The sequence below is a fragment of the Nomascus leucogenys genome, chromosome 4, assembly GCF_006542625.1.
Source record: "Nomascus leucogenys isolate Asia chromosome 4, Asia_NLE_v1, whole genome shotgun sequence".
NCBI lineage: Eukaryota > Metazoa > Chordata > Mammalia > Primates > Hylobatidae > Nomascus > Nomascus leucogenys.
Genome location: NC_044384.1, coordinates 105,556,834 through 105,811,518, shown reverse-complemented (window position 1 = coordinate 105,811,518; position 254,685 = coordinate 105,556,834). Strand labels below are relative to the sequence as shown.

The following is a 254,685-nucleotide window of genomic DNA, read 5'->3' as shown; positions in this document are numbered from 1 at the left end:
TCCCTGAGGAATCGCCACACTGACTTCCACAATGGTTGAACTAGTTTACAGTCCCACCAACAGTGTAAAAGTGTTCCTATTTCTCCCCATCCTCTCCAGCACCTGTTGTTTCCTGCTTTTTTAATGATGGCCATTCTAACTGGTGTGAGATGGTATCTCACTGTGGTTTTTGATTTGCATTTCTCTGATGGCCAGTGATGATGAGCATTTCTTCATGTGTTTTTTGGCTGCATAAATGTCTTCTTTTGAGAAGTGTCTGTTCATGTCCTTTGCCCACTTTTTGATGGGGTTGTTTGTTTTTTTCTTGTAAATTTGTTTGAGTTCATTGTAGAGTCTGGATATTAGCCCTTTGTCAGATGAGTAGGTTGCAAAAATTTTCTCCCATTCTGTAGGTTGCCTGTTCACTCTGATGGTAGTTTCTTTTGCTGTGCAGAAGCTCTTTAGTTTAATGAGATCCCATTTGTCAATTTTGGCTTTTGTTGCCATTGCTTTTGGTGTTTTAGACATGAAGTCCTTGCCCACGCCTGTGTCCTGAATGGTATTGCCTAGGTTTTCTTGTAGGATTTTAATGGTTTTAGGTCTAACATGTAAGTCTTTAATCCGTCTTGAATTAATTTTTGTATAAGGTGTAAGGAAGGGATCCAGTTTCAGCTTTCTACGTATGGCTAGCCAGTTTTCCCAGCACCATTTATTAAATAGGGAATCCTTTCCCCATTTCTTGTTTTTGTCAGGTATGTCAAAGATCAGATAGTTGTAGATACGCGGCATCATTTCTTTTTTTTTTTTTTTGCAACGGAGTCTTGCTCTGTCCCCCAGGCTGGAGTGCAGTGGCGCGATCTCGGCTCACTGCAAGCTCCGCCTCCCGGGTTCATGCCATTCTCCTGCCTCAGCCTCCCAAGTAGCTGGGACTACAGGCGCCCGCCAACACATCCGGCTAATTTTTTGTGTTTTTAGTAGAGACAGGGTTTCACCGTGTTAGCCAGGATGGTCTCGATCTCCTGACCTCGTGATCCGCCGGCCTCGGCCTCCCAAAGTGCTGGGATTACAGGCTTGAGCCACCGCGCCCGGCCTTATGCGGCATCATTTCTGAGGACTCTGTTCTGTTCCATTGATCTATGTCTCTGTTGTGGTACCAGTACCATGCTGTTTTGGTTACTGTATAGTTTGAAGTCAGGTAGCGTGATGCCTCCAGCATTGTTCTTTTGGCTTAGGATTGACTTGGCGATATGGGCTCTTTTTTGGCTCCATATGAACTTTAAAGTAGTTTTTTTCAATTCTGTGAAGAAAGTTATTGGTAGCTTGATGGTGATGGCATTGAATCTATAAATTACCTTGGGCAGTATGGCCATTTTCACGATATTGATTCTTCCAACCCCTGAGCATGGAATGTTCTTCCATTTGTTTGTATCCTCTTTTATTTCATTGAGCAGTGGTTTGTAGTTCTCCTTGAAGAGGTCCTTCACATCCCTTGTAAGTTGGATTCCTAGGTATTTTATTCTCTTTGAAGCAATTGTGAATGGGAGTTCACTCATGATTTGGCTCTCTGTTTGTCTGTGGTGTACAAGAATGCTTGTGATTTTTGTACATTGATTTTGTATCCTGAGACTTTGCTGAAGTTGCTAATCAGCTTAAGGAGATTTTGGCTGAGACAATGGGGTTTTCTAGATATACAATCATGTCATCTGCAAACAGGGACAATTTGACTTCCTCTTTTCCTAATTGAATACCCTTTATTTCCTTCTCCTGCCTGATTGCTCTGGCCAGAACTTCCAGCACTATGTTGAATAGGAGTGGTGAGAGAGGGCATCCCTGTCTTGTGCCAGTTTTCAAAGGGAATGCTTCCAGTTTTTGCCCATTCAGTATGATATTGGCTGTGGGTTTGTCATAGATAGCTCTTATTATTTTGAGATACGTCCCATCAATACCTAATTTATTGAGAGTTTTTAGCATGAAGTGTTGTTGAATTTTGTCAAAGGCCTTTTCAGCATCTATTGAGATAATCATGTGGTTTTTGTCTTTGGTTCTGTTTATATGCTAGATTACATTTATTGATTTGCGTATGTTGAACCAGCCTTGCATCCCAGGGATGGAGCCCACTTGATCATGGTGTATAAGCTTTTTGATGTGCTGCTGGATTCGGTTTGCCAGTATTTTATTGAGGATTTTTGCATCAATGTTCATCAAGGATATTGGTCTGAAATTCTCTTTTTTGGTTATGTCTCTGCCAGGCTTTGGTATCAGGACAATGCTGGCTTCATAAAATGTGTTAGGGAGGATTCCCTCTTTTTCTGTCGATTGGAATAGTTTCAGAAGGAGTGGTACCAGTTCCTCCTTGTACCTCTGGTAGAATTCGGCTGTGAATCCATCAGGTCCTGGACTCTTTTTGGTTGGTAAGCTATTGATTATTGCCACAATTTCAGAACCTGTTATTGGTCTATTCAGAGATTCAACTTCTTCCTGGTTTAGTCTTGGGAGGGTGTATGTGTCAAGGAATTTATCCATTTCTTCTAGATTTTCTAGTTTATTTGCATAGAGGTGTTTGTAGTATTCTCTGATGGTAGATTGTATTTCTGTGGGATCAGTAGTGATATCCCCTTTTTCATTTTTTATTGCATCTATTTGATTCTTCTCTCTTTTCTTCTTTATTAGTCTGGCTAGCGGTCTATCAATTTTGTTGATCTTTTCAAAAAACCAGCTCCTGGATTCATTAATTTTTTGAAGGGTTTTTTGTGTCTCTATTTCCTTCAGTTCTGCTCTGATTTTAGTTATTTCTAGCCTTCTGCTAGCTTTTGAATGTGTTTGCTCTTGCTTTTCTAGTTCTTTTAATTGTGATGTTAGGGTGTCAATTTTGGATCTTTTCTGCTTTCTCTGTGGGCATTTAGTGCTATAAATTTCCCTCTACACACTGCTTTGAATGTGTCCCAGAGATTCTGGTATGTTGTGTCTTTGTTCTCGTTGGTTTCAAAGAACATCTTTATTTCTGCCTTCATTTCATTATGTACCCAATAATCATTCAGGAGCAGGTTGCTCAGTTTCCATGTAGTTGAGCGGTTTTGAGTGAGTTTCTTAATCCTGAATTCTAGTTTGATTGCACTGTGGTCTGAAAGACAGTTTGTTATAATTTCTGTTCTTTTACATTTGCTGAGGAGAGCTTTACTTCCAACTATGTGGTCAATTTTGGAATAGGTGTGGTGTGGTGCTGAAAAAAATATATATTCTGTTGATTTGGGGTGGAGAGTTCTGTAGATGTCTATTAGGTCCACTTTGTGCAGAGCTGAGTTCAATTCCTGGATATCCTTGTTAACTTTCTGTCTCGTTGATCTGTCTAATGCTGACAGTGGGGTGTTAAAATCTCCCATTATTATTGTGTGGGAGTTTAAGTCCCTTTGTAGGTCATTCAGGACTTGCTTTATGAATCTGGGTGCTCCTGTGTTGGATGCATATATATTTAGGATAGTTAGCTCTTCTTGTTGAACTGATCCCTTTACCATTATGTAATGGCCTTCTTTGTCTCTTTTGATCTTTGTTGGTTTAAAGTCTATTTTATCAGAGACTAGGATTGCAACCCCTGCCTTTTTTTGTTTTGCATTTGCTTGATAGATCTTCCTCCATCCCTTTATTTTGAGTCTGTGTGTGTCTCTGCATGTGAGATGGGTTTCCTGAATACAGCACACTGATGGGTCCTGACTCCTTATCCAGTTTGCCAGTCTGTGTCTTTTAATTGGAACATTTAGCCCATTTACATTTAAAGTCAATATTGTTATGTGTGAATCTGATCCTGTCATTATGATGTTAGTTGGTTATTTTGCTCGTTAGTTGATGCAGTTTCTTCCTAGCTTTGATGGTCTTTACAATTTGGCATGTTTTTGCAGGGGCTGGTACTGGTTGTTCCTTTCCATGTTTGGTGCTTCCTTCAGGAGCTCTTTTAGGGCAGGCCTGGTGGTGACAAAATCGCTCAGCGTTTGCTTGTCTGTAAAGTATTTTATTTCTCATTCACTTATGAAGCTTAGTTTGGCTGGATATGAAATTCTGGGTTGGAAATTCTTTTCTTTAAGAATGTTGAATATCGGCCCCCACTCTCTTCTGGCTTGTAGAGTTTCTGCCGAGAGATCAGCTGTTAGTCTGATGGGCTTCCCTTTGTGGGTAACCCGACCTTTCTCTCTGGCTGCCCTTAACATTTTTTCCTTCATTTCAACTTTGGTGAATCTGACAATTATGTGTCTTGGAGTTGCTCTTCTCGAGGAGTATCTTTGTGGCGTTCTCTGTATTTCCTGAATCTGAATGTTGGCCTGCCTTGCTAGATTGGGGAAGTTCTCCTGGATAATATCTTGCAGAGTGTTTTCCAACTTGGTTCCATTCTCCCCGTCATTTTCAGGTACACCAATCAGACGTAGGTTTGGTCTTTTCACATAGTCCCAAATTTCTTGGAGGCTTTGTTCATTTCTTTGTATTCTTTTTTCTCTAAACTTCCCTTCTCGCTTCATTTCATTCATTTCATCTTCCATCAGCGATACCCTTTCTTCCAGTTGATCGCATCTGCTACCAAGGCTTCTGCAATCTTCGCGTAGTTCTCGATACTTGGCTTTCAGCTCCATCAGCTCCTTTACGCCCTTCTCTCCATTGGTTATTCTAGTTATCCATTCGTCTAATTTTTTTTCAAAGTTTTTAACTTCTTTGCTATTGTTTTGAATTTCCTCCCGTAGCTCAGAGTACTTTGATCGTCTGAAGCCTTCTCTCAACTCGTCAAAGTCATCCTCCATCCAGCTTTGTTCCGTTGCTAGTGAGGAACTGCGTTCCTTTGGAGGAGGAGAGGTGCTCTGCTTTTTAGAGTTTCCAGTTTTCTGCTCTGTTTTTTCCCCATCTTTGTGGTTTTATCTACTTTTTGTCTTTGATGATGGTGATGTACAGATGGGTTTTTGGTGTGGATGTCCTTTCTGTTTGTTAGTTTTCCTTCTACCAGACAGGACCCTCAGCTGCAGGTCTGTTGGAGTTTACTAGAGGTCCACTCCAGACCCTGTTTGGCTGGGTGTCAGCAGCGCTGGCTGCAGAACAGCGGATTTTCGTGAGACCACAAATTCAGCTGTCTGATAGTTCCTCTGGAAGTTTTGTCTCAGAGGAGTACCCAGCCGAGTGAGGTGTCAGTCTGTCCCTACTGGGGGGTGCCTCCCAGTTAGGCTGCTCGGGGGTGAGGGACCCACTTTAGGAGGCAGTCTGTCCGTTCTCAGATCTCCAGCTGCGTGCTGGGAGAACCACCACTATCTTCAAAGCTGTCAGTCAGACAGGGACATTTAAGTCTGCAGAGATTCCTGCTGAATTTTTGTTTGTCTGTGCCCTGCCCCCAGAGGTGGAGCCTACAGAGGCAGGCAGGCCTCCTTGAGCTGTGGTGGGCCCCACCCTGTTCGAGCTTCCGGGCTGCTTTGTTTACCTAAGCAAGCCTGGGCAATGGCGGGCGCCCCTCCCCCAGCCTCGCTGCAGCCTTGCAGCTTGATCTCAGACTGCTGTGCTAGCAATCAGCGAGACTCCGTGGGCATAGGACCCTCCGAGCCAGGTGCGGGACACAATCTCCTAGTGTGCCGTTTTCCAGGCCCGTTGGAAAAGCGCAGTATTAGGGTGGGACTGACCCGATTTTCCAGGTGCCGTCTGTTACCCCTTTCTTTGACTAGGAAAGGGAGCTCCCTGACCCCTTGCGCTTCCCGAGTGAGGCAATGCCTCGCCCTGCTTCGGCTCGCGCACAGTGCGCTTCACTGACTGTCCTGCACCCACTGTTTGGCACTCCCTAGTGAGACGAAACTGGTACCTCAAACAGAAATGCAGAAATCACCCGTCTTCTGTGTTGCTCAGGCTGGGAGCTGTAGACCGGAGCTGTTCCTATTCGGCCATCAGTCTCAGGTAGTTCTTTACAGCAGCGTGAAAACAGACTAATACACAAAGCAATGCATGATCGTCATAGAAAAATTAGAGTAAGCAAGAATATCAGTAGCTTCTGCAATCTTGCTTTCCAGTTATGATCACTTAAGAAATTTTGTATCTCCTTATAGTTTTTTTTTTAGTTATAGAGAAACCCAGGGAAATAAAGTGTAATGTCCATAAAAAGGTGTCCTCCACCTTCAAATTGTCATTTGTTTTTCAAAATGCTGTGAATCCCAGCTGATGTGGGAAAATATTGCTTATTAGAAAATGACACCTCCACAGGAACGTGTCAGCATGAGGGAAATAGTGATGGAAACACATTGGTACCTAGTGATGGCAGCAGTGGGCCGTCTGGAGTGGCTGCTGCCATTGTGCCGGGGGTAGCAGGGAGGTGTGAGTGGTGGCGGCAGGAGAGGCTGCAGGAGCAGCAGTGGTGATGGTGAGACCCCTGTGCCCCCTGTCCTTGCGGCAGCCGACCACCGCTCCCACACCTGTGTGGCTGAGTGGGGCCTGCCTCCAGGCCCGGAGCCACCACTGCTCTGGACCCTGGTCCGCCTTACCACCACTGTTGCTTGCTGTTGTCAGGAGGGCGGACAGTCCCGGGAGCCTGCCGCAGGGATAGCCCTGGAGCCTGTCTCCCTGGGGGCTGCCGCAATGGGGCCAGGTTGAGTTGCCTGCCGGCGGGGGAGCAGCATGATTGTGCATGGAGGAGCAGGCAGAGAAGGGCCACAGGCAGAGCTGGGCCTGGGGTGGTGCCACGCCTGCACATGGAGCACGGGGGCCGCGCCTGGGGCGCGGAGCTGGGGCTGTCCTTTGGGGGCCTGGAGTGGGAAGTGGGAGCGGTGCTCACTTTGGGGACCCAGCCAGTGGCACGGCCACTGCGTCCTCCCTGCTGACTGGCGCCGGATTCCTGCACCTTGGGAGGAGGCTCTGCACGGGGTTTCCCAGGGCCAGATCCCCAGGGTCTGCCCCACAGCGGGGTGACCGCTGAGCCTGTTGTTCCCTAGGACCAGGCCCAGGGCCTGCAATCCGCTCCTGGAGGCACTCCTGCTGGGCAGGGCTGTGAGCCAGGCAAAGGAGAGCCCTAGGCCACTCGTGAGCACTGGGACCACAGGAAGAACTTGTGGTGACGTCACTCTTGCCTCAGATGCCAGCATGGGCCCAGCAAGGAACAGGAACCCATACCCCAGACTGCGAGGAGGCGTGGCCAGAGCTGCCTGCACGTTCCATGGAGCAGGTAGGAGACTCGCCTTCCCAGGCACAGGACCTGGGTATCTGCACTGTGCACCCTCGGGAGCCAGATCTCAGAGTGGGGTTGGGGCCGAAGCCGGTTATTGTCACAGCTCAGCAGGGTGTGTGCACACTTGGGGCAGCACTGAAAAGCCAGCCTCCTGCCACGTCGGCCCCCTCTGGACTTTGGGCACCAACAAGCACTGGTGGAGGGGAGGGGAAACTGAGGGGGAGGCTAAGGGTGTCTTGGTGCTGACCTGCAGGTGCCCCTTGGTGCAAGCAGTCTGGGCACCATGGATGGCTGCAGGAGGCAGACAGGCTCCTGGGCAGAAGGGGGTGGGTCCCTGGTGAGGCCCCACCTTCAGGCCACGGACGGCCTGGAAGCTGGGGGCTGGGCTGCCAATTCTGTGGACGTGACTGGAATGGGAACTTGTACCTTTTCTGGTCCCACCTATGGCTGCCCATGGGCCAATTGGCATGCAGTTTCTCCCTCCTGAGGCCCAGAAAGGCCCTGGGCTCAGCCAAAGCAGAGCAGAGACAATGGGACAACCAGCTGCAGAGAAGAGCTACCCACTCTGCTGATAGCTGAACACTTGGGATGACCTGCCTGGAGACAGCAGCTACCGTCTCTGCTAGGAGCTGAACACTCATCGGAACACCCTGGCCGCGGAAAGGAGCTCCTCCCTGCAGGTCTCCTCTGAGCTGTTCTATCACTCGATAAAGCTCCTCTTCATCTTGCTCATCCTCCACTTGTCCACATACTTCATTCTTCCTGGCCACAGGACAAGAACTCAGGACCCGCCAAACGGTGAGGCTAAAAGAGCTATAACACAAACAGGGCTGAAATGCCCCTTGCTCACCAAATTGTGCGCAAAGGAGAGAAGACCTGCAGCCCTTCAGGGAACCCAGACCTGGGAGTTCCCTGAGTCAGGGCTGTGACTCCCTCTTTGGGGCCCTGCAGTTCCTAGCATCTCCAAGCTTCTGGGCACTACCATCTTCCACACTGGCAGCCGTGGAAGCTGCTTGCATGCATGCCTGGTCCAGCTGCATCCTTGCAGAGAGCCCGCACCCATGCCAGCACTTGGAGCTGCCTGCCCCACTGCAGCAGCCGGTGTGCATAACTGCAGTGGCTGGGCCCCACGCTTACACACCCCTTGCTGCTCCATACCTGACTTGCCCTTGGCAGGCATGGGATCCAGGCCCGTAGTGTGAGCCGAGCAGGCCTGAACAAAACACGGGCAAAGGCACCACTGGCCACAGAGGTTTCCAGCCATAAAACCTAACACCCCAAAGATCCTGTAACATTAGGAGGACCCTCACTCATGTGGGAAGTGAGATGAAATTCCTTGGAAATGGCTCGCTCTTATGCCCATGTGCTCGATCTCGTTCTCTCTCTCTCTCCAGCTGAACTTTGGAGCACTTTTGGAGTAATGTGGGTTCTCTGTATTAACATATATATACAAACATATATCTTGAGGATAAATTTATATTATAATTATATATATATTATATATATATATATATACACATATATATATATATATATATATATATCTCAGGATAAATTAGGGTAAATATTTAAAATATTGTCTTCCCATAATTCATTTTTCCAGTTTCTTAGTGAAATAATTTCAAAATTTGGTCATTAATTTGAGAATTAATGAGGTGTCATTTTGTTCCCAACCAGGGACTGCAGGGGATGTGTGATACGTTCCAGCTCTGAATGACCTCAGTGCATCTATCACTGCATAACAAATTACTCCAAAACTTACTGGCTTAAAGCAACCCCTATTTATTCGTATTTATCATCTCACAGTTCCTGTAGGTCAGGAATTTGGGCATGATTTAGCTCTGTCCCCCATTTCAGGGTCTCCCACAGGCGCCAGTCAAGATTCAGCTGGAGCAGGATCCACTTTCAAGATCACTCTCGTTGTTGGCAGGTGTATTAGTTCGTTTTCACACTGCTGATAAAGACATACATGAGACTGAGCAATTTACAAAAGAAAGGCTGGGGAAGCCTCACAATCATGGCAGAAGGCAAGGAAGAGCAAGTCACATCTTACGTGGATGGTGGCAGGCAAAAAATGAGAGAATGAGGAAGACTCAAAAGTGGAAACCTCTGATAAAACCATCAGATCTGGTGAGACTTATTCACTGCCACTAGAACAGTATGTGCGAAACCACTCCCATGATTCAGTTATCTCCCACTGGGTCCCACCCGCAGCACATGGGAATTCAAGATGAGATTTGGGTGGGGACACAGCCAAATCATATCAGCAGGATTCACTTCCTTGTGGGCTGTTGGACTGGTCCACTTGCTGGCTGTTAGCTGAAACCCTCTCTCAATTCCTTGCCACATGGGCCTGGTCAACATGGCAACTTGTTTCATCAAGTCAGCAAGAGAGAGTCTGCTAGCAAGGAGGAAGTCACGGTGTCTGTTTTTCTTTTTTCTTTGAGACGAAGTCTCACTCTTGTCCCCAGGCTGGAGTGCGATGGTGCGATCTCTGCTCACTGCAACCTCCGCCTCCCAGGTTCAAGTGATTCTCCTGCCTCAGCCTCCCGAGTAGCTGGGATTACAGGCACCTGCCACTGTGCCCGGCTAATTTTTCTATTTTTAGTAGGGACAGGGTTTCACCATGTTGGCCAGGCTGGTCTCAAACTTGGCCTCAAGTGATCCACCCGCCTTGGCCTCCCAAAGTGCTGGGATTACGGGCATGAGCCACTGCGCCCGGCCAACTGTTGTTTACGTTGAATGAATATATTACAATATATGTATTCATTTGGATCTACTTATGACGGTCACAAATCATTTTTTGTCTAGGCTAATATTGATGGATATTCTGGTTGTTTTTGGTGGTTTGTTTTTGCACTAAGTACTGCTGTGAGCATTGTATATGTCTCCAGCTCACACAGGAAATTATTTCTCTATGCTCCATGTTCAGTAGTAGAATTATAAGCCTGAAATATTATATAAGGTAACATGAAATTCTTTTCTAAATTGCTTGTGCCATTTATATTGCTCCCAGTTCCACATTATCACCAATGCTTGGCACTGTTAGACTTCCTAACTTTTTAATCCAGTAGGTATAAAAATCGTATCTCATTTTGGCATCTCTCAGATCACTAATGAGATTGAGCATCTTTTCATAGTTTTGACATTCTTTATATTTTAGAGAATAATTATCTGTTAGTTAATATACTACAAATATCTTCTCTCTGTTTTTAGCTTGTCTTTTCATTTTCTTATGATGACTTTTGATGAAAGAAGTGTATAAATGGTGTTCAATTGACCAGTGTTTTCCTAGCACATTTTGTGCTTATGTAAGACCATATGATGTCATCTGACAGAGTCCAGCGTTCTTTTTCCTGTAGAGTTAGCCAGTTGCTGAGAATGTTGTTGAATCTTGTCCCTCCCGGCCTGCAGTGCCACCCCTATCGTCTCTCAGGTCTGCTCTACTTGTGGGTGTTGGGGCTTTCTATTCTCATCTATTTGCCGGTATGTTGTCACTGCTGAGAACACATCTTGTTGGATGGTTCTGTCCCTGCCATGAGCCTGGGCTCCTCAGTCTGTTAGGCAGAGAGCTTGATGCCATGCATTTTCCTGACCTGCAGTGCAGTTTTGGAGTAATGTGGGTTCTCTGTGTTAACACTTGTTTTCTGACAGTGGATCTCTAGTGAGAACTGTTTGCAAACACTGAATTCCACAGAGTTATCTAACCTGCAGGACTTTGTTCAGAGGTTTGAAAAGTGACTCTCCTAGAGGAGGTATCGGCCGTGCAGCAGCACCCAAACTTTGTAGCCTGTGGAATCTTTTGTTCCTAGAGCATCTCGTAGGACCAGCCTTCCATGGGATTCATTTTGTGAAAGGCCAGCATGGAGGTGACTACTCTGACCTTGAAGCTGAAAAACATGGGCTATAATCTATTTGGACCTCACCTGAGTGTTGAATCTGATGGCCCCTCAATTATAAATTTTAAAAATCTCATCCAGGTGGCAGTTCCCTAAGAGCCATGCACACACACATGCACATATGCACACACCTGCTGAGAGATCCGGGTAAGTCTACGAGTGGGAAGTCTTCCCTGATGTCCAGCTGTCATCCTTTCCTGCCTCTGGCCTCATTCCTCTGGGCTGGACATCCATGCAGAGGCTCCGTGATGTGATCTCAGGGGGGGACCAATTAGTAAGGGGTTGTGACACGTTCAAGTGAATTCCCTGGTCCCAGGTGAAGGAGTTAGATGGTCTGTTTGTTCCTTTTTTTTTTTTTTTTTTTTTTTTTTTTTGAGACAGAGTCTCGCTCTGTCACGCAGGCTGGAGTGCAGTGGCAGGACCTCGGCTCACTGCAACTCCCGGGTTAAAGTGATTCTCCTGCCTCAGCCTTCCGAGTAGCTGGGACTACAGGCACCTGCCAGCACGCCCGGCTAATTTTTTGTATTTTTAGTAGCAATGCGGTTTCACCATGTTAGCCAGGATGGTCTGGATCTCCTGACCTCATGATCTGCCCGCCTCGGCCTCCCAAATGCTGGGATTACAGGCGTGAGCCACCGTGCCCGGCCAGTCTGTTTGTTCCTAACACTTGCCTTGATAGATTCTTCTGAGCATGAATTTGCTTTTTGTTTTTGTTTAGTCAAAGGTCCAGCTGTTCATCTTTCTCCATTCACCATTTTCAGTGATGCATGCCTATTTCCCTTTATTCTAGTTGTACAAACCTAAAGTATCATCCACTAAAATACTGTGTTAACGTTTTATGTCCTAAATCAAGCTCCTATTAGAGTTGGGTTCAAATATAGACTGACATTAGGAAAAGTAGAAAGTGTAAGTGGTAAGTCATATTTAGCAGAATTTAGGATGTTCTCTCTGAGCCTCTGGGACCACACATTCTCCTGGGTTTTGTTTGTGTTTTTTGTTTTGAGACAGGGTCTTGCTCTGTCATCCAGGCTGGAGCACAGTGGTGCAACTTCTGCTTCCCAGGCTCAAGTGATCCTCTCATCTCAGTCTCCTGAATAGCTGGGACTCCAGGCATGCATCACCAGGCTTGGCTAATTTTTGTATTTTTTGTAGAGATGAGGTTTTGCCATGTTGCCCAGGCTGGTCTCGAATTCCTGACCTCAAGCGATCTGCTGGCCTGGGCCTCCCAGTGTTGGGATGACAGGCGTGAGCCACCACACCTGGCTGTTCCATTCCTTGTTGATCTCTCCTCTCTGCTTCACAATGCTGTGAGTCCGGAATTCAGGCATAGTTTGGCTGGGTGATTCTTCTGTTTCAGATGGCACTGATGGAGGTGACTCAGTGGCATTCATTTGACAGGTGGGCTGGTCTGTCTGGCCCAAGCTGGTCTGGTGCCCAGGCATGGCTGGAAGGTGGACTCGGCTGGTCCTGTGAGCTGGAGTACAGCAGCCTCAGGGTGGTGGGGCTTCATTCATGGCAACTTAGGGCTCCCCAAGCGAATGTTCCAGCAAACCAGGTTGAAGCTGCATGGCCACATGATCTAGCTTTGAATGTCAAATGGTGTCCCTTCTATCATATTCTTTTGGTTGAAGCAATTACAAGTCCACCTAAATACACAGACCCTATCCCTCCGTGGGAGAGGTGGAAAAGCACATGCGGCCATGTCCGAAAACACGTTGGAGTTCCTGTAGGCCTTGGTCGCAGGCCCTCTTCATGTATACCCACCCTGGATGACCTCATTTAGACCTGTGGCTTTAAATAACATCTCTCCACTGTAACTCCCAAATTTATATCTCTGGCCCAGACGTAACCCAACCTCCAGATTCTTATGTTCAACAGGTTACTGGGTATTTCCACCTAATTCACAGCCATCTCAAACTTCACACGGTCAAATCACTCTTGATTTTTACTCTGTAGGCCAGCTCTGTTCCCTGCTTTCCTCATCTCCAGAAATGGCACTAGCATCCCCCCAGCAGGTGAAGCTCTTTATCCCCCTTTCCCTCAGCTGGGAATCCAACCCATCAGCAAGACTTGGCAACTTTCCCTCCAAAGTATAGCTCAAGCTTGCCTATTTTTCTCCATATCCATTCCCACGTGCATGCTGCCATCATCTTCCATGGGTTTACTACAGTAGCTTCTGGAGTGATTTTCCAGCCTCCCTTTATGCCCCCCTCCCATCCATCCTCCATGGCAACAGTGATCTTTCAAATATAAATCAGATCTTGCCAGACCCCACAGTGAACCCTCAGTGGCATTCTCTTTCTCTTCAAGGAAAATGAAGCTCATTGCTGTGGCCCGTGAGGCCTTATATGATCTGGCCCCCGCTCACTCCTCCAAGCTCACTTCCCATGGCCCACTTTCCCATTCCAACCACAGGCCTCGTCTCTGCTCTTTCCCTCCTCAGGGCCTTTGCACTTGCTGTCACCTCTCCTGGACAGACCTTCTAGGAATTTTAATGACTTGTTCCTTCTTCTTCAAATTTCAGTTCACAAAGCTCCTCAACCGCTTAAAGTACTGTCCTATTAACGCCACCACATCGGGCCATTTATTTCCTTCTTAGACATGACCACAGTCTGTAATCATATCATTTATTTGTTATGCATCATTGTCTCTCTCCTTTTCCAGAATGTAAGTGCCATAAAGGCCAGCGACTGTGTCTATCCTGTTCACCATGGCCCCCGGCGCATACCAAGGTACTGGTTTGTAATATACTAGTTGGGTAATCTCAAAAAAGGCTGATCCACCCACCCTGCAGGAGGGCGAATAATAGAAAAGTGATCCACATGTAAGAGACTGGTCAGGAAATTTGGGTTAAGAATTTGCTATTTGTAGATGCACTTTTTGCCTTGCAAAGGGATGTGTAAATCTATTATTTTTTTCTTCCCCTGACTGATGTAGGGCAGAAAATCAGCTTAGTTAATTCTCTACCCCAGCTTTTCTGCCTATAAAGTGGCATAAGTTAATTTTTCCACGTAAAGTAACTCATACAAAAATCAAATACAATAGTTTACACACTCCCCTCCATCAGGTGAGGCTCTGAGGTCACATTCAAACCTAATGTGGTTCTGCACAGCCCGGGCCAAAAAGAGACGCTGAGATGGGCAAGACTGCCCAGGACACTCTCAAAAGGAGTGGCAAGATTCTGCAGCAATTCCAAGGGGCTCACGTTCTGTTTTAAATCCAGCCGATTAGAAATTTTTTTTCTAACTTTTCTTGTGGACTCTGTCTCTCATCTTCCCATGATTTAGACTTCATCCACTGCATTGGTGCCGTCTCACGGGTTACATGAGAAGGTAAATGCAGAAAAGGGTGACAGAAAAAAAGGTTGGATGGATTTGCCCCCACTTATTTTCCATTTTTTCAAAATTAGCTTGTTTCTACGTGAGAGAAAATCTTGTGTTGAGGGAAGTCTTAAACTGTATCCAGTAAGTGACAAAAGCAAAACCAAAAACCAAGAACTGTAGATACACTTGCTTAGAGTTTTATTTACTATGACAATTGCTAAAAAACAAACAAATATTTCCCTACTCAATTTCTTGGAGCTAAATCAAGGTTTGCTACGTTTCCAGTAAAAAACAGATAGCTTTCTGGAGTCCATGATCTGGCCATCGTGTCATGGCTACTACTAAGGGTACAGGGATGGAATGTCCCTTTTTCTCTCCAGCTTATTGGAGGGTGGGTGGACAAATGTTGACATGGCCACTTTTGTGCAGTACCTAGGAAATGGCAAAGAACATTTTTTGAGACAGGATTGATTACTGGCTCAAGAGGATTCTTGAGAAATGTTCTGCTCTTCATGAAATTCACAGAAATGAGACATTTTCATCTGGAGCATGTTATTCTGTAACAGTGGTGCTTCATCTGTTTAATGAGCAAAAACTATTCTGTAGAAGTAATTCTTCCATATAATTGGAAATGCTCAAAAATGCTTTCAAATTTTTAAGTCATTTTATAAAATGTAAATATTCCTCAGTGTACTACCCATGTTCTTTTTTTAAGGGAGCCTCTCAGATATGGCTGCACATCAGAATCATCTAGGGAGTTTTTGGGGCTATGGAGGCCCAGGTCTTGCTTCCAGAAGGTCTGATGGGTGGCCCCAGGGTGTGGTGTGGGCATCTGGAGTTTTAAATGCTCCCAGGTGGTTGGAATGGGCTGCAAGGTGGGGACACTGAATAAGGTAATTATGTAGGACATTTATCTTTTCACTTCCGAGGCTACCTGGTGTTCAAGGCTTACACACCCCGACTGATGACTGATCCCAGGTGGCCCCAAGTTGTAAGATGGTGACCGTAAGTGGGGGTTGAGAGGAGGGCCAGATCCTCCAGGATTCAGAGCAGACTCGGTGCTGTGTTTGCCATTGAGTGTGCCAGCTCTTCAAGCCTTGACAGCAGATTTTTTGACATTAAAAAAAAACCTTCTGATAAGAAGATTGAATCCACGGGGTAGATAAGATTGAATCCATGGGGTACATGCTGGTTCATACATTTGAAAGTCAAGTGATATTTTGATAACTGGACAATCAGGTGAAGCTGGAAGTATTGATGAGCTGGTCACTCAAGACAGTAGAAGACCTTTCTAAAGCCTATTTTTGCTATAAGAGAATTTTACAGCGTAAAAATAGACATCTCCGGCCAATGTCCCAAGTGAGTGTGTCTTCAAAGATATCTGTGCGAATATATCCACAGAAACTCTCCAGAATTCCATGAGCTCAAGGAAGCACTGGACGTTAGAGCAGGAATGGACTCGCTCACTTTAGGGGTAACCTTGACCTACTTTATTGAAGTTAAAAAAAAAGAAAATTTTTTTTGAGAAAAGAAATAAGACACAGAGACAAAGTATAGAGAAAGAACAGTGGGCCCAGGACCGGCGCTCAGCATATGGAGGACCCGCGCCGGCGCTGGCCTCTGAGTTCCCTCAGTATTTATTGATCATTATTTTTACTATCTTAGCGAGGGGAGTGTAGCAGGGCAACAGGTGGGGAGAAGGTCAGCAGGGAAACATGTGAGCAAAGGAATCTGTATCATGAATAAGTTCAAGGGAAGGTACTGTGCCCGGATGTGCACGTAGGCTAGATTTATGTTTCTCTTTACCCAAACATCTCAGTGTAGCAAGGAGTAACAGAGCAGCATTGCCACCAGCATATCGCGCCTCCAGCCACAGGGCGGTTTTCTCCTATCTCAGAATAGAACGAATGGGAATGGTCAGCTTTACACCGAGACATTCCATTACCAGGGACGAGCAGGAGACAGAAGCCTTCCTCTTACCTCAACTGCAAAGAGGCCTCCCTCTTTCACTATTCCTCCTCAGCACCGGACCTTTACAGGTGTCGGGCTGGGGGACGGTCAGGTCTTTCCCTTCCCATGAGGCCATATCTCAGGCTGTGTCAGTGGGGGGAAACCTTGGACAATACCCAGGCTTTCTTGGGCAGAGGTCCCTGCAGCTTTCCGCAGTGCATTGTGTCCCTGGTTAATCGAGAATGGAGAATGGCGATGACTTCTACCAAGCATACTGCCTGCAAACATATTGTTAACAAGGCACATCCTGCACGGCCCTAAATCCATTAAACGTGGATTCATTACAGCACGTTTCTGTGAGCACAGGGTTGGGGCTAAAGTTACAGGTTAACAGCGTCTCAAAGCAGAAACAATTTTTCTTAGTACAGATCAAAATGGAGTTTCTTATATCTTCCTTTTCTACATAGGCACAGTAACAATCTGATCTTTCTTTTCCCCACATGGACTAATGCGATATCATAGATATGGTGTGTCTTCAGTTACAAGATGCACTGTTTGAATTATATACATTTTAGAAAACTTATGTACAGATGAATAAAATTTAATTGTAAGTGGTATTTGCGGTCTTGATAGAATTGGCCACGATGTCCAAATGTAATATTAAGCCTATGGGAAAGTCAGATCCACTTTTTTTTTTTTTGAGTCACAGTCTTGCTCTATCACCCAGACTGGAGTAGAGTGGCATGATCTCGGCTCACTGCAACCGCCACCTCCTAAGTTCAAATGATTCTTGTGCCTCAGCAGCCAGAGTAGCTGGGATTACAGGCCTGTGCCACCACTCCCCGCTAATTTTTTTGTATTTTTAGTAGAAATGGGGTGTCGCCATGTTGGCCAGGCTGGCCTCGAACTCCTGACCTCAAGTGATCCACCCGCCTTGACCCCCAAGATGCTGGGATTACAGGCGTGAGCCACCGTGCCCAGCTGAGATCCACTTTCATTCTCACCTCACAGTGGCTCCTGACTCCTTTTCCAATGCACCAAGACACCACGGAGGGATGTCTGCAGACTTCTAATGTGGTTTGGGGTTGCAAACTGTAGTTGGGGCCATTTTTTGTAGAGAGGTCTGGTCCTGGGCCCACTGTCAGAGACCTTAGAGAAAGGATTGGGGGGTCCCAAAGATCTTCTTTCTTTATAACTTGTCATCCTAAGATTTAAAGGGTGGAAGGGGAACACAGAAATTGCATATTCACTACAACTCAAAAAAGAAGAGAATTAATTTTGCACCACTGACAAACATGTCATCTTAGGCACTTCGAAACTCCTTAAATGGATCTAAAAATATTTGTCCTCTAATATTTTGGTATCTCTTCAGCCAAAAACAAAAATTGCTTAAATTTGGCCCCATAAGAATTATAGTCATATTTCAGTTTGCAATGTACCCTAATTCTAGGACTTTCCTGGAATGAAGGATGCAGTTATCTTTGAGACTGGCTTTCATAGCCCGCCCCCTTCGATGATGAGGAGGCAGGTGACGGGGAGGAACAGCCACCTTGGGAGGGTGTGTGTTCTCCCAAGGGAGTTTTCTTCCTGCACACCTTCCTCATCTTCTTTAGACACTCAGGAAGTTGACGGGCCGAGCACTCCTGGCTTAAGCATTTGAAAAAGCAGCGGAGGAGTTTCTGCCTGTAAATAGTATCTGTAAAACCGTGAGTGGCTGGGAAGCCCACATCTCAGGCCACGGGGGCTGCGTCTCCCCTCTTGAGGCGACGCCGAACAAAAGTCCCCAGGGCCACCAGGGGGATGCACATGGTGGAGGAGGCCACAAGCAGCCCGATGACAGCCAGGGCATAGGCCGGGTAATCTTTGGTCACAAGCTGGCCCTGAAAGGAGAGACTGAGTGTCAGCAGAGAACACTTGCTATAGAGCACTGCCCCTGGGCCTCAGGGCCCATCCGTGATGGGGAGGCAACATGACTTGGGCAGAGAGCATGTGGGGCCGGTATCCTCACTCCTGGGGCCACCAGCTCTGCAATTCACTAGCAAATGTGCCAAGAGCCTAACTGCCCTCACCTTCTTTTTCTTCCATAAACTAGGAATAATAGTAACTACTTGAACCAGTGGGTGTAGAGCCATTGTTTGGAGCTACCCATAATGAATAACCATGGTATTAATCAAGCACCTTATGTCTAAGGCAAATTTCAGGGAACCTAAACTGTAGGCGACTACTCTTAGCCCGGAATGGAACTTTCCGTGAAGGTAGCAACGTTCTCTATCAGTGCTGTCTGCTGTGGTGGGCGCGGAGGAGAGCGCTGCACAGGAGGTAGGAGCTGGCGCCTTTGCAGCAGGAGTTTTTCTCAGCTTCCAGGGGACAGGTGGATGGGGAAGCTCTGGAGGAGTGCCTTCCTCTCACCCCACTGAAACACATACCTAAAAGCTCAAAGCCCAGCTCCTCCATGCTGGACTATTTCTAAAATACCTCAGTGATATTTCCATGTCGTGACAAATAACCTACCCACACCATGGAAATAGTTCCCTGGTTTCAGAAAACGAATGACCCTTGCTTTTGAGTGGCCATGGGGGCCCAGCCCCAGCCCTACAGAGAGAGCAGATACCTGGGAGGCGTCCCAGGCTTGATACTTCAGGGTCCCCGTGAGGATGTAGTCGCTCAGGTAGAAGACAAAGAGGCTGACAATCAGTAGTGGGCTTACGCCAGCCCACATCACCTTCCAGTACCAGCTTACAGCTCGGCCGGTCATGGCCTTAAGGTCACTTTCAAATCTATTTGGAAAACAGGGAGAGAAAGTCTGGATTATCTAGGCTGTGGAAGTGAGGGTGTCCAGCTTGCCTGTCCCTATTCACAAAGGAACATTCTGTTCTAGGTGGTAACTGATGTCTGAGCTTGGCCACTGGGCTCCTCTGTGACACCTTCTTGAGAGAAGAGTGCTGCGGTGGGGAGGGGAGAAGGGCTGAGGCTGCCCAGGAGGGATGACGGAGCAAGCAGCCCGCAGAGAGTGGACATCAGAAGATGCCTTCCTAATGCCCGCCTTCAGATGAAGGCTGCTGGCATAGCCTAGAGGGCAGCTTCCAGGAATGGTGGGCACAGGCAGCACGGGATGGACATTTGTCAGGCTGGTCATCAATGACAGGGACTTCTTGGGTGGCTTTGCCCACCCCCCTACCCAGCCTGCCGCTGTCAATCAGTGACTCCCTTTCACAGTAGAAATGCCACGGAGCAGAATCACTTGGTCCATTGAAACCAGAGTAGGTTTTCTGGGACAGAGGAAGAGCCAACCTCGGACTGAAGGACCGTAGCCCTGGCCTGTTGGAGCTGGTCTAGAGTGGCCGGGGCAGTGAGTCCCAAAGGCGTTGCCCACAGACACCATCACCATCTCCATCATGCTTGTAGCTCTCTCTTTTCCCTCTTCTTTACTTTTAAACCTACATTTAGCAGCAGCACAACAGCAGCCAGTTTCTCATAGACTTGACAAACTAAGTACATGTATTTTTGAATACACATACACAGTATAGAAAGTATCTTTGGCATTTTGGGAGATGTTGGCCCAACGAAACTCCCCATTTCACACAGAAGGAACCAAGGCCCAGGGCTGCGATGCCATCTTCCTTAGGGCTTGGTAAAGATCAGGCCCAGAACCTGGGTTGGCCTCCCGCCTCCAGCCCAGAGCCTTTAAACCTGCTCCCTAAAGCGGGAGAGGCAGCCTTAGCGGGAGGGGCTGGGGTGGTATGGGTGTGACGTCACCAGCTGCAGCCACAGCCCCTCCCTCCCTGGGACCTGCTGCATGTCCTGGGTGTCCATGCAAGGCTGTGTGGCGACCACCACCTGCCCTTTGCTGCTGCTGACGTAGTTGGACTCTAGGCTGCAGGCCATGAAGGCTCATGTATGTGACGTGAAAACCTGGGGCTTTCAAAATCGGACAGGTGAAAAAGTGTTGGGGGGTCCTCTTGTCCCTTCACACCCCCATAACCTCCCACTTTCCTGGATGGAGAAAGTTGGGAAGAGCTGGCTGCAGAAAAGCCCCAGGACACTGTCGCTGGGTGGTCACTAGATGGCGGTATCCCCTGAGCAAGCCGAAGCACTCCCCTCCTGCCACTTACACGGTCAGTCCACCTACAACATCTCCAAGGCACGTTTGTTTCCGCCTCTGTCTCCCTTCACCAGCCCCTTTTTGATGGACTTGTGCCCCTCATCCATCTAGTGACCTCCAGCGGGCCCTAGGTTCTGTTCCTCTCTCCCAACCTTCTCTTTTTATCCTGAAACACTCACCCTCTCAGTGACCAATCTCTTTCTCCCTCTAGACTGGCATTTCCTAGGTGACCAGGGATTTTCCCAGTTTTAGCACTGAAAATTCCACATCCCAGAAAACCCCTCAATCCTGGGGAGACAGGGAGAGTTGGTCCCCCTAACACTAGTGTCCTCAAAATGTTAGTAGCTAAGGGTGGGAGTGGGGTGAGAGGAGGGTGAAAAGGCATTCCTTGACCAAGTAAGTCTGGAAATGCTGCAATTCTAACCCTCTCTTTGGGATCCGCAACTGTCTTTAAGACTCTGAGAAGTCCTACGGGAAAGACATCAATTTGGCTTTGTTTAACTTATGTCCTGATGGATCATGGGAGATCCCTCAGCATGGCACGGGACCCTGGCCTTTCCGGGAACACAGCAGGGAATGCTGCTTCAGGGATGCCTGCCTCCCAGAGTGTTGTCAATGTCTCCCTCCCCACCCCGAACCAACATGGAGGATCAAAAAGACTGGGGAAGAGGGCAGAAAACAACGTGGCACAGCCTCCTCTCCCAAACCGGCGCCCACTCGAGCAGCGCTGCCCAAACTGTAATGTGCCTCAGGCCCCCTGGACATAGTGTGAAGATGCAGGATCTGATTCAGCAGGACGGGGTGGGCCTGAGCTTCTGCAGTCCCAACGAGCGCCTTGTTGCTGCTGCCCCCACTCTAGGGACCACACTTGAGGTAGCAAAGCTCTCTAGGCCAGTGGTTCTCAAAGCGTGGGCACCAGACTCATCTGGGAACCTGCTAGAAATGTGAATTCTTGGCCCTCCCCTGGACTGCCTGATCAGAACCTTGGGGGTGAGTCCCGCAGCTGTGTTTGACCAGCCCAAGGGACTCTAAGGCACACTCGAGTTTGAAGGCTGCTCTAGACCGGTGGCTCTTGCCCCAGCTGCACATTCCATCACCTGGGGAGAATTAAAACATTCCAGTCCCGTGCTGTGCACTGGGATGGAGAACCTCACCGACTAAATTTTGAATCCGCCAGATTTTCTAAGGTCTGAATTATCAACTGGAGTTTGGTCAGGGTTCTTGGAAAATACTGATGTTGGCCGATGATCAGAGCATCCAGTGCCTGGAGGCACAATTCCCTGCCCCAGTAAGCTGTGGGGGTCCGGCAGGGTCAACCCTAAAACAGCCTATGATACAAAGCAAAAGTACAGGGAATAGAGAGAAAGATATCCGCTGAAGCAAGCTGAGCATGGGATAGAGGCAGAGCACTAGCTGAGATCTGCCAGCAAAGAACAAACGTTGTCATGATGCAGAAGCTTAAAGAAGAGGTGAAGATGTGCCTCAAGAAACAGCTGTTTTCCTTGAGGGAGGTGGCCTCTATGGCTGTGTTTTCCCTCTGCAAATGGGGGTCCTGGGCCTCCTCACCTCCTCAGCCCGTACACGTAGCACACGGCAATCGTCTCCACCAGCACGATGAGCAGCAGGGACAGTGTGGCCGCGTAGTCGTTGAATATGTCAAACCAGTAGTTCCCAGCCTCCATGGTGAACACCATGCCAATGGCACAGTTGACAAGGCACACCAGACCTGGGGGCCACAAGACCAGCTGCTCACCTGCCCGAGACCCCCCCCCACTACTGCTCACCAGTTCTCTACAGGACAGTGGGGCCATCGGTCCTCAGGGGACTTTGGCTGATTGGTTCATCCACATGGGTTGAAAGAGCTGTCGTGGTTTGGACTCTGAAGGTGTGTGCCGTGTGTGTGGGGCAGGGGGCACAATAGTGTCCCAAAGCATGTTGGCAGGGGTCACTGATGTTGACTCACTGAGCTGCCCTGCAGGGGTGGCAGAGCTTCAAGCTCAATGAACAAGCAGACGTGGTGGGCACTGCTATTCCAAGATCCTGCCCAGGCTGCGGGTCTTCAATTATAACCCTCTGTGTTTATCCCAACAACTCAGCCCTGGAGCTCATGAGAAATTAATTAGGGGAGGAGGCTTGAATATGGGGTGGCTCCATAAGGACTTCCTAGAGGGGACTTGCATCCACCCAGAAGGGGCTGGGGCGGGGAAGAGACAAATGTTCACCCGGATCCTCCCATGTGCCAGGCACTTGCAATGCATTGGACACTTAGGCCTCCGAGGCAGGTGTCCGGGGCCCCCTTTCACAGATGCGAAGGCAAGGCTCAGAGATGTCTAAGGCTCCCCTGACGTCCCCTAGCACGTCCGTGGCAGAGTGAGGATTCAGACCCAGCCCTTTAGCCTCCAGAACCTGGGCCTTCATCCCAGGCCCCTCCAGCTGCCTCCCCTGGGGACCCCATGCATGTCTGAGTCTAGAGCCCACACCTGCCCTTTCCACTACCACACTGTACACTGCCAGCTACCGAGCCCTCCTGCTATCCCGATGGGGACACACAAGGAGAAAGGGGCCATGGGCTGGCTGAGGGCTATGGGCACACCTAGTGTTGGCTACAAAGACCAGGCCTGAGGAGGGGGTCTAAGTGCTGCAGGACTCTGAAGAGGTGGGGGCAACTCCAACTGGAGTGGTCGGGGCTTGAAGAAGATGGCCTGGGAGCTGGGTTTGATTTGTCCTGCATGTCGAGGAATGGTGTTTTCAGAGGCAGAGTAGTGTAGGCCACGGGATCCTCGAGGTACTGCCTGGTTGGAGTGGAGCAGATGGGCCAGGGAGTGAAACCATGAGAGATGTAATTGGAAAAGCCAGCTCATTTCCTAATATCTGAAATGTCCATCAACAGCAGAATAGATAAAGAAACTGTGGTATGTGATCTTACAGTGGATTATTATATAGGCAGAAAAAGGGGCAGACGATTGCTGCTCGAAACAACATGAGTGGATCTCACAGGTAGATTATGAGTGAAGACAATAGACGCAGAGTGTGTACAATAGGACTTCGTTCATACGAAATTCAACAGGAAGGCCAGGCGCAATGACTCATGCCTGTAATCCCAGTACTTTGGGAGGCCAAGGCAGGCAGATCACTTGAGGTCAGGAGTTTGAGACCAGCCTGGCCAACACGGGGAAACCCCATCTTTACTAAAACACAAAAATTAGCCAGGCGTCATGGTGTGCACCTGTAATCCCAGCTACTCAGGAGGCTGAGGCACGAGAATAGCTTGAGCCTGGGAGGTGGAGGTTGCAGTGAGCCAAGATCGCACCATTGCACTCCAGCCTGGGTGACAGAGTGAGGCTGTTTCTTTAAAAAAAAAAAAAATAGGAAGAAAAACCCCTAAAATGTAGAAGTCAGAATAGAGGTAAACTCCAGGGGTGCATACTGCCTGGGAAGGGGTGTGAAGGAGCTGTCTAGGGTGTGGAAAAGGTTCTGTATCTTGACCTAGGTGGTGGTTCCTCGGGTGGATACATATGTAAAATCCACTGAGTTTGTACTTAAGAAATGTACACTTTATAATGGTCACACTTCAGGCCAGGTGTGGCTCATGCCTGTAATCCCAGCACTTTGGGAGGCTGAGATGGGCGAATCACCTGGGGTCAGGAGTTCGAGACCAGCCTGGCCAACATGGTGAAACCCTGTCTCTACTAAAAATACAAAAATTAGCCAGGCGTCATGGCGTGCACCTGTAATCCCAGCTACTCGGGAGGGTGAGGCAGGAGAATCACTTGAACCTGGGAGATGAAGGTTGCAGTGAGCCAAGATCACACCACTGCACTCCAGCCTGGGCAACAGAGCGAGACTCCGTCTGAAATATATATAATATACTTCAATGAAAACGAACAAAAACAAAATCGAGTTCTCTCCTAGCCTGGAGAAGTTTGAATGTCAGGTTGGGGAGTTGGGTTGGGGTGGCCACTTCACTTCCCTGTGATGTGGAGAATGGAACGCACAGGGTGAATCACGTGGCCCAGGTCCCAGGTTGTGAGAAGACATGGCAGGACCGTGGTGAGGTGGCTGCAGCCCCCTGTAGCCACCTGAACCAGCCCATGACCCCTAAGGGAGCTCTCCCCTGCTCACCCCCACGTCCTGGCCCTCCTGACCCCTGCTTCCTCCACTGGCTGACCCCACTGACCTGAGATGGCCTCCTTGGGCAGGTGGCTGGAGATGATCTTGCTGTCTGTCAGAGGGGTGAGGATGGCCGCTGTGTTCCCCAGCATGCTCCCAAGGCCCAGCATCAGCAGCATGAAGAAGTAGAGCACCGACCACAGCTGGGACACCTCCATGTTTTTAATGGCCTCCGTGTAGACGATGAATGCCAAGCCAGTGCCCTGGACCGCCTGCCCAGGGTGAGAAGACACCAGTTACATGCAAGAGGGACTTACAGTCTTATTCACGCACTCAGTGCTAAGCAACGTGGGGGACCTTGGAAGTGGCCATGAGAAGCCACATTGTGAGGTTGGAGCTTCCATCTGCAGACCAGCCCCTTACACTCAGCTGGGCTGAAACGAAATGGGAGCTGCCAGGAGCTCATATATGCAAAGCACTTGAGAACTTGAACTTGCAGCCAGCCTGCAACACTGAGTTCCCCTCTCCTGCCCCAACTTACGTAAATTCTGGATGAAAGATAATAAAACAATGGATAATTTCTGCTTCTAATGTGATGACCGACTAGGTGTCCTGAAACCTCTGTGGCTGGGACCTGAGGAGGGAGGGTGGGGCCAGGGCAGCAGGAAGCAGAATTGTAGGGAGCCAGCTTGGTCAGCAGGCAACCAGGAGGGGCAGGTGCTCAGCGGTCAGGTCCCTGTACTGGTTATGCTGTTGCGGAGATGTTAAACTATGGAAATTGAGGCTGGAACTCCTGCTTAAAGACAAATACCCCAAGAGGCTCAAAAGGGATAATAGGTTGTGCATACTCTCTGGCTACCCACAGAAGAAGCAAAAACAAGCCCTCCCTGGGTAGAAGCCCCCCAGTTTAGACGCATAGGATTCCCAGAGATTGAGCAAAGTGCTCATAAACAGGGATTTACAAACCCACAAGGAGAGAAGTCACTATGAGTGAAGAACTAGCAAGATAAGAAATCAGATTTAGAACACCCCTCCCCGAGGTGGCAGATGTTGGACTGTCAGATTCAGAATTGCTATGGACTGAACCGTGTCCACCCGAAATTTGTATGTTGAAACCCTAGCTCCCAATGTGACTGCATCTGAAGATAGGGTCTTTAGGGGGTAATTAAGGTTAAATGGAGTTATAATATTGGAGCCCTAATCTGACCAGACTGTAGCCTTATAACAAGAGGAAGAGAGAGAGAGAGAGAGAGAACTCTCTATCGTGTGAGGACACAGTGAGAAGATAGGTTCGTGAACAAGGAAACAGGTCTTCATCAGAAACCAAACCCTGCTGGCCCTTGATCTTGGACTTCTCAGCCTCCAGGACTGTGAGACATAAATTCCTGTTGTTTGCTGGGCACAGCGGCTCATGCCTATAATCCCAGCACTTTGGGAGGCTTAGGTGAGAGGATTACTTGAGCTCAGGAGTTTGAGATCAGCCTGGGCAACATAGCAAGACCTCATCTCTACTAAAAGTAAATAAAAGAAAATAAATTTATGTTGTTTAAGCCACCCAGCCTATGATATTTTGTTATGGCAGGCTGCACTGACTAATACAAGAACACAGGTCAATTCTATAGTATACCAGTTGCTCAGGGGCATACTGAAAATAGTTGGCTTTATGTGCTGACAACAAGGGTGTGATCACTTGTAGAGAACTTAAAAACTATAGTAAAAATCTACAAAAAGTTGATATACTTTTTATTATTATCATGAGCCAGCAATTCTAAACAGTGTTAAAATACTGCTTTCCTTCTCTTGCCTATGGCCACCCCTGAAACAGTTATGTATGAAATGTTTAAAGAAACAAAGGATAACATTACAAAAATAAACATGTATCAGGAAACTATTGGGATGGATAAGTAAATTTGAAAAAAATAGCATCTATATAAAAAATATAGTTATTGAATTAAAAGGCTCAATTGACAGTTAAATACCAGATTAGATGCAGCTGAAAAGAGACTTAGTGAACTGAAAGATATATCCAGAAATGAATCAATAAAATAAAAAAGGATAAGAAGATGGGAAAAATAAAAGAGAGGTTAAGAGACCTGTAGGACAGGATGAAAAAGTCACGTCTAATGAAGTTCCAAAAGGAGAAAAATGAGAGAATCAGAGACAATGATTATGAAATAATAGGTACGAATTTTCCAAAACTGATAAGAAACATTGGACCCATAGATCCAGGAAGCCCAACCTCACCTAGGCCTAGAGTCGATAAATAAAAATATATTCATGCCATGTCTAGATTGCAGAGGCCAAAGACAAAGAGAAGATCATGAGAAAGAGAAAAAGCTGCTTGCTTACAAAGAATAAAAGAAAATTTCAAGAGCAACAATGGAAGCCTGAATCACATGGCAAACATCTTCAAAGTGTTGAGAGAAAATAACTGTTAACCTGGAATTTTCTACTCCGAGGAACAATGTCTTTAAAAGATAGATGCCAATTATAGAACAAAATTTAAGAAAACTGTTCTAAATGAAAGTATTTTAAGGAAAAACCTTTGGAGATGCTGGGATGCAAGAAAGAATGGTGAACAAATAAAATGGCAAACATGTAGGTAAATACAAGAGCTGTATAAAATAACGATAATGTCATGTCCAATGTAGGGGGTTAAGGAGACAGAACTAGACAACAATCATTTAAAGTGGGAGAGATAAAATGAAAGTACCCTAAAGTCCTTTTGAATTTGGGGAAGGAGGTCAAGATACTGTTTAACTTTAGACTTTATTAAGTTAAATATGAAACGAAAGTTTCAAGAAGAGAAATCAAGCAACCAAATTCCAAACAGCAGGGAATAAAGTGGAATGGGGAAAGAAAAGAAAGAAAGAAAAAAAGAACAAAAGCAACAGGAAAAACAAAGTCTAGATAAATCAATAACCAACCATGTAATTCTTGGCCGTAGAGCCAAGCTCAAAAGTAAGTGAGGAAAACTCCCAGGTGCCAAAACCATAAAGGAAAGTTGAAGTGAGAGCACTGAACAGGTGCTGAAGCCAAAGGACCTCATGGGTCACCTGAACAGGACCTAGGCCTTGAAGGCTGGGGTTTAGGGGCTGGGGTCTGATGCCTGCCTGGGGAAGCAGGCTCATGCCACAGGCCAGTACAAGCATGGAGCTAGGGCTGAACAACCAGGAGAAGAAAGCATTGCTTCACCCATGAAATGACCTACAGTGGTTGTACCCATGAAACAAAGTGCCAAACAAACCAAACCCAACCAACCAACCACCCCAAAAATATCAACCTGCAAAGTAGCTTACTGGCAACCAGAGCCACAGGCCCTCCCTACTCCCTATCCTTGAAAAGCATTACCTAGGAACACTCTCTAGAAATAATCTCTAGAAGTATTTACATTAAATATACGAATTAGACAAATATGCCCACTATCACTTCTACTCCCATATGCTAGAAGTCCTAGTGAATACAATAAGAAAAAGGGAATGAGATATAAGCATTGAAAAGAAAAATGCAAAATTCGATCTGCAGGCACTATGATAGTTTAAATAGAAAATTGAAGCAAATCTATAGATAAATATGAGAATAAGAGAATTCATCAAGATTGCTAGATACAAGGTCAACATGCAAAATATTTTGCTTTCTTTTGCAACAAAAACAAACAATGATAGAAATGAGGGGAAAAAACACCATTCCCAATACAATAAAACAGTAAGGTAATAGAAATCTAATGAAAGATGTGCCAAGGTGTTCATAGAGAAAGTTAGCTGAAGACTATTTTAAAAGACTTGAGTGAAGGAGAGAAAGTATGTTCCTGAGTCAAATGTCACAATTCGAAAGGTACTAATTCTCCCCAAATTACACTATAAAATCAATGCAAGTCTAGTCAAAATTCCCTAGGAGATTTTTTTTTCCCAATGAAACTTATCAAACTGATCCTCCAACCAATGTGAAAAAATAAAGGTCCCAGCACAGCAGAGATAATTCTGTAAAATATAAAGATGACTTTCCGTAGCAAAAATTTAAAAAAAAACCTCTAAATATCTATTAGTAAGGGAATGGATAAACAAATCTCAGTATATTTGTGTGATGGAATAAAATGCAGCATTTAAATGAACAAATGAGGTTCCACATGCATTATTATGGACAGATCTCAAAATTAAAATGCTGAATGAGAGAAGTATCTTTCCAGACCATTTATACCCATTTAAAAACTGCCGACATAGGAGTGCAAAAGGCTTGTTGAAAAAAGAAAAAAGAAAATAAAATAAAAACTGCCAACAAAACAATGATATTATTTAAGAACACATAGATGGGTAATAGAAATATAAAAATGAAGGTTCTTGCCTTTGGTGAGTAGGGGGAAAAAAAGGGAGACTTTTTAACTTCATCTCTGAAACGTTCTTTTCTTTTATATAAAAAAATCTGAGCCCAAAATGACAAAATATTTACAATTGATCTTTCCGAGTGGTATATATATGGGTGTTTGTTATTCTCTCTACTTTCCTGTATTTTAAAAGCTTAGAAAGACAAAAGAAACGGGAGGCTGAGGCAGGAGAATGGCGTGAACCCCCGGGGGGCGGAGCCTGCAGTGAGCCGAGATCGCGCCACTGCACTCCAGCCTGGGCGACAGAGCGAGACTCCATCTCAAAAAAAAAAAGAAAGACAAAAGAAAAAGAGAGAAAGGACAGAGTGTTCCGCCAGGAAGTTTATTATAACTAGCATTCTCGAGCAGCCCTCAAGAGAGTGGTGGTAAAGCCTCTCTTCTCCTTGGAGTTGCAGGAAAAGTAATTCAGGATCTTACTTTATTTTTATAGACCTTGCCTATCCAAGTCAGCAGCTCCCCAAGGTTCCCATGAATGTGTGGAGAGAAGCCAGTCCTCGACCTTGCCTGGGCACCTTACCGTGTCTAGCTCCGACTCCAAGCTGCAGTTTTTGATGTGCGGGAATATCTCGCTGTATTTGCTTGGGTAGGCAGATGCGAGGTAGTCCTTCACTTGCTCCAGGTTGCTGGCTGTCAAAAAGCCATCTTCAAGTTCAAAAGTGTTGGTCAGCAGCAGACTCACCCTGCAGAGCAGACCATCGGATCAACTTTCACTGATCAGAAAGGCAGCTGTCACCAAAGCCTCCCGTCAGCCTCTTCTTTTCTGATTAGGTGAGGAAAGGGAGTCTGTTGCTTGGTGATCTTTTAAAGGGCAGGGTAATTTTGAATGGCACTGAAGAAGCCTCAGATATGAACAGTGATGACAACAGGCACCAAACTCACACAGTGAGGCTATTTTAACCTCTGGACCAACATAGTCCAGCAGAAGTTTCTGTGCTGATGAAAATGCTCTCTATCTGGGCTGTCCAATTTGGTACTCACTGGCCACATATGGCCACTGAGCACTTAAATGGTGGACACTGAGCAACTGATTGAAAGTTACAAGGGAATGTACTGAAATATGAATTAAGTTGTTTAAATGTGAATTAAGTTGCATTGATTTAAATGTAAATTTGTAAATAGCCACTTGTGGCTAGTGACTACCCAACTGGACAGCATACCTCCTGGATGATGTCTTTGTATTTTGGGCAAGGGGCCACAGAAAGTGAATCCTGCGATCTGTGGCTCAGCTAGAGGCTTCTTGGTTACTTTTGAGGTGGGGGAGATGGGGTAGAAGAAACACAATTTGATCGTTGTATGTCCTATTACACCAAGTGCTCGCAACACGTTAACGTGCCCTCATTCCTGCCAGGCAGATGTTGACATGCCCCAGGCCCCCCAGCAACTGGTGGTGGTGTAGGGAGTCCGAATGTGAGCCCTGGATTGAGGACTCTAAAACTGGTGCACTTTGCCCCAGCCCTTGCCCAGGCGACCCTTCAGCTCAGAGCTCAGGGAGGCCTGGGACTCGGTGGGACAGCCCAGGCTTACTTCTTCAAGCAGTTTTCATAATTGAAGGTGGCCTTGAAGCCATAGATGGAGAAGGTGACGATGCTGGCAAATATGGAGGTGAAGCTGTTGATGAGGGACACGATGATGGCATGCTTCTGGCAGTTGCTGGATGGCTCATTGTAGCTGGCGAAGGCGATCAGGCTGCCGAAGCCCAGGCCGAGTGAGAAGAAGATCTGGGTGGCTGCATTGATCCAGGCTTTGGGGTTGGCCAGCTGCTCTATCTGGAAGGCCAGCAAAGACAGGGCTGATGATCCCTGGGTGGGATCCCAAACGCTCAGACCCGCAACAGGAGAGTAGCCCAGAGAGGGGAAGGAGCTCACCTACAGCACACAGCCATCAGGGGCACCCCTAGGGCTGGAGATCAGCTCTCCTGGCTCCATCCACTCCCTGGCAGATGAAACACACAGCTCAAGCTGCACACCTCCCAGGGCTAAGGTGCTGTGGAGAATACAGGTGCTATGTGGAGGATATAAGGTGCTTCATATCCTCTACAGCACCTCAGCCATAGGAGGTGTGTAACCAGAAGCAGCTATGCTCACCACTATATGCCAGTGTGGAGGTGTGCAATGGAATACTGCAGGGTAAAATAGTCAAAACACAAATGGAGCCCTGATTCATAGGCAGTTACTGCACAGGTCTGGGCACTCAAAGAGATGGAGGGGGTGTGGCCTGGCAGGGGAGGTCTAGGTGTGGGTTGACTCTTGGCACTGACATTAGGGGGCGTTTGGAGTGGGGAAGGGGAAGGATGACACAGTCATTTTATTTCCAAGGGCTAGATTTGTCAAATGAAGAACTTGCCCCATCCCAAAGTCAAGAGTGCACCCTCCATGGATGAACCCTGGGTGTGGGGTGCATGGAGAATGGGTGGGTTGAGAAACCCTGTAGGGAAACAGGTGCGTGGAACCATGTGAGCAGGCAAGCAAGATGACCAGAGTGGTGCTCATGGCGAAAAGCTTGGTCCACAGTCTGAAAGGGGCTTGAGGTGAGGCGGTGGCAGGGGTGCAGCAGATGGGGGGCAGTGAGGATGAAGAGGAGAGGCTGAAAGAAAGACTTAATGCTCCAGAATTAACAGGGAGTGGGGATGACCTGGCTGAGGTGGTGATCCAGCGACTGCAGGTACTCCACACTCCTGCCACACCCTGGTGGGCTCACATCAGCTTCCCTAGGTACAGCGTTGGCCCACTCTCCATCTTTCCCTCTTCCCACCCATCCTGGAAGGTGGCAGAATGAGTGAGGGGTGCCCTTAGGGCCCTTCTGCTTCAGCCCGTACCTTGGGAGTGAACATGAACATGAGGCCATTGGTGGCTCCGTGGAGCGTGAGGCCCCTGACGAGGTAGATGATGAGCACGCAATAGGGCAGTGACGCCGTGAAATACACCACCTGCGGGCATCAGAGGGCAGAGTCGGCCTCCCGAAGCAGTGGGGTCCACAGGACAGACCCGCGCCCCACGGAACACCACCACATCTGAGGTATTCAGGCTGCACCGCCCAGCTGCTGACAGCTGGAAAAGGCATGGAGATTCTTGGTCACACACAGGCTCTGGGTTAGGGCTGGGGAAATGGGCTGGTGGGATGTGGTCGCTCACAGCTGTGACCAGCACGACATTTCTTATTCAGTAGAGAAGAGGCAAACAGGTACCGAGCCTCTGCCTTCCACCGTCCCTTCAACCTGACCTTATTCCGGAAAGGATTTGAGGTTACCCACAAAAACACATCAGTCACATTAACATTTCAAATTGCTAGATAAAGAAATCAGCATGAAAAAAATATATGGGCAATCCAGTAATGAGCCCACAGGAAAAAGCAGCCCATAGAATCTGTGCATGAGTCTCTACCCAGTTTCTGAGCCAGATTCAGCTCTGAGCTTCCTGGTGGCCTACACACAAAGCAGCAACACAATTAAAAGGAAAAAAAAATATCTGCAGCTTGGAGAAGGACAGATTTCCCCAGGATTGGGGCCTGAGAGCAGATTGGTCCTGAGTGCTCATGCAGGAAAGCAGCGACGTGTAGAGGACAATGTCCCCATAATAAACACAATAGGAAATTCAGATCTGATTTTTATGGCAACCCTCCAGAAAGGGTTTACTTCCTTAGGCTTTAACATTACACCTGAATGGACATTTTTGTCAACCAGATCTTCTTTCTCCACCGACATGCATTGTAAGTTCAATGATGTTTTGTTAATATCTTCGGTGTTAATGGTAGCTTTAGTAGTCACCTGTCATGCTCTGGGTGATTCTGTTACAAAGCCATAGAATACAGACCTTCAAGTGCATGTGTGCCTATCCAGGAATGGATATTTTTCTGTAAATCAACTCATATGTGTACCAGAGCCTCATTTGTAAAGCAAATAAATATTTTGCAAGATTGTCCTTTGTGTAAGAGTTCCCTTAAAGTTTGAGTCTCTCTGTGAGAAATATGGCTGGTGGCCCATGTTCAGATGGGCTTGAATTACACTTGGCCCTCCCTTCCTATTGAGGTGTGGTGTCATCTTCTCATCCATTTTCAAGGCCACCAGAATGGCACTCTGTACCCTGTCACCCAGGGGATGGCAGGTGGAATGTGGGGTATGTTTTTTATCACTGCTTTTATCACTGCTTCTTAGCTGAGGTTGTTGTAACTTGAGAAGAGTAATAAATCCACCCAAGATTATAAGAAACCAGATAACAGAGATGAAAAGACAGAGCACTCGCTCATGACCAACATCTATCACAATGGGCACTAAGCAGGCTCTTAGGGCCAGCCCCGAGAATTTCCCTCCTTCCCCCAAGGTGAGCAAGTTTCCTGGAGGCTCATGGAGTCCCTACCAAAGTGACTCACTTCTCCCCAAGTGGGCACAATTGCTGGACACATGATCCAGCCTAACCTATTGGAAGAAACCAATTCTGACCACTCTGCAGAGATTCTGGCAGGAAACAAAGGCGATTCCAACAGAGGACGCCAGGAAATGGCACATGGTCTGTGACAAGATTAGCTCCATTTACATAGAACTGTTGGGGGCATTTTTCCCATGGAGAAGGGTGTGGCTGAAGCAGAGGAAATAGATGATAAGAATAAATACGTGTTTTATGGCATGACATGGTCTCATGCAACACATTTCTAAGTGATCAGCAAAAGGAATGGTCTCTAATCTCTACCTCTGCAGATGTTGCCCTCTGATCTTTTGGATCACGATCATAATAATCTGGGAAAGATAAATTACAAAAACATTTTTTATGAGCATGACAGTATGGCCAGGCTCTACGATGGGACTGAGTGGGCTGCTGCAGGTTCTAAGCTCTCTCGGGGAAAGAGCACCTGTGCTCACTCATCCCTCTCCTCAGCCATGGCACAGGGGGCTTTGGGGGCTAAGAGGCTGGCCATCAGGGGGTCTTAGAAACCAAAATAAAATGTCCTACCAGGCATGATACTGGAGTTGTCCCATGGGCCCTGGAATACCATGGGTAGCTCTGGTCTAATGCCTCAAGACATACATGGGGGGTGGGGGGTGACTGGAGGAGGCAACTCAGGTAGTCAGAGGGTGAGGACATGTGGGCTCCTAGGACTCTCAGCAGGTGACAGTTGGAATTGATGACATCATTAAGGCATAGAGAGAGCTATGTGGCTACCAAACCAAGACAATGGGAAGTCTTGGGGTGAGGCTGGGCTTTGCCCTCGCTAGCTGTGCCCTTGGGCAGGTCAATTTACCTCTCTAAGCTTCAGGTGAGTGGGATCATGAAATCTACCATGAAGGGCTGTTGCCAGAAAGAGACAATGTGGGTGCTCAAGCCATGGTGGGTCTACTGTGAGAAGTGACAGTGAATGAGACAGGGCGTGCTAGGCTCCGAGACATCTGCTGAAGCTTCAGGCAGGTGGTGGGTGACGGGAACACTGAAAGCAAACCTTCTACACGGAGCAGACTAGAGCTGAAGGAACATGTCAGCCCCAGTGAAAGCGTGAGCCTTGGGATGCACCAAGAAAGGATTATGGAGATCAAGCCCGACAGCTCTGGAGGGTGATTGGAAGCAGCTTAGAACAAAGGGTCTCAAACTCAGCTGCACATTAGAATCACCTGGAGAGCTTTTAAACCTCCCCCCACCCCTCCCCACCCAGTGCTCAGGACACACCCCAGACTGGTTACTGCAGAACTTTGGGGGGTCAGGGCTAAGGCATGAGATTTTTGAAAGCTCTCCAGAAAATACCAATGTGTAGCTGAGTTGGAGAGCCACTGGCTAGGGTGTCCCCAGGACACATACAATCTTAAAGAAAAGCAAACTCATTGTCTGGTTGTCTGGGTGGTATGGATTTGGGGCTGACTGGTAGAGAAAAACTCTTTTTTTTTTTCCTAAGAAAGTCCCTGTTTTGAGATTTAAGGTTGCAACTTTAACCACCTCTGGCCCTCTCTATAGTCATCTAGTAGGTGACTTGTCCCAGCAACACCATCTGCGCCCTCTGCCCTAACATAGCTGCTGCCTCTCCACTGCAGAGGGCACTCCCTTGGCATTGCCCAGGGTTGGAGACAGAGGCAGCTGCCCCTCGGTGCACCCTCCCACCCGCCAGGAGCACCAGGCTTCTGTGCCTCGCTGTCCCACCTTGCCAGTGGACTCGGTGCCACGCAGGATGCACAGGTACACCACCAGCCAGGCCAGAAGGAGACACAGTGCCGGCTCCCACTGCACACCCCCGTTCTCCTGGAGGGATGGCGAGATATTGAGGGTTTTCCTGTACCAGAAGTACTGTGTGGAGGACGCCTTCTCGCACTCCTCATCGTAGCCCGTGTGGTTACCATTCAGTGGGCAGACAGACCACGGCAGGGGATCCTGTGGGACCAAAGCGAGTGTTATCTAGAGAGGTGAAGGCCGAGGACAAAGGCTGTGGCAGGGGTGAGGGAGGTGGCCCTGAGCGGAGACTCTTGGAAGAGAAGGGTGCTGGTTCCCAAAGGGCAGGTGGCCGGAGTCCCTGAAGGCAGACTGGGAGTTGCAGAGTTTGTCAGGGGGCACGGGTGAGGCAGGAAGGGGTTGGAGGAGGGGGCTCTACTCTCGTTGCAATTCTACAGGTGTTCCTTGAGGACTACTGAACTCTGTGGTGTGTCCCAGAGACTGAATAGCAAATGGACCACGGCCAGGCCAGCTATGATGATGGAACTCCGACCCACAACCTGTGCACAATCAGCTCAGGCAATTAAACCACACCCTCTGCAGCACTGGCCCAAATTGCTTAGGACTTGGTCAATGATTGAGAGAGTCCCTATTTTTTGGCCAACTCAGAACCAACCAGAGAAAGTGACAGAGAGCCCAGTTCAGAGTAGCTTAAGCAGATGACAGTCTTACTGGCTCCACCCTGCAAAGTCCAGGAGTCTAACTGCTTCAGGTATAGCTTGACTCTAGCTCAAAGAAGTCACTAGCACCAGGTTCTCTCGGGCTCAGACAGGCAAGACAGCTGTGGGGCCTGAACCTCATCTCCTGCTAGCTTCCAAACCCAATGTACATTGCAGGAAATGCCATTTGCCACCAGGACTTAGTGAGCACAGAACCTGAGACTTACGCATCTCAGGACTTGCTAGGGACTTGTGGAAATCAACAAAGACCACCCAAGTGAGAACAAGCAGAGGCTGTTTACTTAGGGCTTGCTACAGCAAGGGAGATAGCAGCATCGCTTGCATTTGGCAGGGGCTCCAAGGCAGGTGGGGATTGGGAAAGCTTGTTAGTGAGAAAAGAGAAGGCTCCAGGTGTGCCCCATAGGAGGCTGCTGGCACATCACTTATGAACAAAGGAGCCTCAATGGTGCATGCGTCGTGACCATGACCCAAGGCCAAGTGGTAAACAGTGGTGCTGAGATGGGAGGGAGGGGAGGAAAAATTACTTCTGACTGTGGGGTAGGAGACCCCAACCCTGCTCTTTGAGGACCGGCCCCACATTGATCAGTTTTGCACATATCTGGGTTCTACAAGCCCAGATTTAATTAGACAAAAATGCATCATTAATGGAAGCAAGTCTGACCACCCCACTGGGCTCAATCCCATATTTCACAGGAAACAGAAGCAAGGCCCGGGGTATCACCTGATGGGTCACGGCTACTGTGCCAGTAGGCAGCTGGAGCCCAGGTCTGCACACCCAGACAGTGCTCAGGACTGTCCTGGTGAGGACCTCCATGCCCACCCCTGCAATACCTCCCCAGGGCCACCCTAGCCCTATTGGAATGTGTGAGCTGGTTTCTTGCTTTGACCCATATCGTGTTCAAAGCTGACCACCAACAGTCCTTCCCCTTCCCATGTGCACATTTCTCCCATCCAGAAGTGGGGTCTCTTGCCTCACCCTGTGAGTCTGGGCTGTCCTCCGATGCATGCTGACCAACTGAATACGGTGAAGAGAGGCTGTGTGAGTAACTTCCCGGCCCGGGCCTTCAGAGCCCTGTAGCTAGCCTCTCACTCTCTTGGAGACCAGCTGTGGGACATCCAGGCTAGCTTCCCGAATGATGCAGGTGCAGGGAGAGGGAGGCACATGGAGGGAACTGAGGTGCCTGGTGGCAGCCAGCACCAAGTCCCAGGCAGGTGACAGGGGTCCTAGTAGACCTGAAGCCCAGTCGAGCTGCCCCGGCTGACATCCCCCTGGGCCATTTACAGCCTGTGTGGGACTGACCTGAGTCTGTCCCCTGGACCACCTGCTGATGCCAGCCCGGGCCTGCTTCCCAGGCTTGGCTACATGACCTAAGGCACCTGGGGGTGATGCCCAGGCTGCACCCCCAGCGACTCTGATTTCTGTTTTCACTGGGACTCTGATTTCATTGGGAAGCCAGAGTGGGGTATGCCAAATCAGGATTATTGAAGTCATTCACCCAAGCATTCCTCACGTCCCCACAGAGTCAAGGCTATGCCCAAGCACCCCAGAGGCAAACCCAGTTCAGTCCATAGTCCATGCCAGCCCTATCTTGCTTGTGGACCTTGGGGACAGGCATGTCCCATGAAGGCCTGGCTCAGGGGCAAAGGGTAAGGCATTGGCCTGGTTAGCTCCTGCCTCCTCCTCTGTTCCCATCTGGGAAGAAGCCAAGGTGAAGGTGGTTCCTGGAAGCAGGTGGGGGCAGTGGAGGATGGGGTTCCTGAGAGCGAAACGGCAGGAGCCAGGTAACAGAAATGAGCATGAGCAGGGGAGAGGAAAATTCCTCTTGTCCTGAATATAACACCAGCTCTCTGTGTAGAATTGGAGTTCTTGCTTCTCTACAATTTCCAGCCCCTTCCACGTTTTCTACAGTGTCAGCTGTAGTTATCATCAGAAACATGTGGTTTAAAATGTTTAGGAATGGCCCTATTGTGTTACAGGCTGACAATGGTCCTTCTAGGAGAACTTAGGGGTCTGCAGGGAAAAGCAGCAGCTCAGGCTGGAGTCAGAAACCTGGAAGCACAAGTGGCCCTGCGGAAAGTGGGAGAAGGGGACAGGGAGGAAGAGGACAGGCTGCTGCTGTCCTGCTGGATTGAGGGAATCCCTCCCCACCAGTCCTCTCCACAGATTTCCTCCTAGGCACACTGTGCAGTAGTTCTTAAGAGTGTGTGTGGGGTCACCTCTCTCAGAGAGAATCCACTGAAAGCCACGGCCCTGCTCTGCAAGAACACGCACGCTCTCACCGGTGGACTCTTTGCTTCCAGTGTCAGGGGCCCGGGGAGCCCGGGTGCAGAAGCCCTCCACGTGGTTTGGGGTGCATGGCTTCCCCTCCACCTCACACCACCCACTGGCTCCCCATCCCGAGGCTGCTCACCTTGCCCCACACCCCCTCTCCCGAGTGGGTGGCCCTGTTTTTCTCTCCCTTTCTCCCTCCCACTCCTGTTCTGGCACGGGCCCCGGCTCACCTGGAAGGAGTGGAAGAGGTACCAGAAGGCCCAGGCGTTGACGACGTTGTAGTACATGGAGAGGAAGAAAGAGACCACCACGCTGGCGACCCCTGCGAGGAAGCAGAGGGCCGCGCTGAGGACTGAGGACGGCCCTTCCCCCTCCGCCAGGCCCAGCGTGTGCTCCCAGGACACACCTGTGGCAACCGCCCGGGGGACGGCGAGGCCTCCCTCCACCAGGTTTGTGTGGTTAGTATTAAGCGAGACCAGGCACCTGTGAACACTTAGTAAGGGTGATTTCTTTTTCTCCAACCTCCCTCCTCACCTTCTGGGACAGGAGGCTGACAACACGTTTTTGAGATCTAACTGCCAGGCACTGTGCTAAGTAAGTACTTTATTTGGTCCTCGCAACAGTATTATCTTCATATCACAGAAGAGAAAACTGAGGCCTGGAGCCTGCCCAAGACTACCCAGCTGGTCAGTGACAGAACTGGGTTCACAATCGCATGCTGTGAGAAGCACTGTTGCTGTGAAGTGCCACCTTGTGCCAGATGTACAGTTACGCTCCCTCCTTGGCTCACCAGCGGTTGAGTCACCTGGTAGCCAGGAGAGGGGGTGTGAGGAGGCGGTGGGGAGGGGGCTGCCCGTAATTCAGTCAGGCCTGCACAAAACCCAGGGTGGGGCCTGAGAGCATAGAGAGGGGTGGGAGCCAGCAGGGCTCTGGGGCTGGCCCACACCAGCCCTTGAGAACCAGCGTCCCCTCCTCTCCCCAACCTCAAGTGCTGGGACACTTAGTAGTAGAAACTGGCCATGGTGCCCGTATTTACCCCACGGGCATCGGCAAATGCTATAAACCAGGGCTTCCCCTCCCCACTCCAACTCCACTCTGAGTGCTGGTTGTTAAATATTCACCAGCATCCCCTGGTTGGCACAAATATCTGGTATCTTTCCTATGATGCAGAAGATGCCTCTGAGAAGTCCTCTGTGATTGCTTATTCAGGCAGATTGTAAAACCACACACTTCTGTGTTAAAAATTAATAGCCTAGTGAAACCCCATCTCTACTAAAAATACAAAAAATTAGTCAGGTGTGGTGGCGGGTGCCTGTAATTCCAGCTAATCAGGAGGCTGAGGCAGGAGAATCAGTTGAATCCGGGAGGTGGAGGTTGCAGTGAGCCGAGATTGTGCCATTGCACTCCAGCCTGGGCAATAAGAGCGAAACTCTGCCTCAAAAAAAAAATTAATAGCCATTCAAGACAAGGGGGCATTCTGAGTTCAGAGATGATTTGTGAGAACACTAGACACATTTCTTCTGCATCTGTAACCAGGTCACGTATAAGCTTCCACCCTCTTTGCTCCTGAAATTTCACTCTGCTTTCCTGTCTGCCTTCCTTTCTGGGGCAGGAGGGGTGAGCATCACAGGCCATGGCCACTTCTGGTCAGGGTTCCTTCTGCATGCAGAGGCAGCCCTGGGTCATAAGCAATGTGCAGGACAGGTGGAGGCTGTCCTGGAAGTGCCTGGGGCTCTGGCTTAAGGTCACTCAGGAGAAGCATGAGATGAAACAGTCCTCTCCTGCTGTCCGTGCGGGCCTCAGCCTCACACACCCCAGAGACATTAATGGCACTCCAAAACACCTCAGCAGTGTAAAGAAGATTAAATGAGCTCATGCACATATATCCTGTAGGCTGGCTCCCAGCATGTAGTAGGTGCTTGCTAAAAGAGAGCTGTTATTTAGCAGGGAGCAGTTGGGTGAGTTTCCAGAATGGTTGTTAGCTAGGACTTGGGGTTTCAGCTGTTTCCCTTTTACAGGTGACCAAGCTGAGGTCCAGAGAAGAGAAGGAGGGTGGCATCTGTTCCCCAAGGGGCATGCATCCTCCCTGTCTTACTGCCCTGTGGGTAGGAAACCCAGCTCCTCTCAGCCCACATTCTATGACATCCCCACCAGGCCATTTGTTCACTCCAGGGAAGGGCTCTCTCTTGGGCCTTGTGCTCACCCCTTGATCCCGAAGCTTTGCTGATGGGATCCCACCTACACCTCCATGCTGCCCAGGTCTCTGGGTGGGAGAGGACTGGAGGGGCCCGACGTACCGACACCACTGAGGTACGGGCTGATGGTCCTCCAGGCGCCGATGCTGCCCTGCCGCATGCGCTGCCCCACAGCCAGTTCCAGGTACAAGAGCGGCATTCCCTCCACGATAAGCATGATGATGTAGGGGACCAGGAAACTACCTGTGGATGTCCAGAGCTGAGAGCCAGGCCACCACCAAAAGGCTTTTCTCCACGACCACTCAACCTCTGTGCAAACATCCTTCCATCCTACTGTCTTTCCATTTGTCCATGCATTCTCCTACCTTTCCATCATCCATCCTCCTCTTTCTACTTATCCTTCATCCTTCTTTCATTCCACATTTTCATCCATCCCTCTTGCTGCCATTCCTCTCATCTATCTGTCTACTATTCATTCACCCACTTTCCATCCATCCTTCCATGCATCCATCCATCCAACCATCCATTCATCCATCCATTCTTCCATCTATCTTTCCATCCTTCCATCTATCCACCCTACATCCATCCATCCTTCCTTCCTTCCATCCATCTATATTTCCAACCTTCTATTCATCTATCCGTATTTCCATCTTTCCATCCATCCAACCATCTATCCATCCTTCCATCCATTCATCTGTCCATCCTTCCATGCATCCTTCCATCCACCCTTTCATCTTTTTATCTTCCTACTCAGCCACCTGCCTGTTCGTCCATCCATCCGTGGATGACATGCAGCCATGTCAGTTGTTAAACTCTTTAAATTCATCCTCCCTGGGAGGCAAACTGCCACTGTCCCAAGCTGTTTGAATGCCTTTCTCAATGCCTCCACTGTCCCAGCCCTTCTGCCAAACCCCACATTCCATCTTCTATTTCAGCAACTAATAGTTGATCAGGGCCAAGACAATTGTGTTGTTAAATATGTCAAACATCATGCCTGGATCCATGCATTCAGCTTTCCACCTCTATGCCCTTCCTTTGGGCTTTGTGCACAGCCCTGATGGTGCTCCACATGAGGTAGTGTATGAAACAGACACTTACTAAGCACTTACTCTGGGCCAGCCCCTGGCTGGTGTGGAATGGGAGAGTAGCAACCCTGCTCCCAGCCCTTAAGGTTCCCTGCTGTTGGTGATGGTGGGGAGCCAGGGAGTGTGAATTTTGTCAGGGTAAGCCTAACAAAATGTCCAGTGGGAAAAGAGGGCAGGACTTCTGATCAAATAAAACCCAGACACTACAGCTGCAAAGATTGAGGGCTGATTACAGGGCAAACTGGATCCTTAGTTGTTAAGGTAAACAACAAAATCACTCTGCTTACATGAACATCTAATATTTACCAAAAATGTCTCCATTGTACACACGTGCTGTCCTGTAACCCACTCTTCTCACCCTATGGCATTCCCCAGGCACTCTCCCAATCACAGACCTTTGCATTACCCCTTAAAGAGCTGCATGATGTTCTGCACTGAAAATGAGCCCAGAATGCATTTAATCGATTGTTAGACACTCAGGCTGTTTCCAGCTTTCTGCCATCCTAAACAAAGCTGTGAAACGAAGCCTGGTCCACTTGTTTGCATATTTCCTTGGGATACAAATCCCAGAAGTGGAATGTCTGGGGTAAAGACCAGGCAGAGCCCCCATGGCCACACCACAGAAAGAAAGGCACGAGCCGCTTGCATGGGTGAATGAGTGCCCACACCACCAGGCTTGGAGTTCCTAGCTTCGTCCTGTTCATGTGGGGGCCTGGAACAAGTCCTGCCCTCTCATGTCCAGACACTGCTATAACTCCTCTAGGCCAGGCTCCCTTCCTTTCCTTCAGAACCTTGTTTCAGCACCTTGTGAATTTCCTCTCAATATCAAAGGAGTCCAAGAAGTCATTGGTGGCTCCCAATCGTGAAATATCTGACAATAAAGATTGGGCTCACACACTGAGGCTTTGAAGCCACATTCAAACCCTCAGTGGTTATAAGATAATCCTGTTTTTACGCAGGGTGTTAAACAGTAACTATGTAAGGCCTGGCAAGGTCCAGGGATGACTGTCTCTCTGACAGGGTCTGACTGCCCAGTGCCCATGGGTAGGGTGGAAATCTAAAACCTGATGCCAAGTGGGAACATGAGGGCTGTTTGGCCCTAGGCATTAATCATTTCTGTCACTCCTGCCCCAACCATTCAAATAAACACAGAATCCAGATGAATTTGCTCTGCAATAAATTTTTCAAGAAATGATGCTAGAACAATTGAACATTCATATGCAGAAAAATGAAACTCAACCCATATCTCAAATTTTATACCAAACAAATCTCAGAATGGATTACAGGCCTATATGTACAACTAAAAGCTATAAAACTTATATAAGAATACAGGAGAAAATCTTTATGAACTTGAGTTTGAGGCAAAGATTTCTTAAATACAATGGTAAAAGCACTATCTATGGAAGAAAAGATTGATAAATTGGATTTCATTACTTCTTTGTGAAAGACACTGTTGAGAGAATAAAAACACAAACTGGGAGAAAATACTTGCAAAACACGCATCTTGAGAAAAACTTTGTGTCAAGAATATATAAAGGATTCTCAAAACTCAATAAGAGAAAGAACCCTTTCAAAAAATGTAAAAAAAAATGTGAATAGGCATTTCACCAAAGAATACCTGTCTTAGTCTGTGCTGCTATAACAGAATACCAGCGACTGGATAATTTACAAAGAACAGAAATTTATTGGCTCATGGTTCTGGAGGCTGGGAAGTCCAAGAGCATGGTGCTAGTATCTGGAAAGGGCCTTCTTACTGCATCATCCCATGGCAGGAGGTGGGAGGGCAAGAGGGAGCAAAGGGAGCAAGAGGGAGCAAAAGGGGGCTGAACTCTCTTTTATAACAAACCCACTCTCTCAATAACAAAAACACTCCCAGGATAATGATACCAATCCACTGACGAGGCCAGAGTCCTCATGACCTAATCACCTCTTAATGGTCCCACCTCTCAACCCTGTTGCATTGGAGACTAAGTTTTCAACACATGAGCTTTGGAGGACATATTCAAACCATAGTAGGATGATTCCATTTATATGACATTCTGGAAAAGGCAAAACTATAGGGACAGAAAACAGGTCGGTGGTGGCCAGGAGTAGGGGAGTAGGAAGGGGTTGGCTACAAGGAACATGATTTTGGTGGTAGTTGTGATGGCTAATACTGAGGGTCAAATTGATTGGATTAAGGGATGCAAAGTATTGATTCTGGGTGTGTCTGCGAGGGTGTTGCCAAAGGAGATTAACATTTGAGTCAGTGGGCTGGGGAAGGCAGACCCACCCTTAATCTGGTGGACACAGTCTAATCAGCTGACAGTGAATATAAAGCAGGCAGAAAAAAGTGAAAAGGTGAGCCTGGCCTAGCCTCCCAGCCTACATCTTTCTCCCATGCTGGATGCTTCTTGCTGTTGAACATCGGACTCCAAGTTCTTCAGTTTTGAGACTCAGACTGGCTCTCCTTGCTCCTCAGCTTGCAGACAGCCTATTGTGGGACCTTGTAATTGTGTGAGTTAATACTAAACTCCCCTTTCTCTCTCTCTCTGTCTTCCCCCTAATTAGTTCTGTCCCTCTAGGGAACCCTAATACAGTAGTAATACAACTACAGGCCTTAAAGGCATGTATGGAGATTAAATACAGCCACACATTCTTCAGCGCTCCTTCCCTGAAGAGGTGGAGTCTATTCCCCACGCTGTGAGGCTGGGCTGGCCTTGGGGCTGGCTTTGTCCAATAGAATGTGGTGTCCATGTGAGTACCAGAGCCCAAGCCTCAGGAGGCCTTGCAGCTTTGCCTTCCTCCTCTTGGAGGGTGCCTGAGACAGCCATGTACAGATACCAGACCAGGCTCCAGAGGATGAGAGGCCATGAGGAGGAGAACCGAGGGAGCCCAGCCAGCTCAGCACCCACTACCAGGTGTGTGAGGGATCTTTTGGCTGCATGAGCAAGGCCAGACATAAACAGTAAAGGAACAGCTCAGGCGCCCACGGAACTGTGAGAAATGATTAATTATTGTTGCTTTAAGTCACTAATTTTTTTTTCTTTTTACCTCTCAATATTTTCAGTGTGTATTTCCAAAAGCAAGAATATTATCTTATATAATCCCAGTGCAATGAGTAAAATCAGGGAATTAGCACCAACATCAAACTATTATTTTATCTGCAGCCCTTTTGCAATTTTCTTGACTGTCCCACCGATGTCCTCTAGGCATCCAGGCTCTAGCTCACAAGCACACAAGGCCTCTAGCTGTCAGGTTTCTTTAGTCTCCTTTAATCTTGGACACCTCCTTAGACATTTTTGCCTTTCTTTGTCTTTCATGACCTTTCATGATGCTTTAGAGGAGCACTGGCCAATTACTTTGTGGAATGTCCCTCATTTGGAGTTTTGGCAGAAACACTAAAGTGATCCTGTGTCCTTGTCCAGAGGCACAAGATGTCAATGTGTTCCATTCACGGTGATGTAGACTTTTCTCGCTTGGTTGAGGTGGTGTCTGCTGGATTTCTCTGCTGAGAGTTTCTATTCTCCCCTTAGAAATGATTATCTTCTTGGAGATATTCTGAGCCTCAGTAACTATCCTATTTCTCATACTTTTGCCCAGTAGTTTTGGCATCCAGTGGAGATTCTTGCCCAAAACAATTATTGCCGCACTGGTTGCCAGATGGCGATTTCCTAATTCCATCATTCCTTCCAAGTCCTGGAGTTTTTGAGTGGTTTGTTATGAATAAATAGGTAACTGAGGCACACATTGAACCCTGTGGCAATGTCTCTGCCACTGTGAGTCCACATTACCCCAGATGAGTGGGACGCTTACAGTCACAAAATTATTGGAAGATGTAGACTCAGCTCAGCCTGGTGAATCATTACTCATCACCACCTCCCTGGCACCCACTGTCACATCTCCACTGCACCACCCTCCAGGCAGGTCTTTGTGATTCCACCTTCCAGCCCCCTCCCTGCAGTTTGTTCTCAGATTGTGACACACCTGCCTCTTCCATCCCTAGCCTCTCACCTGGTCAAATCTTCCTTGGCTCCTCCTTCCACCTGGAATCAAACCCATACTCCCTCCCTTGACCTCTGAGGCTTGGGGAACAAGGCTCCCACCTTCCCTTCCCTGCCACTGGCCTCTCTCCATCCACTGCAGTCACACTGGCCTTCTTGCTGGTCTGGCCTCAGCACCTTGGTTCTTGCTGTTCCTCCTGCCCAGGATGCTTTCTCTCTTCTTTCAGTGCTCCGCCCAGACTTGGCTTCCCCAGAGCCACCTTCTCTGTCCACCCTCGCTAGAACAGCCTTCTTGCTATCTTGAACTCCTTACCCTGCTTGATTTACCTTCTGAACAGTTCCCTATGTGAATAATGCTATAATTTTCTTTGTTTACTTGATGTCTGCCTCTCTACTAGCAAGGAAGCTCTCCTCTTGTTCTCTGCTCTGCTTAGAACAGCACTGGGCAGAGAGCCAGAGTCCAGTGAATATTTGTTGAATGCAGGAAAGAATCCTTAGGGTCTCACTGGATCTTCCAGATGCATCACTTCCTCCAAGAGCCACCAGATAACTCAAAACTAAGACCCACCCTCTTGTCTTGCAAGCCCCTGTTGTTGAGGCACCTGCCGCTACACTGAATGTCTACTGCTCTGTCCACACCTCCAACTCCTAAACAGTCAGCTCCTTGAGGGTAGAGATGGTATCTGCATGGCTCGTAGTTGATCTCTAGCTCCTAAGGAAGGACCTGGCACAGAGTAGGTGCTCAATAAATGTTTGTTGAGTAACTGGCTCTACTGTGGTGTACACTGCAGACACAACTGGTGGAAAAGTACAATCACAAATTCTACAAGTCATTTTCCAAGTTGTGTACATTGAAAGCGCTCACTAGTCCTAGGTTAACTTGATGAAAACATTTAATACTTAGACATATAGCCTGTGATCTTTCAGAAATTATAAGATTCATATAATACCATATAAATTTATATAATATTCTAGGTCCATGATACCTAATAACTAATAAAAAATAAAATTGGTTGGCCAGGCGCGGTGGCTCACGTTTGTAATCCCAGCACTTTGGGAGGCCGAGGCGGGCGGATCACGAGGTCAGGAGATCGAGACCACGGTGAAACCCCGTCTCTACTAAAAATACAAAAAATTAGCCGGGCATGGTGGCGGGTGCCTGTAGTCCCAGCTACTCGGAGAGGCTGAGGCAGGAGAATGGCGTGAACCCGGGAGGCGGAGCTTGCAGTGAGCCGAGATTGTGCCACTGCACTCCAGCCTGGGCGACAGAGCGAGACTCCGTCTCAAAAAAAAAAAAAAAAAAAAAAAAAATAAATAAATAAAATAAAATTGGCTGCAGAGTTCTCCTTTGCAGAAATGAAAATCTGAAAACAACAGAAAAGCATCTATAGATTTTTGAGTAAAAAACATTGTAGCCAACTCATGTGGCTACAAAGGACAGATGTTCTCAGACATGCTGAGAAAGCGAACCACCTATTTACTATTCCTGAAAAACTTAAGTGCTCATGAGCTGCATCCAACCAGTGTTGGATCAAAATAAGGAACTCAGATATGGGGTTGTGTTATAATAGAACTAACTAGTGGTAAATAAACCAACAAAACAGAATCAAGTCTGAAAATCATACTGTTAATATCATTGTAAAGTTACACAAATGGAAAATGTAATTTCTGAATAAGAAGAAACAAAATATAAAGAGTAAAATAATCATAATGTGTCTGAAATCCTAGATTAGATCAACAAAAGTTGTTAAGTGGAATGGGGGTGAGGAAAGAAGCAAGAAGTACAAGTGTGCTAAAATTTTTTTCTTTCATAGGGTGATATCAATAGATGACATTTCATTCTTGACACTGATAACTAGAGAAAATAAGTATACTTTCCCCTCAAATGTAAATTAACTACTAATAGAAAAAATAGGAATTATACCTTCTAAATCACTTGAGAAAAAAAAGTGAATATATTCTTCATATTGTAAAAGATCAAAACAAAATCCAACAATAATAACTAACAGAAAGGAAAAGTAAGGCAGTACAAAATGTGATGAAAAATAACAGCAAACGTAACCTGATAATAAATATAAATGGATCAAATTCCTCCACTAAAACATGAGGACCACTGGATTATAATAGCATAAAACTTTACGTGACTCAAACTTCCACAATTGGAGAATGGTTAAGTAAGTTATGTTACCTCTGTAAATGGAATATTATGGAGCTATTTAAGTTTATATTTTCAAAAAATATTACACGATTTTGGAAAGGATTAAAATAAGTTAATTTTGAAAAAGCAAAATACCTAGTCACATATAAAAATATGGTTCTAATTTTTTACAGCAAAAATGTTAACAGTCATTACCTCTGGGTGGTGGAATTTCTGGTGATTTTGTATTTTATTATTTGTATATTTCTGCATTTTACATAATTTTTTCCTAACTTTTATATTTTTAGTAGAGATGAGGTCTCACTATATTGCCCAGGCTGATCTTGAACTCCTGAGCTCAAGTGATCCTCCTGCCTCGGCTTCCCAAAGTGCTGGGATTACAGGCATGAGCCACCACACCCGGCCCTTTTACACAATTTCTACCATGAACACTCATTACATTTATAACCCCCAAACTCACACCATATGTTATTCTAGAGCATGTTGTTGCTTATTTTTCTAATTATCATAGCCAGTACGTTGTCTATTTGCTAAACCTAAGAATCTCACTAGAAGAGACATTCCTTTCTGTATGAAATGTATCACTGCAAGCCCTCACATCATACTCTGTCTCCTTTGAGGGCCACAGAGATGCCAGTCCGAGTCGGTGCCTTTCCTGGGAAAGCTTACTCAGGTGTCCAAACTTTCTCTCCCTCCACTTACATATCTTTTTTTCCAAAAACAACAACAACAACAAAAAACAAACAAAAAACACAGCAGGGATTTTTTGTAAACCTTTTTTTTTTTCTTTCTGGGGCATGTGTGTGCTTGTGTATGTGTGTGCATATACACATGTTTAATGTAAGGAACACTGAGCACAAGCCCCCAGGGGGTGCTGAAGCTGCTGGCCTGGGGGGTTCCACTTTGGAAACCACTGCTCTATTCTGTGAGACTCTCCACCCCAGCGCCTTCCTTCTCCTCATTCACTTGCCTCCATCTTGGTCTTCCCCCAAAAGTTTCCCATTTGGAGTCAAACCCAGTCAACCTTTTGAAAACCAAGAACAAAGGCACAGGTGAGAAAAATTAAAGCCATCTTTACTCTTCCTGACTCTCACTGGTTTAAAACTTCTAGAATTCCCTCCCATCTGTTCTCTGCTCTCCTTGCCCATCCCCTCGGGCAGCATCACCCCTTCACCAGCTACCCAGTGCATCCCTGGCCTCCATGCTGGCAATCTCTGTAAACCACAGCTCTGACTGTGCCACTTCCCTGCTTAAAATCTGGCTTTGCTGTCAGAGCTAAGCTCCACCTTCTTAGCCTGTTATTTGGGGCCCTTAGGGACATGCTGACTGCTTTTTCATCTCCAGCTTCCTCTCCTGCCATTGCCCTAGTCCCCGCCTCACTTCTCACAGCCACCTGGGGTTTCTGACCATTCTCCTCAAATGTGTGCTCTTCTGTGCCTTTTGCATACAGTTTCTTCTGCCTGGAATATTTTCACCCCTAATTCTACATGATGAGCTTTGACTTCTCTTTCACAGCTGCTATTAAATGTTGCCATTGCTGGAAGGCTTTCTAGATCCTCTTGAGCAGTTAGTCCTTCTTGAGTTACTTCAGCGAAGCCTCTGAACAGTGCTTTGTTAAAGCTTTTCCTGCTTTGGTCCACCCCCAACCCCTGTACCCCATAATCACCATATTTGTAAACTCTTCCATCAGCGTTAGTCCCTGGCTCGCAGAAGATACTCAGTGAATATTTACTGAATGACTTAAATTGTCTAGAAGGTTTATATTACATATTGTTTGTAAGACAGTGATTCTCAACCTGGGTTGGACAGTAGAGCTCTCTGGGGAGTGTAAAAACTCCTGTTCAGGCCACATCTGAAACCAATCCAATCAGGATTTCTGGGGGTGGGACAGAAGCATCAGTATTTTTTAAAGCTATGGGCTGATTCCAACACACAGACAAACAGAGGCTTCTCCACCAGTAGGCAGCCTCTATGTTCCTGACTGGTCACTTTTCCTCCCTACCAAGTGGGAGTGAGACATGTCAGACCCCACAATGCAACAGGCACAGGAGGGATGGTGTATCAGTCTGTTCTCACACTGCTGTAAAGAAATACCTCAAACTGGGTAATTTATAAAGGAAAGAAGTTTAATTGGCTCACAGTTCCACAAGCTGCACAGGAACCATGGCTGGGGAGGCCTCAGGAAACTTACAATTACGGAAGAAGGTGAAGGGGAAGTAGGCACGTCTTACATGGCTGGAGCAGGAGGAAGAGAGAGAGTAGGAAGCTGCTACGTACTTTTAAATAACCAGATCTCACTGATAACTCACTATCACGAGAACAGCACCAAAGGGGAAATTCACCCCATGATCCAGTCACCTCCCACCAGACCCCACCTCCAACATTGGGGATTACAATTTGACATGAGATTTGGGTGGGGACCCAACTTATATGAGATGGATTTAGCCCGGGGATCAAAGGAGGGCTTTGTGGAAGAAGTCACCTTTAATTTAGGGAGGAGGTTTCCTGGAGAGGATGAAGAGCACACTGGGAAGATGCCAAACATTTTGGGGTATATTCAGGGAAGAGCAGGGGTGGAGAGGAGGTTGGAACAGAAGGGACAAGGGATCCTTGCAGGTGGACATCACATAGGCTCCTGGCCAGGCCCTCCTCCAATGTCAAGGTGAGCCATGGGTGACTGTCACAGGACAACCACAGGAAGAAGTACCCTGAGCCATGGCAATTCTTATTTGGGGGTCCGAGAAAGGCCTGGACACCTGAGGAGTCCTGTCCTGCCTGTAGCAGATGAGTGCAGGGTGCTGGGGAGACAGCCCTGGCTTGTCACAGAAGTGGCTTGAGCCCCAGCTACTTCTCCAGAAGTCTTGTTCTCTCTGACTTGTTTCCTATCTGTAAATGGGGGTGACAGGACCAACTGTGGGCATGTTGTGAAGACCAAATTGAATTCCTTCAGAAAATGCTTCACATTATGCCTGGCACATGCTAGGAGCCCAACAGGGCAGATGTTACCAGGATTGAGTCTGGAAACCTTGGGTGAGCAGCAGGGGCCCCTGATCATGGTATTTCCCAACTACTGGGGGCCCCCACCCACTTTACAAATAAACAGCTGCAGCACTGTTCCCTGATCCATCCATGGACTGACCTGCTGTGAATCAGTCCTAGGCTGGGTGCTGGCCTGAAGAGCTGTGGCCACCACAGCACCTGGCTCCAGACCGGCTCACAAGAGCCAATCGGCCCCACCTCTCCCCAACCCCACACTCTGGCACAATACCTTGGCAGTCTGAAACTAGCCATGGTGGGAGGATTTACATCAAGGTAATCTGCAAATTCTTGGAATTGGGTCCTGCTGTTCCACCAAGAGCCAATTGTTAAACATTTACTGGCACCCCACTGCCGGGCCTGGGGCCACAGAAGCAACCCTGACCCTTTCCTGAAGTGTGGTCCATGGACCAAGCCTTAGCCTTGCTAGGGAGCTTTCTAGAAATGAAGAATCCTGTCCTTCCCCACAGGCGTCTGGATCAGAATCCCTGGAAGTGGGGTCTAGCAACCTGCAGTTTATGATCCTCAGGTAGGTTACAGTTTGACATGCAATTCTCTAAGCAATTTGGGGTAAGCAGTACATGCAGCTGAAAGAGCTGGCTTCCTGTCCCAGACAGCAGGGGCTTTGCAGGAATGTGGAGCATTCCAGTCTGAGAGTGACACTGTCCCGCTGCATAGTCAGGTGTCCTCTGATTTCCCCCTCAATATTGCAGAGAGAAAATTTAAGAGAAAAAAATCCATATTTCCACCAGTCACACAACTGTTCTCATCTCTCCATGTTTCTTCCGTGCACATGTTTATATAAAATAATGTAGTATTTGCTTTTTACACCTTAGTACACACACACTTGCATCCCCGATTTCTTCCTGAACAACTACTGCCCTAGATTTTGACATGGTTGTCCAAGACCTGCTGACTTCTTCAAAAAGAGATTTTGTGAAGTTCTTTGAGCTGCCTTTTATTTTTTTTTTCTAGAGCAGGCAGCCAGGGCTGTACAGAGATGATTGGTACCTGGAATGTAATCTTCAGAATTAACATTCCTCATGTTGGGCCTGGCCTGGGGAGCAGGAAGGAAACAAGCCTCTCCAGTCACGGGCAGAGTCCCATGGAGAGGGGCACAGATCCCTAATCCGTCTTATTCTGGGAAGTATTTTGGCACAGCCTGGCTCTGTGGTTTATAAACAAATTCTTTGTTTGCTGGGGGTATTTGCAGCTCTGCTTACAAGGAAGTTATACACCCGTCTGCAGCCTTTCATAATATGGCTGATTTTTACCTTCCGGTAAGGGATGGGTTGTAAACTGCCTGGGTTTGGGGCAACACAAATCACTTCTTAAAGGTGACTTTACTGTGCAGTGAAAGGCTTGGGAAAGCCTCTAGCATCCTCTAGCGTCATTTATTCTGTGGCTTTTCCTAATACCTTGCTCATTCACTCAACAAATATTTATTGGATGGCTCCTGTGACTCCATCGCATCACAGAGGTTGGGCCGGGGGGAGACAGAGAAACTGGAGAACAATGTGCAGTTCTTCTGACCAAGTGCTTATTTGGCCCGTGAAGTAGTGAGGAGAGTCAGAGAGCACAACGGAGAGAAAGCAACATTTGGTCCCACCTGGAGGGAACGGTGGGCGTTCTCCCAGCAACAATAGTATCTCAGGTGGAGGAAATATCTTGTGTAAAGGGTTGAGGCACAGAAGGAGGTGCTCATGGAAGTGTTTGGAAGGCAGGGGGAGGTTTGAAGCTGTGTGGCAGGAAATGAGGTGGAAATATTGGACGAGTGGTCAAGTTAGGTGGTCAAGTGCCTACTGTGCCAGGTGGACCGTTTGGTCTTTATTCTGTAGACATGTGGCTGAGAGGGTGCCATCCACCAGACCCACGCCCTCCTTTTGTCTGTGCACCTGCTAATCCATGCATACACCCAGCCACCAATCCATGCTCTGCCCGGCTTCCACTCATCTATCTATCCACCCTTCCAGCCGAAGCACCCTCTGCACCAGGCACAGGATTTCTTCTTGTTTCTTTTTCTTGGAACCTGAGGGTCTTGAGGTTTCCCTAGCAACCCCTTGATACATATTCAACTCTAGAACTATCAGCCCCACATGTATCCCTCTGCAGACTATTCAGGTGATGGTGGTATTATAAACAAGGAATTAAGTAGTCATGTGACAGTGAGGCTCACCTGGACTGATGACTGGGAAACATGTACCCAGGATAAAGGTATCATGAGTAGGCCTACTGAGCACAGAATGATGTGGAAATCTCTTTCTGACAATTCTTTTTAAGAGTCAGTTATAGAGCTGTTAGAGCACATGGTAATGCTGTTAGAGCATATGACAACATATGCCCTTCACATCATTATGGTGTATTTATGCACTTCAAATTTAAAAAAGGAATCCAGAAATTAAGAATGCACTGTTTTAAAAACTCTATGAATTAACCTTTTGTTGATTTGGGGTAAGGGGAGGAGGGAGCAGTGTTTAGCTCTTGGTCTTCTCAAATGGGTTCATTTTCGTAAATACTTTGGTCTAACATCTTTCATGATCTTTTATGGTAAAAAAAAATGCTGATTATAGAAGTCCTAATACACAAACACACACACACACACACGACAAGGTAAACAAAAATCACCCAGGAATTTTGTTAACAATTTGATGTCTTTTCCCCATTCTTTTCTCTGCATATTTTTAAGTAATTGTTTTAAAATGTCAAATCCATTTTATATAGCTTTGAATCTGATTTCTCCTCCCTCCACTTAATATAGGATACGAGAAAATACAATTTTTTTTTTGAAAATGCCGCCTTAATGGCTGCGAAGAGCAACCTTGAATGGATGCTCTATAATTTACTGAACCAATCCCCTTTATCTGAGGGCTTAGGAAGTTGCCAATGTTTTGCTCTTATTAAATGATGGCGACCATCCTTCTACCTCTGTCAGAACTCTGACAATTTCCTTTAGATACAATTCTAGAAACGAGACAACCAAGAAAAAAAGTGTTTTAAATGCTGAGACTTAAATCCCTCTTGCCACATTGCCTTCCAAAAAGGTACTTGGGCTTCACGAGGTTCTTGACATGTGTAGAAGGTGTTCCCAGCTTTCCGCAACGCTAGGGGAGTGCGGTAAGAGCGCGTGGCTGGCTGGCTGTCCCCGGAGCATGCATGATGCTTCGGAGGAAACATTTATTTAAGAAAAACAAAACAAAACAGAATGATTTGCACTTCCTGCTTTCTGTCGTTCCAAACTCAAACCAATCTCCTTATAAAAAATTTAAAGAAATGGCTCAAGATCCTCTTAACCTGAGTTTCAAACCGTTGATTTAAGTTTCGGATCTGAAAGTTGTACAACGAGTTTCTGTTGATTAAGACAATTTCCTACTCACTTTTTACACCTAAATGTAAGGTTTACTCACTAAGACGTCAGACCATTGCCACTTCTCTCGAAGGAGGAGACCGCGTCCCCTGCGCTCTCAGAGCCGCAGCCTGGCCAACAAGGGTGAGGGTTGGGGGCTTGGCCGCCCCTGGGATGGGGCGAGGGGTTCCCGAGGGCTTGGGAGGGCGGCTTGGGAGAGAGCTCCGGCTCCGGAACGAGGTGTCCTGGGAACACTCCCGGGTCTGTGACTTCGGACAAATAACGCTCGCTTTCGCGGCCTCAGTGTGCCGTTCTGTAACCTGGGTCTGAACCCGGCTCGTACAGACCGCGGGGACGCGCACAGAGCGGGGCTGGGGCTGGGGCGCGGTGAGCACTCACCTCCGCCGTACATCTGGCACAGGTAGGGGAAGCGCCACACGTTGCCCAGGCCCACGGAGTACGAGACGCAGGCGAACACGAACTGCAGCGGGTTGGCCCACAGCGGCCGCGCTTTCTCCATGGCCCCGGCCTCGGCGCGCTCGGCCCCGGCTTGGGGGTCCGGCACGGCCGTCTCGGTGCGCGGTCTCCAGGCGCGCCGTCCCGCCCCGGCTCGGCTTGGAGGTGGCCCCGCGCCTCCGCCGCCGACGCAGCTAGCTGGTTTTTAAATTGCTAATCTCATTAACGGCGCGCCCGTCCGAGAGGCGAGGCTGGTAAACGGATGACGGCGAGCCCCACCCCGCCCGACCGTCGCGGCCGGGAAGGCACCCGAGATTGCAGAGGACAGGGCGGCGTCCCCCGGGGTCCTCCGGCTCGGCAGGGCCTTTCTTCAGGCTGCGGAACTCCTCGGAGTGGGCGCCTTCCTTCGGCCACTCACCTGTCATTTATCAAGCGCCTACTGTGTGCCAGGCATTGTCTGGGGACACGGCTGTGAACCACTTCCCAGCTCCCTGTTGGAGCTGACATTCTGGTGGAGGGAAACACTTGAATTGGACTGGGTGAAATGCCCCATTTTCAACCACTTTTTAATTTATAGAAAGGACAATGTCATATGGTTCAACCTAGCCACGTATAAGACTGAGAGACGCGAGGAAGATACCTAAGGCAAAGTAAAGGGGTAAGCAGTTCCGGGGGGTGGCCAGGGATGGTTAGGGAGGGCTTCTCAGAGGAGAGAACATAACATTTGCCAGGGACCAGAAAGAAGTGAGGGACCTTCCCGGCAGTCCCGTCCCCTCCATCCACCCAACAGCTTGGTCCTGCGCGCCTACTGGGTCCGGGGACCTGATCAGGTTTTGAACTGCTGTGGGGGACTCTAGTGCTCAGGCCAGCCTAGGGGCCAGAAATTTTGATTCATTAGGCCAGGGTAGGGAACTAAGAAACCTGGTATTTCTGCCAGTCTTACAATGTGATTTGCCTGAGGGTGGTCACTAGACAAGACAGAGCTTGGTGCTTTGCAGTAATGTGGGACCTGGGTTTGTATACCAACTCTGCTACTGACTTAGCTGTGTGACCTTGGACAAGGCGCTTGACTTCTCTGAGTCTCTGTGTACTCCTCTGTAATGCTAACAGATATCTTCCCCTCTCTCCTGCCCGGCAAGGAAGAGCTCATGTAAAGATTAATTGGGAACTTAGCTTACTACCTGGCACAGAGTAAGTTCTCAATAAAGAGGCCATTATCAAGTCTCCAGCAGGCTGAATGAATGAATGGGTAACACATTAATACTAATGACACGCTTTGAACAGTACCTGGTACATTGTAAGAGATAAGAAAATGCTAAATAATAATAATAAAATTTAAAAGAGATGAAAAGCAGAGTTGCTAGTGAAAATCTTACTTGAAGCCAAAATGAAATCAGTGCTCTAGGACAGCTCCTCGTTGGGCTTTCCCTGGAGTTCCTGCCTGTCTGGTCCCAGAGGAGAAGGGTGGGTAGGGTGAGGGAGGTGGAGGCTTCCTCAGACATATTACCTGTCCTGGAACTTCCTACCTCGAAAAAGCAAAGCAGAAAAAAAAGGCAGCACAGCAGGAGAAACTACTTTAATTTTTTAAACTTCAGATTCTAGATAAATGTATTTTCCTACCCATTGCCTCCTCCCCAAAGGAAACTACCATCCTGGTGTCTAACCCCATGGGTTGATTTTGACTTTGATGAAAATGGAATTAAATGGGATGTACTTTTTTTGTGCCTGGCTTCATTTGCTTTCCGTTGTTTGTGGGGTTCATTCATGTTCTAGTGTGTTGTGTAGCTGTGGGTCATTCTCTCTCACTGTAGTATAGTCGTTGGTGGTGTGAATATGCTCCAGTCTACTACTGACAGATGTCTGTGTTGTCTCCAGTTTGGGGCTGTCATGAATAGAGCTGCGATGCACATTCTAGTGCACGTTCTTCCGTAGATGAATGCACTCACTGCTGGGAACTTCTTGGCCTTAGGATAGGTGTGTTTGGCTTTAGCAGATATTGCCAAACTGTTTTCCAGAGTGGTAGTACCAGCTTACACTCCCTTTGGGTTTCAGTTGCTTTGCATCCTAATACTTGTCATTCTGTTTTAAAGGTCTGCCCAGTCTTGTGGGTGTATAGTGATAGTTCATTGTGCCTTTTTTTTTTTTTTTGAGACGGAGTCTCGCTCTGTGGCCCAGGCTGGAGCACAGTGGCGCGATCTTGGCTCACTGCAAGTGCCACCTCTGGGGTTCATGCCATTCTCCTGCCTCAGCCTCCCGAGTAGCTGGGACTACAGGCACCCATCACCATGCCCGGCTAATTTTGTTTTTGTATTTTTATTAGAGATGGGGTTTCACCGTGTTAGCCAGGATGGTCTCAATCTCCTGACCTCATGATCCGCCCGCCTCAGCCTCCCAAAGTACTGGCATTACAGGCGTGAGCCACCACACCTGGCCCATTGTGCCTTATTTTAACTTCCCTCATGATCAGTAAAGCTGCATACCAGTCCATAGGCTAATTGGGCCATCTAGGTATCTTTTTTCATGAAGTGCCTGTTCAAATTTTTTGTCAGTTTTTAATTGGGTTGTCTGATTTTTTTCTACTGATTTGTAGTTCTTTATATATTCTGGATATGGGTCCTATGTCAGTTTAGTGTATTACAAATTGCTTTTCTCAGGCTGGCAATGGGGTTTTCAGCTTAGCTGAGCCCCACTCTGAGTGCTCCTTGGGGCCTCCACTGCTAGTATGCAAGACACTGCCTGTGGAGTGGTCTCACTGTGCCCCATGTCACTCAGGACAGACTTACCTGCAGGATAGAAGGCTAGCATGCCTTAGTTATCTGATTTCTGGAAGGGGTGGAGACACTGGGGAGGGCCCTGACTCAGTTGTATGGGTGTGGGCTCCTGGGCCCGTGCCAGGGTTCCTGATTACCCTGCCGACCATGAAGGCCATGCCGCTTTCAATAATTTGCTCATCCTAGTGATTCCATCGTTACTTAACCACCATCAGTGGCTCCCAGTCACCACAAGATAAAGTCCAAACTCCTTAGCCTGGTTTGTAAGGTTTTGAGGATTTTTTAAATTGGGCCTTGAGGAATTTAACTCTTGCACACCTAGGTTCCAGGAGAAGCTAAACTCTTCACTTTCTGGAATGTGCATTTTTATACTTCTGGGACATCTCTCAGCCAAGAGCACCTCTGCTTTCTCAACCCAGAAAAATCCTGTCCTTTCTCTTGACCCAGATGATTTATTACCTCTTTTTAACATTTAAATTTTCACACATTAATTTTTTATAGATGAGGTCTCACTATGTTGTCCATGCTGGTCTTGAACTCCTGGGCCCAAGCAATGCTCCAGCCTCAGCCTCTTAAAAGTGCTGGGATTACAGGCCTGAGCCACTATGCTTGGCCTTTTACCCTTTTTAAGAAGCCCCAGAACCCCATCTGCAGCTGGAATATATTGCTTACTCTTCCCTGCCCCCAGGCCCTGGGTACATACCTGACTTTTCTTTTTGAGATGGAGTTTTGCTGTTGTTGCCCAACCTGGGGTGCAATGGCTCACTGCAACCTCTGCCTTCTGGTTTCAAGCAATTCTCCTGCCTCAGCCTCCTGAGCAGCTGGGATTACAGGAGGCTCTCAAGATGTGTGGCAGCTGGCTTTGGCATTCAGCAGGGGGACTGGGGCTGGGGAAATCACTTCTGCATGGCAGGGACAAAGGGAGTGAGTTCAGCTCAGTGGTGTCTGGTGCCCCATGGCACCAGACCCGGCTAATTTTTGTATTTTTAGTAAAGACGGGGTTTCATTGTGTTGGTCAGGCTGGTCTCAAACTCCTGACCTCATGATCCACCCGCCTTGGCCTCCTAAAGTGCTGGGATTACAGGTGTGAGCCACCACGCCCGGCTCATAGCTGACTTGTAATGCCTGCCAGCGCTGTGCTGTCATGAAGAGTGCATCGTATGTGTCCCCTCTGGACTATGGCTCGTATCATGCCTTACTTATCCTTTTCTCCCTAGTGCCAGGTACATGGTTGAATCTCAGTAAAAGTCAGCTGGTAAAGGAAAAACCTGCTGCAGATTCTAAGCATTTAAGTACAAGTTCATTTCTGTTGTTCACAGCTTTGGCAATAGTCAGATGTCTGCATTTCAGAACATTTCTTCAGCACATTCAAGTTCTTGACATGACTGTTCTCCCTGCTGCCCAAAGCACTTGCTCGCTATCCCTCAGGGAGCACAAAGACACACACAGTACAAATAGGAGTGTAGAAGCCACCAGGAGGAGATTCTGCAAAGGAAATGCTGGGGCTGCTGTGGGGACTTGCCTAGCTCAGGTGGTGAAGGAGAACCTGTGTGTGCACATGCACACATGTGTGCGTGTATGTATGTGTATGTGGTGCCAAGGAGGTGGGAATGCCCCAACTTTTCCCTGAGCCCTGGGACTCTCTTGGCTGCAAGTGGAGCTTCTGGCCTCACAGCCCCGGTGTCTTAGAGCTGCCAAGCTCCTTGGAGCAGTGCTCCTCAAACAGCGAATCCCCTGGGGGTCTTGGTCCAGTGCAGATCCTGGCTCAGTAGGTCCGGGACGGCACCTGCGATTCTGCATTTCCCACAAGCCCCCAAGGGATGGTGGTGCTGCTGGTCCAAGGCCCTCATTCCAAATCAGACCCATCAATACTCCCGTTCTCCAACCATGTTTGCCATTTTTGCCAATAGCCATATTTATCATGTTTGTGAACCATGTGGACTTTTATTTATCATTTTTTAAAAATTCACTTTTCACTTAAATACATTTAAAAACAAAATTTTACATCACTACCATACATGTAAAGCTAGTGTTTTTTAAATTCATTTAAGATAAATTGACGAAAATTTAAAAAGTTTAAATGTCTATGTCTGGTGCTGCCTCAAAACACCTTAGGTACTTCCAGTGGCAGATGTCCCATATTGGGCACCACAGACCTTGCCCACGAACTGTGCCACAGAGCCCTAGAATTTCATGAATGTGCCTGTAGGACTGTGCCCAGGGCTTGGACAGGGCGGTGGGAATCCAACCAGAGTAGCCCCACCACCATATCTTGATATCCTGTATTGTGTTTCTGTGTGGAATTTTATTTGACAAAAAGTTAAGGTCCAAAACTATCAGAAGCCCGCTGCTGAGCCCATACATTTGTTTTAGAGAAGCCCTGGAGTTTGCTGTCCGATATGGTAGCCAATAGCCACATATCTTTACTTAACTTTAATTAAAATGAAGTACAATTAAAAATTCAGTTCCTCGGTCCCATTTCAAGAGCACAATAGCCACATGTGGTTAGTGGCTACTGTCGGGACAGCACTTATATAGAACATTTCCATCACTGCAGAAAGTTCTATTGGACAGTCCTGACTTGTGGAAGCTGGGAGAAGAATTTGGCGATAATGCTTGCCACAGTCTCTTGCATTCTGGGCCTGGACTGTGGGCAGCTGCTTGGGATAATGTCCCTCACACTGTCCCTCTGTTCTCAGAGAAGAAAAGATGGGACCTTCCTTCTCCCCTCTCCTCTGCCTCTCATGATGCTGACCAGGGCATCATCTCCTGGCAGGAGGCCAGCTGTGCTGAAAGTGGCTCCATCCCTACAAGCTACTTCAGCTGCAAGATGGGAAATGCTAATACTATCTTTTGGACCCAGTCCCTACCTCTCCTGCTGCCTTTCAGTCTCCTGGGCCCCAGAATGTGCTCTTTGCCCCACTGGTCCCCTGTCTCTGGCCCTCCCTGTTTTCCCAGTGCCTCCCTCTCTGGCCTGGCCTTCATGGTTGGTCAAGTCCACATATCTCCCTCTTATTCATCTTTGCCCTCCGTTCCTTTTGCTGTTTCTCAGCCCTGTGCCACCCAAACTTGAGGATTTCTGGGCTCCCCAGACTGCTGCTAGGGACTTCTGGAAAGTCTCACAAAGCTATGACTGTATCTTCTGCAAGCATAGGTTGTGAGGCCTTGGCAGGGCCTTGCTGTTGCTCACTTCTTTGTGATCCATGCCTGGCTGTGGTTCTTTCTTGTGGCCCTGGGGCAGGGTTCCCAGATCTCCATATGCCTCAAACTTTTCTTTCCATACTCCTCATCCCGCTGATGACATAATAAAGGTCTTGGGAATCCCCCAGATGGCTAAGGGAACTACCCCCAAGCTGGGCCTCTACCTGAGATTCTCCCTCCTGTCCAGTCACCTTGAGTGTGGGCTCCCACTCCCTCCTGGGCCTTCAGCATCCCTCCCATCAGTCATTCCTCTCTCCGTGGCATTGCTGATGGCTTTTCTTTTCCTTTCCTTTCCCTTCCCTTCCCTTCTTCCTCTCTCTCTCTCTTGCTGTTTGCATAAAGACATTCTCAGGTTCCACTAGAAGTATCTTTAAAACCTTCTAGATCTGCTTACCATCAATCTTTACACAACTGTGTGGTCCACATTCCTTACCTCGGTTCCTCATCACACCATTCATTCCTTTATCTCTTACAGGGTAGTAGTGTGGCACTCAGACCTAAGTTATAACAAATCCACTCTGTCAAATATACCCAGAAACATGACCCATCCTTTTTTCCTTCTGTTATAATGGAGGGGTTAAGGGAGGACCCTTCTTCCTGGCTAAGCCCCTTCCCGTGCCAGGACTATGTGTGCCTTCAACTTCCTCTGTGTCTTCACACACCCAGGCTGATATAGGTATACAGTAATTTCTAAATAAAGACTAGATGACTTAACTTAAGGATATTAATATTGTTAGAGAATAGAGAAATTTGGAAAATGATGTTAATGAGTACTCAAAAAGATATTAAGTATATTCAATTTTTTTCTTTTTTACTTTTCATAATGAAATGCACATAGAGAAAATTACACATAAAAAACTATACCTCAACAAATTATCATCTCCTTGTGTCTTTCAGATCCCAGATTTCTCCCTGAAAAAGTATCCACTATGCTGACAGTCCTTTCTTTGCTTTTTTGTGTGGTCTTACCACTTAAGCATGAATCCCTAAAGGCTATACTTTAATTTTGTCCGTGTTTGAACTTCATATTGTGAAAAAATAGAGTGGCTGTTCTTTGATGTCTGACTTCTTTTGCCTTACATTATGTTTTCTTTGTTGTTGTTTCATCTAAGTTGATATTGCAGCTATAGTTTTTACTTGGCCAGTCTATTGTATTTCTTATGTAACTACAAATTATTTAACCATTTTACTATTGATAGATATTTGGATTATTTAGCTTTTGGATATTATGAAAAATGCTGCTTGGAACATTCTGGTACATGTGTTCTGGTACACATGAACAAGCATGTCTATGTGTAGAAAGGCTGAAACATAGTGTGTATGTATTTTAAGCTTTGATAGAGGATTCCAAAAGTGTTTCAATTCATTTATATGTATGTATTCATATAATATGGTGAGAGAATTCTAAGTGCAATATATTCCTGCATAGTTTGATGAAAGCAAAAAAAAGGAGAAAAGAGTTATTAAAAATTCAGGACAAATATAAAGCACAAAGTAAGACAGGAGAAGTATCAGTTCAAATGTATCAGTAATTACAATAAATGTAAATGGATTCAATGGACCATATGAAAGACAGAGACTGTAATGACTGGAATAAAAAATTCACACGTACAGTTACATGCTATTGACAAGAGATATACCAAACAAGCTCACAGCAACATTTACAGTAAAATGATGAAAAGAATATATTAGGAAAATGCTATCCAAAAGAAAGCCAAAAAAAAATCATTAGTGATAGAAAGGACATATATCACCAGAAAGCTATAACATTAAAAAAAATTACAGTTCATAAAATAGCTTCAAAAAACAACAAATTGATTTCTTCGTGGATTACGTGGATAAACTGACATATCTACCATCATGATGGAGATATCTGTACTCATTTCTCCATTTTTGATAGATAAAGCAGAAAATAAAAAGAACAGGGAGTGAAAATTGATTAATACAGATTATTAGAATAATCTAAAATGGAACTTCTACAAATAGCAATAATAGAAATTAAAAATTAAGTGGATGGATTTAAAAGTGGATGAGACACAGCTAAGGAGAGATTTGATGAACGCAAAGATACATCAGAAAAAATTATGTGGCACATTGCACAGAGAAGCAAAAACCAAGAAAAAATTTAAGATATATAAATAAGCTATGTAGGACAATAAAGTCTAATATATGCTTACCTAGAATTCTGGAAGGAGAAGAGAGACTGGGACAGAGAAACACTTAAAGTACAACAGCTCAACATTTCCCACCACAGATTCATGAAGCCCAGTGAATCCTACGTAGGATAAAAAAATGTAATGCCCATCAAGATGCCTCATGATCATGCTCCAGAACATCAGGGTGAGGCCCTTAACCCACATCAAAGGTCTCACTGCAGAGGATTGTTTAATTTGTGGCATTTTGAAAAAAAGTAAAAGGTAGAACTTAAATCTTGGACAGGTAAAATAGCATATGACAGAAGAGTGGTAAGAGCGGAAATGTTCTAAGGAGGTGAACAACTTTAGACTTTGTGAAAGTATGCAAAGCAAACATTTCAAGTTGTCCCCAGATTTCTTTTATAGCTTTCTAGGATAGAAAGAATTCATACACTGCATTTGGTTGTTATGAGTACAGTTGCTTTTAGGACAGTTTTCCCACCTTTTTATTTTCATGACATTGACTTTCTAAAGAGACTAGGCTAACTGTTTGAATTGTATAATGTCTTACACTCAGGATTTGTCTGATTATTTCATTATGGGGTCATTTAATATGGCCTTTTCCCCCTGTAACTTGCAGAGAATGTGTTAATTTAGTCTTTATATGGCACACGCATGCGCGTGCACACACACACACACACACACACACATTATAACATCATATAGGCACTTAGGCAATTATTTATTATTGATGGAATTTTGAATTTAAAAAGTATATAGGCTAGGTGCAGTGACTCACACCTATAATCCAGCACTTTGGGAGGCCGAGGTGGGAAGATCGCTTGAGGCCAGGAATTTGAGACCAGCCTGGGCAACATAGTGAGACCCTGTCTTTGCAGAAAATAATTTTTAAAAAATTAGCTAGGCGTGGTGGTACACACCTGTAGTCCTAGCTACTTGGGAGGTTGAGGTGGGAGGATCACTTGAGCCCAGGAGTGGGAGGCTGTAATGAGCTATGAATGTGCCACTGCACTCCAGCCTTGATGACACAGTAAGACCCCATCAAATAAACAAACAAATAAATAATAACATAAAAAGTGTACAACCTTCCTGAGTTTACATTCACCAAATGGGGCATAGTGCTGACTTTCTTCACTGAGCTATTCCAAGCAATTTAGAATATTTGGCAAATATAACAAGAGGCAGAGAGCCTCCAGGATTGGAGGAACTGCTGGCCAGAGCTGAAGGCAACATGGCTGCACAGAACTGGCACTGGGTTGGCAGCTGCAGGCTACAGCTCTGTGTTGCTGTGGCTGTTTCTGGCTACACTTCTGTGAGATATGATAACAACTAATGGGACACAGATGACTTGAATGGCAGTCTTAAAAATAAAGGAAAATGAAAAGACATCTAAGACTTGAAAGCAAAGAAAGCCTAACTTAAAATAATGTAGGGAAATACTAAAATAAATGTTTGAACTTATACTTCACCAGTATATACTGGTAAAAACTCAGGGCTTCCCGAGCCTCTGAGTAAGGTTACAAAATGATTTTAATATTCTATATCCTTTTGCCTGTATGCCTACATCCAAAGGACAACTGTGTCAACTGAGTAACCTGAGTGGATTTTCTGTGAATTGATGCCTATGTTGTCTGAAGTAACTAATTTGAGTAAACAACACAAAGTGGGCGTCCTTTCTAAAGGAACAAGAGGAGTGGAACAAAGAGGCATTTTTCAGGTCAGAGAGAACAGATGCAGAAACGAGCTTGTTTAGAAAACATTGTGGCTTCTCACCACGATCACTCAGCTGATCCCCTGCATTAAGGAAGATTCAGCCACGTGCTATGAAAACAAGGGGCTCCGAGAGCAGTGTGGAATGCTTCCTTCCTTTTTGTTGGTCTTGGCTGAATTTATTCCTTCACCTCAAATATTTTTGCTGGGAACAAGCAATCAAGACCAACTAGAAGGCATAATCTGGTGGAGAAAAACAGATGGAGCACTGTGAAAATATTTTCAAGGGTCAGGGTACACCTGGGGCCATGCTGTCTCAATTAGTGACCCCTTAAGGAATTTCACTGTGTCCTGCTGCGCTGTTTTGTACTTGCTCTTTTCATTTCATAACAGGAGAAGCCCTGTGAATCTCACTCTGCCAGAAAACACACAGGCTTTATTTCACAAGCTCAGTGGTTCAAATTATATTTGATTTCTTTCCCTGCTCAATACTCCAAATGTGGCCTAGGGATGGGCAGCGTCGGCATCGCCAGGGCGCTTGTGGGAAATGCAGACTCTCAGGCCCCTCCCAGACCTCTAGAATCAGAACCTACTTTTAAAAAGAGCCCCCCAAGGGATTTGCAGGCAGGTTAATGTCTCAGGAGCACACAGGGTTTTTAACCCTGGCTGCACATCAGGATCCTATCTATGGAGCTTTAAAATACAGATGCACGAGACTCCCTGAAAAACTGAGCTTGGCAGAGGAGTCTCTTAAATGTTTGGCTTCTAGAAGCTTCCATGGTGGCTGATGTGGGATACCTTTCTCCAGAAGAGGAAGATCCCTACCAATACTGCCCTGCCACACATTATTAACATTTCTAGATCTTCTCCCCACTGGCTCCCCTCCAGTTTCTATATCCCCAATGTCCCTTGTTTAAGGTCCACCTCTGCCTGCTCCTTCCCACTGTTAAAATTTCTCTTCTAAAATACATTCAGAGTCAACAGGAAAAGGTCTTAAAGATAATTTGTCATAGATGCAACAGCAATTTCCTCTCATGAACTTGAGGAGCCCAAAATCTTTTCCCTGCTTGCCAAGGTGCTATATTGTCTGAAAATAGCTCAACTGCTTGGGAATGGTTTTGCGAAATCAATTCCCTACTGTATTATAGGGAATTAAGTGCTCCCAAAACTTCCCTTCTGACTTGGTTTCCATTTCCCAATATACAGCCTACCCAGAATGACGTGTTATCATTGTCTGCCATGCTTTGTTTCACTTATGCTGTACTTTTTTTTGGGGGGGTGGGGTGGGGCGGATGGAGTCTCGCTGTGTCACCCAGGCTGGAGTGCACTGGTGTGATCTCAGATCACTGCAACCTCCACCTCCTGGGTTCAAGCAATTTTCCTGCCTCAGCCTCCTGAGGAGCTGGGATTACAAGCACATGTCACCACAACTGGCTAATTTTTTGTATTTTTTAGTAGAGACAGGGTTTCACCATGTTGGCTAGGCTGGTCTCGAACTCCTGACCCCAGGTTATCCGTCTGCCTCAGTCTCTCAAAGTGCTAGGATTACAGGTGTGAGCCACCGCGCCCAGCCTATGCCGTACTTTTTGTGTTATAATACAGTATATATGGCATAGAGCATACTATGGAAAATAAATACATGTATAAATAATAATTATAAGACAAGTGCTCTTGTAGCCATCACCCAGGTGGTTGAGACTTGGTATAGTGTGTGGCCAGTTTTCATAAATATTCTGTATTTGCACAAAGAGAAAAAAAATTGGATGCTGCAGTTTGTTTTATTTATTAGGCCAAATCTGCTATTGTATTGTTCCTATCTTCTATAACCTTATGATGATTTTGTGTCTGTGTATTCCATCAATCACTGAGAGAAGTATTAAAATCTTCCCTTATGATTGTGAATTTTTCTATTTTCTTTTAATTGTGTCAATTTTTACTTTATAGAATCTGAAGCCATTAAGGACAAACTTTAAATTGTTATATCTTTGGAGGGTTAAAATTTTAATCATATGGAGTGGCTCTATCTCTAGCAGTGTTAAATTCTCTATTTGGATAATTCAGATTGTTGTGTGTTTTCTGCGTACACAATTATATCATCTGTGAATGAGTTTTTTTTTTCTGGCCTCATGCTTTGGTTTAGGCCTCCACCACTATATATATCTATCATTGCTCCAAAGTCTCCCTGTCACTGAAGCCTTAGTGACAGCCCTATGTAAAATGTCAACTACCACCCCAACATTGTTTCTCCTTCCTTCTTCATTGTACCCCTTGGGCACTATTTGGCATGTTATATGTGTTTCTTGTTTATCAAGCCCGATTTGCTCATTTATTTAAGAGAGTTATCAAGTCTATGTGCCAGACCCTGTTCTGGATGTGGGGGATGCAGCAACAAACAAGACAACTGCAGATCTCCGCCCCCTTGGAGGATACATTCTGGTGGCGAAGCAGAAAAAAGACAAACACCATGCTTCTACTTCAGTGAGGCCTGTCTTGACCACCATATTTTAAGAAAAACATCCCTTCTCTTGACTCTACTTTCCTTTCTACCTACCTTATGCCCCCCTTTTTTTCTTTGCTCTGTTTTATAGCCCAGCCCATCAAGAGATGTCGATGCTTACTTTGTCTCCAAGTTTCTCTCGTTACTTCTCACAGTCACCTCAGCTAGGCCCCTCAGCAGTCCAACAAAACTTGTCAAGGACACTAGTGACCCCCCACATAGCTAAATCCAACAGTCAGCTGTCCTTTTCCTGGACCTGCCAGCTGCATGCCACCCAGGTAATGATTCCTTCCTGCTGATGTGATTTCCCCAGCCAGCATCCAGGGAGACGCTCTCTTGGTCTTCCTCTCACTGGCCCCTGCTGTTCCATCTCTTTTGCTGATGTCTCTTCTTCCCTGATTCCTTGGGGTTGGAGCACCTAGGGCTTCTCACTGACACTCACCTCCTTGGTGTGCCTACCTCTTTAATGGTTTAAAAGCCCTCTCCACCGATAACTCCCAATGTTGTATCTCTAGTCCAGACCACGCTTCAGAGGTCTAGACTTGTATGTCTGGTGCCTCCTAACATCCCCGTTTGGGTGCCTGAGAGGCATTTCATGCTTGTCTAAAAGAGGATTTCTGGCCAGACACAGTGGCTCATGCCTGTAATCCCAGCACTTTAGGAGGCCGAGGCAGGTGGATCGCCCAAGGTCAGGAGTTCGAGACCAGCCTGGCTAACATGGCAAAACCCCGTCGCTACTAAAAATACAAAAATTAGCTGGGCATGGTGGCTGGCACCTGTAAAAATTAGCTGGGCATGGTGGCAGGCACCTGTAATCCCAGCTACTAGGGAGGTTGAGGCAAGATAATCACTTGAACCCAGGAGGAGAAGGTTGCAGTGAGCCAAAATCGTGCCACTGCACTCCAGCCTCGGCGACAGAGCAAGACTCTGTCTCAAAAAAAAAAAAAAAAGAGAGAATTTCTGATCTTTGCCCACTTCCCTTCCCAAAGCCAGCTCCTTATCTCTGCTGATACCAAGCCTAGCCTAGCAGTTGCTCAGCCCCAAACCTTGAAGTCATCCTGAGTCCTATCTCTCATCTCCTTTCAATCTGTGCTGATAGTCTATTAGTTTTCCCTTCAAAATATATCCAGAACCTAACTCTCTGACACTGCTGATGGGAGTGTAAATTGGACACCTGGAAAATTTGGGGGCCAGTGTCTACTAATATTGAACATTCATATATGCTGTGATCTAGCAATGACACTCCTAGATGTACATACCTACACCAAAAGATCCACACTAGATGTTTATATTAGCATTCTTTGTATTAGCCACAGACTAGCAAAACTCCAAATGTCCAGCAACAGTATGATGGATAAATTATGGAATATTGCCACTATACAGCAATGAGAACAAAAAAACAATTGCTACATGCAACAATAGGGATGATACTCACAAGCACAGTGTTGAAAGAAGCTGGACACAACAGGGTCTATGCTGTATGATTTCACGTACATAAAGTTCAAAAAGGAAGTCAGGAGAGTGGTTACCTTTGGAAGGAGATGGTGCCTGGGGGCCAGCACAGGAGGCCTCTAGGGGTGCAGATAATGAGTGATTCTTCATCTGGGTACCTTAGATAGTGTTTACTTTGTGCAAATTCTTGGAGCTGTACGCTTATGATTTGTGCACTTTGCGTACGTAAGTTTTACTTAAATTGAAAAAGAAATCCAGCTTTAACCACCCTTATCACTTCTTTTTTTTTTTTTTTTTTTTTTTTTTTTTTGACAGAGCTTTGCTCTTGTTGCCCAGGCTGGAGTGCAATGGCTCCCTCTTGGCTCACAGCAACCTCCACTTCCTGGGTTCAAGAGATTCTCCTGCCTCAGCCTCCCGAGTAGCTGGGATTACGGCATGTGCCACCATGCCTGGCTAATTTTGTATTTTTAGTAGAGACAGGGTTTCACCATGTTGGTCAGGCTGGTCCCGAACTCCCGATCTCAGGTGATCCGCTCCCGCCTTGGCCTCCCAAAGTGCTGGGATTACAGGCATGAGCCACCATGCCTGGCTCACCCTTATTACTTCTATATTCCTACCTCAGTCTAGGCCACTACCATCTTTCACCTGAATGACTACTAATATACTTTTTTTTTTTTTGAGACGGAGTCTCACTCTGTTGCCAGGCTGGAGTGCAGTGGCACAATCTCGGGTCACTGCAACCTCCGCCTCCCAGGTTCCAGCAATTCTACTGCCTCAGCCTCCTGAGTAGCTGGGACTACAGGTGCGCACCACCACATACAGCTAATTTTTGTATCTTTAGTAGAGACGGGGTTTCATCATGTTGGCCAGGATGGTCTCGATCTCTTGACCTTGTGATTCACCTGCCTGGGCCTCCCAAAGTGCTGGGATTACAGGCGTGAACCACCACACCCAGCTGACTACTAATATTCAGTCACCTCTTCACCCCTGCTCACAATCTAGCCCAAGGACAGTCTATTCTTTTTTTTTTTTTTGACAAGGCCTCGATTTGTCACACAGGCTGGAGTGCAGTGGCATGATCACAGTTCACTGCAGCCTCCACCTCCCTGGCTCAAGTGATCCTCCCACCTCAGCCTCCTGAGTAGCTGCGACTACAGGCACGTACCACCTGCCTAATTTTTAAATTTTTTGTAGCGATGAGGTTTTGCCATGTTGCCTAGGCTGGTCTCAAACCGGACTCAAGTGATCTGCTCACTTGGGCCTCCCAAAGTGCTAAGATTACAGGCATGCACCACTGTACCCGGCCAACAGTCTATTCTTAATGCAACCAGAGTCGTCCTTTTTAAATAGTATCAGGTTTTATCATTCCAAGGCTTACAACCCTGCTGCAATGGCTTCTCATATCCTTTGCTCAGTGTCTCCTCAATGAGGTCTATCCTGACCACCCTGCTGAAGCTGCGTCCAGCATCCCTCCAGCACTCTTGATCCTCCTTGTTCTACTCTATTATTATTATTACCAGAGTACTTTCTTCTTCTAACATATTATAGGGGTTTGAAAGGTAGCCCCCCAAAAGATACATCTACCCAGAACCTATGAGCGTGACTTCATTTGGAAAAAGGGTCTTTGCAGATGTAATTAAGTTAGGGCCTTGAGATGAGATTATCCTGGATTAGGATGGGCACTAAATCCAATGACAAGTGTCTTGAAGAGGAGAAGATAAAAGGGAAGGTGATCTGAAGACAGAAGCAGAGACTGAAGTGATGTGTTTATAACCCAAGGAATGGTGAGGATGGCCAGCAGCCACCAGAAGATAGGAGAGGCATGGACTGCATCTCCCTCAGAGCCTCCAGAAGGAACCAGCTCCACCAGCACCTGCATTTAGGACTTCTGGCCTCCGGAACTGCAAGAGAGTAAATTTCTGTTGTTTTAAGCTACCCAGTTTATGGTAATTTGTGACAGTAGTCCTAGGAAACTAATACACATACTGCATAATTTATTTACTATTTATTATTTTCTGTATGCTGTCACTGTAAGCTCCTTGAGGGTACAGATTATGATTCTGTTCACAATCTATTTCAAATACCAATGCTTGACACACAGTAGGCATTCAAACTTAAAAATAATTGATTCTATTGATAAAGTTAATAAACACTGATTAAAGTAGTCTAAGATTTCGTTGGATAAACGAATTGTGACATATCTATACACTAGCAGGTACTACTCAACAATAAAAGGAATGAATTATTATACACACACCAATATGGATGAATCTTAAATACATTTTGCTAAGTGAAGGAAGCCAGATATTAAAGAGAATATACTGTATGATTTCATCATGTGAATTCTAGAAAAGGCAAATCGAAGCTGTCAAGAGAAAAAGCAGTTCGGTGGTTGCTCAGGGACCAAACAGGGTCAGGGAGCCTGGCTGCAAAGGGACATGAAGGGACTTGGTGAAGTGATGAAAGTGTCCTCTATTCTGATTGTGGTGGTGGTTCCAGGGCTATCTATATTTGCCAAAACTCCTCAAACTGTACCTTTAAAAGGAGTACATGTTATTGTAAATTATACCTCAAAAAGGTGATAAAATAAGGTGGTTTATTTATTTAGAATAATGTAATAATTGTCTAAAGCAAATACCCAATATAGACTCTGGAGCAGGCCTAAAGGTGTCAGAGTCAAAAAATATATGGCAAGAAGGTACAGTAGAAGGAAGCAAAAGATATAAAACCCCAACAACAGAAAAGAGATAGCTGCTGATTATTGAGAGCTCTCCCAAGCATGTACGCACAAGAAGACACCATTAGCAGAGCCCACACTGTGGACCATGCAGTGACATCTCCCTTGCTGCATCAAGCCCCTGGAACACAAACCAGCAGCCTCCGTGATGAAAGATAAACGCTGCTATAGAGGCAGGAGGATGGCTTGAGCCCAGAAGTTCAATACCTGCCGGGGCAATACAGTGAGATCCCATTCTCCACAAAAAGGAAAAAGAAGGAAAGAAAGAAAATCTCTGTGGGGCAAACAGAGCAGCTCTTCTGGGGGATGCTGGTAGTTGTTTGTTATCCCCACCCACCTCACTATCTCCCTGTTCTTTCCTTCAAGATGGGCTTAATTCTGATGACAGATCACTGATTTCATTTATGAAGTGGAGTAAACACTGCTCAAAGTATTCAAAGGTTTCATTGAATATGATCAGGATCAAGCTCTTTGAAAAAGTGAATCAGTTATTGGTTCAGAAACACTGCTGGTGGCTTTCAAATAACATGTTTTATAAGAAAGAGAAATTCCAGACTAGTCTGTCTTGTGAAGATTGGTGGAAAAGGGCCTGCATTGCCAAGACAATCCTAAGCCAAAAGAACAAAGCTGGAGGCATCACGCTATCTGACTTCAAACTACGCTACAAGGCTACAGTGACCAAAACAGCATGGTGATGGTACCAAAACAGAGATATAGACCAATGGAACAGAACAGAGCCCTCAGAAATAATACCACACATCTACAACCATCTGATCTTTGACAAACCTGACAAAAATAAGAAATGGGGAAAGGAGTCCCTATTTAATAAATGGTGCTGGGAAAACTGGCTAGCCATATGTAGAAAGCTGAAACTGGATCCCTTCCTTACACCTTATACAAAAATTAATTCAAGACGGATTAAAGACTTAAATGTTAGACCTAAAACCATAAAAACCCCAGAAGAAAACCTAGGCAATACCATTCAGGACATAGGCATGGGCAAGGAATTCATGTCTAAAACACCAAAAGCAATGGCAACAAAAGCCAAAATTGACAAATGGGATCTAATTAAACTAAAGAGCTTCTGCACAGCAAAAGAAACTACCATCAGAGTAAACTGGCAACCTACAAAATGGGAGAAAATTTTTGCAATCTACTCATCTGACAAAGGGCTAATATCCAGAATCTACAAAGAACTCAAACAAATTTGCAAGAAAAAAACAAACAACCCCATCAAAAAGTGGGCAAAGGATATGAACAGACACTTCTCAAAAGAAGACATTTATGCAGCCAACAGACACATGAAAAAATGCTCATCATCACTGGCCATCAAAGAAATGCAAATCAAAACCATAATGAGATACCATCTCACGCCAGTTAGAATGGCGATCATTAAAAAGTCAGGAAAAACCTTCAATAATTTATCAGCTAACTGGAACTAGAAAGATATAAAAAGGATAGTATATCATCACTGTCTTAGAACAGGACCCTTGTAAATTATACCTCAAAATAAGGGGGAGTAGACTCTGAGGCCAAGATTGTGTGCAGGATGTCGATCAGGAGGGAGCCTTGGGGCCAACAGGTGTAAAGGAAGTCAAGGCAGCAGGACTGGGCAGGCCCAGTGGCATGGCTGTCAGCCCCGTGGGGAGCTCTGAGGATGAGACACACTTTGACACTGTCCCACACTGGGGTGAGAGAGTTATGTCTCCATTGATTGTTATTGGAGGCAGCCACCTTGAAAGAGAGCATAAACTTGGGCGAGGTGGTTCTCTTCAGCTGGGCAGTGCTCAAGTGGCAGACAATGAAGGGCCAGCTGCTAGCAGGTCTTCCAGTGGCTGGGGCCATAGTCCCTTTATTCCTGAATGGAGATTAGGAATAATCTGCACACAGTGGCAGCCAAGGCAAGGCCAAATCAGATGGTAATGATATGAGCTGCTTTTAGTTTCAGGCAGTTGATTACTTACACAGACAGGGAAAGTAAGTGGGTAAGCCAAAGGTGCTAGGTTCCTGGGTCCTTCTCTCACACTCCAAAAAGGACAACACCTACTCAAAAGGGGAAGGATGACTGCAATAGGAGTTGTGGGATGCTTTGTTACTGGGGAGCCAAGCCTAGACTGCAGCTAAGTGGTTTTGCATTCTGCAGATCTATTCTGAGCACTTCAGAATCTCATCAAAACCCTCGCAGGAAAGACAGGGAGGCAAGAGGAGCTGGCCTCGGGGCAACTCCTCACAAGCCTCCCATCCTCTCTGTTCTGGGAGAATCATGAGGCATTTTGCCAAGACCTAGATTATTAATAACTGTGGCTCAACCCCTGCCCGTACAGCATCTGGGCCAGGATGGAACCGTTCTCTACAGCACCTGTCGCAACAACCAAGTGGAGTATGTTTCAGGCCTCTAAGGATAGTTTAACAGTAAGAAATTAAATATCATTCACAACATTAACAGAAAAAAGAGAAAAATTATATCATCTCAACAGATGTAGAAAAGGCATTTTGCAAAATTCAACACCCATTTATAGTTTAAGCTTTTCTAGCAGACTAGGAATAAAAAAGAACTTCCTTAATTTGACACTGAATATAGCAAGCATTATTCTTTTTTTTTTTTTCTGAGAAGAGTCTTGCTCTGTTGCCCAGGCTGGAGTGCAGTGGTGCGATCTTGGCTCACTGCAACCTCTGCCTCCCAGGTTCAAGCTATTCTCCTGCTCAGCCTCCTGAGTAGCTGAGACTACAGGTGTGCACCACCACGTCTGGCTAATTTTTTGTATTTTTAGTAGAGATGGAGTTTTACCATGTTGACCAGGCTGGTCTTGAACTCCTGACTTCAGGTGATCTGCCCATCTTGGCCTCCCAAAGTTCTGGGATTACAGGCGTGAGCTACTGTGCCCAGCCTGCAAGCATTATTCTTATTGGTAAAATATTTAAAGTGTTCTCCCTGAGACTGGGAATGAAGCAAAGATGCTATCTTTTCTATTCAACGTTGTACTAGAGGTCCTAGCCAGTGCTATAAGGCAAGAGAAGTAAATAAAAGGCACACAATCTCACTTATTCAAAATTATTTACCTGGAAACCCCAACTATTTGAAACAAAGCTGGTAATCTGGAAGACTAACATTCTCTTATAAAGCAATCTAAAAAGGTCTTGGAGCAGCAAAGATGCCACAAAGCCTAGGCTCTTCACACACAGAGTCCCTTAAGCCCTCATCCTGAGGCTACGTACAATCCTAATAAATGGCTCCATTTATTTTCCAAGCCCACCTTGGAAAATGGCAACAGAGATTGGCAAACCAAACAAAACCAGTGTTAGCTACCAGCCTAAAAGGAAAGAACATGCATAAACCATAAAAGGTAGATGAAGCAGTTTAAAAAAAACAGTGCTTATAAATCACTTACTAAAAGGGCAAACAGCTCCATACCTCAGCAGCCCTGAAGGCACTGTAGTACAGGACAATAATTGACACTTGTAATAATGACTTTGAGTCATCAGGAAAAGATAAGATTATGCTTATGACTCACTGCTTAAGAAGGCAGGAAATTATATTTTGTGTTAAAGGTTTTTAATGTCTGATTTTGAAGAAGTTTGGGTTATTTATATGGAGAAATTTTAGTGTTAGGAAATTACTTTATAGGTAATATCTGATTTCTTTTACAACCTACCCACTAAGGTTTTTCATGGCTTAAGCAGTACTTGGCCAGAAACAGAAGTCAATTTCACAAGTGTTTGGATTGAGCACCTGTGATACTTGAGTCCATAATGACAGGCTCTGCTCCAGGCACTCAGTCCAGGGATGTTATTTTTTTTTTTTTTCAGAGTTGTTACTATTTAAAGGCAGCTGTGGCCTGACCACGTGAGCATACCGGGCTGAAAATGCTGAGCAGGATTTGTAATTTCTTCTAAGTCGAGTTGACCCTTTGATGAGTAAAGTATTGAAAGCATGCAAATATTCATTGCATTTGCTCTTCTATCTTCTTAGTTCACTGTGGGATGAGATGCTATTATGTCACACCCAATTCCCCTTATCCCAGCCTGGAATGTGGCCTGCAGAAGGTTCTCTGTGTCTCTTCACCTGAAGCCCTTTCTTGGCTATGGAAGCATGTTCAGCCTAGGTCCAACAACAAGGAGTTAACATCTCAGGAGTAACCCTCATCTTGATAAATGAAGGCCTGGTAGATGCATTCCCAGCTTCCTCACTTCTCAGTGGCATTGAGCGCAGTGGTCCACAGTGCTAACCTGCTCATTAACACACCTTTTATCTCCTTTCTTCCGTTTCCTGTCTCATGCCTCCGTACCCTCACCCCACTTTCTGGGATCCCCTCCCCACTTCAACCAAGATCCCTGCCTCAGGGTTTTGCTTTTGGGGGAGCCAAAATAAAACATCCGGTGCCAGAAATGGCCCTAGAAAGTGGCCTCAAGATCAGACACTGGACTTGATGCCAGCCAGATGACAAAAGGATCCCACTGCTAGTAGTAAGTGTAGTGGTGATAAACCCTGTCACACTACTGGGTCAGTTACCAACACTCCCACCTGGGTATGGATTGGAATGAAAGAAGACAGGCTCTGATTAGCCAACTATTACCTGAAGAGATGCCCTGACAACTAGAAAGCCCCCAGGTCTCTATTTAAAAGAACCCACATCTCCTATGTGCAGAAGCCAGAATGTACTGAGAATCTGGCCCATGATTGGATTACAGCAGTGATGCAGATTCAAAGGAGAACAAATTCACTTGCCCGGAAAGTCTCCTTTGCTTAAGTTAGGGCCTTGATTGGGAAGGAGTGTGACTCTGAGATATGAGGGGCCCATTTGGGCAAATGCCCTCAACAACCTTGGTACCCCAGATTCTTCTGAACCCTTGGGTCTAGCAGAAGTGGCTCACTCCCCCTTGCTAGAGGAGAGTAGCCTCCTATCACCTGGAAGCCATTCCAAGGCCTCTCTTGAAAGGAGACTGGCAAGATAACCTGGGTCTTCCTCAGGATCTGTCCCTACTTCCACTTATTACTTCTAAACCAATAAATAGGGCTGAATATCAGCATGCCCTATGCAGAGAAATATTATCCTGCTTTGAGAAGAAATGGATTAGTCCCCCAAAAGAACAGAACCTGGACTGGCAGAAACTGGAAGAACATGTATGGTTATGGATCTTCAGGATGCTGGCTTAGTGGGAAGTAGAAAAGAAGTTGGATAAGGAAAGAGTTTATTGACATAGACTGTCTTCTGTGACTCAGGATTTGGCATGTTTGTAAGAACACATGGAGCCAGTCCTAATACACTGCTGCAATGGGCCTTGGTGCTTGAGGATGATGGTATGCCAAAAACGAGGTGGAGATTCCACAACTGCTTAACAAGAGTGCTGAGGAGGGGTCAGAAGGCTCAGAGGGATGACATGCTAGAATGGATATAAGGTGAGAGAGCCCACCCATGGGCAGGGGTATTTCCTTCACTGAAACAATAAAGACTGCGTTGGTAAGGGGACATTAGCATTGTTGAGAAGCTCAGTGGTGGCTGTCTTCTGTTGGCTAGAACTGACAACAGAATATGCTGGCACATAACTGGGCCTCCTATGATAGGAAGGATTCCAGAACAAAAAACTAATGGCTGCACTCAGACATTAGAGGAATAAAATGAATACAGTAACCTAATGGGCCGCAAGGCCAGAAGAACAACCAGGGAGCTAAGGACCAGTGGCTAATAGATTATGGCGCTCCTAGAGGTGAGGTGAAAGGGCAGTCAATGAAGTTATTGTTATGAAACCAAGCCAACCAACCAAACAGCTGATGAGTAAAAGACCGATGTCAGCCACCACAGTGGAAAATCCTGATCTTTCATAGTTACCAGACCTAGTCAGTTCTCAGTTCCAGAGCCCGTGGATTGAAGGAGAGTCTGGGTCTCCTGAGGAGAAGCCCTGCAGCACTATAGCAATCTTAAATAATACACACTGTCTCAAATCTTTCCCAAAGAGCCCCATGGCCATTTTTCAGAGTAACTGTACACTGAGAAAGTAGAATATACACATCTTTCAAGAACTACTCAACACAGGGCCTGAGTGACATACCCAGGGAATCTAAAGCGCCATCACAGCCCTCTTGTTAGAGTGGGACATATAAGATAGGCAATCTATAAAGTTCTGACCCAAGGCTATCTCAGGGCAGATCCAGTAGGCCTGTGGGTCAATCCCCTGATCTCCCTCGTTTCTGAGAGGATAAATGGGATGAGTGCACTTAACTGAGAGACCCCAAAATTGGTTTCTTGACCTGAGGGATAAGAGCCATAATGGTAGAAAAGGCTTATTTAATGCTCCAAAATGCTCTCTCCATCCCACCCCCTCCCCACTCCTGGTCAAAATCAGAGGCAACATCCCAGGAGTACTGACAGTGATCCCCACAATATCCCATTGAATGGCTCCTGCAAAGCAAAACAGAGCAAAAGTGGAAGATGACAGTGGACTAACATAAACCAAGAAGTAACTCCAATAGCAGCTGCTGTGCTAGATGTAGCATCCCTTCGAGTCAGCACTTGATATGAGGCTGGAGATGTGGTTAATGAATTCTTTTAAATCCCCTTCAGAAAAGAGAAGCAAGAACAGGTTGAATTCATCTGGGTCAGATAATACATTCACAGTTTTGCTCCAGGAGCATATAAACCCTCCTGCTCTGTTACAAAACAGTCCAAAGAAGTCCTTGATCATTGTGACATTCTGCAGAACATCATCCTGGTCCAACAGGTGGATGACAAAATGTTAACTGGACCTGGTGAACGGGAATGAACTGGCAAATAATCTGAGTGTTCCTTATGACACATGCACCAGAGAGAAGGAGGTAATTCCTACAAAGATTCAGAGGTCAGAGGTCCAACAATCTAGGGAATACTGGGACATCCTGCCAAGTCAAGAGCCAGTTATTGCATTTTGTACCTTCTACTACTAAGAGAGGCAAGCACTAGGTAGTATTATCTGGATTCTGAAGTCAGCATGTACAACACTTAGGAATACTGCTCTGACCATTTCTTGGGTCACTCAGAAGGCTGCAAGTTTTGAGTACACAGTCAGAAGGGCTTTGTACCTCTCTATGGTTCAGGGTGTAGTGTAGGGGTACCTCTTGGTGATATGTGGGGGTAACAATAAATGAGAAATTTCACAAATACAGCAGGACAGGGGCAAAATGATCAGGGGCTCAGACATCTAAGAAAGGAAAGTCTAGGTCATCTCATGAGGCCAGCCATGCTGACCAGCAAAAGTGCTGGTTGAGGGTGAGGGGAATCTAGAATAAGTAGAAGAGGGAGATGATAAATGTTAATTATGGCTTCAGGACCAATACGCAACAGACAGGACTACAGCCTGTCCCACTAACCTTTTCGTTGATGTTTTCCTTTTTGTATTCATTGTTTTAAAAATATTGTGACCAGCCATTATCCTCGAGAGAAAGTGAACTTAACGTGGGACACCAGGCGGTACAGTAGAGCGGGGTGGACGGCTGGAGATGCTGGTGATTACTTCAACATATCCCCTTCATTTATTCCCAGAGGTTTTCTTTTAATTGAGACATAACTCACATATAAAATTTATCATTGTAAAGTATACAATTCAGTGATTTTTAGTATAGTCACAAAGTTGTACAACTATTACAACTATCTAATTCCAGAACATTTCATCCCCTCAAAATGAAATGCAGGACCCATTAACAGTCGCTCCCCATCTATTCCCGAGTTTGCAAGCAGACAGTTCCCATGCTTGGCTTCTGGAGGAGTCTCTGCCTGAGAGCATTCTCTGGAATTTGGTCCACATCCAGGCAGGCTGGACATGGCAAGGAATTAATACCTCAGATTTCCAACCTCAACCAGTGAGGGATGGAAAGTGGTGGATAATATTCCCAGCTACTTTGTCCTTCAGTGTAATAATTCAGAGATGTTTTCTGTACCATGTCTCAGAGGGTCCCCAGCAGGATTGGGTCCCAGTTGCCCATAGTGGTGACTCTTTCGATCTGTCTCAGTTCCTCAGTCTTCCACAGGATTTCCTGAAATCACTTCCCAAATAAACTACCTGCACCCAAATCTTTATCCTATAGTCTACATTTGGGAAAACCCACCTAAGATTCTTTTCAACAAGACTATCATGAAGTCTTTGTCAAGCACCTTGCTGAAATTCTGACATACTATACCTCTCATGCTTTTAAAAAGACAAATGAGGTCGGGTGCAGTGGCTCACGCCTGTCATCCCAGCACTTTGGGAGGCCGAGGTGGGCGGATCACGAGGTCAGGAGATCGAGACCATCCTGGCTAACATGGTGAAACCCTGTCTCTACTAAAAATATAAAAAAATTAGCCAGCCATGGTGGTGGGCGCCTGTAGTCCCAGCTACTCGGGAGGCTGAGGCAGGAGAATGGCTTGAACCTGGGAGGTGAAGCTTGCAGTGAGCCGAGATCACACCACTGCACTCCAGCCTGGGCAACAGAGTGAGACTCTGTCTCAAAAAAAAAAAAAAAGACAAAACGAGTTTAGTCTGCCATATGATGTGATCACATGCCACTATGCCCAGCTAATTTTTAAATTTTTTGTAGAGATGGGGTCTTGCGATATTGGCCAGGCTGGTTTTGACCTACTGGCCTCAAGCGATCCCCCCGCCTGGAACTCCCAAAGCGTTGTAATTACAGTCATGAGACACCACAACTGGCCCTGCCGTACCTGATTTCTTACTAGGGAGACCCATGCTGGCTCCTGGTGGGTACGTTTCTTTTCCAAGTGCTCATGAAAATCCATTTAATAAGCTGTTAGTTAATTTGACAGTAAGCCCACTGCTATTTTACAAAACTATAAAGGATTTTCCAAGTTCCATTTTGCTTTGTCTAACAGTGGTTTTTTAATCTGTAAAAGTTAAAGGATGTATTATAGGTAAAAAAGAGACGGAGTTATACTTCATATAATGTAAGAGATTGACTACTCTTCGCATCAATTCATGTTTTACAATAGGCAATAACAGCGACAGGCTTACTTGGTGAAGGAACTGATGACACAATGCAAAAGACACCACAGCCCCCAACAAAAGCCTCCAAACCAGTTGTCACCAACCCACTCATCTCTATTCAAGACAGAGGTCATTACCTTTAAGTATAATATTTCCCCTTTTTCCTAAGCAGTTTTGAAAATGGTTTTGTCAAAATATTGTTGTCTAAATACTACTGTTTTGTCTAAATGTGAAATATCATTTTGCTGAAATCGCTTTTCTTTCTGGAAGACTGGCTTACATGACAATTTATGATTTTTTTTTTCTTTTTTTTTTATTATACTTTAGGTTTTAGGTTACATGTGCACAATGTGCAGGCTTGTTACATATGTATCCATGTGCCACGTTGATTTCCTGCACCCATTAACTTGTCATTTAGCATTAGGTATATCTCCTCAGTAAACTATCGCAAGGACAATTTATGATTTGAATATCTAGTGGCAAAGCTTTGGAACATAGGCATTTACACATAAGCAGAGGGAAATCATTAATGCCAAACTTTTGCAACCAATATATATCTAAAAGCACCAAGGGCTTAAAATTTGAGCATCTCTATAAATCTCTTTCAGTTAATCAGAATGGAAATAATGAATAGCAAAGGCTTTATCAAATAAGATTACACAGTCAAGGTAGGGCAGTATTTTTCTTATGCTGAGTTTTATAAGACATAAGCAAATTATCATTTAAACATTTATTTAATATAGGTTAAAATGTAATGCATAAAGAGAAAAAATGAACACTTAAATGTCAAACAGAAGAAAACCCTTTATATTTTATTTTGGTCAACAAAAAGTCTGTGCATAACTCAGCAGCAGGCCTGAATTAAATTAAACCAAAGCTGCATTGTGATGGCCACCAATGTACAGACTGCCTGTCTGGCTTAGCACATCAAAAGTCTAATCAAGGCTCAAACAAACATCCTTAGAAATCCTATATATATATATATACATATATATATATATGAAAAAGGCTTTCTTTCTCAGTTAAATGAGATAAATCTTAAAGTTGGGAAACTACTAAAAACAATAAAAATTTAAAACTATTTTGCTAAAGGGTATAGAGTAAATAACAACAACAACAACAACAACAAAAATGACAAACCAGAAACACTAAAATGTGTTTACATGTCAAAGAATCATCACGTTGATTTACGTCAAAGAACATCATATTTGTTTATCTTAATGCTTGGCACAGTTGGTTTTAAGGTTTTAGAAATATTTTTGAATTCATTATTAAACAATAGGAACATACTGTACAGAATATTTCAAAACTTCTACCAAGAAAACAAGTACAAATTCTACCTAGCAATATAGGTTTCTTATCAACATGCCTTTTTTTCCTCACTGGTATCAAACTGACAAAGGTGTAGGGAGAAAATAATTGAATGGTTTCTGAAGGCCACACTAGCCCTTTAGCCAAGAGTTCTGCTTCTGAATTATATAGAACATCTTGGTACACATACAATGGAATGGATTTTTGGAGAGAGTGTCAATTTAGGGCTAAAGAAATACAGGGTGAGAATGATGCCCTCAACAAAAGCTCCAAAAGGGCATAGAAACTGCTAAGTGACCTAAATATGGAGAGAGAGGTGAGGAGAAAATACATAGTAAATGCTGGCTTGTTATTGCATTTTATTCTCTCCCTTCTCTGATCCATTCATCTTCTTAAGACTGCCTTCTGTGTCCCTTTGCAGGGAAATTATCTTACCCTTTAACATTTGTTCCTTCACTATCTTAACAAAAAGCCTATAAGAAAAGTAATAAATTCAAGGCTATTACTAAAAGCTTGAATAAAAATAACAACAAGCCCTATGCTCCAATCAGTAAACTCGTTTCTTGGAATAAAATCTTCATTTGTGGAAGTGGAATGATGTCTCTTAGTAGATAGTGTTCATTTAGGGTGTGATACTCTTACTTTTAGAAGCAGGAAAAATTACTAAATATTAATATGTGAAAAGTAAGGACTTTCCTTCTGAGGGATTATTGCTTTATGGACTTGACTTTGTTTATCCTTATAGTATATCACTGCCTTACATAACTGTGGATATGATGCCCAGTTTCTAATGATTTGTCCAAAATCGTCTGAGAAAACCAGGCCAATAAAAATATAGTGAAAACCTCTTGAAAATACAATTATTATAGACCCACATAAATAAAGTCTAACCTGAAGTCTGACAGCTGATTTTATGTTGAACATAAGTCTTTTAAAAAGTGTTCTTATTTAACATAAAATGTAAAATAACATTCTGGAAACAAGTATAAATATTACATTTATTCTGAGTCCAGATACTTCCTAAACTGTAGAAGTGCAGGATGGATTTGACTTATCCATTAGTAATACAGACTCACGAAAAGTTATGCTGCAAAAAATGCTGAGCCTCCTCTGATAAATGGTCTTTAAGATGCAGAGACTGAGGAAGCTAAGTGAATGTTCATGTTCACTGCTGTAAATTTTCCTTATAATTGGTAAAAAGGCTACCCATAATAGAATTCACATTAAAGATAGTAATAACTATCTTTAATAATGCTATTATTTATTTTTACCCATGGGGAATGCATAAGTACAAACATTGTTAGCTTCTTTAACATTTATTAAAAAGACAGACTCTTTATACTAATGCAGAAGGATAAGCCTCTTCTTCCCACTCTAAAAATCTCTTCTTTGCTGTAAAGAATTCTCAGTGCATGTGAGCTAAGACTCTGGAGCACTCAGTAGAGAGGTGTGTGGGATGACCAGACAGAATCACTAGGTTTTCTCTGTTTTCAACTAGCTGAAAATAGGAACTCTAGTTCTAAATATTAGAAGTCTAAATATTAGAAAAATAAAGAGAGGGGATATGACAAAATGCTTCAAAATACATGCCTGAGGTGAGACTGCTTGTATGTTTGCATGTGGTAGCTTCCAGATGAAATCTTCAGTTTTAATCTTCAGGTTCATATCTGGAGATATAAATTAAGAACACAATGTCAGGATAGCTTTTGTTGTTGTTATTACCAAATAAGTTTACTTGAAGCAGTGGCACTATATTTCTCACTTCAAATTACTGCTATGGTAGAAGTTGGACACATTCAACTTTGTTTTGAGGTGACTCAGAGGGGATTTTTACGTCAGGTAGGAGGATAGGCCAGATCACTGCTAAGACTCCAAGTCTCTATATTTGGCATTTAGACCTGTGATAACTTCGTGTAATTACCTCAAGCATCATATCGACAAGAATAGTTGATACGACTATATGAGTAAAGGGCTAGCAAATCTACTTCTCTAAGGACAAATCTCACCTTGAATTCCCTTTCTAGCTCTGCTCCCCTGGAACTCTGATAAAGGTAAAACGTCAACTCAGTTTCCAGGCAAAACATCTGATGACCACATCTGGACCTGGAGGACTATGAATGAACTATAAATACGTGGTGGGAGCCACCACTTTAGGTTTCCCCTTGTGCGATGAGTTCTTTTAACTGGACATACCCTTAACTGGGTATCATGTGACTGCTACGAGAGATACTAATCCTATGTAGAACACGGACTTCTAAGCCAAGCTGGCTATGACACCCATCTGCATGAATCTCATTCTCTCCAACTTAAACTGTCACTTAGGGGAACAGTAAGACCAATTCTTGGACTGCTTAGAGTATACCACTGAGGAGAAGAGAACTACCTAATGCTGTCCTGCGAGCTTGCTGTGTTTCCTGTCTGACATCCTGCTAAGTGAATCCATTGCCAAGAGCAGTTTACTGTAGGCCTGTGTGAGTCTAAAGGCCTAGATGAACCTAAAAAGAAGCCCTGGTGGGCATTATAGATAAGGTCAGGCCGGAGCTCCTCCACTTTCCTCAAATGAAGGCTTCTGGACTAAATGATCCAGCAACTACCACTGGTTTGACCTCTCTGGAACAAGCTTAGATTTAACAGAGAACAAACATCAATCCAGAGAGAGAAATCCAAAGGCGGGATCAGTGTGGCTTACTGTGCCAGTCTTTTCCTCAGATCTTTGATTTGGTCATTCTTCTTGGTAAGAATCTCTTTCATGTTTCGATAAGCTGCTGTTTGCTGAAATTTCTTTTCTAATTCCTGCTTAGTAAAAAATGTCAGCCCATTACCACAAAAATAGTTAAGGAAAGAGATAACAAATGTGATAAAAATATGCAGGTTTTTTTGCTTGAATTTTACTAATATTTTGCTAATGATTTTCTAATTTCCTTAAAGGACACATTTATATAAAACTAAGACTATCCAAACTTTAAAAATATATTCTTTCAAATGAGAAGCCATAAAATAGTAACATTTTCCCAAGTACAGTGTTGGTAAATAACTCAAGCCCTGGATATGATAAATCTATTTGAAATATTAAACTAATTTTCCAGTAAAATAAGCACACTTTTTTCCCAAGTTCCAAAGTTGTGTATTTTAGCAAAAGGATTTTTAATTTAGTTAAATTTTAGCTCCCATATTCTTTTTTCCCATTTTTTATATGAAAAAATTTTTAATTTTTTTATAGAGATGGGGGTCTTGCTATGTTGGCCAGGCTGGTCTTGGACTCCTGGGCTCAAGCAATCCTCCCATCTTGGCCTCCCAAAGTGCTGGGATTACAGGCACAAGCCACAGCACCCGGCCTCAACTCCCATATTCTTTTTTTTTTTTTTTTTGAGATGGAGTCTTGCTCTGTCACCCAGGCTGGAGTGCAGTGGCGCGATCTCGGCTCACTGCAAACTCCGCCTCCCGGGTTCATGCCATTCTCCTGCCTCAGCCTCCCGAGTAGCTGGGACTACAGGCGCCTGCCACCACGCCCGGCTATTTTTTTGCATTTTTAGTAGAGACAGGGTTTCACCGTGTTATCCAGGATGGTCTCGATCTCCTGACCTCGTGATCCGCCCACCTCGGCCTCCCAAAGTTCTGGGATTACAGGTGTGAGCCACCGCGCCCGGCCCAACTCCCATATTCTTAAGAGTCTAATCCCCAAAGTGAAGAATCTAGCTCTCTACATATTTTATATAAATTATGATGAAAGTATAGAAGTCCCTAAAAAAAACAGTCCCTCATCCCTCTGCAGGCTGTGGGAAGAAGGAGCAGAAGAGCAACATGGTGGGATGCAGGGCAGGATTCAAGCCACCTACAGAGGAGCATTTCACCATGCCGTAGAGGGGGAGGAGATGTCTTATTATCACAGATATTTTAGTACCAAAGATGGAAGAATATCAGTGCCCAGAAATGATTAATCTTTAGAATATATTGGCTAATACCTTGAGAAAAAAAATCTGAATTTGCAGTTGTTCAACGTTTATCTTAGCCACATGTATTCCTCTATACTGTGTGCATTAATCGTACATTAACAGACAGATCCCTTAAACATGGTCTTCTGACCTTTTCAGCCATGTGCAGCTGCTCCTGAACCCTGAGTAGATCGTGCTTGGCTGTTGCCAGATTCTCCTCCAGTGACTTCTGGTTTTCTGTCTTGTCATTAAGTGTCTTCTGAAACTCACTCTTTAAAGCAGCGACAGTGTTTTCCAAGTTACTCAAGTCTTGGGCCTTTATAAAATCCTATGAAAAATAAATGCAGGGATGTAATTTCATGTTGATATTCTAAAAATAACTGTTTTAGAATGGTGATTCAACATCACAGGAGATGAAAAAAATGATGTATGTTGTGTGTGCATGCCAGCCTCCCTTGCCAGCCTAGGTAAGTGCCAGCCCCTTCAGAGTCACCAGTAGGCCAGTCCATTGTCAGCCCTGGGTAAGTGGTGTCTTGCACACAGCCGACACTCAGTAGCCATTGAATTCCAAATACATAAAATATGATTTGTGAACTGCTGGTATTTCCAACCAAGATGTGTGCACCAGGGTTGAGATGGCAAATAGGTTTCATTTTGAAAAGCCAAATTTAAAAAAATCCTCAAAGAAGTTTGAATTCTTCAAAATGATAGAAAAAATGATAAAAGTAATATAATTTATACCAAAAACTTAATAGACATATGTTTTAGTCATTATTTACAAGGAAATAATATGACAGCACAATTACTGATTACATGGTTTTCTAAATTTTTAAGATTTTAAGTTTTTTATATTTATGAGATATGTACATTTTTGCATACTTTGACAACTATAGCATAAGACAGGATCTTCTCTCTTCCTGGATCTTGCTTTTGACTGGATAAGATTCATGAAAGAAAAAAACATTTGTATTGATAAGACAGTAAAATGGTCTATAATTGGTGAATATGTAGATGAAGAAACACTTAGTCCTTTCAGCCGGGAGCAGTGACTCACACCTATAATTCCAATACTTTAGGAGGCCAAAGGAGGAGGACTGCTTGAGCCCAGGAAATTGAAACCAGCCTGGGCAACAAAGCAAGACCCTGTCTCTACAAAAAATATAAAAATTAGCCAGGCATGGTGGCACATGCCTGTGGTTCCAACCACTTGGGAGGCTGAGGTGGGAGGATCACTTGAGCTCATGAGGTTAAGGTTGTAGTGAGACATGGTTGCACCACTGCACTGCAGCCTGGGCAACAGAATAAGGCTCTGTCTCAAAAAAAAAAAAAAAGTACTTTCAACAAAAGAAAAACAAAATCTTTCCTCATTTTTGAAATCTGGTCTTTGAAAAAAAGATTTTATTTCATTGGAACTAATAAAAGCACTTATTCACTGGTTGTTCTTGTGTCCAAAATCTTAAAGTAAAATTGGAGAAAAGCCCCAAAAAGCTTTTAAATAAATTCATCATCCAAATGTGTTTGTAATTGTTTGACTTATGAGAAATTATAAAGCTGTTCTGGAACATTTGTGTTTTTATAAATCTATTGTCATTGGCATATAATGGTTGAAAATCATTAGCTATGTAAGAAGTATCCTCCTATTTTAAAAATATCTACAGATAAAATGGTTCAATGTCTGAGATTTGCTTCAAAAAAACATGGCGGGTGGGAAGAAGAAAGTAGAGGTACAAATGAAACCAGACTGGCCATGCACTTGTAACTGCTAAATCGAGTGATGAGTGCATGGGGGTTCATTATACTATTCTCTCTAGTTTTGTGTATGTTTGAAATTTTTCATGGAGAAAAGATTAGCAAAAGCCCAGTGAAGCAGATTTTGGGATTGTTTACCAGACATTTGCAATGAGAGTACGACCACTAGAAAAGCCAATGCTGTACTGAATATCTACCCAAATGGTCCTGCTCACAGGAAATCATACTGCAGCATGCACACTCAATGGAAAGTCCACAGCAGACAGACTGTACATATAATGACTTCCCGCAGGCAGAGTGACATTCAGTCATTACATTCAGACAAGCATGAAGAACTACAACACTGGATTTCATTGTACTCTACAGTGCCGGTGGGTACAGATGCATCTGCAGATTCCTAATCATTTTGTCACACTCATCAAAGGCAAACTTAAGTAATGTTCAGTATAATAAAACCCAAATATAAACCAATTAAAAACCTTTCTTTTCTTCATTTCCTTTCCCCTCCACTGTAATTGGATGTCAAAGTGAGAAGGGAAACTTAAAAAAAAAGTGAGAATATCTTGCATACCAGGAAAATTGTACAAAAACTTAAAAAATAAATGTGAGAATATCTTGCAGGCCAGGGAAATTGCAGGAAATGGTGAGAATATCTTGCATGCCAGGGAAACTGCAGGTGCGTGAGCTATGTACTGTCCCCTCTGCCCTGGAGGATGGACAGAGGGAAGGCCACTGGTTCTCACCAGGCCTTTTGGGGGCAAGGATGTCCCAGCACATGACAATAGAGGCATTCGTCTCAGGGAGTAGCAGGGGATGGGGTACAGTAAGCAGTAACTAAGACTTAATTTTAAGTTTATAACTTCATTCTACTTAAAAAATGTGAAAAAGGTAGCTAAAACTTGTTTCACCTTTTGATTTCCTTGATCAAGCTGTAAATCTTGCAGTGCTTTTTCTAGTTTTGACTTTTCATCCAGTGCATTTGTAGCCTACAGTGAAGTTTAAACAAAACACTTTCAGTATTTAGTCTGTAGGCAGTTCAATAATTGTGTCAAAACATTTCTCAGTTACCTGTATTTCAACGGTCTTCAACCTTGACTTCAATTTCTCATTCTCTTCTTGAAGTCTTAAAATTTCCTTTGTGAGTAAATTCAAGTTTTATTATATTAACCAAAATATTTTAATATTTGAAATTATTCCTTGTTTCACTTAAAAATCTAATTTTTAAATTTAATTTAAATTACATAATAGCTCAAAAATGCACTACTGATATTTTGGTAATATCCCAATTTCACCCAGCCTATCAGCCTCAGTATCTGTGAGTCAGCTTTGGCTCTATGACATCTAGTTTCTTTTCTTTCAGTTTCTCAGACACATCTTTCCTCTTTCAGTCCTCTGTTTTCAAGTTTTTTCCAAAGACCCCCTTCCCTGCCATCTCTCGTCTACTTGGTCCTGCAAATCCTGGGTCTATTCTCAGCCTATACTGCACACTGTTGCCCCTTATCCTGAGAACTCCTTCACTTCAGTACCATGCTCAAGCCCACAGATGCTTCTGACTGAGTTGAGGCCAAACACTTTTGCTCTTATACAGCTCAAACATTCGAATCACCTGTGTTATTTTTCACTAGACTCCAACAAACACATCAGCCCAGTCAGAGAGCACTGCACTCTGTTTCAAGTCATGCCGCCCCCTGTCTGACCACTGCCTGTTCTGTTCTCCTGCCCAACACACTCACTTCTCTTTCCTCTACAATTTAATTGGTCTTCATCCTTCAAGGCCCAGCTTAGGTACCCCCTTACCCAAGAGCCTGTTCTCACCTACTCTTATCCACACACAACTGAGTCTTCTCTGCTACCCAGTATGACACCTGTAGCACACAGGAGAGTATTCTCTGGTCTCTATTTCTAGAACGTCAGTTCTACCTTCCCAATAAAACTATTACATTTTTGGCTGGGCACGGTGGCTCACACCTGTAATCCCAGCACTTTGGGGGGCCAAGGCGGGAGGATCACAAGGTCAGGAGATCAAGACCATCCTGGCTAACATGGTGAAACCCCGTCTCTACTAAAAATACAAAAAATTAGCTGGGTGTGGTGGTGGGTGCTACTCGGAGGCTGAGGCAGGAGAATGGCATGAACCCAAGAGGCGGAGCTTGCAGTGAGCCTAGATCGCGCCTCCGCACTCCAGCCTGGGCGACAGAGCGAGACTCTGTCTCAAAAAAACAAACAACAAAAAAACAAACTATTACATTTTTGAGGGCAAGGGAGCAGGTATTACACTACTTTTATTTCTAATAACATCTAGCATAATGTTGAGAATACAAGGGTCATGAAAAATAGCTGAAATCTGAAATGCTTCAAAATCAGAAACTTTCTGAGTGCTGACATGATGCTCAAAGAAAATGCTCATTGGAGCATTTCAGATTTCAGATTTTTGGATTTGGGATGCTCAACTGGGGTCTGTATAATGCAAATATTCAAGAATCTCAAATCCAAAACACTTCTGGTCCCAAGGATAAGGGATACTCAACCTGTGCTGATAAATAATTTTTTTTTTTTTTTGACATGGAGTCTCACTCTGTTGCCCAGGCTGGAGTGCAGTGGTGTGATCTCAGCTTGCTGCAACCTCCACCTCACGGGTTCAAGCAATTCTCCTGCCTCAGCCTCCCGAGTAGCTGTGACTACAGGCGCGTACCACCACACCCGGCTAATTGATAAATAATTTTTATAAACTTAAAAACCCTTCTCCTTGTTACCACAGATCACAAACTTTAAATGTCCATCAATAAACGCTGTCCAAAATTTCATGCTCTTCACTTTACCTTGAAAAGGTGTGATCAGGAGCTACTTCAGGCTCTCTAGAAGGTTAAGTATGCCCTCTTCTGGCCCATGGGGTACCATCAAGTAAAACTACTGTAATGGACTAATTATCCTCAGAGGACCTGAAAAAAACCTTCCACTTCTGTTTCTCTACCCTAGGCAATGACGGGACAGAATTAGAGACTTTCCATTTCTCAAAACAATAATACTACCTTGTTTAGGAGTTCTGCTGTTCCACCTTCATTAAGTGGAGCAAGTTTTGGCTTTGTGACATCTAAGATGGGCTGAAACATAATAAAGAAACCAAACTGAAATCACCACAGCATAAAGCATGTATAATCATTGAACACTTGCACTGTGCAAGTGGAAGATACTATATATAAACATACCCACTGGGATGTCAGTTCCACAGGTATGGAGATTTCTGTTGGTTTCATCCTTTGTTACTCCCAGTGCTTAGGATATGCCTGTCCTACAGTGCCCAATACATGTTAGAGATAAAAATAAAACCTATCTTCCCTATGTCTTTTAAAAAAATATAGATAGAAGGAAAATGAGGGAAGAAAGGAGGGAAGGAAGGAGCTCAAAGCCAGATCTGATATAGAGCCTAGCATCTAGGAACTAGAATTTTAGCTTATGGGAGCTGAAACAGTGATTTCTACGTGAACCTTAGACTCTGTGAAAAACAATAATATTGATGAATATCTAGGCAACTGTACTACAGATAAACAATAACTTGGCACAAATAATACAGTAGTTTAGTAATATATATTAAAGATAAAATAATTCATGCCCTCTGATCCAGAAATTTCTTAGTCAGAAATATGACCCAAAGGAATAACTGGAAAGTGTTTTGCATGTGTATGTACATAGATTCATCTCAGCAGTATTTATCCAACAATGGAGTACTTACGGTGTGCCCGTGAAGTGGAATGGTAAGTGGTCACTCCAATTAATGAGAATGATTAGAAAAAGAAGTAGATAACTACTAGTATTGCCTCCATTTGTCAGATGAGTAAAATGAAGCTCAGCTACCTCAGATAACCTGCTCAAGGTAACACAGCCAGGAAGTGACAGAGCCAGGATGTATATACCCAGGTGTGGCTGACCCTAGAGCCTGTGCTCTGCCTCTTCTGAGTAAAGTATTTATGAGTGGGATTGAGACTGAATTTAGGGATCATGTGTATGTGTAAGCCATCACAGACAAAAGCAGTTTTTCATAGTTACTTCCAAAACATTTTTTCTTTTGCCTGAAAATATGATAGACAATTTCTGAATTTTACTCGTGAATTGAATGCTTTTCCTTAAGAGTTTTCAGTTTTGATCTCTGAATTCTTTGAGTGACTCGAGGATTTTAAATACTGGCTATTAAGATATGGATTTAGAATGACCAAAAAGTTACCTTTTTGTTTGAAGATGTAATCTCTGCTTTTTCAAATTCTGCAACTTGTTCTAATAAATCTCTTGAAGAAGAAAGCAAAGATAAAAATTATTCATTTAAAATAGATTTATATCACACAGAAGAAGAGTAAAATCACTGGTACCAACCCATTACATGCCAGAGAGAACAGAGCAAGGTGGACCAAACTTCACCATATCAAAAATGTTAGTTGCAAATGGTTGAGAACCTAAACCACATGGACTCAAATGTAATCATCCACAGCACCTGGCATTTTGCATCTACTAGGTATGCAATATCTACTGCTAGAAATAAACTACAATGTTAATACAAATATGAGGAAAGTTTATAGTCAACTCTGTATTCTTGAGGTGCTATGAGGAGATTGTTTTATTACATAATATGTATTGTTAGCTAGTAGGTGTTCAAAACAGATTCTTAATAAACTGGCCTTAGAAAAATGAAAATAGTCCACAGTATCTACTGAAAAAGAGTACCACAAATTCCTACGAAAGACAGATAGTGGGGGTGTGCCATCTGAAGATTTGCAAAGGCCAATGAGAAGTGACTATACACAAGCTTAGAGCATTAACAGCAGTCAGCTTCTAAGCTTCTTAAAGTGTCACCTTCTCAGAGTTTTCTCACCAGTCACCTACTGACAGTGGCAGAAGTTCAATGATTTTCCTCCCCAGCTCATAGGTTGTCCTCAGCGTTGTTCAACACTCTGCATGTGAACTGATGTGCTGTGACTGTGCTTAGAGCAGTTCACGGGGCTTGGCGGTCAGTTCTTCCTGATTTCCGGCATGCCTTTTCTTAAAATGAGTTTCAACTTTACCAATTTTACCATATTTTTTGAATTTGAGCTCTTAGATGTCCATATTATAAGCTTTTTTTGTATTTTATGTTTCCTATTTTAAAGTTAATAAATGTATACTTTTAAATTCAATTATTTAGAAAACTTCCAATGCTACTGGATTGAATTGATGGTATTTATTATATTTGAATTGACTTTTCAACTGTCTCATAATCTTTATTTCTTAGTTGACCAATCTATAAAGACTGATGGTAATACTGACCAAGCTAGCAAAAATGCTGTAAGAAATAATTAATGATAGCCTGAAAAGCAATTTCATAAATCTCGATGGCCTTTGTAATACCTAGGAACAGTAGAAACAAAGAACTTTTAAAAGGGTGCTTAGTGGTACCCAAGAGATCACTCAGTGACTCAATGCTTTGCTGCTACCCTACCCAAATTTCCTCACACACTAGCCCCAAGAAAATATGCAGCCAAAGATGTTCACTAACTTTTAAGATTATGCTTGGGCCATTATTGTCACAGTTGCAAGTTCAAATTTTATTACCGGTTTTCAAGTTCAGAGATGTCTGTCTGTAGCTTAAGATACCACTTCTCAGCTTGTGCAAACAGCTGTCGCAGAAGTAACACATTGGTATAGGCAGTGTTGATGAGCTCAGATTCCACCTCGCTATGAACCACAGCTTGTAATCCATTGAGGACTTCAGAGACTTCATCTATGGTGAAGGTCTCCTCCACCAGCCTGAAAAACAACCATGATCCAAAACTTATGGATAAACAACAAGAAAAATCTACAAAATACAACAAAATTAAGAAACCCACATTCATGTAATCTAAGAAATTCAAAGATTACAGTGAAAATCTCTCTGGGAACTATCTTCTTTATTAATAAACATTGAAAATAATTTAAACTCAATTAATTTTTGACATCTATTCAAATGATTAAATTGTGCACATCCTTTAATACAAGTAAATGCTCAAACACATTCCCAAAACCATCATCTACTTTTTTCTTTTTTAGTATTAAATGTCTTATTTCAAACTCCACTGAAATCAGTCTTATTACATTTAATAATTTCAAAAGTCACCTGGAAGGCATAGTCTCATTTCTTTCTAATATTTCTCTAACATTTTAATAATCGTATGAACTATTCACAGGTTAGTAAATGTCTATGGGAAATAAATGGTAATTATATATTGCTTCTCTTTGCATTCTTGAGACCCAAAAGTATAATAATAATAAACTAGCTTATCTTAAAGTTCCACTGAACACTCCACAAAAATGAATATCATCATCAACAACAGCATTAGAAATCTACTCTCAGGGCCAGGCATGGTAGCTCATGCCTGTAATCCCAGCACTTTGGGAGGCAGAGGCAGGTGGATCACTTGAGGCCAGGAGTTCAAGACCAATGTGGCCAACACAGCAAAAACTCTTCTCTACTAAAAATACAAAAAATACCTGGGTGTGGTGGCACATGCCTGTAATCTTAGCTACTTGGGAGGCTGAGGCAGGAGAATCGCTTGAAACCAGAAGGTGGAGGTTGCAGTGAGCCGACATCATGCCACTGCACTCCAGCCTGGGTGACAAAGAGAGACTCTGTCTCAAAAAAAACAAAACTACTCAATGCTTGGGTTGGAAGAGAACTTTGGTGCCATCTTCTACAATCTCCTAACTTTACAGATGGGAACACAGGTTTGAAGAGTGGAGGTGACTTGCCTACAGTCACATTGGTGGTAACTAAACCCCACAATCATCTTCAGCAATGATGCTGGGCAAAGGATTCATGCCCAACAGCTGAATCCTTGAAAAAGCTTCTGTGTGTGCCTTCTAGTTTCAATGACAGTATCACAGTAACACAGTCCTCTCCTCTCCCTACCTCTACCCTCCAAAGTCCCTTCTCCCTCAGACTCTCAGCAGATGAAAAGCAACTGCCCCAACCTCAGCTTTATTTTCTTCCTTACTTCCAAAAAGACATCATCAAGCAAGACCCAGTTACACTAAAGCATTATCATAGTTAAACTCAAGTTAATAGTATTTGTTTTATAATTCTTTAATGTTTCATCTAGCCAGCAGAATTTAGTCATTCTCAAAAAACCAATTTTTTTATATAAATCCTTATTAAAATATTAATAATCTTTCTATATTCTTTAATAGAACATATGTTCTTGCCAATTAAATTGTTGCTTTCATCTGCTGGGGGTTAGGAAACCAGATTACCAGATGAGTTTAATGGACTGAATGGTCTAAGGCTGATGGCCTCTAATACTGAGACATTCATGGTTTTATGGCAGCTGGAGCTCACTTGGAGGTCTTTTTCACTTATGTCTGACTTGACACTCATCTCTTGCTACAAATCAGCTATGGTCCATCCATTGTCATCTCATGCTAGAAATCAACTAACAATTTTGGTACTAGTCAGCATTATGATTTCCTGCTGTTTTCCTTTCTACTAATTATTCAGTATGAAACACAGAAGTGTTTTCTCACTAATTTCCATGTCTTATAGCTCTAACCATTTAATTAATAACTCAAATAATTAAAGTTCTGGAATCTTTAATACAACAAGCCAATCATTAATTCACAAACCCTTGGCAACTTCCTGACTACCCTTCTGAAACTCTGCCATCCTACAATTATCACATGCATTTCTGACAATAGATTCATTGCTTCCACCACAATACAACTTCTTTTGTTTCCTATATCCATGAGGCTTAGTGTAGCTGCCCTTAGCAAATAATTGATCATGAGGAATCCCAGAAATTGTCTGGTCTCTGCTATGGCACCCCCATACTGGCTACCAGAAAGAATCCATGTTCCTATTTGGTTTGCTTAGAGTCCTCCTCTGATACCTGCTCTCCTTGAGGTCTTGGAAGCAGGAATCTACAGTTTTGAGTCTCAAGCCTCTCTTTGAACGAGCAAAACGCATATAATTAATAACTTCATTTTGATGGTGCTCATTTAGGCCCAACTCTGCCTGAAAAAGAAAGAGGTAATTTAATTGTTAGTCTTGAAGATCTGATCAAAGAGCCAACAATGAAAATGCATAAGATATCCTGTGGTTGAGACTGCTAGATCTCCATCGAATTCTATTCTTTCCTTCTTCCTGGCTGCATGGCTGCCCAGCTAGATGACACTTCCTTGCCCTCCTTGCCATCAAGTCACTGCTGACTACTTCTCAGGAATGAATGTTGTGGTCCAGTTCCAAAGACCTGGTCTTAAGATATGGAGTGTACCTCTGCCCCTCCCTGTTTCTCTGAAACCTGGAAGAGGTGGTGACTTGACTGAATCATGCAGACAACATCAATGCCCTAAAGGCTGGGGGAGCCGCAAGATGAAAGGGACCCATGTCTCTACCTCATGGAGAGGCACTGACCCTCTCACTGAACCGAGATGAGCAGTGAGATGACTGTTAAGTGAGAGAGAAATAAACTTCTCTATTCTTCAAGCCACTTAACCTTACAGCAAAAAACAGCAACTCTGTTATGGCAGCTTAACCCTTACTCCATTAAATACAGCTCTAACAAGTATATTTGATTTGGAAAGAACCACTAATTGGTCTGTACTTTAAACCAGATGACAGCTTGACAGATATTTAAGAGGCAAGCCGACGGAGGTAGGGCTAGCAACCAAATAATAGAGCAGGTCAGCAGTCAGCTAAGAGCAAGGCATCAGCCATGTTAGTTGGATTTGTAATTAAGCTGCTGACGAGCTTTACAAAGCAGTTTAGGTGGCATAAGTCTTTAAGGTCTGGAGGATAGAATGGAGATAGCAAGAGTTGAAGGGAAGTGAAAGGGAAATCTATAAGGCAGTCAAGTACAACAGGTTACAGTCACATATGCACCTGAGTTGTGACTAACAAGACAGATTTCTATTACACACTAAAAATAATTGACTACCTACATCAGAGACAATATTATCTCTGATAGTCACACATCAGTATGGGCAAGAATATCCCACAATTTAGAAATATCACAAAACAATGTCACAATTTGCTAAAAACAAAGCATAAATACAGATTCTTTTTTTTTTTTTTTTTTTTAGAGATGGAGTCTCACTCTGTCACCCAGGCTGGAGTGCAGTGGCACGATCTCTGCTCACTACAAGCTCCGCCTCCCGGGTTCACACCATTCTCCTGCCTCAGCCTCCTGAGTAGCTGGGACCACAGGCGCCCACCACCACGCCCGGCTCATTCCTTGTATTTTTAGTAGAGACGGGGTTTCACCGTGTCAGCCAGGATGGTCTCGATCTCCCGACCTCATGATCCGCCCACCTCAGCCTCCCAAAGTGCTGGGATTACAGGCTTGAGCCACCGCACCCGGCCTAGATTCTTAATCATTATTCATTGTCTATAGTATTACATTTACACTCTTTACTCCTCAAAACCTCCCAAACTCCTTCTCTTACCGTTTCCCAGGTTCTACTAAATGAACACTCTACTTTAGCCACACTAGTCTGCTCATCAGTCCTGAAACATGACTTAAAATTTCCTGCCTTGACTTTCACTCATGTTACTCTGATCCTAAAGTATCTCTCCATTCCTATTCGAGAATCTGGTGTGATGGTAAATATTTAACAGCAGGTTTTCTAGGTAGGGGGGGCCTGATTTGTAGCATTGCTGATTTCCATGGCATAAATACTTCCATCATGGCTGATTTCAAGCCACCAATATAATGTCACTGAATGAAGAGGTGAGAAGAAATGCATACAACTGGCTCTCACCAGCCAGTATACACATACTCCACCACATCACTGAATTCCTACCCACCCTTCACGGCCTAACCTGTTTCACCTACTCTGTGCCATCTCCCAATATGCCCTCAGTAACTCTATAGGTATGCCTTCCTCCAAAAGCTAGCATATATAATCTCTGCTACTTCTTTGGTACCGTCACAGGCTGATTACTACCTTGTATTATTGATTATCTTTTTTTTCAGGTTTTGCTCCTCCAAGTAGATTGTAAACTCTATAAGGGAATGAATCATTTCTTATAATGCACAACACCTAGCATAGTGCCTTGTGCCAGCAGGTAGCCAATTCCTATCTGTTCATTCCTTTCCCTCCTTTCAAGGAAAGTTAAGACTCTTCTAGGACCAAGAAGGAAAAATTACTCAAACTGAGAAGGGTAAATGACAGAAAAGTTCCTTTAAAATGGATTGGAATGAAGAAAGGGGGTAAAAGTAGACAAGTGAGTTCAAAAGGAAAAATAGCATCAGCCTAGGAAACAGCTATTCACAAACCTTTACTTCCACACATATACTATATGTATCTATGTCAAATCATTAGAGAGGAAATGGAATAGGTAGACGTGTGGTATAATAGACAAAGCACTGAATTAGAAACCAGGTTTAGGTCTAGCTATGCAACTATCTACCTTGGTAACAGTCTGTTACCAAGTCACTTAACCCCAATGACATTAGTTTTACTATCTGCTAAATGAGAGGTGGATATGATGATCAGTCCTAAAATGGTTAGAAACAACGGGAGGTATCCAAGTGGGGAAGTCAGAATTTGTTTGAATTTTGTTGTAGAAATATTCTGTTAAAATAATAATAAAAAGAGCTGAAAACATATAGCAAGAAATCCTGCCAGAGCATTGCCAAGCTAGTATCTTGAGATTGTACCATAAATTGTGTATGTGTGTTTAGGGGGAAGGGGATATAAGAGAAGTGGGTAAGGTACCAGAAATGGTTCCCTGTTCTTAACCATGCCCACAAATCCATATACAATTTAAGAGAAGTACAAGGAGGAAACTGTAATGATAAAAATGAGCACAGTTTAATAATACCTATCAGATACTGATGCTTAATATTTTCACAGGTACTGCACTATTTATTTTATATGCATTATCTTACTTATCATATTAACAGTCTTGTGTAGTTATTATCTGCAATTTACTAATGAAGAACCTGAGCCTGATTCCAAAGCCTCAGTTGTTAATTGATGGAAAGGGATGACAGAAGATAGAACAGGAACAGATATCAATTTTTTTGTGATTTGTTTTCAACGTATTCTCCTGATATTTTAGGGAAATCAAGAGAATGAGTGGAGAGGCTCTAAACTCAAGAAGGGGAGGGAGCAATCTGTTTAGTTCACAGGTGTCTTCTCAGCTCCCAGACAGCGCTTGGAACACAGTGTGGACTAAATAGAAAATGTGGTTGCTGAGGTATTTCAGTAGCCATTTCAGGTGGTGCTCTCAACCCTGGTTTCATCCGTTTTCCTGAACCCTTCAGTGCTGTGCACTATTGTAAGTATGCCTGGTATTTAAGATGGCATGCTATACTCGCTGGAGGGATTAATGGTCGTTTCTGAGCAAGCCAAAACAAAGGAAATGTCACCCAAATTCCTCGGCTGTAAAATGGAGTGCTGGGATTCTTAAAGTCACATCCACATCAAAGAGTTGGATTTCAATCACACAGAAAGCTGGATTCGTTCTCCCTGCTCCTCTGGTTAACGTGGTGTGTGTGTGTGTGTGTGTGTAAACTTGGAACTTCTTGAAATTGAGTGAGAACCCTGCATATGTGTTAATGCGTGTGTGTGCGTAAACTTGGAGCTTCTTGAAATACAGTGAGAACCCTGCCCTGCACCTTAGGCCGGCAGCAGTTTCCTATAGCTCTCTTCACCTGCCACCTTAGAGTTGTGCCTTGGCTCCGGCCCCCCCAGGCAGGCGAGAGAAACGAAGTGACGCGGCGGAGCTGGGCTGCTGGGAAAAGGCTTCACCCCAGATTACCCCCATAAGGGCTTGGGCTGCGGTTAACCGAACCTCTGGCGCCCGGCGCAGCCTCCCTTTCTTAGGGAGGCTGAGGAGCGGCCAGACCCAACGAGGCCACGTAATCATTCCGGGCCCCCCCGCTCAGTGTCTCCAGCTCCGGCCGCGCTCCCTCCTGTGCGCGGTGCGGCGCCTGAGGGCCGGCTACTCACCATGGCGGGAGGCGGCAGGCGGCAGGCGGCAGGCGGCAGCCTAAAAGAACTGGAGAGGTCAGGCGGTGCCCCGCCAAGCCTGGGATCGCCGAGGGTAGTTAGACCACAGAAGATGGGGAAGGAGGGTAGGTTGTTTAGAAGCCTCTGGTTGCTAACGGAAACCGAGGCACGTGGACTGCAATTATGCATTTTCATTGGTCCTCAGGATCACGCGACGGGAAGTATTGCGTAACCGGTTGACTGCCACATGCGCATTGGCTTCCAGGGCCGGAAGTCCCACCTTTTTGTGCGACGTTCACTTTTGGGAGCTGACTGCAGTTGCAGAAGTTAACGGGAGGACTTGGGCTGCCTGGAGTTGCCTGTGGCCGCCAATGCGCTTCGCGCCTCGGGGCGGCCACTTATGGATTGTTGGGAAGTTCTTGTCCAGAACTTCCTGTGGCCTAGGTGACCCCAAGGATGCAATGGACATCCCAGACCTTTCAATGGTCTCATAGGGCACGGCCTGGACTTTTTTTTTTTTTTTTTTTTTTCAGGAGTTCCTACCTGAGCAGCAGGGTGGCTGAGACAGGCCAACAACACCAACGCCTGCAGGTTCTCAAACAGAGCTTCAAACGACCCCTCCCCACGACTCCGCCCATTATTATTACTGTTGTTGTTATTATCTTCTCTTATATTTCCAGTTAAAAGTCTCTAGCAACCTTTTCCCATTTAAAAAAAAATGCAAAAAGCATGGGTTTTCTCCAAGAGCAGTGAATTTCAAAAGGTTTCATATGCCTGGAACCACTATGGAAGCTTGTTGAACAAATTCCCAGGCCTCATCTCCAGAAATTCTGAATCACAAGTCTAGCTTGGGTCCTTGGGATCTGCACTTTTTAACCGATGTTCCGGGAGTGATCACAGATCAGGACCACTCTTAGAAACGCTGGCTTGGAAGGACAAGGGTAGGATGAGATCAATTATTGCAAATAGCAGGGACTCAGAGTCCTTCACTCAGATGATACAGAGGTGATATGCAGGCATTTGCCCACAGAAGGATCTCAAGCCTTGGGTCAAGAACAGTAAACAAGGTTCTCCTGTGTGTCACCTGGAGCACTCTAACACATGGAAGGATGGCCTGGAGGCAGTGGCGTGGGTATGCCGAACTTCAGCTTTGGCTAGGCTCCCTACCCTTAGCACTGCAATGGCATTTGGGCAGGATCCCTGTCTTCTTGCAAGATTCCTAAGGGCAGATTCTCTCAACCCTGCATATTAACCCCTTCCAAGCTCAGTTAAACTTCCCCTTTACCATCCTATCTCCCCATTTCTGTTTAGTGAGTGTTGTTGAATTTGGTAACAATGGTTGCCATTATTTAGTGCCTACTATGAGCTATTAATAGACACATTCCATTCCAGTAGTTAATCCTCATAATACTTGGTTCTTTCCTCTGTAGACATTCGTTGTGTTCACATAGTGAGAGGGTCACTTTACAAAGTGTTGTGGGTGCGAGATGAAGTTTATAAAAACTTTTATGACTGATCAGTAAACAAAGTTGTTCATCAGCTCGCACTGCTGAAAAGCTCGTTTATTTTCTCGCAGGCCAAATCCTGTGATTGCAAAGTGTTATCAATTCAAGGGAATGAAAGGAGTGTGTGTTTTTAGGGTACTGAATTATAAAATAGACCAGCCTGTACATAGATTTTATGCATTAATTAAAATCCTAATTTTTTGATATTTTCGTGAGTTTTTTCAAATAGTCAAAAATCTCCAAAAATTTTTTGAATATATTAATTGAAAAATATCCATGTATAAGTAGACCTACACAGTTCAAACCCATGTTGTTCAGGTGCAACTGTGTATTTCTGATTTCAAACATTTTTACAGGCCGTCGGCCCTGTGTCTAAAGTGCCTATTGATTGTTGGGAGAACAAAGATGAAGCAAGGTCCCTGCTCTCAAGGATGCTAACCATCCAGCAGGACAGACAGACCCATTAGAGGATCATGCCATGTCAACATAATGTGGTCACCTTTTAGGAAGCCAGGCAAGGGGCACCTAGCTCAATGTAGGGTTTCAGGGAAAGCTTTGAGGAAAATCCCTGAATTGAATCTTCAGGGATTAGCAAATGTTAGCCTGGGAAAAGCAATGCAGAAAATACAGAGGAAACATAGCAAACACGGGCACCAATACCTGAAACAGCCCAGCATGTGCACTCCTTACAAACCCCAAGAGATTAAATGTTAGGTGAGCTTCTACTTTTAGAAGTCAATATTGCCTGGCCGGGCACGGTGGCTCATGCTTGTAATCCCAGCACTTTGGGAGGCCGAGGCGGGCGGATCACGAGGTCAGGAGATCGAGACCACGGTGAAACCCCGTCTCTACTAAAAATATAAAAAATTAGCCGGGCGTGCTGGCGGGCGCCTGTAGTCCCAGCTACTCGGAGAGGCTGAGGCAGGAGAATGGCGTGAACCCGGGAGGCGGAGCTTGCAGTGAGCCGAGATCGCGCCACTGCACTCCAGCCTGGGTGACAGAGCGAGACTACGTCTCAAAAAAAAAAAAAAAAAAAAAAAAGAAGTCAATATTGCCAAGATGTCACTGCTTTGCTAAAAATATTAAGTAGAAAACAAATGACCTGGACAAGGAAAAAAACAACTGAACACACTAAAACCCAGGGTGATATAAAGAAAAGTTACATATCTGATCTATTGCTACCATTGAAGCTAAGACACCAATCTAAGGGACTAGTGTTAAGCTAATTGGAGAATGTCTTTCTAGGAAAGGAGGGAATTTATCTGACTTCCACCCGGTCAGCGTGCAAAACTAACCCAAGTACAGGGGTAGAAGAAACGTGGTAAGAATGTCTTCATTAAATCATCCACAAATAGGACTGTGGAGAATAACTTTGAACAGCTAACATACACAGAACTGATACTTTTCATGTATAGAATTGAAGATAAATGGTTCCCAGTTGTTCTTATGTGATATAATTTGGTTTTACTTTAAAATAGTGAGACTGAATATAAACCAGAAGACAACATGAACTTAAATATCTGCATGTATAAGACAGAAAAATTTTGCATTTTAAGAGATTTAATGTATGAATTTCTATACTTGATTTTGTGTAAGAGAAGCCATCAAAACCATGGAGATAGTTGTTTTTACCAGGATCACTGTTGTATCCACATAAGAAGGTTCTATTTGTGTGTTGAGAGATTTTTCCATGTGCCCATTGTATTTGTTACTTAGAATTTACAATATTGTGAAAACTTTCCCCTTCAAAATAGATATATATTTTAAAACCTTCTACAATGTAATTATATTTTAATTGATTGCATATTTACTGTGTTCCAATAACACATGTTTCATGTCTAACTTGCTATGTTTAATCCTCAGTCTCATGAAATGCATAGTATGATTACTCTTATTTGTGAAGAGAGAATGGAGGCTAAGTGAATGTAGGTAACTTCTACAAGGTCATGTAGTGAGTCGATGGAAAGACATGCATGAGTATGCAGAGGCTACCAGCCAGATACACAGTCTCCCCAGTCCCTGCAGAATGGAGGGACTCAATCATCTCATACTCACACCTCCTCCCAGCAGCACCACCATGGAGAGGCACCAGTACACCTTCACTGGGAAGCTCCATGTGGACCATTCCTTCCTTTTATCCATTCTCGGATGCCCTGATGCCTAATTCCCTTGATCCACATTCAATCATTTCAGTGTCTCCAAATTGCCTGATAGAAATCCTAATCAACACTTTTCCTCTCCAGCTTCCAGTGAATGCCTTGTGGGATTTGCAATATATTTCTTGATGTCCTGAGATCATCAGCTTTTTCCTCGAATACTCCTCACCAAAGAGGAAGCTTCCTTCCCTCCACCCTCCCCCTCCCAACATCTGTACCTGTGGGTGGCCGGTAGTCTGTGCATCCTTCAAAGTCACCTCCTGACCCTTGAATGAAGCCAGACTCTCAACCAGCCCTCCCTCAATGAAGCTGTTTCTTGCTCTGCTGCTCCCTCTTCTCCATCAACCCTTCAGCATCCAGATCATTCACTCATTCAAGCATACTCAATCAAGCCTTGGGATTTCTGCAGGCGACCTGCAGAATGGCTCCACCCTATCTTGCCATCCCTGATGGATGACCCACATAGCACCCCTTTGTCATGGCTCTACCTGCTGTTCTTCAGAAACCTTCAGCTCCAATTCACTTCAGGACCTGTCTGCTCCCCACACCCCATCAGAGCCAGCAGCTGTTCCACGCCTTGCTGAAATTTTGAACTCCGAAATGCTTCTCGCTAATCATCACCAACTCTCTGATCATTGCTCTAACTTTCTCACTCCCCTTAAACCTTGCCTCTAACTTGATTGTGATTTAGCTGTGATTTTTTTTTTTTGAGATGGAGTCTAGTTTTGTCACCCAGGCTGGAGTGCAGTGGCACGATCTCGGCTCACTGCAACCTCCGCCTCCTGGGTTCAAGTGATTCTCCTGCATCAGTCTCCTGAGTAGCTGGGATTACAGGCACCTGCCACCATGCCCAGCTCAGTTTTGTACTTTTTGTAGAGACAGAGTTTCACTGTGTTGGCCAGGCTGGTCTCAAACTCCTGACCTCGTGATCCGCCCACCCTGGCCTCCCAAAGTGCTGGGATTACAAGAGTGAGCCACCGCTCCCGGCCAGCTGTGATCTTTGAAACTTCTATTTTCTTCTGGCCCATCAGTCCTTCTCTTTGACTCATTTCTCTTTGGTCTCATGTCAAGCCTTCGTGCAATCATTTAACCACGAGAAGTTTCTATTTCCCACCAGACAACTCAATTTTAACATACTGATGGATTCCAACCTTAAATTTTTCCCAGCCAGGTGTGGTGGCTCACACCTGTAATCCCAACACTTTGGGAGGCTGAGATGGGAGGATGGCTTGAGCCTAGGAAGTGAAAGCTGCAGTGAGCCATGATCGCACCACTGCACTGCAGCCTGGGTGACCCTGTCTCTCATTTTTTGTTTTTGTTCTTGTTCCCAAACTAGAAAAGTCACATAACTAACTGTGTTGACTTCATAAAAACTTTTTGACATTTTTCCCCCAATTTTCTCTGGGCTTTTTAGATGCCTGGACATTGTGGGTCAGCTCCTGCTTCACTCCACCCAAATGGCTGTCTCCTAAACCTTTCCTAGTCCTGACACGTTCATCTCCCTCCCTTCTCTTAAATCTTAACATATGATTCTCCTGCTACTTTTCTAGAAGGGAAGTTCCCCTAATATCGCTAACCTTCTGCTCAAAGAAAGTACCCTTGTCTATAAGCAAGGAAATATTTAAAGAGTATTAACACTCAGTAGTGTCTGGGGCATGAGGAAAAGGCACTCTTAAAAACTGTTGGTAGGAGGATTAAACTAGTATGACATTTTTTGGAGGACAGTCTGGAAATTGTCATCAAAACTGAAAATGTACACACCCTTTAAGCCAGCAATTTGCCTTCACTTCTAAGAATGTATTTAAGAAACAACAAGACCACAAAGATGTATGTACAGAGATGTTTACAGCAGCTTTTTCTGTGGTAAAAAGTCTTGAAATAGTTTAAATCCTCTTATGGGGAAATTACTAAATAAATTATGGAGCAATAAAAGAGCAGTTTTCTGTAGCTGTCAAAAGAACAAGGAAGAATTCATGTGCACGGACATGGAAAAATTTCCATAATATATAGTGAAAAGAAAAAAAGTCAAAGAGAATAGTAAGATCCCATTTTTATAAACACACATACATGGAAATTTGGAAAGGTAAAGCAATAAATTCCTCACATCAAAATGTGGGAAGAGGTGCTAGAGTGGCAGTAGGGATGGGAGGTGGTTGATCCATACTTTATATATGTCTGTAACTTGAATTTACTTCTTAAGCAGACAGGCATTACTTTTATAGTTTAATGATGAAAAGAGAAAACAAAAGGTAAGACAAAAGCAGCTTTTGTCACTTTTTCCATTGTTTTATGTGCTCACCCCAATCAAGGCACCTTCTTTCTAAGAGCCAGTATTCATTTCTGTTCTCTTTAAATCAGAAGTTAGGCAGACATTTCAGGCCATGAGACCTAGACTGGAAACCACTCAAAGGAACATGCCCTTTCCTCTTCAAACACTGTTACCAACATTTAGATATTTTCATTTTGGTTGCAGCCCACTGTTTTTGGCTTTTTCTTCTTTTTTTCTCCAGATGGCTGAAGAGACCCAGGCCTTTCACACTGAAGGTGGGGTAGGTGGAACAGACGGAAGGGCTTTACTTGTGGTTGATTAATTGTTTCATAACCCTTTTCATGAGCTTTCTTTGAGCAGGCCTGCTTGGCTTTGGTAAGGTCCTGTCAAAATTTCTTTGATTTGAATTAGATGCACTGGGCAGGTCCCATTCAGATATTTAATAGCAAAATTAAACAGAAAGTCACCATATATTTTTTGAGGGACACAAAGGTATATCATGTAGGAATATTATGAACATTAGGCTCACTTTCTTGCTACACTAGGGGAAACATCTTTTTTTGAGGCAAGGTGCATAGAAATTTTGGTGTGACTTACTTTGAGAGCAATGATTATCATTCATGGTTTACTATTTACTCTTTTCACAGATATAGAGAGCAAAATTATTAATGTGTAGTAAGTGTCATGGGGCTACAAAGAGATTCTAAGCTCTCATCTTTTCCTCTAGGACACCCATGTATTTTCTTCTCTTCTTGCTCTACTGATTCGTAAGAACTCTTGTCCAGGGTTAACTAGATCCCATTCTCATCTAAGCCCTTCTACCTCTGCTAGGACAAAGCTCCATCAATTATCCCTTAAGATTTTCCTTTTTGGCTTCTATATCTTCATTTTCTTCCCTTTTCTTTGATCCTTCCTCAGTTTAAAGTCATTCTCAAGTCTCCTCCACATTAAAAAAGAAGCAAAACAATGACAAACCATAAACAATGATAATCCATAAACAATGCCTAACCAACCCTTTCTTTGTCCACACCTTTTCTATAGTCAGCTGCCCTAACTTCTTCCTCCTCTTTATTGCTAAACTCCTCCAGAGAGTGGCCTCTGTTGACTTCTTGCACTTCACCTGTCATTCACTCTGCATTTTGGCTTTCTTCTCCTCCTCCCTACTGGAACAGACTTCTCAAAAGCCATCAAATGAGCTGATGGCTTGCCAAATTGAATGCCCTGTCTCAGGTCTGCACCATTTTACACTATGGACACCTCCTCCTTTACAGTTTCCTGGGCTTTTGCTATTCTGCCCTCTCCTTTGTGTGGTTTCTTGCTGTCCATGTTTGGCTCCTCTGCTGCACACCCCTGAAAATTGGTATCCCTTGAAAATTCTCCTCAGCTGCTTTGTCTTACCATGTATCCCCCTTGGCTGTGTAATTCCATTCATTCCCAGGCTTTCATCTGTTGCAGCTGAGGATGACCATCAAATCTGCATCTCCGGCCGGGTGCGGTGGTTCACACCTGTAATCCCAGCATGTTGGGAGGCCGAGGCAGGCGGATCACCTGAGGTCGGGAGTTCGAGACCAGCCTGACCAACAAGGAGGAATCCCGTCTCTACTAAAAATACAAAATTAGCCAGGTGTGGTGGCGCATGCCTGTAATCACAGCTATTCAGGAGGCTGAGGCAGGAGAATCACTTGAACCCGGGAGGCGGAGGTTGCGGTGAGCCGAGATGGTGCCATTGCACTCTAGCCTGGGCAACAAGAGTGAAACTCCGTCTCAAAGAAAAAAAAAAATCTGCATTTCCAACCACACTTCTCATTTGCATTCCCAATTTATATTTGCAGGAGCTTACAGGTATTCTCCAAGTGGGATTCTCAAAAACTATTTACATTCAACACATCTAAAGAGAACTCATAATCCATCAGTGTGTCTTGGTCTCATTCTACCACCAACCATTTTATCACTATCTGCCAATGAGATGATTCAGAGTTGCTTATGAGTTCTCCTCTCTCCTGCTGCTTCCAGCACATCCTAGGATTACATCTGAAATAACTCAAAATCATCACCATTCCCTTCTTTATGCTAAGAGCTACTCTCCTTATCCCATTTATCTAATCTGGAATAATAATAAAAAAGCAGTAACAACCACCACCAAAACATAATTCTAATATGTCAGATGCACTTGTCAACTTACAGAGCTTTCTCCTGGAACTTAGCCTAGCTTCTTGGAAAAGTCACCAAAGGGTGGGTAGGGTACAAATTGATGGTTTTTCTCTGCCTTCCCTAGAAAATGAGAGTTCAAGTTAAAAATTAAGTTGTGTCTTAAAAAAATCAAAGGGATATGATGAACAGCAATGCAAAAATCCTCAATAAAATACCGGCAAACCGAATCCAGTAGCACATCAAAAAGCTTATCCACCACAGTCAAGTCAGCTTCATCCCCGTGATACAAGGCTGGTTCACCATATGCAAATCAATAAATGTAATCCATCACATAAACAGAACTAAAGACAAAACCCACATGATTATGTCAATAGAGGCGGAAAAGGCCTTCAATAAATTTCAACATCCCTTAATGTTAAAAACTCTCAATAAACTAGGTATCGATGGAACGTACCTCAAAATAATAACAGCCATTCATGACAAATCCACAGCCAGGATCATACTGAATGGGCAAAAGCTGAAACTGTTCCCCTTGAAAACTGGCACAAAACAAGTATGCCCTCTCTCACCACCCTTATTCAACATAGTATTGGAAGTCCTGGACAGGGCAATCAGGCAAGAGAAGGATATTCAAATAGGAACAGAGGAAGTCAAACTGTCTCTGTTTGCACATGACATGATCCTATATCTAGAAAACCCCACAGTCTCATCCCAAAGGCTTCTTAAGCTGATAAGCAACTTCAGCAAAGTCTCAGGATACAAAATCAATGTGCAAAAATCACAAACATTCCTATACACCAAAAATAGACAGCCAAATCATGAATGAATTCCCATTCACAATTGCTACAAAGAGAATAAAATACCTAGGAATACAGAAAACATGGGAAGTGAAGGACCTTTTCAAGGAGAACTACAAACCACTGCTCAAGGAAATCAGAGAGGACACAAACAAATGAAAAAATATTCCATGCTTATGGATAGGAAGAATCAATACTGTGAAAATGGCCATACTGTCCAAAGTAATTTATAGATTCAATGCTATTCCCATTAAACTACGATTGACATGCTTCACAGAATTAGAAAAAAAAATTTTAAATTCCCATAGAACCAAAAAGGAGCCCATATAGTCAAGACAATCCCAGGCAAAAAGAACAAAGCTAGAGGCTTTCAAACTATACTACAAGGCTACAGTAACAGCATGGTACTGGTACAAAACCGGACACATCAACCAATGGAACAGAATAGAGATCTCAGAAATAAGACTGCACATATACAACCATCTGATCTTTAACAAACCTGATAAAAACAAGCAATGGAGAAAGGATTCCATATTTAATAAATGTGCTGAGAAAACTGGCTAGCCATATGCAGAAAATTGAAACTGAACCCCTTTCTTACACCTTATACAAAAATTAACTCAAGATGGATTAAAGACTTAAATGTAAAACCCAAAACTATAAAAACTCTAGCAGAAAATCTAGGCAATACCATTCAGGACCTAAGCACAGGCAAAGATTTCATGACAAAAACGTCAAAAGCAACCACAACAAAAGCAAAAATTGACAAATGGGACATAATTAAAGAGCTCCTGCACAACAAAAGAAACTATCATCAGAGTGAACAGACAACCTACAAAATGGGAGAAAATGTTTTCAATCTATCCAACAAAGGTCTAATATCCAAAATCTACAAGGAACTTAAATACATTTACAAGAAAGAAACATTAAAAAGTGGGCAAAAGACATGAACAGACACGTCTCAAAAGAAGACATTTATGCAGCCAACAAACATGAAAAAAAGCTCAACATCTCTGATCCTTAGAGAAATGCAAATCAAAACCACAGTGAGATACCATCTCATGCCAGTCAGAATGGTGATTATTAAAAAGTGAAGAAACAACAGATGCTGGCAAGGCTGTGGAGAAATAGAAACACTTTTACACTTTGGTTGGAGTGTAAATTAGTTCAATCATTGTGGAAGACAGTGTGGCAATTTCCCAAAGAGCTAGAATGAGAAATACCATTTGACCCAGCAATCCCACTACAGGGTATATACCCAATGGAATAGAAATCATTCTATGATAAAGATACATGCATGTGTATGTTCATTGTAGCACTATTCACAACAGCAAATACACAGACTCAACTTAAATGCTCATCAATAATAGACTGGATGAAGAAAGTGTGGCACATATACACCATGGAATACTACGCAGCCATAAAAAGGAACAAGTTAATGTCCTTTGCAGGGATATGGATGGAGCCGGAAGCTGTTATCCTCAGCAAACTAACAAAGAAACAGAAAACCAAACATTGCATGTTCTCACTTATAAGTGGGAACTGAACAATGAGAACATGTGGACACAGAGGGGAACAACACACACTGGGGCCTGTCGGTGGTTGGGGGGCAGGGAGAGCATCAGGATAAATAGCTAATTCATGTGAGGCGTAATACCTAGGTGATGGGTTGATAAGTGCAGCAAACCACCATGGCACACGTTTACTTGTGTAAAAAACCTGCACATCCCAGGACTTTGAATTAAATTAAATTTAAAAATAAAAATAAAAGGGATGTTTTCCTCACACCTGACTTTTCGGACTGTTATACCAACCTAGGAGTTAATCACATTGACAAAATTGCCTAATAGACTAAAACTCAATTTTAAATATTTAAAGTAAACATTTTTAAAAACCCGCTAAAGATGTCGTTGGACAAATAGGCCAAAAGACAATTTTTAAAAGTAGATCTTATCCTTTGGAGAAGTTTTGGGTCCAAAACAAAATTGAGAGGAAGGTACAGAGATTTCTCATAAACCTTCTGTCTCCACATAGGCCTCCCACTCCTTATTATCAGCATCCCCCACCAGAGTGGTACATGTGTTACAATTGATGAACTATATTGACAAGTCATTATCACCCCAAGTCCATAGTTTGTTTTTGGTTTTCATTTCTGCTATGTAAGGAAAAAAAGTGTTTTGTGGTTTTTCAAATTGGTTAATCATAATGATCATTTTATAAAGGAAATGCTGGTTTTAATGTCTGCTAATTTTGTGCTTTCTTAAGAAATGGATTAAATCAATTTACCATAATTTTTGAAAAGTCTTTCCAGGATCTCACTCCTTTACACATTCAATTTTCAAGAAGAAAAATACTGTCTATATCCATTTCTGAGAACAGTAAATAAGTATATGAGTAGTAGATTAAAAATAAATATTACCATACTTGGTTCTTTTTAACACCTGTCAGGGTGTATCATCAAGAAAAAGCATCTCATGCTTCACAAGGTTATTTTGTGTTGTTCTTCCTTACTCTGAAAAATTCCACAAGGCTTATACTTGTAAATACTGTAGCCAGAATGGGAATTAACCCTTCAATATGACCTCCAAGGTCAAGGGAAGATCTGGAGGACTAGTGTACAGGAATGCTGGGGTAAGTATCGTGACACAGAAACAGTCAAAGTGACAGGTACTGAGCTGAATAATACATACTTACGTTTTTATCTAGTGTCATGGAAATAATTTATTATATCCCTAATATATTTTTTATCATTTGTTAAAGTTAAAATCACATGCTGTATTTTGTAAACTGTACTCATGTGCTCTATAAACTACAGAATGAAAATTGAGCAACCTCAATGCTTTAAAAATGGAAATCTTGAGAAAATAAGAAGCTATAGACACAACTGTTTTGAAAGTGCCTTTGTTTAGATCCAAAAGAGAAAGAGAATTTTAAATCTGAACTTGTATCTCATTGCCAAAAAGTTGAGTCTGTCTTTATTAAAAAGAGCAAAGAGTTTTCCTATAATGTCATATTAAAAATAGAATTCTAAGAATTGTTGACTTGAACCTTGAGGATACAAATATTTGTTGAGATGTTTGCCACAGAAATTGGTGTTTGTTCACTTAAAGTTGTAAATTGTGGTTTTCAGAGGAAGTTGATTTTATTTACTCACCTTGTGATTAATGCACAAACTGTGAACTCTGGCCTCTAGGAAGCTCTCCAAGAAATAGGGACATAGCTGGAGGTGTTGCTACTTGTAAAAATTATTTCACAGGTAAAAGTAAAAATGGCTGACAGTAGAATCTAAAACAAAAGGCAGGATTTCTATTCTCCTGGATGGTGCTCTTTGATGATACACGACATGTGAGGCAGAAATGGGAACTAATCTCTTCCTGTTTTTAAAAATTTGCTATGCAGAGATAATTTTCATGTAATAATGAACTTAAAAGTCTGGTCTAAATATTCTACTCCATTCATATCTACCAGAAGGACATCTGACCCTCCCAGGCTTGAGTGCAGTGGTGAGATAACAGCTCCCTGCGGCCTCTAACTCCTGGCCTCAAGTGATGCTCCTGCCACACCCTCCCAAGTAGCTGGGACTATAGGCACGAGCCATGGTGCCTGACTATTTTGTTGTTGTTGTTGTAGAGACAGCGTCTCGCTTTTTTGCCCACGCTGGTTTCAAACTTCTGGGCTCAATTGATCCTCCCACCTTGGCCTCCCAAAATGCTGTGATTACAGATGTGAGCCACTGAATGTGGCCTATGCTGGTACTTTCACCAACAAAAAACACCAATGAAGTAGTTTTCTCATTTTCAAATGACAAAAATTAATTAATGAATGAAAGTGGATCTTTCACAGAGAACATTACATGGCTTTTTTTTTTTTTTTTTTTGGCAGAGTCTCACTCTGTCGCCCAGGCTGGCGTGCAGTGGCATGATCTTGGCTCACTGCAACCTCTGCCTCCCAAGTTAAAGCAATTCTCATGCCTCAGCCTCCCAAGTAGCTGGGATTACAGGCTTCCACCACCACACCCAGCTAATTTTTATATTTTTAGTAGAGACAGGGTTTCACCATGTTGGCCAGGCTGGTCCTGAACTCCTGACCTCAAGTGATCTGCCCATATATAGCATTCTTAATAATGTACGGAACTGAAATAAAATTCACTTCATTTTTGAAAAATAAGAATTTGGGAAATTTGAAATAGAATGGCATTAATTATATATTAATCATAGAATGCAACTCTAATAGTCTTTAATGATCACAGTATGATGATCAGCCATTGTAATTTTAAGGGAGAGAAAAAGAAAAATTTAATGTAGATTTTAAAATGTATACTTCTTAGGAGGCTGAGGTGGGAGGATGGTTTGAGCCCAGAAGGTGGAGGTTGCAGTGAGCCAAGATTGCACCACTGCACTCCATCCTGGGCAACAGAGCCAGACACTGTCTCACATAAATAAATAAATAAATAAATAAATAAAAATAAAATAAAATGTATACCTGCAAGAATTTTTTTTTCGAGAAATTATGCCATGAGAAGAGTGTGTGCCCATGAGTCTATATAGGGGTATATGTGCACATAGGCATGTGCAAGAATGTGTGTGTATGTGTGTGTGTTAGTTGGGAAGAACAGCAGTGAAAAGGAAAGGACTTTGGAATCCTAAGGTAATTCAGATGGTGGATGGACATTTATCTTATAAATGCTTTTTTTTTTTTTTGGTAGGTGGTGAAAGTAGTAACACCAGCATATGTGAAAAATCTGCTTTTCTCTTAATAAGATTGTGAGGTTCCCTTTGGAAGGCAAACTTTTTCTTTGCCTGAAATTAATTTCTTATTAATTTAGATTTTGCCAAAATAATTAGGCCAGGCTCGAATGCTTCAGTATGAGGCCACCATGTGACAGACCACATGGAACATGCAGTGTCATCTTGAAAAACGAATGATGAAGACAGGACAGGCTCCGGGTGGAGCTTTGGAGTGTAGGGAGAGGTTGCATTCTCACCTAGTCTCTTAAAGGATTGCCTTAACAAGGAAACCCAACCCAAGGAGTTTAAGTAATAAGTACGAAATCGTTGACCATTTTCATCTTTTCCCATCTTAATTTTAAAAATCACACATTTTTCCTGCTGCTAGGAGAGATTTTCTGCTGAAACCTTCCCACTGACTTCTGATCTAGTCCATTGCCAACATGTTTGTGCTTGACTCTCATTTGGGCATATTTCTTCTGGGTCTTTTAGTTAGGATTATTTTTAGAGAGAAGATAAGAGAAAATGAAATACCTCTATTCAGCACATGGTCGAAGTACACTGGCCTTGTATAGATGTGCTTAGGAAAGGCAGGGATGGACACTAGAGAGGGTCCAAGAGTGGCATTTATTCCAAGCCTGCCTAGTATCAGTGCAGAGACTGCCTGTGGGTATTATAATTATTTTGAAAGACTGTGAAGAAGCAAAACGAAAAAAAAAAAAAAAAACCCAAAAATCTCCCTTCCAGATCAAAACTTCAGAGGGCAAAAGTTCAAGAAAGGATTTATTTTTAATGTTGAAAGAGAAGAGATTGTGAGTAAAATCGAGAACAGTGATTAAAATGCAAAAGCCCAGGAAGCTCAGAAGTGCTGTTTGGTTTGCTGAGTGTTTGTATTTTCTCAGTCAGAAGCCAGCCAAATACACCTGCCTTATTCCTGAAAGGTTTTTCTAACTGGCTGCTAGCCTACAATAAAAACCATTTTCTACAGCCTTAATGTGTGCTGAGGAGGGGTGGGGGAATGGTTAAAAGAAGTCCTATGAGTAAGTAGACCTTGCGATGATGCGTTATAGCATTATATTTGCAAAGATGTGTGTGTGTGTGTGTGTGTTTGTGCCTCTCTGTGCATGCGTGTGTGTGTGTGTGTTTGCATTCTTGTGCCTGCTTATTTGCAGATACAAGGGACAAAGTCACAGATAAGTAGGAGCATAGCTGAGACCATAAACTAGCAGTAAAGCACATAACTGATATGAATTCTACCACTTTCTTAGGCTTCATAACTTACGTCTCTTAGTGTAACTAACTAGAAGAATTTACTTACCCCTTGCCTAAAAATGAAATCTATTTATAGAAGCCAAAAGCTGTGAGGGCCGTTTATATCATTTGTTACAAACCTGTCCCGTGGAAAACCAAGATCCAAAAAAGCCATGTAGCTTGCCTAAGGTACCGAGTTTTTGTCAAAGTGTTTTATTCCCCACCTGGTGGTCATTATCTTTGTCATTCTTATGGAGCTCATTTTTCCTGAGAAAATAAAAATCATATACGACCAGCTATGGACTTTTGGTAATCAAGCTCGTTCATCAAATGTGTATTGAGCACCTGATATATATATGAGGCACCATCTTAGGCTCTGGTGTCACAATGATGAAAACAGACATGGTCTCTGTTCTTGGGAGGTAAAGTGAGTCTTAAAGCTGTGTGAATTTGTTCTATGTATTTTGCTCTTCCTTTGAAGAAACTTACAAATTAACTGTAGCCTCTGCATCCTCCATCTGTACCAGCCAGGAACAGGCAGACCAGCCTGGAAAAACCCTTCAGCCTCCACTGGAGGGGAACAAACCTTGGCCATGCACCAGGTGAGGATCTGGGATGTGGTGGCTTCCCTTCAAACAGATCTGCTTCCCAGGGAAGTGACCAATAATGACACAGGACAAAATCAAAGTGCAACCTGCAGGACCATGCAGGGCATGGAGGAGATGGGATTCCCCACATTATCCTCCTCAGGAGTGATTTTCACAACAACAACACCGTTCTCTTCAGCACTTCTTCCACCAACCCTAGCGGGGAAACAGTGACTTACGGAGGGAACCATCTGACATGGGCTCTGATCCTCCTGGTTCTACAATCTGTTTCATGGGAAAGAAAGCTTACTTGCTGTAAGTAAGAAAAAAAGAGTAATGGCTTTGGAGGCTTAGAAACATCTTAAAGTACGGGCTGATCTACTAGCTTTTGACATTGGGTCCGAGTTTATGCCAGCCGCAGTTGAAACATTGCTGACAACCAGCACAGAGAACTCTCATGGCTTGCAGCCTTCCCTCAGGCACTCTTCTGGAATTCTCCCATATCTTGAAGATGTGGAGGGAGCACAGATATAAATAATAATGACAGTAATTTATTAGATGATCTTGCCTTTGTTCTGTAGGAAAGTAGTTCTTTCCAGAATGTTATCTTTGGAGATACTCTTGTTTTGAAACTTTGTTTTAAATCAAACTCAGTTCTGACTGCTTTGGCATCTGGTGAGAATAGTATTATGCGACCCAAGAATAATTCAATAAAAACACACGCATTGAATGTATATTCATGAGTCCATAATGATACTCAAAAAGAATACTGCCAGAAGAAACTCATTCGAGGCAGCTAATACCAATGTCTTATTTTGACATTGTGTAACTGAAAGAAAAGTGCATCTAATGTCCTTCAGGTAGGAACTATATTTCAAGGTAAGCAAGTAGCTCCAGTTGACAACATAAAGCTTGAAGAATGCGAGCTAAATGTAGAGGGATGAAAGTCATAATCTTGCAATTCCTAATGAGAGGGATGAAAGTCATAATCTTGCAATTCCTAATGAGAATGTAGATCCAGGCAAGGACTATCAGCCTGTGCTTGAGGACCTTAGGGGAGTGGTTGATGGGACTTGGACATCCGTATGGTGCCAAAATAACAATATGATGATGTGGTTCTGGTCTTCAGGAGAAAAACAGAATTGTACAATGGATGGATCAGACCACCATCACCCTCACCTAAAGGTTGATCCTAGCATCAGGAATAGTGGGACAACCAGTTATTCCATGTCTCCTGGGGTGATGAATTCTGATGTCACAGCCTCCCCTCTGATGCAGTCTAGCCAAAGATGTTTAACTTGGGTCTAATCAATATGTAGATGTAACTTCTAGGAAATACAAGAGAGAGAGGAACAAGCTAAATGACACCACTGGCAAACAATGTAGGGGGCCTCTATAGGTCACTGGCCAAGCAGCTGCAATAAGAAGCTACCCATGAAGAGACTGCAGGCTGGATTAAAAGATAGAGGACATAAAAGCCAGGTGCAATGTGTGGTCCAGGATTGGCTCCTGGTTTGGACAAAGAAGCTGGGAAGGACATTAAGGGAAACATTTGGTGAATTTGAATAATATAATGGCTATTAGATGATATTAAAGAATGATTATTAATTTTAGGTGTGATAGTGCTATTGTTTGTCAAGCAGGAAAGTGTTGTTTTTTTAAGAAATGTATTTTGGGGGCAATGTCATGCATGGTATCTCTAACATAACACACAGCTGGACACTATGTGTGAGACTGACTGTGATGTTCAAGTCCCCTGTGGAAAGGTTGAACAAAAGTAGACATTTAACCAACATACTTGTCAGAGACTGGCAGGTAATGTGTAATTATAAATTGCTATCAAATTACTGAGTAAAAGTTTTGTGAAACATTTTCTAAAGTTTGAGAGTAAGGAGTAAAAAAGAGTAGCATATTAGTTTAAAATAATGGGGAAGGCATTATCATAGGAAGATAACAAAATTTTAAGATGTGATACCCGATTTAATTTTAATATTGCTACTAGAACCTAATTTCCACTTGTCATAATGAATAATTTTTATAACTTTTCTTCACTTGTTGCTACTCAAAATCTTCATCTACTAGTAAAAATCTTTCAACCACAGGGCAACTGTTATAAATTATGGTATGTCCATATCTGAAATATTATGAAGTCATTAACAATTAAGATGTGGATTTAATATTTGGTTAATATTTAATGACATGTAAACATATTTATGCCAATGTTCAGTGTGGAATATGCAACTTTATTATAATATAGTCCTAATTTTATGTATTAATAAGTGTAAAAGATTTAGCCCCCAGGTTATTGCTGAGAGAGGGATAAAGAGGTACCATTTAATGTAGTCCTAGTATCATTAATTATTAAAAGAATATAAGAGAGAAAAAACACACATGAGGAGACAGTAAAAAACTGTTTAGCTGACCAAGCGTGTGTTGCATTATTGTCTGTTTTAAACAAGGGAGTAGATTTTCTCACCACATTCAGCCAATGTGGTAAATTTTCTAACATGATAAAAAGAAACTCCCAATTTTACTCATTTCCAAAGCTGAAAGTTGAAGAGTTGAAGCCCTTTTGCCCTTCTCAGAATGACTACACTTAAAGTGAGCTTCCTCACCACCAAGTACCAGAACAAATGGTGGGCCTGGAAAGGCAATTCTGCTCTGAGGAACGTGAAACAAGCATAAACCTAATGTGATGGCAGAGCTGTCACACCTTGTGGCCATCCATTACATTTCCACTGACTGTTCTTTCACTCTCCAGAAGGGTGGTCATGCCTGTGCTGCTCCCAGAAGACCCAGATCCACTGAAAGAAATGCAATCCTTCCCCACAGGCAGCCTTTCCCGAGGAGAAGAAGGAGCTTCTCTAACTGTCACATGAGTAGAAAATGTTGAAGAGACCTGCCTTTTTCAGAGGAAGGGTAAATAGAATTCTAACCACATTGAAAAACACCTCTTCCCTCTGCTTATTGAAGTAGGATACTCAGCAACAATTCAAAAGATTGAGGTTTACATGCACTGATGAGGAACGACCTCCAAGCTTCATTGTTCAGTGAGTGAAGCCAGAGTTAGGGCAACAGAGCTCACAGAATCTCACTTACACACACGTACATGCTTCCACATGCAAACACATGCACATGCACACACATGCACAGACTCTTGCAAAGAAAAGATGAACACACACCAAACTTTTAGTGATAAATATGTATGAGGAACGAGGAAAGGGATGGAATAAAAGGGAACGTTCACTTTTCTTACTCTATATTTCTGAAGTTTTTGGATTTTCTTTTTATAACAGGAGGTAAACATTTAGTTCTTATGTAATTTTAAAAGTGAGGGAAAGATGAACTGATACACTTCTGGTAGAAATGTAAAAATGATAGTCATTTGAAAACAGTTTGGCAGTTCCTCAAAAAGTTAAACATAGAATTATCATATGACCCAGCCATTTCACTCCTGAGTGTTTACCCAAGAGAGAAAGAAATATATGTTCCTGCAAATACTTGCGCATTTATAACAGCATTGTCTGTAATAACCCCAAATCAGAGGCAACCAAATGTCTACAAACCAATGAATGGATAACAAACTGGTATAGGCCACGTAATTGAATACTATTCCACAATAATAGTATTCAATAGTTTCAACTATTGGTACACATGACCATGAATGCATCTCAAAATGATGCTGAGTGAAAGAAGCCAGAGAAAAGAGTATTTGCTATGTATTACAATTTATATAAAATTCTAGAAATGCAAACCAAACTATAGTGACAGAAAGCAGATCGGTGGTTGAATGTGGCGAGGGGTGGTGGCGTGGTGGGAGGAAGGAATAACAAATGGCTGCAAGGACACTTTTGGGGTGATGGATATGTTCACCACCTTCATTGTGGTAATGATTTATCCGTTGTGTGCTACAGGAAGGTTTATCCAATTGCATACTTTAAACATGTAGTTTATTGTGCGCTAATCATAACTGAATGAATCTACAGAAAAGTAATACATGCTTAATATAGAACATTTTGAAATAATGTAAAAATGAAGACGAAAAATTTAAAAGCCCCTACTCTTTCGAAAAGAAAACCATTAACATTTTGGGGCTTTTTCTTCCAGGAAAGTTTCACGTCCACCATACTGTCAGCTCTACAAGGGCAAGCCTGCCTGATTCACCAGCTGTATTCACAGAACTATGCTGGAAAAGCAATTGTGGGATAACTAAGTTTGGACAAATAAATGAATATGTAAAATAGCCTACCCTTTTCATTTCATAGTATATAATGAGGGCTTTTTCATGTCACTAAAAGTTCTTTGAAAACATACCATGGCTTCATACCCTTCCACTGCCTGGATCTACAGTAATTGATTTTAGACTTGGGTTGTTTAGAGTCTTTCAATATAACCAATAGTGCTGTAATATTCAGCTTTGTGTATACCACAGAAGACTTGTATTCACTATAGAGGCTATCCCACAACAATTAATGGATCCAATTAAGTAGATTAACAATTTGGTTTTACACTGTGTAGCTAAAAATAAGATAGTTGCGGCCAGGTGAAGTGGCTCATGCCTGTAATCCCAGCACTTTGGGAGGCTGAGGCAGGCGGATCACTTGAGGTCAGGAGTTCGAGACCAGCCTGGGCAACGTAGTGAAACCCCATCTTTACTAAAAATACAAAAATTAGCTGGGCATGGTGGCACATGCATGTAATCCCAGCTACTTAGGTGGCTGAGGCAGGAGAATCGCTTGAACCTGGGAGGCTGAGGTTGCAGTGAGCCGAGATCACGCCACTACACTCCAGCCTGGGTGACAGAGCAAGACTCAATCTCAAAAAAAAAAAACAAAAAAAAACCCAAAAGATAGTTACATTTTTCATCTTTTAAATTAATTTGTTAATTGCCTTCTCTTTCACTCATTTTTCCTTTGGTAAAATGGGAGTAATAATAATATCTTCCTCTCAAGGTGTTGTTAAAATTTTAAAATATGGTGTAAAAACTGCATATGACAATGCTGGCAGAGAGTAAACTTGTAATGATGGGCACTTCTGGGCCATTCTTGTGCCAGAACTGTCCTTGGCTCCTGCCAAATTCCCGCAATTCAAGTTTTTTTTTTTTCTTGCACCTGATAGTCTGAACACATCTATCAACCTTGCTTGAAGAATCTTTGGGGTGAATTGGAATTAAAAGGCAAGGCTGGAAGTTTATATTGTTACTATTTAGCACTTCTTTAGAAAACTCATCTTAGGCTGGGCACCGTGCCTGGTGCCTGTAATCCTAGCACTTTAGGAGGAGGAAGCGAGAGGATTCCTTGAGCCCAGGAATTCAAGACCAGCCTGGGCAACATAGTGAGACTCATCTCTACAAAATGTCAAAAAATTAGCTGGGCACGGTGGTGCATGCCTGTTGTCCCAGCTACTTGGGAGGCTGATGTGGGAGGATCACTTGAGCCTGGCAGGTTGAGGCTGCAGCGAGCTGTGATCGCACCACTGCACTCTAGCCTGGATGACAGAGCAAGACCCTGTCTCAAAACAACAATGACAACAACAAAGAAAACTTATATTAGCCAAAGATAAATGTCAGCCCCATTGGAATGGGTTCCACATTCTGTCTCCTCTTGAAAGAAAATTGCTGCCCTTGAATCCTTCTCATCACCAGAGCTATCCAGAGTGCAGCACACCAGCATGGCACATGTATACATATGTAACAAACCTGCACGTTGTGCACATGTACCCTAGAACTTAAAGTATAATAAAAATATATATATAAAAAATTTTAAAAAAGTATTTTAATTTTTTTGCAAAAAAAAAAAAGAGGATTTTCCCCAGCTTTCTACTGAACTTGTGCAAACTTAATTGAAACCACTTGCTTCGTAGAGTTGTGGTAGCAAACCATAAATCATTCTGGGTTCCCTGAGAAGTTTTTCAAATCTTAGAGAGCCAGATGACTCTTAACAAAGCCGTTTCATTAAACAGTTTTAGAGTGGATTTTTAGCCAAGTTCTGGTTCTAGATTCTCAGCATTTAGCAGAAATGTTTAGTGAGTTACTCACATACACACATGTAAAGCTTTTGTTCACTTATGTCAACAGAGAGAAAAATGAATATATAAATATGTATTGAGTCAATATCTGCAAATATAGCTTTGTTTAAATAATAGTCTCTCATTTTATAGTTAAGAAAAGTGAAGCTTAACAAGATTGAGTGACTTGCTCAAATTCTTAGTCAGTGGTAGAGGGGGTAAACCCAACTCTCTCTGATTCCAAAGCAAGTATATCATCTACATGACAGAAAATCATAATAACAGCCGATATTTTCCCAACATATTACAGTTTACAAGCCTCTCTCATACATTGTCTCATCAAGCCCTTATGGTCCTTCTCTGTTTATAAGGCTACCATGGGGCAGGCCTTCTCCCCACATCTCCCAAACGTGGATATAAGACTCCCTTGACATCCAAATGTGGTCCTGGCCCAGCATCGTGGGCATTGCCTGAAAGCTTGTTAGAAATGCAGACTCTCAGGCCCCACCCCAGACCTATTGACTCAGAATCTTATTTTAATAAGATCCCCACTTTGAAGAGCATTCCCACAAAGTCAGCCAAGAAATGCACGCATGATGACCACAGCAGAGAGAAGGCAGAGTGTCCCTCAGGCTAGCAGGTCTTGTGTGACACTGACTGAAGAGCTAAAGACAGTGCATGTGCATGGGCAGGAAGGGATGGCCAGAGCACGAGATCACAAAGATCACCACTGGCATTGCTCAGGGATGGAGGACCATGGATAAAGGCCATTGGCAAGGTCAGTCCTGCTGTGCGAGGAGTGCATGAGCAACCAAGTCTACTGATGCTGTATGTTTGTTATGGGAAACCCTTGGGATGCTAGACTAGGCAGAATGTAATCAATTTTTATTGTTCATTTCCTGAAGACTTTCCTAGAAGCAGGAAAAAGAAGATGCCATGCCTTCCAGTCATGCTCGCTTAAAGCCATGCTTGCTTGCTCTTCTATATTTCATTTAGAAAACATGGTCAATGTTTCAATGAAGTAGTGGTTGGATATTACCCTGGGACCCCAAGTTCTGCCCTCCCTAGCCTGGGATGGGACACAGCTATAAGAAAGAGCATACTTCCTCTGGTCCACCTCTAACTTTTAAGGGAATGCAGCCAACTCTGGGCCTACACTCCCTTGTGTCATTGATGTGCCCCTCCTTTGTGGAAGGTGCCTGGAAGCAGTGTGGGTAATGCCTGGAGATGGCTGGGCATGGCCTTGGTAGGGAGTGATTCATCTCTGTCTTTTTTGAGCCATAAAATCCCCATCTTATTGAAATAAAAAGAAATTCAGGTGTGTCTGGTCCAGACAGAAGAGGTCACACCCAAATCTGGGACATGCAAGATGACACCCAAGATGAAAGATGGTGTCATCATCAATCCTCTGGTTTAAAATTATTTCCCTCAGGATTGCAATTTTGCTCCTCCAGTGGGTCTGCCCATGGAGGGAGAAAGAGCAGTTATGTCAACAAAAGTACTCGAGTTCCCATGACATCTGCTTTTGCATTTTCCTCCAACTCTCCGTGTCTTTTTGTCATACAACACTGCCTCATTAAACGAGGGGTATAAACTAGAAAGTTGTAATGAAGATGTTTCTTGAAATGATTTCTGCAGACCAGCAACCTTCCAGGCACCCCACTTTCTCTCCAGTGCCCGCTCTCAAGCTCAACCTGGCAGGAGGGGCAGGGTAGCATGTTACAAGGGTGCTCACGAGGGCATGCAGAAAGCTATGTGGTTTGGGGTCAGGAAACCAGGTGCCTGGCTGTCAGGCTACACCCACAGACCCAGGCATCACCACCAAGTCAGGTGTCTCTTGGTTTTCGCTGCTCTAGAATTATGAGTTGACAATCAGATGGCACAGAAGCCTGGAAACTAAGTTATCAATCAGAAAGGTCTGCTTGCATGTGGTTCAGACATCCTGAGGTGGTAGCACAGTGTGGCATAGGGTGGAAATTGCTATCCCCAGGGTGAGTTATGGTGTCTCTGTGTGTGTGCACATGTGTGAGTGTGTGTTTGTGGTTGAACACAGAGAAACTATCTTTCTTCTTAATGATCAGATGAACAATGAGTGCTTTTGACAAATGGGATGATTTTATAATAATATCTAAAGAAAAGTAATTGTATATTTGTACAAATACAAAGCCTACTTAACATTTAAGACAAGCAACAGATTTTCCAATGTTATTCGACAGATAGAAATACTTATAGGAATCCTAAAATATTTAATGTTAATTACACAATTAAGCAATTTATTCTTGAAAACACTCTCATAGTAAAGCATTCATTGATTACAGACAAACGAAACGTCTCCTTCACCACCTTCCACGGCCCCCTGACTTCTTCCAGGAGCTAAGCACCGTGGCTATTTGGATGTTAATCCTTCCAAAGGCTTTCTCTGCACTTAAAAACATGTATATGTTCCTAGACAAATGGATAATGCTTGAGTGTTTTGTTTCTCTGTCAGAAATGCCATCATATTGAACATACCATCTATTATACAAGTTGCTTTGTTTGTTCAGAAACATGCCCTGGGAATCTTTTTATGTTAGTACACGTAGATCCACATTAAATCTTTTAAATGGCTACATAGTATTCCATAGAATACCATCCTTTATGTAATCACCGTCTCCTTGATGAACATGTAGGTGGTATTTCATCTTCACCCACATAAGCAAGGCAGCCATGATCTTTGTTACAATGCCTCCTTAAAGAAATGCATTGAATTTCTCCAGAGGGGATGCCAGAATGGAGTTGCTTTGATACAAGGAATGCAAACTTTGTATCTTAGCAGATATTGCTGTCATCTCTTTCCAGTGTGGCTGAACCCATTTTTGCACCCTCAGGAATGGGTGAGAGACCATGATTCCCAACCACAGTGCTTGATATTAAACTCATAATGATTTGCCTATTTGAAGGGTGAAAACATTGTTTTTATGTAACATGCATTTTCCTACTACTAGCTAGATAGAGCACCTTTTCATATGTTTTTCCCCTCATCTGGGAAGAAAACTTTTGCACATTTGAAAAATATGGGTTATCTTTTTATTTTTGTTTTGCAGGAGCAGAACTTATTTTCTAAGAGAAATTGCAAAAAGCAAGTGGCAACATACTAGACATTTTTCTTTATTTCAGAAAGTCATAAAAGCAATGGCTTGCACAGAAATAGAGAAAAAAGGCTGTGGTGTGTGTATGTGCGTATTTTTTTTTCCATAGAGTGACGCTAACACCCACACACCTTTAGCAAATGAAGTGAAGCCCCCAAAGATTGCAAAGGCAAAGATGAAAGACAAAGAAAAGAAAGGCAGTTCTACCAGGTGCTTTGTAACAAGAAAAGCGACTTTCAATCAGCATCTGAAATCTGGCTTCCATGTTCTGCAGAGGGCTTTGCTTGCTTCCCAGGGCCAACTATTTCCTGTGGAAATCCTTTCTATAGCGGGAGCTTGGGATTTGGCTGGTGTTTATCAGTTGCCCACGTAAGGAAGTGATGTCAGCCTGTGGCCCCCACCTGGGGTTATCTGAGGGGCTCATCGCTTACTGGTACTGACTGAGACGGAGAAGCAGCCAGGTGGCAGCAAGGAATGGCAGGCCTAGGCTCATCAAATCACCCTCAACCGCAGCAGAATCTATCGCCACAGTGCATCTCTTGGGGGAAAGCTGAAGTCTGGGGGCTTGAGAGAATTAGGTGTAAGAATGAGGGGTGCCGAGGGTCCAGAAAGGAAGGGGAAGGAGCTCCATCCTCTCTGGAGTGGGTTCTGATGCATGTGGAGGAGGCTATGGAGCAAATACAAGTATAAACCCCAAAGCGGGGCTCTGGTGTCCATCAGAGAACTTGAGGTGTGTGGCACACCCTTTAAAGCTTCTGTTTAAATAGTGTTTTAAAAGTTTGGCAAGGGAGAGATCCAGACATTTTAGAAAACATCTGTGGGGTAGATTGTGTTTCCATTCTTTGTGAATGTGGCTAGTAAGCTGAAACTCTCACTGAGGAGATGCTAATTTATGAGCCCAGTGAGATTTGCAACAAACCAGCCCAGGAATAGAAGAGGGGATGGGTTGGTGAGCATGAGGACTTCCTGGGGGACTTGTTGAAGTGCAGATTACTGGGCCCCATCCGTAGGGTTTCTCCTTCGTAGGTCTGAGGCACCTCACAGCGCTAACAAATTTCCAGGTAATACTGATGCTGCTGGTCTGGGACACACAATTTGAGAACCACTGGGCTAGCGATGACTAGCTAGAGAAACTTTTAACTGGGGAGACAACAGATGCTGTGACCTTTTGTAGATAGTTGGTGGCTGTGGTCTCTTCTCAGGCTGATGGGGGAGGGGATTCCAGATAATCAGAGGAATTGAGAAATGCTTTTATGACAAAGTTTGCAGATGGCAGATGAGTAACAATGTTTGCCTGAGGTGCTTCTAAAGGCAAGTGAGGCTGAAGTAGGGCTGTGATGTCTTAGAAAGAGTATTCTAATCTAAACTGAGGGCCGGGGCCAAGATAAGATTAAGTATTAGGGAGAAAAAGAGCATATTCCACCCAGTACTTATTTTTTAAATTATTAAGGAACTTGTAAAATCAAACTAATAAATACCACGACCATGGCTAAACAAACTTGTTCCTTGTTCTAGTTTCCCCACTGCTAGTCCTATTCCCCAAACCAATTCTTCAAGCTTCTCAAACTTTACTGAGTACACAAACCCTGGGGATTTGTTAATGGCAGATTTGATTCAGTGGGCCTAGGGCGGGGCCTGAAATTCTGCATTTCCAACGAGCTCCTAGGTGATGCTAGTGTTGCTCTATGGGCCATGCATTGTACTGGGAGGTTTTAAATAATTCTCTTAGCTGTGTGTTTTGCTAATGAATGTTAGACATTCTTCATTTATTTCCTGCAATAATTTATGAACATTTCGTTTCTATGTCAGCCTTACTTGCCTTCCCATCTTTATATTACAGTTATATTTAGTATTTTTTATTAATATTAGTAAACACTGCTATAGTATAGTGATTGTAAAATTGTTCACTGCATAGTAAAGCAGTGAACTATTATAATTCATTTCTCATACAGCCTTTTGTTTTTCCTGGAGTTTCTAATTGTCTTTATTTTCTTCTTACAATGTCTTGCTCATAATAATCCTGTTTCCCCTCTCCCCTCGATAAAGCTCGCCATAACAGCTCATCTATAAAGTCCTCTTTTCTCTGGAAGACCTCCGTCTTTCCACAAATTCAAACCAAACTAAACCAAACCAAAACAAAACCAAACCTCTTCCTGCCTCTGAGCATTCCACAAGCTGTTCACTCCTCCTAGGATACCATCTCCTCTCTCCTATAATCTTCCCCCACAGGCTTATGTGCCACCTGTTGAAGTGTTACTCATTGCTCTAATCTAATATAACCTTTGTAGTCAGTTTGCTTCCCTATCACCATCAGTAGTGATGGCTCCCTCTGCTTCCCTTTACCTCGTTTATTCCTCCATCACATGTGCACATGCATGCACACATGTATATATATACATATGGGGGCCTCATCCACTCACTAATTCTACAAGTACTTATTAAGAGTTTACTACATGTCAAAGATGTTCCTGCCTGTCTCACCATCTCCACTTCCTTTCTTGCTGTTAATCTCTCCCATCTTCATTCTTCATTAATATTCCCTTTGCTTTGCTTCCTATGCATCCTCCTCTTTCCTACATCTCTATTTTGGGAGACATATTTCTCTAAGGGTCGACAACTATTTCATGAAAATGAGCGCCACTGAAAAAATCTGCATGCTTTCAGTGGCCATTTGGGGTTGCGGGGAGGTGAAGGGATGAGCATTTTGATGTTATACTATGTTGCTGTCCTGTGTACTTGCTGCTAAGTCCTTTATTTAATATATGACCATGCAACAGGTCTGTGTGCAGGATGTGGACATTTTGCTATGGGGAGTGTATCTTTTAGATAACTTCTTCTTAGGGGATGCTCTTTCCTATGGCTTTGAATGGCTCTTCCTTCTCATACTTCAGCTCTGAGAATAAATGTCACCTCCTCAGAGAGGCCTTCTCCCATCTGAAGTAGGTCTATTCCCTCCCCTTCCCACCACTCAGCCATTCTCTATCACATCACCCTGTTAGGTACATTAATTTCATTGATATCTCCAATTAATAGTCTCCCTGTATCCATACCCTTTGAAATGGACTTTGTAGTTCTTCCCATTGAGAGGTAGTGTCCATCTCCCCACACCTTGAATCTGGGCTGACTTTGTAACTTGCTTCGACCAATAGTATGCAACAAAGTAATGGTGTGGCAGTTCTGAGCCCAGACCTTCAGAGTCATTGTGTACTTCTCTCTCTAGAACCTTATCATCATCACCATCTGTCCAAACCCAGACTAGCCAGCTGGGGGATGGGAGGCACGTGGACCAGTGCTAACACCATCCTGTACAGCTAACCCCTAGTTAACTTTCTAGCTGGCTACAAACACCTGGGCTAGCAGGCCCAACTGACGTCAGCTAAGGTTAGTGGAAGAACTTCTCAACTGAGCCCAGCTTAAAGTACAACTTGTAGAATCGTGAGCTAAATAAATAATTGTTGTTCAAGCCACTACATTTTGGAGCAGTTTGTTATGCAGCAATAGCTTACTGATACATCCTGTTTATTTCCTTTAGAGCCCTTATCACTGTCTAACGTTAGCTTCTTTGTTTACTTTTTATCTCCCTCTCCCTTTGAATGTGAGCTCTATGAGCTCTATCAGTGTATGCCCCTTGTCTGTTTGGTTCATTACTGTATTCTTAGTATTTAGAACAGTGTCTGACTGTAGTAGGTGCAAAATCAGTTTTGAGTAAATGGATAAATGAATTAACATACCATTTGCAAATGCCTAGTGTGTTGCTATGTATCAGGGGAGTATCTAATAACTCAGGTAATGGAAGAAAAGCAGAATTTTGAATTAGTTCTGGATTCAAATCCTGGCTCTAGCACTTATTAGCTATATGACCTTGGACAAATCCCTTGATCTCTCTGAGTTTCAATTTCATTGTCTATAAAGCATAAATACAAAAATAATATCTGGCCAGGTGCAGTGGCACACGCCTGTAATCCTAGCACTTTGGGAGGCCAAGACAGGTGGATTGCTTAAGGCCCAGCACTTCAAGACCATCCTAGGCAACATAGTGAGACTCTGGCTCTACAAAACACACAAAAAAAAAAAAAAAAAAGAAAGAAAGAAACAAAAGCAAAAACAATATTCATCTACATAGTGATTGTGAAGATCAAACGTGAAAATTATTTTGCAAATTGTGAAATATCATACCAATTTTATTTGTTGTTTTAAGTTTGACCCAGAGTAGAAGGTTTTTTATTCTTTTACTTTTTGGTTCTCTGGGTGAAGAAATGCCCTGATGTAAATTTTTAAATTTGTGGAATCAAGTGTCTCTTTAGAGGATGTGACTTATAGAAAGGAAGGGGAGGAAAAAATTATGGCCTTTGAAATTAGTTGAATCCCAGCTACCACTACTGTGTGATCTTAGGACATTCGGCTAGCTGCTCAAAGACTCAACTTTCTTTTCTAAGAAGGATGCAAACTCTCTTATCAACTTATTATGGGATTTGAATAAGATAAAGTTCGTAAAGCTCTTGGCACAAACTCAGTGCTCAGACCATTCATTTGCTTTCTCTTTCCTGGACCAGGGTGGGAATAACAGTCAAGTGAAGCCTGAGGCTCTTGACGCTCAGGGACATAGGACAGCTCAAAGGCTTTGGGATGTTCAGGAAGGAGGGTTGTTTGAAGGAGGAACCCAGGGTAATTTAGTGAGACACACCTTTCATTTGGTTGGATTTGAATAATGTTCCTGCATTGGTCATTTATTGGATTTCTCTGTAGTGTTTAGAAATGAAATCTTTTAATAACAAAAGGACGAGCGTTGTTGCTTTGGCACCCTGTGAGTGCCAAACTCACAGATTACAGCAATCCTAGGGAATAGTTATTAGTGTCCCTGTTTTACAAAAGAGAAATCTGAGGCTCTGAGACACAGACCACCCTGCAAGCAAGTATAGAGCTGGATAGACCCCAGATGTAATCATGATACCCTGACACACTTCAGTAGAAAGTACCTCTACTGAGCCTTGCCATGTGCCAGGCGCTGACTTGACTCTTTCCTGTATTAGTTCTTCTTCCTGTCACAGCAATCTCTTGAAGGGGGTAGTATCATCCTATTTTATAGATAAGGAAAATGTCTTGCCCAGCGCCACAAAGCCTGTGATCCTGGCTCAGTTCATCTGTGCCCATTCCTGGAGGTGCGGGGTGGGGAAAAGTTCAAGAAATTTGGTAGATGGTAGAAACCTTAAAATGAAAAGAGAAATGAGCTAAATCTTTGAGGTGGAAAGGAAGGCTGGACCTGGCTGGGTTAGTCACAGGACTGGGGAGTGGACGGGTAACTATTCCCCCAGCCTTCCTCCGGGCTTTCTTCAAAGCCTCCTGGACACAAGACAGCACGGATGGAAGCCAAGACAACAGCTGTCTCTCTCTTAGGTCATCTCAAACATAGGGCGAGGAAAGGCTTCCTCAATGCATATCAGAGGCAGAGAAAAGTAGGAAGGGATCCCAACTCCTGCAGCCCAAGATATAGTGAATAAAATCGTGAAACTATTGAAAAATAAACTCCAAGTTTAAAAGATACTAAACAGACCTCTTACCAGTAGGGCTTCTCAGAACCTGTGAGTGCTGCTTCATCTTATTCACAAAGCACCTCTTTTTTTTTTTTTTCTTTTGAGACAGAGTTTCGCTCTTGTTGCCCAGGCTGGAGTGCAATGGTGCAAGCTCAGCTCACTGCAACCTCTGCCTCCCGGGTTCAAGCAATTCTCCTGCCTCAGCCTCCCAAGTAGCTGGGATTACAAGCACACGCTACCACGCCTGGCTAATTTTTGTATTTTTAGTAGAGATGGGATTTCACCGTGTTGGTCAGGCTGGTCTCGAACTCCTGATCTCAGGTGATCCGCCTGCCTCGGCCCCCCAAAGTGCTGCGTTTACAGGCGTAAACCACTGTGCCTGGCCACAAAGCACCTCCTTTTGCTGGATACCTGCCCACAGAAGTCTGTTTGGGAAGGCTGCTAGGCATTGTTTTGGTTTTTCTTTGGTAAATTTTTTCCAAATATGGTTAATACTGAAAATTGGGCTGTTATTTCTAAGGTGAAACTCCATGAGTAATCTGAGTCCTGTGATGGGGTCTTTTTTTTTTAAGCATAATTTATTTATTAGGTTTTTTTTTTTTTTTTTTTTTTGAGACAGAGTCTAGCTGTGTCGCCCAGGCTGGAGTGCAGTGGCTTGATCTTGGTGCACTGCAACCCCTGCCTCCCAGGTTCAAGCAATTCTCCCGCCTCAGCCTCCTAAGTAGCTGGAATTACAGGCACCTGCCACCATGCCTGGCTAATTTTTGTTTTTTTAGTAGAGACAGGGTTTCACCATGTTGGCCAGGCTGGTCTCAAACTCTTGGCCTCAAATGATCCACCCGCCTCGGCCTCCCAAAATGTTGGGATTACAGGCATGAGCCACCGTGCCCAGCCCATTTATTAGTTTTTAACTGACAAATAATAATTGTATTTATGGGGTACAATGTGATGTGTCTACATTGTGGAAAGATTAAATTAAGCTAATTAGTATATTCCTCACCTCACCTACTTATTTTTTTTGTGGTGAGAATGTTTAAAAATCTATTCTTTCAGCAATTTTGGAATATGCAAAACATTATTATTAACTATGGCCAGCACCAGCCCGAGGCCTGAAGATTTCCTCTGGGTCTCCACTGCAGGGGCCTGACCTTTTGATGTGATTGTTTTGATGTGACCATTTAGAAACTGAGGCTATTTTCATGTAGCTATTTTGATGCTGTGGAAATTTTCTGACTTTTCAAAAACTAGCCACTGAACTTTCAGCTTTTGAAAAAGTGATCAAGTGTTAGTATACTATAGGGCCAGGGACAGGGCAGGGGTTGGTGCTATGGACAAAGTGGGGCAGGGTGAGGCTGGGGGATGGGGCCCGTTTCTAATGTACATTTCTTATTAAAAAAAAAAAACATGTGAAGTTCTGATTTTTAGGGTCACAAAGGCCCTTAAGTGAAAAAAAAAAACCCCTCTGTGAAAGACACTGTTAAGAGAAGGAGAAGACAAGCCCCAGACTGGGAGAAAGTATTTGCAAAAGACACATCTGATAAAGGAATGTTATCCATAATATACAAAGAACTCTTAAAACTCAACAATAAGAAAATGAGCAACCCAATTAAAAAACAGGCAAAGACCTAAAGAGATACTTCACTGAAGAAGATATGCGGATGGGAAATAAGCATATGAAAATATGTTCGACATCATAGGTCATTAGGGAACTTCAAATGAAAGCCACACACCTATTAGAATATAGCCCAGGCCCTGAACACATAACACCAAATGCTGGCAATGATATGGAGCATCAGGAACTCTTATTGCTGGTGGGAATGCAAAAAGGTACAGCCACTTTGGAAGACAGTTTGGCAGCTTCTTACAAAACTAAACATATTCTTACCATATGATCTAGCAATCATGCTTCTCAGTATGTACCCAAATGAGCTGAAACTTATGGCCACACAAAGATCTGCACACAGATGTTCACGGCAGCTTTATTCATAATTGCCCAAACCTCGAAGGAACCAAGATGTCCTTCAGCAGGTGAATGGATAAATAAACTGTGACACATCCAGACAATAGTATGTTATTCCAACACTAAAAAGAAATGAGCTAGCAAGCCATGAAAAGACATGGAGGAAGCTTAAATCCGTATCAGTAGTGAGAGAAGCCCATCTGAAAAGGCTATATACTGTATGATTCCAACAAATATGGCATTCTGGAGAAGAAAAACTGGAGACAGTAAAAATGTCAGTGGTTGCCAGGAGTAAGGTGGAAGAGAGGGACGAATAGGTGAGTACAGAGGATCCTTAGGGCAATGAAACTATTCTGTATGATATTTTAATGGTGGATACATGTCACACATTTGTCCAAACCCACAGAGTGTTCAATACAAAGAGTGAACCCTAATGTAAACTGCTTTGGGTGATAGTGATGTATGAGTGTAGATGAACTGATTATAACAAATGTGCCACTCTGATGCAGGATGTTGATAGTGGGAAGGCTGCACATGTGCTGCGGGAGCGGGTATATAGGAACTCTCTGTACCTTCTGCACAATTTTGCTGTGAACCTAAAACTGCTCTAAAAAATAAAGCCTATTTAAAAAACCCAACACTATTAACTAGAATTAATGATAAAAATATGTATTAAAAAAACCTATCAGCACTTCTCAGTGAATAATGATGATCATCACTGCAAACGTTCCCTGGGTGACATTTAGCGTGTGTGTCCTCCTTCCATCGGGGTGGCAGGAGGGAGGGATGTAAGCACCCTGAATCCACCATGACACCTCCGTACAGGCAGAGGTCCAGAGAAGGGACAGTGACAGGCAGAGCTGAGGGTGGATCCTGCGGCGGCCTAGGCCAGCCCAGCCAAGGCAAGGCTCTCATCTAGACGTTTGGTTCTGGTGCCTGCAGAACCAAAGGTTTTGCTGTTTTTTTTGTTGTTTCCCATGCAGCCGTCAGTGATCTGTTAAAAACGGAAATCGGGCCAGGCGCGGTGGCTCAGGCCTGCAATCCCAGCACTTTGGGAGGCCAAGGTGGGCGGATCGTGAGGTCAGGAGTTCGAGACCAGCCTGGCCCACATGCTGAAACCCCATCTCTACTAAAAATACAAAAATTAGCAGGGTGTGGTGGCAGGCACCTGTAATCCCAGCTACTCAGGAAGCTGAGACAGGAGAATCACTTGAACCCGGGAGGCAGAGTTTGCAGTGAGCTGAGATCATGCCACTGCACTCCAGCCTGGGCGACAGAGCAAGACTCCATCTCAAAAAAAAAAAAAAAAAGGAAATCAGATCGTGTTATCACCTATATAAGTCCCTTGGGTAGCTTTCCACACACCTGGCATCAGGTGAAAACTACTGACCCAGCCTCAAAGCCCAACATGCTCGTGCCCCTCCAGCTTATCTGGCCGCCCAACACTGCACGCTGTCCTCCTGCATGTTGGTCTTTCTCATCCTTGGACATGTCAAATTCTTCCTGCCAACTGTTCCCTCTGCTGATAATGGCTGCTCCAATCTTCACATTGATGGGAACTTCTTGTCATTCAGGCCTTAAGTGTCACTTCTGTAGTGGGCCTTTCCCAGACCATCCAGTGGGAGGGCCCCCCTCCCACGCCACTCCCTCTATCACCTCTCTCTGTACTGATTCTCTTCATGGCATTTGTTGCTATTTAATGTGCTCTGTCTTGCTGACTGCTACATCTGACCTCTTAGAGCAGTGACAGCAAGTAGTAGGAGCTTGACAAATACGTGTTGAATGAAGGATTCCAATGAGATCTTTCAATGAGATAATGCGTTTGAGGGCAGAAGGGATGATTTTTTTATCATTAATAGATGAGACAAATCAAAATTAAAAATCCTCTGACTGGTCTCATGACTCAGGTGCTGCGAGCACAAAACCTCAGGAGTTGAGGATGACACATATTTCCCTTGCATTCTGCAACAGCTTGGCAGCCATACCACTGAACTCTTGACCTCCCCTCTGAGTTGCAGTGGAGAATATCTAACGACCTGCTAGACACCTTCACTTCAACACCTCAGCCATATCACATCCAGTGCTACATGCATCACTATCTGCCGAAACCAACATTTCCTCCCATGCGCTTGCTCAGTTAAAGATACCCGAGTCTTCCCAGAGCCTCCAACTGGTTTTGCTGTCTTCCTCCTGCAACTCTCATCATTTGGCAGCTCCTGCGGGGCACTTGGTCACGTCTGTCCTGTCCCTCCCATGGCTGCTGCTGCTGCAGGGTGTGGGCCCCTCTTCCTCTCTCTCTCACTCTCTGAGAATTGCCTCCTAGCTGACACTCTGACCTTCAAGGGCTATTCATGGTAACCGAATTTAGCAAAAATGACTCCTTTCTCCTCATTCCTGTCCTTTAAGGGTTTTGATTGCTAACTGTGACACACGAAGAATGTAAAGTATCTACAGGTAATCTAGAAAACCAGTATAGCTAAAGCCTGCCCTGGGTTGAGTGCTACTGGGGAAGGAAGAGCTCACCCTCAGCACTCTTCACCCCCATGCAGAGGGGAGTGAGTCTGCCACAGGCCAGCTGCCCTGGCTTTCATCATAATGTGAGCTATGTAAGGCTAGAGCCGAGGTAGAAATATTAGCTGCTGAATAGTAGGTTGGTCTGGACCTGTACAATCCACTAGAGTGGGCACAGGCCATGTTGGCTGTTTATATTTCCATTTAAGCTGATTGCAATTAAATAACGATTTTAAAAAGATCAGTTTCTCAGTCACATTAACCACAGTGTCGTGTTCAGTAGCTACATGTGGCCACACACTGGACAGATAGCCATAGAATATTTCCACCACTGAAGAAAGTGCTATTAGATGGCTCTATTCTAGATCCCCAGGACTTATATCAGATTAATTTTTTGCATTAATTTAGTCAGAAGATGTTTAATATTCTCCTAGAATGTGCTGCTGGGCTTCAACCATGGCCAGTATCCACGTAGTCCCTTTCCTCATGGATTAGTGGGGAAAAAAGGGTCCTTGCAGATTTTATTCCTTGGAAATTTGGACCTAGCACTGATCATAATGTCACCACCAACTACTAACTGCCTCCAGACACTTTGGCTTTCCAAGTCAAGATAAGGCGTTAATCAATGAAAAGTAGAAAGATAGCATTGTCCTCTTCCAAAGACCCCAATATGCTTTTGAAATATGACTTTCCCAGTATGTATGGGAGGCTAAGGAAGGAGGAGAACAAGATTACAAATCTATAGTAGTTTTCAATTTGGGGAACCTGAAAAGTAGGGGACTGAAGTAAAATTAATTTTTTCTGTGCCAGAGACTATGCTAGACACTTGGTATATTGGAATGAACAAGATGTAACCAATTTGATTATATATTGGAATGAACAGATTCAGCACTCCTGTTGGCCCCTGCAACAAAGTCAGCTTGGGTCTTTTCTCTGTTACAGGTATCAGGGTTGTGGATTGCAGTTTCTAGTCCACAGTTATTCCTGAAATGCTCGTCAGTTGCCAGGTACAGCACTTGGTCTAGAACCCAAAGGGGATGCTTTTATTAGTAATATTATTATATAACATTTTAAAAAAAATTTCTTTTCATAGAATGCATTTTCGTATTAGAGATTCCTATAGTGGGAAAATAACAATTTATAACTTATAGTTTTATATTTGTGGACAGATCGTTTTAGAACAATTAAAACACATTTGAGAATGAAGTCTCAGTTTAGGATTTGTAATATTTTGATACTTCTACAAGGGGGACCTTGCTCTTAAATGGAACTTTGCTATACTCAGAAGCATTCCAAGCTTTTCTTCCTAGGATTTAGAAATTCATAATGTGAGATATCAGCATTTCTTAATTTTCAACTTCCCCTAGTATATGCAACCATCAGTAGCTGGTGTCTACTGAATACAGAGGGAAGTTTTTGAAAATTAAACACAGTCTCATTTTCTGCAAAGTTTTTATTCATGAATTAACAGTGTTTCTCTTTGTCCATTATTCTCAAGGCAAGTACAGAAGAAATTTGATCATGTAGTAATAGTAATAAAGCTGGATTCTCTTTAAGAGTTTGATAAATTCAAAGGCAAAAGCTCATATATCATGTTGAGTTATATGTGAGTCTTGTAAGTTATATGTGAGTCTTGAGTTATATGTAAGAAGCTGGGAGGCAACCCCATTAACTCACCAGAATACAGACCTCAGTCTCACAATTTCTTGGACATAATTCCCTTCAAACCTTTTCCTCAAAGATTAAATTCTGAAAATAGTCTCGTGATTAAGAGAAGAAAGCTGTCCACCAATGGATTTATCTGTTATTTCTTCCTTATTGTAAGTTGAATGGCATGACAAAGTGAAAGCAAAGAGGCATGCATTAATTCTTCAAAGTGTAAGTCAAAAAGGTCAGCGCTTCCACAGTGTGGCAGCATCTTTGCAGATGCCCGCGTCATGATAGTTGAAAGAGCAAAGCCCAGCAAAGGCTAAAGCTGAAAGTGCCAAAAGGCCTGCCTTGGCAGCTTTCTGCAATGCATCCCCATGAACACAGTCAGGAACAACTTGTCCAAGGCCCCAAGACCATGAAGAGTGAGGGTTGCAGCCCCGGAGTAGGCCATCACAGAGCAAGGATTCAGATAAGCAGCTGGAAGCAGGCCCAGGAGCAAAACACTGACAATCCTATCACTAGTCCAGTGGAAAGACACAGCCTTGGAACCAGAAAGGTGGCTCAGTGACAAATGAATGTGCTGCACTCAACGCCATTCTGGGGTAGGTTGGGTCCTGAAGAAATCCTGAGATCTGAGCAAGTCTGACAACGGGGGCTCGCAGGAACAGAGCTCAGCCTCCTTGGGCACCACAGAGGGCACTCAGACTCTAGAGAACCTCCATCTCTTCCCTCAGGGTATGCTTATACTGCCCTGTCCTCCAGAACTCACCTTTGGCAGGGTGAGAATGCAAGAGAGAAATAGCCCTTAGAAAAGGGGACCAGCAACATTTTATAGTCACCCAGCTCTGAATTCTAGTTGCAAAGAAAGAAACACAGCAAAGAAAACAAGAGGATAGGGCTTTTTTCAGGAATGGACCTAAACTAGATTGCAGCAAAGGGAGTCATATTTGCACAGGCTCCTTTGAGAAAGCGGAAGTTCTCTCTATGACTTCCTTGTGTCTTCCCTTCTCCCCAGCCTCATGATCCTCTCTGCATCCCAGGAGAGGGCATGTGAGTGCTCTAGAGCAGCTCTTCCAGACCTGGATGGAAGAACCTACCTAAGCTTCCCCACCTCACCTGGACCACGGGGGCCCATGTGGAGGGGGAATCTTCCCACCCCGGTGCATTTACCCCTTCTGCTCTTCCCTGACCGCCAGCCTCACTCTCCTTCCTCCCCGGGGCCTCACTCCAACGGTCTGGGGGCAAGCAGTGTCTACCTTGTATGCTCTTACCTGATGAGGAAACAGCCTGAGTCAAGAGAAGGGAGAAGCACAGCCTTTTCCTCACCCAAGGCACTTGCAATAGTGCGTGTCTCACCTCGCTGCAAGCTTTCCAAAGACGCAATCAAACACGGGGGAGAAACAAATTCAGCCAAGAAAGTCAAGTAAGGGAACATCTTCTTCCCTCTAGCACCAGTTCCTTTTGTGTCTTTATTTGCCAAGTGAGAGGGAGGAGTGAGATGCCAGAGCATCTGGCTGGTTCTCAGCTATGTATAGTTTCAGACGCCATTTATTTGCAATGAGCGCCCGCCGAGGGAAGGGAATTTCACGGCTCCCTTGCACCGCCGTTCCTTCAAGGCTGATGAATCAGACATCTCTCTCATTCTTACTGTGCATGCCCTCTACCTTTCAGATGACCTATTTGTTGGCCTTTTTCCATTTAGACAGTAAACCCAAGTGCACCTTCTGCATCCCTTTGCTCTATGGGAACTGAGGGTGATGAAGGGGACATGTGCCTGGGAGTACCACACCATGACAGAGCAGCATTGAGTCCTTGGGACAATGCATACACTGAGAGGTGGAAATTAACATCCACAAGAGTGTAGTCATGATTTTCCCCCAGAACAAATATATAAAAGGGATCTTTGTCATAACAATGACCGGAAATCATTAATCACATCAGGATTGAAGTCCCCACTGTAGCAGTGGATGGGAAGACTTTGTCTGTGAGCTTCATTAAAAATGCAATATTTTGTATATTTAGCTTTTTGCAAAGTTTCACCAAAACACCTGTAATTAATACAATTTATTGTATTATCTTTGTTAATGTATCTGATGTGCAAAACCTTACTAGATTTGTCCCAATTTGAAGGTGTCTGTGGCTTTCCAGCACTCCATGTGTTCCTAGCTACATCTCACAGGCAGACTTTATAAAGTAGTGCCTTTCAATAGCACTGTTGGCAACGATGGACAGATTCTCTATCTGCTTTGTCCATTGGGATAGCCACTAGCTACATGTGGCTATTGAGCACTTGAAATGTACCTGGCATGACTGAGAAACCAGTTAACACTTAAAACATTTTTCTTTTTTGATACAGGGTCTCACTCTGTTGCCCAGGCTGGAGTGCAGTGGTGCAATCTTGGCTCACTACAACCTCTGCCTCTTGATCCTTGCACCTCAGCTTCCCTGAGTATCTGGGACTACAGGCATGGGCCACCATGCCTGCCTAATTGTTTTTGTGTTTTTTGTAGAGATGAGGTTTTGCCATGTTGCCCGGGCTGTTCTTGAACTCCTAGGCTCTGCCTAGTAATCTGCCCACCTCAGCCTCTCAGAGTGCTGGGACTACAGAGGTGAGCCACTGCACTGGCCCTAGTTAGCACTTTAATGAATTTGAATTTAAATAGGCACATTTGCCTAGTAGCTACTGTGTTGGATAGCACAGCCCTCCAGGGTTCTGGTACATCTGTCAAGGCCAGAAAAGGTATGTTGTGATGGATAGTGCTACATCTGCCACGGGGTGGTAACCTAATACAGGCCTCCTCAGGTGACACCATTCAGAGAAATCTCATCAATGTGCACCTCTGGCAAGCCTGACAAGGCTGACTTCTCTCGACGGGACCCTCCAATTTCCCCATTCCCTGTAAGCAGCTGTGCTGTCTAGGAAGAGAATTTGCTCTTAGATCATCAGTCTGTATGTGCGTCTTCAGAGGAGACAGTTTACCCTTATCCCAGCAGTTTTCAGCTTTTTGTTTCTGGTTGCAAATGATTGACTCTGCTGATTGCTGGAAGCTACACAGGTGACTCCCCACCCTCTTGGGCTACCCCACCAGTGACAGCATAGGCAGGGGTGGCCTGGCTTCCTTTCCGGGTGTTGTTATCGGGTAGCTGCCTGCTCAGAACCCACAAAGCCTGCCCCTCATCCCAGGCAGAGAGCAACCCAGCTCTTTCCCCAGACACTGAGAGCTGGTGGGGCCTGCTGTCCCCAGGAGAGTTGCATCGCCCTCCACGGTGAGTATTGCTCTTCTTCTTGCTGCCCCCAACCCAGTGTCATCTTGGCCCTCAGTTGTGTGCTGCTATGATGGCTTCTAAAACCTGGGCTTGCACTCATTTGTTCAGAGGTCGTGGGCACCAGGCACTTTGCTAGAAACTTCCAGGAAGGTAAATGGGAATTGGTTATGCCCAACCCAGGTTTCTTGTAGGGCGAGTAATAAAACTCCCTCACCACTCACATACATGAAGCTTAGGCTTAAGGCAGTCTGTGATTTATACCTTAAAGGAAGGACAAGCAGGTGCTGGGTGACAAGATGGTGGCCAGGGGCTGGGTAAAGGACGCACCCATGAGGTCCTTGAGTCTGAGACACTGCCCCATGGAAAGGATTCTTTGTAGCAGTGAAAAATTGGAAACAAAGAAACTATGCACCAGGAGGCGAATGGTTAAATGAATTGTGATGTATCTAGACAATGGAATACACAGCAGTCATCCAATCCTATGATATGGCTCTATGTTGAACTGGCATGGAAGGTGATCCATGAAAGATGGGCAATTAGAAAGCAAGATAGAAGATTATGTGTGTAGTCTGATTTTCTATTAAGTGTGTGTGTATCTATGTGTGTGTGTGTGTGTGTGTGTGTGTGTGTGTGTGTGAGGTTGTGTTACAGAGAAAAAGTCAGAAAGGAAGTATCTCAGAAACTTAACAATGGCTAAGCTAGGAAAGGGTGCTTGAAGAGTTTTTATTTTCTATATTATATATGTTGGCATTTTGGGGATTTTTTGTGCATTGTAAAAATACTCCTTTATGATCAGAGTAAAGCAGAAAGTTATTTTAAATGACTCATCAGTGGATGCTGGTTTGCCTTTTCAAACACACCCACCCTGTTTAGTTCTGAATTAGCTGTCACTGCATAGACGGCTGGCAAGTCCATCCAGAGCGTCACTGTGTGCTGAACTGGAAGGGCTGTGCAGCAGCCAGTCTGTGGGGTCCCATCTCCTTATTCCCTTTCCTGAGCGAGCAAAAGCTAATTTACTGTTTCAGCATCTGGAATTTCGGAGTCCTTTTCTTCCAATATCTGCTTCTCTGTTCTGAAGCCCCCTTGTGTACGCCTCACTCACAGGCTTGTGTTGGGAGCCCCTGGGCCCCGTGCAGCCCCTGCTGGGTGGTTGGCAGGCATCTGATCTAGGCTTGGTGAGTGGATTGATCTGATAGATGGCTCAGAGACCCCGCCCCGTGTAGGGAACAAAAAGCAGAGCTATGAAAAAATGTAAGAGATAATTCAAGCTCCGTGTAGCAAATTGTACAAAGATCAAAGTAAAGACCTGCATTCCTGACTCATGTTAGTATCCGATTTGATGTTAGTGCTGTGAGCATCAGAGGCTATAAGTGTGGGGAGACGCTGTGTGCACAATAACCCCATGCTGATTTTCATGTTGGCTACTTAAGAATGTTAGAGAATACAAAAATAGTGATTGGATAATAACAGGTTCCAAGCTAACTTTTCTAATAGGCAATTTTCTCTTTTGGAGAATTAGCAACTCTCTCCCTTCCTTTATCTCCCAGGTCCCTGCACATACCCCATGCTTTCTGACTTTCATGCCTTAGTGCATATGTTCCCTCCCCTCGTTGCATGTCTCCATGCTCTTCGGCCTTCAAGGACCCGCAAAACGTCACCTCCTCAATGAAGCCCTCCTGGATTTTCCCCAGAGCTAGAGACATGGCTTCCTCCTTCCAATTCCTACCACAACTCATAGCATTTTCCATTTGTTGTTATTTGCAGCCATGACTTACTCCCTGTATTTGAATGCAAGCTTCTTGAGGATATAGATCATGTCTTACACATTGTTTAAGCCAAATAAATATATCAGGTACTCAAGGCACATTGAATAAGTGGGTTCGATGGGCGGCCCATGGCACCTGCAACAAGGCCTCACTGAGCAGCAAGGGAGAGGTTTGCCGCAGTGCTGAGTCAACTGTCCATCCACTCCCGACAGACCACTGAGATGGTCCTCACTCTCAGTATGTTTGGTCATATGGAGATATTCCCCCCTATATTTTTCCCGCTTTCTCACTGGCAAGACGAAAATGAAAGCAAGCACTGAGACTTAGTAGCTGGGAGAATAAAATATTTGAGAAGTATTCTGACAAAAATGAAAGAGAAATAGATGGCAAGGCTGCCTGTGGAGGTTCTAGATGTGGACTCCAGGGAGGGGTATGTCCTATTTTTACTCTTTGGCTCTCTCCAAATTTTGTATGAGCCAGAAGCAGATGCATATTTTATAAGCTGTAATATATTACATTCTATTATATACTATATTACATTATATATACTATTTATTTGTTTATTTATTTTAGAGACAGGGTCTTGCTCTGTCACTCAGGCTGCAGTGCCGCGGTGTGATGCTAGTTCACTTCAGCCTTGAACTCCTGGGTTCAAGTGATTGTCCTGCCTCAGCCAGCTGAGTAGCTGGGACTACAGGTAGGCAACCATGCCTGGCATATTTTTAAATTTTTTGTAGAGATGAGGTCTTGCTCTGTTGCCCAGGCTGATCTCAAATTCCTGGCCTCAAGTGATGCTCCTGCCTCAGCCTCCCAAAGTGTTGGAATTACAGGCATGAGCCATCTTGCCTGGCTTGTGTTTATATATTACCTTTTTTTTTTTTTTTTTTTAAAAAAAAGACAAACCTTTATAGAAAGCTAGTGTACAACTTAGTTGCATAAAGTAGCCTCGGTGAATGTCATTACTAGACTTGCTCTTTCTGCGGTAGCTGGAGCAGGCTACAAGTTCCTCCTCTAGATGAGTTTTGTAAACAGGTGCGCTGAACGTTAGAGCATTGGGCTTCTTCTTTTTTTTAAAATCTGACAAGTTATTTTTATGACAGCTCTTAAAATACAATTTTACACACTTGGTAAGATATTTAAATAGTTTGCAAAATCTAAATGAAAACATGAAAGTTCATTTTCCACTGGTCATCGTGGTTCAGTCTTCTTCCAGAAAATGTTTCGGTGCTGGTGAGCAGTGCAGTGTATGTCTTTTTCTATTTTTTTTTTTAAAGATCGCACAACATAAGTCTTCCTACATGTTGCATTTTAATCTTATAGTCTTGGGGACCTCTTTTCTATCAGCATGAGGACCATCCTTGTTTATTGGCTACATGTGGTTTATTGGATTGATGTGTCATAATATTACCAATTGCTGAATATTTAAGTTGTTTTCCAATTTTTGTTCTGCTCCAACATATATCCCTATACCTGGACCCTTGTGTTCTTTTGTGAGAATACCAGTAGGGCAAATTCCAAGCAGATGCGCTGCAGAGTCAGAGATGTTGTGCTTTGTAAATTTTGGCAGATACGGCTTAAACCTCCAAAAAGATCACATAAATTTATACTCCTCACAGCAGTGTGGAGGCCTTTTTTCCAAACTCTTACCAACATCATTACCATCTATTGCTATTTCCAATCTGAAACTTGCTATCACTCACTATAACCAAAGCCATTCTTTTCTTCTTTTTGTGGTTTCTTTCTTTGGGAATTTTTCTCAGGTATTACATGATTAATATTCAATCCTTTCATGCAAGCAAAAAGGAGGTGACATAAGCCCTGCGTATTAGAAATATATATATATATATATAAAGTGTTTTCTAACTGATATCTCAAAAATCAATCTCCCTATTCCCCAAGCTGTAATAAAATAAAATTTGCTGAGGTGAGGTCTTCCAAACTCAACTGGGCATTTTTCATCTGGGGGAAAAAAAGAAGAGTAATGCTCAGCCCCAAAGTGGCTGCTTTTCTGCTTGCTGGGTGAGTTTCTTATTTCAAAACAGAGGCTCACTGGGCTTCTTGATGGCACCTGAAGTCATGCCAAGCAGGAAGCAATCATTCCACAGAGCTGAAGATGTCAGAACAGTTCAGAAATACTGCCTGGGGAACGTTCTTGGTTCTTTGGCTTAGGAGGAAAGGGGCAGAATACAACCTTTCTGAAGAAAATGCATCTTTCATTCACCTGGGAAATACTTCAAAATAACTATAAAAAGAAGTTAGAAGCAGGTGAATTGCCCCACAGAGGGGAATGTTTAAATGAATTGGGGCACAGCCCCTGTCGGAATGCCAGGTAGCTGATGCCTTCACCTGTCTGAAGAATGTTTAATGATGAAAGAAGTGCTTATAATCTGTTAGGTGGGAAAAAGAAAATAAAAGTTCAAAGTGTACGAATGCATAGAAACACAGCTGGGAGGGAAAACAACAGAAAGTTAAAAGTGGTTATTTTAGGGTAGGAAGATTATGGGTGATTTTGATTTTCTCCTCTTGGCTTTTCTGTATTTGCCAAATTTCCTGCAAACATGTGCGTTACTTTTGTAACAAAAAAAGTCATTTTTCAGATAAATGCCAGTGTTTCCCTGGCCCCCAGAGGGCTGCAGTGAATTTCGGTGCATGCCCAGGTGGCTGGGTAAGGTCACGGCTGGAGGCTGGGGCTACTCATTTTTATTTCAGACACAGTCCTGTTCCAGGCTTTCTTGTGTCTTAGGGTCAATTGCCAAAATATTTTTTTCTCTTGTTCTAAAAACTTATTGTGAGTCTTACTTGCATCTAATTTCAAGCTTACTGAAAAGTCAACAATTGTGTTAAGAATGCTTATAAACCCTTCACCCAAACCATTGTTTTCATTTTGTCCTACTGGCTTTATTATTCTTCTTCCCTCTATATACATATGTTTTCATTAATTTTTTGCATTTTTTGCATATTTTTTGAATCCTTTGAGAATATGCCAAAGACACGGTGCTCTTTTGCCCCTAAATACTTCAGGGGATAATTCGCAAGAACAGGGGCATTCTCCTGTAAAACCACAATGCAGTCAGCAAAATCAGGAAATTTAACACGGATGCAGCACTATCACCGAATTCACAGCGCCTATTGTAATGCCCCTAATTTCCCAGTAATGTCCTTCAGAATTTTTTTTTTTTCCCCACTCCAGGACCAAATCCAGGTTCTTGCATTGCATCTACTTGTCCTGTCTCTTTAGTCTCCTTCAACCTGAGATGGTTTCTCAGTTTTTCTTTGTGTCACTTGACCTCGATATTTGGCCAGTTACTTTGCAGAAAGTCCTTCATTTTGGGTTTTTCTGATGCTTCCTCGTTCTTTGATTTAGGCTGATCTTTTTTCCAGGAATAAAGATGCTGTGTCTTCCCTCCTCAACTCTTTAGGACAAATGTGACACTGGTTTGCTTCCATGTTGGTGGTATTGGGTTTGAAGACCAACTTAGCTGGTCTTCAAATTCAACACCATCAGCGTATAGTTACATGTCTCCAAGGAGCCCTGGCTGTTTTAGTGGAGAAAGATATTTAGACTCCAAGATCAGAGCACTAGGCGCTAATTATGCTGTGGATCATTGCTTTTAGGTCCTCTCAGCAGACAGAGCCAGGAAATATATATGTGAAACACACATACATATACATATACAAATTACCTATCTATCTATCTAATTTAATCTTAAAAACATATGGGTATAAAGACATGTGAACATGTATGTTCATTCCAACACTATTCACATACCAAAAACAAGGAATCAACCTAAATGTTCATCAACGATAGACTGGATAAGGAAAATGTGGTACATATACATCATGGAATACTGCACAGCCATAAAAAGAACAAGATCATATCCTTTGAAGCAACATGGATGGAACTGGAGGCCATTATCCTAAGTGAACTAACACAGGAACAGAAAAACAAATGTCACATGTTCTCATTTATAAATGGGAGCTAAATGTTGAGTACATATGGACACAAAAAAGGGAACAACAGACACTGGGACCTCCTTGAGGATGGAGGGAGGTAGGAGGGTGAGGATCAAAAAACTACCTACCAATCAGGTGCTACGCTTATTAACCTGGGTGGCGAAATAATCTAGACACCAGCCCCCAAGACGCGCAAATTTATCTGTATAACAAACCTGCACATATACCCCTGAAGCTAAAATAAAAGGAAAAAACCCACAAAAACAAACCAAAACAAAAAAAAGCCACGTGGGTCCGTAGTGATCTCTCAAGTTGGCTATAACAGCACAAGGCACTCCAGTGCACTTTTGAAAAGCTACCGGCAGAGAGGTTACCAGGAGGAAGTTCTGGTTGCTTTCCTCCTTAGGGCCTGCTGACAGCCAGAGATGACACTGAGAAGTGAAGTGCCAGAATGCTTTCATCGTACTTTGCTTTTCCCTGCCTCACTTGAACAGCTTTATTGAGGTGCAATTATAATAAACTGCAAATATTAAAATGCAGCATATAAGTTCTGACGTACATACACCCCTGCGAAGCTCTCACACAACCCAGACAGTGAACATATTTATCCCCCACTGAGGTTTCCTTTGTACCCACCTGCCCTCCTGCCCTCCCACACTCCCCTTCTCTCTCTTGCTTTCTTTTTCTTTTTTTTTTTTTGAGACGGAGTCTTGCTCTGTCACCCAGGCTGGAGTGCAGTGGCACGATCTCGGCTCACTTCAACCTCTGCCTCCCAGGTTCAAGTGATCCTCCTGCCTCAGCCTCCCGAGTAGCTGAGACTATAGGCGCACACCACCACACCTGGCTAATTTTTTGTATTTTTATAGAAACAGGGTTTCACCATGTTGGCCAGACTGGTCTCGAACTCCCAACCTCAAGTGATCTACCCACCTTGGCCCCCCAAAGTGCTGGGATTATAGGTGTAAGCCACCATGCCCAGCCACCTCCCCTTCTCTCTCTCTATTGCCAGGAAATCAGTGATTCTGCTTTCCATCAGTATAGATTAGTTTGCATTATCGAGAGTTTTATACAAGTGAAATCATACAGTATGAACTCCCTTTGGTCTGGCTACTTGGCATAATTGTTTGGAGACTTGCCCATGTTGCTATGTGATCGGTCATTCATTCCCCATTCCATTGGATGGATATTTCACAGTTAACTTATCCATTTACTACCTGATGGACATTTAGGCTGTTAGCAGTTTTTGGCTACTACAGAGTAAAGCTGTAATGAACATTCACATACTGGTCTTTATGGGGACATATACTTACAATTTTCTCGGGTGAATACTCAGGAGTGGGATGACTGGATCACATGGTGAGTGCATGTATAACTTCTTAAGAAACTGCCAGTTTTCCAAAGTGGTTTTACCACACATTACGCATTGGAAACGACTGTACTTTCAGAAAAGCAGGGTGGGGTCATGATGTTATTATGGAAAGGAAGCCAACAGGTTGGGACTGGATTTATGAAAGAGACTATTTTTTTTCAAGAACCTTGGGGTGTGATGCTGGACAGGTTTCCTTGAAATGTACTTGCTAAGGGTATAAAAGGAAATGCCCCGGCTCAGGCACAGCCTCCGTCCTCAAAGGCAGTCAAGCTGTTGTTTCTTTGGTTATGTAGGGGTGGGCTTTAAAGAAATTCAAAACACATGAAAATGACAACTCGAGATTTATTTCAGTCAGTTCCGAGGCCCTGTGCATTAGGGAACTAGAACTCATTTTCTTTAGTACACAAACCTAGGACTTCCTTTTCCTGCTGAAGTCAGGGTAAAGAGGAGAAAGGTGGGTTCTGGGGGCACCGGGTCTTTTAGGGAGGGGGCCCCGACCCCAGCGGGCGCCACCCAGCCCTCATGTTCTTCTTGCCACCTGGTTACTCAAAGGCCCTTTTCCTGGGGAGTCCAGAGTCCAGGGCATTCGCAAAGCGACCACTGTCCTGTTAGCTTCGGTGAGTCCCTTAGCTGATAGAGCAGGGGGAAGGGGAACCAGTCAGCAAAACAGGACTTGACAGAGAAGCTGAATCAAGGGAAAGGGAGCTAATGTAGAAAGGATGGGCTGGAAAAATGTAACAGCCCGCCTGCCATTCCTTATTTGTGGATGGGAGATGTACTAATTATTGTTTAAGTAGAAAGAAAACAAATGCTAGAATCAGGTGACCCTCAGAGTCAAAGAAGTGAATGATAACTTCAAAGGAGAGGTTCTTTCATTTCTGTGTGGATGACTAAGATGATTCTGAAATCTAGAATACTATATACACTCTAACTCCTGCTTGGAATATTTTTTTCAGAAGAATAAACAGATTTAAAATTTAATCTCCATCTTTTTGGCATTTGGTTGTTACTATACATTTACAAGCCAGTCCACTTTTTGATTTTTGTGCCTTTTCCAGGAACGGGCTTGCATCTGACTGACCCACCATGACACCCACAGACTTCACAGTGAGTACAGCCGAGCTCCTCTGGCTCCTCAAAACACACGCTCGTCTTACCTTTTTAGGGGGTGTGGGAAGGATCCACTGTGGGGGAAGGATTTATCTGTGTGGTTTCCTAGGGTAAGATCTCTGCCTGGCAATGCCCATTGCTGGGTAGGTTGTTGTCCAGCACAGAGGGTTTTCCAAATGCAAAGAGGCAGCTATGCTTTGGGGTATGTTGTGGAGACAGAAGAAAATGTGGTGTTATAAATAGCTAAGGATTTTTAACCATCTTTAACTAGGGTGTGCTTAGTTCCATATGACTGTTCTAAAACTCAGACAAATGAGGCAAAGGGAGAATTCATGTAATTTGCTTTTAAAAAACCCACAGTGGGCACATTAGTTGTATTTCTTGCATAACATTATGTAGACCTTATGAAAACACGTAACGGTATACATTCCCCTGAAAGAGACCAAGAGCTGAACAAAAATTAGTGAGTCAGGCTGGGCGTGGTAGCTCACGCCTGTAATCCCAGCACTTTGGGAGCAGAGGCAGGCGGATCACCTGGCCGAGGCCAGGATTTCAAGACCAGCCTGCCCAACATGGCGAAACCCCATCTCTACTAAAAATACAAAAATAGCTAGGTGTGGTGGCATGCGCATGTAATCCCAGCTACTTGGGAGGCTGAGGCACGAGAGTCGCTTGAGCCTGGGAGGTGAAGGTTGCAGTGAGCCAAGATCACGCCACTGCACTCCAGCCTGGGCAACAGAGCCAGACTCTGTCTTAAAAAAAAAAAAAAATCAGTGAGTCAAATAATAATCCAGAGAATCTTTTTTTCTTTTACAGCCAAATGTAACTAAGTGTAGAATCAAATTAATTTCCCATGCTTTTGTAACATTCATAAATGCCTTACAAAATTACCTAAGGGCTTTGATTTGACTTTACTCCAAGGGAAAGCCTGGGTTTTACATGTAGATAATTGAAATCCAGACTTCCTAGCAGGCGGGCTAACAAACTGCCTCACAGTACATTGTAGGTTTCCATGATCTATGGAGAGTGGTGGCGGAAACAGTTTATCAACTAAATTATTTATGATATGCTAATGATTCATTAGTATTACATATGTATAGTTACCTAATTGCACCTGTATCCATAACAACAAAAAAGTAATGAATTTAGTCCTGGTGAAATAACTATTCTTCTGACCAAAAGTAGACTCTTCAGTTTCTCCTGCATTAAATTCACCTTTCAATCCCTGAGGTTGTGGAAACAGAAGTAGATGAAGGCAGCAGAGCCAGGGCTGCTTCTGAGCTTGCCAGTCATTTGCTTTTACCATTTGGGATCTTGGATAATAGCCAAACTCTGCAAAGCAGCCCCAGATAAGAAGGAAACTGCACCTCAATAATGACCTTCTCTTGTCAGAGGAGTCTGGCGCCATCTTAATGGGAAGAAGATGGGACCCCTGTGGCCCTGACTCCCATATTCCATGGAAAGTAGCCGTGGCACCCTGTGGCCACCTTTCTGAGGATGTGCTGGGCCAGTCACCCATGCAGGTGCCCTACATTCCCTCAGCGTCACAGTAAAGGCAGAGTCCTTTATACAGATGAGGAGACCGAGACTGGGGAAGGTGGTTTGAGGGTTCAAGGTCTTATAGAAATTTGGAGGAAGAGCCCTTGAGGGGTGCTGTTGGCAATCATAGCTTTGCTGGTTCCTCCCTCAGGGTGAATGTCAAAGCACTGAAATCCAGGTCTCGATGTTGGGATTTAATACTTTCTGAAGTGTGGGGCCAAGGTGTCTGCCAGCGTCCCTGCTGATAACAAATTCATTTTTTACCCACCTCCCTCCTTCTTGTGCCCTCTCTTATTCCATCTCCCCCATTGCCTTCTGCCCATTCTTGTTGCTAAGGCACAATGGAAGCCTTGGCAAGCACAGTCCCTGCCCTTTCTCTGTCCATTCCCCAGAGAGGGGAATCTTGAGCCTGGGTTTGGCTGAGGGTTTCCAGAGAACACATGAGCCAGAGAAGGAGGCCCTGGAAAGCTCCGGGACCTTCTTCCTGCCCTGGGTGTTCACAACTGGGACACCTGGGCTGCTGCTTCTGAGCCCAGGTCTCCTGAGGGAAGAGGACGTGCCTATGTGGGAGCAACAGCCTGTGGGCTCAGAGGCTTGTTAGGACACAGACAGGCAGGATGGGCCCCTTGCCCTGGCTGTGCACTGAGGTTTGTTTACATTTATGGGGGGATTTCCAGAGGATTTGATGTCTAAGATCCATCGGGCATGTGCAAAACTATGAGTGTGACTCGTGACACAGGGGGTGTTGTTCCAGGATTCCTCTTGTGGTCCTGACAAATTTTATATAAATCTAGATTTGGGGTGTAAAATTCAATCACTTAAAAAATATGCCTGAGTAGTCCCTAACCTAACTAACTAAGTAACTTCATGCAAAAGCACAAGGTCCTTAATCCTCACCCAGCAGAAAAACTATGCCCCCTGGGCTTCCAGAGGACACAGTGTCCTTGTCTGGGATTCAGTCTTGGGAGTGTTGGCTGTGCCTGCTCACCGGGCAGTGGAGAAAGCTGGGTCACCCAGGTCCTGGGATTTCTGCACAATTTCTCCTATTCCGCGCCTTCTGCAATCTCCTCCAGGCCCTGCTCCAGATCACCTTCCCTCGCTGGCCCAGGAATCCATCTCCTTCCAGCACCTTAGCCCAGGACTAACACAGCTAAGTGATGCTGGCCTTCCCACCTGCCCCGTCTCATTTTCTCCCCAGGAACCAAAGCCGTCTCTTGTGCTTGTCATTCTACCAAGCATGCCCTCTTTCCTCCCTTGCCTTCTTCTTTCTTTCTTGTCTGTCTTCCTCTTAACATGTCTTTAAAATCCGTGCTGCTCCTCGCTACCTGGAGCTGCAGCAGGAGGAGAGCAGGCTTGCTGGACAGGAGAAGCAACTCCACGCAGCAAGAACCCTGGGCCCTCATCTGTGAGGCTGCTTGCGATTTGCTTCACAGCCTTGGGCTCAGGCTCATGTGAGAGTCTATTAAAGCTATTTGACCAAAAAAACCAAAAAACCAAAAAACAAAAACCATCAACCCACAAATAACAAACAAAAACTTCAAAAGCAAGTTTAGCACTTATTCATCATGTGGATTCACAGTCGGTATTTGCCCATCTGCATTGTTTTACTGAGGTTCCTCCAAAAGGTCATCTTCCCAACCTCTTAAACCTGCTGTGGTGTCCATTGTGGGGTCTCCATGCTCTTCACAGTCTTCCTTCTATCCTCAAGTTCTTCTTTAACTCAAAGTCCACTCAAACCTCGCCTCCTACAGGATGACTGCCTTAGTGGGGCCATGATTGCAGCTGGTTCCTGTGTCCAGCATTGGGAGGATTCTCCCGGCATGTTTCTAAAATATGTGTCGCCTAGGAGGTCTGTCCTCTCGAGAGACTGGGTTTCCAGACAAGGGCCAATGCCAGAAGAAACATCTCTAAGTGTAAACTGAAATGGATTAATCAAGCCTAGGGACTAATCGCATGTAAAATAAGGAGACGAGTTTTCTTTAGTTCTTTGTGTTTGTGCGTGATTTCCAGCTGCCCTGGCCTGAAGAGCTGCCTCCAGGATCCTGCTCCTGGGTCCCTCTCTTTGCAGTAGGATTTTCTCTTGCTCATATATTGGAGGTGGAGTCAGGACTAGATGTCAGATTTTCCCAGTTGTCATCCAAGTTACCTTGGGTCCTCCTGCTACTTCCTGCCAGCCAGGGCCCAAATAGGACTAGCATCTACTGTCCTTTATCAATCAACTCAGTGAGCCCTCATATCTAAGAAGCCCTCCACAAACACACACACAACAGGTTCTATGTTCTAATAAGTTTAGAAAACATTGTTAAACAAAATTCAACAGATTCTGAAGGATTTCTCAGAGTCTTTACTGTGCTAATGTGCAATTAACAAGTTCTGGGCCAGGCACGGTGGCTCATGCCTGTAATCCCAGCACTTTGGGAGGCCAAGGTGGGCAGATTACGAGGTCAGAAGTTTGAGACCAGCCTGACCAACATGGTGAAACCCTGTCTCTACTAAAAATACAAAAATTAGCCAGGCATGGTGGCACACGCCTGTAATTCCAGCTACTCAGGAGGCTGAGGCAGGAGAATCGCTTGAACCTGGGAGGCAGAAGTTGCAGTGAGCCGAGATGGCGCCATTGCACTCCAGCCTGGGCAGCAAGAGTGAAACTCCGTCTCAAAACAAACAAACAAATAAATAAAACAAGTTTTGTAGGACTTTTCAGATCCTTCATTGTGCTCAGGAGTATTGTGAATTTCAAAGAAGGAATATGCAGAGATTCTTAACTATTTTAACCATTAGTGTTCCACTTAAAACATGGTTTGGGAAATGCTAGTCAGATCTACTAGAAATAGATAGATATTACAATGTATACAGATAGGGAGAGCCCAGCTAACAGGAGGTAGAGAATATTTTGTTATTTAAATATAAACATTTAAGTACACAAAATCATCTTTGTAGTTACATATTTGTTAATATTAACTGTTCAAAACAAAATAAAAATTATTGTGGATTTGGGGTGACTTCTAGTCCAAATGCATCCAGATGAATTGAACTATTGCATTTGCCTCAGGAGAAATAAAAGTAGAGATGAGATTTGGCAAGGAACGTCCCTCAAGGAAAGGGAGTGAGAGCTGGTAGTCCCTGGTGGAATTTGGGAGTCCTAATGGGAGCCCTCGGAAGGAAACTGGTGGGAAGTAAGAGTGCTTGAGGATCTGTGGGCAGAAGTTTTGGAAGGAATGTAGCAGGCGTGGCACGGATTCTCCCCTCCTCCTCCATCGGCAGTCCACGTCCTTCATTCCCTCCCACCCCAGGTTTGACTCAAGGGCTTACATCTCAGGGTCTCATTTCCAGCCCTCATTTCCTGTTTCCATAGCAGGGGTTTTAGGATGGCTTCTGCTTCAGGAACCCAGAAAAAGTGTAAGAAGTGTGTGTGTGTATGCGTGTATATGTGTGTATATATATGTGCATGCATGAGTGTGTACATATGTGCATGTGAGCATGAGTGTTGGCATGTTTGTGTACATGAGAGCATGTGCAAGTGCATGTATTATGTGTATGCATGTACATGTGAGTGTATGTGCTTGTTGGGGCCAGCTTCATGGCTGTGCAACCCACACAGTCACACAGGGGCCCTATGCTTAGAAGTGCTGCTTGTTTGATTGAATGCTGGATGTGTTGAAATTCCTAATAATTTTTAGACCACAGGTCCTGCTAACTATAGAGCAGGTCATGGTGCTTGTGTGTGTACGTGGGGTTGAGAGTGTCTGTGTGTGTATATGTATGTGGGTGTATGCTGGTGCTCCCGGAGCTTTCAGGAAACTCAGGGGACTGGGATCCAGATGAGTTTAAGAGCCCTTGCTGACCTTTTTAGGGTCAGTGAAAAACTGAATAGTTAGGAGAAGGACGATCACAGTCATACCCACAGTTTGATAAAACTGCCCATCAGTAGTGTGGAGGCACTCTTACCCCATCAGAGCACTTGGCATGCACACTATAAGTGTTCATTTGCGTGTCTGGTTGCTCTATGGGTAGGTAAGTTTCCTGAGAGTGAAGCCACACATCTGACTTATTTATTACGGTTTCTTTGGCACATAGCACAGTAGCCAACATACAGTATGTGCTTAATAAACATATGTTGAATAAATAAATATGTCACAACCCAAGCAGATGTCCTCAGAATGCCTACGTGTCTTTGGCCTTATCATAGGTGTTTGGGGTTGGACGGGTCAAGAGGTCCATGACTCTGCCATCAGACAGGACCTTCAAAATATTTTCCTTGACCTAATGCCATCTTGTGTCCCCTTGCAGAGCCCTATTCCTAACATGGCTGATGACTATGGCTCTGAATCCACATCTTCCATGGAAGACTACGTTAACTTCAACTTCACTGACTTCTACTGTGAGAAAAACAATGTCAGGCAGTTTGCGAGCCATTTTCTCCCACCCTTGTACTGGCTCGTGTTCATCGTGGGTGCCTTGGGCAACAGTCTGGTCATCCTTGTCTACTGGTACTGCACAAGAGTGAAGACCATGACCGACATGTTCCTTTTGAATTTGGCAATTGCTGACCTCCTCTTTCTTGTCACTCTTCCCTTCTGGGCCATTGCCGCTGCTGACCAGTGGAAGTTCCAGACCTTCATGTGCAAGGTGGTCAACAGCATGTACAAGATGAACTTCTACAGCTGTGTGTTGCTGATCATGTGCATCAGTGTGGACAGGTACATCGCCATTGCCCAGGCCATGAGAGCACATACTTGGAGGGAGAAAAGGCTTCTGTACAGCAAAATGGTTTGCTTTACCATCTGGGTATTGGCAGCTGCGCTCTGCATCCCAGAAATCTTATACAGCCAAATCAAGGAGGAATCCGGCATTGCTATCTGCACCATGGTTTACCCTAGCGATGAGAGCACCAAACTGAAGTCAGCTGTCTTGACCCTGAAGGTCATTCTGGGGTTCTTCCTTCCCTTCGTGGTCATGGCTTGCTGCTACACCATCATCATTCATACCCTGATACAAGCCAAGAAGTCGTCCAAGCACAAGGCCCTAAAAGTGACCATCACTGTCCTGACCGTCTTTGTCTTGTCTCAGTTTCCCTACAACTGCATTTTGTTAGTGCAGACCATTGACGCCTATGCCATGTTCATCTCCAACTGTGCCGTTTCCACTAACATTGACATCTGCTTCCAGGTCACCCAGACCATTGCCTTCTTCCACAGTTGCCTGAACCCTGTTCTCTATGTTTTTGTGGGTGAGAGATTCCGCCGGGATCTTGTGAAAACCCTGAAGAACTTGGGTTGCATCAGCCAGGCCCAGTGGGTTTCATTTACAAGGAGAGAGGGAAGCTTGAAGCTGTCATCTATGTTGCTGGAGACAACCTCAGGAGCACTCTCCCTCTGAGGGGTCTTCTCTGAGGTGCATGGTTCTTTTGGAAGACATGAGAAATACAAAAACAGTTTCCCCACTGATGGGACCAGAGAGAGTGAAAGAGAAAAGAAAACTCAGAAAGGGATGAATCTGAACAATATGATTACTTGTAGTCAGAATTTGCCAAAGCAAATATTTCAAAATCAACTGACCAGTCCAGGAGGCTGTTGATTGGCTCTTGACTGTGATGCCTGCAATTCTCAAAGGAGGAATAAGGACCAGCACTGTGGAGCACCCTGGCTTTGCCACTCACCAGAGCATCAATGCCGCTGCCTCTGGAGGAGCCCTTGGATTTTCTCCATGCACTGGGAGCTTCTGTGGCTTCAGTTCTCATGCTGCCTCTTCCAAAAGGGGACACAGAAGCACTGGCTGCTGCTACAGACTGCAAAAGCAGTGAAAATGTCCATCTTTGGGAAATTTTCTACCCTGCTCTTGAGCCTGATAACCCATGCCAGGTCTTATAGATTCCTGATCTAGAACCTTTCCAGGCAATCTCACACCTAATTTCCTTCTGTTCTCCTTATTCTGTTCTGGGCCAGTGAAGGTTCTTGTTCTGATTTTGAAATGATCTGCAGGTCTGGCCAGTGAACCCCTGGACAACTGGCCCCACCCACAAGGCATCCAAAGTCTGTTGGCTTCCAATCCATTTCTGCGTCCTGCTGGAGGTTTTGACCTAGACAAGGATTCCGCTTATTCCTTGGTATGGTGACAGTGTCCTTCCATGGCATAAGCAGGGAGATTATAACGGCTGGGTTCGCAAGAGCCAGCCTTGGCCCTGTTGTAGGCTTGTTCTGTTGAGTGGCACTTGCTTTGGGTCCACCGTCTGCTCCCTAGAAAATGTGCTGGTTCTCTTGGCCCTCTTCTTTCTGAGGCCCACTTTATTCTGAGGAATAAAGTGAGCAGACATGGGCAGCAGCCAGGGAGGGCAAAGGGGTGAAGCGCAGGCCTTGCTGGAAGGCTGTTTACTTCCATGCTTCTCCTTTTCTTACTCTATGGTGGCAACATTTTAAAAGCTTTTAACTTAGAGATTAGGCTGAAAAAAATAAGTGATGGAATTCACCTTTGCATCTTTTGTGTCTTTCTTTTCATGATTTGGCAAAATGTATCACCTTTGAAAATATTTCACATATTGGAAAAGTGCTTTTTAATGTGTATATGAAGCATTAATTACTTGTCACTTTCTTTACCCTGTCTCAATATTTTAAGTGTGTGCAATTAAAGATCAAATAGATACATTAAGAGTGTGAAGGCTGGTCTGAAGATAGTGAGTTATCTCAGTCGGATTGTTCACAATCAGTTACAGATTGAACTCCTTGTTCTACTATCCCTGCTTCTCTCTACTGCAATTGACTAGTCTTTAAAAAAAGTGTGAAGAGTAAGCAATGGGGATAAGGAAATAAGATCTCCAAATACCTTAAAACCATCATGGCTGACAAGTTTTTATTTCTCCTCTGTCCAAACTTACTCCTCAGGCTTTTCCGTGTTAGTCACATGGAATTTCCAAGCAGGACTATTGGAACAGCACAGTAAACCACCCCTGGCTTTGCCACTTGCTTTAGAGGAAGCATCTAATTTCCCCAGTGCCTTGTGGATTGCTGTGGTTTCCCTTCCAATCCAATCCCTTCCCAAAGGGGACACAAAAGCACTGGACCCTGCCATTTCACCCTTCTTCTCCCTGCCCACTTCTAAAGCACATGAGAATGAGGAATAAAGTGAGCAGACATGGGCAGCAGCCAGGGAGGGCGAAGGGGTGAAGCGCAGGCCTTGCTATCCCATCAACATGCTGCCCATGAGGGGGCAGTGGGTGGGAAGAAAGCATTGGCCTGGGACCAGCAGATCAACATGGGCTCAGCACAGGCACTGCATCTGTAGTTAAAGGGAGGATAACTTCTCCAAGGTCACTTATGAACACAGCCATCCATTGACCATTTCCAAGAGGAGACCCAGATATTTACCCTTATAGGAACTTGAGAGAATAAAAAAGATGCATGAGCCACTTCTAAATAACATTGTGCAGTTAGGTGCAAAGAACACAGCTGAGTTTGGCTTTTATTTTTAGAAACTGCGGTTCTGATGCTCTGTCATGGGAGTCCCAGTGGTGCTGAGCCTCACACAGGGCAGCCTCACTAGGACAATTATGGAGCCTCCCCAGGTGGGAGCCCAGACAATTAGCTTTGTGTGGATCTGTTCTGATCATGTTTTAAATGCCTCGCCTCCTCATCACACACAAATGCCTTGTGTGGAGTAGGAACAATATAATGAATTAATATCTTTATAAACATTTAAAATTAATCATTTGTCAAATATGTACTTCATGTGGCAGAGCTCGGCAGCTAGAAAACTTCTAGAAAATAAAGATTGCCAACCTTGAGCATTGGGACATTACATCCTTTGGGCAGTGATATTGTCCTGCTATCTACGGGCAGCCTGGGGGACTGGTGGTCAAGGAAGGAACTGACTGGACCAGGACTGGATGCCAGTGCTTTTCCCAGCTTTGGTGTTCAGGGCTTTGGCCTTGTGAGTTGCCCTGATTGCTTCCTGAGAGAGCTGAGTGGCTATAACTTCTTCCATTTGCCCATTGTAGTTGTTACAGAGAATCCTGAGCAAGGAAGGAAGCAGCCCACAGTGAGCTCCTTCCATTTTGGTCTTGTGGACCTCCCCCAAGGCCATCGCCATTGCAGTATAGCTATTATGTGTGGTATCTTGGTTTCTGTGATGGTGTTGACTTGAATACAAAGCCAAGGCTGTCGTGAAGCATTCATGAGTTGACACCTTTGGACACCGCCACAGTCTTTCTGCTTCATCAATGCAAAGCTGTCTCACACTTCTAGACGGTTCTTTTGTGCTTGCAAACTTTGAGTGGGTTTGCTTGGCTTTCCAGTTCTAAGTTGGTCTCACAAGAACTGGAGCTTCTTGTGGGGTCCAGAACAAAGCACAGCCAAAATCATCCCCCAGCACCAGCCAGTGCCAGATCTCCCCAGCACCAGATCCAGTGCCCACAGATCTCTGTCCCTCACTGAAGTTGGCCACTCCAACTTCACCGGAGGGTTCTTCTCCTATACACTGGTCAGCTTGTCTCAATGTGAGGTCTGTTCAGGGGCTCCCCGTGACTTTGAAAAAAGAGTAGTAGTCATGGGCTCCAGCACCTGCACTTTACATGTTTTAGATACTCAAAAAAATCTTTCTCTTCATTCACTGAGGAGTCACTGATTGTTTAGTCACTGTGTGTGGTTAGTAAGTACTACAGCCTTAGAATTCCCCTCCCAGCCAAGACACACCATAGTGCTTCTGCAATAAAGTCTCTCTCTCTCCCCATCTCATGTGCTCCTCCCTTCCAGTTGAGGTCCCTATTCAACATGCTCCTAGGACAATGAGCTAGTTCTCTAATAATTCCTACATTATTGGAATAGACAACCCAGACAGCTAATGACCCATTTAATGTCTTTCTTTGACTTTTATATTATCAAAGCCTAAAAATGACATGGAAATATGGGTCTTTCCAACAAGTGATTCCTTATGAGGTCCTCTCCACATATTTACTTGTATACACTCAATTGTGGCATCACAAGCTAAGCAAAAAATCTCTATGGTCATATGGAGATGCCTCAAGAAAGAACTTGTAGGGAGTGTGGTCGGCACAGGCCCTCTGGTTGCCAGTTCTTCAGGGCCTGTCTCCGCTGCAGAGCCGCCCTGCCCAAGCCAGGCCTTCCCAGGGTCACCTGTCTCTGGTGCCTGTGAGACAGAGAATAGCGTCATCTCAGCCCAATGGTGGCACTCTGATGGGCAGAATCCACTCCAGGGCACTCTGCCAGCACACCCTCATGGTACACTTTTGAAGGAGGGAATCAGCAGGGCCTTGGCTGTCACATGTCACCATTTAGCATTTGCATGACATGGTCAGGGAGAGGGGTGCTGGCCAACCTCGTGCCTGTCAGTCTTTTTAGCCCCTGCTCCTCAGAACAAAGTCTGGCTTGGCAGATGCTGGTTGACTCTCCAAAGCCAGGGCTTTGTGGAGCCTTCATGGCAGTTCAAGTTCTCTCTCTGCCCAATCATGCTTCCTCTCACATCCCTCCACAGGCATTGATTCCTAATAAACACCTTGCACCCCAAACTCCACCTCAGTACCTCCTTCTAGAGAAGTCATCCTGCAACAATTTTCTCACCAGGGGCTGCCAATTCCAAGAGCCCTCCTAAGGCTGGATGGGTAAGAACACTGGGTATGCAGGAGATCCATAGCGTGGCTGGGTGCCAGTCACAGAACTCCCCTAAGAAGGCTGAGAGCATGGGTCCTGTCTCATTACAACCTAAGCTTCAGTAGATATGCTTGGCCACCAGCTGCATGCCAGGGGCCCCATGGTGTATGAGACAGCCATGATCCCTCCCAGAATTTTGAGCACCATTGCTAACCCTGATTTACAGAGGAAGGAGCTGAGCCTTAGAGATACTAAGTAACTCATCTGAGCCCACGCAGTTAGTAATTGGCTTTGTCTGACATGGTCAGACAAACCAGCCCTTGCTTTGGAGGGTTGACCAGCATTTGCCAAGCCAGACTTTGTGCTGAGGACCACGGGCTGAAAAGATGGACAGGCACGAGGTTGGCCAGCACTCCTCCCACTGACCATGTCATGCAAACGCTAAATGGTAACATGCCACAGCCAAGGCCCTGCTGACTCCCTTCTTCAAAAGTGCACCATGAGGGTGTGCTGGCAAAGGACAATGGCGTCATCTTCACAGAATTGAGAAGGTTCCTGGCTGCTACCTCTCCCAGGCTCTTCCCCAGACACACATGGCTGTGGAGCCTTAATTCCTTCATGAAGAAGCCACAGATTTCACTGGAGATGTGCGTGTGCAGGTCCAAGGACCCAACACCCGGGCCCAAGCATGCGTCTGAACTGTAGAATTCCTGCTGTTGGCTTTCCTCCTCTCCCTGCCCCATTTCCCTGCGTCTCCCTTCCCTGGCTCCCCTCTATCAGATGCAAGACCCATGAATAACTTTTCTGGGCCCGGTACAAGATGTGGCTTTAGGTCAGATTCCCTGTGTGGGATCCAGGCATTACTCACTGCTGTCCCCACGTGGCCCCAGATCTCCTCTGCAGCTAGTCAGATGATCTCAAGGGGCATGCTGGCCTCTCAGGTTGGCCCTGTCCACCCTGCCCATGGCCAGTGGTCTGCAGGGCTGGCTTCTGCCCTGGCTCTTCCTCTCTGGGTCCAGGTGGCCAGGCTTAGGCCCCAGTCCCGGCTCTGCCTGGGCTGGGGCTTTCACCAGACCCCAGGCTCAGATCTGAGAAGTGCCTCCAAGCCTCCTCCCCTGCCCAGGGACTGGCATCTCCTTCTGGGAGTCACCCTCCAGGCTTTCCTGAAAAGCTGTGGCTGCTGTCTGGATTCCCTGGCCTGATGATGGCCCCGCCTCTGACCACCTGGACAAACACTGTGCCTGCTCCCCAGCAGCCCTCGCTCAGGCCAGGCTCTGCGGCCAGGTAGGTGGTTCAAGGAACCTGTCTCTTCCTGTGTCTGCTGCAGCGTCCTTCTGCAGACTCTCCACTTTCTAGACCTCAAATACACATTTCAAGCACATCTGAATTGTGTCATCTGGAAATTTCTAAACAGTGTAAACAACCCTCAGTCAAGAGCTGGCCGAAGCGTCCCTTCTCGTATTAAAAGGTACTATGGCAATTGCTGATGTGGCTCGCTGCGTGGGCATGGCAAGATGGCGTGGCAAAGTCCCAGAGTGACGGTTAGAGCCCTGTTATCTTCCTGTGTGGCACACTGCTTGTCCCTTTCCTTCACAGCACTCCTCTCATTTGTAATTCGCTAGTATTCTTCTTTCTACTGATTGATCCTCTGACTCCTATGTTTGGACCCTCAGCAACAAGTAGCCACGGACTGTGTGTGTTCTTGCTCACGTGTGTCTGCCCGGCAACAGGTACAGTGCCCAGCATGAGAGCTGCGTCTCTAGCATTTGCATGATGTTATGACAGTCTTTGAGGCCAGAAAGAGCTACAGCATTGGAAAATGTTTGGAGACTTGGAGAGTTAGGCAAGAAAGACAGGGACTGAACTCTGAACAGCTGCAGACAGTGAGTCAGCTGGGTGGATTAAGGATGACCTATAGGAAGCAGGGGAGAAAGGGGAGGAGGGCAGTGTGTGCCAAGGCCCTGCAGCACTCATGCCTGTGGGACATCACTGTCAACTCTCTGATGAAGTGTCCATGCATGCAATTGGTTTGGGACTTCTCCACTTATGTTCTTTTCTTTTTAAACGTTTTAATTACAGAAATTCAAAAACATACACAAAAGCAGAGGGAATAGTATTAATGCAGGGGTCCCCACCCCCCGGGCCACAGACCACTACTGCTCTGTGGCCTGTTAGGAACCAGGCTGCACAGGAGGAGGTGAGTGGCAGGCAAGTGAGTGAAGCTTCGTCTGTATTTATAGCTGCTCCCCATTGCCTGCATCACTGCCTGAGCTCCACCAACTGTCAGATCAGTGGCAGCATTAGATTCTCATAGGAGCACAAACCTATTGTGAACAGGCAAAGGATCTAGGCTGTGCACTCCCTATGAGAATCTAATGCCTGATTATATGTCACTGTCTCCCATCACCCCCAGTGAGATCATCTAGTTGCAAGAAAACAAGCTCAGGCCTCCCACTGATTCTACATTATGGCAAGTTGTATAATTATCTCATTATACATTACAATGTAATAATAATATAAAGTGCACAATAGATGTAACATGCTTGAATCATCCCAAAATCACCTCTCCACCAATGCTGCAGGTCCATGGAAAAACTGTCTTCCACGAAACTGGTCCCCAGTGCCAAAAAGGTTGGGGACCGCTGGTATAATGAAGATCCACATACCCCTCACCCAACTTCAATAATGATCAACATTCTGTCCATTTTTGGTTTCAGCTACACTTCCCACTTTTCTTTCCTTTCCTCTTCTTTGTTTCATCTGCTCCCTTCCTTCTTTTTCCTTCCTTACCTTCTTCCTTTTAAAAACAAGTTTCCTGTAGTATTTTAAAGCAAACCCAAGACATCATGCAATTCCCTTAAAAACTCATGCTCTTATCCTTATAAAACCCCAAATCACTGGCCAGGTGCAGTGGCTCATGCCTGTAATCCTAGCACTTTGGGAGGCCAAGGTGGGCGGACCACAAGGTCAGGAGATCCAGAGCATCCTGGCCAACATGGTGAAACCCCGTCTCTACTAAAAATACAAAAATTAGCCGGGCATGGTGGTGCACACCTGCAAACCCAGCTACTCAGGAGGCTGAGGCAGGAGAATCACTTGAACCCAGGAGGCGGAGGCTGCAGTGAGCCGAGATCGTGCCATTGCACTCCAGCCCGGGCGACAGAGTGAGACTCTGTCTCAAAATGAATAAATAAATAAATAAAACCCCAAATCACAATTTTAAAAAATTAAAATAAGAAATGGAGACTGGATGGACTCTTCCTCTTTGTGGTTAGGCCACCACTCACCAAAGGAACCGAAGGAGGGACAGAGTCCCCTGGGGATAGAGCAGCAAGCTCAGAAAGGCCTCACGCTGTGGGTGGCACTTTCTCAGTGGGGGTAATCTCCAGGTGGCTCAGAATGCCCTACAGAGGCTGATAAAGGCCGCAGTGAGCTCCAGAGTTTCTCTTGTTCAACTTTTGGAAACCAGGAAGTCTCTAAGGACCACAGGAAAACTGATGTTGCCTGAGACGAAGTGGGACCATCACCCCTAATTCTCACAGGTGTCTCTGAGCCAGGAAAGTGATCAACAGAGTTAAGTGGCTAAAAGAAGAGCCATTGGAGATTGGAGGGTTATGAGTGAGAGGGAAGTCAGATGGGAGAGGAAGGTAGGGGCGCTGTTCAGGTGCAGATGATGAATTTTGACTTATTCCACTTCAGGAAGATTTTTAAGTGGGGTGTGGCATGATCCAATTCATGTTTTAAAGATCTCTAAAGCCCCCAGGAGAAGAAGGGTGGTGGCTGGGGGTTAGGGGTGGTGCAAGGAAGCAGGGAGGCCAGTCAGGAGCTGTTGCAGTTGTTCAGGAAAAAGATGACGGTGGCGGAGGTGGAGTGAAGGTGGTCGTTGTGGTGTAGAGAGATGGATGGCTTTTGACTTACTCTGGGGGTAGACACAATGGTGAAGATTAGAATCGAGAGAAAGGAAGGAATCAAGGATGACTTGGGTTTTGAATCTGCATGTTTGGGTGGTTGGTGGTGCTGCCCGTGGGAGGGGAGGATCAGCAGAGAACAAGTCTGGGGATGCCACCTGGAAGACGGTAGCCATGAGCATGGGAAGAGCTGAGGTCAAGAGAGAGTGGAGGCTGGCAGCGACCTGGCTAGAAGCAGCTTCCCAGGCATCAACAAGGTAGACTGTGATTGGCTGAGGAGCAAATTAATGGGAAGTGAGGATGTGGAAAGAGGATGTGTAGGCAAAACTTGTGTCAGGTTTGCTATGATAAATTATCAGGAGTAATCCAATAAAACAAAAAAAAATTTTAGATGGATCTCTTTTTAGTTCATTTGCAATTAAATGAAAGAAGTGATTCTAAGAACCTTGCTCATATTCAATTAAGCTGTGTCCTGGTAACTGTTGCCACAAAATTTAGTGGTATAAAAGCAATAACCATTTTATTTCATTCACCATTTTGTGGGCCAGGAATTTGGAAGGGGCTCAGCAGGGCATATTTAGCTTGGGGTCTCTCGTGTGGCTGTAGTTAGATATTGGCTGGGGCTGTGGCCACTGGAAAGCTTGACTTGGAGGGCCGTGCCCCAGGGCCAGTAGTTGATGCTGGCTGCCATGCAGGGCCCCAGCACACGGCCCCTTCAGCAGGGAGGGCTCAAGGTACTCAGACCTTTTACACAGCAGCTGGCTTCCCCTGTGCAAGAGAACCAGGGGGAAGTTGCAGGTCCTTTTCTGACATGGCACCAGAAACTACGCAGTGTCCCTCTGCTCTTCCACTGGTCAGAGCAGCCAGAGGCCAGCCTGGAGTCAAGGGACTCAAGACTCCACCTCTTATGGGAAGGGTGTCAAATAACTCTGGGGCCATGTTTTAAAATCACCAAAGGTGGCTACTCTGTAAATTAACTCATCTTTCAATGATCCCAATCACTCAGTCCCTCAACTTGACTAGCTGACTAATGCCCAGAAGGAATCAAAAGAGCCAAGAGAGTAAAAGGGATTGGACAAGGTGTGGACGTCTTTCTCAATGATAACAGCTATCACATTTTGAGGCACAGAGTAGCTAAGTGACTTGTCCCAAGCCAGAGGAAGTAGGTAATGGCACCAGGAGTTGGATCCATGTCTTTCTGATTCTAGAACCCAATCTCTTAGAGGCTGTTGTACTTTCTCCCTAGTTGAAGTTCAAGCACTGATGTTCCAGTGGTCAGTTTGCACCATATGATCTGGATATAGCTCTTCTCACAGAGGCCCTGAGTCAGGAGGACAGGGGGCCCTAGCTGGGCCAGCCCCTAGGCAGGGGAAGAGGAACCCTGGCCATATTGTGCCTTCCTCCCAGGCCCTCCCCGCTCATGGCTTTATGCCGTTCAGCTTTGCTGGTAAGTAGGTCACCCCTCTGGTGAATGCAGAAAGACATCAACAACTGTGTAATGACTCCAGCATATAGGAATTGGGCGTTTGGTTTTTTACTGGGAATTTGAGATGGCCGTAAGACGATGTGAACGTCTTTTTAGAAATTAGTTTTCACATTTTAAAAGTTAAACTGGCACCTACTAAAAATACTTCATTCGACATAGAAAGGTATGAAGAGAAAAGTAAAAGCATCTTATTCCTGCCACCAACTCCAAAGCCCCACCAGCTCCATCTGCCGAGGCAGCCGCTGCTGTGTCCAGCGTCTTTGTCAGGAAATGTCGTATGGGTGTGAATAGTGTTCGTCACATAGTCTCCCAGGGTGTCGTCAAACACTGCTTCAATCCAACCCACTTTGAACAAATCCTTTCCTGTTTTTTGCTATCACTGACATTGTGGCCATGAAGATTGTTGCGTGTATTTTTGCGAACTTGTATGAGTGTATCTGGAGGAGAAGGTGGGTGTTTTACTGAAGATGAAAATTGAGGTGGAAATATGTGCAAGAAGGGAAGATTATCTGACTCTTTGGTAGAAGTATTACAAAAATGGTCCTAATTCTCTACCCCTCACTGTCCCTGTGCCCTTTATAAAGTGACCTTGCAGTTCCTCCCATCCAGAGGAGTCCCTTTTCCCACACCTGGCATCTGGGCTGGCCTGTGACTTGCTCTGACCAACAGAACACTGTTGAAATGATGCGCCAGGTCTGAGACTGGGCTTTGCGAAGCTCGGGCACTTTTACTCACTCTCTTGGAAACCTGCTCAGCGGCCATCTGAATAAGCCCAGGCTATCCTGTTGGGGCCAGGGAGACCACGTGGAGTACAGCCAAGTTGTCTGGGCAAGACCATCCTAGCCTAGCCAGCCTTCCTTTCACCAACTGACAACAGATGTAGGAATCAACCCCAGCCACGATTAGCCAATGAGCAGCCAACCCTCAGACATGCGGGAGCACAGCCTCAATGCGCAGCTGACCACGGGCAGACAAGGGAGTGAGCCCACCAAGAGTCCAGAGCCCCCAGTCAATCTGCATATTCGTGAGCAAAATAAATCTTCAGTGATTTAAGCCACGGTTTTGAGGTTGTCCAACTTCAAATAACGCAGAACAATGCAGCTTGATTCTGACAACAGGTAACTGATACAGCCTTTTGTATTAATAATCATAGTAAAGGTCTGAAGGTCAAGGGCTGCCATAGCAAATCCTGGTTTATGGAAAAGCTTTTTATAAGTCATCAGATAATCTATATTCAAGTAAAATGAGAATGGTTTAGAGAAAACCACTCCTACAGCTGTCTCAGCATAATGCAGTAGCAGTAACATGTTCTGTAAATGGTTCAGACTTACCATTTTCCCTGGGTCTTGGTTCCTCATCTGTAAAAGCGGCTGACTTACAGCAAGAACCTAGCAAATTATACAATTATACAAATTAAACAATGCTACTATCATTACTATTAACAAACCAGTGCTGCAATGAGCTGATCTTTCTCTTGTTTTTCATGAGGACCTGCCACAACCTAAAGAATCTTAACTTTTTTTTTTTTGGCCTCATCCACAACTTTGACAATCTGACAAAGCCTATAGCCCCGTTCTCAGAATGTTTTAAAATGCAAACAATAAAATAGAATTACAAACCAATTAAATTGATATATAATTCTCCAAATATTAAAGCAGATATATGAACTAGTAATATATGTGTCTCTTTACTAATGCATTACATAAAATCTATCAGATCTAATGACAACCTTCATTTCAGAGTGGAGATAAACATAAATGATATTTTGAGAGTCTGCAGAAATTGTCATGTAATATGAAAATATCTGCCATTTCTACTGGTGACAAAGTGACGGCAGGTCTTGCTAATACTAGTGTGGCATGTTGTCTCTAGTCATAATTGAAGGAAGACTTAAATTTTAATTAGTAGTTAGGGTAAAGATGCCATTTTTCCCCCACCCGTTTTCAAAGACCTTTGATTCTGTGTACGGACCAGCTTAGGAACTCCCTCCTAACCTGACCTCCCCAACCCATACCCCTGGATACTTTCTCCATTTCTTAAAATTTGGACATGTATGGAACTCTTCTGGATTTGGGGAAGGGGATGTTTTTCCACTCAGAAATGATCTGCCAGTTGGCACCAGAACCCTTGAATAAAAATATAAGCCATAAAAAGTTATGGTTGTAAACTATTTTACCCTTAGAATAGTTTTATACCAGGGGATTCATTTAGAAACATCCTCCTCTCCAAGACTGAAATTTCCATCATTGCACCCTAGTGCTTGGGCTAATGGATTTGAGGAAGATGGCCTGGTTCCAAGATGCAAGGATCACTGGTAGAGTTAAATTAGGAGACAGATCAATTAGTTCATTTCCTCCTTTCCTCAAATTCTAATCAAAACAGTGGTGACGCAGCAATGCTCACCAGGACCACCTGCTCCAGCATCACCTGGAGGACCTATGAATGGACCAGACCTGATGAGCCGGAATTGAAATGGGTGGTGCCCATGGATCTGCATTTTTTTTTTTTTTTTGAGACAGGGTCTCACTCTGTCCCCCAGGCTGGAGTGCAGGGGGCAATCACAGTTGCAGCCTCAAACTCCCAGGCTTAAGGGATTCTCCCATCTCAGCCTCCCCAGTAGCTGGGACTACAGGCACCTGGCTAATATTTGAATTTTTTTTGGTAGAGACGGGGTCTCCCTATGTTACGCAGGCTGGCCTCTAACTCCTGGCCTCAAGTGATCCTCCTGCCCCAGCCACCCAAAATGCTGGGATTATAGGCGTGAGCCACCACACCTGGCTGGATCTGCATTTTAATAGGCCCTCAGGTAACTAAAGCAAGAGAACCTTCTTCTAAGAATCTCTCTGCAACTTCCTTTTATTTACTGACACCTAATAAATGAACAGTTGACTCTGGAGCAAAACGGAGCCCTGGGTGAGTCTTGGACTTTTCCTGATGGCTCAATACCTGAAACTTTCATAACCAAAGAAGATGTGGGCCTGATCCAGGACCAATTCTGGTCTCCCTGTCCTTCTTCCACTGGTCACCTTCAGGGCATGAATGTGTGGTCCTCTTTCTGAGACCACCCAACAGCTGGGTGGCGTCCCTGCTGGTGGAGAGGAGCTGCCTCTTCTAAGACCTTGGGTTCCACATAGGAACCCTGTCGCTCGTTCACAAGCCTCGTGGGAGGACTGGACTGAGGCTGCTGCCCCTGCTGCTTGTGAAAGCATGCAGGGCCCTGTTTGTGACAGCTTGCAGGGCCCTGAAGCCACCTCTGAGGCAGAGGAACAAACTGGCCTTTCTTTCCACATTGGTAGTCACTGCCTTTGGTGTCTGTTACCTCAATGGTCCAGGCTTCCTTACATTAAAGTGCCACCTCCACCAGATGCATGGGGCAGCTTCAGCCACACCGACACTGTCATTTCTCACTGCCCCTTTCTTCCAATGAGAAAGACAGCTTCTGCTAAGCAGCCCTAGGCCCAGCCCTCCCTGCAGCCTTTGGGGAGGCCCTTTCTATTACCCCTCTTTTCTCATCACTGCTTTGCTCTCCTTTTATCCCCGCACCTCCCCCCGCAACCCTTCTCCCTCACCAGCTTTCCTCTCTCAAGCCAGGGAGAAGACAGCACCTGCCCCACTGACCTGGAAGACGGACGCTCTGGCCTCCCAGAAATGGCTTCCTTCTGTCCTCCGAGGCTCAGTCAGAGTCGGCCTTGGGAGCAGAAAGCGGGAGAGACCTCCTGAAATCACTTTTTCTGTGATGATTCTATGGACCCACAGGCCCGAAGACAGACCTGTTCTAGAAACGAGGACTTCCTTTTGGTAAGGACACTCATGCATCTCAGGTTTTGTTCATTTTTTAGCTAAAAAAGACTTAATTCATTCCAGGCTTTAGATGGGGCTGTGAACTCTTAGATAACCTCAGTGCCAGCATGGCGGGAGGTGTGAGGAAACCACACTAGTCTCCGACCTCCCCAGAGCTTGCATGATGGGGGCGGGAGGAGGGGACACACATCAAAGCCCAGAGGTTGGCCATCACCTTTCTGCTCGAGTTACCATCCTTCTTCAGAAAACAGCGGGTGTGGGAAAAGTAAAAGGCTGACCTTTCTCTCACCCCTAACCCACTTTGAATGTCTTTCATAATCGCTATGCTTCCCGCCCCCGCCCCCCCTCCCCGGCTTTTGAGGCTTCAGCTTCAACTGCTGTCTCAAAAAAAGTCCGTTTTCTCATCTTGGGCTACTGGTTTCACCATCTGTTTGCTCTTCAGATGTGTGTGGGTGGCAAGAGGAGATTTTTCCCACGCATCTTCAAACTGAAAGGGCTGACCTTGCTGTGAGGAGCCTTCTGAGTCACCCGGGAGTCTCTGCATCCTCAGCCCTCACCCAGCAGACGTGGCAGGGTGGGGCAGGGCACCTCTATGTGCCACAGAGTCTGTGAACACTGAACTGGGCCCGGATTACCTGGAATCAAGCGTGGGGCTTGGAAATCCTCCAGCAAAGACTTGGGTCATCTTGAGTTACTCTGCAGTTTAGCAGGGTGGGGTGAGGTGGAATGGAGGATTTTGACCTGGAGGTCCCCAGATCCCAGCCCCAGATGCACAGCACACACATATATGTATGTCTCAACTGTTTCTTGTTCTAGCCCCCAGCCCATGAGGCCCCCAAGCCTCAGGAAGGACTGTTATATTAACAAAGAAACTCTCTGGCTGTGTCATTTGGGGCAGGTGGAGTAACTATCTGCCATTACTTCAATCTGGTTACTAGACAGAGACTTGATTTGAGGGCACCTTTTTATTTTTTTGAGACAGGGCCTCACTCTGTCACTCGTGGAGTGGCACGATCTTGGCTCACTGCAGCCTCTACTGAGTTGGGACTATAGACATGCACCACCACACCTGGCTAATTAAAGAAAAAAAAATGTAGAGACGGGGTCTCACTCTGTCGCCCAGGTGGTCTCGAACCTCTAGGCTCAAGCAATCCTGCCTTGGACTCCCAAACTGTTGGGATTACAGGCGTGAGCCACTGCGCCCAGCCCGAGGGCACCTTTGACATAAGAGGGGGTACAGGGGGTGGGACTGAGTGACCAGCTATCATTGCCCGTATCTCCTCCTGCAGGCCCGCCCTTTCCCTCCTCTGCCACCGGAGTGTTTCAGGAGCCTCTATTCCTGGCAGAGTTAGTTGCCAGTGGGGATGCTGATGACTTTTTGGCTGACCCAGGGCGCTGGGACTGACCCGCGAGGTCAACTCAGTATTTTTTGAGTCCCTTCCTTCCTGGCATGTTGCTCGATGCTGCAGTGGGGAGAGAAAGGAGAGGGAGATGAAGATAAAGATGAAGGATTCACTGTCTTTTATCCTTGGGAGAGAACCAGAGTTACAGAAAATGTGACTTCTTCCATGGAAGAAGTCTCTACTTCTTTAACAGATTAAAGAAGAGGCCAAACCAAAGTTTGGCAGCAGGAGAGGGCTGGCGGAGGAAGGACAGTGAAGGGGTGGTGTGGGAAGGTGTTCTTTTGAGGCGCAGAGCACTCCAGGGACAGAGCCCTGGTCATCCCAGGAGTGGGGGTGTGAGGTGAGTGTGGGTGGGCTGCCCAGCCTGAGCTCAGTCCAACATCCAGCAGTGACCAGGGCATGCCCCTCTGGACCTCTGTCCAGGCTCTTTGCTGACCCAGCCAGAGAAAGGTATGCGGGAATGGGAGGGCTGACTTCTTCCTCTGCCAGCCATCTCGGCCTGGCAGTCTTGCCCAGCTTTGTACCTCATATTGACCAATCATGGTTTTAGGCCATCCATAAAGCTTCTCCCCGGCCCCACTGTTCCGGTAAACTCAGAAGTCTGCTCTTTGCTCAACATGCTCTGTGGGTGCCCTGGGAGATCTGGACATTTGTGCTGAGGCTAGAAGCCCATAGGGCACAACAGCATGGATTGAAAGACAGGCTGTTTCAGGCAGGTCTAAACACCACCCTCACAGCAGGCCGGGAAGCAACCAGGTGCCAGGCCACCTGGAAACTTCCCAGAACATCTGCTGGCTCAAGTCCTCCTGAAAAGCCACCATAAAAGATGCTCTATTTCCCAGCAGCACAGCTCAACTCCAACTCAGCTCTGTATAACTTTGTGGTGCACTTTATGTCCCAAAAAAATGAGAGACAAATGCCTAAATGTCATAGTGTTTACTTTATTTAAATCCTGAGGTTAAAAAATAAAGTATTTCCACATGGCATGGCAGACACTATATAATAATATGCTTAGGGATACAAAAGTTTTCCACCCCCATTGTGCAGGTGGGGTGCTGGTATTTGATGTGCTTCTAGGTAATTCTTTGGCAGATAAGAATGAATTGGGGTCCCAGACCCACCATCCCGTAAGGCCACATGAATTGAGGATTAATCAATTAAAGTGCAATTCCAAATGTTAGGCCTTCCAAATGAGGCTTGGGTGTTGCTCTGCAGCCACCAGAGGCAGAGTGTCTCTGCATAACATACGTCAAGCAGCCTTTTTTTTTTTTTTAAATCAGAGATGCCTCCCAAAATTTCAAGATGTACTTTATTCTTTTAAAAGTGCTTAAGAGGAAAGAGAGAATTATTAATTCAGTCTCTCCTGTTTCCTTGGAAGAAACGTAATGAAATTAGAAGTACTAAGGTTCCCCTACAAAGTGCTTTCTTGGTAAGTGTTTTGTAAACAAGAATGGCCATCTCGATGGTCTTTGTGTACATGACCATCCTTGGTTCTAAGCATCACGAATGGCTTCTCTCTGCTTTAATTCCCAACACCTCTGAGCCAAGGACAGTTTCTCGGCCTAAAGAATTCTCATATGTAGAATCATGTGCACTTTTAAAAATGAAACTCCTTTAAGATTTCATCAGTGGACATCCAACCATATCATAAAACACAGGCTCTGTGATTTCATCCCCACCCGGGGATTTCCTTTCATTTGGGCCTGAAATAGTTTCACCACCTTCGATAATAATTTTAAAATTTCCAAAACACCATTTATTCTTAAGTTATATGATGCGGCTTTTCATTTCTATTTTCCAAACCCCGTGGAGTTTTTCAGTTCCCGTGTCTTTGCCTGCTCTTGGTCCAGTCCACCTGGAATCCAGTGTGTTGAGGTCAAGCACTCTGTAGAGTCCACTTGGACCTGGAGGACAGCACTTTGTGCCAAACATGCCTCCTTGTTTGTGGGTAAGTGCGTCTGACAGAGGTTGGCATGTTCTTGAAGGTGGTGAGTGGCTTCAGTGGCATGATGAAGAAGGCATCTGGTATCGATATGAAGACATGACTGTTATTCAGAGAGATGAGCCATCAAGGGACTGCCCCTTTTTAAAAAAAAAAAAAAAAGTGATCTGGGATCCCAAGGACGCTTCCTTCTGGCTGATTTCTAGTGTAATTCAGTCTAGCCAGGGCTACCACCTGCAGCAGTGGTTCTTCAATTGTTATTTGCATTTTTTTTAAAGTACCCCAGTCCTTAATTCTCAGTAAAGTTGGGAATCTGATTAATATCAGAATAAAGCTATTTATAAAAGCCACTCTTAAATATGCCTAGATGTTCTGTAGTTGCAGAGAGCACAGCAAACTTGAGCTTAAACAGCAACCTAATAAAATACAAATGTCCACCCAGCACAAAAAATAAATTCGCTAATGAAACCACATAGTTAGGAAGTCACCTCAGGGCACGGGGCAGTCCTCCGAATGCAGCAAAGGCTTTTTTTTAACAACAGCAGTCAGCGCTGAAGGTGGTGCGCACAAGACATCCAGCTCTCCTGGAGGAGTGGTTCTGGGTAAGCTGCAACTGGTCCTCTGCTGTGATGAGTGACATGTTCAGGAAGGACCCCAGATGGAATGTCCCAGGCCCCAAACCCGTTAGCTACTCAGTGAATGGTGGTTCTTGTTGCATATGGTGCCAATGACACTTCAGAAGGTCATCAGCTTGGCCAGGGTCTCCGCAGTATCCTTGGAAAGCCAAGCACTCAAAGATTCTAGATTGCTCTGGGTTCTCTTTTGTTAGTTTCTTTCTAACAGTGAACAAGCTGACTTCTGATAATCCTTTGCAAGTGGCTGGATGGATTCAAAGTTAGCATGATTTGCTCTGAATCATCTCAGGCCACGTGGCATGCCTGTGAGGACAAACATGAGGCCAAGAAGAGTCACTGGGGGTCTGGCCACTTCTATTCCAGTACTAAGCATGGTCAGAGCCTTGGCCAGGGGAAGATGATTGAGCACCTGATGGCTTTCTGCCAGAAGAGGCTGCTCCAAGGAAGCCGAATGCAAGAGGCTCAGCTTTTCTCTGGGCAACCTCTTTGAAAGGTTCTATTTCCCGTTCCCCATGCCTTGCTTAAAAACTGACTGGAAGTGCCCAACTCTCCTGTTTAAAGGTCTGAGTCCATTCCAGAGATGACCTCTTACTTGTGGCCCCACAAGAGTCCTCTTTGTTGGTGATGAGGTTGTGGCTGCTGGTGTGTGGTGGGTTTGGGGTCTCTGCTGGACTTGGCCTGGAGTACCTGACCCATTCTCAAGCCCTCGGAACCAGCCAGACCAGGGTTATGACAAAGAGAAACTTTGGGAAATGTGTGACTGGATTTGGGTCACAAGGGTAGCTGGAGGAATTGCTGGGCCCAGCTCTCAGATTCTCGGATAGCCTGTCTGGTGCTCTCTCCCTCACCCCTGGCCAAAGTGGGACCTTTTGTCAGATGCTCTGTTCACCCATGGAAGAACCTGGGGCCTGAATGCGGGCAGCTGGTTTCATGAACAAGGAACGAAGAGCTGTCCAAGGTGAGCTATCTGTTGTGGGGGAAGAAAAGGACCACAGAGAACAGGGAAGATTAACTAATTCTTGTCTGGGAACAGGGAACAGGATCTCTCTGCCTCCAGGGGGGATGTCTCCTGGAGGTCTGGTGTGGGCTGAGCAGTGGGAAGTGGGCAAATGGGCTGTTGGGGAACATGTCAGGAGGGGAGTGGGGCCCAGGGATCCATCATGCCTCTGTTTACTCTGTTACTTTGGTTCTTAAGTTATCAAAGACTTTTGTTAAGAAGGCCCCAATGTTTGAAAGTGGTTCTAATCCTGGCTATGATCATTAGTAAACATGTCTGCAGGTGGGGCAGAAGCTCTTATTTATATAAACAAAAGTGGGCCATCAGCTGAGGAGTAGCTGTAAAGCCAATGCACAATCCTGCTCTGTGGTCACGACATCCACACTGGCTGGCATTTGGACATTAGATGTAGTGTACACACAGCCACTGCAGGCCCCAAGTACAGTGGGTTTTGTTCTTGGGTTATCTTTACTTCTGATTCTTAGGGCAATGCTTTGAGCTGTGGAGAGGCCTGGCTGAGTGAAGGGCTTTATTTGAGGACAGAATCACCCAGACAAAAGGGCCAGAAAGAGAGTGTAGCTTAGAGGCCCCTCCAACACTGCTGAGTTCTGGAGCAGCCTCCAGCTTACTGGGGCAGTGAGGGCAAGAGCATGACTGGAGGAGTTGGTCAGGATCTCAGGGGGGTCCCCTGGCACCGACTTGCACGATGGCTGTGTACCTCCTTTCCCCGGGAGTACCTGAGGGCGTCACAGCCTGAGGATTCACAGGGCATGGCCAGGGCACCCAGCTCAGGTCTCCAAGATGCAGGGCCCTGGTGGGGCAGGGCAGAAAATCTCTCCACGGGCAGAAGTTGGAATCACCCCTGCCCATGAAACTCTCCACAAGAGGCCTGTAGCCAACCGTGCTCCCAGGAGAGGCTGATGGTCTCCTGGGTGTTTAAACCTTTGGCAGAGCATCCCTTTGGGTGTGAGAACAGCTGAGTCTCTACTTAATGGAAACATTGCCTGAGCCCTTCAAAGCCTCGGGGGCTAAGAGTGGCCGGTGCAGAGTGCTGAGCACAAAGTGCTCCCCGGACGCTGCCTCTGAGGGGCAGCCCAGGGGCCTCTCTTCCAGGGGGGCAGAGTTGATGATTTTGGAGCAGCTGACTTTTTAAAAAAATGCTTTATGTGACAGGTGAGGAAGAGTAGTGTTTCCTGTGGATGAAGTGAAGTTACTGAGGTGCTGAAGCTACAGGAAATCACTTCCATCGTAGATCACAGGCCGATCAACCGTCAAGTGATAAAATACCTTTTTAGAGACAAATCTGAGGAAACAGAAATGGAAAGGGAGGGTGTTACCTGAGAGCTGAAAGTCCGAGGGGTGGCAGCTGCTGCTGAGGCCTCTGTGGTCACTGCAGTGACCTGGTTGGGTGTGGGTGCGGGAGCCCCGTGCCCCATTTCCTGTCTGTCTAGCGGAGTTCTCTCCCTGTGAGGATCAGGGGGTCTCAGGACATCACCGTGGACTCTCCTGAGGCTTGGGTGCAGAAATGCCCTTTTGGTCACAGGCTGTGAATATCACCTCCCTTACCTGGCTGCTCTGAAGCAGCTGGCGGTGCAGACTGCACAGTGTGTGTATGGTGGTGTGAGGAGCAGGCAATGGGAGGAGGCAAATGGCGGAGGCCAGCACAGATTTTTTCCGACTTGGCAGCTAACTCAGTCCTGATATCCATAGTTTGGAAATCTCAAGTAGGCCCCTGAGATGACCTCAATGCGCCAAGGCCAGAGTTTGTCACAGCACCATGGCCACCCCCAGCGGTAACTAGGAGGCTGCTCGGGCTTGGGACGGTGCTCTGCCCTCATCACACCTCTCCTCGGTCTCTCCATCAATCCACAGTGTGGCTGCCACTGCAGAGTAGGAAATGGAGACTCAACTAAGGGCCACTGGGGGAAGAGTAGAGCTTGGGCCTGGTGGTCCCCAACCCATTCTCCTAACCACTGCCCTATCCTGTTCAAGAGGGGCTGGGGCTCATGTCCAGTCTTGGGGTAGAGGGTGGCTCCAAAGAGAGCTCTCTGGCCATGATAGGCCTATGCCATGAGGTCCTGCTAACTCCAGGGGTGCTTTCATTTCCACTTGGGAGTGTAGGGAGGGGCAGGAGGGGGCGAGGTGGGAAGTTCATCTTCCAATCCCTCCTCTAAGTGGGCACTCTTGGCCACAAGCCCTGGCAGTTCAAGGCCTGGAGGTGGTGAGGGGATGACTCAGGTTTTCCCTGGTGTCCTGTCTAGTTATTCTGCTAAGAGCCAAGTACCCATGCTGGGGATGTGACCAGTAGCCCAGGACCTTGCTCAGAGAGGATGTGGCCAGAAACAGATCAGGAAGTTCTCTCTAAAGAGCCGGTTCCAGTTAAGGGGTCTGTGCTGAAGCAGAAGACATAAACAGGGGCAGGTGCCCAGCCCCTGTCCACATGATTGGCAGATACTCAGTCAATGCTGGTCCTCTCTCCACTCCCCTCCTGCTGTCCCTCTGGCCTCATCTCCCTCCATTCCCATTCTCCTGTCCAGCTTCTCCCCCATCTCCCAACCTATACACTCCTGAACCTTAGCTGGTTCTCAGAGTGCTTCCCAGAGATGGCACCTGCCGCTCCCGCCACATGGCCAGGGGCTTTGTGGTGCAGTTTCGGGCCTGCTTATCACAAGCTCTGCCCTTCCTTCTTTTATTTCTCCCTTTCTCATTCATTCATTCATTCATTCAGTCCTTCCATCGTATTTCCTGAGCCCTTTCTTTGGGCAGGGCAGTGGCAGAGCAGTGGGAATCAATATGAGAGAGAGGGAAAGGGCACCTTGGTTATTAAGAGTTCAGACTGGCCAGACTGCCTGGTTCAGATCCGGCTCCACCACTGGCTGTGTGACTTAGGAGTGTCACTCCTCTACCCCTCAGCAGTGACATGGTGAGACTCTGCAAGCATGAGCCTGTGTGTCACAAAATCTCTAACGAACACTGGAACACCACGGGAGAGGGGTCAACAAAGAACGATTAATAATAAGTTACTGACAAATAATTGGTTTTGAGGGTCCACCTCTGCTCTTGAGAAGAGGTGGAATAAAGGCCTGGAGACATGGAGCTGGTGCCTGAAGTGGCCCTACCTTGAGAAGGTATTGTCGAAGATGAGCATGTAGATGCCGGGCGTGCGAACCTTGAGCTGGCCCCGGATGTTCTCCTTGTGGGAGTTGCATCGGGTCATGGGAATGAGGACCTGGGAGGGAAAGCAGATAGGCAAAAACATCACAGAGGCTGAGACCAGCCTGACCAACATGGAGAAACCCCATCTCTAATAAAAATACAAAATTAGCTGGGCGTGGTGGCACATGCCTGCAATCCCAGCTACTTGGGAGGCTGAGGCAGGAAAATTGCTTGAACCTGGGAGGCGGAAGTTGCAGTAAGCCGAGATCGTGCCATTGCACTCCAGCCTGGGCAACAAGAGTGAAACTCTGTCTCAAAAAAAAAAAGAACATTCCACCCAACAACAGTGGAAGGTACATCCTTTTCAAGTGCACTTGAAACGTTCACCCAGGTAGGTCACATTCTAGGCCAAGCTTGTCCAACCCACGGCCCAGGAAGGCTTTGAATGCAGCCCAACACAAATTCGTAAACTTTCTTAAAACATTATGAGTTTGTTTGTTTGTTTTTGTTGTTGTTGTTTTTTAGCTTATCAGCTATCGTTAGTGTTAGTGTATTTTATGTGTGGCCCAAGACAATTCTTCTTCCAACGTGGCCCAGGGAAGCCGAACGATTGGACGCCCTTGTTCTAGGCCATTAAGAAAACACCTCTCAAACTTCAAAGGATTCAAGTTATACAAAGTATGTTCTAGGTCTACAATGGAATTAAATTAGAAATCAAGAGCAGATCTCTGGAAAATCTCGAAATATTTGAAAACTAAACGACAAACTCAAACATGTGGATCAAAGGGAAATCAAAAGGAGAATGAAAAAGGCACGGGAGGGAGGCGAGCATTGTGTTCCTAACACAACAGTGTGCTTGCTCAGGCTGGCAGCTGGTGGTGGTGAGGGAGCAGGACGGGCCCCTGACAAGCCTGGAGGGGACAAAGGTGTACAAAGAGTGTACACTGAGGGCCTGATACGCGTAGGCTCTGTGCTGCCTCTTCTGCACATGACATCTCGTTTACTTCCATTAATATTCTATCACATTCTAGTTCCACCAGGGACTAAGAATCCCGGGAGAGTGAGGGGTTGGTTCTGTTTCTGTGATCCACAATCTAACAACTCTGGCCTGGTCTCAGACACTGCAGCAGGGGTGTATGGGAAGGAGCTGCTGGAGGGGAAAGCTTGCTGTGTGCATGGGGACCTTGGTGTGCCCACCCTGCACACCCTCACACCCACTATCTTGATTACAAGCAACATCAAGAGCTCCTTAAGGCAGGTCCCCTGAAGAGGACATGTTTAACATAGATTAATGTGTGTTCTTGAAAATGATACTCTTCATTTCTTTAAAACATCTTATTCTGTAGCCTTTTCATTCATTCCAGCTGTTTTTCATTCATTCCATTCACATGAAACATCTAGAATCAGCAGATCCACAAAATAGATTAGTGGTCACTGGGGGCAGAGGTTGGGGAGTGACTGCTAATGGGCACAGAATTTCTTTTTTGGAGTGATGAAAAGAATCTAAAATTAGACAGTGGTAATGGTGGTACAACTCTATGAAATATATTAAAAACCATTAAACTGTACATTTCAAGTGGGTGAGTTATATTTCAATAAAGCTATTAAAAAAACAAAGTCAAGGGTCCTTGCTGTCAGCTGATTCCTCCTCTGACTCCCTCTGAAGCCCACCCAGCAGGCCATCGAGCTTCTCTGGCCAAAGATGGATCTTCTGCCCAGAGAGAGGACAGGGTCTGGATCCAATTCTCTGCTTTGTCCCTGGGCCTCAGGCCAGCGGTGTGTACACTGGTAACCTGGTTCATAATTTCTTTCATCAAGTGCCTCCCCTAGATTCACACTCTCTAATCTCAGTGTCGAGTCTATGACTATAATGGAGGAAGTGGGTCTGGAGAGAGGGTGGCACACGGTGGGGAGTGTCTGACAGGTGCCCCTAGAGACAGGGCTGTCCTTCTGCTGTGCTATTCCATCTACCTGGATGCTTCTCCTCAAGCCTACAGGCCCCTCACCTCACCTCACAATGCTGCTCCTGGTTTCCTCCACTGTGGCCTTCATCATTGCCCAGGGCTCTCCTTTCCTCATCTCTGTTCCCCAGGCTGGGCTAGGCACCCTTCCCAGGGGTACCCACAGTGCCCGCCCACCCCTGACATGAAACCACCTGGAATCACGAGTGTCTATTTATTAGAGTCTCTCTCCGATTACACAGTGAGCTCCTCAAGGGGAGATCCCATGTTATCCCTTCATCTCTCTCTATCCCCCGCAGGCCCTACAGAGTCCAGTATACAGCAGACACTCAATAAATGGTTGCAGATACACAGCATAGTTCCTTGTGTCTATACCTCCATAATCATGAAGTCTGAGTGCTGCAGTTTGCACTGCACCTGTCATTTCCTCTAAGGCCCAGCCTGGTCAGGAGAGCACCTGGGGAGTCCTCGGGATAGATATTGAGGGCACATGTCCGGAAACAGGCTACACTGGCCATGGTCTCTTTGGGGGACCCCATCTGTGGCTGGTGACAGTGGCCTGTGAAGGCAGAGGAGCACCTGAGCATCCTGTACACGGGCCCCTTCTGCCCCCTGGTGTCACTGTGGAGAAAGGCAGTGGGGCCCCCTGGAAGCTAGAGGAGGAAGGCTCAGTAGGTACCCAAGTTCCTGATTCCTGGTAGAGCCACACAGGAACCCCAGGCTCCTGAGGACTAGGTGGGTAGAGACTGAGCAAGGGGAGAGGCCCACAGCCCAGCCACATATGGGCAGGGAAAACAGCAAAGGCCTGGATCCCTGATTTCATCCCTTCCCTCCCTGCCACAAACACTCATGGTGTCTGATCTGGGTGGATTCAGAGCTGGGGGCCTGGTAGGTCTGGGGAACATGATGGTGAGTGGCAAGGGCAGCTCTTGGCAGTGCTGCCATTTGTTAGTGTGGAGCTGACAGGCATGTTGGCCGCGCCAGGACCTCCTGGGTGGAGGCTCAGAACTGCTCAAGAAGGAAGGGCTCCAGAGGTAGGTATGAGGAGCTGCCTACAAGCCCCAAAAGAATAAGATGGGCAGAGTGGTTTTAAATAAGACAGAATATGAGACTCCAATAAACAAGGCCAACCCAAGGGAGTAGAGTTACATTTTGAGAGTGAGTTTGAAAAGCAGAGAAATGACAAAAGCGATCCCTGCAATGAGCAGATTCCAACAGGGCAGGATGGCAGGAGAGCAAGCCCAAACGGGTATGTGCTCCTCTACGGGATGCCAGCACCAGAGCAGGACTGCTGTGTCAAATGGGCACGTGTTCCTCTATGGGATGCCAGCGCCAGAGCAGGAAGTGCTGTGTGGCCCAATGTGCCTCCTAGCTGGGTTCTCCTGCTCCGGGCCTTCCTCATCCCTCAGCCTCAAGCCCCTCGAGGGCACCCAGTGGACCAAACACACAAGAGACTATTAGATGTTTCTGCAAAGACTTCACAGAACTCTTGTTTCACATGACTTCAGCTTGCTTTTCCCTATCTTGATCCTTGCAATTCTTGCAAAATGGAGATTTCTGCAGTCATATTCCCAGGCTAGGATCCATTTTCAGCTCCAGTCCAGCAGGCCCAACTGCTTTTACCATTTCTTTCACTCAGAATGATTCAAATGGAACTTGTGTTTCCATCCAAACCGTCTCTCCTCCCTATATCCCTCTACACCCTTTCTCTGCAGAGATGCAGGCATCAAATTCAGACCTCAGGCATGGGTCTCCCTCCTCCTTGCCCCATACTGAATCAGCCACCCATGGAGCCCTGCCCAACCTCTGCCCCTGTGGTCTGGATTCCACCTCATCCTTTCCACTTTGGCTTCAACCCCCTGATCTACACCAGTGATTCTCAACCTTGGCTGCTTACTGGAATCACTTGGAGATGTCTGGATCCCACCCCTAGAGACTCTAATTTGCAGCCAAGGTCGAGTACTGCAGTCCAGGCACTGTCGACATTCCATGCCTAGAATGTCTTAGGAATTTGTAAACCGGTACCCGCCATCAAGATTTCAATCTCGACCACCCAAGTGACATTGGGGTTGTCTCTACTGACATCTTTCCGGGTTGAGATGCATCCTAAGCTAAAAACTAGAGGAAGAGAGGTCACCACCTCCTAAGGTGACTCATTCCTGCTTTGCACAGCTCTATTAGAAAATGATCCTTAAATTGAGTCATATGTCTGTATTCCTCTTTCACCTACCCATCTATCCCAAGGGCAGACTGCACCTGTTTCACACAGGTGTGACCTTCAGACATTTGAAAACAGCTTTCCAGAACTTCTGGGTCTTTCCCTCCCCAAACTGGACAAGGCCCAGGTGCTCTGCCTTCTCTGCATGACACAGCCCAGAACATTCCAGGTAAGGCCTGCCCAGCAGAGGGTAGGATGTCCACTGCCCTGCTTTGAGAAAGGCCTGCCCAAGTACCCAGATGTGTGTGTAAGAAGCCCACAGGCAGGGAGCCCAGCCTTACCTTACACTGATCCAGCGGTGTGTCCTCGGCCTCCTGGAAGACCACGCTGAAGGAGATGCTCTTGGGGTCGGAGGAGAAGACCCAGCTGATGGTGAGGCCTGCCTCGGCCACAGTGATGGGGATCAGGCTGTAGGTGCTGGACCTCACAAACAGCTCCCTGCTACCCTCCCCGAAGCTGGCGATCTCATCCACTGTGAGGGGTACTTTGATCCTAAAATAAAAATACAGAGAGGGACCTGATTGACTGGGCAAAGTGTTTGTGTCCACTGGCCAGGTCATCTGTGGCTCAGAGGTGGCTGGAGACTTCGGAGGCTCTTGAGAGGACAAGCCCTGGGTAACCTTGGCCAACATGCTTAATTATGGGATGGGCAGCTCACTCCAACAAATGTTTCCTGAGCGCTTACTACATGCCTGGCATAGGTCTAGGCACGGAGGAGACAGCTGTAAAAAATACAGATGACATCTTTGCCTGTGTGGAGCTTAAAGCCCATGGGAACTAAGGAACTGAGGATGGCCTGACCTGCTCCACGGCCCTCATGGACAGGAAGCAAGTGCCGAGGCACAGCTTTCTGCTGCTCTCCTGAAGGTGCCCTGCTGCTCAGCCATCTGTTTTTTCTCTGCCATTTCTCCTTCCAATTCCCTGCCTCGCCCTTTCACCCAATTAGCACAAGCCTCCCAGCCTTTCGATATAGTCCAGCTTCTCAGCTGCATCTGGCGTCCATTGTAAGATTCCACACGGACACCCTGACCTTTCCTCAAATGCCAACATCCCATACGCTTTATAATGCAGGGGTGGTGCAAGTAATACAATGGTTTGGGGAAGAAAAGCTTGTTCTTACTCTCCCTGGGTAGATAAAAGCTTCTTCAAGAAGTTTACAAGGTTCATTGACAGTGAGTTCCTCTGTTTTTGGGGTTCTGTGCTGGACCCAGAGTGTGATGTGAAGAATGTGAGGTTAGGGGCCAAAGGACCTGCCTCACTGCATCCCTGCTGCAGGGCTTACCCTCTCATAAGCCTCAGTTTCCTTATCTGCCAAACAAGGACAACCATGCCTGCCTTAGGACTGCTGCAAGGACTAGATTACAAGATGAACCCAGGGAGCTTGCTCCTCAGGGCCCCTTCCAGGCCGAGTGGCACCCCTCCTACACTGTGCAACTCTGGAGGCAGCTAGGTTAGCTCACGATCATGGAGACAGGGCCTTCAGTGCAGAGCTGCAACTTCGGAGCAGTGTGGCCTTGGGTGAGTCACTCACTCACTTTGAGTCTCGGTTTCTCAACTGTGAAATGGGAAGGTGGCAGCCATCACAGGCCACGCCTTGTGCTCAACAATTTTGCATGTTACTGCAATGGCTCCACGAGGAAGGCATGAATGTTGCCATTCTACAAAAGAGGAAACTAAGATTCTAAAAGATTGAGAAATTCAATCCAGGCTCACACAGGTCTGAGGCAAAGCCATCATCTTCCTATCATACCAAACTGCCTTTTGTGGAGAAAACGTATTACTATCCCCTTTAACACAGGGGAGGGAACTAAGTTCAAAGAGGTTAGGTAACTTGCCCGACACTGCACAGCAAGTGGTGGTGCTGAGGGTTCATCTGCCTCCAAAGCTGTGGAGATGAATGGACAGACTGCCCAAAGCTAATGAGAAGGGTAAGAAATGATTAAAAAACCAGGATGCTTTAAAGAACAGCTCCAATACTCACCTCTATGAGAATTCAATTCAATGCGATACTTCTCCATGTGTTAAATTTTATTTCTAATTAAGAACCCTCGACCAATATTTACAATTTTCAAGAATCTGAGGGCAGGTGTGGGGGTCCATTCTGGAACAGACATCTTTCTCGTAATGTGGAAATCTTACCATATTACCATGTAAAAAGTCACTTAACCTGACATAATGCCCCATTAATGCATTAATGCTGGAGCATTTTATAATTTTATGCTCCAGAATTCTCCCCTGGCACCCAGGTATTTGGATTGTGCCTCAATCATCCATTCTAGACATCATCTAGACATCATCTATTCAGTGACAAGGACAATATTCAGCCTCTCCAAAGGAGATCTTAACAAAAACAAATCAAAGGTTTGCTCAAATATAATATAATCTTAAGATGCCTATTGTCTATGAGGCTCATGTCACAGATGTGAATTCCACTGAGTGGCCTGAGAAATTCCCGTTTACGTGAGTCAAGGGGTACCAACACATTCACAGTGTTCTGAGATAATCCCAACCTTTAACATGTTTTCAGATGCTCTCACGACGTGGTTGCTAATCCTTAGCTTGCTGTCACTCTCTTTGAAAGAGGCAGAAAAAAATAACTTTCAAGTCATTCTCCTTGCATTTTATTCCCATGTCCAGCTGACCTATTCTCGGTACTATCTTCTTCTCCTCAAGGATCTGCCTTGGGTCTGTGTGTTCTAGTCATTTCTAAATCTCATAACTTTCCTCATCCCTTTACTTGAGGGTAGGTTTTTTACAAGTTTTATTATAAATGATTTCAAACATTTCCGTGTTCTTTCCCATTAAATGCCACTAAAAAACCTGAAAATGATTCAGCAGTTGTAGTAAAAGTGAAGGGCAGGAGAAGGAATGCAGACTGATTAAGGACCCCCAGAATATGAGGAAAATCACAACAGCTTAGCGTCTCTGAGCTCCCCACCTCCACATAATAAAAAACCACTCATTGTCGTAAGAGCCAGGAAAATCACAGTGTGCATGAGGAAAGACAATCAACAGAAGCCGACACTGACATCAACCAGATGCTGGAGTTATCTGTCAAGGCTTTTAAAGCAGCCATCAAAAAAATGCTTCAGTAACAATTTTAAATGTTCTTGAAACAATAAAAAAGTGGAAAACTCACACCAAAGAAACAGAAGATATAAAAAAGTACCAAATGGAAATTTTAGAACTAAATAATTACAATAACCAAAATAGAAAAAAATCACTGGACACTCAATAGCTGAATAAAGATGACAGTTATACTTGAAGAGAGAAAAACAGAAATTCCTCAATCTGAACAACACAGGGAAAAGAGAACTGGGGGGCGGGGTGCAAGGAAAAAGAACAGAGCCTGAGGAACCAAAAAGACAAGGATGAAAGATCTCACATTTCTATCACTGGAGTCCCAAATGGAGAGGGAAAATAGAGTGCATCTAAAAAAATGTTCAAAGAAATGATGGCTATAAACTTCCCAAATATGATGACAGATAAGCCTAGAGATTTAAGAGCTGAGTATACCCCAAATAGGAAAAACCCAAAGAAATTCATGCCAAGACCCATCATAATTAAACGTTTAAGAACAAAAGACAAAGAAAAAACTTGAAAGCAGGCAGAGAGAAATAACGTATTATCTATGGGGGAATACCAATTTGAATGCCAGGGGATTTCTCATCTAAAACCATGGAGGCCAGAGGGAAGTAGCAGGACACATATTTCAAATGCTGAAAGAAAAGAACTTTCAATTCTATATCTGGCAAAACATCCTTTAGATATTTTGTCAAATCCAGCAGTGTGTGAAAAGAATTATATACCACAGCCAGTGGGATTTATCCCAGGTATGCAAGGCTGGTTTGATATATGAAAGTCAGTCAATGCAATCCATCATATCAACAGGCTAAGGAAGAAAAAGCCTATGATCTTATCAATTGATGTAGAAGAAAGATCTGGCAAAATTCAACAGCCATTCATGACCACCCAAGTTCTCTGTTACTATTTCTAATTGTCACTGCTGTGAGTAGCATGCAAGGGACATTTTGGTAGCTTTATCTTTGCACATCTAGTCATTATTTCCTCAGGATAAATTCCCAGACATAGGCCCATTGCGTCAAAGAGAAAATGCAATTCTTGAACTTTTGGTACATTCTGCAGCCAAGTTGCTCTCCAGAAAGGGTGGCCCTGACACTTCATACTCCCCCAGCATCAACAGCTTGTGAGTGGGCTAGCTATTTAATTCTTCCTGCTTGGTCTGTCCTATAATTCAATATAGTGTTTGTCCAAGTGTGGTCCAATATAGTGTTTGTCCAAGCGTGGTCCAAGGTCACCTGAGGACTGGTGGAATAGATTATTCTCTCACGACCACATCTAAACCTTCAGGAAATTCTGTCTGCACCACCTTCAAAATAGGTTCAGAATTTGCCCTGGTCTCTGCCTTCTCTGCCAACACTTGGTCCAAGGAACAAGGATTCCTCTAATACTCTCCCAACTGGTCTCCCCACTTTTGCTCTTGTCCTCCATCATCTATTCTCTACATGGCAATCAGAACAATCCTTTTTCAAATGTAAATTACATTAAGTCACTCTTAATGCTACACACCTCATTTTGGGAGTCCCATTTCCCTCAGATTCAAAGTCAAAGTCCTTACAATGGCCAACAAGGCCCTATGTGCTGGGACCCTCATTTCCACTCAGACTCCACCTCCTGGTTCTCTCTGCTGCAGGCATGCTGGCCCTTTTCTCGGCCCCTCAACATGCCAGGCACCGTCCCATCTCAGGGCCTTTGTGCTGCCTGTTCCCTCTGCCTGAAATGCTATACCCACAGAGTATGCCTGGCAAGTTCTTCACCTCCTTCAAGTCTTATCTTCTTACTGTCACTCTATTTAAAATGGCAAATTCCCCTTCCCTGTTATCCTACTTTATCTTTTTCCATAGCAAGCACCACCTTGTAACATTTATACAATATTGACTTATTTAATTATGTTTATAGTGTATCATCTGTCAACCCCTGCTGGAATGTAAGCTTGATGAGGGCGAGGGGTGAGCCTTTGTTGGTTTTGTTTACTGACATGCTCTAAGCACCTAAAATAGTACCTGGAACATTGTGATAATTAATAAATATCTGTGAATGAATGACTGAATCTATTTAATGACAATTATGCAGCCATTGGACACAACACTGGAGAACTCAATGATACAGGAAAATACTCATGCTATAGCAAGTTTTAAAAGACTACAAAATAAGATTTAGAATATTTGTGTCAAAAATTATATGTATATATGTGTATAAAAAAGACTGGAAGGCTACATGCCAAAATGTTTTGCTTATCTCTATTTCCCTAATTTTTTTACAATGAAAGTGTATTGCTCATACAATAAAAAAATTAACAAAGTTATTTTGAAAAAAGAACATGAGGTGTGGGAGGAATATTATAAAGGGGCAACTTCCTAGGGTGAGGGAACTGTTCTATATCTTAACTGTGGTAGTGATTACACTGTATCATTCATGAATATTCAAGCACTGTATACTTGCTTGAATCTTAATGTATATAAGCTATACCTGAAAAAAAAAAAAGAATAAACGAAGCCCCACTGGTATTAAGTTAGAGCCCCGGAGGTGGTCCCCAGCACCGGCACTGGAGAGGCCAGTGCTCCTCCCAACGCCACACCTGGGGAGGACCCAGGCAGCAGTTGCCACTTACATCAGTTCTCCAGACTTCAGCAGGCAGATTTCCGCGTCCTGCCCCACGGGCATGTCTTCAGTGTCCTCAGGCGTTAGCGAGGTTGATGTAGTGTCCCTGAAATGTCACAAATGAGAACACAGTCATTTAGCTATCAACACACAGGGTCTCACATCCTGGGGTCCACAGTCTTGGAGTCACAGGCAGCCAAATCCAGATGCATGGGGGATCCTTTAATCATAGAGGCCATGACAGAGACCCCGGCAGATTTTGTAGGTAGAGGGAGGGCTGCAGGGGCCAGGGCCAAGCAGGTGGACAAGGAGAAGACAATAGGGCTACAGCAGTTTCCCTGGAGCCGCTGTAGGGAAGACACCTCCTGCTATAGGAAGGGTGAGTGGAAACACAAATTGACCATTCTCCTAGCCCAAGCCAGCAGAGCTGTTGGCACGGGACTAAGGTACCAGCACCACTGGGTTCTGCCTTCTTAGTGCCAGTGCACAACTAGAGAAGCCTCTGGCCTATCCCGGGGTCACAAGAACAGGCACCCAGAGGAGGTTTTTAACACCTTCTGAATTACGGATCCTTAGAACATATTGGCAGATTGCAGTCCCTGCACTTCACTGATGGGGACACAGAGGCCCAGGCAGTTCCTCAGAGGCAGAGCTGGAGCTAGAACTAGATACCCTGACTGCAACTTAGTGCTTTCCCTGTGGGGTTCCAGGTCCAGCTAAGCCAGGGACTTATACAAACTCAGGTGCCTTAGAGCCCAACCAGCTCCACTCCCCAGTTCTGCCAAAGAGGAAACCTAGGTCTGGAAAAGAAAAAATGGCTTTGCCCTCATGTGAAGGCATCAATGAGGAAGATCTCCCACTCAGTGTGGCTTCTTTTTAAATTGCTGAAACAATCTGTGCTCTTCCAGGAGCTGAATGCCACCAGCCCTGAGCAAGTGGGGCTCCCTCTAGCTGGAGGTGTCTGTGGCCCCCAAGGGCAGGGGATGTGGTATGACTGTGGTGGGGTCCATTGTGGTTTCAGCTTCAGCACTGCGACTGTGTGACTTATGGTGAGCTCTTTCCTCCTGAGACCCTAGTTTTCCTTCTCTAATGGAAGCAAATGGAACCAGACGGACTCTGGGTTCTGATGGCTTGAAAAGGCTGTAAGTTTTAAAGGACTCAGAGGCGTTTTGCAAGCCCACTGGCTGAGAAAGAAGTGGGCTTGCTCTAGTCAGCAGCTTCCTGCCCGCAGCCTCCGCTGCTCTTCTCAGGGAAGGTGCAGGAAGAACGCAGGCTGCAGCACCTGCTGCCACCGGGGGCATGCCTTGTCACTCTGGCATTTCTTTTTCTTCCTGGCCCCAACCCCCTCTCTATCTTCCTCCTTGCCTAACACCTCCTTCTTTTTGCTTTTCCAGCTGATGGTTTCCAGGCCCCCACCCTCACCCCGGGACAAACAGAAACAGGAAACATCAGTGCAAGAAGCTGCTCAAGGAGCCAGCTCGTGCAGCCACCCACTTGACAGCAGGGAAGCAGAAGTCCAGAGGAGACAGGCCAGGGTCACTCAGGCCTGCTTTTGTTTGCTTTCATCCTTGTCCAAGGCGCAAATACCATAAATGAGATAAAGAAATAATATAGAATGAGAGAGATGCTGAAAGCTGTACTTGGTTCTCCCAATTTTCCCGCATTCAGGATAAAAGATGTCCTAATCTATGATTCCCTCTCTTCCTCCATCACCCTCCTCCCTGACCACAGTGATGACAGACAACACCTGATTACCTGCAAGCAGATGATTCACAGAGCAGGTTTCCCAGACCCTTGCTGGCCCCTGCATGAGTGAGGTGGGAATGGGACAGGTGGGTGATGCAGTCTCAAAGGTAACAATTACGGCAGATGGCTTTCTTTTCAATAGGTTTTCAAACTGTAGGTCGTGACCCATTTAGTGGGCTGTGAATCAATTTAGGAGGTTATGACCAACATTAAAAGAAATAGAATAAAACAGAAAATACAATAGTATATTGCATGTTGTGAGGATAAGTATTTATGAGGCTCTTGGGTTTTTTTGTTGTTGTTTGTTTTTGAGATGGAGTTTTGCTCTGTCGCCAGGCTGGAGTGCTGTGGCACGATCTTGGCTTACTGCAACATCCGACTCCCTGGTTCAAGCGATTCTCCTGCCTCAGCCTCCCGAATAGCTGGGATTATAGGCACATACCACCACACCCAGCTAATTTTTGTATTTTTAGTAGAGACGGGGTTTCACCATGTTGGCCAGGATGGTCTCAATCTCCTGACCACATGATCGGCCCACCTCGGCCTCCCAAAGTGCTGGGATTACAGGCATGAGCCACTGCGGCCAGCCTCGAGGCTCTTGTTTTGACCATATGTGTACACACATGCAAACTAGGTAGCCATGCAAAATGTTATTTCTTACCGTGAGATGCCGTAGAAAATGTTCAAGCAACTCAGAGGATGTCAAGGGATGTTAAGAGCTTGAGAAAGGACAGCAACCAAAGCATGACCACTAGAGAGCACCCCACCTTCTACTACAGCTGCTTCCTTTCCTTGCTATTAAGGCAGTCTCAGCAAAGATACCAGATACTCACTGCCTACGCGGCCTTCCTCCTCCCCTTGCTCTGGTCATGGCAGCCTACTGCTAGCTTGGCTGATGGCATGCCACCCTTTCCTTCCGAGTTTCTGTCTGGAGCCTGTGGTCATTTGAGCTAAATATCTCTCGAGCACACGTTCTAGTCTGTCAACTTGTCTGTCCCTTTGTGGGTGCCATCCTGGCATTCCTGGGCAGCCTGCTGTGCACACAGCCTATGCCCAGTGAATGTCTACATTATTTGTCTCAGAGTAAGGTTTTCTTCTGTCTCAAATGCTCCCAAAGGAGGACATACCCAAGGCTCCGCATTAGAAGTGAGTCAGAATAAAGTGGTGAGCACAAACCAGGCACTGCAGTCCTGGAGTCCTCACCTCTCTGAGTCATGGTGGAGCCCCTCCAGCTTGGTCTCTATAAATGGGAGTCTATAGTCCTTTCCTGTCACGAAGCAAATGGCCTCAGGCTGTTTGTTATGTAATTACTGCACAACTTTAATCCTGCAGACTGCCTGTGGTACAGATCTGCTTGTTTAGAAACTAGCCGAGGGAGGAACGGATGCCTGGAAAATCCCTATGGCCCAAGGTGCCTTGCCGCCAATCTTCCCCAGAGGGCGCCATCTCCCCTCAGCCTCGCTAAGCCCCACAGAGTGAGAAGTGTTGTTTTCCTGATTACACAGGCTCCTATCGTCCCTCTGGTCAGCCTCCATCTGTGAACAGTCTCCTGTGAAATGGAGATGTCTTCAGTTTAGAACTGCACTCTTCAATACAGTAGCCACTAGCCATATGTGGCTATATAAACTTAAATTCATCAGATAAATTTAACTAAAAATGTGGCTGCCTGGTGGCACTAGCCACATTTCAAGTGCTCAATTATCACCTGGACTGGTGGCCACTGTGTTGGGCAGTGCAGGTACAGCACAGGTCTCTCACAGCAGAAAGCTCCACTGACCAGTGCAGGTTTGGAAGGTTGGGCTGAACCACACCACACACATCACATTCACTCTGTGATCTGGGGGCATCTTTTAATTTTGCTATCAAATTATTATTATTGTATTAACTTGATTTTACTTTGCTAATCCATTGCTTATAAATTCCTAGTGTTAGAGTAGGTAGCTAGGCAGACATGAGCAGGTTAGGAGAGGGCCCCCCTCCCCCAGGAATGTCAGGTGACCATCAAGTAATGGTCAGGCAATTGTTAAGCTGTCTCTCTAAAATAACTGGTTGCACCCAGAGCCAGAGAAAGAGTCTCCCAATAGATAGAAAACATCTGAAGCTGGTAATCAGCAGCTTCCTGACAAGATCTCAGGAGCTGGGCGAGTGGGCTCAAGCATGCACACTAAGAGGCAAAATGGCAGTTTAACCGGTATAAGACCTTCCTCTAGAAACGACTGATGAGGGAAAAACACCTCAAATGAGCATGCATACACCTCCAGTAAACACTCTGAGCATGCAGCTCCTCCCAAGTGCTGGCAAGCCACCAAGCCTGCGGACAGCCTGCTCCAAGGGAAGAGTTGGAGGGGAAGAAACACAAACCCTGGAACCATGCCAATGGATAAAACCTCAAGTCAAGGGCCGGACGGGGCACTTGGATCTCTCAGGTCACCTGCTTGGCTCTCTTCCAAGTATACTTTACTTCCATTTGTTCCTGCTCTAAAACTTTTTAATAAACCTTCACTCCTGCTCTAAAACTTGCCTGTCTCTCCCTCTGCCTTAAACCTACTTCTGCCCCTCGGGCAAATTCTTTCCTCCAAGGAGGCAAGACTTGAGTTGCTGCAGACCCATATGGATTTGCTGCTGCTAACATACTTTGGTGCCACATGACTAAGACACATTCCCTAGTGGTAAGACACTCCTACAACTCACCTTCTTCCGCTGGAGGTAGTCAACCCCTGTACGCAGTTTCCTTCTCCTGCTCTCCTGCTTATAGAACAATTGTTCCTCCAGAACAATTCCTCTCAGCCATAGTGGCTCTGTTCCCACCAGATGATCTATCAGCTCATCCTGGTGGCTTGCAGGAGTACAGGTTTGCCGGCTATGTTGCCCAGGCTGGCCTCAAACTCCTGGGCTTCAAATGATCCTCTCATCTTAGCGTCTTGAGTACTGGGACTATAGGTGCCCACTGCCACGCCTGGCTGGTTAGGCTACTTTTCTGTGGATCACAGCCCATCATCCAACAATGCCTTGCCAACAACAGTAAATGTCTCATCCTTGAATCCTGGAACTGATAACAGCTCTGCCAGGTCTTCAGGTAAGGAGAGCAGGCCAACAGTCTGACTTCCAAGATAAAGCTGCAGCAGGTATGTCTGCCACTTCCCTTTTACTCTTCCCTCAATTTTATTTAGAAAATGTTTAGGTATTTCTGGGGAAATCTAAGACATAGATGATTGGGTTCCCACCCTTAGGAAGTTCAAAGTTTTGTTTCAAATAAAAGTAATGCCCTTAAAACAATTAACACTAAAAATTGGCAGATAGTAAAAGGCATTTTGTAAAGCGATTATAAAATAAAAGTTTAGCCCCAAACCTGCAAGTGGCTCAGCCCCTCAAATTTAGGTGAAAGTCTTTTGTACTATAGAGAAGTTTCTATTAAAGAATGGCCACGATAAACAAGCCATGCTTTCTCAAATACATATATCACCATATTGACATGTACACACAGGCATGGAGGGCCCCAGGTGCTGGCTTGTTTTTCCCCATGGAGTAGAAAGGCTTGCTGAGAAAAGCATGGCCAAGGGTGCTTGATGAGGCTCAGGCCATTCTAACACTGCCCTATGGACCTGTCTTGAATGGCATGGTTGGCTTGTCCCTGGGTAAAACTCAGCTTTCAAAGCTGATTAAAGATTCCTAAATGTCAGGCAGGGTTACATTAAATTGCCACCCTGCCTTGAAAGGTCTCTTTCAGGAAGACAGGTGCGTATTTGGCTCAGTCTGTTCCTTTATTCATTTGTCCACCATTCCCTACATCCATCTGTCCACCGGTATGTAGTCTATGCGGCCTCATGGTTCATGCCCATAAGGAACACCTCACTCATTTGTACCAGTTTGGTAGAAAGGACAATCTGAAAGAATTCATTGAAAAAAGGCCTGCAAACTTACTAGAGGTCTTCAGATCTTTTATCAGGGCCCCCTGGCACAGCTCCATACTCAGAGCAGGGCAGGAAGCACTGGCTTTGCAGCCTGACAGTCCTGGGTGACTGCTGGGGATGTGTGTTCTTGGGCAAGTGGGCTAATCTCTCTAATCTTCTGTTTGCCTATCTGTAAGTGACTAGGATTAGATGGCTGTACATAGAAGCATCCAGCATAGGGCCAGGCTTGCAGTAGAACCGAGTGTTAGTCTCCAGATCCTGAGGCTGCTCCTGGTCCCTGCTCCCAATGCTTGACATTTGCCCTTAGGAAGGGCCACATGAGGTTTGCCTAGCAGGTGGGAGAGGGCAACAGCATTGGAGAGAAGCAGCCTGAACGGGAGTGCAGAGCCAGAGAAGGGAGGCCAGGCACCTCCACAAGAAAGCAGCTGCTTCTGGGAAAGCAGACATCGAGTCCATGCCTCTCCCTAGTACCGTCTCCACTACACGGCACTGGGGCATGTGACCCAGGCTGACATGCCTCCAATTCCTGCCTTCCAGCGTTATTTCCCAGAAGGGTCAGTAATGTTAGATCATGGAGACTGACAACTAGAACTGTACTGAGATCAAAGTAGTCAACATCTGGGGAATTCCAGGAGTACAGAGGGCAGCCCAAAGAAACCAGATGATTCCAGCCAGGCTAGGCAGGGTGGGTGGGCACTGCCTGCTGAGGTGCCTGAGTGGTGTGGGCTTAGGAGGTGGGGCTGCACCAGGCCCTCTGGCAGACCCATCATCATCCTGTTGATTGGTCTGGTAATGACAGAGACCTGAGTGTGTATCTTCGATTTGCCAGTTTCTAGCTGTGTGCACCAGGGGTTGTTATTTTGGCTATGATCCTCAGTGTTCTCACCTATAAAGGAAGGATAATATCCACTGCAGGGCTGCTATGGGGCTTAACAGCTATCACATATGCTGGAGCTGCATGTGCACGCAGAACCCAGTCCATGCCATGGACTCAGCATTGGCCCAGACCCCAACTGTTCCAAAAAGATGTCTGACTAGTGAATGAAGTAATTTTAAGGTACAAATGCCACCATCTTCGGTGGATGGCCAGAGCCAAACCTCCTTATTGTTCCCCTTTAGTTTATGAATAAAGCCCCTGTCAGGCCCTGACAGAAGAATCAGCCCCAAAGCAGAATGAAGGGAGTGTGGGGTATCAGTCACCCATCCATCTCCGACCCACGCATTACACAGGGGCGGGTTGGTCATATGGATTCTGATCTGAAGTACGGGGAGTAGGGGGTGGGTCTCTTATAGTAACCAGCTGAAGGCACTTAAAAATGTTCAGCGGAAACATGAACCACATCACAGAAGTAGAGGCAGACCTTGCTTCATGAGCAAGCTCATCTCTGGAACAAACTGGCAAAGCATCTCTGCTGGTGAGTCATTTGTCTTACTCTTTATACTGAAAAGAAGACAGGGAGGACTAACCCCAGGTATTGTTGGTATTCTCAGATTCCTGTTTGTAGTAGGGTACAGTGCAAAATGCCAGGCTATGGAACTCAGCTGCTCTTCGTTCAAATTCCATCACTGCCATTTGCTACTGTGTAGGTTAAACTGGAGAAACATGAAAACTACTGAACATGTTTCCAGGCACACAGTTAGTGCTTGTAGGCTGATGGTACTGCTAGTAACGGCATAGTCAGACCCACCCAGGGAGATAAGGAGAATCTAGTTATTGTCTATATTTGCTCAATGAATAATCTCTGTTTTCATTTCTTTTGCATAAGACAGGCTGTTTTATCAGATTATCATTTATGTTCTTTTTTCAATATAAATCAATATACTACTGTAGAAACTTTGAAAACTATTTTTAAAAAAGGAAGAAATAAGTCACCCATAATTCCACCAGCTGGAGGCCAACTGATAATAAAATGTGATTATTTTTTCCAGGTTTCTAAAAGTACGGTCAGTCAAAATCACATAGTTTATCATGAACTCTTAAGTGAGGGCCCACAGAATACATGGCAGAGGGATTCAAGGGATTCATGGACTCCCAGAATTGCAGGGGTGTGTGTGTGTGTGTGTGTACATTATTTCTGAGAAAAGGTGTGCAGTTTTTAGGAGATTCTCAAAGGAGTTTATGGTCAAAAAAGGTTAAGAATCACAATTAATTTTATACCCTTTTGATATCTATTTGTTGTAATAGTAATAGCTAATACTTATTTTGCATATTTACTTTGTGTTTACACTGTTTTTAGCAATTTAACTGTATTGCATTTTCCAGAATCAGTAAAAATACTTCCTAAACATTTAAGTATATTCTATTTTATGTATGAATTGTAATTTGCTTCATCATTATCAGACTTTTACACTGTTTCCAAAGTTGTAGATTTTTTTTTTAATTTTCAGAAAACAAAATAGGATTTTGATTATAGAGGATAAAGAAACGAATGTTTTTGGTTCACCTAGAAGGGAAGGTAATTTTTAAAACTCTATTTGCACAGCACTGTCCAGGCCCAATCTGTTTACCAATTATTATACATCAAAGTTTACCAATTATTACACATGAATTTGCACAGGTCCTTTGAGGAAATGTGTAATGGCAGCATAAGGGACCAGCAAAAGCTGGAACAGGAGGATACCAAAAAAAGGCAAGAGCGAGTCAAGCAATAATGGGGAGCTGGACATTATTCTTAAGAGCAAAGCCACCTGTTTCATATTTTAAATGATGAAAAAATGTTTTTGCCCATGTGAATCAATAACACATACACATCACCTGACCTACTTAATATAGTGCCCCAGAGAGCTGGTGGGGGGCAGGATGTCTACTGGCTGACCTATCACCCTTAGAGATCTAACAATTGTGGTCTAAAGGCAAGGATTTTTATTAAGTAGTCTTAGCCCAAAGGCAGCATCCTTCCTTGCTAGAGAGAAAGGGCACTTTGGTCCCTGGAAAGACAGAGGCAAGCAGCAGCATCGGAGACACTGCTCCCAGTCAGGACTCAACATCAGGGACAGAAGTGTTTCTAAGTGGATTAGGAAAGGTAACCTCATCGTTTATATGCCCTTGTCTGGTCAGGCAATATTTTGACTTTGCTGGCAGAGATTCTGTCCAAACACTTGCTCTTCTTCATACATCTTCTAGAGGTGCTGGCCAGACATGGCTCCAGGTCACTGGAAATGAGCTGCTGCATGCTGAGTATCTGCGGTCCAGTAGCAAGGGCAGGCTTGGCACTCATGGGCTGATGTTGCCGCAGCTGCCCCTGCTCCCACACCGCAGGTTACATGATCCCTTGTCCTGTCCGTGGTCTTTGGCAGGGTCACAGGGCAGAGGGAAGGGTCAGAGAGAAGTGACATCTTGAAGGGCTGGTGCCCTGGGTAAGAAAGGTTGCTGCCCATCTGGCACCCCATTTCAATTGGGTCTTCTGCTTGTTAAATGAGGCCCCTAAATCCTAACCTGCCAATCACAGGAGCTAAGGCAAGGTTCCGCTTTGGGGAAATCTACCTTTTAAGAGACTTCTTGCTCAGAAGTCTTCAGGAAATGAGGCTCTGATGGTGGAATGCCATAAACTGTGTTAGATGATGAAGGGGAAAGTTTAGTTGGGAAGTGAGGAGAACCACCCAATGCTTTATCCATGAAGCCAGCTCAGCCAAAGTGCTGGGCAGTCAGGGGCTTTTCTATGCCTTGTTTCCCCATTAGTAGCCTTTGAAAATCCATGCAATTGAGGGGAAGTAAAGGCAGGAAGGACTATCTACCCAGGCAGTGCAGTCTTGCCATCCCCAAACACCTGTGGTCTCCAGGAGTCTCCTTGATAGGAGAGCCCCCTGGTAGGGGCACTTGCTTTAGCTTTCACAATGAGGAAATGGGGCTCAGGATGGGTGGGCAACTGTGGTGAGGCAGGGGGAGATGAAAACAGGCATGTCCCATTGATGAGCTCAGATTATCAGTGGGCTCATCCACTGATATCCAGATTATCAGTGGGCTCAACCATCCATCATCAGTGTTGCTCTTCCAAAGAGCACTGTGCCCATCTGGCAGCAAAGCGAGTTTTGCTTTCAAAATAATTGAGCACAGGATTTTATGGAATGTGCTTAGGGGTCAGTTATGAGTTGTCTCCCAGATGGGTGAGATCCTGAGAATTTTCAGGCTAATGGAGAGTCCTCGTCCTGTCTGAGCAATTTCCCCTCAGAATTGGTTATCTTCAATATACTGGACTGTGCTGTTTCTACACATCCCAGTGGGTGGGTTTAGGAGATGACTATTTGCCCCCTAAATGTGGTCAATGGGACAGCAGGAAGACAGAGAATGCCATCCTCAGCCCCAAATATAATTCCTGGGTTCTGACTCACAGGTGTTCATCAGAAAAGACACCATGGCAGAGTATGATTACCATGAAGACTATGGGTTCAACAGTTTCAATGACAGCAGCCAGGAGGAGCATCAAGACTTCCTGCAGTTCAGCAAGGTCTTTCTGCCCTGCATGTACCTGGTGGTGTTTGTCTGTGGCCTGGTGGGGAACTCCCTAGTGCTGGTCATATCCATCTTCTACCATAAGTTGCAGAGCCTGACGGATGTGTTCCTGGTGAACCTACCCCTGGCTGACCTGGTGTTTGTCTGCACTCTGCCCTTCTGGGCCTATGCAGGCATCCATGAATGGGTCTTTGGCCAGGTCATGTGCAAGAGCCTACTGGGCATCTACACTATTAACTTCTACACGTCCATGCTCATCCTCACCTGCATCACTGTGGATCGTTTCATTGTAGTGGTTAAGGCCACTAAGGCCTACAACCAGCAAGCCAAGAGGATGTCCTGGGGCAAGGTCACCAGCTTGCTCATCTGGGTGATATCCCTGCTGGTTTCCTTGCCCCAAATTATCTATGGTAATGTCTTTAATCTCGACAAGCTCATATGTGGTTACCATGATGAGGCAATTTCCACTGTGGTTCTTGCCACCCAGATGACACTGGGGTTCTTCTTGCCACTGCTCACCATGATTGTCTGCTATTCAGTCATAATCAAAACACTGCTTCATGCTGGAGGCTTCCAGAAGCACAGATCTCTAAAGATCATCTTCCTGGTGATGGCTGTGTTCCTGCTGACCCAGATGCCCTTCAACCTCATGAAGCTCATCCGCAGCACACACTGGGAATACTATGCCATGACCAGCTTTCACTACACCATCATGGTGACAGAGGCCATCGCATACCTGAGGGCCTGCCTTAACCCTGTGCTCTATGCCTTTGTCAGCCTGAAGTTTCGAAAGAACTTCTGGAAACTTGTGAAGGACATTGGTTGCCTCCCTTACCTTGGGGTCTCACATCAATGGAAATCTTCTGAGGACAATTCCAAGACTTTTTCTGCCTCCCACAATGTGGAGGCCACCAGCATGTTCCAGCTATAGGCCTTGCCAGGGTTTCGAGAAGCTGCTCTGGAATTTGCAAGGCATGGCTGTGCCCTCTTGATGTGGTGAGGCAGGCTTTGTTTATAGCTTGCACATTCTCATGGAGAAGTTATCAGATACTCTGGCTGGTTTGGAATGCTTCTTCTCAGGCATGAACATGTACTGTTCTCTTCTTGAACACTCATGCTGAAAGCCCAAGTAGGGGGTCTAAAATTTTTAAGGACTTTCCTTCCTCCATCTCCAAGAATGCTGAAACCAAGGGGGATGACATGTGACTCCTAGGATCTCAGGTTCTCCTTGATTGGGACTGGGGCTGAAGGTTGAAGAGGTGAGCACAGCCAACAAAGCTGTTGATGGTAGGTGGCACGCTGGGTACCCAAGCTCAGAAGGCTCTTCTGACTACTGGGCAAAGAGTGTAGATCAGAGCAGCCATGAAAACAAGTGCTGGCACCACCAGGCACCTAACAGAAATGAGATCAGGCTCTGCCTCACCTTGGGGCTTGACTTTTGTATAGGTAGATGTTCAGATTGCTTTGATTAATCCAGAATAACTAGCACCAGGGACTATGAACGGGCAAAACCGAATTATAAGAGGCTGAGAATCCCAGTGGTCCATGGAATGCTTGAAAAATGTGCAAAAAAACAGCATTTAAGACTGTAATGAATCTAAGCAGCATTTCTGAAGTGGATTCTTTGGTGGCTTTGCTCATGTAAAAATGAAATTTTCCAATGTCTGCCACACAAACATATGTAAATGTATATACACACACACATACACCCATATGTTATATATTACTAGCATATGAGTTTCATAGCTAAGAAATAAAACTTTTAAAGTCTCCAAACTACTTTTACACTTCGGCACATTCTATTTTAATGTGGTATGCCTGGAATATACAAAAAAGTTACTTTTGGGCTCAGAGCACGGGAAATAAGTTGTAAACTTTCAGGGCAGTGCTCTATCACAGAAATGGAATACACCAGTGATAATGACCCTGCTCTTTCACTGTGGTTTCTAACCTCCTGTCCAAAGTGTGGGGCACATTTGTTTAACTTCCAGAATGTGGTCACAGGATGAGGCATAGTTTTAAATGTCAGATTTTATGCATGTTTATTAAATCCTGGCAGTCTGTTCAATAGGCTTAAAGATGTTTTTTGGGCTTACGTATCCCAAAATCACTCACCAAAATATGGAGAACCAACTGATAACAGCTAAGTAGAATGCACAGAGAAGTAGGCCAGAACTGACTCAACAGTGTGGTTTTGGGGGCTGAATAGAGACCAGAGTTGAATCCCTGACACTCACCAGTTTGTAAGACCTTGGGCGAATCTCTTAGCCTCTGAGCACCTGTTTCCTTTCTTTTTGGTGAAACATGGATCATAACAGCACCACCTCTATGGGTTGGTGTGAATACCTGAGACACTGCATGTAAAACACTTGGCACAGTCTGCATTTGGGGAGAAAAGGTCCAAAGAATAGCAGTAGTTATTATTTCTTACAAGAACTGGTGACACAAAATGGAAGCCCTCCATGTCAGCTCCGTGGGTTAGTGAGGCGAGGGAGGGTTTGTATGGTGCATTCCAGGTGTGTGGCATACCATGTGCACCTGGTGCAGCTGAGCACAGGCTGGGCCTTTCAGAGACCACATGATCCCACCTACTGTTTCACAAACATGCCTAAATGCATCTACAAGCAGAGTTTTACTGTACTCAGGCCACATGGACCTCCAAGTGCTTCCTCCAACTACAAAATCTGCCCTTTTAGGGTGACAAGGCTGACATTTATCTTTTAAGTAGCTTGCAAAGAGAGTTTCTGTTATTCCCCCTTTGTGCATTCATGTTAACCTGGAACACTTCTGACAGAGGGGCCACCAGTCCCTGGTATCCCTGACAGTGTCCCGGCCCAAGGGACAGAGGCAGAAGTAGAGTCAGGAGACAGGGCCCGGCAGCATCTCCATGAGTCCCCATGGAGAGATGCAGCAAGGTGTGATGAGAATGCAGGCTCTGGGTTCACTCTGACAGTGTTCAGTGACAGCTCCACCACTGTGTACCCCTGTGCAGGTGATGCAGTACCCCTAACCCAAGCCCTGGTTCACCACCTACACCACTGGCCCATGATGGCCTTCCCTCCTGGGGTGCTCGTGAGCACGGCCAGCACACTGCAAGCACCATGCTTGGGCCTGCCTGGCCACAGCAACAGAAAAGCAGCGCTGGGGCCATGGGGCTTTCCCTGACCAGGTGCCCGCCCCCTCCCAGGGTCCCTGCACTGGCCTTTTGTAGCTTAGGAAAGCCCTGCCTGCCTGGCCACAGGAACAGCACAGCAGCAAAATCTTTCTTTGCCTTCCCTGCCTCCTCAGCCACTAATTGATCCTATGTGTCTGGGCCCTTACCTGCCACTCTTTGGAGTAGATGTCAGTTTTCCAACCCCTTCCCCTGGATAGGGGAATAAACGCTGGCACAGCACCTGCAGATTACAGACGGCCTTCGTGTCTTGATCTCACTCCACCCACACCACAGCCCAGGAAGCAGAAGATGCTATTGGTACAGGCTCCATTCCACAGAGGAGACTGAGGTCATGTGCAGGGCAGAGCCAGTTTCCAATCTCAGCCCACCCTTCTCCCTTCCACTTGGCTCTCCCTTCCACTCGTCCACACCAGCACATGGCATCAGAGGCCTTGGAGGAGGGGATGAGACTGGGTGTGGGCTCTGCTTGAGTCCATACTGCCTTGGTGTGTCCTCAGGGTTGGAGGGTAAAGGATGTGCTCTTTCCCTACCAAGTTCCCAACAGCTGGGGGTGGCTGCAGTACTTATGGGATCCAATCCCTTTAGAGATATGGCAGAGGCCACTAATGGCCACATCATCTGAGATGTGGGGAACATAAGATAACACTGACTCTAGGGGCTACCTGGGAGCTAGGGGCCCAGGTGTCCTCCGTGGGTGTTCTGGACTGAGGAGATGGTGCCATAGAAGGGAAAAGCCTGGAGCTACCCCTACTGGAGGGGTGGAGGCAAAGCAAAGAGGATGGGGCCCAGGAGTGGTCAGGGCAGTCATTCTGGCCTCCTCCTCCAAGGGGCTCTCAAAGCAGCACCCCCTTCCAGCTGCCTAGTCCCTGTTGGTCCCTGGTAACTAATGCCATTTTGTAGAAGGCCTGGCCTATCATCCCCATTTTCAGATGAGAAAACTAGTTGAGAGAGATTAATGCCTGCTAAAGCTCACACAACAGAGCTAGGACTACAACCTCAGTAAACAGCCTTTCTTTGCCCAGAAATGTTGGCTCCAAGAAGGTTTCCTGCCACTGACAAGCCACAGGGTACCTGTCACCTCTGTATTCAGCTGAAGGCAGAGATCTTGGGTCAACCCACGCACAAGGTGGCTTTGTAACCTTAACCATTCACCATATCCTGTTCTCATTTTGTTTCTGAGATACCAAGCATCAAATCTCCTGGTGGGTGACAAATCCACCACAGCTCCCCTAAACACTCTGACTATGAAGCACCAGTTCTGAAGCAATTACTGGCAAAGATGCTCTGAGGGTTCAGGGATCGTTTCTGTGGGAGAGTTTAAGCTCACTTAGGGCCATCTGGGTATCTGAAGGATCTTCTTTGGAAGAGATGACTGGGCTGTGCAGTGCAAGGTACTGAGGTGGTAGCAGTAGCACGCACAGCTCAGCCCCTGATGACACAACATCAGGAAAGCAACATAACTCCATGAACGTCTTCCCAGGCATTAGGCACTGGGCTGGGCTCAGTGCTCCACACACACAGTTCTCATGCAATCTTCCTAACACCCCTGGGGTAAGTGCTGTTCCAGTCTCTTCGGTATAGGGGAGGAAACTGAGTTCGTGGGCTGCACTGCCTAGAGCCATGGAGCCTGGAGGTGGCAGACCAGGTATGTTTGATTCTGGAGCTCAAGCTCTTCACCACCATCTGGTAGCTAGAGGGGGAGACTGGGCCTCAAGGAGGCCATGACTGGGTAGAGGCTGAGCAAAGGCTGAAGGAGCCACAGCCCAGTGCCCCTGCCAGCCCTTACTCCACAGGCCTGGTTCACCAGCTGACAAGAGCTTGATTTCCTTCTGCCTCAGTCCGGAGAACAGCTGGACACCTGGTCAGTGGAGATGGCGGAGGGTGGGCCTCAATGACTGAAAAGGGGGTGTGCATGGGTGTGTCTGGAGGGCTATGACAAATACCACCTTTTCTCCAGAAGTCAGGGGTTGTGCTCCTGCTCTGCACCACCATTCTAGCTCTGAGCCACACACAGGGACCACTAGGAGGTTGCTTAGGGAGTCCCACCATCAGGCCACATCTCCCTGGCAGGCTGGACTTTGGGACCCCTTCCTGACCCATCTCTGCCAGGAGGAGGGGCAAGGCAAACAACTTCCTTAGCCCCAAAACTGTGTACCTGTGTGAAAGAGCGAACATGAAGGCAGGGGAGATGGGCAAAATGGGGACATGGGACGGAGAGAAGAGAGCTGAACTCTTCCAAATGAATCTTAAGCCAGTGGACTGGAGGACGGAGTCTAAAGCCTAGTTCTGGCACCTCCAACAACAGAAGTTATCCAGCCTCCTGAGGCTTCAGCTTCTTTGCCTATAAAATGAGATAATTCCCACTCCCTGATGGGTTGCACAGGGACTAGTGAGGTCATGTGTAAGAGCAGCTGGTGCAAGGAAGGCGCTCAACAGCATCACTTTCAACAACACTATTTCCAAGTGGCCTAATATTCCTCATGAATTTGGACTTAGTGTTTAATCTCTCCCGGATCCCTTCTTACCTTGGATTTGCTTATTTTTTCCCGAAGTTTCTTGCCAGTGATGCTTACACAAATCTAGGGGTCCAGATCTCCCACACTTTCTCAGACTCTCGGTGTTTTTGGTTTAGGTCTTAAAACTTAGGAAGAAAAGGTACGTAGGAAAAAGCTACCAGAAATGCTTGGGTTTATCTCTAGCTAATGCACAAAAAAGTGTCTGACAATGCAGCCTTTAACTGACTTGGAAGGGTGGCTCTTCACCCTAACAGAAGTGCAGGGATTATAGGTTCCTATCAGTTAGTCCCAGATCCGCCTTGGTGGCCATAGACCAGTACACTGGCAGTTTCCTTTCCCTGGAACAGTTCCTGATTTCCCAAGACCAAAACCACACATATTTGTCAGCAGTCAGAATGCCTTCTGTTTTTGTTCCTACTGGGCAGGGGAAGGTGAAGGGTGAGGAGAGAGAGAGCTGTAGGATAGTCACTTTCTCACTCAGGCAAGAGGAAGCAGCAAGACACCTTCAAGCCAGAATGTCCTCCCAGGCCCCCAGGTTCCTGGTCCTGCTCACTTTACCACCTACCATCTACCCACCTGGCTTTCCAGGTGATGGAGGCAGAGTGTGGCTTAGTGCTAATGGAATGGAACATGCCCCAGGGACCACTGAGCCATGGGGCTTGGGAGAACACTGCAGGCTTACATGGTCATGGGTTGGAGGGGTGTCCCAGGAAGGAAAGGAAAAGCCCAAAGTCACAGAAGTGACAGTAGTAGACATGATCTTGGGTCTGGTGAGTTTGGTGATCAGTCTGGCTTTATCCATGAAGCTACAACATGATGAGTTCAATCATTCTCTAGTCAGGGAACAGAGGATTGTGGAGATATACGTAAGCCCGAAGTCCCTTCCATTGGCAGAGTCATGAAGATTAAAGACATGCAGCAGAAATCCTGAATGATCAATCTGACAGATCAGTCCTAGCCCTCCTCCGAATTGTGGGCAGGAAAAGAGGGACAGATCTCAATGTTGAGGCAGGAGCATCATAAAATGTCCTTAACTAGAGGGAAAATGGGACAAGAAACGTCTGGGACCTGGGACCCACATAAATTCTTTCTTGAGGTTCTGAACAGCCAGTGCTTTTTTGTAAACTGCTCTAAAGCCAGACAACAGGGGCTGAGAAACATCAAGCAAGGACCTCCTTTTCTTATGGGTCCCATGTCATAAACTCTTGACATTTTAATATGGTGGCACTTTATACAATTCATATTTTTAAAAACTGACCTCGTGAAACTCTCCTTGAAAACCTTGTTGGCAAATAGCTACACTAGAAAAATGAGAAGGCCAAGGGAGAATAAGTAATTAAGGATATCCTTGCCGTGGCTGCTTTGTCCCTCTGAAGACTGCTCTGCCTGTGTAAGCTGCAGCATTCTTGCAGCAGTCAGGAAGGTTCAGTGGATCCAGGTCACTGATTAAAAGCAGCATAAAATACCAGTGCTAGGGCAAAGTGCAGGCTAGGTGAGTGGAAAGTCCCTTGGGTTCCACAGGGTACAGAGTAATAGGCCTGTCCATATTTTTCTTACTGCTAAAACTTTGAGGCTTTGAGTGGGTTTATCTGCAGCTAAAGGGACCTCTGAGAGGACACATCTGTCAGAGACAATTGCAACTAAATCCGAGTTTCCTCTCTCATGGCATCCTTACCAAGCCTGATTAGTGTTTCCAAAAGATGAACTAAACTCACCGTGCTGGAGACTCATGGACGAAGCCAATCCAATCACCAAACTCGAGACCCAAGACAGCCCCTACTCACTGTTGCCTCTGTGACTTTGGGCCTTGCCTTCCCTTCCTGGAACACTTTCCTCTGAAGCAAGCTTATCCAACCTGCAGCCCAAAGGCTGCATGCAGCCCAGGACTTTGAATGTAGCCCAACACAAATTCATAAACTTTCTTGAAATGTTATGACATTTTTTTTGGGGGGGAGGGCGATTTTTTTTAAGCTCATTAGCTATCATTAGTGTTAGTTTATTTTATGTGTGGCCCAAAACAATTCTTCTTCCAGTGTGGCCCACGGAAGCCAAAAGACTGGACACCCCTGCTCTGATGCGTTCCCTGACAGTATTAGCCTGTAGTGTTCTCCCAACCCCTATAGTCCAGTGGTCCCTAGGGCATGCTCCATTCCATTAGCACTAAGCCACACTCTGCCTTCATCACTTGGCAAGCCAGGTGGGTAGGTGGTAAGGTGAGCAAGACCAGGAGCACAGGGGCCTGGGAGCAAGGCTTTTAAAGAGCAGCATGTTGCTCTGAGCAACTGCCAAGGGCAGCCCAGCAAGGGTTGCTGTTATAGGCTGAACTGTCTCCCCATGCCCCCAATTATTCACATGCTGAAGCCCTAAGCACCAGTACCACAGACTGTGACTGCATTTGGAGATGAGGCCTGTAGAGGAATGATTAAGTTAAGATGATACCGTTAGGGTGGGCCCTAATCCAATCAACCAGTGTCTGTAAGAAGAGGAGATTGAGAGACATGGAGACACACCAGGGGCATGCAACAGGGGACAGCCACACGAAGAGGCAGTAAGGGGGCAGATATCTGCAAGCCAAGGAGAAGCACCTCGCAGGAAACCAGCCCTGCCAGCACCTGACCTTGCATTTCCAGCCTCCAGAGCTGTGAGAAGGTAAATTTCTGTTATTTAAGCCACCCAGTCTGTGGTATTTTATATGGCACCCAAGCAAACTAATATAGTCGCTCAAGCCAAGAAAGACAGGCCTTAATAGTGATGTGGAAACCTGGGGCCACTGACATCTCTCAGGAACTCTCTGCAAGGCTCAACACTGACCACTTCCTGAGCGCCAATACTCTTCAAGGCCATCGCAAGCACTGTTCTCAGGCACCTTCCCTTAGGCAAGAACAGTCAATCCTGCTTCCAGTGTCTCACTTTCCTCATCCTTTGATAAGAAAGCACAGGGGCCAGGCCTATAATGAGCACTCAGGAAAGGGGGGTGACCTCTACTCACTGTTCAGCCACATTTGGGTCAAGAGAATCAGTTTCAGTGGGTGTTTCAGGCAAGGAGGAGCCGGACTCCTGTATCTGGCACAATTCCTCATCTGTGATGATATCAAACACAGCGTCGTCCGGTGGCCTGTAGTCTGTATTTGCTCCTGGGCGGCAGAGGCAGATCAGGAGAGAAGAGACACAACACACTGTTATGCACAGGCTGGGTAAGGGCCCTTGGGAAAGTGAGAGAGTGCAGCTATGCAGAACAAGCTGCTGAGGCACAATTTAATTGGTCACTCAACTGACAGCTATTCTGTCCAGAGTTTAGAGAAATGGTTGGTTGCTGGAACATTCCAAAAAAGTAGAGGAAGGCTTACAGACAAAATGGAATGTACAACCTAAGAGACTTCTCAAAGTCAGGGGCTTAGAGAGGTTTCAACCTCTTGCATATTCTCTGAGGTCCCTTATTTAGAAGGAAAAATCTTATTAAGAAAGAACCTAACAACAGAAAACACACTTCTATGCCACTAAATCCTTGCTCTGTAAGACACAGGCAATACTTATTCATGTATTTTTGAAAGCAGGAGTCTGTCTGACCTGCATTTTTCCTTAATCCACTAATGTGTGGGAAAGAACCTCCCAGTGCTCAAGGACCTGCAGCAGGCACTGGGTTTCCAACCAGGGGGCCTTGTGTCCGACTGTGCAAGCCACTTAGTAGGAAGGCCACTGTAGAAATGTTCCTGTACCAGTCATCCGCCCACAAACACTCTCCAGCATATGTCACGGAAAAATGTGAGAGCAGGTTTGAGGCAAAAATGAAAAAAACACCGGGTGCGGTGGCTCATGCCTGTAATCCCAGCACTTTGGGAGGCTGGGGCGGGTGGATCACTTGAGGCCAGGAGTTCAATACCAGCCTGGCCAACATGATGAAACCCTGTGTCTAATAAAAATATAAAAATTAGCCAGGTGTGGTGGCGGGCACCTGTAATCCCACCTACTCGGGAAGCTGAGGCACGAGAATCACATGAACCCAGGAGGCAGAGGTTGCAGTGAGCAGAGATCGTACCACTGCACTCCAGCCTGAGAAACAGAGCAAGACTTTGTCTCAAAAATAAATAAATAAATAAATAATTAAAAAAAAATTAAAAATGAGCAGACAAGAAATGTCAAAAATCAAAACAAGTGACCGCAGCACTCTGTGGTCACTAATGAGTCAGGGCAAGCCCATGCAAAGTTCCTGGGGTGTTTAGCAAGAAAAATGGTTCATGTGAGCTTAAAGTTCCCACCTGGACCTGCCACATGACCACTAAGGCAGGCCCTGCTTTAGAAGTGAAGTTCTTCTTCTTGTTTCAAGTCTGTGTAATAGAGAGCTTGAGGCATAGGCTGAAAAAAGGGGCCAGGGGTTGTTTTTTTTTCCATCAATCCAGCCACACTCCTGAACCTGCCCTGTAAGGCTGGCAGAGGGAAGGGAAAGCAGACAACAGGGATCTAAAATGATGTCCACTGAGAGAAACCAAAGACTTAAATAACTAGAAAGTTGTATCATGTTCGTGGACTGAGTCAATTTTATTAAGATGTCAATTCTCCCCAAACTGAACTAGAGATTCAATGCAATCCCAATTTAAATATCATCAGGATTTTTTGTAGAAATTGACAAACTGATTCTAAAACTTATATAGAAAAATAAAAAACCTAGAATAGCCAATACTTTGATAAAGAACAAAACTGGAGTCACTCTACGTGATGTTAAGATGCTTTATACAACTATAGTCATCATGACAGTTTGGTATTGGTGAAAGAATAGGCACATAGATAAATGGAATAGAATAGAAGTCCAGATGTAAATCTACACATATAAGGTCAATTGCCTACTTTCTCATGGCAGCATCAAAAGAAATAAGGTCGGTTTTTGACAAAGGTGCAAAGAACAGTCTTTCAATCAATGGTGTTGAAATAACTGGATGGCCATACAAAAAGATGAATCTCTATTCATACCTTGCACCATACACAAAGATAACTGAAAATGAATCATAGGCCTAAATGTATAAGCTAAAGCTATAAAACTTCTAAGAGACAACAGAAGAAGGTCTGTGAGTCCTTGGGCTAAGTAAAGCCAGACATGACAACAAAAAGAAAAACATTTACACATAACAGAAAAAACCTGATACATTGGACCTCATTAAAATGATAAACTTCTGCTCTTTGAAGACTTTTTTGATCTTTGAAAGAAAATATAAAAACAAGCTATAGATTGGGAAAAAGTACTTGTAAAATACATATCTGACAAATAACTTGTGTAGAGAATATACAGAGGACTCTCAAAATTCAATACTTAAAAAAACATTTTAAAATGGGCAAAAGATTTGAAGAAGGTAAACTAAAGCTGTGCAAAGTACACTCCCCATCCTCATCAGTTCTTTGTACCCAACAACATAATGGGGCCTGCCAACCACTTGGCAATCCACTCAAACAAAAGAGGAATGGACAGTATTTCTAAAGGCTGGCTGGCCTGCATCCAGGCAGAGGCCAAGGAGGAGTTCACAGGGACCAGCTGCAGACGGCAATGATGCTCGAGCAGAGACAAGCTGAGACCACTTCTGGCTGTGCCGTCTCAGCTCTGCCTCCCTGTGCTCCACATCCAAAGTCCAGTGCCCTGAAGGGCAGCCCGGGCCTGTCTGTTAGGGTGTGCTCAAAACAGAAGCAGCAGAACCCAAACTCTACTTCCTTCACTGGGCTGAGTGGGAGGACACAAAGGAGATTACATCCTCCTTGGAAATGAAGGAAGAGCGAGCTTCAGGAAGAGACTGAAGGATATGGATGGTTCCAGACCATCCTGGCCTTGAATTACTCTGGATGCCAAGGCTGCAGCTCTGGTAGACAGCATTCTCCAAGGCGTGGGGTGTATTTCATGGATGTGCATTAAGAGGTACATAGACTTCAGGTTAAATCACACTGAATCTTATCAGGACAAAGTTATTCCTTTTTCAATTCTCTTTCAATCCTAATATATCAAAATGAAAGTCTCAAGTTGGTGGTAATATATTTTAGCACCTCTTTAATACCTAAGTTTAGAAAACACTGAATTCAGCTGATTAGCACTAACTAGCCACAACATGGGGTGGGAGGAAGTGGCACCTAGAGAACATAGTAGGCAGCAGTAGCAGGAGACTGACCTTGGCCTCCTGTGGCCTGGGGCCCAGGTGAGGCTGGTGACAGTGCAGGGCTGGGCTCTCCTTGGCTAGTGCCTGAGCCACTGCTATCAGGGGAGCCAGGGCCTTCACTGAGCTTCTGGAAACAGGCTCGGCAGCAGCGTTCCTTTTTGCCATTGTGCTTGCTCAGGACGTAGTTGTTGCAGCAGTAATAACAGAAGATGCGGCCACATATCCTGGGAACAAAACAAGCCCAGGCTGTGAGGATGACACACTACGATCTTGTATGATCTGCTCAGCACCCAAACTGGGCTCTGGATGCCATGTGACTCTCATCAGACCTGGCTCTGCCCTCATGTTAGTATGTGGCCATGAGCTCATTTCGTAAGATTCCAACAAAGCCTTGTCAGCTTGGTGAAAGCATGGTTTACTTCCTAAGGTCCTGGGAGGCAGGGAGATAAAGTGTGGCTGAGCCCACCTTCCCTGCCACCAAGTTGTAGGTATGCCTCCCATATCTCAGAAGCTTAGGCTCTAAGAGACCACAGACCTTCACAGCTATGCTGATTATTCTGCACCTGCCCCCAGCCCAGCCCGAGATTCATCTTTATCCATCCTTCTCTGGCCTTTGTGCCCCTGGCACTGCCTATGTCCCTCTAGTGAGGTTTCAGGCCAGCTCTTGCTGGCTTCCAGTAATGCTGCTCCCCTCTGGTCCCTATAGGAATGGTAGAAGAGCTACTCGGAGAGGCTGAGGCAGGAGAATGGCGTGAACCCGGGAGGCGGAGCTTGCAGTGAGCCGAGATTGCGCCACTGCACTCCAGCCTGGGTGAAAGAGCGAGACTCCGTCTCAAAAAAAAAAAAAAAAAAAAAAAGAACTGCTAGTCTCTGGGTACGCCCCATCCCTGTGGGGCCCCCTAATTCCATCCACATCTCTATATTCTTTCCTTTCAGGGAGCCCTGGGTGTCTTGTTAGGATCCCAACTAATACACCTTCCTCACTTGGTTCCCTTAAAGCCAAAATGCAATGTGCTCTTCCTAAATAGTCAGCCATGGTGCCAACACCTATCAGGGTCCTCTTTCGGAGCTGTCTGCTCTGGTCCTTGTTGGTGCCAACCCACAAGCCCCCTGCTGACCTGCAGTGGTGCCGCCGCACCATCCAGCTGAACTCCCGCTTGCAGTCGAGGCAGTGGTTTGCCTCCATGTCTCCCAGCCACCTCTCCTCAGCACTGAGCTTCTGCTGGAATTCCAGGGCATCTGACTTCTGCCAGAGAGCATCCTTGTCCCTGAGACAAAACCACGTTGGAAGAAAAGAAGAGAGAATCCATGAAAACAATAGGATGATCCTTGCTTCATTTCAAAAGACTGGTATCAAATTTCCTAAGTCATAGAAAGAAAATTCACTTTCACCTTGGAAATATGCCCCAGCCCACGCTAGGTCTCCTCCATCACCACTCAGGCACCTAAACAACAGTGCTGGGGACCACTGGGAGTTTAAGCTAAAACGTGCTGCCATGCCGACTGTGTGCAGTAAGCCCAAGGACCATGAATGGACTTCCCACCCGCATCTTAATGTGCTTGGGGCCCTTTATGTTTCTATGGTTGATCCAAGTAACAATTAATTGGTGGAGAAGATCAAAGATTTCCTAGTGTGAAAATCTGATCAGATGTTAGCCTCCTCTGCCCCTCAGAGAGACGGTAAGGTCACTCCGGGAAGCCAAACTGAAAGAAGTGTGAGGCTTTCCAGAAAGGTCTGGCAGTGTCAGAATGTGCCTGATGTGCTGGAGGGGGAGGATGTGAACAGAGGCTTCCTCAGGGATACTAATGAGCATGTTCAGGCTTGATGGTTTCTGACATGGGAAGTTTAGATCTTTCTCATACGGAGCCCCAGCTGGCATCCTCAGGGCTAATGTGGCTCTAGCAGCACCTCAGCCACTGGTAATGTGACAGCCGAGCTACTCATGTCCTGAGAGAGACAGGCTCCATCACTGGCCTGGAACTCCCAATCATCCCCAGGTCTTTTGCCTTAAATAAAAAAGCTTGAACATGGGCTTGACTGGCTTTTTCAAGGACACTTGAAATTGTCAGGAAGCAGGAAGACTCATTCTCTGAAGCAGCCTCATTCTCTAGGCTGGTCCACCTACACTTTGGGAATGTGGAATGCTGCCAGGAGCTGGTGTTTTCCATCACACCCCTCAGGTCACAAATACCCTGAGTTCTAACTCTGTATATTGATGATAAGAAGGCAGAGTTTTTAAACTTTCAAATTACTTATAATTTTAATATCACTGTTTTATAACACTTAATGAATTAGCATATCTAGGCTTTGCTGATCCACGGTGCTGCCAACATCACAAAAACAGGGCTAATCAGATTGTATTGTGCCTCTTGAAGGAAAGACCCCAAACTACGAACCAATTCTATGAAGGCTTCTGGCCAAAATTTTGAACCTGAGTCTAAGCAAGCTGCCAGTAGAATGATGGTTCTCAGCTCTGGCTCACTGGTGTCTGAGTCTCACTCCCAGAAATTCCAATTTGGTTAGTCTGGGTGGGGCCTGGACATGGGCATTTTTAAATTACTTTCCTAGTGATTCTAATATGTAGCCAGGGTTGAGAACCACTGCAATAGTTCTAACTATGGACTCACAGGAAATGCAAGGGATGGATGATCATGTTAAATGACACCATGAGGATGCAACTGGCAAAAGTAGAGAGATGATAGGGAAACCCATTGACTAAAAGGGATGTAAGAGACATAGCAATTGCAATAGATGAATCTAATTTAGATCCTGATTAGAATGACCTGAAAATATTCTAAGGCAATCGGAAAAATTTGAAACTGACTAGACACTTGATGATATTAAGAAATTATACTTCATTTTTTAAGGTGTAATAAGGACACTGTGGTTGTTTAAAATGGAGGGTTCTGGGCCAGGCATGGTGGCTCATGCCTGTAATCCCAGGACTTGGGAGGCTGAGGCAGGCAAATCACTTGAGGCCAGGAATTCAGAACCAGCCTGGCCAACATGGTGAAACCTGTTTCTACTAAAAATATAAAAATTAGCCGGGAGTGGGGGTGCGTGCCTGTAATCCCAGCTACTCGGGTGGCTGAGGCACAAGAATCAATTGAATCCAGGAGGAAGAGGTTGCAGTGAGCCAAGATCACGCCACTGTACTCAAGCCTGGGCAACAGAGTGAGACTCTGTCTCAAAAAAAAAAAAAAAAAAAAAAAAAAAAAAAAAAAAAAAAAAATTCAAAAAATAGAAAATAAAAGAGTCCTTACCTTGGAGAGGTACATACTGAAATCTTTATGGATGAAATGATATGTCTGGGATTTGCTTCAAAATAATCTGGGAAGGTGGATAAGCAGGTGGGTCTACAGATGAATCAAGACTGGCCCTGAGCTGAACACTGTTGAAGCTGGGTGACAGGTACCTGGAGGTGTATTACATGATTCCATTTTTGTATATTTGAAAATTTCCATAAGGAAAAGTTAAAATAAGTTTTGAATGACTTGTCAGCATTAAAAAATCAGGACACTTCACATTAAAATCCAGGTTTCCACCTTCTCTCAAGAAGTAAGGTGGTCTGGCAGTTCTGGGCCAAGACATATGGCAGAAGCAGAGCCCAGCTGTGTCCTCAGTTTCTCACAGTCCCCTCCTGATACAAGCTCCCACTTGTATCAGCTGCCTGGTACCTGCAGGCACTGGAGTTTGGGACTCTAGTACTGGGGAAAGTGAGATGGAGAAGGAGAGAGGGGCTCCTGAGACAGCAGCAAGAAAATGGGGAAATTTCTGAAGTATGCTTTCAAGAACAGCTGCATTTCTTTAGAGAAAACCCAAGTGTGGGGAAAACCCCAGCTGCTGGTCTGACACAGCACTCACCTGAGCAGCTCTATCAGCCGCTCCTCGAGATACTTCTTGGTTCTGTTAAGGTCATCCAGGTCAGCAAGCATCTTCTGGTCATTCCTCTCGCGGTTTTTCACCTCCTGGCAGAGTTTGTTGTAATACTCTTGGATTTTTGTTGTGGCTTTTTCGAGTTCCTTCTGGGTCCTGGGGGAGGAGTGGTAAGTTTTCTTGATTAGCCAGGACTTCCAACTTCCCCAGGGCTCTAGGCTCACCCAGGACTCTAATGAGGGGTGCTACTGCCCTCTGCCATGGGGGAGCCCCTTGGTATCTGCTCATAGCTTATGCAGTCCCCTAGCTTTTGAGACTCTCCTCTCACCCCCACATAAAAAGGGGCATTCTGGGAGGGAGGGCAGGCTGAACCCACGTTGCCAGAAGCACCTTAAGTGAACAGAACTCTGCACCCCTTGGCTCCTGGACAGGGGCTGGGCTTGCAAGAGAAGCCTGATAGGCAAGGCTCATGGGCTGGTGATGGGGAGGATGGGCAGGAGGAGAAAGGAGTCAGGAGAGGCAGGACAGAGGTGTAGCTTCCTGGAGGTGGCCACAGGGAAGAGGGCCTGTCTTCCACACGTCCTTGGGACTCTACATGTGGGGCATGGCCCTGGGCCCACAGTAGGCAGTCAGTCTTAATCTGCACTGCCAGCTGTTCTACCTGATAGCCCCCCTGAGGCCCAAGGAATTCCGTTTTGGATGCTGCAGGGTGTCTCAGTCTACAGCAGAGGGAGCTGGCTGAATCTCGCTGTCTTCCTCACCCCACCCACTCCATTTTTAATGCAGCTATTTCCTAAGGCAGTGGTTTTCCAAGGATGGTCCAGTGGGACATAATAAAAGCTCCATTAAACAAAGGGTTCTGCAGAGAGACTGATTAATTTACACCTTCCACATCTAGTATAAAGTTGCCAGGAAGTTGTTTACTAGACCCTGTCCACCAAAATGGCCTTATAGGTGCACCCACACACACAGGCGGCATACGTGCGTGCATGCCCGCACACACACCACACACACACACTGAATAAAATAAGTTGGCAGATAGACTGTGCAGCTTTGAGCAACTGAAACAAATGCTCTGAGATCTTACAAATAACCACTGTTTATCATGTTTTCATGCCACCAACTCAGGCTCTGTTTAAATTGTCACATGAACATGACTTAACTAAGGGCAGCCAGTGCCCTGTAGGATCTGAACACTAGAAAGGTAAGATGAAAAATGTATGTCCAGGTTACCAAATGTCAAAGATATCCTGGATCTCCTACTGAGCCAGAGCCCAGGTCTAGAAGGCAGGTGTTGGGAAGAGGTAATAGATAAATAGAAAAGTTAGAGACTTGGGACAATTTGGTGTGCTTATCTTTGCCGGTGGCACACATGCAATTCGATTCCAGCAACTCCTCCTTCCCTGCTACACCTTCTTAAAATCAGGTCTTCCTCCCTGTTACATCTTTTCTTAATCAGGTCCTGGCTCAACTAGCTGTGTCCCATGACCACATGGTGGACTTAGGCTCACAACTCCACATGGCCCCAAGCCTGAAAATGAGGGGGTCAAGGAGGCCTTGGGGTGGCAGCGTGATCTGCTCTCCACAGATATGGCATCAGAGAGTCTGCACAAAGACAGGCTGATCCTGGTCCTTGGCACACTCATCTTCCTCATCCATAAAATGGGGATAGATGATAACACCTTCCTCATAGGACTGTTAGGAGGATTAAATGGGTAAATGTATGCAAAGTATTCAAAACAGAGTCTGCCACGTTTTCAGCATTATTTAAATACATGCTGCTACTATTACCATTATTATTACGATCTAACTTTTATTTCATTTTAGTTTCTCCAAAGCTTGCAGTTACTGAAGTATGCACTGCCAGAGAGAAGAAAATTGAGTTAGGAGAAAGGTGCTTTAGCCGTGTATAGGTTCTGATGGGCAGGCAGCCAGGTTCTCTGTGGCATGCTTCCAGCACAAGCACTTTCTGAGTTTGTGGCTTTTCTTGCAAAAGGACTCCCTAAACCTAACATGAGTGACTGACTTTCTAAATGACGAGACCAAACACTCCTTCCCTGAAGACTACTGACAGCTGCGTAGGTGGACTGTGACTAACCTTTCTAGGTCTTCACGCAGGGCAGCCCCCTCCTTGTCCTTCCTCAGCATGGCCGCCTGGCACTCTGCAAGATGGTTGCTAGTGCAGCTCAGCTTCTCTCCCATGTCTGCTTGGGTGGCCTGGCACAGGACATCAGGGAGAAGACATTCAGCTTGCAGAAGCCCATGCAACGTACCATAAAGTGGCTGGTGTGCCATCCACCCCATCTGGCTGGGTCACTTCTAAATGGAGGGTTGTTTTCTATTAAGTTCAAGAGGCCATGAACCTCTGCTCTATATTTGTGGGGCCTCAATTGCAACTAGTTGTGGTGGTTGGCAAGTGGCAGGTACCAGAATTCCCAGGGTGACACTGAAGGTAGGGGTGGCAAGGAGCAGGATTCACCTGAACAAGTCACTGCTCTGAAGACTGTAGGTCCAGTGCCACCCCTGCTCCCACCCATTTTAGAATCACTGGCTGGCGATCACCCATAGAGATGGCCAAAGAGGACACTTATTTCCTTTCTGCATTTGGCAGCTCCGGCCAGATGTCCAGGGAATGAATGGAGGGGGTCAGGGTACAAACTGAGGGTGTCTACAAAGGTGAACTAAGGATGGCTTCAGCTTGGGAATCTGGAGGCATGCGGGGAGTCCTCTTAAATGGTCCAGTCAAAACCACACCAGATGCCCTCTTCCTGACAGGTCTACACCACTACGGCCTACCTTCAGCTTCCCCACAGCTTCCTCAGCAGCCTGCAGCTGCCGGCCTTGCTCCTCAAGCTGACCCCTGAGGCTCCTGCATTCTTCGCCAGCATTCTAGAGAGGACAAGAAAGGGATCATAAAAGTAGGGTCCTTGCTCTGAGGATCCCTCAGCCCCCTCACCCAAACAGATAAAACCAAGCTACCTTTCTCTAACCGGCTCCTCAATGAGCTTTGGGTTTATTAATAGTGAAACACTTTCAAGCTTACTAAGAAAAGAGACTTAGCCTGGTCCCCAAACTTAGAACTTAATTTCTGCAAGGGAAAAAGTTGGCTATAAGCCACATGGAGTTTCACGGAGTGGGGTGGCACTGGGTGGGGAGGAACGTCTGTGGCAGTGCGGTGGAGCTGCCTCAGAGAGGAGGGTTAGGAGTAGCCTGAGAGCGCACAGACCTTGATGCAGACAGACTAGTGGCAAGCCCTGGAAATCAAAGCCCCAGGCCATTCTGCCCTGTCTTCACTCTAAACAGTCCTTAACCCCTCATCTTTGTGCACTATCAAAGGCACATAGTAACCGCTCATCTCATTAACTTGTCTGTCCCAAGGGCCTTGTAAAAACGAAGTGAGCTGGTTCCCTTTCCTGTATCTGCTGTCAGGAGAGCACCTGATGGGGTTGGTTATTCACGAAGAACCCAGAGATAGGACATGAGGCAGCTGTGAACTCATGTCCTATCTCTGGCCCTCTGCAGGGGTTTTAGAGGCCAAGTCAGGGCTCTCACACTCACATGCCCGGCGGGGCTGGGCAAGTACAGAAACCAGTGTAAGGAAAAGTGCAGAGGATGTGTGCCTTCTTTAAAGTGGGCAGACAACCTCAGGTTCCTGCTGACTGCTGCCACAGGGCAGGGGCGGGGTGAGGACGCAGGCTTTCAAAAGCCCTCAAACTGTATTTGTAAACACCCTGCTCTTTCAATGTTGGCTACTAATTTTACAAACTTCTGCGTGGGCTAATCTTGTTTGCAGTGGTCTTGAGTTTAGACTTCTGGGCTAAGGCATCACTCCCAATGTTCTGCGCCTAACTTATTCCTGCAGAGAGAAAGATGTTACTGCGAACTGTGATAGGACAGGGCGACAAGGTGTTTGCCTGTACCCACAGTACATTCTCCAGCCCTCACCTGCCTCATGGCTAAAGATGCATCCTCCCATGGACCCACCAGGCCTGCCCAGGGAGATCGGTAGAGCCCAAGTGGTTGAAGCTAGGATTACCTTAAGTCTGCTCTGGTAGTCCATGATTTCAGCACTCAGCTGGAACTTGAGGGTGTCGAGCTCCTGGTGTGCAGCCTCTTGGAGGCTCTGGGCCCGCTGCTCGGCCTGGGCGAGCTGGGCCTGCAGGCCAGGCAGTGAGCCAGCTGCTGCCTTGGCCGCCTTCAGCTTCTCCTGCAAGCTCTCCTTCTCTTGCTGCAGCGTAGCTACTTGGCGCTCCAGGCTCTCTCGCTCCCTTGAGGCTGCCTCTTTGGCGTCCTGGAGCTCCTGGACAGCACAGGCCAGTGCCTCCTCCACTCGCTCCTTTTCCATGGTCAGTGCGCAAACCTGGATGCCCAGCTCAGCTGTGTCCGTGTTGGCCCGGTGCAGCTGCTCTTGCAGCTCAGCGTGCTCCAGCTGTGCTTCCTCGGAGCTGCATTTGGCATGGGACAGCTCCTCCTGCAGGGCCCGCAGCTCCTCCTCCCTCTGCTGGGCCTCACCGGCCCTCTCCTCCTGCAGTGCCCCTTCACGCTCCGAGCACTGCAGCAGCTCTTGGACATGGGCTCTGTTAAGGGCTTCGTTCTGCTCCTTCAGCTGCTGCACAAGGGTTTTGTGCTCCCTCAGGACGGCCTCAGCCATGCTTAGCTGGCTCTGCACCTTGTCCTGGTCATCCATGGCTGCCCGCATCTTGGCCTGGAGGTCCACCACCTGAGCCTGCAGCCGTTGGGCCTCCCCCTGATGGACTTCCAGCTGCGCCTGAGACAGGGCTAGCTGGGCAGCCAGCTCACGGGCTTCATTGTCGGGGGATGGGCCAACTCCCTGTTGGCCTTTCTCTGCTGTGAGGACCTCAATCAGCTGGGTCTGCTGCTGGCACTGGCTCTCGAGAGCCCTAAGCTCTCTGTGCTGGGCCTCTGCCAGTTGCCGGCACTGCTCCACCTCCTCCCGCAGCTGCCGACACTCGCCCTCCTTGCTCTGTAGAGTGGCCTCCTTCTCTGCCACCTGGGCTTTCATGGCCTCCTTGGCCTTCCTTACAGCCAGCAAGCTCGCCTCCATCTGGTCACCCAAGTGCCGGATGCTGGCCTGCTCGGCCTCCAGGGAGGCCAAGGAGCCCTGGATGGCTGCTTCCCGCTGCTGCAAAGCCTGGTAGTCGGCCTGCAGGGCTTGCAGCTTGCCCTCCAGGAGCTGGTTACGCCCGACCACATTCTGTAGCTCCTTCTCCAGCTCCCTGTTGGCCTGCCGGAGCTCTTCCTCCTGGCTGCCCTCTTGCACCTTGGTATCATCTAACTGTGCCTCCTGCAGGCCCCTCTGCTCCTTCTCTGGCTTCCCACAGGCCTCTTGCAGACTGGAGCTCACAGGGACCAGGGCCTCATTCTTCTCACCTGCCACTGGCAGTTCTGGGCCAGGCTGCCCAGCAAGCCGCTCGAGCGCACCCACCTTCTGGCTGAGATGGTCTTTGTCCTGGATGAGCTGCTTCTTCTGCTCCTCCAGGTCACTCACATGTTGGCTCACCTGTGCCAGCTGGGTCTCCAGGAACTGCAGCTGCTGGGTCAGAGACCTGACCTCCTGCTCCAGCAGCTCCTTCTCCTCCTGTTGCTGTTTTTTCTCCCGCGTCAACTCTGCTAGCTCCTCCTCCCAGGAGCTCGAGTGGGCCAGCAACTCCTGCAGCCGTTGCCAGAGCTGGTCTGCCTCCTGTCCTTTCCCAGACAACTCCTCCTGGAGTGGGGCCATCTCCTTCACCAGGCGCTCCAGGCTGGCCCGGGCATCCTCTTTCAGCTGCAGCTCCTTGACCAGCTGTTCCAGTTGGGCACTCTGCTGTCTGTTGACCTCCTCGACCTTGGTTCTCTCCCTTTCTAGGGCTTGAAGCTTCTCCCCTAGCTCCTGGATCTCCTGGGCCGCATCGCTGGGAATAGGTTCTTGCTGGCCCTTTGTGTCTGATGCCGTATCTGCCTTCTGCTGAGCCATGGCTAGCCAGTCTGGGACGCTGGCTAAATGCTGGTTCTTCTTGCCCAGTGAGTCCCGTGTGGCCTCAAGCTCCCGTGCCAAGGGCTGCAGCATGGACTCCAGCCGCCGCAGGGCTGTGTGGTAGTCCTCCTCCTTCTCTGCTGCTCCTAGCTCCAGGGACTGCAGGCACGTCTGCAGCTCCTTCACAGTGTTCTGGGTGGCCTGGGTGACCTCCCACTGCTTCTGGAGCTCAGCCACCAAGCAAGTGAGGCGAACGTTGTCCTCTGCTGCAGTGCGCCCCCTCTCCCTCTCTGTCTGCAGTTGCTCCCCTTGCAGGCTGACAGCTGCCCTCAGCTCCTGGTTCTCTCTGTCCAGCTGCTGCATGCGCTCCTGTAGCTGCTTCTCCCGCACTTCCAACTGGTCCAGCTCTAGTCGCATCTCATCAAAGCCCTCCAATGCCTCGTTGTTTAGGGGGCTGTTCAGGTCAAAGTTGGACACCATCTCTTGAGTCTGGGAAGAAAAACACAAAAGACAAGCGGCTTTAGGATGAAGCTACAGGGCTATTCAGAAAAGCTTTAGAGTTTAATGAGAGCAGAGGTAAAAATACAGGCATTACCTGCCCTAAGGTTAGTCTAAAGAACTATTCAAAAAACTAGAATCCCTTTGCTCAAAGCATCTGCCACAGATTCAGCAGCACATTCCAAAGCCATGAGGCCACCCATGTGAGCTCCACTGAGATACAGACTTGCATTTCCCATCCAGCCTTCTTCAGCCTTATTAACTTAATGGACGTTGTCTCTGAGATAAATTCAGTTATATCGAAGCTGTTGTTCATTCATTGTGCCATACCCATACCTGCAACTCCTGGCATGATTAAGCCACAAAATAAGGTAAAAGATTCATCTATTTTCTACTCTTAACGCTCCTTATATTGATCATTTTAATTTTTTTAATTGCTGTTCAGTTTCCACAGAACTATATACAGCTGTGATAAATTCACATTTCTAAGAAAAATTAACAAACTGCCACTACCTACTAACATTGACTGAGCCCTTGCATATGTCAAGCCTGTAAGTACTTAACATATGCTTAAGAACTGCACACGCACCCCTCATTTATTAGCTAGAATGAGTTTTATTATCCCCATCCTGTGGATGAGAGAGCTGAAGGTTAAGTAATTTCCCCTTGGTCACAGCTGGTAGGTGAGAGTCAGGATTTGAGTCTGTCACTTTTAACCACAGTGCTAAACTGCTTCTTTTAAAATACTTTAAAATCATTTAAAAGAATTTAATTTTTAAGAGAGCCTAGATTCTATTTGGTTGAAAAACCCAGACTCCAGGGAATAGCAGCTATAACTGAGTGGTTCTATTGCTCTGGCTGGAACAACGGGTATCTGAGAACATCACCCTTGAGTTGCTAGGGGCAAGGACATACCCTGGTAGAAGCTACAGTAAGATAATTCCCAGCCTTCCTGGCCTTACCTGCAGGTAGCTGCTCACCAAACTGCTCATGCTGGAGCTGCGGCTAGGGGGTTTCCACAGGTAAGCAGAAGAGCCAGCGGCCAGCGTCCTCCTGTGGGGCAACAAAACAGACATACCTGTATTCAGAGCAGGAAACCTACACACATGGTGTTCTTGCTGGTCACTAGGCAACCAGGTGGTGGTGGAGGCTGCCTTCCCAGGTAGAATGTAAGGAAGTCAAACCCAGCAGATTCCACCAAAGAGCACAGCTACACTGGTCTGTAATAGATGAATTCCATGGCTAGAGTTTTACCATCATGGCTTTCCTCCCACTGCCAAAAAACAATTAAGTGAACATGTATTTCCCAATATTTGGTTTAAATTTTCCTCAAGCTTTTGGTGCCTGCCTCAGTTTGTCTGCCAGTGAGGAACAAGCAGCGGTCAGTTTGGTAAATAAGAGTCACACTGTGCTTGGGGGCTCAGCTGCCCGCTCTGTATGACACAGCAACAGTGTGGCTGGGAGGCCTGCTTCTAGGTCATACAACCAGGCCGGTCAGTGCAGATACAGAACATTTCCCTCATGCAGAAAGTTCCATTGGATGGCATTGCTTTAGAAATACAAAGGCTTGTGTGATAACTCTCGTTTAGCAGGAACACTGGAAACTAAACATATTTTTACTTCATCAGAATCATCTCCTAAATCTAAAATTATTGCGTGTTCAAACTTAGTCTCCAAAACCCAGCAACTGCCCTTCATAGTATCTTCCGTGAAGACAGTCACACATGTATATAAGGAGACAGTGGGGATGCTCTTGGCAGCACTGTAACTGGAAAAAGGGAAACCAAACAAACTCTACACTGCTAGGGAAAGAGATATACTGTGGCTTATTCACCCAACAGAATTCTCTACACCATGGGTTGGCATTCTTTTTTTTTTTTGAAAAGGGCCAGATAGTAAATAGTTTGGTCTTGTGGGCTATATGGTCTCTGTCCCTCAACTGGCACTGTTAGCATAAAAGCAGCCATGGACAACAGGTGAATAAATGGGCAAAGCTGTGTTCCACACAGCCCTCTGGGCTGTGGTTTACCAACCCAACTCTACACTTACAGAACTCCATGTATAAACAGATACAAAATCTCAAAAACAAGGCAGAATGAAAAAAGCAGGTTGCAAAGGATAGCTATCACATGATTCAACATGTGTAAAATTGTAAAACATTTACAAAATAAAACTATATATATACACATATATAAAATATTTACAAATACACAAGTAATAATGAAAGCATAACATCTGGGAATGAAATGCATTGATTACATGATTACTTCTGAAAGGGGAACAAAGGAGAAAGGATGGCAATGGGGTGGGGCTTTAGCTGATCTATAATATTTTATTTCTTAAAAAAAGTATCAGACGTAACCAAACCTCCCCACAACAGCCAGCTTGAAGGGGGCTCCCCACTGGGGTAATTGGATAAATGGGATAATTTAAGCTTCAAAATAAATAATGACAGTGACAGAATGTAACCTATTGAATAAAATAAGAATCCATGAGTCAATACTGCTATGAATGAATAAATGGGGAAAAAGAAAAGATCTTCCTTACAGTAGAATGCCAACTAATAATGTAAAAGAAATAATGGAGTTAGAAAATCACTCTGGTAATGATGATGGTAATAACTGCTTCAGGCAAGAATGATCAAATGGTATTAAAACTAATACAGGGAAGATTTAAGAGAAAAAAGGATAATAATGTAATTTCAACATGTCTTCCCATAAGATATATACTCATTACAAAGGAAGAAATAGTAACTTTTGGAGAAACTTGGCAAGCACCGCCTTACCCAAATGACCAGGGTTAACCTCATTAGTAATGAAACGAATCAACACTGTGTGCCTCCAGATACAGTGTGCTGACAAGGACACAACAGTTAAGGTATTCTTGCCAAAAACACTTAACCTAAATCCAATAATGAGGAAACATCAGACAAACTCAAATTAAGGAACATCTTACAAAATAACTGGCCTGTATTTTTCAAAAATATCAATGTTATGAAAGACAAAGACTGAAAAACTATTCAAAATTAAAGTGGACTAGAGAGGCATAGCAATTAATGAATTAACAATTAATATGTGATCTGGGATTGGATCTTAGATTATGAGAGACATTATTGAGATAATTTGTAAAATTTAAATGAGATCTGTAGATTAGATACCAGTATTGTATCAATGCTAATTTTCTGATTTTAATAACTGTACTGAGTTATATAACAGGATGTCCTTGATTTTAGAAAATACATAATTAAGTACTTAAGAGAAAAGAGGATCAAGTCTGTAATGTACTCTCAAAAGGCTTAGGAAATAAATCAACATGTAAATAGAAAAAATGATGAACAATTATAGTAAAATATCGATAACTAGGGAATCAAGGTGAAGGATAGATGAGTACTTTGTACTATTTTTGCAACTTTTCTGTAATTCTGAAATTATTTCAAAATAAAAAAGTTTTAAAAAGAATATCTGGGCCAGGCGTGGTGGCTCACACCTGTAATCCCAGCAGTTTGGAAGGCCAAGATAGGAGGATTGCTTGAGCCCAGGAGTTCAAACCAGCCTGGGAAAGATGGCAAGACTCCATCCCTACAAAAAATAAAAATAAAAAAAGGACATCTGAATATGGCAAAATTAAATCCTAGCGGTTCGCATGTGACTATCATATTCACCACTTTTCTCCATATGTGAAGTATTTCCTAATAAAAAATATGAATGTTAAATTTTAAAAGCCTTATAAACAGAAAGCAAAGCAAAACAAAACAAAGAACACTGGATTTGATTTTAACCCAAGTCAGGTGTCTCAGGCCTGCTGCCCACCAGCTGGGTGACTTTGTCAAGTCCCCTGATCCTCTGAGCCTGTTCCTCACACCTCCTTCCTGGAGCTCATGTAAGGACTCTGGTGGTATGTGAGTGCCACACTGGTGTAAGATATGGCTGGCTTGATGGCCTCAGTAAAGAAAAAAAGAAGAAACAAAAATGCAGCAACCTTTCCTGCAACCCTTATGTGGACGAGCTGTGGCTTTCACTTCCTCTCCTACTGCTTAAGAGCCTTCTGTAATAACTCCATAAGAACAGGCACGGGAAAAAGCCCACTCCTCCCCCAGTGCCCATAACAACAAGTGCCTTAAAAAAATTTTTAAAGCCTTGGCTTTTGCAATACACATCTCCACTGACTCATGCCCTGGCTAGTTAAGTTGGTTTAAGGTTGGAGCCTTCAGATGTTATTGTTAGTCATGATTCAACAAAGTCTGTAAAAGGAGCTGGAATAAGAGTTGAACAGGTTTGTGTAATTTACTGAACAAGCAAAATTGCTTTGAGTAGACTGGTGGCAATCTTCAAAACTTCAAATGTCTCTTTTCCTGTTTTTTAAACCAAGCAATCCTTCAAAGTACCTGGCAAATGTTGGCCAGGCAGCATCCAAGTCATAGCCCCTCGACGCCAGGTCAAACTGAACCTCAGTCAGCTCATAGAGTTGGCCCACAATGTCCGAGCTCAGCTTTGGCTGCAGAAAGGGGCTTCTTGCATAGTACCAGTCACTGCAGAAAAACAATTATAAGAGTAATAAAGATAAACAAAGTGTGAATTTAATCAGTCCTCCCACTGTGGCTCTGCCTCATCGAATTCCAACTCAGGTTACTAAATTAAAAGACACAGGCACACAAACAAATTTCATTTTCATGGTAGAAGAACATAACTCTCAAATAAGCTTGCTCTTCTTCAAAGAAATTACTGCAATGATCTGGATGCTTATTCATTTATTATGTATATCATATCTACTTCTCAAAAAGGATATGGAAACCTTAAACATCAATCATTTGCCAAGAAAGGGCAATTGTAGGAGAAAGAAAACTTCTTTTTTGAAAGATTACTTTCTATTCCATTTTCGGAACTCAATATGGGACACTAAACTCACTGCTAATTTCTGTCCAGATACCAATTTAAAAGCCAAGGAACAAACTATTCAGAAATGGTTCAGCACCATAAGACAGGGTCAGAAAAAATAAAATAAATGTTATCTGCATTTTGAGGTAGTGGTTGTTTCATTTCAGGCAAAGTAACAAGAATTTTAAAAAGATGCATCAGAACACAGTTGCTCGTGCCTGTAATCCCAACACTTTGGGAAGCTGAGGCAGGAGGATAGCTTGAACCCAGGAGTTCGAGGCCAGAGTGGGCAACATGGCAAGATCCCATCTCTACCAAACAAACCAAGCGGAGCATGGTGGCATGTACCTGTAGTACCAGCTTCTCAAGAAGCTGAGGCAGGAGGATTGCTTGAACCCAGGAGGTAGAGGCCACAGTGAGCCATGATCGTGCCACTGCACTCCAGCCTGTGTGACAGGTTAAGACTACCCTAACCCCCTACCCCAACCCCCGCCCAAAATGAAAAAGATGGCTGGGCATAGTGGCTCACATCTGTAATCCTAGCACTTTGGGAGGCCTAGGCAGGGGGTTCATTTGAGCCCAGGAATTTGAGGCCAGGCTGGGCAACATAGTGAGCCCCTGTCTATATAAAAAGTAAAAAATTAGCCAGACACAGTGGTAAATGCCTATCCAGCTACTCGAAGGCTGAGGTAAGAAGATCACTTGAGCCCAGCAGCTTGAGATTACAGTGTGCTGCACTCCCGCATGGGCAAAAATGTGGGACCTTATTGTCTGTGAACTGTGATTAAGTCAAGCTGTTGATGACGATCTTCACCAAACATCTAAAACAAAATAACCTTCAAATCAAATATGCAAACTTCTTCAGCTCACATCAATTCACAAGGCCTGTCACATGCATGAGAAATACGAGTACATCTCTATGCAAATCAATCTTTAAGGTGACATAAGGTTTAAGGAAACAAAAGGTTTTCCCTTTGTAGTTTTTTTAGATTCAAAAACTTTTGAATACTCCAAAAGGAAAGGGGCCAGTCAAGAGATGCTGGAAAACACAAAGAGGTTTAGTTGACTGGTACCTGATTTGCAGCTTCTAAGCTGACACCCATTCTCCCCTTTATAGACTCAATCCCTGCCTCTCTCCTCCCTTCTGTCTTCCCTTTTGAGGCTTCAGCACTACCCGCACAAAGGCTGACTGCACACCTGACCTGAGCTCTGCAGTGGCTCCCAGTCCTGGCTGCCCACCACAGTCTCCAGTGTGTTCACTCAGTATGCCAGGTGAGGACCCAGGCTCAGTAGTGTTAAAAAACCCCACAGGTGATTCTGCTGAGAGGCCAAGGCTGTAACCTGTCTGTCCAGTAGTGCTGGCAGCAAGGACATGCCATCCACCGGGGAAAATGCCTGGTATCGGGAGTTAAGAAGCAACGGGTGAGGCCTGGAGAAAAGCATTAAGCCCCTCTGAGCCTCACTGACCTATAAAACTCAGTGCTACTTGCCCACATGTGTCAAGGACTTTGGGAGGAGGGGTGGAAGACAATGATAGATGTGGAAGGAGTCTGCAGTGTCATGGGGGACACAAATGAGCACTACTGTTGCAGTTGTCATTATTATTAATGAACTTTAGTTCATTTCTGCACGGGATGGTGCTAAACCCCAGCCCTGTCCTGTATTTACCTGGTCACTTTGGTGTTCATGAAGCACTGCTGTAAGGTGTCTGCCAACCTCTGGTGCACCAAGGAGTAGCGAATAAATGCTCTTCCTTTCCCCAATGATGTTCGGAGCTGGAAAAAGCAGATTACATAGAGCCAAAGAGCTGTCAGCCTAACTCCAAATATAGACCTGGTCTCATAGATGGCTTGTGAAACACAGATACAGGGCAAAAAATGTCACCCAATTTTACCCTACACGTTGTCCTTCAAAGGACACAACACATTTGATACTCTCACTGCAGAGAGTAAGGCTTGAAGTGGGTGAACTACTTGCAGGCCTTCATCTGAGAATAATCTGCAGACTCCAGCAAACATATCATGGAAGATATATTAACAAGAGGCTACCAAACATCTGCAGATTCTATTGGAATGTCACTTTCCCTCCTCTGCTCTATCAGAATCTCTGGGTTTGGAGTCAGATAGGAACCAAATAAAACTCAGTTTTACATTAGAGTAAAACCTGGAAGTAGGTAAATGAAGGACTTCTCACATCAGAAGTCAGCTTGAGGAGGAAGAGATGGTCTCAGCTCAGCTAATGCTGGTTTGTTTTTAAGGTGTGTGGGAAACAGGTGCAGGAGAAGGGCCTAAAGGGCTTGGCAAAAACATGTGCAGAAGGAGGAAGAGAGGGACAAGGGCAGAGGTGCGTGAGTGCGGCCGTGTAACTGCCTCATCTGTGTTCCATGAAACCATCAGTAAAATCTACAAGTCTGCCAACGCTTTCCTGGTTGGATTTCCTGTTCTTTATCAGATATGCCAAATCACTACATTGAATCAGAAGGAGCCTAGGGGTGAGACCAGGGGTGTCTCTAGGCAGCCCAGTCACACCAGGCTAAGGATAAAATGGATATGGGTCTGTCTCACAAGTTCGGCATGGATGGCATAGGAAGGCCCAGGTGCAGGCCTGTCTTGAAAACCTCTCCCCACAGAGCTTATACCTGAAATCCAATTCAGAGGAAGGAGAAGATGTGACTGTAACTGTTTGAGGCTTAAATTCACCACTCAAAAGCTTGTTGTGATGGAGATGGGATATGTTGGCCAGAGACTCTGTCATGAGGCTGCAAAGCAGGGCTCTGTCAGCTGGGAGCATACAATGGCCAAGGCGGATGGAATAAAAGGGACAGCCACAGAAGACACTTGGGCAAGTTTGCAAATTAGGATTCATATTCCTGATAGGTCAGTGCAGAAACTCAAGAAAATAGGCAGGAATTCAAAACCTCCTGACCTACCACATGTACCTGCTCTCTCAGGCTCTGGCTCTGGGTAGGGTAAGCTGGGACCAATACCTTCCCCACCCCTTCAAAGGTCAGAAATATTTACAGTGTGTATATGTGATGGGAGAAGGGGGAGCAGTGGTTTGCCAGAGGGTTCCTATACCTCATACTATTCAGATTTTAATTCCGACACTATATTGAGTCAGGAAATACTGGCATTAAATGCCAGTGCTTGAGGCCGTACCACATATTTCCTGATTCAATGGGGTAAACATCCTGGTGTATAGCACCTTTTAGCTCAGAGCTATATTTCTTCTTACTGCTGACTCAAGGAAATGATACCATATGAAGTAGTTTTAAAAACCAAGAAGGTGTTAACTCTCTTTAACTACAGAAGCTGTAAGACATTTCCCCATGTGTGTTTTGGGTACAGCCAGGCCACCTGGAAGTGAAGGCAGACAGCAGCCTGGTTTATTGGCTTTATAAAAGCCACCATGACATGTCTGCAGATAGACGATCTCAGCAGATGCGAAGGGGAGAATCTTGATGGTATATCCTGTCTAAATCAGTTTTCCGCTGACGATTGAGGTGAGAACAAAGTGCTTAGTGGTGATAACCAGGAAATTCAGGCAGTTGGAAAGAGGTGAGCAAGGCACTGTGAAGTGAAGCGTGTCAATTATACAAACACACACCCTGCAGAATTTCATTAAGACCCTCACATCACAGCCCAGGTCTGTAAGCTCCCAAAGACAGGAACTTGTCCTTATTTTTGGCAAACTTACCATTATACTAGCCTTTAGAACATCAAAACTTTTTTAATGGCAAACATTTGAGGCTATACTTTTAATCAGGCCCATTAACTGAATTAATTTTATATATATATATAATTATATATCTATAAAGAGAACTATATATATTATTTTTTATATATATAATATTTTATATATATAAAAGAATTTATATATATATTATATATTATATATAAATTATATATATTATATATTATATATAAAAATTATATATATATAATTTATATTATAATATATAATATATATCTTTTATATTATATATATCTTTTATATTATATATAAAGTATATATTTTATATTATATATAAAATATATCTTTTATATTATATATAAAAGATATATTTTATATATAATATAAAAGATATATTTTATATATAATATAAAAGATATATTTTATATAATATATATATATAAAATATATATATAAAGAGAACTATTTATTTTAAAAGGTATTTTTAGGGGGAAGGGAAGGCCACCCTCCTGGGCAACAAGAAGGACTACTGGGATTACTTCTGTGCCTGCCTGGCCCAGGTGAAAGGAGCCAATGATGGGATCCGATTTGTCAAGTCTATCTCGGAGGTAAGCTAAGCAAGTTACCTTACCTTGCTTCAACTTACCTCAGCTTCAACTTGTTGCCCAGGAGGGTGGCCTTTTATATATCTATATATAATTTTATATAGATATATAAAAGAACTTATATATATATATATATATATATATATATATAGAGAGAGAGAGAGAGAGAGAGAGAGAGAGAGAGAGAACTATTTATTTTAAAAGGTATTTTTAGGGGGAAGGGAACAATAGTTCCCTTGTACTGCAAATCAAAATGCTGCCTGGCCTTTTTATGTTTTGAGATTATGGATCCACTTTCATTACCTAATTCCTTAATTTTTTTTAGCTTTTAATCAGAACCCACATACACTATCCCGAGAAGCAATACAATGGCAGCAAAGGACAGAAAATCTGCAGGGTACATGAGAGCTGATTCTGCTTTAAACCAGGTCATTGTGCCATGAGCCTGACGATGAGCTACACCCTCATCACAGTGAAACACAGTCCAAGCTGAGCCCATACTGAATCTCCAGAAATGGTTTCTTAGAACCTTCACCTATTTTAGCCTAAATAGCTGCCTCCTACCTCAAAGGGTTCTGAGGGGACCTATAAATGCTTCTTATCCATTAACTCTTACCCTCTCGGTTAAAGACCCAGATGGCTACTTGATTATTAAAATTAACCAAGTATCCAGCAACTCACGTAGCCTAGGGATGTTCCAAGCCATTCCAACCAATGATGCCCCAGAGAGCAGTCTTCAACCGAGATGAAACAACTGGACCCTATGGGAAGCAGAGCCTATGCCAGCCACTAAAACACCAACATTCATGCAAGCAAGGAATGTTTTTTGCTTCTAGAAAGTCAGTTTCCATGGCTTCAGACTGTCTAAAGATCTGTCTGCATTATGAGAAAAGAAGAAGAAACTAGGCAAAAAGTAGATGTGTTTTAGCAAGCATTTCATAATCCTGTGGAATGGGGATTCAAACTAAATTTATTTCCAGACTTCAGCTGACCAAAGTCATAAAGTTAAAGGCTTTAGTTGCTCTGATGCAGTGGCTGAAGAATGAAGACAGGAGAGTGACAAAGAGAACCCCTTCCACATTTATGATGCATTAAAATTAAAATACCGCTCTACCTCATGGACCCAAGTATCCCACCAGACCTCACAAGACTCATCCACACTAACATGGACATTAAAGAAACTCGCAGAACCAGCCCTTTAGAGCCAGGATCCTTCCTCATCGTCTCAGATGTCAGAGGGTGCAAATGGTGGGAAATGTCCAGCCATTGATGTCAGCGTATCTAACACCATCATTCTCCATATGAAGAAAGTCATTTAGCTCCAGCTGGCATGGTTGGTGAGGAGCCCTTCCCAGAATACCTAAGGCTGTGGTATTTGTGGGCAGCCAGCCAAGCAGCAGATGTGTTGACTTTAAAGTGACTTCACACTTACTGAAAAGAAAGAAGAAATGTACAAACCTCCTGTCTCAAATATAGGGGTTTACCTGCTCCCTGATATGCAAAGTTCTGCACTCCTGGATGGAATAGGCTGACGAGAGAGAAGAAAGATTCTCTGGGGGTTGAGGGTGGAAAACAAACAGAGAGGAGAGTGTGAGTGTGTATGTGAAGTATGTGTGTGTGTTTGTTGTTCTGGAGTTTTGTAAAAGAGCAAAGCCATGGCATTTTGCTCTAGAGGGGCTCAGAATTGAAAGTAGAAAGTTGGCACATCACTATTTTAAGAAATGTCTCTTGAGATCCCACATCATTCTCATTTCAAATCTAAGTTTCCTGGGCAAAGTGTAGGGAAAGCAGCATAGCAAACTCTAAAGAATTTTATCTCAGAAAATTAGTTTTTTAAAAAAATGGAGCCATCCTATGCTTTACACCTCAAGGGCTGCCATTAGCAGACTTACAATGTATGTGAACAGGCCACCTTGTTAAGTAACATGTGGGTTGTGGCCTAAGGTACATTCAGGACTCAGCATTCTTCCTCTTGGTAAACACTCACTGAAGTGGCTTCCCCAAGCTTGAGCCACTGCAACAATGGGCATTGAGTATACCTGGACTAGATTTCTTTACCACCCATAAACTCCCACTTCCTCATTTAGCTGTCTGCAGCAAAGGTCTCTGCAAGAGCTGCTTTAGGCAGGCAAAAGGAAAACACGAAGTTGTTGGCTGCTTGCTCAGCTTACCTCCGAGATAGACTTGACAAATCGGATCCCATCGTTGGCTCCTTTCACCTTGGCCAGGCAGGCACAGAAGTAATCCCAGTAGTCCTTCTTGTTGCCCAGGAGGGTGGCCTTCTCTTTCTGATCAAACTGGGTAGGGAAAGGGACAGGGAGAGGAGGTCCAAACCCACTGCTCTTCATCCCAGCATTTAAATGATAAATAATAACAATAGCTTCTTAGGTGCCAGCACTGGGTGAGGTCCTTTATTGGCATTATTTTTATTTATTGGCAAATCAAGGTGTGTTAATACCCTGTTCATACAGCTGGGTGGAAAACCACCAAAGGTGTTATTAACGGATGAGAAAGAAATACAAGAAAAGAGTCTTGGCCAGGTGCGGTGGCTCACGCTGGTAATCCAGTACTTTGGGAGGCTGAGGTGGGTGGATCACCTGAGGTCAGGGGTTCAAGACCAGCCTGGCCAACATGGTGAAACCCCATCTCTACTAAAAATACACAAATTAGCTGGGTGTGGTGGCGGGCGCCTGTGATCCCAGCTACTGGAGAGGCTGAGGCAGGAGAATCACTTGAACCTGGGAGGCGGAGGTAGCAGTGAGCCAAGATTGCACCACTGCACGACAGCCTGGGCAACAAGAGTGAAACTCTGTCTCCAAGGAAAAAAAAAAAAGAAAAAGAAAAGAGTCTTAAGGGCAATATGAAGAGTGTTAACTATCCTTCAACTTAGAGAAATAAGATAATGACCTTTTATCCCAGTTACTCAACACTTAAGTTTCAATATCGTTTTAATACACCTACAATAAATTTAAATAAATGTCAGCTCTGAGTCATTTCAAATCCAAAACCAAAATGGGCTTAATTGAAAAAAAGAAAGGCTCAAAAACATTTTTACAACGTTAAAGAACCAGCTGAAATGTCATGAGAGAGGCAAGCCCTTCAGCACGTTAGGGGCCTTTCCTCTAGTGGGCCCGCACACTACGTGCTTTGGTGGGATGTGACGTTGCAAAATAATGGTGTTCACAATGATACAGGTATGTCTTTCTATAACATTTTATAGCATTTTTTTTTCTGATTACAGAAGCAAAATATGCATATGTTATTAGGATATCTAGATAAAACAAAACACAAAAATAGAAAAAAATTTAACACCTAATACCACTACCCTAAAATAACTTTTAGAGCATTTCTTTCCTGACTATTTTAGTTGCATGCATTTTTCCACATCTGCAGTGTTTTTTACATCAGTACTTTTTGGGCTAAGCAGGGATAAGAGTTATACCATCAATATGTTAAAAGAAAATATTCCAGGCTGACCCCAAAGATTCTGATTCAGTAGGTGGGGGTGGGAGCCAAGAATATACTACAAATAAGCTCCCAGAAGATGCTGATGCTGCTGGTCTATGGACTGCACATTGAGTAGCAAAGCTCTAAAACAGAAGCCCATGGATAATCTTTAGAGGGTCCACACACTCTTAGAATCTGCCTGCAAAAATGCGTGATTGTGTGTATACATACACGAATGTCATTTTGGGAAGAGTCTATAGCTTTCACTAAACTCCCAAAGGGGTATGTAACTGTCCCAAAGTTAAGATCCTTGCCATACAGTAACCTTCTGACCTACCTTATAATGACCTAAATCTCTAAAGGATGTTCTTGATTCTCAAAGCCATCCTAAGGGGCAACATTGCAATTCCCCAAAGGATCACACTTGGAGGATTGAGCTGGCACTGGGGACTGCTCTGACCTTCAATCTAACCACGAGGGCCTACTGGCTCCTTGGGCTTTCTGAACCATATCTTGAATGCTGATGAGTCACCCAAGAGGGAGAAAAGAGATATCAGTGCAAAAATCAACACATTACAGGCATCACTTACTTGCAGGAGATACTCAAGTTTATAAGAAAATTTATGCAAGCTGGTGCTGTCATCCGTGATGGGTTCCCCTGCTTCCTGAAATTCTTTGCTTAGTTCTGTCACAGCATCTTTAAGACAACAAATAGGAACATGTAACCAGATAGTGACTAAACTCAGAGAGAGAAGCAGGAATAACCCAGGAAGCATGAGGAGCAAGTGGTCAGTGATACAAAGCACCTCTGAAACATAAAAGGGTATGTAAGTATCCATGAGATGTAACTCCAAGTCAGGGAGTGTTGAAATGTCCCGAGAGCCCACAGATACTTTACCATGCTTGTTGACTGGGCACATTTCTTGTTCACCCTTGTCTGTCCACCACCCAGGGCTAGTAATTTGCATATAGTAGCTGGACAACAAATGTTTGCTGTGTGGATGAATCATTCAGTCCCCAAATACTGACTTCCAGAAAGCTTTACCTTTATTCTAGCCGTATTTCAGGTTCTTCACTATAATCCTACTGCTCATTATAGGTAAGTGCAGGATCAGAATACCCAGTATGTGCAAATAATAGTAGTGATAATCACAATTCCAACAATGACAACCACACCTGCTTCTGTTAACTGAGTGTCCTTGAGGGGCTAGGCCTTTACATGTATTTCTCTCATTTAATATCGCATTGAGAGGCAGGGATTGCCTTATTTCGATGAATCTAAGATGCAATTAATTATAAGATACATTCCAGTTTCAGAGCTGTTAAAATGTCAGAAAAAAAGTACAATTTAGAATCTATGAAGTCTGCTATGATTATCCCCATTTTGCAGATGAGGAGTGTACAGAGAAATCAGAGCACTTGGCCAAAGATCATGGGTGGCAAACAGCAGAGCTGGAATAAGAATCCTGGTTTTCTCAAGAGCTAACTCCAGAGCCCACCTCTTAACTTCTAAGAGAATTCACCTCCCTGTGTAGAAAAGAGGAAAACCCACCTTTGACTCTCACTTATTGCCTCTGCTGTGGGACAGAGGGACTATTGAGACACTGGATTTGGTTTAGATCCTGGAAAACATTTCCCCAGAGGAGACGGTTGGGATGTGCTTGACAAAACTATCTGCTTCTCTGGCAATTCTTAAATTCCTAACCCCTGCTCCCAAGAACCATGGTTTGAAGCAGACCTTTCCAGGACTGAAGCCAAGCCTAAGATGGCTAAAAATGTAATCAACACTGACCCCTCAGGCAAAGATTAGCAAATAGTGGAGACAGGGTCTTGGGACTGATTCTTACAAGTGACTGTTGTCCAGCTGTACTTTGCTAGAAGTGTCTGCAATGGCTGGCACTGACAGCCAGTGAGCCAGGGGCCTGGGAGAGACAAAGAGCCTTCCTCCTCCACCCTCCTGCCTCCTCAGGCCAGGTAAACACTTGCAACCTGATCTGGGAACTCCTGAAACTTTGAAGGAGTAGACTCTGGACATGAAATATTAAAATTTCAGCTCTAATCTCTGATACTCTAAGTAATATTAGCTTTGCAGGAATTACTATTTGATTCTTTCAATAATCTTGAGAAGTGGGTGTTATCATCAAACACACCTGGCACATGAAGGAAGCAACTGTGCATTGGAAAGGTGAAGGGACTTGTCCAACATTTTCCAGGGTTAAAAGAGAAACCAGAAGCTGAGCACAACCCTGCCTGACTCCAAAGTCTTTGAAACTGCTGTCACCAAGAGGATAAGTGGGCTGCCCTGCAGAGGAGTGAAGGCTGTGTACCACACAAAGATGCCTCAATTAAGGACACTCCACTCTCATGGTAGATGCTGTAGATTTGTATGCTTATTAAGACATTTACCAACAGATGAAAGTGGAGGGTACTGAGAAAGTGGCACCTTTCAAGAATTCCCACCAAAGTGCTCTGTGCCCTATGTAAAGGACATTGAAATCAGCCCAGGATGTTGGGGGTGGCCAGACTCAGCTGGTACATGGGATAGACAATGGTCTAGATCAGAAGCTCTACCTGAGGGTCCCCTATTTCACCCTCTTCCCTCCCAATAAGGACCTCCAGGTCTCAAAGTTATCCTCAAGAACCAGATATTGAAACACAGCAAAGACTGCCTACTTTATGGAGAGACCTCTTAAGGCCAGTGGCAAACTCAGATTTGCACAGACTGGCATTTCACTTTCTCTGCCTCTCTGTGTAGACTTAAAAAAGCATCTAACGTCTTAGCTGAAAGTAGACTAGAGTGGTTAGGAGCATAAACTGGTGCCAGGCTGTTGGTATAGAGAGTGCCTGGTGCACATGAAATGCCATGAAATTGTTAGCTGTCAGAGGCCCAAGGCATGGTAGACACACGATTAAAAGCCTGAGAAAGTGTTTTTTATCTTGTTGACTTTGGAACTTCAGAATGAGAACTGCACTGTGGCCGTGCTAGGCCAATGGCTCCTGGTATGGGAGATAACTGCTTGTGGTGTCCAAGCAGTTAGGAGCCTGGGCCTTTAGTCTGTCAGGAAAGTGTCATAGCAGACTCTGCAGGCATGGAGGAAGTGGTCAGCTTCAGACTGTGTAGTATCAAGTGTCCTAGAGCTCTGAATAGCTTAAAGGTCAGCACTGGTGATGAGTGGGGATGGAAAACTTATAAAAATTCTGACTCCTGAGACAGCATCTGAAAGAGTGAAACTTGGAATTTGCAGCCAAAAAGAAAATAGTCCGTTTCTCCTGAGTCTATCAAGCTTTATCTGCACCTTCCTATGCCTTGCTTTTCTCCAGTGACATAAGGGATACAAGTCATAGCCTCTCTCAGTGGACAATGCTGAGCTCAGGGAAGTCTGGGAGGCAGCAGGCCTGGACCTACAATGCATCCCAGGCAATGGGCCATCCGCCAGCCAGGACCCGGTGGGGCAGCAAAACAAGACAGGTCCTTCCTGCTCAGGGGGAGAAAGAACATTCTTTTCCAAAGAAGCCAACTTCATCAGAGCCCAGAAGTTCGGGATTTAGCCAAAGACTTAACAGGCAGCTTCAAAACACACACATGTGCACTAATGGAAATCAGACCCAGTCCCGGAGCTGGGTGTATGATTTTGTTTACGAACTGGCTTTACAGTCCTCTGAAAGGAAACCAGGCAAGCTTTCCAAGCCTTACACAAGGTGGATATTTGAGACCCAAATATTTCAATATGATTTGACCTGAGGACTCCAATTACTCGTTGTGTGAACAAAAATGAAAGGGTTGAATTTCAACTGGCAACAGCAAAAAGCCCTGCCACAAGTCCCTCAAAACCAAACTCAGTCTGCCCAGCAACCTACCATACCTTGCAAGTCTCGGATGATTCTCTGGAGCTGGCTCTCTGCATTGGTGGAGGCCATGGTGAGTTTGCCTTTCTTGTCTGTGTGTCTCCTGCCTGGGTCCAGAGGAAGGCTCAGAATTTCGGCCCTCGGTGGCTGTCTGCTCAGCAGTGGTCAGACTCCATGGTGGCACCTGCACAGAGGAAGGGGAGGCCATGGAGGAAGCAGACACAGACACAATTTAATGACAATATTAGAGAACTCTGCTCTGGGCGCAAAGGTCGCCCTGTCTGGGTGTATTCCCTCAACAGGAGGGCTTGACCTTTCTGTGTGGGCCTTGTTCTGTGGGCACTCTGGTTTGTTTCTGACCCACTTATATTCAGACACAGTGACCTGGTTTGGGGTTAAACAAGAAATTAGATCAATCATATTGCAGCCTATTCTTTTTGAGCTCGCTGTCCATTCACCTTAGATAGGACTGCCTTACTTTCCTTTAAAAAGCCACCCAGTGGCTCTCTCCATCCCCTTATACCAAAGGCTACATGGAATCAGTACAGCCCAGCTTCAGACAGCTCTGCTAAGCCTAAGGATCCCCATCTCCCCCACACCCAGCCCCACACCCTCTCCACCTTTCTTTCTCTGAAGAATGGTCAGTCTCTAGCCAGGCAGTGCTAGTTGCGGGAGAGGATGAGGACACATACCCTCAGAACTTCTGGACCAAGGAAAGCCGGGCTTGCCTGGCAGGGTCCCCTTCGTCGGGAGGCTTGCAGCCTCCAGCTGCCCAGAGTCCAACTCAGCCTGGGTGTGCAGATGCTGCCTGGCCTTCTCTCCAGAGGCCTGCACAGCCCCTGTACCAGGCAATGGATGTGTCTCTATTTTTAAGTTTGGTTACAGTCCTCTCCCAGCTGGTGAGTCCTGAGTTATCAGCCCTACTTGGGCAGCTGTTGAAGTGATTTAACCGTAGGGCTGAAGGCCAACAGAAGTTAAAGAGATGTGAGCACATTGGAGAGAGGTCTGCACATGCATCTGGAGATCCTACGTCCTTTCAGAACCTCTCATTCTTCCCTTAGATATCCAGTGCAAAGTTGTAATGTTTGCTGGCAAAGTAGATAGCAAGACTAGAGTTGGCTGTGGCGGCAGCCAGCACTAAATGAGGGTCTATTGCGTGCAGGGCTCTGTTACGTGCTTTACACACATGATCACTTTTAATTCTCACAATCACCCTGGTGGAGCAGATAACATCGTCCCTGTTTACAAAGGAGAAAATGATGCTCAGAGGAGTCATGTAACTTGTTTAAGGCCACAGGCCAGTAAGGCAAGGAATCACAGAGACTGAACTCTGGTCAGTCTGATTTCAAACCTGGTGGTTTTTCCAATAAGTCTTACTGACTTTTTAAGACTCAGCCACTGTCACTACAGCAAATGACCAACCACTTCCACCGGCTCGAGGTACTACCATGAACTCCAGCATCTCCCAAGTAATGTGAACACCCTGAGTGTTCTAACACATGCCACCTCTCACTCTCCCACTGCCACCTTGCCCTCATGGCTCCAGGAGTCCAGGCAAGCAGATCCTGGCATGGAAACCACCCCAGCCACAAGCTCCTCCAAATATTTACATAAGGATTCCTGCCTCTGCCCGAGGAGAGGGCCTATCACAGGGCGGAGATAACTAGAGCCTATTTTTAACTAACCAGCCAATGTAGCTGTGACTCAGTGCAAACAAGGCCCAAAGAGGGCTTCTCTGGCTTAGGAGGAAGCAAACAGACACATGCCTGTACCACAGTCCCAGGAATTCATGAGTCCCAGAGAGAAGAGCTTCAGGGGAGCCACAGAGAACCCCCCAAACCTCCCAACAAGTGTTGGCACCCATCCATGAGGGACACCAAACTGAGGATGGGAGTGCTTTATGAGAAGCCTGCCTGCCCATCCCAGGGTGTCTCTCCAGGTCACCAGCTGTACACAGGGCCTGAGCAGGGACCAGCCGGGGCCCTAGAGAGAGCCAGAGAGGATAAGGACCTCCACTATCAACACACAGCTGCCCCAGCACACTCCGTCAAGTGTCTACTACATGCAGGCTGGGGATACAGAGGCACACAAGACACAGCCCAGCCCTGGAAGAGCCTGGCTACCCATCAAGGAGACAGATGGAAAAATATCACATATCCAGATACAGTGGAAGAGGCTCACGTACAGATATGGATAAAAAGTCATGGGCACTCAGTACTGAGAAGATATGAACTATGGGCATACAAAACAACATGGAGGAATCTGAAATGCCCTGTGCTGAGTCAAAGAAGCCTCTCAAACCACCACAACTGTGCAATCCCATTTATATGCTATTCTGGCAAAGGCAAATCATTAGGAGAGAAATCACATCAGTAGCTGCCAGGGTCTAGGGGAGAAGGGAGGGTCTGACTACAAAGGAGCACAGGAAAATATGGGGGGCAATTCTGTTTAGTGCCTTGATCACGGTGATGGTTACATGACTATATGTATTTGACAAACATATACTTGTCACAACTCATATAACTATAAATTATATCTCACAAAAAAGCAGCATTGGGATGAATTTATAAAAAAAAAATGCAATGGGATCTGAGGAAAGGAAAATTTAATTCAGCTTGGGGAAGGAGAGGTGCTAGACACTCTGTGATGGCCAGGCCTAAAAAGTGAACAGGTAGTCACTGGAGAGAGCCAAGAAGAAAAGGATGCTGGGACGGAGGCACACAAGAGTAAAGGCTGTTTCTCTAACTGCATTCCTCTTATTTGGCTGCTGCCAACACAGAGGAGTTTACAGTCTCTGAGGGAAATAATCCTGGAGAAAGACGACTGGAGTGATACTCTGTGAGTCTTTAAATGCAGCCCACTGGGTCTGTGTGTACACTTCTGACCATGTCTGTGGAGAGGGTGGAGCTCGGGAAGGAGGTGATAGCAACAACAGATCCTGAGTAGCTCAACCAGGCTGTGGCCAGGACAATGAAGGAACCGACCAGCTGGATTTTCTGGAAACCAGCCCTAACTGGAGTCTGGCACAAGGGAAACAATGTCTGCAAACCCAAACCAGTATCTTGGCATCATAAGCCTGAACACAAATGGCAACACACTCCTTTAAGACTTCTTGGTGCTTTGGTGACACTGCCCTTGTGTCAACTCAAGGCAGGAGACCTTCTCTGTCTGACCTTGGGAGTGTGCTCTTGGCTGGTGTCAAGTTCCCAGGTCGTGGGGTGAGCTGTTCCCAGCCACTCATTACACAAGCTGATTTTTCAAAGAGCCTGTGTCGCCACCAGCGTAATGAGCCCTAAGAAACTGCCTGCCAGGCCTGTGGGGTGAGGTGGGCTTCCCCACTCTGGCTCTGGGTCATCACCTCACAGGGACTCAGGAAGTAAATCGGAGCTTCCATAGAGAACATGGTCACCATGGGGATGCTATTTTCAGGAACTCAGCATCTTGCCCTCCTTGCTCCTCCGTCTCGGTCTGAGGGCATTACTAACCAACAAAAGGCACAGAATGGGCACGATCACTCTCCAAACATGGCCAACTTCCTTGTGTCTCTAGATAAGCTTGCCCTTTCATTGAGGGAATCACAGACTCCTGGCATGAACCAGCCTGATCCTGACATCTACAACCCATTAGCAAATGGCTCTCCTAACTCAGGAGACACTCAAAGCTCTGTACACACTACCATGGCTGCCTCAGCACCGGCGTAAAGACTCCAGGACTCACACACCTCACAGGGCCCCCAGTGTGCCAATCACCTCATAAACCCACAGTCCTTGTTGCACAACATGTAAAAACCTTCGTTGCTGTCTCTGACAGGCTCTTTCAAATATCAGAGAAATGCATTTTATAAAATCTTTGGAAGCACTGAATTTCCTTGCCAACAACTCAAAATTATGTTTAAGCCTATCCAAAATGTCTGAAAACATCCAATTTTCTGATAAAGAGGAAAAGGGACTCAATGCATTTTTTAAAATTCTTATTTTTCACTTGGTACTACTGTATGAGTTCCTAGTCATGACCTAGATATCGTTTTAGAAGTAAAGGACCTTCTCTGACCTCCAAGTTTTTTCTATACCTGCCCAGATGCCCTAAATGCCTTAAACAATAGCAACAGCAATTTAGTCAAATTAAGATACAAAGATGCTGACTGACTCATGTAAACTTATTTATGCTATGGTGCAAGTGACTAATACTCATAATACTGCCCAGAAACTGGCTCAGGCAGCATCTGAGTAGTCACACAAGGAAAGAAGAATCATCAGGGGAGGAGGTTGGAGGCGTGGAAATCAACCTTTCTCCACCTTCAAAATTTTGCTCCCAACACAATAGCTAAGGGCTGACCCAGAGAGGACACCTTACAGTTGGATTCCTCCCCCAGTCCCAAATAAGGAGGAACCTACCAGTTGTAAAGTCTCCCCTGACCAAGAAAGAATATTAAGGACAAGGACAGTTAAAAAGGCAGAAAAGCCTTTCTGGAAGAGTCCATTGCCTAGGCCTGGTTCAGCACACCCAACGGCATCTATCTAGTTACCACCTACAGAAAGGGAGGCACTTGGCTGGTACCTGCAGCTTCGAAGGCCTGGAGGTCCTGCTGGCCCAGGGGCTGGAACAATCAGTGGGCACGCAGACTGCCCTTCCCAGAGCTTCAAGAGGGTGGCTAGGAGAGTGCTCCGAAGTTTGCCAGAGGCCAGCTCAGAGGCAGGCATTTCAGCACATGTGAACAAAGACTCATTAGGTGACCCAACCCCTTGGACCTATGATTAAAGTGTTAATCCACTGCATGCCTGGGTCATCTTTCCCAAACACTCCTTCTTGCTTGTCATCTTCTCTCTTTCTTAAAGGGAATGAGAACTTGAGGCTTTGCCATGGCTTCTTGAACCTTCTCTTGGTCCCCTCCCCTCCACCAACAATAGCAGGTTCCTTGGTTGCTCTCCCAGAACACATACAAAACAGCCCCTATTCCAGTCCATGGACCCCAGGAAGCAGGACTTAGAGGGCTCTGAGGGGTTGCTTTTGGATCTGGGGAAGCCAAATCTTTTTTTAGTGAGGTGGGCAGTTGCTCAAGGGAGGAGCCACACCTCTCTACTTGAGGCTGTGGGGCTGAGAAAATATCCAAGAGGTGACAATGACAGGCATGAGAATCTGGACAATCTCTGGAACAACTGCATCAATAATTGAGAACTCAACTGGTGCATCCACTCCTGCTCCAAAGAATACAGGCCCAACCTAGGTGGGGAAAAACTACAGATCTCCAAAATTACATGCTCTGGGACCTCTCCTGACTGAAGTGTCAAGGGGGCCAATCCAGCTAGTTATAAACTAAGAACTGAATCTCTGATAGAATATGACATAGCCACAAAACCCGGCCTTGAGGAAGCAGCAGGCAACTTCTGTGTGCTAACAAACTGCCAGCCAGGTAAAAGGTATTTTTTGGCAGCCCGATTAAGAGGCAAGCCTGAACCAGGAGCCCGGGCTATAGCTGTGAAAAGGGGCAGTGGGTGGAGCTCTGACCTTTAAGGAACTCAGGCTCAGCAGGAGAAATAGATAACATATACCCCAATAAAAACTAGTAAGAAGGAGCACTTGAGGCCTGGTAAGTGCTTTGATAAGAACAAGTGAACATACAAGGTACCACACTGTACTCCGCTCATGATTCTCAGCCCTCACTGCAGAGTCTCACATTATGCTTCTGTGGCTTCTGGGGCCATTTGTCACAATGGTAATTTTTTGTTGAATCTCTATTCTTTCCACTTGTGTGTAAACTTCATTGCTGTTCACGATTTCCCCTAGCACAGTTCTGGCACATGGAGAGCCCTCAATAAATTACTGCTGAATGAATGACTGAATTAGACAAAACAAAACACATAGATCCTTGCTCCACCAACCAAACTAAATTTTGAGGCATAGAAATGTACCAAGATGTAAATACTACTAATCTTTCAATGGTGGCAACATGAGCACTTTTTTTTTGAGATGGAGTCTCGCTCTGTTGCCAGGCTGGAGTGCAGTGGCGTGATCTCGGCTCAACTGCAACCTCCCCCTCCCAGGTTCAAGTGATTTCCCCTGCCTCAGCCTCCTGAGTAGCTGAGACTACAGGTGCACGCCACCACGACTGGCAATTTTTTTTTTAATGTATTTTAGTAGAGACGGGGTTTCACTATGTTGGCTGGGATGGTCTCGATCTCCTGACCTCATGATCCACCCGCCTCGGCCTCCCAAAGTGCTGGGATTACAGGCACGAGCCACTGAGCCCGGCCATCATAAGCACATTTTTTTTTAAAAATTCTATTTCTCGGATTTTCAATTTTCCTTTATTAAGCATACATTACTTGTATGTTGACTAAAATAATGCACTTAAAACACCATGTAGAATTTGTGAACATTATGTTGTAATTATTGTAAAAATATTGTGAGCTATTATTCCCAGAGTGAATAGAATAATATAATTCAGGGATAGATGAAGTGTGTCTACTCCACACTGCCTACCTAGCCTCTCTTTATAAACGGACCTCTGGGGTCCTGAGAGCTCAGGTGACTGCTGTCAGACGGGTACAAATCTCTTAACCCAGCTTGTGAGGCCCTTTACAGATGGGCTGCCTGACCTCGATAGGGATAGGCCCATCTTCTTGTCTCTCCTCCTTCCCTTTCTCCCCTCTGCCTATGTTCAAGCCTCCCTGCGATGCCCTTCTGTGGCTGGGCCCTGCCTCCGGGGTTTGGATGCTCTGCTCCCTCTGCCAGGGCCATGCCCTGCCCAGCTGATGCTCCCTACACCTTCCTCTGGCCAGCTGCTCCAGTCTCTCTGGGTTTGGTGTGGACAGGAGGAAGTGTGAACCACAGTTCGGTTCCCAAGGAAGCCTTACTCACAGCCTCCTTCACCCCATCCTGGGAAATGAAAAGCACCGCCACCCTCACAAACAACCCTGCTAACCCAAACCTCCTGTCAGGGGGTGAATTGTGCACCCCACCCCATCACATTCCGATGCTGAAGCCCTAACCCTCTGACCTCAGAATGTGACTGCGTTTGAAGACAGGGCCTTTGAAGAGGTAATGAAGATTAAATGAGGCCATGAGAGTGGGCCCAAATCCAACTGGACTGGTGAGTTTATAAGGGGAATTCTGGACACACACAAGAGATACCAGGGATGCAGGAGCACAGAGGAAAAGCCATGTGAGGCCACGGCAAGAAGGTGGCTGTCTGAGAGCCAAGCAGAGAGGCCTCAGGAGAAGCCAACCTGCCAATGGCTTGATCTGGGACTTCCAGCCTCCAGAACTGTGAGAAAGTACATTTCTGTTGCTTAAGCCGCTCAGTCTGTGGTATTTTGTTATGGCAGCCCTAGCACAAACACACCTCCCAAGGCCCTTGTTACTCCATCTGACACCATCAACAAGACAACCTGGGGAGAGGAGGTGCTGGTGGGCCTAGATTCTGTTGCACTTCTTGGGGAGAAGCATGACAACAGCAGTGCCAGCCTGGGTGCAGAGAGGCAGGGGGGTGGGGCCATGCCGCAGATGGGAGGGGCAAGCAGGACCCAGGATGGCTCTGAAGCTGGAGTTGGAGCAATGAGCAAGATATTTTCTTCTCTCTTACCAGTGGTAGCCAAGTTTTGTCAAATTGGACCCTATTTAGATTTTGGAATCAGACTAGTTACATGAACTTTCCATTATGTATTATGCAACAAATAATGCAACAAAGATCATGCCGTGGTTGGGTGAGACCTAAGGTATATTTAGCTTACTCAACTATTTTTAGGCACTCTCTGTCCTGGGGAAGTCATTTGACCTCTTCCTACCTTTCTTTTTTCAGATGCAATGTTGAGAGGTAAACTTCCTTCATGTGAATTAATTAAGAATCGCAACCCTTGAAGGAGGTGGGAAAGGAGGGTAACAGACATTCTCAGTGGCTAAGTCTTCTAAGTGTCCCCTCCCTGCTCCTGACCAAGTCTACAGATACCCTGGAAAAAGCATCTGGGGCTGCAGAGTTAACTTCAGGAAATTCCTTCCAGCTCCATTTTAAACCACTGTTTCTGATTCGGCTGTCCAGCCCTATCCTGGACTTCACATAGGGATTCTTCTCTTGGCCTTGCCCCCTGCATACTAATGGTTTTCTTGGGATGCTCTTTTGGTCCAAGCTTTTATTCTGTATGCTAAGGACTTCCCCTAACTCAGGTTCCTGGGACTGGCCTAGGGTACAGTACTCTAGATTTCTGAGGTAGTTGGCCAGATCAGCCCTTGGGTCCCAGCCACAGGGCCACAATACTATACCCAAACCACAGATTCTCCTTAAGTCTTTCATCAGAACCACACTGATGTACACATCCTCCAAATGGCATCCGGCCTAATAAGAAACAGGCCCTTGGTGCCTTTCAAATGCCACAGAGACCCAAGTGAACAGGAAGGACCACTGGAGGTTAGTAAAACCAACAGGCTGACTGGCTCCAATGTGAGAAAAGGGATAAAACTGCTCTTGCCCAACTGAGCACAGCTTCTGCCATCCTCCTCTTCTCAAAGACATGGGGCCCATTTGCTCCAAAGCAATGGCTCTTATTATGGGGGTAGTACAGGTATTTCAGCCATTTTTGTGATGTATCAACCAACAGCAAGAAGGTAAACAGTATTTCCATAGGTAGAACCACAGAAACATTCCAATTCCCACCCTATTGATTTATTTAATTGCTCAAATAGAGGCTCTTATACCAATAAAGAGTTCTTATTTTCTTGAAATTGGCATTGAGATCACAAACAAAATACTGTTTATCTTTTGACTAAGACAAGAACATGGCAGTCACGACGTGAGCAGATGTTGCCCTGATCATAATGGACTCATCTGTGCTCACAAGTTGCCTCTGTAATCACAGGCACCAGTTAATGACCCTTACCTGCTGCCTAGGGCTGCTTGCAGTGAACGTGGCTCCTAACTCTGGGTGCCTACCAGTGATTTCCACCATAAGACCACAGCTAGACAACACACTTCCTCTGCCTCATGTTTAAAGACATTCTAGTCTTGAGTCACCAAAGCTGTGTCTTTGGAATCTTCAGTAAACAAAAGTTACCTATCAGCTAAACATCTCCCCTAAAGGGAAGCAGGGTGGGTGGGGGTGAGGGGGCTGCCATTTCTTGCGTACCTACTTTGTATTCTTGAGTCAGCAGCCCACAGCCTCGGTGACCAATATGGGTCAAAGCTACCAGCTGCTCTGATCTTGCTCTGTTATGGGTGATTCCTCTCATCACAAACATCTATGGGGGCCATCCCCCTCAGAAAGGACCAGGTTAAAAACTTGACTCCTGAAATTATACTGGTGCTCCAAACCCAGCCCCAAGGGGCAAAGGTCATCCAAACAACAGCTAAAGGATCACTGCCTGAGACTGTTACCAATCTCTAAAGTAACTGCACAAAAAAAATCAAAGTAAAATATTAAGAATCGAGCATACGGATATTCACCATACAATCCTTTCAGTGATTCTCTATGTTTATTTTTCTAATAAAATATTAAAAACAATTTAAAAGGTAAATGAAGTGCTACACAAAGATAGTCACTTTGAACATAAACAGATAAACTTTATTTCCTAAAGCAAGAGCCTTTAGGAGAGATCCTATTAATCAAAGGAGGCTGAGATCCATCACTGTGACAATTAGCTCTTATTTCCAGGGTGATAATAACTACGGTGCACAACTAGTATGGGGCATTCAATGCTTTCAGAACAGTGGCTGTCACAGAAGGGAGGGTCAAGTGGAGCTCACTCAACAGTGGTCCACTTCAGAAGGTGGGAACTACTGAAAGCAGAAAACCCTGGCATGATAGCTCCAGCTCCCCACCCCTCCCCCACACCAGCCCCCAACACCCTCCAGCCGCATTAGGCAGATGGCAGGAGAATTAAGCTTGCTGCCAGAGACCACAAGGCCTGCAGGGGCAGGAGAACCAGTGAGCAGATTAAGCCCTGGATCCTCTGCCCCCCCCAAAAGCCCCTGACCCATTTCTCTGTTGGGAAAGGAAACTGCTGTGGTAAGACAAGCAGAGGGGCTGAGAGGCTCTGGCCAACACAGGCAGTTTCAACAAGTGTTCTATTTTTTTTTCTGGAGAGGACACCCAATGGGAACGGTGAAGAGTGACAGGGACATCAGAGAATACATGTGCTTTAACAGGGGGCCACGCGGTTAACGCGTCAACCACATGTGCTTTTCTTACAAAAAATAAAATTCCGCCATCCTCCCCGCTCCCCGCCCCACCCCCGCCAGGTTTCAACAGCACGGACTCCAGTCCAGTGCAGTGCCGCCACACCAGAGACAACAGGTGTTTCGGGAAAAGACCCCTGAGGGCTATCTCGAGACCCTGCGCATGGGCACAAGGGGCAGTGGATAGTGAATAGGCCTTGGCCAAAGGATGGGCCGGGAAGAAAGAAGCTTCCCCTCCTGGGAAGAGGGGAGAGATCCGAGCACCAGCGGAGTCTTGCAAAGTGAAGGTCTGGGCTGTCCCGGCCCAACTGGGCCAGAAACTAAACTTCCTAAAGACCACGCAGGCAGGAACTCTGGGGCCTGCCCCATCCTGTGCTAAGGCTTCCAGGCTTGTTCTGAGATGCCGCAAGGTGGGCTTCTTTCCCTTGCGGCCCCTCGGCCGTCCGGGGTCTTGGAACTGGTGTTTGGGGTCTGTCTTTCTAACCGACCAAGAGAGGCAGGCTGGGTGCCTGGGCCGGCTTCCACCGGCCCGAGGTGCTTCCCGGCCCGCTGGGTAAGGACGGAGGGGGGCTCGGGCAGGGTCTGAGGGAGACCTGGGATGGGCGGGGACTGTAAGGGCAACAGGTGACAAGCGGCGCCCTGAGCGAAGCTCTCGGCTCCGGGATCGTGAGTGACCCAGGTGCCCCCAGAGTCCAGCCGGTCTCCCGCGGCACTTACGCGCTCGTGGGTCCACAGCCGGGCAGAACCGAAACTTTCTGGGGCCAAGCGGAAGAGGACGAGACCGCGGTGCCGACGGCCATGACGTGCACACCAGGCGGCTGGAGGGGGCGGACTACAACTCCCGGCGTGCTCCCCGGGGCTGAGGCCTACAACTCCCATCGGACTCCCGGGGCTCCGACTACAACTCCCGGCGACTTCGCAGGGCGGGGGTTAACTGCTCCCACCGCCCAGTCCCCGGACCGCACGTCCCACCCCCGACCCAAGCTTGCCCCAGGTTAACCCTTGCAACCCCGGAGGGCCACAAATCAAATGTCTGGGATCTTGACAACAACACTGTTCTTGAGCTACATTTGGAGGGCTAAGGAGCACTCCAAATGTAGCTAGTTTGAGTGGAATCGTGCACGTGCTCTAAGTGTGAAATACACCTACGTACCAGAGTCCGAAGAATATTAACTAGCTCATTAATTTTTAGTGATTGCATGTTAAAATGATAATATTTTGATATATTGGGAAATAGAAAAACATGTATTGGTGGGCCTAATTTCCCATCTTTTAATCCGCCTTATTTCTTAGTATCAGGGTCTTACTTAAAATCAGTGCTCAAAAACTACGTGTTTATGACCTACCACCCCTAACTTTGGCCCCAACCTCAGCCCAACTTCTGTTTATAAGATGGGTGTTGCAAAGCACTCTGGAACTGAATACGATAGAACAAATGCATTCAATCAATGTCCACTATGGGCACAGTAGAAAAGAGGAATGCTACATGGGGACTTTGGCTTGTAACTGACTGCATTCCTTAGCTGTGGCTGGCTATCCTTTACTCTCTGCCCTAGTTCTCATCATTTAAGCCAGAAACAGCTCTCTCCCTTGTAGGACCTAGCTCGTGGTATCCAGTCAGGAACCGTGGTGGCCCAACATTCTAAATTGAGGAAGCAGGGTGTTGTCTGGGTAGAATAATACAGAAAGAAAATCAATTTCTTAGTCGATTTTAGGCTATGACATCTCATTAGCCATCTAATTTTATAAATTAGATGTAGCTAAAACAGTGAGTTAGATGGATGGATGGAGTAGTCAGTTTGGGGGTGGGATTGGGCGGAGGTACATGAATAGAAGTGATTTCCACTCTTGTTAACAGAAAGGAGAACAGAAAGAAAACGGGGAGAGTGAGAAGATGACAAAGAGAAAAGTAATCAATATAGTGGTCTAAGAGAAATCATTGTTCCAACCACTATCTGAACAGCTTCATGCACTATTAAGGATGAGAGAGATTTTAATGTTGGTCATCTTGTCCAATATCCTTGTTTGAAACTGTATGGGAAAAAAAAAAAAACCTCCCTCAAACCGTGTTTTTCCTCTACTCTTACACAACTACAATCATCAACACAGGAGAATACTTTGGTGACCAGATATGTGTGGGGTTTTCCCCACACACTGAGCAGCAGACCGCACCTGGGTGTCCTCCAATTCAATTCCGACACTATCTACGTGTAGTATCAGATCCCACAAGTGGAGGGCTCAGTCCCCAAGACTGCCTCCTCACCTTGAAACACCAGTTGTAAGTCTGGGCCTCCAGAACTTCTGAATGACTGGCTTCAAGTTGAGTTCCCACGACACCCTCTTTGGGTTCAGCTAATTTGCTAGAGTGGTTCATAGAACTCAGAGAAACACATTTACTTGTCTATTATAAAGGATACTTCAATGGTTGCAGATAAAGAGACGCGTAGGATGAGGTGTGGAGGAAGGGGCGCGGGGCTTCCATGCCTTCCCTGGGTGCACCACTCTTCAGTAACCTCCATGTGTTCAGCTATCCTAAAGCTCCCTGAATCCAGTCCTCTTGGGCTTTTATGGAAGCTTTGTGATGTCAGCATTGCCTCCCCCAGGGTATAGGGCAGGACCCTCTCTTGGGAGGGTCTTAAGACCTACAATCAGAAAGGCGGGGGAAGCGGCCGGGCACGGTGGCTCACACCTGTAATCCCAGCACTTTGGGAGGCCAAGGTGGGCAGATCACCTGAGGTCGGGAGTTTGAGACCAGCCTGACCAACATGGAGAAACCCCATCTCTACTAAAAATACAAAATTAGCCGGGCGTGGTGGCACATGCCTATAATCCCAGCTACTAGGGAGGCTGAGGCAGGAGAATCGCTTGAACCCGGGAGGCGGAGGTTGCAGTGAGCCGATATCGAGCCATTGCACTCCAGCCTGGGCAACAAGAGCGAAACTCCATCTTAAAGAAAAAAGAAAAAGGAAGAAAGAAAGAAAGAAAGAAAGAAAGAAAGAAAGAAAGAAAGAAAGAAAGAAAGAAAGAAAGAAAGAAAGAAAGAAAGAAAGAAAGAAAGAAAGAAAGGCGGGGGAAGATTAGAGATCTGCCTTAGAGCAGGTGAAAGGAGGGCAGTAGGCCAGAGAGATTCGGTTTCCTGAAGCCTAACATACCTAGCATAACAAAAGACTGTAACAAGGGCTGTGGGAGTTATGAGCCAGGAACCATGGATGAAAACCAAGATAGATAGATAGATAGATAGATAGATAGATAGATAGACAGACAGACAGATAGACAGACAGACAGACATCATAATACCACAGAAACTTAAACCCAAAAGGAGTTTGAAAAGAAAAGGAAAACAAACCTAATATTTATTGAGGACCTATATGCCAGTCCCTAGCCCTCCAGCAAAAAAACAAAAAGCAACAACAAAAACCCATACAGCGTTATATTTAAAACTTGCAGCCACTCGGTGACGTAATTAGTATTCATTATCCTACTTTGAAGATAAGGAGACGAAGCTCAGAGAGGTTAAATGACTGTCCCGGTCCACCCACCTAATAAGTGGTGGAGAGTGGTGGAGGCTGGGGTAGAGCTGGGGGCTTCTGAGGGGTCTTCTGTCACCCAGCACACTGTCAGATACAGGGAAGGTTAACAAAATCGCTACTGTTCAGATAGTTTAACTTGGATTTCCTTTATAGATAGAGCAGAGTATTTCAAGCAAACATACAAACAACGCAGCATATTCTTGTGTTCTGATGTGAATACACATTAAGAGATCAGATTCAAAATCACCAAATCCCCACATCCTCTCCTTACAGCCTTAAACGAGCGGCAGAAGAGGAGACTATTCCTCACCAGAAGCTGACCATGCCCACAGCCCTGATGAGGGATGAGGCTCTTGGAATGATTGTTAAGGGCTTTGTATGTGCCAGGTGCCATGTTATGTGTATTCCACACCTGGTTTAATTTTATCCTTATATCAGTCTCATGATACATAATTATCCACATTAAGCAGATAAGCAAACAGCCTTAGAGAAGTTAGCTAATTTGCCTAAGCCCAAACCTTATAGTGGTAGAGACAAATTTTGAGCTCAGGTCTGTCCAGTTAGAGTTTAAGCCTTTAACCACTGTGATGGCAGCTCCTTCCATGGGGCAGCCATGTGCTCTGCCAAGGACCCTACCATTGTGGCCCCTGCTGGTCAGGCCAGAAGTGGATGCCAGCCATGCCAATGGCCTGGGGTGGCAGCTCAAAAGAGTCAGCCTCCTCTTGATAGTCACTAGTCAATTAATCTCTCCGCTGGAAAATTCGAGTGTAAGACCCATGGAAGGAATCAGAAGTTGATTGCAGAATCAACAGCTCTAAGCTGGTTGAGCTATCTTCCCCTACAGAACACAGCTTTTCAGTAATGACTTACAGACAACGCGCAGAAGGATGTGGACCTCAGGGCTCTGGAATTTGGTTTGAATTCTGACATGTATATTTTCCAGAATTTTTTCTTCATAACTCTACTGTTGACTTTTCTCCTCAACCCTTCATCAGCTGAAAACTTTTGAAATTTTAAAATAAGCTCTTGATAATACAGATTTAGACTTTTTCCATTTTAAGTGATAATAATAGAAAATAGCATTTCCCACAGAATAAGGGGACTATTTTTCCTGGTTTAGCCAAGAGAGCCCTGTTATCCCAGCATGAATATTCATAGCACCTCTGTTCACTCCCAGTGGTGTCCCATTTTCTCAATACATTATAGTTACTGTTTGGGAAAAACTCTCAAACCGGTTTTCCTCTGTTCTCACACCACAACAATCAAGACTTCTGTATTTCCTGAGGATTCCTTTCCACCACCAAGCAAGCAATCACTTCTGCAGCAGATACCAACTGGGTGTCCTCCAATTCAATTCTGACACTGTCTACCTGAAGATGGTGTCAGATCCTGCCATTTTGGGGCCCACAACCCAAGAATCATGCTTCCCTCCCTAGACACCAGTCACAAGTCCGGCCCTCCAGAACTTCTAACTGACCAGCTTTGAGTTGGGGTTCCCAAGACCTCCTCTTTGGGTTTGATTGGTTTACTGAAGCACCTCACAGAACTCAGGGAAACACATTTACCGGTTTATTAAAAGGATATTACAAATGATACAGATGAAGTGATGATACACAGGGCAAGGTATGGGGGAAGGGGCACCAGAGCTTCCATGCTCTCCCTAGGCATGCCACCCCCCAGGAACCTCCACGTGGTATGGAAACTCCATGAACCCAGGCCACTTGGGTTTTTAGGGAGGCTTCATTATATAAGCATGATTGATTAAGTCATTGGCCATTGGGGATCAACTTAACCTTCAGCTTCTCTCCCCTCTCAGTAGTTTGGTGGTGGAACTAAGTCCCAACCCTCTAATCATGCCTCTGTCTGTGGTGACCAGCCCCACCCTAAAGCTGTCAGTCTGTTAGTGCAGGTAGCTAGGCAGACATGAGCAGGGCAGGAGACCCCCTCACCCCTGCCAAGGAATGTCAGGCAACCATCAGGTGATGGTTAGGGAGGAGGACGAGGAATCTCACATACACATTTTCCTCCATTTCTCGAATCACTTCCATGCCCTTGCCAATATGCATCCAGACCTTTAAGGTCATATTTGAAGGGAAAGAAGTCCATTCCATTCTGGCAGTTGGCTGAACTGGTACAGATACAGGCTTCTCATCTACTTTAAGAAAAATGGGAAATGAGATGATAAGAAAAGAGATACTCACTTTGTTGCTAGAATGCTCTGAGAGAGTCACTATAAGTTCATGGATACAAGGATATAGGTTGGCCCAAGGCCACAGGCTCAAGAGACAAAAGTACCCACTTGACAGAGATGAAGGCTGGTCCCAGGCTACAGGCACAGAATAGATTACCCTATAACAGAGATAAAGGCAAGGTTAGGGGTATCCATAAGACCAGTTCATTCTGAAACTCCAAGGATGAATAAGGGGCTCCCTATTCACTCTGGTATCTCCTCTCTTCTCAAGTGGATAATCATGATGTGATGGGAGCAAGGTTAAGGGTACCAGGTAAGATCGGTTCACTCTGGAGCCCCAAGAATGAATGGGGGATACCCTGTTCAGGAAGGGATAATAGGGAAATAAGAGAGGACGCCTTCTTTTCCCCTTTTTTTAAATCCTCTATTCTCTCTTCACAGATGGATAATCACATATTCATACCATGGGACACGCCCCTCAGATGCATCCTCAAGAAGTGAGAAAAGTTTTCACCCCAAACCCTAAAAAGGAAAAGGCTAATATTTTTCTGTAACACAGCTTGGGTTGAATAAAAGCTCCAGGACCAGTAATGTTGGCCAGAAAACAGAAGCATAAATTTTAATACAATCCATCAACTAGATTTGTTTTGCTGTCAGCAGGGAAAATGAACAGAAATCCTTTATGTACAGGCCTTCGTGGCCCTAAGAAACAACCATGGCCTTTGTCAGGCTTGTAAAATGGATCCAGTGATGATAGCGGCCATTGTTAGGCAGCTCCCACCAGTTGGTTTGGGAGGGCTCTTATTGGGTTTACCCAGGGCTCAAGCCCCAGAGGAACCAAGGGCAGAGCTTGGGTCAAACCCCACTGCCCCTTCTACCCCTTATATCCAAGTCTTCCAGCCTTGGAGCCTTCCTCTTTCTAGCCAGGGCCACCCTCTGGACACCACCCCCTTAAGTTATGCCCCTTTCAAGAGATTAGCAGCCCCAGTGGACCCACTAGAGTCCAGACTCTATTCACTATGCAAGACCTGAGCCAGATTAAGATGGAAGTAGGAAGTTTATGGAAGACCCTGAAAAATACATCAAAGAGTTCCATAAACTGGGCTAAACATTTGAACTCACCTGGAGGGCCCTCTCAGTCATACTATGGCAAACTCTAAGGGAGAATGTGACTCCATTACAGAGGTGACCCAGCAATTTATAAGTGCAATGCACGTGACTGACTCTGGTGGCAACACTGTGGGGGCCACTGCAGTTCCCTAGGTTGACCCTAATTGGGGTTGCCATACCCAGGGAGGGTATATAGGCAAGGAACCACATGTTTCTCTGTCTGGTAGAAGGAATGAAAGCTAGCAAAACAGAGCCTATGAACTATAATAAATTGGCCTTAATAGATCAAGGCCCTCTTGAAAACCCCTAGAGAGGCTACAAGAGGCCCTAATGAAACATACTAACCTAGACCCAGACACACCAGAAAGACAACTGACCCTAAAGGACCATTTCCTAACTCTGGTAGCCCCAGATATTCAGAGGAAACTCCAAAAGCTAGCACTGGGCCCCAACACCCCGGGACTGACATCTTCAAAATAGCTTCCTCAATCTTCTACAACCAAAACCAGGAGATGGAGGAAAGAGCTCAGGAAAAGGGAGGCAAAAGGAAAAGTAGCAGCTCCAACTCTTGGCTGCACTACAAGTCTGCCAGCCCCCTCCAGGTTGCCTTCAGATTACCCTCGCAGGTAACTGCCATCAGCACAGGAGGGCAGGCCACTGGAAGGCAAACTGCCCCAAAGGGACTGATGGAAAAAAGCCCCGCATGGCTTGCCCCCACTGCCACAAGCTTGGCCACTGGAAACGGGACTGCCCTGAGGACCGAAGGGACTCAGGGACAGAATCCCAACCCCTGATGGCCTTGAGCTGAAGGAGCCCTACACATCAGCCAGTTCCCAGATTGAACATTATTGTTGAAGGGACAGAGCCAAGGGCTGCTTTGGACATGGCAGGTAGGACTATAAGTTTTCTTTTGGACATGGGAGCGGCCTACTCAGTGCTTACCTCTTTTCCTGAGCAATTATCCTCCAAATCCTCCCTGGTGCTGGGGCTAAATGCGGTGCCTATAAGCTGAAGATTTACTCCTCCTCTCTGGTGCCTGTGGGGGGAAACTGTCTTTTCTCATTCATTTTTAGTGATGCCAGAATGTCCTATGCCCCTTTTGGGTAGAGATAGTTTATTTAGACTAGGGGCTTAGTTAACCTTTCCTCCAAGGCAACACCTCCTTTTCCAAATGCAATCTTATGTCTCAAGGAAACCACACACAGGATGAACTGCTTACAGACCTTTCCATTAATCCGGAGGTCTGGGCCACAGGAATACATGGAAAGGCAATGCCTGTAGTAATTCATCTCAAGGATCCTTCTTGCTATCCTTGTAGAAGGCAGCTGGCCAAAGAAGGACTTTGGCTCCTGATTGAAAAATTTCTGTAACATGAGTTATTAATACTCGATAACTTGCCCTGTAACACCTGCATCTTACCTGTTAAGAAGAGCAATGAGGCCAGGTGCAGTGGCTCACACCTATAATCCCAACACTTTGGGAGGCTGAGCTGGGCGGATCACTTGATGTCAGGAGTTTGAGACCAGCCTGGCAAACATGGAGAAACCCCGTCTCTACTAAAAATACAAAAAAAAAAAAAAAAAAAAAAATAGCCAGGCATGGTGGCGCATGCTTATAATCCCAGCTACTCAGGTACTCGGGAGGCTGAGGCAGGAGAATCACTTGAACGCGGGAGGCAGAGATTGCAGTGAGCCAAGATTGCGCCATTGCACTCCAGCCTGGGGAACAAGAGCAAAACTCCGTCTCAAAAAAAAAAAAAAAAAAAAAAAAAAGCAATGACAAATACAGGCTAGTCCAGGACCTGTGAATCATAAATGAGGCAGTAGTCCCAATGGTCCCCAGCCCATATGTATTAATAATTGTAGGAGAAGTACCTCCAGATGCTCAGTTGTTTTCAGTCTTAGAACTCAAAGACACTTTCTTTTGAATCTCCCTAGACTCATCCTCCCAATTTTATTTGCATTTGAGTAGGAGAATGAGAAAGCAAGGCATCAACAGCTCACCTGGACAGTGCTTCCACAAGTTTCACAGATAGCTCCCATTTGTTTGGGCAAGCCTTGGCTAGAGATTTGCAGGACCTGACTCTTGAGAGGGGGCAGATGGCTTCTACAGCATATGGATGACCTGTTAATCTGCTCCCCTGCAAGGCAGCTGGGAATCCAACATCTAGTCCAGACACTAAATTTACTGGCAGACAGAGGGTACAAGGTGTCCAAGGCCAAGACACAGCTACTGAGACAAGAGGTCCAATATTTGGGGATAATCCTGACCCCTGGAGAACATAAGTTCTCCCCAGAATGGATACAGGCCATCCTTAAAATACCTCTCCCGGCCACCCAAAAGCAGCATCAGGCCTTTCTAGTGATCACAGGATATTGCAGACTTTGGATACTGGGACATGGTGGGATTGTTCAGTACTTACATCAGGCTTTAAAAGAAGGGACTGATAGGGACCCACTTCTTTGGTTAAAGGATCAGGAGCAAGACTTTATACAGCTAAAAACTGCCCTCTCACAAGCCCCAGATCTTGGGCTACTCACACTAACCAACCCATTTCAGCTTTTTGTCATTGAAAGGCAAGGTGTAGCCCTGGGAGTTCTAACTCAAACCATCGAGCCAATCAAATGTCCCTTAGGTTAGTTTTTAAAGAACCTAGACCCAGTAGTGCAAGTGTGGTCACACTTGTTGCAGTGGCCATCCTACTTGAGGAGGCCCTTAAAATCACCATGGGACTGTCAGTTCGACTCCTGACATCCCAGCAAATAGGCCCCTTATTGAACATAAAAGTGCCATAATGGCACACTGATAACAGACTGCTAAAGTACCAAGTCTTGTTGTTAGAAAACCCACAGCTAACAGTTGAGTGGTATTCCACCCTTCACCCAGCCTCCTTACTGCCACTACGAGGAGACTATAACTCAACGCATTCATGTTGTGAGATAACCAAATTTATGCCAGCTGGGAAGACTCAAAGAATCAGCCCCTAGATAATCTGGATGAAATATGGTTTTCAGATGAAAGTAGTTTTGACCAGAATGGAACTAGATATGCATGGTACACTCTAGTGTCCCTTCACCTAGTTCTGGAGGCTAAAGCTCTGTCCCTGGGGGACCTCAGTGCAACTGGCTGAACTCATTGCACTAACCAGAGCCCTAAAACTAGGGAAAGAAAAAGAATAACCATGTATACAGGTTTTAAATATGCCTTTCTGGTGTCTCATGCCCACATGGCTATCTGAAAGGAAAGAGGGGTACCTAACAGCTTGGGATACTCCTATTAAGTATGAGCCTCAAATCTTAGAGGTCCTAGAGGCTGTTCATTTGCCCTGGGAAGTGGCAGTAGTGCACTGTAAAGGACACCAGAAGGGTTCTGATGAAACTGCATGAGGAAAACGGTTAGCTGACCAAAAACCTGAAGAGGCAGCCGTCTCAAAAAATACCTTCATGGGGGCCTCGCTCCCCTCTCCCACCAGTGAACTGCCCTCTCTCCAGTACACTAAGGAAGAAATAGATTGGGCCACCCAACGTGGGTATAAAGAAGAAATCAGTGGTTGGTACAGTTTGGGAGGGCTTCTCTATCTACCTAAAGCCTCCCAAAAAAGTCATCAAGAGTTTCCACAACTCCTGCCACCTTGGAAAGGACAGACTAGGGCAAATTTGTAAATGGGCATTTAGCAGGAAGGCACTAAATAAAACTATTCAACAGATTTGTCAAGCCTGCACCTTGTGCACCATAAATAATCCTCTGAGAGAGAAGCCCCCTCCATTAATAAGTGCAATCCAAAGGAGAGGCACATACCCTGGGGAGGACTGGCAGAGGGACTTCACTCAGCTTCCCAAATGCTGCAGGAGCTGAGTGAAACTCAACTCCAACCCATGGAGCCACTCCGCCCTGACAGCTAGCGAGAGGCCAAGACCCACAGAACAACCACCACTGCCCCTCTGTCAGCAGGAAGCAGTTACAGAAGACTGTTCTTCGTCCATTTTCCCAAAGAATAGGGTCTTGGACTCTTGAGGGGGGAAATGTTAGAGTAGGTAGTTAGGCAGACGTGAGCAGGGCACAAGGGGGCCTTCCTCCCCACCAGGAATGTCAGGCAACTATCCGATGATGGTCAGGCAGTTGTCAAACTGTCTCTCTAAAATAGTAATTGGTTGCAGCCCGCAACTAGACAGTCTCCCAATAGATAGAAAACACTTGAA

General features: G+C 45.3%; 5 protein-coding genes and 1 pseudogene across 10 annotated transcripts; 2 read left to right on the top strand and 4 right to left on the bottom strand.

The window, feature by feature from the left end:
- Positions 1-15,924: 15,924 nt before the first annotated feature.
- SLC6A20 (solute carrier family 6 member 20) lies at positions 15,925-54,480 on the bottom strand. Of its 2 annotated transcripts, XM_030811968.1 has the most exons (11): positions 54,249-54,480; positions 40,347-40,487; positions 38,280-38,371; positions 35,032-35,259; positions 31,731-31,841; positions 30,440-30,681; positions 29,433-29,595; positions 24,602-24,806; positions 21,991-22,150; positions 18,934-19,099; positions 15,925-18,202 (listed from the first exon to the last, which is right to left on the bottom strand). In XM_030811968.1, the coding sequence occupies exons 1-11, from the start codon at positions 54,367-54,369 to the stop codon at positions 18,053-18,055; spliced, it is 1,779 nt and encodes a 592-aa protein (XP_030667828.1). In that variant the 5' UTR covers positions 54,370-54,480; the 3' UTR covers positions 15,925-18,052. The 2 variants fall into 2 exon arrangements, with proteins under 2 accessions (XP_030667828.1, XP_030667829.1); XM_030811969.1 differs by lacking the exon at positions 31,731-31,841.
- Positions 54,481-82,324: 27,844 nt separating this feature from the next.
- On the bottom strand, positions 82,325-167,203 carry LZTFL1 (leucine zipper transcription factor like 1). Of its 3 annotated transcripts, XM_003256976.3 has the most exons (12): positions 166,571-167,203; positions 164,284-164,340; positions 106,838-106,926; positions 94,657-94,781; positions 92,351-92,545; positions 90,993-91,053; positions 89,803-89,874; positions 87,842-87,907; positions 87,682-87,759; positions 85,176-85,352; positions 83,782-83,885; positions 82,325-82,759 (listed from the first exon to the last, which is right to left on the bottom strand). In XM_003256976.3, exons 4-12 carry the CDS (start codon positions 94,731-94,733, stop codon positions 82,741-82,743), a joined length of 849 nt encoding a protein of 282 aa, XP_003257024.1. In that variant the 5' UTR covers positions 94,734-94,781; positions 106,838-106,926; positions 164,284-164,340; positions 166,571-167,203; the 3' UTR covers positions 82,325-82,740. The 3 variants fall into 3 exon arrangements, with proteins under 3 accessions (XP_003257024.1, XP_030667827.1, XP_003257023.2); XM_030811967.1 differs by lacking the exons at positions 164,284-164,340; positions 166,571-167,203 and adding an exon at positions 136,226-136,276; XM_003256975.4 differs by lacking the exons at positions 106,838-106,926; positions 164,284-164,340; positions 166,571-167,203 and adding an exon at positions 98,726-98,915.
- Positions 135,274-135,676, bottom strand: LOC105738160 (annotated as a pseudogene).
- Positions 138,093-154,602, top strand: CCR9 (C-C motif chemokine receptor 9). 2 transcript variants are annotated; one of them, XM_030811965.1, is made up of 3 exons: positions 138,093-138,221; positions 146,369-146,417; positions 152,250-154,602. In XM_030811965.1, exons 2-3 carry the CDS (start codon positions 146,397-146,399, stop codon positions 153,336-153,338), a joined length of 1,110 nt encoding a protein of 369 aa, XP_030667825.1. In that variant the 5' UTR covers positions 138,093-138,221; positions 146,369-146,396; the 3' UTR covers positions 153,339-154,602. The 2 variants fall into 2 exon arrangements, with proteins under 2 accessions (XP_030667825.1, XP_030667826.1); XM_030811966.1 differs by lacking the exon at positions 146,369-146,417 and having other exon boundaries at positions 138,109-138,221; positions 152,250-154,601.
- Positions 167,204-169,077: 1,874 nt separating the features above from the next.
- On the bottom strand, positions 169,078-244,473 carry FYCO1 (FYVE and coiled-coil domain containing 1). Its single transcript, XM_003256970.3, has 18 exons — positions 244,373-244,473; positions 233,508-233,674; positions 230,235-230,341; positions 228,369-228,494; positions 223,568-223,674; positions 221,410-221,553; positions 217,988-218,078; positions 214,590-217,016; positions 213,350-213,442; positions 212,652-212,770; positions 210,542-210,709; positions 207,795-207,944; positions 206,689-206,900; positions 203,535-203,679; positions 184,758-184,853; positions 179,347-179,557; positions 174,850-174,959; positions 169,078-173,033 (listed from the first exon to the last, which is right to left on the bottom strand). The coding sequence occupies exons 2-18, from the start codon at positions 233,560-233,562 to the stop codon at positions 172,958-172,960; spliced, it is 4,437 nt and encodes a 1,478-aa protein (XP_003257018.2). The 5' UTR covers positions 233,563-233,674; positions 244,373-244,473; the 3' UTR covers positions 169,078-172,957.
- CXCR6 (C-X-C motif chemokine receptor 6) lies at positions 191,743-196,630 on the top strand. 2 transcript variants are annotated; one of them, XM_030811964.1, is made up of 2 exons: positions 191,743-191,819; positions 194,736-196,630. In XM_030811964.1, the coding sequence occupies exon 2, from the start codon at positions 194,757-194,759 to the stop codon at positions 195,783-195,785; it is 1,029 nt and encodes a 342-aa protein (XP_030667824.1). In that variant the 5' UTR covers positions 191,743-191,819; positions 194,736-194,756; the 3' UTR covers positions 195,786-196,630. The 2 variants fall into 2 exon arrangements, with proteins under 2 accessions (XP_030667824.1, XP_030667823.1); XM_030811963.1 differs by lacking the exon at positions 191,743-191,819 and adding an exon at positions 193,300-193,427.
- Positions 244,474-254,685: the final 10,212 nt, after the last annotated feature.

Bases quoted from the DNA above. Each gene is read 5' to 3' on its own strand.
- SLC6A20 (XM_030811968.1), bottom strand. From the start codon at position 54,369: ATGGAGAAAGCGCGGCCGCTGTGGGCCAACCCGCTGCAGTTCGTGTTC. The intron at 30,682-31,730 runs GTACGGGCTGAA...CTGGCCTTCCAG, and splicing joins TGTTCATGTTCACTCCCAAG to ATAGAGCAGCTGGCCAACCC. The intron at 29,596-30,439 runs GTAAGCCTGGGC...TCTGCTCTGCAG, and splicing joins TATGAAAACTGCTTGAAGAA to GGTGAGTCTGCTGCTGACCA.
- LZTFL1 (XM_003256975.4), bottom strand. From the start codon at position 98,914: ATGCATAATTGCAGTCCACGTGCCTCGGTTTCCGTTAGCAACCAGAGG. The intron at 87,760-87,841 runs GTAACTGAGAAA...ACTTCACTGTAG, and splicing joins TGAAGACCGTTGAAATACAG to GCTACAAATGCACTGGATGA. The intron at 83,886-85,175 runs GTCAGAAGACCA...TTTACTAAGCAG, and splicing joins AGCTGCACATGGCTGAAAAG to GAATTAGAAAAGAAATTTCA.
- CCR9 (XM_030811965.1), top strand. From the start codon at position 146,397: ATGACACCCACAGACTTCACA. The intron at 146,418-152,249 runs GTGAGTACAGCC...GTCCCCTTGCAG, and splicing joins TGACACCCACAGACTTCACA to AGCCCTATTCCTAACATGGC.
- CXCR6 (XM_030811964.1), top strand. From the start codon at position 194,757: ATGGCAGAGTATGATTACCATGAAGACTATGGGTTCAACAGTTTCAAT.
- FYCO1 (XM_003256970.3), bottom strand. From the start codon at position 233,562: ATGGCCTCCACCAATGCAGAGAGCCAGCTCCAGAGAATCATCCGAGAC. The intron at 203,680-206,688 runs GTCAGTCTCCTG...TCTGCCGCCCAG, and splicing joins CCAGGCCACAGGAGGCCAAG to GAGCAAATACAGACTACAGG. The intron at 184,854-203,534 runs GTGAGTAGAGGT...GTGACATTTCAG, and splicing joins GACCCAAATGTGGCTGAACA to GGACACTACATCAACCTCGC.